Raw genomic sequence first — 288,358 nt, forward strand, 5'->3', positions numbered from 1 at the left:
TAGTGGTGTGAACCTATAGTCTCGGCTACTAGGGAGGCTGAGGCAGGAGAATCGCTTGAGCCCAGGAGGCGGAGGTTGCAGTGAGCTGAGATCATGCCATTGCATTCCAGCCCGGGTGATAAAGTGACACTCCATTTAAAAAAAAAAAATTTGGCTGGGAAGGCTGAGGTAGGAGAATTGCTTGAGTCTGGGAGGCAGAGGTTGCACTGAGCTGTGATAGAGCCACTGCACTCCAGCCTGTATTGAAGTCTCCACTATTGTAAAACTATTTCTTCAATTTTGTTAGTTTGTGGATTTTGGAGCCCTTTTTTGGTTCATATGTGTTTATAATTGTTACATCTTGTGATTTGACTCTCTTACCAACATAAAATGTTTTTCTGTAACCTTTTAAAATCTATTAAAATCTTAAAATCTGTTTTGTTTGATTATTGGTATAGCCACCCTAGCTCTCTTTTGGTTAGTATTTGCATGAATTATCTTTTTCCATCTTTTCAGTTTCAACCAATTTGTGTGTGAGTCTAAAGTGAGGATTTTTCAAGTTGCATGTTTGGATCATGTATTACATCATTTAAAAATAATAGATTCTGCTGGTCTTTCCATCAGTGAGATTATTTACATTTAAAGTGATTAAACAAAGAAGTTAACTGGTCAGGCACGGTGGCTCACACCTGGAGATGGCGCTGCTGTGAGCCATGACTGCACCACTGCTCTTCAGCCTGGGGGACAGAGTGAGATTGAGATGGACTCAAAAACAAAAAAACCCAAAAACTTACTTATGCCTGGGCTCACGCTTGTAATCCCATCACTTTGGAATGCTGAGGCAGGCAGATTGCTTGAGCCCAGGAGTTTGAGACCAGCCTGGGCAACATAACAAGACTCCTGTCTCTACAAAAATAATAATAATAAGCTGGGCATGGTGGTGTGTACCTGTGGTTCCAGCTACTCAGGAGGCTGAGGTGGAAAGATCAGCTGAGCCTGGGGAGGTCAGGGTTGTAGTGAGCTGTGATTGAGCCACAGCATTCCAGCTCTGGGCAGACCTTGTCTTGAAAAAAAACAAACCAGGCCGGGTGCAGTGGTTCACACCTATAATCCCAACACTTTGGGAGGCTGAGGCAGGTGGATCACTTGAGGTCAAGACCTCGAGACTAGCCTAGCCAATATAGTGAAACCACTCTCTACTAAAAATACAAAAAACTAGCTAAGTGTGGTGGTGGGCGCCTGTAATCCCAGCTACTCAGGAGGCTCAGAATCACATGAACCTGGGAGGCAGGAGCTGCAGTGAGCTGAGATTGCAACACTGCACTCCCGCTTGAGTGTCAGAGCAAGACTGTCTCAAACCCCAAAAACCAAAAAACTCACATACAAGAATTTACTTATGTCTTTCATGCGATTTAGTTTCTAAAGGATTTTGCTCTTCAATACCTTCTTGTGTGTGTTTTATCCAGTACTATTTTGATCCTTTCTTAGTTCCTTTTTTGTATACTTTAAAAGTTTTCTTAGTGGGTACTATAAAGATTTCATTTAACATGCAGAGTTCTAGCAGTCTAGTTCAGACTGATACCAACTCAGTTTCAATAGCCATACATTAACTCTGTTCCTAACTCTGTCCCCTATCTATACTGTTACAAATTTGTCTTTAAACAATTAGTGCTTATTAACATAAGTATTTTATGCATGTTTTTTGAATCATAAAGGAATAACATATCCAAAATACAGTAACACTAGCTTTTATATTTAGTTATATAGTTACCTTTAGAGTGATCTTTATTTCTTCATATAGCTCTGAGCTATTATTTTGTATCCTTTCATTTTAGACTGAAGGACTCCCTTTAGCTATATATATACATGTGTACACAAGACTTGGGCTCAAAAAATAAAAATAAAAAAATACACATATATTTATATATATAAATAACACATAAATATATATGTGTATATATGTATATAAATATATAAAATATATTTATATATAAATATGTGTGTATATATTTATATATATACACGTGTATATATATATATATATGTATTTATTTTATTTTTATTTTTTGAGCCCAAGTCTTGCTCTGTTGCCTAGCCAGGCTGGAGTGCAATGGCGTGATCTCTGCTCATGGCAACCTCTACCTCCTGGGTTCAAGTGATTCTCCTGCCTCAACCTCCCAAGTAGTTGGGATTATAGGTGCGTGCCATTAGGCATGGCTAATTTTTGTATTTTTAGTATAGATGGGTTTACACCATCTTGGCCAGGCTGGTCTGGAACTCCTGACCTCAGGTGATCTACCTGCCTTGGCCTCCAAAATTGCTGGGATTCACAGACATGAGGCACTGCACCCAGCCAAGCATTCTTATATTTATTATTTTTTTAGAGATAGGTTCTTGCTCTGTCAGCCAGTCTGGAGTGCAGTGGTGTGATCATAGCTCACTGTAACCTCCAACTTCTGGTCTCAAGTGATCATCCTTTCTAGAGATCGAGTCTCACTATGTTGCCCAGGCTAGTCTTAAACTCCTGGCTGCAAGCAATTCTCTTGCTTCAGCCTCCTGAGTAGCTAGGACCACAGGCCTGAGCCACCCTGTCTCGCTAATTGTTTTTATTTGTAGAGATGGGGTCTCCTTATGTTGCCCAGGCTGGTTGTGGACTCCTGGCCTCAGATGATCCCACCTTGGCCTCCCAAATTGCTGAAATTACAGGCATGAGCCACCATGCCAAGCTTCCTCCAACCCCCTCCTTTTTGAGAGTCTTGCTCTGTTGCTCAGGCTGGAATGTGGACTACGGGTGCATGCCACCATGCCCAGCTAATTTTTTTGTATGTTTAATAGAGATGGGGTTTTACCATGTTGGCTAGGCTGGTCTCGAACTCCTGACCTCAGGTGATCTGCCTGGTTTAGCCTCCCACCGTGCCTGGCCGCAGCTCCACTTTTACGTTCTATTTTTTTTTTTTCCCTGAGAGTAGTATGGGGAGACTTTAGCATTTTTTATAACACAAATTTACTAGGGATAAACTCCCTTGACTTTCCTGGGAATGTCTTAATGTTTCATTTTTAGAGGTTATTTTTTGCCAGATATAGGATTCTTGGTTAATTTTTTTCCTGTCAGTACTTTAAATATATCATCTCTTGGTGGGAGAGAGGGGGAAAAGGTATACTGCTTTCCGGACTCTGATTTCTGATAAGCAACTGTTAATCTTATTGAAGATCTCTTGTACAGGACGAATCACAACTCTTGCTGTTTTTCTGTCTTTAGCTTTCTACAATTTGATTATAATGTGTCTCATTGTGGCTCTATCTCTTTGAGTTTATCCTGCTTTCAATTTGTTGAGCATCTTGAATGTGTAGAATCACAACTCCTATCAAATATGGGCTATTTTTGGTCACTATTTCTTAAAAAAATCTTTCTAGGCCAGGCACCGTGGCTCACACCTGTAATCCCAGCACTTTGGGAGGCCAAGGTGGGGGGATTACTTGAGCCTGGAGTTTAAGACTGGTCTGTGCAACATGGCAAGACCTTGTCTTTCCAAAAATACAGAAATTAGCTGTGCTTGGTGGTATGGGCCTACAGTCTCAGTTACTCGGGAGTCTGAGGGGGAAGGGCTGCTTGAGCCTAGGAGGTAGAGGCTTCAGTTAGCTGTGACCCGTGAGATCACACCACTGCACTACAGCCTGGATGACAAAGCAAGACCATCTCAAAACAAAAACAAAAACAAAAACGGATATATCTGCATGACTATGGATTAGGCAATGGTTTCTTACATACAACCTAAAGCACACCAACCAGAGGAAAAATAAATTATGAGTTCTTAAGATTAAAAAGGAGACTGGGTTCCACTTTTCAGACATTGCAGAAAAAAAAAAAAAGAGACTCAAGAAAGTGCAAAGACAACTAACAGATTGAGAGGAAATATTTGCAATTATATACATGATAAAACTCAATTATCTAGTTTATATTTCAAAAATGCATTTAGAGACAGGGTCTTGCTCTGTTGCCTAAACTAGTGTTGAACTTCTGGGCTCAAGTGATCTTACTGCTTCAGCCTTCTGAGTAGCTGGGACCACAGGAATATACCACAACACCTGGCATTGGAATACATAAAGAACCCTTACCACTCAATAATGCAAATACAATTTAAAAATGAGCAAAGGCTTTAAATAGAAGAAAAATGAAACATTTAAGATTGTTGAAAGTGGTTGCCCCTGGGGAATGGAAAATGGCAAGGCAGGTGTCTGAACTGGAGGGGACAAACTATTGTGAGAATAAACCTTGCATCATTATTTGTCTCTCTGGATCACAGTTCACAAGGGATGAGTTTGCTCCAGAGGGGACATTTGGCAATCTGAATGTATTTGTTATTGTTATAACTGAGGAGTCTTACTGACATCTAATGTGTAGAGGCCAGGGATATTACTCAACATCCTACAAGGAAGGGAGAGCCCCGCTACAAAGAATTACATAGCCTAAGATGTCCCTAGTGTTGATGTGAAAAACTGTCTAATGTATATTTGAGGCTGGGTGTGGTGGCACTCATGCTGATAATACCAACTTTGGGAGGCTGAGGAAGGCAGATTACCTGAGGTCAGGAGTTCAAGACCAGCCTGGTCAACATGGTGAAACCCCATCTCTACTAACAACACAAAAATCAGCCAGGTGTGGTGGTGCATGCCTGTAATCCTAGCTACTTGGGAAGCTGAGATTTGCTCGACAGGGGACATTTGACAATCTGAATATATTTGTTATTGGTTTTTTTTCTCAGCTCCTCCTCACCTCCTATTTGTTATTGTTATATCTGAGGAGTCTTCCTGACATTTAATGTGTAGAGGCCAGGGATATTCCTCAACATCCCTGAGGCAGGAGAATCACTTGAACCCAGCAGGCAGAGGTTGCAGTGAGCTGAGATTGTGCCCCTGCACTCCAGCCTGGGTGACAGTGAGATTTCATCTCTAAAGTGTTTGATAAATATACAAATATAAGTCAATAAAAGTTATGTTAAATTAAAAAGTCATAAAAACAAACTTTTGTACAGTACCCACAGATGTAGTTTCCTTGTGCCATGCTCTGACTGCCTTCACAAACAGCAGGGCTGGGAAAGCCTACCAAGGATGTTTAGAGAACATGGAATTTACTTGCTTGTGAGTTAAGATGTCAGGCTTTTTTAAAGTAGAAAATAAATCAACTCTTTGGCTAGAGTCATAGAGTTAAAAAATTTTTTGGAAAAAAGAAAAAATATACAAAAAGTAATCATTAATCCTACTAGTTAAGGTGCCAAAAGCACTGAAAAAATCATGCCTTTACTTTTCATCTCCTTAATCAGGGTAATCAGAATACACTCCGGTGTAGAGGCTCATAAAGCAAGTTACGTTTTCTTCAGGTACTGTAGTCACCTACGGCTATTTCAGAAGTAACTTGAATACCATGTGTGAGTTTTAAAAATAACTGTAAATAGGATGGGCGATGTGGCTCATGTCTGTAATCCCAGCACTTTGAGAGGCTGAGGTGGGTGGATCACAAGGTCAGAAGTTCAAGACCAGCCTGGCTAATATGGTGAAACCCATCTCTACTAAAAAAACAAAAAAATTAGTTGGGCCTGGTGGCACATGTCTGTAGTCCCAGCTGCTTGGGAGGCTGAGGCAGGAGAACTGCTTGAATCCGGGAGATAAAGGTTGCAGTAAGCAGAGATCGTGCCACTGCACTCCAGCCTAGGCGATGAGCGAGACTCCATCTCAAAAACCAAACCAAACCAAAAAAACAAACAGAAATTGTAAATAAATCTGAAAAAATAAAAGCATAAAGTAAAAAGCATAATTGACCAGAATTTTAAAAACTGAAACCTCCAGGAACCAAAATTACACTACTACTGTCATCTTTATATAGTAGCACAGACCAATTATTTTTTAACATTGCTACCGACAATACTCCTCAACATTAATCTTTAAAAAATGACTATCAGCCAGGCATGGTGGCTCATGCCTGTAATCTCAGTACTTTGGGAGGCCAAGGTGGGAGGACCACTTGAGCCCAGGAGTCTGAGACCAGCCTTGGCAACACAGGGAGACCTCATCTCTACAAAAAATGAAAACAATTAGCAAGGTATAGTACGTTTATCTGTGTCCCAGCTACTTGGAAGGTTGAGGCAAGAGAACTGTTTGAGCCCAGGAGGTGGAGGCCACAGTGAGCGTGATTGGGTCACTGCATTCCAGCCTGGGTGACAGAGCAAGACCCTGTCTCAAAAAACAAAACCCACCCCCCACAAACCAAAAAGTAATCAATACTTCCAATATATAGTCAAAAGCCACCGCTAAGACTTATCCCACATTCACATGACTTGAATCTGCTGCCCTACCCACAATTCTAACATTCTGGAACTGTTTTTTTTTAAATCATTTCCCCCTTACACATTTTAGTAGTCCACCTAGAGTGCAGACAGCCACCAGCATGCTGGGGAAGGGCTCGCTATGTCCATGTTCTGGGGGCCTGTTTATCTGACTGACTGGATCCCAGAAGCATGCAGAGGCAGAACCGTGACATACAAAGACCAAATCAAAGTCAGGCTTCACACTGGCAGCTAAGTAACTGGTGGAATCAAGTCTAGAACCCAGTTCTGATTACACTCAGTATTCTTTCTTCAATAGTTGTTACATTCTGTGGCTAAACTATTCCACAAAAAATCCCTTTTGGTGAAAAAACAGCACTAAAAATTACTTCAGTATATCAGCTTTAAACATTAGAGCCTCCTCCTCAAGAATATCTATTGGTATTATTTAATAAAATACAAAATTAATTAAAGAATAAAGACTAAACTTTTAGCGATCATTTTATAGTTCGTTACTAGAGAAGTTTCTCTGAACATGTAGAGTACCAAAAAAAAAAAAATTCAAGAATAAAATGGAAGGAAATGTTATGTAGGTGGTCACTATAAACATTTCAGAAATCCAACTGTAGTATTATCACTTATGAAAAGAGAAAGCACCACAGGTAAAACACAGAAAATAAACGTTAAGTTTTGGAAAATGTAGACTTTTAATAACCGCTTTTATCACCAGGTAAAGCCATGCAGTTACAAAGTTGTTAGAAATTTTTGAAAGGGTGTTATAATTAAAAAAAAAAAAAAAGCTCATTCTTACACATATATTATCTAGCACTTCACTGAGACACTACTGTTCAAAAGGCCCTGACCAAGTAACTCCCAAATGAAACACTCAACTCAAGGCTGTTTTCAGCCGACTATGAGTGAAGCTGGGTACAGAATGCACAGCCTCTAAAAGGAGAGGACATAAAGTCAGGTGAGTAGGGGCCATTGGCAATGCTCAGAGCCAGCCAGACTCCAAACAGGGAACCCAGTGGATTTTTTCTGGGACACTCTACTTGAATTATTCTTCAATTAGTCAACAATAGATCTTCAAAAGAGAACAATTAGTTAACATGATAAGGAGGTTATTGCATTCTTTGGCCTACATGTCATAATTATAGTTAGCAAATTCTGACAGTTTTAACGAAAATAGCCTCCATCATCTTTGCAGGTATGAAGATAATTATCCACAGGGCTTTCAATGTTTGCTGGACAACAATACATGACTGAGAAGCTATAAATGACACTGTTTCATGATATAAAAATACTAGTTTTTTCCATTTATTATTTTTATAGGCATTCACTGTTTGAGTCAAGGTTAGGCTTGTTAAGTGATTAAAGGCAATTTTATTACAGCAGCATGTACTTATTTTATTCTAAAAGAATAAAATTCATAAGCAGAAACAGCTTTTGTATTTGTTTGCAACCTGTAAAATTGAGTTATTTTGCTGATATAAAATACTAAGAACTCACTTGAGGACCATGCCACCTTCTGAAAATGCCACACACCTACTTAAGTGTTAAAGTTACAGCATGTCCCAGACTTGTCCAGAGCAACATAAGTAAGCAACTGACTGCTCTTGACTGTCCCTTCCCCAGCAATAGCACTGATTGTGTTGGGAAAAGCCACAGGGCAAGGCTGCACAGCCAGATGGAGGAGACTTTTTGTTTAAAGGCAAAACACCAAAATGGCTCTCTGGTGTAGGTGATTTCTACTTTCACACTCAGCTTGTACATGATCCCCTAACCTTAATTTCTTTCTCCTTAAGGGGTTGATTTGGATTGACTTGTTGAGAATGGTATCCATTATCTAATGAGTCAGGAGAGAAAGGGATTTCTGTGGTTACATGTAAACTCGTGATAGGTCAGCAGAAGTTATAGGTGAAGAGAGTGGTGAGGAAGTCAGCCACGATCCATCTATGTGAAGGTCACACCAGCTTCATTGTACACTTTGAAGACTTTCTCAATGGCATTGACGTAGGCAGCTGTTCTCAGGTCCAATCCCAGGTTGTATTTCATGGCTGTGCGCATAATTTGCTGAAATGAAAGGGAAAACACAGTGAAGATGACCCTGACTCAAGCGGCCAGGCCGTAAACACACAAGGCCCAGACAGGCCTGGTTCAAGTTACCCTCTCATTGCTTCAAGGCAGGACTTGGGCAGCCAAAGACAAACTACTCTAGCAGTAGAACCTCCAGGCAGGAGGGCCTAAGTCTTTGGACTTAACAATGGGGTGATCAGGTGCGGTGGCTCACGCCTGTAATCCCAGCACTCTGGGAAGCTGAAGTGGGAGGATCACTTGAGGTCAGAAGTTCAAGACCAGGCTGGCCAACATGGTGAAATCCCATCTCCACTAAAAATACAAAAATTAGTGGGGTGTGGTGGCTCACACCTGTAATCCCAGCTACTCAGCAGGCTGAGGGACAAGAATTATTTGAACTGGGGAGGTGGAGGTTACAGTGAGCTGAAATTGTGCCACTATACTCCAGCCTGGGAACAGAGTAAGACTCTGTCTCCAAACCCTACAACAAAAAACAAGGGGTGATGAAAATGTTCTAAAATTATATAGTGGCGATGGCTAGTATATATAATAAAGGATCCTGAATTGTATACTTTAAAAGGCTGAATTTATAGCACAAAAACCCTATCTCAATTAAAAAACAACAAAAACAACAGCACTAAGAAGCACCACCTTCTTCATCAGTATCTGCTTATGCTATTTCAATATAAATCCAAGCAGATAGAATCTGAACCCAAGAAATTAGGAAAACTGGACCCAAACTGTGGTTGAAGCCTTAAAGTAGAGATCAAGCAGTCAAAGGAACTTTTGCTTATACCAGATTCTATAGTAAGGTAGCCTCCTGTAGCTCAACACAGTTTTGGTACACTGAGCTGCAATCCAATCTGGCTAACAACTCAATATTGGGCTAGCTGCCAACATCACTACATCCTAACTTGGCCTTATTATTTCTTTCCAAAGCCTCAGAAACATATTTGAAGACTGAAAAAACTGCTCATCTGAGACTGAAAAAGCATGTGTTTTGCTACACACAAATGAGGACCATTTAACACATTGCTATTTTCTATCAGCACAGAGTCTGGCAGCTGAGATAACACGGTTGAGTTGCACTTCATGTGACTAGCCGGAAGGCAAACAGCATCTGCACACATACCCTGGCAGAACGCTCCATTGTGTATGCCAAGCCAGAGTGCACGATGTCTTTCTCAGATGCACCCTATTAGGAAAAACACAAGTTTAACAAAACCACAAAGACCTGCTTTGTGTCCTGTATAAGATTACAAAGGATTCTTAAATTAATATATGACCAGACAGAACTTTTCTTTCAGCAAAGATATATGTTATTTCTGTACAGTATCAAGATACAGAATCAAGACACAGAATCTTGATACTTACTAAAACACTTGCTTGTTAACCAAAATTTATTTTTATTATATTTTACAGCAAACAAATACTCCTGAAACAAGATCATGGTAAAACAATAAAGAGTTTATGGACACAGCGACGTGATGAGGGCATGCAGTGAGATGAGCACCCTCCACTCATGGAGACATGGATGCACTGAGCAATGTGTCACGCTGTTTGTGCCATGGTGCGTTCACCTCAGCTCCGCAGAGAACAGGGACACCAGGTAGAACACAGAAAGGAATCTGATTAAACCCCATAGTGGCTAAGGGGTAGAATTCTGCCTATGTATTCAGTAGTACAAGCAACTTTTAAAGCTGTATGGATTTTAGCAGCTTTTTAATTTTAGTGATGAGGAAACTAATGACCATATAAGTTGGCCAAGGTTACAGATATCTATTTTTAGAGCTGGGATATGACCCAGGGCCTCCACCATCAATTCAGCTTATCTCTTTCCTAATTTGTTTCTTGGAATGCTTTCTAAAACATTAAAGACAATTAACTCACTACCACTCTTAATGTGACATATGAAGCTACAAAACACATATGCCAGACAAAAACTTAAAGTGGGTCACAGATAGAGGTTGGACACTTATTGAGTACATACTCTTCGAGGTACTAGGGGACACAGCAGAGAATAAGATCAAAATACTGTTCTCACAGACTTTATATTCTAGTGGGAAGAGAGTGTATATACATGGCCTTAAAACCATGAGGCTAAGTAGATCACTGAAGTTTTCAATCTAGATAGAAAAGTGGTTTAGGGATTCAGACTTTCCAATGTTAGGAGAGTGGAGAGTTGATGAGATACCAGCAAGACACAATTGAGAAGAAATGTTTAATGAGGTAAGAAGAAAACCAGGAGAATGTGGTGTCCTGGAAGCTAAGAAAATATTTCAAGGTGGGAGTGTTGATTGTGACAAGGGCTGCTAATAGGTCAAGTAAGATGGACTGAAACATAGCTACTGAATTTGGCAATGCTAGTGTCACTTGTTGTCTTGACAAGAATAGTGTTGGTGGAGTAGGTTCAAGTAAAGAAGAATAGAGACTGAGTATATACAACTCTTCCAAGGAGGTTTGCTGTACAGGAAACAAATGGCAATACTGTAAGGGTAAGTGGGAATAAGATTTATATATTTTTTAAAACAGCATTTGGTAAGCTGACAGGAATGACTCATGGAAAACTGCTGAAAGTAGGAGAGAGGGGCAGACTTGCTAGAGTAGTGTATCTGAGGACAAACCATCCAACGTCCACAACAAGAACTGGACCTAAGAAATGAAAGCACAAAGAGCTGATCTATTAGAAGGGAGATGACAAGAGGACTGGGGATAGGTACCAGGAGCTGGGTAGATGTGGAAGTTCTCAGGGTGCCTCAGTTTTATCTGTGAACAGATAGCAGGTCATGAGCTGTGGTGCAGGACAGTAAGAAGAGGAGAAAATATGATATAATCACTCAGGAAGTAGGAAGAATGAATGGAGCATAGAAAAGTAGCATGATTGCTGTGAAGCTCTGAGTGCCTACTTGAGGTTAGTGGTCAGGGAGTGAACTGCCAGCTGGGCCTCCTACAGGAGAGAGGCAAGGAAGAGACCACTGGGACTTAGGGTTAACAATGACAAAGGAAACAAGACTGGTGAGTGACTGTAATGAAGGAGCATGGAATTTAAGTTAGATAAGGAGGGAATTGAGGGCACTGGGGGTATGAGGGACAGTAGAAACATGGCTGGGCTTAGGATTAACAATGAAAAAGGAAACAAGACCAGGGAGTGACTGTAATGAAGGAGCATGTAATTTAAGTTAGATAAGGAAGGAAGTGAGGGCACTGGGGTTATGAGGAACCCCAGTAGAAACATGGCAGGGTCAATGATGTGGGTCCTGATAGGGCCAAATGGGGAGGGGGAAACTAGAGAAAGGAGCTGGAAAAAAATTTTTTTTTAACTGACAAGGCATATGCTGGGCAGTGGGGTGACTAAAGGGAGGGATCAACAGTCCTCTGGCAGCAGGCCCTTCCAATGCACTGCTAGTCACCTGTGATGGATATTATGTAAAAACAGTAGCACACAGGAGACTTTCAGAGAGAGCCACAGAGCTGCAGTGACACTTAAGTAGGGAGGGGATCTGTGTATTCCAGATAGAAGGACCAGAACAGAGACGTCCCTCTAGGAAAAAGGAAGGTTACTGAGGGGCACAGATAGTACCCAGAATGGCTAAAGCAGTTTTTTTCTCCTTTAAAACAAAATCTTTAACTTTTCCCCATATAACAATATAGTCTGAGAACTATTTTCCATCACTGAATATTTAATAAGATATAACTTAGCCATTGCAATATATTCTTTTTTTTTTGAGACAGAGTTTCGCTCTTGTTACCCAGGCTGGAGTGCAATGGCGCAATCTCGGCTCACCGCAACCTCCGCCTTCTGGGGTCAAGCAATTCTCCTGCCTCAGCCTCCTGAGTAGCTGGGACTACAAGTGTGCACCACCATGCCCAGCTAATTTTTATATTTTTAGTAGAGATGGGGTTTCACCTTGTTGACCAGGATGGTCTCGATCTCTTGACCTCGTGATCCACCTGCCTTGGCCTCCCAAGAGGGATTATAGGTGTTAGCCACCGCGCCCAGCCAATATATTCTTAAATTATCTTCTATGATTGAGTATTTCCCAAGAAGATGTATTATAATGCAGCCATTTCCCTGCCACTGGACTTTAAATTAAACCAAATTTTAAAACTGTGTACACATAATTTCAGTAACACCATCAAGCATGGAGTTGTTGCTCCTCTCTTGAATTATTTTCTTAGGATAAATTCCCAGAGGGGAGATTATCATAGGACCAAAGGGCAGGAACACTTCAATAACTCTTCAAATTTTCCAAAGAGCTGCACCCATCTGCACTGTCACTAGAATAAAGGTACAACTGTTTCACCACATACATGGTATATATAAGGTCCATTAATAGTTTTTGTTAATTTAATAAATTTTAAAAAACACTTTTAAAATTTGTATTTAACAATGAGGTTAAATTTTTTCCCCAGGCTTATGGGCTGTGACTTTGTTTTTCATGTCTTCTGTCATTTACTGGTAAAGTTTTTTCTTTGTTTTCTTTTAGTAGAAATGGGGATTTGCTATGTTCCCCAGGTTGGCTTCGGACTCCCACATAGTTCAATCAAAAGCTTATTTTTCAATTCTTCCTATTTCTCTGAAGCTTAAAATGACTAAAATACATAATAATCATTCACTGTTAAAACATGTGCATAAAAAATACCAAAAGCAGAACTATTATTTATTTTAAATTTGTTATTAGGCCAGGCGTGGTGGCTCATGCCTGTAATCCCAGCACTTTGGGAGGCCAAGGCGGGCGGACCACCTGAGATCAGGAGTTTGAGACCAGCCTGATTAACATGGAGAAACCCCACCTCTATTAAAAATACATAAATTAGCTGGGCATGATGGTGCATGCCTGTAATCCCAGCTACTTGGGAGGCTGAGGCAGAAGAATCCTTTAAACCTGGGAGGAGGAGGTTACGGTGAGTCGAGATTGCACACTGCACTCCAGCCTGGGCAACAAGAGCAAAACTCTGTCTCAAAAAAAGAAAATTTTTGTTAGTAGTCATGAGGATTCTTACTCCAGTATTACAATGTAATGAAAAAGGAAGGTACACAACACTCATGTCTCGCAGTTACTGTCAAGCTAATTACAAATGACTATGCCGCAACTGAAATCAGTCTAACCAGCTCTTTCTGAAGGAAAGAGCAGAGAGTGTGTGCTAAGTACAACTGTGGGGTCACCACACTCACCGATATCCTGTCTTGGAACTCTGCCGTGGGTACAATGGGAATAGTTCCACCATGCTTTCCAAATTTTCTTTCTAAACTCTCTTGAACAGACACTATAAAAAAACCGAGAGATCAAGATATTGCTAATGGAAAAAAAAAAAATAAAGTAGAACCAAAAGTAGTCCTAAACTATAACTGTAGCCTGAAAAAACAGAGTTTTAATGACATAAAAGGGTTAAACATTTAAAACTCAGTCAAAAAGGAATAAAACACATTGCCAATTTCCTATATAAATGTGAATTTAGGTCACTGCTCTGTTTCCATAACACCCATTACAAGGGTTTTTCCTTGGCTCTATTAAAAAGAAAATGCTGGGGGAAAAAGAAAAGAAAATAGATGGAACACTTCACCCAGATTCTCACAGTGGGCTGAGTATAGCAGCTCAGTTGGAGGTCTTGGTCTTACTTCAGCTTGACAAGAAATTCTACTCTTAACTGTGGAGCTTACTCTAGCCAAAGAAAAACAAGTATTCTCATCAGGAGTCTCAAAAACAATTCTTGAAACTAGATAGGCCTTTACTAAGAGCAACCAGAGACAAAAATGAGTATCGACAGTGGGGTTTTAAAATCACACTTGAAAAAATATTACTAACTTGTAGAGTATATCCTGTGAACAATACATCACAGAATAAAAATCTGAATATAAGTATATGGGAGAGTTAATATCCAGGAAGACATTGTACATTTTTGGTCTAAGTTTCATAAGACAAATACTATTTTCTGTTCTGAGACTCCGTTCTTTCCCAAAGGGAAAAGTTCTCTTAAATGTACCTTTTTACAGACTTGTAGCTGGCTCAAAAGATTAGCTGGAGAACAAGATTATTGGTACTCACTGAGCAAGTGGTAGTTAGAATCCCTTTCATATTTAAAGGTTAAACGGCCATAGCTGACATGATTTAGATTCTTCAGCCACTCAAAGTATGATACTGTCACTCCTCCAGCATTCAAGTAGAGATCCTGTACACAAAAATAAGATACTGAAGAAATTAGAAGGTGATGGGTTTAGTAAAAGCTTAAAATGAACCTAAGAACTCAATTTAAATACCAAGGTAGACTGAACTTCAAATTTTGCAAATATATTTTAGCTGTTACCAGGAATTTCACACTTAGTTTAACAGTTCCCACTCCCTGTCCAATTCCATCTAAGGCCTCTTCTATTTAGGGAAAAAAAAAATCATTTTTTTGCTTATTAATTAATGAATGCTAATAATCGTTGGTTAGAGCCTCTTCGCTACCAGTTCTCACACTCAATGGCTTGCCCACCAACCAAGTGGATTGGACTGTCCACAGGGCCTCTCAGAAGACAGGATTCTTTCTCCTATTACCTAAGGGTAGCCTATTTCAGTTACATTAAGTGTCTTTCAGCAAAGGGAGTTCTTCAAAATGCATTCCAAGCCCACACTAATTTCTAATTAACTTTTGGTGTAGACTAATGCCTACCTGCTAAAAAAAACCTGAGCACGTGTTCCTCATATTAGTTTTCTGAGTAAAGCCGAAGGGGCACTTGAAATGCGTAAGGTTAGGAATCATACAGAAAATCTTAGAGCTTAAGTTAGAATAGTATTTCTAATACAGTGCACATTTATATAACCAGACTCTTAGAGGGCTAAAGACGTTTCGTAAAGAGCCTGAAGTTGGAATAAATGTTTAGATCAAAGTGAAAAGTGACAGGCTTATAACTAACCATGCTTCTACTATGTTTTCTCAGACGTGAAATAAAGACGAATTTACTAGTGTTTGGGAGAATAATTCCTCTCTTTCTCCAAATTCCTTGCAAAAGACAATTATGATTCTAAGTACATATAAAACCTAATAAATATAGATGACTTACTGGAATAACCATAATGTTTCTCTCCAGGAAGATCTTATCAGCTTCTGGAGTTGTTGGCCCGTTGGCACCTTCAGCAATAATCTGCAAGAGAGTCAGGAACATAGAGAAATGCCAACAACACCGTCAAATCCCCTCCATTGAGGGCAAGAGATGTGCATATATGAACGGGGGCTGTGGGGAGAAGCACAATTTCATTAAAATTAAATTAATAAAGATTACTTTGTTCTACGAAGTGTATAAAACTAACTTTCACCTTTCTATTTACCTAGGGTTTTTTTTTTACAGGAGTGTCAGGCAGATGAATTTTTTTGGTAAGGCTGCACAACTGTGCAGATAGCTAAAAGCCATTAAATTATGGGTGAACTGTATGGTATGTGCAATATACGACAATAAAGCTGTTAAAAAGAATGAGAAAACTCAATCAGACTTTTCTATGACCCCACTAACGTCATTCACATTGATAATGTTGATTCCGGTTCCTGTAATGTTGTCACCTTGGCTTTGACTCTGGGTGCGTTGGATTTGGTCAACTGCTTTTCACTGGCAGCTGGGATCAGTATGTCACAGTCAGCTTCCAAGATGCTTCCTTCATAGGGCTTTGCCTTGGGGAAGCCCAGAATGGACCCATGTTGCTGCCATTGATTGAAAATCACAATTAATAGCTGTACCAGAGTTTAAATGTTTATATTTAGTGTCTGTGCCATAAAAATGTATTCATACCAATTTGAAGTCTTCCAGTTCCTTTGGGTCAATACCATCTGGATTCCATATACTCCCATCAGACTCACCAACAGCAATACATTTAGCACCAAAACGATGTAAATACCTCATAGAGTGTAGGCCCACATTACCAAATCCCTGTGAAGAACAATTATCCATGACACAAAAATTAAAGGCCTGGTAGAGACAGCAAGAGTCATATTTCGACCAATGTAAATCCACATTCTGTTCATTTAGAAGCCATTCCCAAAATTCTTTTGCTAAAAGAAACAATGTACCAACTGGTTTCTTTTCAACAATAAAATTCTCTGTTTGAGAATGTGATGATTGGGATTACAGGCACCCGCCACCAGGAGTTTGAGACCAGCCTGGCCAACATGGTAAAACCCATCTCTACTAAAAATACAAAAATTAGCCGGCATAGTGGCAGGTGCTTGTAATCGCCGCTACTTGGGAGGCTGAGGCAGGAGAATCACTTGAACCCAGGAGGCAGAGGCTGCAGTGAGTCAAGATTGTGCCATTGCACTCCAGCCTGGGTGACAGAGTGAGCCTCGGTCTCAAAAAAAAAACCAATCAAACATAAAAGTTGTATTTCTCCAAATTATTGACATCTCTTTTTATAACACAGGACATCTGGTCATCAAGGACTGAGGACTCGGTTGTGTACTTAACACCGCCATTTATTTATTTATGTTTTGAGATGGGGTTGCCTAGGCTGGACTGCAGTGATGTAATCTCAGTTCACTGCAACCTCCACCTCCAGGGTTCAAGCAATTTTCCTGCCTCAGCCTCCCAAGTAGCTGGGATTACAGGTACGGGCCACCACACCCGACTAATTTTTGTATTTTTAGTAGAGACAGGGTTTCACCATGTTGGTCAGGCTGGTCTTGAACTCCTGGCCTCAAGTGATCTACCGGCCTTGGCCTCCCAAAGTGCTAGGATTACAGGTGTGACCCATCACACCCAGCCACCACTTCTATTTTAAAGTAATTTCCAACTTAATTAAGATTATCCTAATTAAAATACATGTTAATACATCAAACAAATTTGGGTCAATGTGTAAACCTTACTACATACTATAAAATTGAGAGAATTATGTTAAGAGAGTTACCCTTCTAGATACAATTTCAAGTTTAAATACTGACCAATATTTTGGTTGAATTTGGTGATAGTTGGTAATATTTTCACACATACTTGAGAAATACTTAAATCAGTTCTAGTTACATGAATCATACCGAGGTTCAAAAAACAAGATGTATCACTTTGAAAACCACCACTCTTAACTTTTAAGAGATCTGAGATAACTGTATTTTTTAAAATTACAATTCCAAAACCATTAAAAACTTAATGCCTATCAGTTATTAAGAAAACTTTTTTTTTACCTGAACAACAAACGTTTTATCTCCAAATCCTGGTGTCATTCCTAAAATGCTCATGTAAGAAGCTTCATTGATGAAGTTTTCAATCCCATGGAAGACACCACGGCCAGTAGCAGAAATGCGTCCATGGATGCCCCCTTGACTGATGGGTTTACCAGTAACACAGGCATGTGCATTAATATCCTGTAAGAGGGAGTAATTGAAAGAATGAAATGTCAAGCCAATTTTTCTGTTGAACCAATATAATAAAGACAAAACACATTGTCATTTAACTAAAAATATGCTCATTAGGAGTGTGTGTGTATGAATGTATTTAACGTACATTTTACCAGTGGAGACAAGACTCACTTTTTCAGCTTTCTGTTCCTAGAAAATATAATACACTATATTTCCTGACAGAAGAAACGGAGTGTAGAAAAGTAAGTCCAAATAACATCACAAAAGTAGAGCTAGCTCAGCCTGAAGCTATCATTCCTTCAACAAGTATTTAAGTGCTACTAAATCAAGGTACACATCCCATTCATGTGTATCTTAAAATCTACTCTATGATTTGAGCATGTCACCAAAATAGAGCCTGAGACAGGAAGAGGCTTTACAACTTTCTTGGATGGGAAGACTCAATGTTGTATTCTGCTACTTTTTAAAAAGGAATTTTAAAATATAACTTGATACTTAATATAACATGATATTCAAGTTCATCTAAGAGTAGACTAATGAAAGTATTTAACAACATTTTTAAAAAAAGGTATGTGTGGGTGAGAGCCCTGTGTTTCTGTGTGAGCACAGTATCTTTGGTAGCAGTGATTAGCTCTGCAAAGTGAAGATGGGGGTTAACAGTCTTCACCACCCATCTTACTGTCCTCTTTCAATTGAAGATGTGCATAAATTCTTGTTCAGAAACAGGTATAATTAGAAAAAATAAGAATGGGGCTTAGGAGGTCTTCCCTTCCCAGGCATCAAATGTACTATAAACATGGCAATCCAGGAGGCTGAGGCAGAAGAATCGCTTGAACCCAGGAGGCGGAGGTTGTAGCGAGCTGAGATCGTGCCATTGCACTCCAGCCTGGGCAACAGAGCGAGACTCTGTCTCAAAAAACAACCAACCAACCAACCAACCAACATGGCAATCAGAACACTGAGGAATAAACTCATCCATGGAGTAGGAGAAACTAGAGACAGTCTTAATTTGTACAGACAATCAATATAAAATGAAAATCCATATAAAATTTTAAGTCGGTAGCAAAAGTACAAAATAGTCAATAAACTTGTTGAAGCAATTTGCTATCTATGTAAATGAAACAAAATGCCTTACTTCACACCAAACCCCTAACTCCCAGCATATCCTTAATGTTCCAGCTGGCTGAGTTAAGAAATGGTCTGTTAACTTTATCTGTATTGTTTAAATATTTTTACAGAGAGAATTAGAATTATATTATTTGTATAATTACCAACAAAAAGGATGAAAGCAGGGAAGAAAAATGCAGTCTAGTAAAGTGATTTATAGAATTAGTAGTTTTCCCATGGCTTGCTTTCATGAATAATTAACACTTATGAATACAGAAATGCAAACCAAGTGCCAAATGCTTTTAAACAGTGAAAATGCAAATGCAGGAGTTGAAGGAAATACCGTCTGGGGTAAGGGCTGGCGCCAACTGCCAGGATCCCCAGCATACATAATGGTCCTAAAAGCCCAGAGAAGAACAAATTCTCCCACCAACACTGCACTTCTAGGTGGGGCTAGGACAGTGAGCAGCACGTTCCAGTTCACATCTAGACGTGATCAACAAAAACAATTGGGTCCTTCCCTTAGGCCTTGATTTTAGATTTCTTATCACTTGAAGAAGGAAAACTGTTCACCAGTATATCCAAGGGGCAGTGCTTCACAAGACTTTCTCTTGCTGTTAGCTCTGAGAATGAGCTACTGCCCACTGCTCACAGGTTTACACTATTCAACGTACTGTCTTGGTTAAAAAGAAAGAGACCAGCTGGGTGCAGTGGCTCACGCCTGTAATCCCAGCACTTTGGGAGGCCGAGGTGGGTGGGTCACCTGAGGTCAGGAGTTCCAGACCAGCCTGGCCAACATGGTGAAACCTTGTCTCTACTAAAAAATAGAAAAAATTATCTGGGCATGGTGGTGGGTAACTGTAATCCCAGCTATTTGCGAGGCTAAGGCAGGAGAATTGCTTCAACCTGGGAGGCAGAGGTTGCAGTGAGATCCTGCCACTGTACTCCAGCCTGGGCGACAGTGTAAGACTCCATCTCAAAACAAAAAAAACCCAAAAACATAAGAGACCACACCCAGAGCTCATTTAGCCATAAAAAGGTGACAGGTGGAAAACTGTCCTTTTTGGGAAAGACAGTCGAAACCACAATTATTTGAAGTGTCTAATATTATTCCTACTTTATTTCAGGGGGTTGAATAATTTATCTGATGTAATACCTATTTATTTTCTGGTACTTACTAAAGGCTGTGTACAGTCCTAAGTGCAGTGGATTATTCATCTAATTCTCATACGATCGTCTCAAAAAGTAGGTACTATTTTTTTTTTGAAAGAAGAAAGAGAATGAGAAAGGGGGAGAGAGAACAGGAGTCTTGTTCTATTGCCCAGGCTAGAATGCAACCTAAAAATAGGCATTAAAAACCTCTTTTTTGCCGATAATTGTGCTTGACAGCGGAGACAGGAAGGAATAAGGGAAGAAAATAAACAGCCAACCAGTATTTCATTTAAGTCTGTGAAATGCTATGTGAATGCTGAAAAGTGATTTACTTCCAATTATGTGGTCACTTTCAAAATAGGTGTGATGTGATACTGAGAAAAATGTATATTCTATAGACCTGAGGTGAAGAATTCTACAAATATTCACTGAGTTTACTTGTTCCAGGTCTGAGTTCAAATCATAGATGTTCCTGTTAATTTTCTATCTCGTTGATCCATCGAATATTAACAATGTGGTGTCAAAGTCTCCCGCTATTATTATGCAGGAGTCCAAGTCTCTTTATAAGTCATTAAGAACTTGTCTTATGTATCTGGGTGTTCCTATATTGAGTGCATATATATTTATGATCATTGACTCCTGTTGTTGCATTGATCCTTTTACCATTATGTAATGTCCTTCTCTGTTTCTTTTAGTCTTTGTTACTATTAAAGTATATTTTGTCAGAGATGAAAGTTACAACTCCTGTTTTTTTTTTGCTCTCCATTTGATTGATAAGTCTTTCACCAATCCTTTGTTTTGAGTCTTTGTGCGTCCTTGCTTATAAGATGGATCTGGATACAGCGTACCGATGGGTTTTGACTTTTTATTCAATTTGCCTGTCTGTGTCTTTGATTTGGGCATTTAACCCATTTAAATTTAGGATTAATATGGATATTTGTGAGTTTAATATTGTCATTTAATGCTAGCTGGCTATATTGCCCATTAGTTGATATAGATTCTTCATTATGGAGATACTCTTTATCTTTTGGTAAGTTTTTGGGATGACTGATACTGGTTGTTCCTTTCTGTGTATAGTGCTTCTTTCAGAAGCTCTTGTAAAGCAGGCCTGGTTTGTGACAAATTTTATTTTTCCTTCATTTATGAAGCTTAGTTTGGCTGGATATGAGATTCTGGGTTGAAAATTCTTCTTTGAGGATATTAAATATTGACCCCCACTCTCTTCTAGTTTGTAGGGTTTCTGCTGAGACATCTGCTGTGAGTCTGATAGGCTTCCCTTTATGGGTAACCTGACCTTTCTCTCTAGCTGCCCTTAGAATTTTCTCCTTTATTTCAACCCTGGTGAATTTAACAATTATGTGTCTTAGGGTTGCTCTACTTGAGGAATATCTTTGTGGTGTTCTCTGTATTACCTGGAGTTGAGTATTGTCCTGTGTTACTAGGTTAGGAAAGTTTTCCTGAATAATATCCTGAAGAATATCTTCCAGCTTGGATTCATTCTCTTCATGACATTCAGGTACACCTACCAAAAGTAAATTGGGTCTTTTAACATAGTCCCATATTTCTTGGAGACTTTGCTCATTCCTTTTTACTCTTTCTTCTCTAATCTTGTCTTCTCGTTTCATTTCATTAAGTTGGACTTCGACCTCTGATATCCTTTCTTCTGCTTGATCAATTCGGCTGTTTAAAACCTGTGCATACTTCGCGGAGTTCTTGTATTGTATTCTTCAGTTCCATTAATTCACTTATATTCTTCTCTAAATTGTCTATTCTTGTTAGGATTTCGTCAAACCTTTTTTCAAGGTTCTTAGTGTCTTTACATTGGGCTAGAACATGTTCTTTTAACTCACAGAAGTTTCTTATTATCCACCTTCTGAAGCTTAAGTCTGTTAATGGAAGGCACTCGTTCTCCATCAGGCCGTGTTCCCTTGTTGATGAGGAACTGTGATCCCCTGAAGAGGGACAGGCATTCTGATTTTGGGTATTCTCAGCTTTTTAAAACTGGTTTCTTCCTGTCATTGTAAATTTATCTACCTGTCGTCTTTGTAATTACCAACTTTCAAATTAGGTCTCTGAGCGGACGTCCAACTTGTTGATTCCCAGTGCCAGAATGTGAGCAACCCACTGCGCCAGCTAAAACAGTGGCGTTAAGATTCATGGTGCTTTTCTGCCCAGGAATCTCCAGTCTGGCTTCCTTCTTGAGTTCCTTTTTCAATCAGCGAATAGGCGACTCTGCCTTCCCAGAGCTCCAAACATCAACCAAAAGAGGACCCAGTCCCGTTTACTCTGCACCAAGAACCGCTGCGCTGGCCACAAGAGTCACGCTGGCAACCCGTGGGGTTCCTCTGCTAGGAATCTCCTGGTCCGTGAGCAACAAAAATTCATCTGAAAAGTGTGGCGTCCTCTCGTTCTTTGCGCTTTCACTGGGAGCTACAATCCTGAGCTGCTAGTAATCAGCCATCTTGGATCTCTCTCCTACTTTTCTTTTTTTTGAGAGGGAGTCTTGCTCTGTCACCAAGCTGGAGTGCAGTGGCGCAATATCGGCTCACTGCAACCTCCACCTCCTGGGTTCAAGCGATTCTTCCACCTCAGCCTCCCGAGTAGCTAGGACCACAGGAGCGTACCACCACGCTGGGCTAATTTTTTTGTATTTTCAGTAGAGACGGGGTTTCATCATGTTGGCCAGGATGGTCTCGATCTCTTGACTTCATGATCTGCCCACCTCGGCCTCCCGAAGTGCTGGGATTACAGGAGTGAGCCACCACACCCAGCCAAAGTAGGTACTATTATTGCTGTCATTTTGCATATGAGGAAATGGAGGCACAGAGACTCCCAAGTCACAGAGCTGATGGGTGAAGGTGCCAGGGTTGGACTCCAGGTGGTCTGCCCATGTTCCCAGCCACAGCATGACACCACCTCAAGAAATGTCCACATTTCCACATTTTTCCTCTTCTCCAAGGACTACCTTTTCACTATTAAAAGAACTCCCCAGTTCTTTATTCCTCTGGGGGACTTCCCTGGTCTATCTCTGGCACCAGTCAATCTGTGGCTTACAGCCAATAAACATGCCAAAAGACAACAAAAACCTTTTCCTTTGGGTAACAGCCACATATCAAGCTGTCTTTTTTCTGCTTCTCTCCAGTGCCATTTTTCTTAGCTGGAAGCTATACTTCGTGCCCTGGGTCCCTCTTCATATCCCTTTGCAGTCTGGGCCCCTGTAGTAGCCTCTTGCCCTCAACGAGGCTTCAAATGCACACTTAGCTGAGTCACACCTGCTTAAAACCAGCTCTTCACTGGTTTCCCTGTGCTTTCAGGACAAAGACCAAAGTCCTCATGGTTACCTACCAAGCAGTAACCTGGCCTGACCCTTTTTCCTACTGGGCTTTCTTAACCCACCTTTCTCGTTCTCAACTCTGGCCACAATAATCAGTCCTTAGCCTCCCAATTCACCTAGCTTCTGAACTTCAGAACCTTCCCTCAGGTACTTCCTTCAGTTCCAGACACTTGCCACTACCCCTCCCCTAGTCCACGTCCACACACCCACCTGAGTGCAGACCAAAAGGTTATGTCTCCTAGGAGGCCTTTTCTGACCTTACCTTGAAAGGATTGAAAGAGTTGGTTGGGCCAATTCTTCTTTTTCATAGTTTCAAAACAACTTCTAGCAATTTATCCCAATTGTAGTGAATACCTTGCTTACACTTGGTCTTGCAGGTACTAGGCATACATGTATTTTTTGACTCTGTTTCTCTTCCTACTCCATAAATGTTTCGTTTTTTAAGGTTGCATTCCTTTTAGGGACAGTAGTAGTTATGTTTTCCTCTTGTGTTCACTTCTGTGGTACTACCTCTGCTTAGTCCCCAAACTCAGGTTCTCCTGGCTCTCTGGGCTCAACCTGGTCCCTTTCTTTAATGCCACATATATGGAATCCAGTCTTGCTGAGTCTCTCTGTCACATGCCTCACATATGCCAATGCTCCTCTCCTTGGTCCTCTAGCTCCTGGGCTCGGTGGAAAGGTAGTGACACCACTGGAGGTTCTCTCCTGGCACCAGTACAACTGGACACTGTTCCCAGCCTATTCTTCCCAAGGAAGGATCAGCAAAGTCTCTCCATGTAAAATACAAACACTAGGGCTTGGTATTTTTGTCCTGGTTAACTTAACCTCTTCATTTTTATTTTCTTCTTTACTTCTGAAAGGAGGGTCTCGCTCTATCGCACAGACTGGAGTGCAGTGGTACAACTATGGCTCACTGCAGCCCCAACCTCCTGGGCTCAAGCATGCCTCCCAGGTAGCTCTGATTATTGGTATATACCACCAGGCTTGGTTAAGTTTTGTATTTTTTGGAGAGACAGGGTTTCCCCATGTCCAGGCTGGTCTCAAACTCCTAGGCTCAAGTGATCCACCTGGCTTGGAGTCCCAAAGTGCTGGGATTACGGGAATGAGTCACTGCATCCAGCCTTCACTCTTACTTTCTATTACCTTTACAAATATGCCTTACCTTCAGACAATCTGAACTCTACTATTTCTCTTCCTCTTATCCTCCAAATCTTCAGATGTTCATCTTCTACCCATTTTGAAGGTCTAGTCCAAATATTTCTTGAAGAAAGTCTTATTTCAGAATTCATAATCTCCATTGTTGTATAACATTATTTCCATACCTCATCTGCTTATGTGCCTTAGTTTCTCTTTAAATGAAAGCTCTTTGAGGGAAAAATCAGAATTGAATACTTCTTGAGCTATGTTCTAGTGTCTTAGCAGAGTGGGCTGCCCTGGTCATTAAGTGTCCTACCTCAGTGACAAATATAGGGCAGCATGTAAATAAGGGCTCCATCTGTGTTCATCACATTTACCATTTAAGAACAGACAAGTAGACACAAAATAATATGCACATAAAGGTTATGACTGAATGACAGAAAAACCCAGGGATTCTCAACTTCTGATATAATCAGTCAAACTGTTAATTCTTGTAGACAGCAAATGTGTAAGTCTCAGAGCTTCCAGTGGGTACTCACATAGTGGCCTATGGTGCTGGCATAGGTATCAGCGATCCAGGACATCTCCCGCTCACCTGTGCTCATGTCTGGGGCAGGGACATCAATGCCAGGACCTGTGGGGGCACAGAAAAAGAGCAGTGCACCAGTTTTTAAGAAAAATTCTTCTTGAACACAAAGATCCTTGCAAGTGTCTGTAATAACAAAGTTACCATGGCTAGAAAACTTTAGATTTCATTTAGGTAGCTAATCAAAGTCATAGAAATATTCATTAAATGTTTCACTATAAAACTTAAGACACATATGGCTGGGCACGGTGACTCATGCCTGTAATCCCAGCACTTTGTGAGGCCGAGGCAGGTGTATCACCTAAGGTCAGGAGTTCGAGACCAGCCTGACCAACATGGAGAAACCCTATCTCTACTAAAAATACAAAATTAGCTGGGCATGGTGGCACACGCCTATAATCCCAGCTAGTTGGGAGGCTGAGGCAAGAGAATCGCATGAACCTGGGAGGCAGAGGTTGTGGTGAGCCAGGATCATGCTACTGCATTCCAGCCTGGCAACAAGAGTGAAACTCGGTCTCAAAAAAAATATATATATATATATAAAATTAAAACTTAGACACATATAACATTACATAATAATTTCTTCCATGGCATTTACTTGCCATATGTTTGGAAGTTAGCTATGTATAAGATATAAGCCACTCTACAGGATTTCTGAGTGTAAGACTGGGGCTAAACATTTTTGCCTCTCTTGACTCATTTCACTAAAATGCAATTAGAGATAACAGTACCACTGTGTTCTATATAAGCAGGATTATTATGGTTAGAAAGTTGACATGTATGAGATAGTATAGTAACATGCTACTTAATGGGAGTATAAGCCCTCCTTACCAAGTAGAGAAAAAGGGGAGAAAGTCACATTGCTAAAGCAACTGTGCTAAGCCCCACATTATTTTTACTTGTGGAAGAATGTGGCTTTGACCTATTATTTGACACTTGGCACATATAAAGTTTAGGCCTTAACCTTTCAGTTCCTCAGATCATAGCAAATTAAAGTTTTAAGCTAACAAGTTAGCTCATGGGAAATAACAAGTATCACTTATAGCACTAATACTGACGGCTACAGTAAGATCTCTGATAAGAACATGTTAGGTGATGCTCACTCAAATCTGTAAAGGTGCAGAAATACTCTTCCCAAACACAGTAAAATGTTATCTACTAAGATTTTATCTAACCTCATTATCTAGTACGTCAGTTAAATGAAATATGGTATACCTATGCAAAGGATAACTTTTTTTTTTTTTAATATAAATAAATAGAGATGCGGTGTCTCAATGTTGGCCAGGCTGGTCTCGAACTCCTGACCTCAGGTGATCCACCTATCTCAGCCTCCCAAAGTGCTGGGATTACAGGTGTGGGCCACTAAGGATAACATAAATTGCAAATCACTTGGAATTATCACGAACATACTTATGGAAAAAGGCAGGTTACATACAGCATGTGTAACATGTTCCCCCTTATGTACAGTTTTCTTTCTTTTCCCCTTTCTCTATATATTGTTTATAATTTTCTATATTATTTCAACTGTTAAATACAAACTCATCTGTACAAAAAGAAAAATACAACTTTAAAAATGGTTAAACTATTATGTCCCCCTATAAATTAAAGTTCATTCTAAGGGCTGTACCCAATTATTCCTACATTCAGGAGCTACTTGTAATCTGTGCATCCCTATTCATTAGTTTTGTATGCAGTAGAAAACTCATAAGCCTAATCATTAATATAAAAAGCAATCTTTGACCATTTCAAAGTTGTCTTATGCCAGCCCTGTATCTGTTATATCACAACTTGTTCAAAGAAGTAGATTATCTAGGCCTTGGGCCCCTGAGTTATAGAAGAACATTACAATATACCAATTCTCTTGACAAAAAGTAAAATTTATAAGAATAGGGTACAGCCCTTAGACCGAACTTTAATTTCTAGGGGGACATAATAGTTTAATAGTTTAACCATTTTTAAAGTTTTTTTTCTTTTTGTACAGATGAGTTTGTATTTTTAAAGAAAAATTAAAAAAAAAAGAATATATTTTTTAATTCTTATTTTTTGAGAAAGAGTTTCACTCTTGTTGCCTAGGCTAGAGTGCAATGGCACAATCTTGGCTCAATGCAACCTCCACCTCCCAGGTTTAAGCAGTTCTCCTGCCTCAGCCTTCCCAGTAGCTGGAATTACAGGTGCCCTCCACCATACCATTTCCAGCAATTTTTTTGTATTTTTAGTAGAGATGGGGTTTCACCATGTTGGCCAGGCTGGTCTCGAACTCCTCAGGTGATCCACCCACCTCAGCCTTCCAAAGTGCTGAGATTACAGGTGTGAGCCACTGCGCCCAGCTCCAACAGATAAATTCTTATATAGAGAACAGGTCTGAGGCGGAAGTTCACCTTTTTTAAAAAAGCAACTTTTCTAACAGCGTGTGACTATATATAGAGTAAGAGTTGAAAGGGTAACTGGTGCACAGAGACATAGGGATGAGAAGGGTGGAGACATCATGGACCTGCAGAACTTTAGTTTACACAGGTGATATTTACACTCACACACAAGAATGAACATTGACCTTTCAAAAGCTTTTTCAAAAACAGAAGAGAAAAGGACACTTCTCAACTCATTCCACAAGGCTAGAATTATCCTGATACAAAGACTAGACAAAGACATCATAAGAAAACTATAGACCAATGTCATTTATGAGCATTAAAGGGAATAAAATACTTAGTTGTAAGACTTCTACAGTAAGAACTACAAAATACCATTGCAAGAAATCATAGACCTATATATATGAAGGCATCTCATATTTAGCACTGGAAGGCTTAATATAGTTAAGATGGCAATACTGGTCAGGTGGAGTGGCTCACGCCTATAATCCCAGAACTTTGGGAAGCTGAAGTAGGAGGGGTGCTTGAGCCCAGGAGTTCAAGACCAGTCTGGGATATATAGTAAGACCTCGGCCGGGCACAGTGGCTCAAGCCTGTAATCCCAGCACTTTGGGAGGCTGAGGCGGGTGGATCATGAGAGATCGAGACCATCCCGGTCAACATGGTGAAACCCAATCTCTACTAAAAATACAAAAAATTAGCTGGGCATGGTGGCACGTGCCTGTAATCCCAGCTACTCAGGAGGCTGAGGCAGGAGAATTGCCTGAACCCAGGCGGCAGAGGTTGCGGTGAGCTGAGATCGCGCTATTGCACTCCAGCCTCGGTAACAAGAGCGAAACTCTGTCTCAAAAAAAAAAAAAAAAAAAAAATAAGACCTTGTCTCCACAAAAATTAAAAAATTAGCCAGGCACAGTGGTACATGCCTGTGGTTCTAGCTATTTGGGAGGGTGAGGTGAGAGGATTGCTTGAGTCCAGGAGGTCAAGGTTGTAGTGACTGCTGCCTGGTACTCCAGCCTGGGTGATAAGGCAAGACCCTTTTTGGGGAAGCGGGGAGGTGAGGAAGATGACAATATTCCACAAATTGGTATACAGGTTCAATGTAACTGCTATAAAAATCCCAGCCTATTTTTTGTTTTGTTTTGCAGAAACTGACAAACTGAAAACACCCATGTGACAGAACCAGGGCTCGGGTTCTGAAACTCTCTGTGGAAAGGGAAGACAAGAATTAACAGATAAATAACATCAAATTTGAAGGTTTGGCTAGGAGTGAGAGAGAAAAACTCCCTGTGCCTACCTCCTAGGCTTCAGAGTTGTCAATTTAGCTGCATCCTGGGTCAATGAGGCTTTTGCACATTAAGCAAATAAATCAAATTACTCGAATTTAAGCTGTGTTTTCTTTCAGTATTCCAATGAATCACTTTTTGCCCTCTGGAGTTATTAGGTACTTATCAAGACTGATAAAATTAAGCTGGAGATATTGCAGATATGGGCGATAAATATGACTGAATAAATGGTTTCAGACTTTAATCTGAAACCATTTAAGACTATTAAATGTGTTGGATATTTAGGCAAGGAGAAAATTCCTTATAAAAATTATGAAGGCAGCTGGGTATGGTAGCTTATGCCTGTAACCAGCACTTTGGGAGGCCAAGGTGGGTGGATCATGAGGTCAGGAGTTTGAAACCAGCCTGGCCAATATGGTGAAACCCCATCTCTACTAAAAATACAAAAATTAGTCGGGTGTGGTGGCATGCGCCTATAGTCCCAGCTACTTAGGAGCCTGAGACAGAAGAATTGCTTGAACCCGGGAGGCAGAGGTTTGAGTGAGCTGAGATCATGCTACTGCACTCCAACCCAGGCAACAGAGCAAGACTTTGTCTCAAAAAAAAAAAAAATTAATTAAAATTTAAAAAAATTATGAAGGCTATTAACATGCTGAACATGACTTCAATTCACTGTATCTCAAAATCAGTAGTTACTCCTGTAAAGGTGTGAGTGAGACAGTTAACTCATGTTAACAGGCTCTGTGCAATGATGCACAAGTCTACAGTAGTACTGGGTATGCAGCATGTCAAAGGCCCAAATGCCTATTATAAAAGACAGGACAAATCTAGTCAAGTTTTAGAGTTACGTATACTTACTGTATTTCTTTTCTTTCTTTTTTTTTTGAGACAGAGTTTTGCTCTTGTTGCCCAGGCTGGAGTGCAATGGTGTGATCTCAGCTCACCAAAACCTCCGCCTCCTGGGTTCAAGCGATTCTCCTGCCTCAGCCTCCTGAGTAGCATGTGCCACCATGCCCGGATAATTTTGTATTTTTAGTAGAGACAGGGTTTCTCCACTCCATGTTGGTCTGGCTGGTCTCAAACTTCCAACCTCAGGTGATCTGCCCACCTTAGTCTCCCAAAGTGCTGGGATTACAGGTGTGAGCCACTGAGCCCAGCCACTTACTGTATTTCTGTACACGTTATTTCATGACACATTTTCCTAAAAATGAATCTGAATAGCTTTATTTCTTTTTTCTTTCTTCTTGAGATGTGGTCTCATTTTGTTGCTCAGGCCAGAGTGCAGTGGCACGATCATGGCTCACTGCAGCCTCAACCTCTCAGGCTTAAGTGATCCTCCCCTCTTAGCTTCCTGAACAGCTGGGACCACAGGCATGCACCACCATGCTTGAATAATGTTTTTTTTTTTTTTTGTAGAGACAGGGTCTTGCTATGTTGCCCACAATCTGGTCTTGACTCCTAGGCTCAAGTGATCCTCCCACCTTAGCCTCCAAAAATGCTGGGATTACAAACATGCGTCACCATGCCCAGGCTTTATGGCTTAATTTCATAGGAACTTGTCCATGGTGGGGGAAATGCTGAGAAAAGAAGTAGAGAAAAGTATACTTTATTTCTTATTTAAGTAAACCTTATCTTGTTTAACTATACTGATACTGATATGGCAAGCATTCTATTAGGTAACTTTGTATATTTTATTCAAACAAATTAGAAGCCTTCTAAATAAAGAAATATACAAAAGGTTTAAATTGGCAGGGCTCACACCTGTAATCCCAAAACTTTGGGAGGCCAAACGGGGCGGATCACCTGAGGTTGGGAGTCTGAGACCAGCCTGACCAACATGGAAAAACCCTGTCTCTACTGAAAATACAAAATTTGCTGGGTGTGGTGGCGCATGCCTGTAATTCCAGCTACTTGGGAGGCTGAGGCAGGAGAATCACTTGAACCTGGGAGGTGGAGGTTGCAGTGGGCTGAGATTGTGCCACTGCACTCTAGCCTGGGCGACAGAGCAAGACTCTGTCTTAAAAAACAAAAACAGAAATAAAAACAAAACTCTCTTACAATGTCTGTATAGAAGAAGAGATGGGAGAGCCCTCTCCCTTGTGTCCACTCTGCACATTAAGAATTTTTTAGATGTTCCCACTTTATACCAAAATATATGTTGCCAAACATACCAATAAAGCCCTTCTTTGCCAGTTCCATGGTGAACCTCCTTGTGATCTTTTCCAATTCATTATCCTGCAAAATAAGAAAACAAAAATGAAAGAAAAAATTGATGTAAAAATCGCTTGAGATTATAGCCAGCACATTATTTTCTATTAATAGTACATTTTCATGTAATCCTTAGATTAACTTATAAAGTAAGCATTGCCATTTTAAAGGTGAGAAAATAAGTGATCAAAAAAGTAGATCATAAAAACAAGATGGTAGAACTAGGGATCAAATTCCCATTCTACTAATTCCCCGCTGAAAAATATACTAAATCTTAATTAAGATTAACTGAAGGCCAGGCATGGTGGCTCATGCCTGTAATCCCAGCACTTTGGGAGGTCGAGGTGGACAGATCATCTGAAGTTGGAAGTTCCAGACCAGTCTGGCCAAAGTGGTGAAACCTTGTCTCTATTTAAAATACAAAAAAATTAGCTGGGTGTGGTGGGTGTGCTTGTAATCCCAGCTACTCACGAGGGTGAGACAGGAGAATCACTTTAACCTGGGAGGTGGAGATTGCAGTGAGCCAAGATCGCACCACTGTACTCTATCCTGGGCAACAAGAGCAAAACTCCGTCTCCGAGAAAAAAAAAGAGACAAAGAAAGATTAATTGAGATATAATTATATTCCATGTAAATGGTGAATTTTAAAGAGAATAAAATTCATATGCATTTATGTTTGTATATAGATAATTTAGTACTACATAAAGCATTGTGACAACCAGTTTGAATTAACTTGGAACTGACAGGATAAAGAGTAAGATTTTTACAGGCTTAGTTGAGATATTTGTCACTTGATTGAGATCCTGACATAAAAACTTCAGATCGCAGTAATAGACTTTTCTTCTTTTTGAGACAGAGTCTTGCTCTGTTGCCTAGGCTGGAGTGAAGTGGCGAAACCTCGGCTCACTGCAACCTTTACCTCCTGGGTTCAAGTGATTCTCATGCCCGAGCCTCCTAAATTGCTGGGATTACAGGTGTGCACCACTATACCTGGCTAATCAAATCACAGTAATTCTTAAATATGAGTGTAACTGTCTAACAATATAAAGATATTAATTACCTTTTAACTAAGAAAATAATAGAACAAAAGGCAAAAAAAACCTCAAAACACTCATAAAAACAAAACCAAACAAAACAGAAAATGATAAAGGATATATATATTAAGAAGGTGATCTTTATATGGCAAAACACTGAGTTAATTTTTTTTTTTTTTTTTTGAGATACAGTTTTGCTCTTGTTGCCCAGGCTGGAGTGCAATGATACGATGTCAGCTCACTGCAACCTCAGCACCCAACACCCAACCACCCCAGGTTCAAGTGATTCTCCTGCCTCAGCCTCCCAAGTAGCTGGGATTACAGGTGCATACCACCATGCTCAGCTAATTTTTGTATTTTAGTAAAGATGGGATTTCACCATGTTGGCCAGGCTGGTCTTGACCTCCTGACCTCAGGTGATCCACCTGCCTCAGCCTCCCAAAGTGCTAGGATCATGCCATTACACTCCAGACTGGGTGATAGAGCAAGACTCTGTCTAATTCCCCACAATTACCACTTTAATACTTACGGTATAGTTCTTGGGATTGATCTTAACACCAGCTTTAGCGCCTCCAAACGGCACATCTGAAAGAGAAGGCTGACGGTTGTTACTATATGTAAAGGTTAAAAAAGTAAAATGACGGACGGGTGCGGTGGCTCAAGTCTGTAATCCCAGCACGTTGGGAGGCCGAGGCGGGTGGATCACGAGGTCAAGAGATCGAGACCATCCTGGTCAACATGGTGAAACCCCGTCTCTACTAAAAATACAAAAAATAAAAAATTAGCTGGGCGTTGTGGCGCGCGCCTGTAATCCCAGCTACTCAGGAGGCTGAGGCAGGAGAATTGCCTGAACCCAGGAGGCGGAGGTTGCGGTGAGCCGAGATTGCGCCATTGCACTCCAGCCTGGGTAACGAGAGCGAAACTCAGTCTCAAAAAAAAAAAAGAAAAAAAAGTAAAATGACAAAAAGCACCATACAATATTGAAAAACGTGTGATGCTTTAAGCTTGAATTTCAGAAATTCAAGAAATAACCTACCATCTTTTTCTAAACTGTACTTTAACATTTTATTGAACAGAAATTGTTCAATAAAATTGGCTAGCTAAGTTCTAATATGTATTTAATCAGTGTTCTTTGCCACTTCTAAAAGATAATAGCTTATTTACTATCCTTCTACTATACTTAGGTCTTATTTACAGAATGTTAAGGAATTAAAAACAAAGATACAGACTTAAAATCCAATTAGCTCCTATAAAAAAATCCCCCACTTAAAAAAAGGCTGTATCTTAACTCCGACTAATTGAAAAATGATTCAGGTCTTAAAGAGTATAACTTAAGGCCGGGCGTGGTGGCTCACACCTGTAATCCAATCACTTTGGAGGCCAAGGCGGGCGGATCACCTGAGGTCGGGAGTTTAAGACCAGCCTGACCAACATGAAACCCCATCTTAAATAAAAAGAAAAAAAAAAAAAGAGTACAACTTAAAAAATCAGTTCCGATAAAGTATATTTCTATAAAATCTTAACAGTAACCTTGTATGTAAACATATTTCCCCAAAGCTCTCATTAGGTAGCAAGAAAGGCGATCACTTACCAACCACTGCACATTTGTATGTCATCAGAGAAGCCAAAGCTTTCACTTCATCTACACTCACATCAGTGCTGTAACGGATACCTGGTGGTGTTTTTTTTTTTTAACAAAATGGATAGGGGGTGGGGGTTGAGAAAGAAGGGGATATATTTAGAACAAACTTCAGTAGGTTTCAAAAAAGAAAGCTACGAATTCAAAATATCCACTTTTTACATTTTATACCCAAGCAATGCCCCAAAACACCTGAAGCAGTTCATATGTCAGAATCCCAGAAAAAATGAACATATAAAGTTAAAAGGGGCTGGGTGCAGTGGCTCATGCCTGTAATCTCAGCATTTGGGAGGCCGAGGCAGGTGGATCACCTGAGGTCGTGAGTTCGAGACCAGCCAGACTCACATGGAGAAACTCCATCTCTACTAAAAATACAAAATTAGCTGGGCGTGGTGGGGCACACCTTTAACCCCAGCTACTCCAGAGGCTGAGGAAGAAGAATCGCTGGAACCCAGGAGGCGGAGGTTGCAGTGAGCTGAGACTGCACCATTGCACTCCAGCCTGGGCAATAAGAGTGAAACTCAGTCTCAAAAAAAAAAAGGTTAAAAAGGAAAAGCTGATAATAACAGTAATTATGATTTCACAAGACAAAAAAATCACTCTGCAATGAATTTTTTTACACTTTCCAGAACGTGTTTTTACGTTCCTTTTACCTTTTGGTTTGGATGACCTAGTTGCAGGGAGTTCAGAATTCAGCTTCTTTTTTTGCGGGTGGGGTGGGGACCGGACCTTGCTCTGCTGCTTAGGCTGAGTGCAGTGGCAGACACAGCTTACTGTATGTAGCCTCAACCTCCTGGGCTCAGGTAATCCTTCCACCTCAGCCTTCTGAGTAGCTGAGACCACAGGTGCACATCACCATGCCCAGCTAGTTTTTGAATTTTTTGTAGAGATAGGATCTCACCATGTTGCCCAGGCTGGTCTCAAACTCCTGGACTGAAGCGATCCTCCCACCCTGGCTTCCCAAAGTACTGAGATTACAGGCATGAGTCACTGTGCCTGGCAACAATTCTGCTTTCTGGTAATTCACAAACATGGTCAATGAACAGTCACCAGGTTCAAAATATCTTATGTCTAAACAGAGGTTTTGGCTTCAAATGGGTATACTAGAAGCCATTTTCCCTTCCTGAGGTTGAGTCATTCCCTTTATCACTTCTGCAAGAAGGGGAGGTAGCCAAGCAGACAGGTACTAATGCTTTTGTATCTAGTAACCATTAGATGTTGGTATAGGGGATACAGGAAGTGGGGATGCCCACTGCTTTGGCTTTGGGGGTCTTGGTCAATTACCCATCCAAGTTTTGCAGTGCTAAGCCACCTTTCTTTCTCTAGAGTCCATTGCTTCTCGATCCCAAGGAGGAAAGTATGAGTTGGGTTGATGTATAACTGCACAGGGCTTGAGGCTCCCTGACACTGTGTTTGTGTGTGAAAGATACCCACATGAAGCTGCAGCATTTTTTCTACCCTCCTACTCCTAACAGATTCAGCCCCTCCTGAGGGGTTGGGTACAATTTCCACTAGGAGTCACAGGTAAGTAATGGGAGCCCCAGGGACATGACATCTCTTTTAAAGAATTCTGAAAATAAAAGTTTTCAGGTAGAAAATATACAATATCTCATGAACTGGCAGTTTGAGAGAACTTCCCTAGTCAATTTTAAAAAGACCCCATCTCTAGACAGACAGACCTCTAGACAGACAATTTATTTACTGTACACATGATCATAAAGAGCATATTCTGAAGCTGCACATACTTTTTGGTCTTCTGTAAAAGTGACAAATTATATTTAGGGGAGTACGCTTAGAACTATGTTTATATAATTGGTTCTCAAATTGCAAAATAAATGTACTCATTATTAAACTTTTAGAATGCAAACTTACACCCAAGCTTTCTTGCCTCTCCTACCTTATTTCTTCATTTCGTTTATTATTACTAACTTTACATTATACGTGTGTTTATTATCTGGCTTCCCTACCTGGCAAGTTAGTGCCATGAGGGTAGACTTTATTTTGTTTGCTGCTTTAATTCCTGGTTCCTAACATAGAAAAGGCATATATTAGGCACTCAAATACATGCTGAATGAATATATGAATGCTTTGACTCTTAAAATTTAAGAAAGAAAGAAAAGCTGTGGCCACAAAAAATTCTGACATACATGTAAGTTTTAAACAATTTACCATAAGCCTCTATACATACCACGAAATAATTAAAAAGTATACAAAACTGAGGATGGGGGTGATGGGGAGATGATGGTCAAAGGGTACAAAGCCTCAAGTAGACAAGAGGAATAAGCTTTTTTGAGACAGACTGCACAACATGGTGAATACAGTAAATAATAATAGATTGTTACACTTGACCCAACGTGAGTAGCTCATACTTGTAATCCCAGCACTGGAAGGCTGAGGTGGGAGGATCACTTGAGCTCAGGAGTTTGAAGCCAGCCTGGCCAACATACTGAGAACTTATTTCTGCAACAACAACAAAAAGCACTGCATATTTCAAAACCACTAAGAGTAAATTTCAGCTGTTCTCATCACAAAATATGATTATTTGCAATTATTTCCAGTGGTGAATGTGTTAATTAGTTTGACTTAATTATGCCATGCTGTAGCCACAGATCATAAAATTACTTTGTACCCCATAAATATGTATCTGTAATTTGTCAATTTACAATTTAAAAAATGAAAAAATTTAAAAAGAATTTCCAGTCAGATGAGGTCCACAGAAAAGGAAGAAAATAGTAAAATTTGTAAATAACATTAAGATGAATCATTTGTATTTCATGGCAGGAGGGTCGCTTGAGCCCAGGAGTTGCAGGCTACAGTAAGTGACTCTCAGGTCCCTGTATTCCACCCCAGCAACAGAGCCAGACCTTTTCTCAAAAAAAAAAAAAAAAAAAAAAAAAAAAAAAAAAAAAAAACACAAAAATAAAATAAAATAAAATTGTTTAAACACAAAAATGTGCTTTTCAAATTATTCAAAATGCTTCTAAGTAATACCACATATTATTTAATGATAACTACACTAAGCCTGGAAAACGGTCAGGCACTGGGCCCAGGCAAGCCAGCCTGCATCATCTGCTTGCGTGGAGGGGTGCTGGGGTGCTAACGCTGCTCTCCTAGGATAGGTGTCAAGATTGAGAGGAACAGTGCACATGGGGCATCTGGCACAGTGCCCTGCAAGTGTTCAATACTCAAATCTCAACCATTACCACTTCTATAACAAGTATTAGAAAGTAATGGCATGTAACAAAGCAATTAAAAAGTCTAAACTGATAGGAGTTTGAACAAATGGTTTAATAAACCTTGGTTTCATTACTTTTATATAAATTTCATTACTTCTACATAGATGAGGTGGTAAAACAATGTATTAAGAACTAGTATTTCTTCTCTCACACATAAATCACTTTTTTCATTGCTCTTTTAAGAGCCTGGGGAAGTCATCACTACATTATTTTTAATTTTCCTTGCTTTCTTAAGTGGAGGAAAAGTTACTTTCTTTTTAACTTAGAGACTTAAAAAGTTTTAACTTGCATTTAGTGGGGAGCTAAAAACTGCTGGAACCAATGATATTCATAAATCAAACCGAAGCATTCAAATGGCAAGCCTAATATTCTAGAAATAGATGCTATTAAAAATCCTCCTTCCACACAATAGTATAAACAAAATGTCCATTTTATTATAAGTCATGGATGATATGAGTCAGAAACTGTGTGTGCGTAACAAAAGGCATGTTCACTGGATGAAACCCAGGAATTCTTGTTTGTAAAGTGAGATTTTCTTTACCAGCTACACCCATTTAGACAGCTCAACTGCTAAACAGTGAAGAGAGGCAGTTTCACAAATTATCTCTCATACCACAGGCATTTTCTGTAGGTTATCAACCAATGAAGAACATTTAGTGAACAGAAGCATGGGAGGAGCTATAAGGAAAGCACCAGCTTAGAGGAATAAGCCCCAGAGCAGGTAGAGTGGGGACAGGGAGGGGATAGAAACTAACACAAGTGACATTGCCTGGGCTAAATAAGAAACATGTGCACCCATTAATAAAATACTCTGCAGCAATACTTGAGACAAAACAATCTCAAGTAAAACACGATATACTCACACACAGAAAAAGCCATTGCTCTTCCTTCTCTGGGTTTGGAAACCAAAGGTAACTACCAAAAATATACTGTCATCTGAAAATTCTTAACTACATTCCAATGGACACTAAGAGATTTAAGTAAGAGGCTACACTCAGTGGCTTATGCCTATAATCCCAGCACTTTGGGAGGCCAAGGTGGGCGGCTCATTTGAGGTTAGGAGTTTGAGACCAACTTGGCCAACATGGTGAAGCCCCATCTTTACTAAAAATACAAAAACTAGCTGGGTGTGGTAGCATGCTCCTGTTGCTCCAGCTACTCAGGAGGCTAAAGAGGAGGCTGCAATGAGTAGAGATTGTACCACTCCATTCCAGCCTGGGTGACAGTGTGAGACTCTGTTTCAAAAAAATTAAAAAATAAAATATAAAAAATGAATATGACTGCAAAAAGGAAGGTACACTACTTAACTCAATGGATTGGGAAAATTTAGCACAACTAATGTGAAGAGAATGTGAAGGGCAAAATGACGTGACATGTACCTCAAAGCTCTGAAAGGCAGGGAAAGCCTAGCATTTTTGAATGTCTACTATCATTCAAATATACTCAATTTGAAGTTGTTCAATAAAGTCAGATAAGTGGTAAATGCACATACACAGAAAATATTAAAATATTTAAGCAAAGATGAAGCAAAAAGGATCTTATGTGCTTGAATATTGTCACTTTTTATAAAACAAGTCTTTCCTCCTTCAGCAGAGAAGGCTGAAGGTGAACAGAACCAGAGATCAAACGGGGCACAGAACAGAAACCAGAAGGACGAAGGAAGAGATGTTTTATTGCAGAAATGGAGGAAAGTAAATTAAGATATTTTTGTATCCCAAAGTCTTAGAGGGTTGGGCATGGTGGTTCATGCCTGTAGTCCTAGCGCATTTGGAGGCTAAGGCAGGGTAACTTGAGCTCAGGAATTTAAGAACAGCCTGGTCAACATGGTAAGACCCCATCTCTAGACAGACAGACAGACAGTCAGACACACACACACACAGACACACACACACACACCCCTTAAAACTCTGTTAGACTCCATTGATGCAGTATTAGTGTTTGGGAAAAGATTAACTGGGTCTTTGGTTGACTGTGCTAGTAGGAATTAAGGTAAATACTTCTAACAAAGAGCAGGAGTTCATGGCTGGCTAAGCTAGACAGTGAATGGGCTCGGTACACAGGTGTGGACCACAGAACTGATGCCATTAGAACAGGGCCTAAAAATCAAGGCCACACTGCTGACAAAGTAATCTGTGCATCCAGTTCACCAGAGCAAACTAAAGACACACTACCCATGACCTTTATTATTTATCAATCTCAGTAAAGCTGAAGGGAAGGGCTAGGGATAGAATAATATACGTATTACAATGGGAACATTAAAATCATTCCGTCTACTCTCAACAGAAACCAACTAAACAGTTATTTTATGTTAACTGGTATCCAGATGTTTACAAAGAATATTAATGATATGCAGATATCTGCAACTATATACAGAACAAAGCACTGTTCTGATTTTTAACTGAATTACCACAGATATTCCTTAGATTGCTCAAGTCTAATGAGCTGTGCATACTAAGTTTCTCTAGGAGAAATAAATATCAAAAGCAAAAACTAGCTTAAGTTGCTATAGTGATGAAGAAAACAAACCAGCTCATTACTTTTAAAAAGACTCAGTGAAAACCACAATAGACTAGCTTGAATTTTTCTTCCTTTTCCTAGCTGACTCAAAGGCAAACACACAAAAGCCTCCAGCTAGAGTCACTGTTTTTTATAATTAATCATTAACAAAACATTTATGAAAATTCAGATGGTTTTAAAATTACTTGAACCTGGTTCTCTTAATAGGGTTTGATTTAGTCAACAAAAATCTGATTGCCAGCTATTATTTTCTCACTTTTCAAGAACTATTTATTCAATAACCAAGAGTTTTTCCACAAGCACAGAATCCCCAGAAAATAAAAAAGGCCTCAGAACTCAATATTCATGCATTAGCACTCTTACCACTTGCTCCTCAGAACGTATTTTTTCACTTAATATTAATGTACCTTCTAACCCACAATAATGTAGTGTAACTTAATTTAAAATGAGGAGAGTAGGTTAAAACCAGGGAGGAACCATGTAATGACCATCTGAAATACTATGTCTCAGATAAAAATTTAGACATTCAGCATGAGGAAGGAGCACTGCTGAAAAAAATTATATACTTCAGGCCGGGCATGGTGGCTCATACCCGTCATCCCAGCACTTTGGAAGGCTGAGGTGGACAAATCAGTTGAGGTCAGGAGTTTGAGACCAGCCTGGCCAACATGGTGAAACCCCATCTCTACTAAACATACAAAAAAAATTATCTGGGCATGGTGGCGCGCACCTATAATCCCAGCTACTGGGAAGGCTGAGGCAGGAGAATCACTTGAACCCAGGAGACAGAGGTTGCAGTGAGCTGAGATCATGTCACTGCACTCCAGCCTGGGCGACAGACTGAGACTCCAACTCAAGAAAAAAAAGAAAGAAAAATTATACATTTTGATTGCTTTAGCAGCATCAATGTACTGTTCTATAAATGTAGGCAAATACTGTCTTAGATTTTTAATCCATTGTGAAACTTTTATTTTAACCTGAATACATTTTGAAGAGATAACTAAGCTTTCTGGGAAGCAAATGTTTAGCTGATACTAGAAAAATATAACTTATTGACAGATCAAGGAAAAATATTTTATTTTCATTAAAAATTTAAAATTGGCTGGGCACGGTGGCTCAAGCCTGTAATCCCAGCACTTTGGGAGGCCGAGGTGGGCGAATCACGGTCAAGAGATCGAGACCATTCTGGCCAACATGGTGAAACCCCGTCTCTACTAAAAGTACAAAAAAATTAGCTGGGCATGGTGGTGTGTGCCTGTAGTCCCAGCTACCTGGGAGGCTGAGGCAGAGGTTGCTGTGAGCTGAGATAGAGCCACGGCACTCCAGCCTGGCACCTGGCAACAAAAAACAAACAAACAAAATAAATGCAAAAAACAAACAAACAAAATAAATGCAAAAAGAAAGCTGAAGACTCCCTTGACTACCACTTGTGACCCCACTCTTCTCCTTAGGAGTGCCTATTCTTAGCAATTTAAGTGTATATCCTCCCAAACCATGTTCCCTGCAATTATATATGTACATATCCACAATACATAAAGCTTTGTTTTGTGTTAGGTATTTAACTTACAGCCTGATGAATTGAAGATTATGCATTAAAAGAAGGATCTTATTAATTTTCTTGGTAGATTCTTTTATTCTGATCTTGATTAACAGTAAACTTAGCCGCACTTTCACACCAAACAGGTCTTGGAAATGGAAATGATGCTAGTTAAAGTGGTGAATATAAAGTTGGATTTAGTAAAAGATAACAGTAACAATAAAAGGTTTAAAGGGATAAAGTCTTGAAACCTCTGCTATCCAGTTTCATATAAATTATTCACAAGTCTAGGTGATATTTGAGATGAGTCTTAAGAGAGGAAGAGGAATCCTAGGGAGGAGGAGGCAAGGTATGGACAGGCAGAGGGACTGCCAATGCAAGGGCAGGATGGAGAGAAGTATGTGCCTGGATTTCCAATTTTAACTAAGGATAATTTTACACCAGATCTCCTTTATTTTAAAAATCCAATCATTTTTGCTAATAACCCTTGTTGGTCTCTGATAATATCTTTTTTTTTTAAACCACTCTCTCAGGCTAGAAATTTTGCAGTTATCTTTGCCTCTTCTCTCCTTTGTCCTGTAAATCCTACCTGTCGGGAATACGTTACTGTCCCTTCTTCAGAACGTTTTATCTTTCTTTTTCATTCTCTGCTATTAATGGTAACTTCATACTCAGTTCCACTGCTGCCTAGCTTTCTGTGCCCTGCTAGGTTCATCATTATCCATCCAACAAACATAAAAGGAAAACTGTTTCTACTCACACACTTCTGATACCAAATGTGTGGGTTTTTCACACTAAGCAGTTTTCCAGTTATCTGTAGATATAAACTGGTGTTCTGCAATTCAGTTCTGACACCAGTACCAGAGTTAGCACAGACCCCATAGCTAAAGGGCTCACCAGACTGTTCTCTACTTCAAATGCCAGTTGCATGTCCTGGGGGTCAGGGCATCCAGACTTCTGTCCAACTTGGCTACAAACTGGGGTGTTCCCATGACCCCCTCTTCAGGTTCAATAATTTGTTATAAAGGTTCACAGAACTCAGGGAAATGTTACTTATGTAAAGGATCCAAATTAACAACCACAAGAAGAGGTACATAGGGCCCTGTCTGGAACGTCCCCAGTGCAGGAGCTTCTGTTCCCTCTGGAATTGGGCGTGCACCACCCTACCCATACATGGATGCATTCACCAACCTGGAAGCTGTGTGAACTCTCCCCATAGTCCATCCATTGGTTAGGGTTTGTATGGAGGTTCCATTATGAGGGCATGACTGATTGCTGATTAAACTCAATCTTCAGCCCCTTTCCCATCTCCAGAGGTCAGAGGGTGGGGCTGAAAGTTCCAAACTTCTAATTATGGCTTGGTCTTTTTGATGACCAGACCCGACCTTGAAGATACCCAGAAGCTCACCAAGAGTGTCCTAGGCTCCTATCACTCAGGAAATCGCACAAGATTCAGGAGCTCTGTGTTGGGAACCAGGCAAAGAGAACAAATATATTTACTGTCACAAGTCCTTATTTCTCATTATTTACAAATGTAGTTTGTCCTCATGACCCCCTCACATATAGTTCCACTTCCTACCTTGGCTGAAGCCACATCCCCTCTTAATCTGAAATGGTCTTATCCAACTCCTATCCAGCCTTCTCTATTCCCACATAAAGACTGTCCGTGGAGCTCGGTGGCTCACACCTGTAATACCAACACTTCTGGAAGGCCAAGGTGGGTGGATCACAAGGTCAGGTGTTCGAGACCAGCCTCAAACTAACATACTGAAACCTCATTTCTACAAAAAATACAAAAATTAGCCAGGCGTGGTGGCATGTGCCTGTAATCTCAATTACTGAGGAGGCTGAGGCAGGAGAATCCCTTGAACCCAGGAAGTGGAGGTTGCAGTGAGCTGAGATCACGCCACTGCACTCCAGCCTGGGTGCGGAGCGAGACTCTGACTCAAAAACAAACAATAACAACAAAAATTTACTTGGAAGAAGTAAACATTAGCCACCAAGTCTCAAAACTATCTGTTTCCCTTACAGAGATTATTACTAGATTGTTGCTTTGCTTCAACCTGGAGAATTTTAACTTAGAAAACTCAGGTATAAGGTTGCTTGCTCTTGAGGGAAGGTGAGATATAGAAAGCTGAAGGTTGGAAACAGGATGGAGAGAAGCAGATGAGGAATCAATGGGAGAGAAGACAGGTTAGTGGGGAAGAGGAAGAAGAGTGTGCTAAAATATGTTTAAGAGGGAAGGACAAAATCTCATAGGGATTACCCAAAGCATTTAAAAAAATCTCAATCACCTAATATATTCTGTGTTTCTAAGACCAGAGTGGGACCACAAAGGCTAAAGTTCTTAGATGTTAAAAAAAAAGAAAGAAGACCTACTGAAACCCCTCTTAAAATGCAAATTTTCTGCAAACAAGGGTGATTAATGAGTAGACAGATCTTGTGTTGTCTTGAACACAAAGCATGGAAGGCTACAGCATCCATATTCTGCTGATGATCTGTTTAGTATACTGTTTATTATCTTAAGCATACTAAAATATTTAAGGGCTTTCATAACTATATAATCTTCCCTAATCCAGAAAGCCTTTCAAATTGCTGAAGATAATACATTTATCACTTTGTAGATGCCAATTTTCTTTGATGTTCTATCATCTTGCAATGCAACAGTTTATTAGCTACAATTTAGTTTCTCTATGTTTATATGATGGCAGTAAATAGGACGCTTTTTTGTAAATGGGATAAATGGAACAGGAAATTGTATCTTACACTCTAGTACAAACAAGTGCCACAATAACAGTACTTTCGTATGGCTGACCCGATTTGTTGCTAGGTTCTATATTTTGGCATTAAAACTGCTGTGGCAACAAGAGAAAGAGGACTGACAAACTATGGTAAACCAGATGCTTCATTGAGTTTGTGGAGCTGTGACTTACAAAAACAGGAGAGGGCTGGGCACCTCAAGAACCCAAGTAAAGGATTTCAGAGACCAAATCAGACCCCACAGAAAACCACACACACTGGTTTATCATACACCTTTTAAAGGACTGGCAAATACTGCCAACAAGATAGTAAAAAATAAACTGATGACCGTTTTAAGAAAACGATGCAACTCAATATTTGCTATACATTGCCTCTTCCTCCAACATTCTTATTTGCCTTTCTCAGGAGTCTGAACTTGTATTCCTGGTTTGGAGATTAAGGGAGTGGTAGGAAGAAGGCAGGCAATGTAGGAGATTTGTGCATTTTATACAATTTTGAAGCTGGAAAGGAAATCAGAGGTCAAAGTGGTTCAAACACTGGTTTTGGGGGAGGAAACCAGAGCTCCAAAGTCCTAGAAGTGGGTGGACTAAATGCAAATTTAGCAAATCATTAAATCCTTGGAGGCAACCTTTATCCCCGCCTGCTGGGAACACCGGCAACGCTCAAGCCTTTCCGGTTCAGAGAGGATTTTAAAAAATCCTTAGAAGTCAGCGGGCATAATCGAAAGAGCACAGAACCAGGTTTACCGAGAAAAGCCTAGCTCTATATCCTCCGTGCTTCTCAGCCAATCTATCTCCAAGAAGACTCCTCACCTCCCTGGGCTCTTTATTCCGCATAATTTTTCTTTTTCACAGTAGGCAAAAGTGGTTTTGTCCTTTCTATTTTAGGTTATTAAGGAGGCACGGTGCAATGTATTGGGGGAACAAAGGAAAAAAGCTCCTATTTGTTCGAAGAAAGCAATCTGACTACAGAGGCCAAATCTACAGACATTCAATGATTTAAACTACAAGATAACCCGGTGACTACCAAACAGTATCTGACCCCCTTTTTCACGTTCTGTATCTTTGCTGAAGCTGAAATCTGGTGCTAGCCAGTACACACCCCCAGAGCTATTTCATTCCATTGGCCGTCCGCAGCCTACACCCTGTAGATGTACTGTCAGGATGCCCGGTGTCTATTTCTCAGAGATATTACACTGCTAATTTTTTTTGTGTTTTTCCTTTTTTTGGGGGGGTATAAAACAACCTGTCAGAATGGGAAAATTACTTAATTGAAACGATTAACGCGCGATTAGAAAATTCCTTTGGTTAATAAAACTCTAAATTTCAAACATAGAAGCCAGGTCATTTTCTATGTTCCTATATCATCTGTCAGTGTTGGGACAGGCGTGAAGAAAAATCAGAAAACAATTTGATAGTTTGCATTTAGGGGAGGGTCACAGAAGCCCAAGAACATTAACGAGGCATTATCACACGGGCCAGTCATTCCCTTTCCTAGCAGTGCATTTCCGCAGGACCCGCCGACAACGGGACCACAAGGAGACCCGTGCAGCGTCTACTCAGCCGGCAATCTCAGCATTTGCAGAGGCCCGGGGTGACAGCGCGGGGGAGGGGGCAGGCCAACGGCATGATGGTTTTAAGGTGGAAAAAATTACCCTCCACAGAGCCAGGCACATCCAAGGCGGGGTGACCTGGGAGGGGACTGTGGGAGGGGGACGCCGCCCTCCCCAGCTGGGCTGGGCTGAGCAGCGGCCCCGCACAGGCAGGAGGCCGAAGAGGCAGGGCGGAGGGGAGGCAGGAAGGGCGGGACGGGGCCCGGCCGGCGCTCACCTCCCTTGCAGGGCGTGCGGTGCTGGCTGTGCTGGGCCCGGTAGCCTTCGATGACCTCCCAGGAGCCGTCGTCTCGCCGGATGGGGAAGGAGAGGCTCAGCACATGGTTGCAGGGCTTGATGATCCGCAGGATGCCGCGCACCCGGTTCCGCTTCTGTTCCTCGCTCTCCCGGGTCCTCAGATCCTCCACCAGCTTGTCCTCCACAATGCTGGCGCCGCGGTCGAAGAAGCCCTCCACCATCTTGAAGAAGTTGGGGTCGTCCTCACGGTCGGCCACCGCTTCGCTGTAGTGGCGCCGGGCGGCCAATGCGAGCCCCTGCTGCGGGGCGGCGGCGGGCTGTCCCCGGGCCCGGCCCAGCAGCGCGGCCGAGTCGGCAGCCGCCGCGCCCAGGGCAGCGGGCCCGGCCCGGGACAGCAGAAGCGCTTCGCCCAGGTAGCGGTACATGGCGGCGGGCGGAGGCGAGGTGCTAGATGGGCGCGGAACAGGCGCGCTTTCTAAGAGTCCCCACGACGAGGGAGGAAGGGCCCGGCGCGGGATGCCCTTTTAAGCCGCAGCTTCCTGCCTGTCCGGCTGTCCCCTCCCCTCGGGCGCTTGCCACCTAACGGGGAGGACGGACTTCGGGGGCCGGGCGCCGCCCAGGGCGCCGGGCCTCCGCCTTCGCCGCCGCTTCGCCCGGCCTTGCAGGCGGCGGCGCGTGCCGGCGGGGCGTCGGGGGCGCGCAAGCGCGGGCGGGCTCGGCGCGCATGCTCGCGCGCCCCGGGGGAGGAGCAGCCTCGCGGGCGGCGGGATCTGGAGCGAGGCCGCCCCCTCCTCGGGCTGGGCTCTCAGGTCAGTGCGCAGCAGGGGTAGCCCGGGACAGGGGGGAGGTGGGGAGTGGGGCTGGTCTGTGGGGCGCTGAGAGGTCGAGTCCGGGGGAGCGCAGCGCGGGTGAGGCCTGGCGGTCTGGCCGCGGGCCGGGGCGAGTGAGTCACGGGCGCCCCTCCTGCCGCGCGCCCTCGCAATAGGCGGCCCACACGGGACTTTCTTCTGGCGGCCTCAGGCCAGGGCTGGGTGCACGGGGCGCTGGGACTTGGGCAGGGAAGCGAGGCGGAGCCGCCGGCGCAGAGGGCCGGACTTAGGGCTCTGCAGGGCTGCGGAGAACCGCGCGACATCCGGAGTTGGATTGTGCGTGGCTGGCGGGAGCTGGAAAGGAGTCACTCGCTCACGGACTCTGACCACGCGAGCTTTTCTTGAACCACTGAACTGCTCTGCAGTGTGGAGATCACATAGTTAGGCACATAGTGGTTGTGTCGCCCACAGCACTGACTGCTTTACCTTTGCAGACAGAGGCTCTGGGCCGGCGCGGTGGCACACGCCTGTAGTCCCAGCACTTTGGGAGGCCGAGGCGGGAGGATGGCTTAAGCCCAGGAGTTCGAGGCTGCAGTGAGCTACTATCGCTCCACTGCACCCCAGCCTGGGCGACAGAGGGAGACCTTGTCTCTTAGAAAAAAAAAGAGGTTCTGAAATAGTCTAAAATAAAACAAGGAAACTGTAGAAATGCGAAATGCCCCCAGGAAATTGTTTCTCAGGACTTTATTTGTTAAATGATTCAGTATATGATTTATTTTTTATTTATTTTTTTGAGATGGATTCGCGCTCTGTCGTCCACGCTAGAGTGCAGTAGTGCCACTCAGCTCCGCCCCTCTGGTTCCAGCCATTCTACCTCCTTAGCCTCCCGGTTAGCTGGGATTGTAGACCCACCCCACCTCGCCCTGCTAATTTTTGTATTTTTAGTAGAGACGAGGTTTTGCCATGCTGGCAGGCTGGTGTCTCCAACGCTTGACCTCAAGTGATCCACACGCTTTGGCCTCCCAAAGTGCTGGGATTACAGGCATGAGCCACCAAACCCAGCCCTAGTATATGATTTATAAACTTTAAGCTATATGGGTTCAGTTATATACTTATATATATTTGATAGGAAATGCTAAAATTACACATTCCTGTGGATAACTTTGGTGCTTTTAAAACTAATTCCGGCTGGGCGCTGTGGCTCACGCCTGTAATCCCAGCACTTTGGGAGGCCGAGGCGGGTGGATCACGAGGTCAAGATATCGAGACCATCTTGGTCAACGTGGTGAAACCCCCGTCTCTACTAAAGACACAAAAAATTAGCTGGGCATGGTGGCGCGTGCCTGTAATCCCAGCTACTCGGAAGGCTGAGGCAGGAGAATTGCCTGAACCCAGGAGGCGGAGGTTGCGGTGAGCCGAGATCGCGCCATTGCACTTCAGCCTGGGTAACAAGAGCGAAACTCCGTCTCAAACAAAAGAAAACAAAACAAAAAAACTAATCCCAGGGGCCGAGGCAGGCGGATCGCTTGAGCCCAGGGACTTGAAGACTAGCCTGGCTCGTCTCTATAAAGAAAATAAAAAGGGCCGGGCTTGGTGGCTCACGCCTGTAATCCCAGCACTTTGGGACGCCGAGGCGGGCCTTGGCCTAAGGTAGGGAGTTCGAGACCAGCCTGACCCACATGAAGAAACCCCGTCTCTACTAAAAATACAAAATTAGCCTGGCGTGGTGGCCCATGCCTGTAATCACAGCCACTCGAGAGCCTGAGGCAGGAGAATCTCTTGAACCCGGGAGGCGGAGGTTGCGGTGAGCCGAGATCCCGCCATTGCACTCCAGCCTCGAAACAAGAGCGAAACTCTGTCTCATAATAAAAAAAAAAGTAATAAAAAAAATATATATGTACATATATATAAAGCTCTAATGACAGTCGTTAAGATGAGCTGCCAAACGCCACATTACTAGCGTTAGCAGTACTTGGGTGGTTTTAAAATGGCACCCATTTGACCTGCCAAACCACTGTGCTTCCTGATATGCCCACGTTATTCATCTTTTAAAATATGGAAGAGAAAGTTCTTAGTTCTCGAAATACTGTGTTAGGGCCAGGTGCGGTGGCTCAGGCCTATAATCCCAGCACTTTGGGAAGCGGAGGCGGGTGGATCACGAAGTGAGGAGATGGAGACCATCTTGGCAAACCTGGTGAAACCCTGTCTTTACTGAAAATCCAAAAATTAGCTGGGTGTGGTGGCACGTGCCTGTAATCCCAGCTACTTCAGAGGCTGACGCAGGAGAATCACTTGAACCCAGGAGGTGGAGGTTGAAGTGAGCTGAGCTTGCGCCACTGGTCTCCAGCCTGGCGACAGCGAGACTGTCTCAAAAAAAGAAAGAAAAATTGTGTAAAATATAAGGTGACAGCCGGGAGCGGTGGCTCAAGCCTGTAATCCCAGCACTTTGGGAGGCCGAGGCTGGCGGATCACGAGGTTAAGAGATCAGGACCATCCTGGCCATGGTGAAACCCCGTCTCTACTAAAAATACAAAAATTAGCCGGGTGTGGTGGCACGCGCCTGTGGTCCCAGCTACTAGGGAGGCTGAGGCGGAAAAATAGCTTGAACCCAGGCGGAGGTTGCAGTGAGCCGACATTGCGCCACTGCATTCCAGCCTGGTGACAGAGTAAGACTCCGTCTCAAAAAAAAAAAAAAATACATACATATATATATATATATACATGTATATACGTATATACATGTATATATATGTATATACGTATATACATGTATATATATGTATATATATATATATAGTGACAACCCTGATCTGTTAAACTAATTCATGTATCTCAGTGTACTCTCAAAAATTATCTTTTCATACAGGTGGAGCTTATATTTTACCGTATTTGCTAAATACATGATAGTCATTAATCGTATTTCCACTGTGTTTTTCAGTGAAAAATAGACTCTGACCTGAATCCTGAATTTTCGTTGATGGTCAAAAGATTAAGGTATTGAATTTCCTTTTTATTAGATGAATTACCGTTTTACTCTTTTACATTGCAATCCCCAACCCTGCAAAAAAAAAAAACTGCAAAGCTTCAGAATAACATGATTAGCATCAGTAAACATATGGAAATATTTTTCTTTTTTGATTAAATTATTTAGTATGTTCTGAGAAAAATGGTTAAAAGCTTAGTTTATCATTTTCGTTTATCTGTCTCTTTTTTTTTTAATAACCGTAGCCTTCAGAATAATAAATGTTTAACTTGGGCCGGGCGTGGTGGCTCACGCCTGTAATCCAAGCACTTTGGAGGCTAAGGCAGGCGGATCACTTCAGGTCGGGAGTTCAAGACCAGCCTGACCAACATGGTGAAACCCCGTCTTTTAAAAAATAAAAAATAAATAAATAAATGTTTAACTTGATTCCTCTGTGGCTTGTTCACCTGAATTCAAGAAAGTGGAATTGGGATGGACAAGGTGGCTCATACCTGTAATCCCAGCACTTTGGGAGGCTGAGGCAGGTGGACCACTTGAGGTCAGGAGTTCAAGACCAGCCAGACCAACATCATGAAATTCTGTCTCTACTGAAAATACAAAAATTAGCCAAGCATGTTGTGGGGCATATAAAAATTAGCCAGGTGTAGTGGGGAGTGCTTGTAGTCCCAGTTACTTGGGAGGCTAAGGCAGGAGAATCACTTGATCCAGGGAGATGGAGGTTGCAGTGAGCTGAGATCATGCCATTGCACTCCAGCCTGGGTAACAGAGTGAGACTCCATTTCAAAAAACAAAACAAACAAAAAAACCCGCAGGATTGAAGAAGCTTTGGAAGAGGTAAGGAATATTTTCTATTGAGAATCTTCTATGTATAGGTGCCTTACAAACTGGTTTTATGAGTACCCTGTGAAATAGATGCTTTTATTTTTAAAATCATTATGTTGTTTTTTATTGTTGTTGTTTGTTTTTTGAGGCAGTCGTTGCCCAGGCTGAAGTGCAGTGGTGCAGTCTCAGCTCACTGCAGCCTCTGCCTCCCAGGTTCTAGGAATTCTCCTGCCTCAGCCTCCCAAGTAGCCAGGATTACAGGCATCCACCACCATGCCCGACTAATTTTTTTGTATTTTTAGTAGAGACAGGGTTTTGCTGTGGTGGCCAGGCTGTTCTCAAACTCCCAGCCTCAAGTGATCTACCCGCCTTGGTTTCCCGAAGTGCTGAGATTATAGTTGTTGAGCTGCCGTAACTGGTCGTTAACGTTTTAAAATTACATACAAGTTGTTAAAAAAAATGTGAACAGTAGAAATAGGTTTAAAAAAAAAAAACAGAATGAAATTATCCATCCCTTCCCCCATTTAGTGAATATTTGGAGGAGTATTTCACACTAAAGTAGGTATTATAATTCCTAATTTATTCGAAGCGGGGAATGAGGCCCACAGAAATGAAACAAATTGTTGATGATCACCAAGCTGGTAAATAGGCTAAGATTCAGAACTGTGTATCTGACTCCAAAGTTAAACTATTTGTACTATTCCAAGAATTATTTTAAGTATTTGTTCCATTTAGTTGGAAATTATTTACTGTGATGTAAAATCTAATGAGTTTCAACTTTACATTTATGATTGCTTTTGTAAAATCTACATACAATTTTCAAAGTAAAGTTTTTTATTTTTGTTTTTTGAGACAGAGTCTCACTCTGTCACTCAGACTGGAGTACAGTGGCATGGTCACGGAGGCAATCCTCCTACCTCAGCCTCCTGAGTAGCTAGGACCTTAGATCCTCCCATCTCAACCTCCTGAGTAGATTGGACTATAGGCGCCTGCCGCCATGCCCAGCTAATTTTTGTATTTTTGATAGAGGTGGGGTTTCACCATGTTGTCCAGGCTGGTCTCGAACTCTGCCTCAGCCTCACAAAGTGCTGGGATTACAGGTGTGAGCCACCATGCCCAACACAATAAAGTTTAATTATTCATAGACCAAAATTTAGCTTGAAGGGATGGGTTTTCTGCCTTTGAGATTTATATGAATTTTCCTTAGCTGGTTTAAAATTCCAGGTCTGTTCTTCTTGACCCATAGCATGCTTTTTTCTCTCTTAAAAATATTTTAGAAGAAGATTGTTAGGATTTAGAAAAACATAGCATATAAATGCATGAACCATTCATTTAAAAAAATAATTTAATTTGAAAAGATAATACATACTTTCTGCTTTCTGTCTCACTAGATCGGTCTATTTTGGACTTTTCATATAAAAGGAGACATACAGTATGTGGCCCTTTGTGACTCTCTTCTTTCACTTGGCATAGTATTTTAAAGGTTTATACATGTAGCATGTATCAGGTACTTCATTTCTTTTTATGGTTACATAGTTTTTGTTGTATAACTATCATTTTAGAAATCTATTCATCATTGATGGTCACTTGGGTTATTTCCACTTTTTTACTATTTTGAATGATGCTATTATGAACTTTAGTGTGTGCATATATTTTCAGTTCTCTTGGGTGCATTTATACGTAAGAATGGTTCTTCCATGTTTAAATTTTTGAGAAACTGCCAAACTGTTTTCCATAGTGGCTATACCCTTTTAATTTCTACCAGCAATGAATGAAGGTTCCAGATTCTTTATTTTTTCACCAACCCTTGTTGTGTGTCTTTTTGATAATAGTTATCCTAGGGGGTATGAAGTATTTATTTGCAGTTCCTTGATGACTAATAATATTGAGCATCTTTTCATGTGCTTATCGGCCATTTGTATGTCTTGTTTGGAGAAATGTCTATTCAGATCCTTGCTCATTTTTAAGTTGGGTTGTCTTTTATTACTGAGTTGTAAGAGTTTTAAAAATATATTTAGATATAAGTTCCTTACCAGATACATGATTTGAAAATGTTTTTTTCCATTCTTTAGGTTATATTTTCCCATTTTTAATAGTGTCTTTGGAACACAAAAGTTTTTAATTTTGATGAAATCCAATTATAAATGTTTTCTTTTAATATTTATGATTTTGCTTTCATATGTAAGAAATCATTGTCTAATTGGAAATCATGAAGATTTACCCCTTTGTTTTCTTCTAAGCGTTTCATAGTTTTAGCTTTTACATTTTGTTTTGTATCCATTTTGTGTTAATTTTTGTACATAATATGAGAAAAGGATCCAACTTCATTCTCTTCCATGTGGGTATCCAGTTGTCCCAGCACCATTTGTTCAAAAGACTATTTCTTCCCCATTGAATTGTCTTCACACTCAATGAAAAATAAATTGACCTAAACTTGAAACTTTATATTTGGACTGTCAGTTCAGTTCATCCATGTGTCTATCCTTATACCAGTACTATACTATCTTGATTAGTCTAGCTTTGTAGTAAATTTTGAAATTGCAAAATGTGAGTCTTCCAACTTTTTTTTCCCCAAGATTGGTTATTCTATGTCCACATGAATTAGAATCATGTTATCAATTTCTGCAAAGAAGTCAGCAGGAATTTTAATGGGAATTATATTGAATCTATAGATCAATTTGGGAATTAGTGTCAATTTCTACAATATTACATCTTCTGATTCATTAACATGGGATATATTTCTGTTTATTTAGGTCTTTTAAAACTTCTTGCTGGGCGCAGTGGCGTGTGCCTGTAGTCCCAGCTAGGCTGAGGTGGGAGGATCGCTTGAGCCCAGGAGTTCTGGGCTGTAGTAGTGCGCTATGCTGATCGGGTGTCCCCACTAAGTTCGGCATCAATATGGTGACCTCCTAGGAGCGGGGGACCACCAGGTTGCCTAAGGAGGGATGAACTGGCCAAGGTCGGAAACGGAGCAGGTCAAAACTCTGGTGCTGATCAGTAATGGGATTGAGCCTGTGAATAGCCACTGTACTCCAGCCTGGGCAACATAGTGAGACCCCGCCTCTAAAAAAAAAAATAAATAAAAAATAAACTTCTCTCAGCAATGTTTTGTCATTGTCAGAGGATGTTTTTCACTTCTTAATACTGAGTAAGCTAATAGCAGTTCCCAAAATTTATATGAGATGTTAACTCCCAAAATTCTGTAGCGTAACAAGATTGTTTCCTTAGTGGCAAGCATATTCCAGGGTCAGAATAATTTCGAATCAAGTATAGAATTCAAGAGAATCAAGGCTGTAGCAGTAATACTTTGAGTCTGTACACTTGTGTATATTTGGCTTAAATGTTTTAGAAGAATCAGCTGTTAAAATTTTAAGATTAGTCTGTTATTTCAAAATAAAATATGTCATCAATCATCTAATAAAAAAACAACCTTTGTATTTTTTGTTGAATTTATTACTAAGTATTCTTTTTGATGCTATCGTATGAAGATTTATTTATTTAGAAGTAGGGTCTTACTTTGTGGCCCAGGCTGGCCTTGAACAACTGGGCTTAAGACATCTCCTAGGGCCGGATGTGGTGGCTCATGCCTGTAATCCCAGCACTTTGGGAGGCCAAGGCAGGCAGATCACAAGGAGATCGAGACCATCCTGGCCAACGTGGTGAAACCCCATCTCTTAAAAAAAAAAAGCAACATCCTTCTTCCTCAGCCTCTTGAGTAACTGAAAGTACAGGTGTGTGCCACCTCACCTGAATCAGAGTGTTTTTCTCTTCTTATTTTATTTTATTTCATTGTTTATAAAGACGGGGTTTCTCCATGTTGGTCAGGCTGGTCTTGAACTCCCGACCTCAAGTGATACGCCTTCCTTGGCCTCCAAAGTGCTTGGATTACAGATGTGAGCCACCGCGCCCGGCCCAGAGTGGTTTTCTTAACTTCAGTTTCAGCTTGTTCACTGTGAGTGTATAGAAATACAATAGTTTAGGCCAGGCGTGGTGGCTCATGCCTGCAGTCCCAGCACTTTGGGAGGCTGAGGTGGGTGGATTGCTTGAGGCTAGGAATTTCAGATCAGCTTGGCCTTTACAGTGAAACATCATCTCTATCAAAAACACAACAAATTAATTAGCTGGGTGTGGTGGTGCATGCCTGCAATCCCAGCTAATAGGGAGGCTGAGGCACGAGAATTACTTGAACCCAGGAGGTGGAGGTTGCAGTAAACCCAGATCGTGCCACTGCACTCTAGCTTGGGTGACAGAGCAAGACTGTCTCAAAAAAAAAAAGAAACAATAGTTTATTACATATTGATTTTTGTATGCTACAACCTTACTGAACTCATTTATTCATTCTAAAAAAAAGAAAAAGAAAAAAAAATTTAGTGGATTCTGTGATTTTCCATGTACAAGATGCTGTCATTTGCAATGGAGATCGTTTTACCTTTCCAGTCTGAATGCGTTTTAATTTTCTTATCTGATGCTCCTCGTTAGTTTTTAATGTTGCATAGTATTTTATTGCATGGATGCACCATAATTACTTTTGCCAATATCTTACTGATGGACATGAAGGTTATTTCCAATCTCTTGCAGTTATAACAGTACTGTAATAGATAACATAATACAAAGAACAGTTTTCAAATCTTTTCGTCTCAGGACTACTTTACCTTTTTATGCATAAGTTTGGAGTTTGCATTTAGAATTTAATAATCATGAGAATTTTTTTCTTTTTTTTTTTCCTTTTTTATTTTGAGACAGGGTCTCACTCTGTTGCCCCAGGCTCTAGTGCAGTGGCACCATCACAGTTTACTGCAGCCTCCAACTCCTAGACTCAAGTGGTCCTTCCACCTCAGCTTCCTAAGTAGCTCGGACTACAGCAGTGAACCACCACCCTGGATAATTTTTAAATTGTTGGCTGGGCATGGTGGCTCACGCCTGTAATCCTAGCACTTTGAGAGGCCGAGGTGGGCAGATTACCTGAGGTTGGGAGTTCAAGACCAGCCTAGCCAACATGGTGAAACCCTGTCTCTACCAAAAATACAAAAAATTAGCTAGGTGCAGTGGTGCACGCCTGTAATCCCAGCTGTTTGGGAGGCTGAGGCAGGAGAATTGCTTGAACTCGGGAGGCAGAGGTTGCTGTGAGCTGAGATCGTGCCACTGCACTTCAGCCTGGGATACAGAGTGAGACTTCATCTCAAAAAAAAAAAAAAAATTTTTTTTTTAACATTGTTTTGAAGGGATAAGGTCTCCCCATATTGCCTAATCTGGTCTGAAACTTCTGGATTCATGTGATCCTCCTGCTGTGGCTTCCCAAAGTATTGGGATTACGGGCATGAGACACCATGAATTTAAACAAGGACTTTTTTTTCTTTTTTTAAAGAGATTGCTTTTTCTTTCTTTCTTTTTTTTTTTGAGACTGAGTTTCGCGCTTGTTACCCAGGCTGGAGTGCAATGGCGCGATCTCGGCTCACTGCAACCTCTGCCTCCTGGGTTCAGGAAATTCTCCTGCCTCAGCCTCCTGAGTAGCTGGGATTACAGGCACGCGCCACCATGCCCAGCTAATTTTTTGTATATTTTTTAGTAGAGACGGGGTTTCACCATATTGACCAGGATGGTCTCGATCTCTTGACCTTGTGATTTACCCGCCTCGGCCTCCCAAAGTGCTGGGATTACAGGCTTGAGCCACCGTGCCTGGCCAAGAGATTGCTTTTTCTGAGTAAAAAAGGACTTTTAAAACAAGGAACTAAAAATCTTGAAATTTTTATTAGATCCCAGTATTTCTAATTTTAATATGATTTAGTTCTCAAGTGTTAGTTAATACTTCATTAATCAGCCAGATTAATGGATAGAAGGGAACTCTCTACTATGGAAACAGCATGTACAAAGCTTAAAGATAAATGAGATTATGGTTTGAAAATACAGGGTGGCATATGCTTTGGTTAAAAGCAATTTGATCACAACAGTTTGGCTTAAACAGCAATTTGGTTGAAAATGAATATCCCCTAGTTATGGTTTTTTTCAAGTATTGGTCATTTTGGTACATTGTGAGTTGTTTTCAAGCTTTTGTGCCAATGTTTTCAGGAAAACTTTTTCTAGTATTTGCTTTTGTGTTTCTAATTGATTTTCAGAGAAGTTGCAATTTTGACTTTTTTTCCTTTTAGTAAGCGTGTTTTAACAAAAAACAATAACAAACTATATCAAAGAAAAGGATCTGTCATCTTTAGGGTTTGTAGTATTTTTCCTCTTAAAAACTCTTTTCTTAATAAATGTCAGTTATATCCGTATGGTTTGGGTAAATCTTCATTTTGTTCCATTGCTGAGTAACAGTCAACAAAGGTTTATCAACTCTTGCTTAAGGGTTCCTTTCATGTTGTGAGTAAACATGAAAAATGTAGGATCCGGTCCTTTTCAACTATCATGCAAGAAACTTGTGAGATCTCTTAAAAATTAACTGCGGCCGGGCGCGGTGGCTCATGCCTGTAATCCCAGTACTTTGGGAGGCTGAGGTGGGCAGATCACCTGAGGTGAGGCATTCAAGACCAGCCTGGCCAACATGGTGAAACCTCATCTCTACTAAAATATCAAAATTAGCTGGGTGTGGTGGCAGGCGCCTGTAATCCCAGCTACTTGGGAGGCTGAGGAAGGATAATCACTTGAATCCAGGAGGTGGAGGTTGAAGTGAGCTGAGATGGCACCACTGCACTCCAGTCTGGGTGACAAGAGCAAGATTCCATCTCAAAAAAAAAAAAAAAAAAAAAAAGAAAAAGAAAAATTTACCATGCTTATAAATGGAAGCTAAATTAGGAAAAAATAAAGGAAAAAGTAAAAAGAAAATGCAAATTAAAATGTTAACAAATTAACTGTACTAAGGTAGGATTTTTTTTTTTTTTTTGAGTTGTAGTCTCGCTCTGTCATCCAGGCTGGAGTGCAGTGGCGTGATCTTGGCTCACTGCAACCTCCACTTCCTGGGTTCAAGGGCTTCTCCTGCCTCAACCTCTGGAGTAGCTGGGATTACAGGCATGTATTACCACGCCTGGCTAATTTTTGTATTTTTAGTAGAGACGGGGTTTCACCATGTTGGCCAGGCTGGTCTTGTACTCCTGACCTTGTGATCTGCCTGCCTCGACCTCCCAAAGTGTTGGCATTACAGGTGTGAGCCACTGTGCCTGATCACTAAGGTAGGATTCTGATCTCACCTATATGTTATTTATTATGCTTCTCATTCTTCATTTTAAAATAAAGGTTAGGTTTTTTGGTTCCTTTATGTATAAAGAATGGCACATTCAGTTATTCATCATTCAAGATGCCTTGCCATTCCGCTTTAATGATGTGGACCACCTCTAGAAAACAAAGTCCTTTATTCTATATTGAGCATTTTGTTTTTGAAACTTTTAATCAATTGCAATTTCACTATGGTGTTAGAGGATAATGAGAAAGGAAGTGTAAGGTGAAAACTGGGGCACATCTGTTAGGCTGCTAAAAACAGACATAACTGAAAAATACACCAGAGATGCAAAAAGTACCTTTCCCTTGACCATCCTGGAGGGGTTACAGTAAAAACAGACTTTACTGTGAAGCATATACCTGAGTATAATTACATTGAGCTTGCTTCTTAATGAAAGGTCAATGAAGGACTAGGGACAAGGTAGAGACACTAATGTTGAGCCAGCTCAAAAAATTAAACCTGAAGTAAGTAGGTAGAGATTCCTTAAGATGCTTTGACCCTCAAGTACCAATATCAAAATAAAAGTGGCCTAAAGGAAAGCCATAAACCAAGATAACATTATCTAACAAGAAGCCTGAAGGTGAGCTTTTCCATTGTTGCTCCAAGGGCTCAATGATACCATGAGATACCTAAGTGCTCTTCTCTCTGTTATGTCCAGCAAATTTGTGATATTTTTCCTAATGGCTGTAAGATGGCTTTAGCAGTTCCAGAGGTCACACGCAGCCATAACTAAGTTGTTTGGAGAAACAGCAGTTTCCTCCTGTACATATCCCCATATTAGTGAAGAAACCTTTTCCTAAGCCCTGCCAGCTACCTTCAGCTCTCTTAGATCCCAGTAGCTAAGACTGGGTTGGTTACGTGCCATGCCCTGGCTGTAAGAAAGGTATAAGGAGGACTTACTGTCACTTTTGGCCTCTGAAGTACAGGCAGGCTATGTCAGTCAGGAAGAAAACTAGAAGGAGTAATTGTTTTTTTTTTTAAATGGAGTCTTGCTCTTGTAGCCTAGGCTGGAGTGCAGTGGCAGAATCTCGGCCCACTGCAACCTCCACCTCCTTGGTTCAAGCGATTCTCCTGCCTCAGACTCCTGAGTAGCTGGGATTACAGGAAGCTGCCACCACACCTGGCTAATTTTTTGTCTTTTTAGTAGAGACAGGGTTTCACCATGTTGGCCTGGCTGGTCTCGAACTCCTGACCTCAGGAGATCCACCCACCTCAGCCTCCTGAAGTGCTGGGATTTCAGCCGTGAGCCCCCACGCCTGGCCAGAAGGAATAATTGTTAGACAACTTACAGTGACTGCCATATTTGCCACAGAAAACAACTAACTTATTCTCTGCTGTCTTATTGTGGTAATATATTTTTTAATGCAATTTTCAAGGGGGGGTAGACATTCTTAAGTATGATACTGAGAATTATGATATTTACAGTTTCATGTTGTCTACACTAAGCTCTTCAAATTCTAGTTTTCCTTGAGATCTTACACAATGATAGTAGTTTTAAAATTATGCCTTCTGTTTTTTGAACAGCTTTTTAGTATTGAAAACTTGTAAGGAAGGAGTTTCATGTTGTCACGTTTACTCTCTTCCTAGACAGGAAGACAAAATTCATCCTTAACTTCTGGGGGAAATCTGAGGATTATAATGAAATATCTGGTGTTTGAATGATTTCAACAGACTTTTAGACGAAGTTGCCATTAGCAACTTTTTATTATCAAGGTAACACATAGGCAAGTGGCTTAAAATAACAGGGCTAAACTGGCCTTCATGTTGAAATTAGAAGTTCTTGCCTTTCTTTGTCCTATAGGCAGAAATGATAGTTGCATTGGATTCTCTATGTTATAGTAATATATCATCAGAAGGATAGCTTTGGAGATATCTATTTTGAAGATACATGGGGTGGATATTGAAAGCACCCTTTACATGGGAGCTGTCCTTCACAGTTTCCACATTAAGTGTGGAATCTTTGTGATTGCATTCTTGGGGGACCATTGAAAACCGGTGAACCACAGAGATTCTCTATAGATATCAATCTAAAGCAATGATTGTTAAAAAAAAAAAAAAAGATTTAAAAAGTAGGATAAAGTCTGGGTGCGATAGCTCATGCCAGTAATCCCAGCACTTTGGGAGGCTGAGGCAAGTGGACAACCTGAGGTCAGAAGTTCGAGACCAGCCTGGCTAACATGGTGAAACCCTGACTCTACTAAAAATATAAAAACTTAGCTAGGCATGGTAGCGTGCCCCTGTAATCCCAGCTACTTGGGAGGCTGAGGCAGGAGAATCACTTGAACTTGGGAGGCGGAGGTTGCAGTGAGCCGAGATCTTGCCACTGCACCTCAGCCTGGGCAACAAGAGAAAAACTCTGTCTCAAAAAAAACCCTGAATATTCTGAAAAACTAACTAAAAATGCTTATAAATATGCATCAAGGGCTGGGCATGGTGGCTTATACCTGTAATCCCAGTACTTTGGGAGCCTGAGGTGGGTGGATCACCTGAGGTTAGGAGTTCAAGACCAGCCTGATCAACATGGAGAAACCCGGTCTCTACTTAAAATACAAAATTAGCTGGGATGGGAGGTCACTTGAGCCCAGGAGTTGGAGATCAGCCTAGGCAACAAGGCAAGACCTCATCTTTAGGCCAGGCGCGGTGGCTCATGCCTGTCATCCCAGCACTTTGGGAGGCCAAAGGGTCGTGGATCACTTGAGGTCAGGAGCTTGAGACCAACCTGGCTAACACTGAAAAATCCTGTCTCCACTAAAAAATACAAAACAAAAGTTAGTGGCTGGTCATGGTGGCTCACACCTGTAATCCCAGCACTTTGGGAAGCCATGGTGGGCAGATCATTTGAGGTTGGGAGTTCGAGGCCAGCCTGTCCAACATGGAGAAACCCCATCTCTACTAAAAATATGAAATTAGCCGGGAGTGGTGGTGCATGTTTGTAATCTCAGTAACTCGGGAGGCTGAGGCAAGAGAATCTCTTGAATCCAGGAGACGGTGGCTCACACCTGTAATCCCAGCACTCTGGGAGGCTAAGGTGAGCAGATTACCTGAAGTCAGGAATTTGAGACCAGCCTGACCCACGTGGAGAAACCTTGTCTCTACTAAAAATACAAAATTAGTTGGGCGTGGTGGTAGGCGCCTGTAATCCCAGCTACTTGGGAGGCTGAGGCAGGAGAATTGCTTGAATCTCGTGTTGGGATTATAGACTGGCTTGGTCTTGAATGGCACTGTCTGCCTCTGCCACATCTGAGGCTGATGTCCCTGCTGTTACTGTAGCCTCTGGACAACACATCTGTGCATGCTGGGTCCTCCTTAATCCCAGGCTCTTTTGGGGCCACTGGCCCAATGGAGAGTCCTTAATGCTGATGTGCTTGGGACTGTAATAAACCAGCTTTTCAGGAGTGTGGTTTGGGCATGTGATTGGCTATTATGCCTTTACCAACGGATGTAGTATTAGGTGCAAGGTTTTGCTAAATGTGGCTGCAGTCTTTTTACCATAACTTGGGAAGGGAAAACACAATTATTTCTCATTCTGGGTCCTTCCCCACAAACTCTCAAGAGTTTTCTCACCTTTTCTCAAATAAGATTTTTTTTTTTTTTTGAGACAGAGTTTTGCTCTTCTTGCCCGGGCTGGAATGCAATGGCATGATCTCTGCTTACTGCAGCCTCTGCTTCCTGGGTTCAAGCGATTCTCCTGCCTCAGCCTTCTGAGTAGCTGGGATTTTAGGTGCCTGCCACCACACCCAGCTAATTTTTTATATTTTTAGTAGAGACAGGGTATCGCCATTTTGGCTGGGCTAGTCTCAAACTCTTGGCCTCAGGTAATCCACCCACCTTGGCCTCCCAAAGTGCTGGGATTACAGGCTTGAGCCACCTCACCCAGCCCCTCAAATAAGATTTGGCTCCAAAGAGGACAGGAAGTAAAAATTTTGAGTACATCTACTCTTTCTTCTAACTCTTGTTTTTCTTTGAATCCTCCCCCAAGTTTTTATGTCATCTTGATCATTGCGAGAGAACTGTACTTATGTTATCACCTGCCTTTCCTCTGTGCTGGAGTTTACATTACAAACTCTGCCATGAAAGTTTTCTTGATTTGGTTGGTGATGGTTAAAGTCCCAGTTTTAGAATTTAAAAAGCCGTCTTGACCAGGTACAGTGGTATGCTTCTGAGGATGAATTTTATATACACACATATAAACATTCACACAGATATATTTGAGTTCAAAATATATGTTACTACACTTCACAAAGGAATAGGTAATTTCATAGATTTGATATCAATATTAAATCTTGGCTGGGTGCAGAGGCTCACACCTGTAATCTCAGCACTTTGGGAGGCTGACACAGTTAAGATCACTTGAGCCCAGGAGTTTGAGACCACCCTAGGCAACATAGTGAGATCCTGTCTCTAGAAAAAATTCAAAAATTAGCTGAGCTTGGTAGCACATGCCTATAGTCCCAGCTGCTCAGGAGGCTGAGGTGGGAAGATTACATGAGCCCAGGAAGTTGAAGCTGCAGTGAGCTATGATCCACCACTGCCCTCCAGCCTGGGCAACAAGAGAGAAAAACAAACTCTCTTTCAGCCAGGCACGGTGGGTCATGCCTGCAATCCCAGCACTTTGGGAGGCCGAGGTGGGCAGATCACCTGAGGTCGGGAGTTTGAGACCAGCCTGACCCACGGGGAGAAACCTTATCTCTACTAAAAATACAAAATCAGCTGGGTGTGGTGGTGGGTGCCTGTGATCCCAGCTACTTGGGAGGCTGGGGCAGGAGAATCACTTGGACCCAGGAGGCAGAGGTTGTAGTGAGCCAAGATTGTTCCATTGTACCCCAGCCTGGGCAACAAGAGCAAAACTCTATCTCCAAAAAAAAAAGTTCTCTTTTCTCTTAGAAAAGAGAATCTTATAATTGAAATTCTTAGCTTTCAAGAATTATGGATGGTTTTAATGGACCAAAGACCTAAATATAATAACTGAAACTATAAAACTCTTAGAAGAAAATGTAGGTGTAAATATTCATGAACTTAGATTAGGCAGGTTTCTAATATGACTCCAAAAGTGCAAAAAGCTGAAGAAAAATAGATAAATTGGACTTTATTAAAATTCCAATATTTCGGCTCACTGGAACCTCTGCCTCCGGGTTCAGGCAGTTATCCAGCCTCAGCCTCTCGAATAGCTGGGACTACATGCGTGCGCCACCATGCCTGGATAAGTTTTGTATTTTTAGTAGACATGGGGTTTCACCATATTGGCCATATTGATCTTGAACTCCTGACGTCATGATCCACTTGCCTCAGCTTCCCAAAGTGCTGGGATTACAGGCATAAGCCACTGCGCCTGGTCCTTAAAATTAAAACATTTTTTAAAAGTTTTAATTGTTTTGAGACAGAGTCTCACTGTGTTGCCCAGGCTGCAGTACAGTGACACCATCATTGGCTTACTACAGTCTCGACCTCCCTAGACTCAAGCAGTCTTCCCACCTCAATCTTCTCATTCTGATCTTAGCCAAATGGCTGAGAAGCGATCTTATCTCAGCCTTCTAAGTAGCTGGGACTGTGGACATGTGCCACCACATCCAACTAATTTTTGTATTTTTTTTCATCATATAAATGGGGGCTGGGCATGGTGGCTCACACCTGTAATCCCAACACCTTGGGTGGCTGATCACTTGAGGTCAGGATTTCAAGACCAGCCTGGCCAACATGGTGAAACCACATTTCTTCTAAAAACACAAAAATTAGCTCGCATGGTGGCACATGCCTGTAATCCCAACTACTCGGAAAGCCGAGGCATGAGAATCTGTTGAGCCTGGGAGGTGGAGGTTGTAGTGAGCCGAAATTGTGCCACTGCACCCTGACAGAGCAAGACACTATCTCAAAAAAAAAAAAAAAAAAAAAAGAAATGGGGTTTCACCATGTTGCCTAGACTGGTCTTGAATTCCTGGGCTCAAGCAATCTGCCCACCTGAACCTCCCAAAATGCTGGAATTAGAGGTGTGAGCCAAAATAAAAAACTTCTGTGTTTCAAAAGATATTATTAAGAAAGTGAAAAGACAACCTACAGAATGGGATTAAATGTTTGCAAACTGTGTATCTGTTAAGGGTCTGATATTTAAAATATGTAAATAACTATCACAGCTCCATAATAAAAAAGTAAATAATCCAGTTTAAAAAATGGGGAAAGAATTTGAAGACATATTTCTCCAAAGAAAATGTACAAATGGCCAAATAAACACATAAAAGGGTGTTCAACATCATTATTCATTAGGGAAATGCAGATAAAAATCACAGCGAGGCTGGGTGTGGTGGCTCAGGCCTATAATCCAACACGTGGAGAGGCTGAAGCAGGAGTATCACTTGAGCCCAGAAATTGGAGACCAGCCTGGGCAACATAGGGAGATGAGTGTGATGGTTCGCGCTTCTAGTTTCAGCTATTCTAGATGCTGAGGTGGAAGGATCTGCTTGAGCTTGTGCTGTTGAGGCCGCAGTGAGCCCTGTGGCGCCACTGCACTCCAGCCTGGGCAACAGAACAGGACCCTGTCTCTAAAATTACAGTAATAGGCGGGGCGCGGTGGCTCACGCCTGTAGTCTCAGCACTTTGGGAGACCAGGGTGGGCGGATCATGAGGTCAGGAGATCAAGACCATTCTGGCTAACATGGTGAAACCCCTTTTTAGAAGTCTCTACTAAAAAAATACAAAAAATTAGCTGGGTGTGGTGGCACATGCCTGTAGTCCCAGCTACTCATAGAACCCAGGAAGTGGAGGTTGCAGTGAGCAGAGATCATGCCACTGCACTCCAGCCTGGGTGACAGAGTGAGACTCTGTCTCAAATAGTAATAATAATAATAATAATAATGATGGAGATACCAAATCACACCCACTAGAATGACTATAATAACTTTTAAAATCTCAAAAATAAAACCCCAACAAATGTTGGTGAGGATGTGGAGAAACTGGAACCTTTATAGAGTTCCTTACTGATAGGAATGTAAAGTGGTACAGATACTATGGGAAACAGTCTGGCAGTTCCTCAAAAAGTTAAAAAGCCAGGTGTGGTGGCTCATGCTTGTAATCCCAGCCCTTTGGGAGGCGGAGGTGGGCAGATCACGAGGTCAGGAGTTCAAGATCAACCTGACCAACATGGTGAAACCCCATCTCTCTAAAAATACAAAAAATAGGTGTGGTAATGTGCGCCTGTAGTCCCAACTACTCAGGAGGCTGAGGCAGGAGAATCACTTGAACCTGGGAGGTGGAGGTTGCAGTGAGTCGAGGTTGCGCCATTGCATTCCAGCCTGGTGACAGAGTGAGATTTCATTTCAAAAATATGTTAAACATACAGTTACCATATGACACAGCAGTTCCATTCCTAGGTCATCCCAAGAGAACTGACAACATATGTCCCTATTCAAATACTTGTACATGAGTGTTAATAGCAACAATATTCACAATGTAAAAGAGTTGGAACAGCCTAAATGTAGATTGGCTGATGAATGGATAAACAATCTGTGGTCTGGCTGGGCGTGGGCTCATGCTTGTAATCTCAGCACTTTGGGAGGCCAAGGCAGCCTGATCACCTGAGGTCAGAAGTTCGATAACTGCCTGACCAACATGGAGAAATCCCATCTCTACTAAAGATACAAAATTAGCTGAGCGTGGTGGCACATGCCTGTAATCCCAGCTACTTAGGAGGCTGAGGCAAGAGAATCACTTGAACCCAGGAGGCAGAGGTTGCAGTGAGCCGAAATCGCACTGTTGCACGCCATCCTGGGCAACAAGAGCAAAACTCTTTCTCAAAACACACACACACACACACCCCAGAACAAAAACACACACACAAAACATGTGGTCCATCCATACAGTAGAATATTGTTCCACCATAAAAAGGAATGAGGTATAGATTCATGCTGCAACATGGATAAACCTTAAAAACATAATGCTAAGAAGCCACAAAAGATCACATATTATATGATTCAACTTATGTAAAAGGTTCAGAACAGGCAAATCCATAGAGATAGAAAATTGTTTCTAGGGATGGGGGGCAGGGAGGCAATTGGGAATGACTGTTAATAGGTATGGGGTTCCTTTTAGGTGATGGAAATGTTCTGGATTTAGTGGAGATGGTTGCAAAATGTGAATACACTAAAAACTACTGGATTGTGCACTTTGAAATGGTAAATTGTATGCTATGTGAATTTTATCTCAATTTTTAAAAAATTATGGGCTGAGTGCAGTGGCTGAAACCTATAATCTCAGCACTTTGGGAGGCTGAGGCAGGCAGGTCACTTGAGGCCAGGAGTTTGAGACCAGCCTGGCCAACATGGTGAAACCCCATCTTTACTAAAAATACAAAAATTGGCTGGTCGTGGTGGTACACACCTGTAATCCCAGCGACTGGGGAGGCTGAGGCATGACAATTACTTGAATCCAGGAAGTGGAGGTTGCAGTGAGCCAAGATCATGCCACTGCCCTCCAGCCTGGTTGATAGAGTGAGACTATCCGGAAAATAAAAGAAAAATTATGGTATTTACTTTGGAATTAGATAATTAGTAACCTTTAGTAATCCAGTTAACGTCTATATCTTAAATTTGTCTTTGTAATGATGTAGTTGAATGCCACTGATCCACAGAATGAGTTGCCAGAGAACTGGGGTAATATTCTCTTTGTGGGAAAGATAATACTTTGTTATTTATTACTTAAAATTAGTTTCCATCCAAGTATAAAACATATCAATTGAAGGGTTTTAAATAGTGAGTGATGTGATTCAATTTATATTTTTAAAGATCACTTTAGCTGTTTCCTGGAGACTGGATTGGTGGGGACAAGGTGACATTGGTGAACTTGGTTAGAAAGTTAGTCAGAGCCAGCCTCAGTGGTTCATGCCTATAATCCCAGCACTTTGGGAGGCCAAGGCAGGTGGATCATCTGAGGTCAGGAGTTCAAGATCAGCCTGGCCAACATGGCAAAATCCCTTCTGTACTAATATAAAAATTAGCTGGGTGTGGTGGAGGGCACCTGTAATCCCAGCTACTCGGGAGGTTGAAGCAGGAAAATCACTTGAACTCGGGAGGCACAGGTTGCAGTGGGCCAAGATCATACCATTGCACCCCAGCCTGGGTGACAGAATGAGACTCCGTCTCAAAAAAAAAAAACCAATCAGTACTTTAGGGAAGAAATAACAATAGCTATATTATGACATGATAGTGAGTTGAAGATAATTGAATAGACAAAATATGTTTTGGAGATAGTTTGATATGAGAGGTAAGGGAAAATAAGTAGTCATGTGTGGCTCTTTGTTTCTGGCTTTAATAACTCCAGTAGTTCTGGAAGAGACTTAGTGGGAAAATTAGAGACATTTTGGATAAATTAAGTTTGTCCAAATGGGGTTTCCAAGTGGAGAGTTGAGTAAATGAAATTAGAGCTTGGAGGGGTAGGTGCAGTGGCTCACGCCTGTAATCCCAGCACTTTGGGAGGCTGAGGAGGGGAGATAATGAGGTCAGGAGATCAAGACCATCCTGGCCAACATGATGAAACCCTGTCTCTACTAAAATACAAAAAATTAGCTGGGTGTGGTGGCATGTGCCTGTAATTCCAGTTACTCAGGAGGCTGAGGCAGGGGAATCACTTGAACCCGGGGGCAGAGGTTGCAGTGAGCTGAGATTGGGCCACTGCACTCCAGCCTGGAAGACAGAGTGAGACTCCATCTCAAAAAACAAAACAAAACAAACAAAAAATCTAGAGCTTCGAGAAGATCTGGAGGAGAGTTATAAATCATATTTAAAACAATGGGAATGGGTAGAAACACCTAGGGATAGAGTACAGGAAATAGAATAGGGCCCAGTATACAGCTGTGCCAAATTTCACATGTACAGGTTAGATAGTGGAGTGGGTCTGTTTTGTTGAGAATGCCCTGAAAGTTTGAGTAATGGTAAGCACGTCCATTTTGATATAATGAGGCAGTGGTGATTTTGTAAGAGGAGATTCAGTGTATCGGTGGGGATTGAAGTCAAACTGTCATGGGTTAAAACGTGAATTGGAATCCCAGCACTTTGGGAGGCTGAGGTGGGCGGATCACCTGAGGTCAGGAGTTCAAGACCAGCCTGACCAATATGGTGAAACCCCATCTTAAAAAAAAAAACAAAAAACCTGAATTGGATATGAGGAAGTAGAGTGTGCAAAGATAGTTTTCTAAAAGTTTTTCTTGGAAGAGGCCAAAAAATTGAGAGTAGACAGTTTGAGGAAGATGAAGGGTCAAGAATTCTAAGCTAGTGATACAAATTTCATCAACATCAGTGAATAGGTAATGTAAAAACATTAATCCTGGGAAGACAGTGAAAAGAGCAAAGAAAGGAGCCTTGGGGGAGTATCAGCTCTAAAGGTTGAGTAGAGAAAGAAGGAAGGAGTCATCTGAGAGGTGGAAGGAGTAGGAATTATCGTAGAAACTTTAAGCTTCTTGAGGGCTTGTGAGTATGTCACGTTCATCATTTTATCCAAAGTTCTTATCACAAAGTAGCTTTCAGTAGATATTTATTAAATGAAGACAATTTTAAGAGCCATCTGCAATGTCAGATGTAGCCCATATTTGAAGGAATATGAGGACAGAGAAGTGTCCCTTGATTTTGGTGTTAAGCAGCTGATTGCCACCTTCTATAGAACAGCTTCAATTGTGTCTCCGTGATAGAGATAAATGCCAGGTTGCTGAGGACTAAGCATGGGTATTGGTTGAGAATGGAGATGGTAAGTGCAGACATTCTATTCAGAAAGCTTTGCTCTTTTTGGAGTTTTGCTCATAGAGAGATATGAGATATTAGTTAGAGGGGCAGCTTGTGTCTAGATGAGAGAGACTTCATGCTTATATGCTAAATGGAAAAAGTAAGAAGAAAGGAAGAAGTTGAAGAAGTAGAAGGAAGGAGGTGTGTATGATTGATTGTATGTTGTCTTTGAGGTTAGTGGGTATGGAGTGAAGATATTGGGTTGCATGCAGTACAAATGAGAATACAGTTTCCACTGAAGTAGGAATAAAGGAAGAATAGATGGTGCAGATGGGGAAGTGTATGGGTGGCAGGTGAGAATTTGGGATATCAACACTTGATTTTTTTCAGTGAAGGGGAATGTCATTCACTGAGATTATAGTGGGGAGGAAATGATGATTGCAGAGGACTGTTTGAGGAGAAAGGGAGAATTCTGAGAAAGCCTTTGAGGGAAGTGAGAGGGCAAACTGAATGGGAATACCTAGAAAAAAATGGAATCATAGGTTTTTCACAGCTGTGTATATATTTGTATGAACGATTTCCCCCTTCTCTCAGGGCTCAACAGCCTGAGTGAGCACAGTTGAACAGTTGGATTAATTTTGGCCTGGATTTTATGTGTCAGTGTGACAGAGAGGGAAAGGAGACAAGAGATTTCAACAGAGAGTGTTTGAGTGGTGGGTCATTGAGTTTAGGTTGAATAGAGAACAAATGAAACCAGAAGGTGGCTGCTGGGACATAAAGTGGTTGGCGTTCAAGAATGGACAGTGGAATTGAAGACTGAACAGGAGGAGCAGTTGCTGGTTATGACAGACTGTAGGATCCAGCTATGGAGTGGGTTTATAAAGTAGAGACAATGTTCCCAAATCTTTAGTGAACATGAGACATTGTCATCTATTAGAACTTTAATGCAGAGGCAGATGGTAGCAGATAAGAGGTAAGGAAAATTTGGGAGAGAAAAATTCAGTTTTTAAAAATGTTTTAGGCCAGACATGGTGGGCTCACGCCTATAATCCCAGTACTTTGAGAGGCCGAGGTGGGCAGATGGCTTGAGCCCAGGAGTTTGAAACCAGCCGGGGCAACATGGCAAAACCTTTTTTCGACAAAAAATTAGCATGGTATGGTGGCATGCACCTGTAGTCCCAACTACTTGAGAGACTGAGGTGGGAGGATTGCTTGAGCCCAGGAAGTTGAGGCTGCAGTGAGCCGTGATTGTGCCACTGCACTCCAGCCTAGGCAACAGAGGGAGACCCTGTCTCAAAAAAACCATTTTATTTTGGTGATGGAATTCTCTGTTGTTTCGAAGAGTTTGTTTTAAAGACATTAACCATTTTTCTGGAGGGATAGTCTATGAAAAAGTAGGTTTCATCATCAAATAAGTTTGAGAAACTGAAAACTCGGTGGTTCACAAGGAACATCAGCTTAGATTAATAAAGGCTCTGGGAAATGATGTTTCTATTAATTATTTAACATTTATTGGGCACTTTCTAAGGCTCCCATATGCATTATTGTTTCCAGTCTTTATAGCAACTCTATCTCGTCTAAGTCACATGGCCAAGCTAGAATGGAAGAACTGGGATTCAAACCCAGGAAGACTGGCCCCATACGGCTCCCAAGCCTATACCTAGTACAGAAACAGGCTTAACATTAAATTCAGAATTTCCCATCTCGTTTGGTTATGGAACCTTATTATCTTTCAGTATTTATACAGGGATTAGTCAGTTGTCCATGGCACGGACCCTAGGAAGTGCTGCGTGAGTCAGCCTACGCTAGTGACTGTAGTCTCTTAAACAGCGTTGTTTTATATTAGAACTAGTTTTTTCTAACTTGGTTCTCTGTTGATAATACTTCAGTGTTTTATTTATTTATTTATTATTCTATTTGAGAGCCTGGTATTTTGACTTCAAGGCATTTTATATTTCCTTTCACAATGACCTTACCAGGAATCAAAGATATTGTCACCACCACACATTACAATTGATGTACTAAAACAGTTTATAATCCAAACAACTATTTGACTTTCCTTTCTGTATTCTAAGATTATCTTATTGTAAATTGTTTTTTAAATTTAGAGACAGGGTCTTGCTATGTTGTCTAGGCCAGTCTCAAACTCCTGAGTAACTGAAAATATAGGCATGTGTCATCTCAACCAGTTTATTGTAAAATTTTAATGTTTAGAGATCTTGGAGATAATCTGTCTTTTATTTTTAACATTATTTAGGTTTGCAGGTAAAGAAAATGACAGCTATGTAGTGCTGTAGAAATTATAATAATTTGTACCCAAGCTTGAATGTTGGTTCTGCTTCTTTACTATAGCTGTGACCTAAGAAAAGCTACTTCATTTCCTGAAACTTGTTTCTTCTCTAAAAAGAGGAGGATAATATCTTGCAGGGTGGCTGTGAGAATTAAATAAGATAATTCATACGGTTTCTGGCACATGGAAAGTTCTCAATGTTAATTACCCATTTTTTTTCCACTTAAGGAAATAGTCTCAATTCTATACCATGAATGAATTTTGAAAATAGTTGGAAAGGAAACCACAATTTTAAATGTGAACTATCTCAGTCTTATGCTGATATCAGCTACATTTCTGGTAAAGTGATGGTGTCATGATACACATTTTATGGGAGTTAAAACAAGTTTCTTTCCAGCTTTCCAACTGACATAATAAGCAAAACCTGACTAGGCAAACATAGACCTATTTATTGGCTCACTTATTATTAATGTTAAACTAGCTTTGGTGCTGACTTCTCCTGTTCTTGTTTTAAAATTTCACTGTTGCCATTTAAAATCTGACAGATCTTCAGAAGCTTCATAGAATGCTTAATGGTTTAAATCATCTCTAGAACATGTGAAGTATCTTTTCCCAGGTGTTTTTCTCCATCTGTCAGTATGTTCAAAGTCATGTACATAGGACTGAATTGCTTATTTTTCACATTTACTACTGGATGCTTGTTTGATTTTCATGGCAATCAACTTTTGGAGTTTATGGGCAGTACTTAACACATATAACCTAAGCATAGACATTTAAGGCTGTTGAAAGAAAAATCTGCAGGGATTTTTCAGTTTCATAACAGGAACTCCCTAAGCAAAGAGAAAATAGGTTGGTTTGAGCTGTATGTGATGAGATTTCTAATATTCTATTCTAAATGCCTCTTATACCCCCCAATAAGTGCTAGTTAATATGTATTAATGAGCTGAATTTGATTTCCAGTTCCAACTCTGTCTCTTGCAACTTCTGTAACCTTGAAGGTTTCTCTAAATTTTAGTTTCTTCACATGAAAAAGAGTTCATCAATATTTTCCTCCCAAGGTTGCTGTAACAGCAAGCATTGAGGTGTATAATATAGTCAGCACAGCGTGTGGCTCATAGTAGGGACACAGCCATTGCTTGTTTCTCCCAGACAGCTCACTGCATTTTTCAGTAACATTCTTTTCAAGTACCTTCTTCTTTCTCATTCCTTAACATTTAGAAGCTGTACTTAGGAGAGAATATTAATGTTTGCCAAGTAATCTGAAAAAATTTTTTTGTAGCCCACACTTAGAGTGTTTTAGCAAAAAATGATTTTATGTATGGCATACCTTGGTCTGAATCCTGGCTTTTTAATTTTAATTTTTAATTTTTTGAGACAGCGTCTTGCTCTGTAGCCCATACTGGAATTCAGTGGTGTGATCTCTGCTTACTACAACCTCTGCCTCCTAGGCTCAGGTGATTCTCCCACCTCAGCCACCTGAGTAGCTGGGACTACAAGTGTGCTTCACCACGCCTGGCTAATTTTTCTATTTTTAGTAGAGACAGAGTTTTGCCATGTTGCTGAGGCTGGTCTCAAACTCCTGGGCTTAAACGATCCACGAACCTTGGCCTCCCAGTGTTGGGATTACAGGTATGAGCTACGGAGCCTGGCCTGAACCTGGATTTTTAATGTATTAATGTTGTGACCTTAGGCAAGTTACTTAACCTATCCGTTAAGTATTAGGCTAAAGTGAGTAATGATATGTATGAAACATCTAGTTCATTGTCTGGTTTGTATAGGCCCAAAATAAATGTTCATTGTCTGGTTTGTATAGGCCCCAAAATCAGTGTTATTATTTTAGATGGAAACTCTTATTTAATTTAATAATTTGTGTAATTCATGGCTTTTGAGAGCCTACTCTACTCAAACCCCATTAAGAGCAGGCAGAAACATTGTGAATGAATGTTGGACATATTATTATTGCAAGTGACTGAATTTGGCCTTGCCTAGCATCAGGTTCAGCAAAAGTGGTATTTTCTTCCTTTCTTTCTTTTTCTTCCCCCCTCCCTCTTCCCCCTTTTACCTTTCCTTCTTCCTCCTTCCCCCTTCCCTCTTCCCTCTTCCCTCTTCCTTCTTCCTTCTTCCCTCTTTCCTCTCTCCCCTTCCCCTCTCCTTTCCCTTTCCTTGTTTCGCTCTGTCACCTAGACTGGAGTGCAATGGTATGATCTCAGCTCACTGCAGCCTCTGCTCTTGGGTTCAGACGATTCTCCCACCTCAGCCTCCTGAGTAGCTGGGATCATAGGCGTGTGTCACCATGCTTGGTTAATTATTGTATTTTTAGTAGAGCAGTGTTTTGCCATATTGGCCAGGCTGGTCTTGAACTCCTGACCTCCAGGATCTGCCCGTCTTGGTCTCCCAAAGTTCTGGGATTACACGCATGAGCCACCTGGCCAAAAGTGGTATTTGCTGTTGCATTTGAGGTAGAAGAAATTAATGGGTTTATTATAGCATTTGGCGGGGTTTTTTTTTTCCCCCACTGTTGCCTTTCTCCATAGACTGTCAAAACAAAGGGCTGTATTCATGAACACTACAAGAGAGATTCACAATTCCTGAGTGCCACAGCAGACCAAGGTACAGTTTGTCATCTAAAAAGTTTTTCATCTTTTGCTGATCTTGTTTATTAGAAATAAATATGTTACTCTCCTGTATTAAAATCTAACACAATATTGGCAAGCCAAATTTAATCAAATATTCTGCCCATTTTAAAATTCACTTCTTAGCTTGTCCATACTGCCTTTTGTTGTTGTTATTTGATTTTGTTTTGTTGTATGTGTTTAGCAGCCTGAAGCTATCGTTTTTACTTTCTGTTCATAGTGGTAAGAGGAAAGGAGGGATGAGGAAGGGGCCTTACTGGCCCAATCAGAAACAGAAACTAAGAACCCATGACTGTATTCTCTCCCTTGGACATCCAACACTATATAAACTGATTCCTTCCCTGGCAGACTAAACATTGGAAAGCTGATGCAGAGTTTTATGATAATTCCTAATAAATGAAAAGCTTAAGGATTGATATTACAGAAAAAGGTTTCATTTTGAAATGTTTATATTTTACTTAACTTACTAAGTTAACAACATAATCAACATTTATTTTAGAAGGTGACTTTCTTCGATGAGATGTCAGTGTCTACTTTCTGTTATGTAGTGTTATTTAGTGTTTCTTTTTTCTTTTTTTTCCAAGTCAGGGTATCACTCTATCACTCAGGCTGGAGTACAGTGTCGTGATCTTGGATCACTGCTACCCCTGCTACCCAGGTTCAAGTGATTTTTCCACCTCAGCCTCCAGGGTAGCTGGAACTACAGGCGTGTGCCACCATGCCTGGCTAATTTTTACATTTTTAGTAGAGACAGGGTTTTACCATGTTGGCCAGGCTGGGGTACAATTTCTTTTATTGATTGAGATCTATTTTTATGCAGCATAAAAGTCTCAGTTACATTAAGTGCATTCATATTATTATGCAACCATCACCATTATCTAGTTCCAGAACTTTGCTATCACCCTAATATAGCTTGAATATATGTCCCCACCAAATCTCATGTTGAATTGTAATTCCCAGTGTTTGAGGTGGGGTCTGGTGGGAGATGTTTGGGTCATGGGCACGGATCCCTCATGGCATGGTGTCCTCCAGTTTTGAGTGAGTTCTCATGATATCTTTACTCCATCCACCTACTCCTCCTAAAACTTTGACATATGCTTGGAATTGAAAGTATTTACTTTGGTTTGAGGATAGTTGCCTAAGTGACATACAGGGTTCCTGCTTTGCTCTTCCTCAGTGAGTTTCCTATTTTATTACATAGTTTACTAATACAGAGGACTTGAGTTTTGTTATTTTCATGGAAAATATTACTGAATCAAAATTTAACTAGAGATGTGTAGTTCAGGGGGAGTGGTTTTATAATATGAATCTTGGATTTGAAATGGACTTAAATGAATAAAAATTGTTTCATTAATTATAATGTCTGCAATAATGCATGTTTTTGTGAATAAAAATTGATACAAGTTTAAGGTGACAGTAGATGTAACTAATTGTATTTACAACTTATTGGATATAAAATAATAATTTTCAAAAATATTATACAATGACCTCACATACAGTGAGCTCATTTAATATATGTAAGGCTGGACATAGTGGCTCATGGCTGTAATCCCAGCACTTTGGGAGGCTGAGGCAGGTGATTGCTTGAGCCCAGGGGTTCAAGACCAGCCTGGGAAACATGATGAGACCCTGTCTCTACGAAAAATACAAAAATAAGCTGGGCATGGTGATGCACAACTTTGGTCCCAACTACTTGGGAGGCTGAGGCAGGAGGATCACTTAAGCCCAGGAGTTTGAGGCTGCAGTGAGCTGTGATTGCACCACTATACTCCAGCCTGGGTAACAGAATGAGACCCTATCTCAAAAAAAGAGAAAAAAGTCTACGTGGAAGACACTACATTAATTGTGTTAGGTGGTTTAAAGATGTTTGTCTCTCCACTGATGACACTATGTCTCTGCTGCTATCGCTCACTAGTGATTATCAGCTCAACCTCTTACATTTATTTTAACAAATATTTATAGAGCCTTTATGAATTCATTGTAGTTAAAAATTTTTTTTTTGAGAAAGAATCTTGCTCCATTGACTAGGCTGAGTGCAATGACACCACAACGTCAACCTCCTGGGCCCAATCGATCCTCCGGCTTCAGCCTCCTGAGTAGCTGAGACTGCAGGTGCATGCCACCATGCCCAGCTCATTTTTAATTTTTTTGTAGAGATAGGATCTCACTGTGTTGGCAGGCTGGTCTTGAACTCCTGGGTTCAGGTGATCCTCCTGCTTCGGCCTCCCACAGTGTTAGAATTACTGTGTGAGCTACCATGTCTGTCCTATGAAGTCATTACAATGAAATTAAATTAATTGGTTTCATTGGCCATATTAAATTTCAAAGCAGAAGGGGTGCTTAAGAGAAATAATACCTTTGGAGTAATTTCTGATGCTAGATGAAACTTATATTTCATTTAAGGTGTCAGTCCATCTGAATTTTATGTTTGGAAGAAAAAATATGATTATTAATTATTCCTTAAAGCTTGAAGTGAACTCTGGCTCTCTAGGATAAATTAATCTTTATTCCTTTAGGGATATATTAAAGAGATCAAATTGTGTTTTCTTAGAGTAATGTAAAATTAAGGGACTCCTTTTTTTAGGTGAATTTCTTAGGTTTTAAGATAACAGTATCATTGTGGACATTGAATACATTCTGTACTAAATTCTGTAATTTTAACTTAAAATTCTCAGTAATTGGCTGGGCGTGATGGCTCATACCCGAAATCCTAGCACTATGGGAGGCTGAAGTGGGTAGATCACCTGAGGTCAGGGATTTGAGATGAGCCTGACCAACATGGTGAAACACCGTCCTTACTAAAAATACAAAAAAATTAGCCAGGCGTGGTGGCCGATGCCTGTAATCCTAGCTACTCGGGTGGCTGAGGCAGAAGAATCACTTGAACCCGAGAGGCGGAGGTTGAGTGAGCCAATAATGCACTGTTGCACTCCAGCCTGGACGACAAGAGTAAAACTCTGTCTCAAAAAATAAAACAACATACAAAATAAAAATAAAAATACAAAAATTAGCTAGGTATGGTGGCGGCGGGTGCCTGTAATCCCAGGTACTCAGGAGGCTGAGGCAGAAGAATTGCTTGAACCTGGGAGGTGGAGGTTGCAGTGAGCTGAGATCACACCACTGCACTCCAGCCTGGGCAACAAGAGCGAGACTCTGTCTCAGTAATAATAATAATATAATTATCAGTAATTTTTACAATTTTTTGATGCCTAAAGTAATTTCTGTTATTGTGTTGGATAACTTTGTAACTTCACTTTGGGAATATCTAAATATAGATAGCTGCATTTGAGCCAGAGGAATACTGGGGTTTTTTGTTGTTGCTTATTTTTGAGGCAGCCTCACTCTGTCACCCACGCTGGAGTGCATTGGCATCATCATGGCTCACTGCACCCTTGATCTCCTGGGCTCATGTGATCCTCCCATCCCAGCCTCCCAAGTAGTTGGGACTACAGGTGCATGCCACCATTCCTAGCTAATTTTTTTAATTTTTTGTAGAAATCGAGTTTTGCTATGTTGCCTAGGCTGGTTTTGAACTTCTAGGCTCAAGCAATGGTCCCACATTGGCATCCCAAAGTGCTGGATTACAGATATGAGCCACCACACCCAGCTGAGAAATTTCAGGTTTTGATCAAGATTTTTGTCTGAATATTGAGTCTTTTAATGATTTTTTTGAGTTTGTTGTTTTTGGCCATAGTATTAAGTTTGCAGTTGATAACCTTCTGTACTATCTAGAAGTAGTATAGAAACTGCAAATAAAGAAAAACAGATTAAAATGTTGATGGCTGCTATTTTTATTTAAGGTATTAGTAAAGGGAGCGAAGTCAGGGACATTTTGGAGGTCAAGTTTTATATTATGAAAACCCAACTTCATGATTTATATATACTTAGAAATAGTATGAGTGATGTATGACCAAAATATGATTTCTAGGAGGAATGATTGTTACATGCATGGAATATCTGTGTGCACTTTATTGTTCTTGGTGCTTATACTCTAGTCATCCTGCTAAGATAAAGGAAGACATTCTTTCAGTTGGAAATCATAATGTATTTCCCCATTGAAACAGTATGGTTTGAACAGTGCTATACATTCTTACTCATAATTCATTAAATGAATATTTTAAGCTCCTGACAGAAGGCAGGTACTGTGTTATATGCTGTTTGTGTTTACCAGAATACAAAGATGAAGAAAACAAAGTATTACACATTTCCTAATCTCACATTAAGTGCTATTTTTTTGCTAGCTGTGGGGAGCACAAAACAAGTGGTTGAAAATCATCTGACACAATTATATTTATTCCTTTCCTTTTCCATGGTTCTTAGGAATAAATTGTTCTACCCTATGGATTATATTGGCCTTTGTTTATTGCTTGGGATCTCAACTTTCTTTCTTTCTTTCTTTTTTTTTTTTTTTTTTAAGACGGGGTTTCACTCTTGTTACCCAGGATGGAGTGCAATGGCGCGATCTCGGCTCACTGCAACCTCCACCTCCTGGGTTCAGGCAATTCTCCTGCCTCAGCCTCCTGAGTAGCTGGGACTACAGGCATGCGCCACCATGCCTAGCTGATGTTTTTTGTATTTTTAGTAGAGACGGGGTTTCACCATGTTGACCAGGATGGTCTTGATCTCTTGACCTCGTGATCCACCCTCCTCGGCCTCCCAAAGTGCTAGGATAACAGGCGTGAGCCACCACGCCCGGCCTCAACTTTATTTCATAATTTTATTTCTTTGAGGAAACATTTCACAAGTTTTATAACAAAGTATAACTCAACTTTGAGAACATAATCTGTGCATAAGTTGGAGACTACCTATTGTGAAATGGAAAAATGCTTGTTCTAGCATTGCTGAGTTAATGTATAGCTGGTACAAAGTTTTCACTTTTAATTGCTAACTTGCCTAGTAAGAGTAAACAATTGATTATGGCAACTAAAAAGAGTAAGATAAAGCATGGTGACCTGAGTAGTTTTTTTTAGATACAGTCAGTTCACAAGTAGAACAATAATCTTTAGAAATAACTTTCACTAATTCTTTTTCCTGTTTCTCTTGGATATGGATCATCAGGCTGTTTTTTGTCCCTCTTACCTCACCCTGCTTTTCAGGTGGGAGGCTTATGTGAGAACATTAGAGGTCTTGAATGTTTAGGTAGACAAAGTAAGTGTTCAAATAAACTTTTCAACATCATTGTAACAGTGGAATTTTTTGATATGAAAAAAGATCTCAGTTATTAGAAAAAACACAATAAAGTGTAAACTGTATTAAAACTGACAGCCAGTATTGCTGTAAGTGCTTTATGTGCATTATCTCACTTAAGCTTCCCAACAGTGTAAGAGAGAAAAGCTGTGGTTATTACACCCATTTGACAGACCAGGGAGCAGAAGCACAGAAGCTCAGGGATTTCTGCCATCAGTGTCACACATTTGGCTAGAGTTGTGATGTTGGGCAAGTAATGTTTCTTATTTTCCCTCTAATTCATTTTTATTTTTTCTTGTTTATATAATTATTATTTTTTAATGAGATGGAGTCTCGCTCTGTCATCCAGGCTGGAGTGCAGTGGCACGATCTTGGCTCACTGCAACCTCTGCCTCCTGGGTTCAAGCCATTCTGCCTCAGCCTTCTGAGTAGCTGGGACTGCAGGTGCATGCCACCATGCCTGGCTATATTTTTTTCTTTTATAGGACACTTTTGTTAGATTTCGTTTCCAGGGGTTTGGTCTGTTTGCCAAGTTCGGTTTTATGTCCTTGGGAAATCCGTAGTACCTTATTTCCCATATTCCATAATTTTTAATGTTAATTTTCCCCCCCAAAGTTATGTAATGAGTCAAGTGGCTTTTCAGGGATTGTTAAAACAAGCAGTAGGCCAGGTGTGGTGGCTCATGCCTGTAATCCCAGCACTTTGGGTGTCTGAGGCAGGCAGATCACCTGAGGTCAGGAGTTTGAGACCAGCCTGGCCAACATGGTGAAACCCTGTCTCTACTAATAATATAAAAATCAGCTGGGTGTGGTGGTGCATGCCTGTAATCCCAGCTAGTCCAGAGGCTGAGTCAGGACAATTGCTTGAATCCAGGAGGTGGAGGTTGCAGTGAGCCGAGATCCAGCCACTGCACTCCAGCCTGGGTGACAGAGTAAGACTCTGTCTCCATCAATTGCTCTGTCAATTTCATCATCTTGAAGAAGTCCCTTCCAGAGCACAGTGCTCCAACATGGAGTAGGAATTCTCTTTTCTTTTCTCCTGCATTGGCACTTCTATTTCTTCTCCCCTGATATCTTCCTGTTTTATGGAAGGCAAATATTTGATACCTTGTGTTTTTTGAAAACACTATTTTCCTCTCATCCTTCATTAGTAGTTTCACTGTATGTAACACTGAGATTGATGATTTTGCTTCATTGTCTTCTAGCTTATGTTATGCCTGTTGAAAGTTCAAAATCATTCTGGAACCTTATTTATTGTTAGCTATTTCCCCCTTCTGGAAGCTCGTAGGATCCTCCCTTTGTTTTCATTCTTTTGAAATTAGTAAATAATATGCTTTAATATGGTTGTACTATATTTTAAACCATTATGCTCTGCACTCAGTGGGGGTTTTTTTGTTTTTTAATTTTTAAATTTATGTTTTTGTTTGTTTTTTGATACGGAGTCCCGCTCATGCTCGAGTGGAGTGCAGTGGCATGATCTCAGCTCACTGCAACTTCCCACTCCTGGGTTCAGGTGATTCTGGTACCCCAGGCTACCCAGTAGCATCATGACACCTAGCCAAGTTTTGTTTTTTTGTTTTGTGGGTTTTTGGTTTTTTTTTTTTTTTTTTTGACACAGAGTAACGCTCTTGTTGCCCAGGCTGGAGTACAGTGGCGCAATCTGGGCTCACTGCAGTCTCTGCCTCCTGGTTCAAGTGATTCTCATACCTCAGCCTCCCAAGTAGCTGAGATTACAGGTACACCATCACTACTGGCTGTTTGTTTTTGTATTTTTAATAGAGATGGAGTTTCACCATGTTGGCCAGGCTGGTCTCGTCCTCCTGACCTCAAATGATCCACCTGCCTTGGCCTCCCAAAGTGCTGGGATTACAGGCATGAGCCACCATGCCTGGCCTCACTCAGTGTTTTCAGTTAGGAAACTTACATTGTTGAGTTCTGGAACATTTTCTTGAATGATTTCACTGATTTTTTTCCCTTTCCTTTTTTTTTTCCCCATGGATTTCCCATTGTATAGATGCTGAATTATCTTGACTAAACCTCCAATTTTTTCTTTTTTCCTTTTCCCATCTATATGATTCTTTATTCTTTCTGATAAATTTTCCTAAGTTTAATTTCCAAGGGCTCTTTGTCAAAGTATTGATTTTTTTTTTCATGGATGACGTATCTACTCTTTTGAGACACGGTCTTGCTCTGTCGTGGCTCACTACAGCCTTGATTGCTCAGGTTCCAGCAGTCCTCCCGCCCTAGCCCTCCCAGTAGCTGGTACTACAGGCCTGTACCACCAAACCTAGCCAACTTTTTTTATTTTTAGTAGACGAGGTCTTGCTGTGTTGCCCAGACTGGTCACAAACTCCTAAGCATCAAGCAGTTCTCTTCCTTGGCCTCCTAAAATTTTGGGATTACAGTGGAGTATTTACTATACTCTTTCCATGGCCACTAATGGTAGGGTATATAAGGTATAAAGTTCTTTTTATTTATTTTTTAATTAACATCCAAAATTCCTGCTAATAAAATTCTCTTTAAATTTTGAGTTTTTTTCTTCCCACAGTTGTCCATGTTTCCTCCAAGTTCCTTTTCTATTTTTTGTTTCCTTTGTTTTCTTTTTGTGCTAGATGCTTTCCTCAGATGAGTGGTAATCCTTGGCTGTTTGCAGTTATGCCTCTAAAAGCTGATTGGAAGCTCTTAGTTCCTCGTTGGTACTTGTTGACTAGAGTTCACTATAGGGTGATTTAGCTGTGGCATTTGCTGGGGAGCCCTTCATGCCCTTCATGTCAGCTTCTGATTACTTTTCCCTTTTCTGAAAAGGAAGAGGGGTCTTTTAATTTCTTGTCTGGTGGGAGGACGTCCGTATGCCAGTTCTGTGGGAACTGAGTGAGGGAAGTAGGGCAGTGAGGATTTCAGTATTCAGTACGTATGTGTTTACTTAAGCCCTCTGTTTTCATTAAGCCTCCCACGCACCAATGTGCTTTGTGTCCCCCTGCTCTGAAATCCTCTTCAGAGAATAATCCTCTAGAATTTTGCCTTGGTGGGAGAAGCATAGTAACCTAACCATGTGGTATTTAGGAAGAGACTGAAAGATTGAGTAGTTTTCTAAGGAGCTTTCAGCCGGCCTTCTTAATTTAGTGCTCCCTCCATACCTGTTTCTACGGGCACTATCATTACCAGTTCTTGGGCCTTTTGAGGATTCTGTGGACTAAGGTTGGCTTTGGGCTTTCCATACTGCTGGTATCTTGGATCTGCGAAGTCGGTTACCAATGCATCTGCTTTCTAGCTTTTACATTTTATTTATACCTTAAAAGTACCTTATTAGGGCCAGGCGTGGTGGCTCAAGCTTGTAATCCCAGCACTTTGGGAGGTCGAGGCAGGTAGATTGCTTGAATCTGGGAGTTTGAGAGAAGCCTGGGCAACATGGCAAAACCCTGTCTCTACCATAGAAAAATTAACCCTGTTGTGATGATGCGTGCCTGTAGTCCCAGCTACTCGGGAGGCTGAGGCGGGAGGATGGCTTGAGCCTGAGAGGTGGAGGTTGCAGTGTACTGAGATCATATCACTGCACTCCATCCTGGATGACGGAGTGAGACCTCATCTCAAAAACAAAAACAAAAAACCCCAAAACCTTTATTAGTATTTTAGCACAGTTTGGGGAAGAAGTGAAGTTAAATATGTTTGTTCAACTTTCTGTTTACCCAGAACCTATTTCAGTTTTTTTAAAGCACCTTTTTATTGTGGTAAAGTATACATAAAATTTATTATTTAAAAGTATACAATTTAGTGGCATTAAGTACATTCAGTGTTTTACAGCCATCACTACTTTCTAGTTTTAGGACTTTTCTATCACACCAAAAAGAAAATCCATACTCATTAAGCAGTCACTCCCCATTCCCTCCGTCCCCCAGGCCCTGGCAGTCACGAATGTGCTTTTTGTTTCTATGGATTTGCCTGTTGTGTATATTTCATATAAATGAATTCATTCAGTATTTGGCCTTTTGTCACATGTTTTCACTTACCATAATATTTTTGTGGTTCATCTATAGTATAGCATAGATCAATGCTTTCTTCTTTTTTATGGCTGAATAATTTTCATTGTATGGATATGTCACATTTTATCTGTTCATCATTTGATGAACTTTCGAGTTGTTTCTACTTTTTTTGGCTTTTGTAAATAGTGCTGTTATGAACACTGATGTATAATTTTTTGATGTGCACATTTGCTTTACTTTTGAGTATATACCTAGGTGTGGAATTGCTAGATCATATATGGTAATTCTGTCTTTAACTTATTGAGGAACTGCCAAACGGTTTTCCTCAGTGACTGTACTATTTTATATTCCTATTAGCAATACACAAGTGTCTTCGTTTCTCCACATTTTTGCAAACACTTGTTTTTCCAGTTTTAAATTTTCATTTTAGCCATTCTAGTGGGTGTAAAATGGTATCTTTTTATTTTGATTTGCATTGTCCCAGTGACTAATGACACTGAGCCTCTTTTCTTTTCGTGTGCTTGCTGGCCATTCATGTATCTTCTTTGGAGAAATGTCTAAGTCCTTTGCCCATTTTAAATTGTGTTGTTTGTCTTTTTGTTGTAGAGTTATAAGAGTTCTTTATATATTATGGACCCTATTTAGGTATATGGTTTTCAAATCTCTTCCCTCTAGATGTTTTTTACATTTTTATTTTTGGTCTTTGAACTCATTTATATTCTATGATTGTGATGTAAAGATGACAGCAATGGTATCATTCATCTGTGTTTATTTACCTTGTTATTTGGAAGGGTTATATTTTAGGTGTTCTCCTCTACCCCAATAAAATGGTATTATGACACAAGGGTTATAAAGGACTGGTAAGAAGTTACTAAAGACAGAAAGGGAAGATGGCCTCCTTCCAAAATGTGGTCCTAGCAGAAGTGAAATTAGTTACACCAATAACTACAGTCAAAAAGCTATTTTATCCATGATAATGTATTTGTTGTTATTAAAGATTATATCTTGCCAGATCTAGTGACTCACACCTGTAATCCCAGCACTTTGGGAGGCTCAGATGGATGGATCACTTGAGCTCAGGAGTTCGAGACCAGCCAGGGCATCATGGCAAAACCACGTCTCTACAAAAAATAAAAAAATAGCCAGTCTTGGTAGTACGTGCCTGTAGTCCTAGCTACTCAGGAGTCTGAGGTGGGAGGATAGGCTGCAGTGAGCCAAGATCAAGGCTGCAGTGAGCTGAGATTGTAGCACTGCACTCCAGCCTGGGCAATAGGACGAGACCCTGTTTCCAAAAAAAAAAAGAAAAACAAAAACAAAATGAGTATATTTCTTCATTAAGTGGGCATGCGGAATCTTATCTAATATTTGAGATAATAATTGTTATAGTATTTTATTGAGCTTTTATTTGGTACCAGATGTGTTCTAAGTTTTTTAATGAATTATTTTCATTAATCTTATCCATTGTTGTAACCTGAATAAGTACTCACATATTTGTTGAAGGGTTCAGTGGTCCCCAAACCCTTAGATGCTGTTTTGGAAGGTTAACTTGCCAGAGGTCACATAGTTGGCAAATGGTGGAGCCGAGTTTAACCCTAAGATCTGATTCAAGAGTTGTCTTTCTTAACTATATTGCTTTATGTGGAGTTCTGCAATTGATATCTAGACAGAAAATTTCTAGCAAAGGAAAAAACTAATTTTTAATTAATTTTAATTTTTTTAGTGTTTTCTTTCTTTCTTTTTTTTTTTTTTTAAATTTTGTGAGCCACCATGCCCAATTAAGTTTCTTTTAAAAGACTAGTTAGCTTGTGCTTTAGGCCTCTTGGTTAATCTGAGGTATTTAACTGATATCTTTGAAATCCTAAGGTTTATTGTATCATTTCTGCAGCATCTATTTCTATTCTCCTTCTGCAGTCCTTTCTATTATGGCTAATTATCAAAACATTGTTCTTATTTTCTACTGCAACCTAATTTTTAGTGTTATGCTGTTTCCAGATGCCATTTGGATCTTTTTTTAAAAAAAATGGATAATAATTAAAAAGTAATGAATATTGTTCTTGCTACCATTCATTAAGAACAATTGTTAATTGTCTTATTCTATTGTGAAGAATATCTATAATTCCTACTTAGAACCTGGATTGATAGCAAGAGATGAGGAAGCAGTAAGTGTGCACCGAATGATTTAGCTGGAAAAAGCATGTATGATAAAGAATAATATGTTTTCTAAGGACAGAGTGGAACTGATCACACAGGTTCTTTTTTTTTTAAGCCTTAAAACTTCTTATCTTCCATAAAAGTACTTTTTCTTTTATAATATGCAACAATAATTTTCTACTTTTAGTTAATTAGTTTCAAAGCAAGCTAAAATTGTAATTTATAAAGAATCATATTTGTTCCCTATCATTGTTTTATAGCTGGGTCTATACTGACAAATAAGAAAAATAAAATTCCTGTTCTTGTGGAGGAAACAGTTAAATAATGAGCCAAATGCATTTCAGATAGAAATGAGGGCAATGGAAGAAAAGTAAAGAAGGATGAGGGCATGAAGGGTGACTGGTGAATCTTTAGGTACTGTAATATGGGAAACTGCTTTGAAAAGGTGACTTTTGAGCAGAGACCTTAATATACTGAGGGTGTAAACCATTCAAAGTCTGGGGAGAGAATTTGGCTTTCTCTTCAGATATACAAAATTACAAGATATTGCCATTCTTATAACTGAAAATATATAGAAGCCAGATTAGAAGATGGTTTCTAAAAACCCATCAAAGAACTGAGGATACAGGGGAACCTAAATGAACAAAACTCCAGAAAGTAATCGAACTTTCATAGAGAAGAAACCCATGGCCACTCTAGGATAGAACAACCCAGGGACTGGAAATCCACCATAGATAAGGGAAAAGGAGAAAGCAGCCACATTTTTATCAAATTTTTAATGGCCACATATGGTCTGGTAGGACAGGTTAGGATCCTGAGAAACCTCAGCTCCTCTTAAACCAAAGAGCAAGTGTGCACCCACGCTCCAGCTTCTACCCACAGGTGTTCACTGAATGCTCAGGAGTAGTAAGCCTGGGCCAGTGATGAGCTGGCATAGGTACTACCTAAGGCATTTGGAACCTCTCCCAAGTATAGAGCAACCACTCTCAGAAGGCAGGATTGCTGAGAGAAATCCAGCAGATTTCTCAGGTGGGAAGCTGAGGCATGCAGATTACCTGAGGTCAGGAGTTTGAGACCAGCCTGGCCAACATGGTGAAACCCCGTCTCCACTGAAAATAGAAAAACTAACCAGGCATGGTGGCAGGTACCTGTAATCCCAGCTACTTGGGAGGCTGAGGCAGGAGAATTGCTTGAACACAGAAGGTGGAGGTTGCAGTGAGCCAAGATCATGCCACTCCAGCCTGGGCGACAAGAGTCAAACTGTCTCAAAAGAAAAAGAAAAAAAAAAATAAGGAAAGAAAAATAAAAAAGAAATCCAGCAGAGGCACTCCAGGCTTTCAGTTCTGGAATGCTGTAGGCAGGAGAAGAGCTGGAGATAAATCTTCACACTCTGGGAGTCCATGCTTTCAGCCACCAAGGATTGGGGGACAGGGCAAAAGAGGTGAGTGAAACTGCTCTAATTCATTTCAGGCCTTCACAGAGTGTAAGGAAGCTGCCCTCCAGAAGGCTGGCTGGGGAGGAGAAGCAGGGCTGCATGAGGGCACCTGAGCTTCAGAAAGCAAGGTGTGCGACTGGAGAGCAAAGAGAATCTAGCAAACCAAACTCTGACCATTGTGCTTAACGCAGAGATAGAGCTCCCATAGTTTTTTTTTTCTCTTTCTTTTTTTTTAAAATACAAATTTAATGTTTTGAAATAGTTTCAGATGTAAAGAAAAATTGCCAAGACAGTATAGAGAGTTCCCATGCATCCTGCCTCTAGTTTTTCCTAATATTAACACCTTACATTAGTATGGTATATTTTTTATAATTAATAAACTAATACTGATCTATTATCATTAACTTTAGTTATCCATACTTTATTTACCCAATGCTCCAGGATCCCATTTAGTTGTCACATCTCCTTAGGGTATTCTTGGCTTTGGCAGTTTCTTAGACTTGAGTTTCTCATCTCTTGTTTTTGATGACTAACAGTTTTGAGGAGTATTGTCCAGGTATTTCACAGACTGTTCTTCTGTTGGTATCTGTTTGGTATTTTTATCATTGTTAGAGTGGGGTTTTGGATTTTTGAGATGAACAACCTGTAGGTTAAGTACAATTTTCTTTCCTTGTTTTTGAGACAGTGTCTCACTCTCACCCAGGCTGGAATGTAGTGGTATGATGACAACTCACCGCAGCCTTGAACTCCTGGGCTCAAGCAATCCTCTCTCCTCAGCTTCCTGAGTAGCTGAGACTACAGATGCATGCCACCACACCCACCTAAATTTCTTTTTTTTTTTTTTAAATAGAGATGCCTAGACTGGTCTTGAACTCCTGGGCTTAAGCAATCCTCCAGCTTCAGCCTCCCAAGTAGTTGGGACTACAGAGATGTGCCTCTATGGCCTGGCAGTACCATTTTCATCGCATCATATTAAGGGAACATACAGTCAATATGACTAATCAGTGTTGACACTGACCTTGATCATCTGGTTGAGTTTTGTATATTTCTTTACTACAAAGTTACTGTTTTTCCCCCTCTATTTACATACTGTACTCTTTGGAAGGAAGTTACATCTGTGCAGCCTACACTTAAAATATGGAGAGTTATGATACCCCTCCTCAAGGGCAGAGTGTCTACACAAATTATTTAGCTTTCTTCTGCATGGGAGATTTGTCTCTTCTTCCTCATTTATTTATCCATTCAATTTTTTAAATATTACTATGGACTTATGGATATTTTATGACTTGGGTTAAAATCTTATTATTGCTTTATTTATTTTATTGGTCAAATTGTTCCAGCTTTGACCACTGGGAGCTCTTTCTGTTGGTATGACTTTTTGATATACCCCTGTCCGTAAAGCCTTCAAAAATAATGGCAAAATGAAGACTTTTTGGACATATCAAAAAGGGAAAGGATTTGTTTCCCGAAGACCTGGACTATCAAAAACATTAAAACAAACACATTAACAAGATGTGGGTTTTACAGCATATATGTCATTATACAACCATGAGAGAACAAAAAGGAGGAGAAGGAATTATACTGTCATGCATTTCTTTCTCTGTGAAAGGAGACTGTAGTAACTTCAGTATGCATATTTAATGTCTAGAACAAGCACCCAAAACTAACATAAACCATAAAGTCAGTACATCTGCCCAAGAGGGATTAACTGCTATGAGAATCATTCTTCTACTATAAACAGCTAGAAAACAGGGCAAAAATATATCAAACAACTGTTTTCAGACATTGGACAACAGGCAGCACAGGATAGTGATCCCTTGAGAGAAGAGAAATAACTAATACGAATCCTACAGGAGTTTCTATAGGCAGTTTCCAGATTGTAGCACAGAGTAGGGGAATCCAAATGGAGCCCAGGAGAGTTTGGAGAAGTCAAGACAACTAGAATTTGTGGGCAGAAAACTGGAATAAAAGGCACTACACAGAAATCTATAGAAGTAAGAGGATCTTTGATTGGATACTCATCTGCACATGCCAAGTGTGGAAGTTCACAATGCTAGAGAAAGTCACACTGGAAATCAGAACACTGAACAATTCCAGGAGCTCACACAGAGATGGGAATAGTTTATGTTTCCATTAGGCATAGTGGAGAGACTGTTTTATGCATAGGACATTGGCTAGAGTCCTCATAGTGGGGTTAAATTAGCCGTAGACTAAAGGCCTTTCTAAACCTACTCTAAACTTCAAGCAAGTTTTGAAAGGACCAGGCTGATTCTAAGTAACTCAATTATGTGCCAAAACTAAATTCTTTAAAAGAATACAGTAAAAGCCAGCACCTAGCAAATAAAATGTTCAGCATTAATAATATATTAATAAAAGATTACTAGGCATCCAAATAAAAAGTAGGAAAATGACCCATAACCAGGAGAAAAATCAATCAATAGAAAGACACCTAGAAATGTCGAATTATTAGAAATAATTCTGATGATTGAATTATCAGCCAAAGATGTTAATACAAGTATTATAATGACTAGTAGAGAAATGGATGATAAAAAGATGCAAGCTGGATGTGGTAGTTCATACCTGTAATTCCAGCACTTTGGGAGACCAAGGGGGGCAGATCAGTTGAGGTCAGAAGTTTGAGACCAGGGTGCCCAACATGGGGAAACCCTGTCTTTACTAAAAATACAAAAATTAGCTGGGCGTGGTGGCATGCACCTATAATTACAGCTTGGGAGGCTGAGGCAGGAGAATTGCTTGAACCTGGGAGGCGGAATTTGCAATGAGCTGAGAACATGCCACTGTACTCCAGCCTGGGTGACAGAGTAAGACTCCACTGCTCCTGGCCAATTCTGGTGTTCTGTTACACAGTGGGGTGAGTATAGTTAAGAGTAAATACTGTTACTACAAAATAGCTGGAAGAGGGGCTTTGAATATTCTTCCACAAACAAATGAGAGATGCAGGAGGTGATGGGTTACATTAACTGCTCTGATTGGATCATTATGCAACATGGATATGTATCAAAACATCAAATTATACCCCATAAATATGTACAGATACAATATGTCAGCTTAAAAATGAACTTTAAAAAAATTCTCTTGTACTTATCAGCTGAATAAAAAATAAATTTTTAAAAGGAGAGAAGTCTTGTTAACAGCCAGTTATTTACCCTATCATTGTGTTACAGTGAACCTTCTCATAGGAATTCTTTTATAAGGAAGCTCCTTTACACTGAAGTTTTATTCTTTTCATACCTCTTTAGATAAGTCAGTGCTCTAGGAGCATATGTCATGTGACTCAACGTTAGTGTTCTAACTTGGATTCTAGCTTCACATTGTGCAAAGGCAAAACACCAGAGAGTCAGTGTGGTGGTTAAAAGAACTTCTGTTCCACTGTTTGTTTTCCCACATTCCAGTCCTCCCTCCACTACCTGCAGTCTTTATGACCTGGCAAGTTCCTTTTGTAAACTTGGTGTTCTGGGGAGATGGCAGTGGAAGAAAGATGGTGGTTTGAGCCAGGCAGTAGCAGGTGTAGGTAGAGAAAAGTGATCAAACCCTGAATAAATGTTAAAGACAGGACCAAAAAGATTTGATGACAAATTGGAAGTAGAGCAGGGGAAAAAGAAAGGTATCAGTGATGATGCCAAGGTTTTTGGCCCGGAGAACTGGGATAGTGGAGTTGTTATTTGCTGAGTATGACTTTCTACAAAGGAATGTCAGGGCATAAGTAGCAAAGCTTTTTAATTTTCTTGATTGTGTTTGTTTCATTTTTCATCTTTTGTGGGGGGTGGGTGGAGATAAAAGCAAGTGCAGGGTTTGACAGATGTACCCCTGGCACCCACCTGTGATTTCATGATTACTTGTTTCTTGTTTTAAAGTTCAGTCCTTTTTATTTTTACTTTTTTTTTTTTAGAGACAGTGCCTCACTCTCATCCAGGTTGGGTTACAGTGACACAGTCACAGCTCACTGTAGCCTTGACTTCCTGAGCTCAGGTGATTCTTTCACTTCAGCCTCCTGTGTAATTGGTACTACAGGCACGTGCCACCCTACCTAGATAATTTTTTTGTATTTTTTTTTTAGCGACGTGATCTTATCGTGTTGCCTAGGCTGGTTTGGAACTACTGAGCTGAAGCAACCCACCTGCCTCAGCCTTCCAAAGTACTGTAATTAAAAGCTTGAGCCACTATGAGTAGCCAAATTCAGGGCTTTTGATGTTGCATGGTGGGTGTGGGAAGGTGAAGTGTGGTATTTTAGGAATTTGAGGATTTCTCCTTCAACCTTAGGTGTGACATTGAACAAATGACATCTGGGCTGAGACATTTTCTAGTAATACTGGATCCAAAAAAACTCTTAACCCGTTATCTCATAGCTTCATTACACAGACCTGGCAGCCATGATCCTCTTTTGTTCCCCCTTAGTTGCCAAACGTGAGTTTTCTGTCTTACCATCTTTGAGTCTTACCTCTGTCTTGAGATTCTCAACTGCATATAATAATTTTTAGACACAATTCAACCTTATTTCAATTAGTATTTCATTGTTATTTAAATATTTTAACAGGAAAACTGAGCAACATTTCCTTTTACCTCTTGGTCCTGTTATAATATTTTAGAGAAAATGTATTAGAAGGTACATTCTACATTAATAGAATATTCATGTGTTTATGTGGTTCTTAACTAGGAATACCATATAGTCTATCTCCAAATTGAGACACCTTTGAGAATGAAAAGAGATACTGACTAAACAGGACACCAGAAAAGCATGCTTAAACTAGGACTGTCCTGGGCAAATCAGAAGGCAAGTTCACCCTATTCGTAAGGCCAGGAAACCAGCTAACGTTCACTTTCTGTTTGAGTGCTTGGAGTTTATTGGAAGAAGGCAAATACCCTGGAATAAGAGTGAGAGGGAGAAATTCCTTTTGTATTGCAAGCAAGAATAAGGGAGGCTCATCTGCACTGCACAAAATTGATTCATCTCAGGTGCTGATGAGATGGTGATTACAGATGTCTCACTTGAATACCAAAGACAACCGCAAAGGAAATGAAAGGTTATGCAAAGAGAGTAGAGAACTCAGTTGTCTGCTCACTGGTTGGCTTTAGTGGCGATTACTTTAGATACTAAATGAGTGATAGCTTTAAGCTTCAATTGCGTTTCTTCCTGAGGGGGAAAAATTAGATCTTATATCCTTTCATTAGTCACATAAAATGTGGACATTTTCTATCATTTTAAATAGTAAATTTAGATACTAGCATTTAGTAATTCTTGAAAGAGTTCAGCATGAATATACACAGTATGTGGATTATTGGTACTCAGTGTTGTTTGTTAGTACAAATGAACTAGGATAGCAAATTGAATTTGATTCAATCAGGTAAAAGAATAAAAGAATGTTTTTTTTAACAACAGCAAAGAATAGCATAATGAACCCTATGTAACTATCACTTAACTTCAGTAATTTCAAGTTTGAGTAAGTTGCAGAGTAGGGATTTGAGCCCATATCTCTCTTGTTACAAATCCCTTGTTGTTAATTACAATCTGATGTAGCTTCTTTATTTTGTCATTTGATGCTATTGAGCAACTTTATGATTTCTTGGTGTTTTTCATAAAATAGACATGAAAAGGTATTATACATGGAGTTTTTCACTCCCTGGGAATAAGAGGGAAAAAGCACTCTCTTTTAATGATACGTGTTTTGTAATAAACATTTTTTTTAGTTGCAGTGTTCTGCAAAGACAAAACCTGCTGATACAGTTTATCCTTTTATAAATCTTTGACCCATTCATCAGACTCTGACCACTGTAAAGATAAAGGGTATGGTTGTATTGGTCTTTCTGACTGAAGGGGCCTTCTGCAGATTGAGAAATTGTGTAATTATTAACTGCGGTAATGGATATGTACTTGCAAGTTTTATCTGGTTTCTTAATGAGCTTTAACCCTCTGAGTACACCTAAAACATATCCTAGAATCATTGAAATTAATCAGTTGTCCATAACTTTTCTGTCTATATAATTTGGCTATCATAAATACTTTGTTTCCTCCTGCCTCTACCACTCTCTATTCGCCTACTCACGTACTCCCAACTCCTATAAATTGGAGTATTCAGTAGTAGTAGACTTTGGTGTAAATATTAAAAAAAATTTTTTTTGAGACGGAGTTTCACTCTTGTTGCACAGACTGGAGTGCAGTGGCACAGTCTTGGCTTACAGCAACCTCTGCCTTCTGGGTTCAAGTGATTCCCCTGCCTCAGCCTCCCTAGGAGCTGGGATTACAGGCACACGCCACCATGGCTGGGTAATTTTGTATTTTTAGTATCAAAGGGGTTTCACCATATTGGCCAGGCTGTTCTCAAATTCCTGACCCTCAGGTGATCCTTCGACCTTGGCCTCCCAAACTGCTGGGATTATAGGCATGAGCCACCACGCCCAGCCTAAACACTTTTTAACAATTTACTATTTTTTTGAATTAAAAGGGCCACTTTTGGCCGGGCATGGTAGCTCACGCCTGTAATCTCAGCACTTTGGGAGGCCGAGGCGGGTGGATCACCTGAGGTTAGGAGTTCAAGACCAGCCTGGCCAACATGGTGAAACCCTGTCTTTTTAAAAAAAAATTTTTAAATATATATTTTTAAGAAAAAAAAATAGGGCCACTTTCTAGTCAAAAGTTTTTTTTTGGGGGGGAGGGGAGATGGGGTAATAGTTCCACACTTTCAGGGATATCTGTTTAGACCGAGCTTGTTTAACCCACAATCTGTGGGACTGCATGTGGCCCAGGATGGCTTTGAATGCAACCCAACATGAGTTCGTAAACTTTCTTAAAACATTATAAGTGTTTTGAGATTTTTATTTTATTTTTTTTTGGAAACACAGTCTCGCTCTGTTGTCCAGGCTGGAGTGCAGTGGTCCAGTCTTGGCTCACTGCAACCTCTGCCTCCTACATTCAAGTGATTCTCCTGCCTCAGCCACTGGAGTAGCTGGGATTACAGGTGCATGCCACCACACCAAGCTAATTTTTGTATTTTTAGTAGAAACAGGGTTTTACCATGTTGACTTGGCTGGTCCTGAACTCCTAATCTCAAGTGATCCGCCCACCTTGGCCTCCCAAAGTGCTGGGATTACAAGCGTGAGCCACCATGCCCAGCCTGTGATATTAGCATCGTTAGTGTTAACTGTATTTTATGTGTGGCTCAAGATTATTCTTCCAATGTGGCCCAGGGAAGCCAAAAGTTTAGACACCCCTGATTTAAACAAATAAGTGAAGGCACACTGAAATAACGGTTATATGTAATAACCTGTGCTTTATGGAACTTGCATTCATCTCAGATATTTCTTGCCATGGGAGATCCTCTGAACTCTCAGGACTGTTTCGTGTCACCCCTTTATGCTCTACCATCTTCCCCTGCCTAGAAGGCAAGTAGGGCTTTGAATCTCACCTTTGATTCTGCTGTGATCCTGTCAAATATAGTAATGCTAGAAATACAGGTCTGAAGTTTGGGAGAGAGATTGGCTCAGTATAGATTTGTAAAGCACAGTTGGATATGTGGTAGTTAAATAAATGGGATTGGATGAGTTTCTCTAGAATGTGTGGAATGGAAAGAGGTGGCTCAAGGAGGAAGAGAGAAAAATTGGAGAGGTAGAACTAGTTAGGAAAGAGTAATGTTCTAGAAACTAAGGAGAGAGTTTACAATTGCTATGGTGAAGTTCTGTGAGTTTTTATTTGGCAATTTGGACTTCATTATTGTCTTATCAGAGATAGGAAATAAAAGTCAGGTTACAGGACATTTAGGAGAAAATATTAAGTGAGGACACAGAAGCAGTGAATGTCGTATACGCTTTTTAAATATTTTAGAGATTACCCATAGTAGGCCTGTCCCTTGGGTAAGACAATCAGGGTAGCTTTCCTGGGCCCTATTTTGACATGGGAAATGACTTGGAAGCTTTATTATATGACTCTTTTTCTGAACATTAGTAAAATTTAGTTCCAAAATTTTGTGATTAACTATAGTCCTAAGAGCCTGTGAAAAATGCAGATAATGGGCAGTTCCACATTGTTTGAGTTGTCCCAGGTTTCTCTCTTCTAGAGATGCTGTCCCCTCCTATTAATCCTGTAGTAGCTCCTATCACTTTTTGTTTTTGAGACCGAGTCACCTAGGCTGGAGTGCAGTGGTGTGATCGCAGCTCACTGCAACCTCTGACTCCTGGGTTTTAGTGATTCTTGTGCTTCAGCCTTCTCAGTAGCTGGGATTACAGGCACCCGCCACCACACCTGGCTAAGTTTTGTATTTTTAGTGGAGATGGGGTATCACCATGTTGCCTAGGCTGGTCTCAAACTCCTGACCTCAGGTGATCCACCTGCCTCAGCCTCCCCAAATCCTGTGATTACAGGCTTGAACCAAGGCTCCTGGCCTCCTGTCACTTTTTATAATTGTCAGCTTGTTTTTCCTGTCAGAATATAAGCTCCTTAAATCTCTTTGTTATTGTTTTGAATTCCCAGGGCCCTAGCATAATGCCCAGCACATAGTGTTGAGTGTTTGTTATGTGAGTGATTGAAGGAATAATTCAGTACACATCTGTCTTAAATACAAAAGAATTCCAATATGGTGATCTCACAGAGTCAAAAAAGCATAATGTTTCAGGAAAGAGGGATTGATGAACAGTTTCTAATGGTAGTAAAAGTATTGAAAACTGACCTTTGGATTTGGCTTTTAGAAGGTCACTGGTTTCCATAGTGAAAACTTTTACAGCAAAATGGTTGGAGTAGAAGTGGTTGAGGATAAATGAGAAATGAGATGCAAGAAACAACAAACAAGTTTGTGGGGGTTGTTTAGTTTTATTTTTAAAGATTTGTAGCTGAGCATGACTGTTATGTGCCTATAGTCCCAACTATTTGCGAGGCTGTGGCTGGATGATGGCTTGAGCCTAGGAGCTTGAGGCTACAGTGAGCCATGACTGCACCACTACACTCCAGGCTGGGTGACAGAGCAAGACCCTGACTCAAAAAATAAAATCAAATGAAGATTTGAAGCTAAAGAGAAGAAACCATTAGAGATGTCAAAGATTTGATGGAAGAGAGTTTATTATGATGGTAATGTTATGGATTTGATTTGCATATATCTAAGTATTCCCACCAACATTTCTCTTTCTTTCTTTTTTGAGACAGTCTCACTCTGTCACCCAGGCTGGAGTGCAGTGGCATGATCTCAGCTCACTGCAAGCTCCTGGGTTCAAGCGATTCTTCGGCCTCAGCTTCCCTAGTTGTGAGGACTACAGGCTTGTGCCACCATGCCCCGCTAATTTTTGTATTTATAGTAGAGATGGGGCTTTGCTATGTTGGCCAGGCTGGTCTCGAACTCTTGGCCTCAGGTGATCTGCCCACCTGGGCCTCCCAAAGTGCTAGGATTATAGGTGTTAGTCACTGTGCTGGCTCCAGCCAACATTTCAAGATAACATATTCTCCTTCCACTTGGGTTTGATATATTAATGTATTTTGAACTTGAAGCCTTTTGCTGTGCTGTTTGGGACCCCTAGTGGTAAATCTAATAATGACAAGCAATAAAACATCTAATATATCAGTTATATTTCTTATGAAGGTTATTCTGTCTATAGGGACTAAATGAGATTGGAATATGTAGTTATAGCAATTATGGTGATTCTTAATCATTTTTTTAAAGAGAGGGTCTTGCCAGGCATGGTGGTTCATGCCTGTAATCCCAACACTTTGGGAGGCTGAGGCAGGAAGATCACTTGAGGTCAGGAGTTCGAGACCAGCCTGGGCAACATGGTGAAACCCCATCTCTACTAAAACACAAAAACTAGCTGGCCGTGGTGGTGGGCGCCTGTAATCCCAGCAACTTTGGAGGCTGAGGCAGAGGAATCGCTTGAACCTGGGAGGCAGAGGTTGCAGTGAGCTGAGACTGTACCATTGCACTACAGACTGGGCAACAAGAGCAAAACTCTGTCTCAAAAATAATACTAATAAAGAGGGTCTCACTCTGTCACTCATACTGGAGTGCGGTGGTGCGATCATGGCTCACTGCAATGTCCACCTCCCAGTCTCAGGCAATCCTCCTATCTCAGTCTCCCTAGTAGCTGGGACTACAGGCGTTTCACCACTATGCCCAGCTAATTTTAAGAAAGTTTTTAGTTTTAAATTTTTTTGTAGAAATGGGGTTCTTACTATGTTGTCCAGGCTGGCCTCGAACTCCTGGTCTCAAGTGATCCTCCCACCGTGGCCTCCCAGAGTGCTGGGATCATAGGCGTGAGCCACCATGCCTGGCCAAAAATGAGTACTTTTTTTTGAGATGGAGTCTTCCTCTGTCGCCCAGGCTGGAGTGCAGTGGTGCGATCTTGGCTCACTGCAACCTCCTCCTCCTGGGTTCAAGTGATTCTCCTGCCTCGTACTTCCGAGTAACTAGGACTATATGCACGGGCCACCACACCTGACTATTTTTTGTATTTTTAGTAGAGGTGAGGTTTTGTCATGTTGGCCAGGCTGGTCTCAAACTCCTGGCCTCAAGTGATCCACTGCCTCAGCCTCTCAAATTGCTGGGATTACAGGCATGAGCTACTATGCCCTGCCCAAAAGTGAGTAATTTAAAGGTGACTATAATATAGTTAAACAAATGCCTCTTTTCCCATTCTTTACTAACTTGTTATTTAAATGGGGCAAGTTTTTACAACATAAGAAATAAATAGGCTGGCACGGTGGCTCACACCTGTAATCATAGCACTTTGAGAGGTGAAAGGGGGATGGATCACTTGAGGTCAGGAGTTTGACACCAGCCTAGCCAACATGGTGAAACCCCATCTCTATTAAAAGTATAAAAATTAGGTGAGTGTGGTGGCATAGACTGTAATCTCAGCTAATCAGGAGGCTAAAGCGGGAGAATTGCTTGAACCCAGGGAGTGGAGGTTGCAGTCTGTCTAGATTGCAACACTGTACTCTAGCCTGGGCAACAGAGCAAGACTCCATCTCAAATGTAATAAATGTACTACAAACCTATTTACTTGTTGATGTGAGTGTACTTAGTTTTATTTCCCTTAAAGAGAGTCTTTAGGTGAATAATTTTTTGTGAATGTTTTGATTTCTCCTTAATAATTTATTGTGTATTTATGAATTTTATATAATTAAATGTATCAAAATAATCACCTATGTTAATTATGTTCTTGACTCAGTTATTACATTTTCTTTTGGTACATTATTAAGTTAATATGCAAAAATATGCTGACAATATATTAATTTTGGATTTTTCATTTTTATCAGAAATCATGAGTGGAGGATCTCAAGTCCACATTTTTTGGGGTGCTCCAGTTGGTCCATTGAAAATGACAGTATCACAAGACACAAATTCTTTAATGTCTGTTACTGACCCCTGGGAAAAAATTCAGCTTTTATATAATCAACATTCTTTATATCTGAAGGATGAAAAACATGAGCACAAAAGTCTTGAAAAGTACGAAGTCCCAGAATCTATTGATTCTCCACATCTTCTTAGTGGTCATTTTTTAGCAAACTGTATGAACAGACATGTTCATGTGAAAGATGACTTTGTACATTCTGTTTTTGGAACACAGAATATAGAATCCCAGAAGATTCACTCCTCCAGGCTGAGTGGTATAACTAGCTCTAATATGCAAATATGTGGATCTAAAGGCAGAGTCTCGTATTTAACTGAAGAAGAAAAGTATCAACAACATCTCAGTGAAAATAAAGTTATAGATGAACAGCATAAACATCAATCAGATATATATGGTCAGAACTTTCAAACAGATTTCTTTCTATTAGACCATAAGTGTGCAGCTAGGATGGATTTGGTTTGTAGTACTGAACAAATTACTGTAGGGCCTGAAGTGGTACAAAGAGAGTATGTTCCAACAGAATATCAAGAAATACAAAACCAGTGTTTGGAATTATTTTCCTTTAATGCAGTAGATAAGCCAAGGTCTGAAGGAGCAGTTAGGAAGGTCTCAGACCTTAAAATATCAACTGATACTGAATTTCTCAGTATAATGACCTCCAGCCAGGTTGCTTTTTTAGTTCAAAAGAAAGACAAAGAGTGGAGTTCTATAAATAAAGGGAATGCAAACATGGAAACTGAACCAAAGGCAAGTAATGGAGAAATAAGAATACCTGAAGAGGATTTGATGCCGCTTGATGATTTTACAGAAACATATGAAACTGGACAAAACCAGGCATGTTCCCTTGAACTTTTTAGTCCTGTCTGTCCTAAAGCAGAAAATAGCCACATTCACATAAACTCTGATAAAGGTCTTGAAGAAAATACAGGATCTCAAGAACTTTTCAGTTGTGAAGATGAATTGCCACCAAATGAGATATGTATTGAGTTGTGTAGCTCAGGAATACTGTGTTCCCAGCTAAATACCTTCCACAAAAGTGCTGTTAAAAGAAGCTGGACCTCTGAAGATAAAACGGGACAATCTGAAACTCTATCTAGAGCTAAGAAAATGAAGTTGATTTCTAATGCTGGAGACTCTGCTGTAACAATGGATCAGAGGAATGTGTCTGAATTTAAGGTTATTAAAAAAACATCATTAATAAAAAACTGTGATTCTAAAAGACAGAAGTATAATTGTTTAGTCATGGTGCTATTTCCATGTCATGTGAAGGAAATAAACATAAAATTTGGACCAAATTCTGGCTCTAAAGTGCCTTTAGCAACAGTTACAGTAATTGATCAATCAGAAACTAAGAAGAAGGTTTTTCTGTGGAGGACTGCAGCATTTTGGGCATTTACAGTGTTTCTGGGAGATATAATTTTACTTACAGGTGAGGTCATTATGGTATAGTGGTAGCTTACTTTATAAAGCTAAGTTTTGTTTGTTTTTGCTTTTCTCTGGCTTTTGGTCTTTGAAGACTCTTTCTTTAGTCATTTGCCTCTTCTGAGCTGAGTAATTGATCCCTTTATTGCATCTGCATTGGTCTCCTTCCCATTGTCCACTCTCCTGCCTGTTGCCACTCCTGGGCTTCTGTTCTGTCCTACTGAGTTCTGCCCCTTCTTTCTACTTATTCCCTCCTTTAATAAGCCTTCCCTAATCAGGTGCAGTGGGTCACATCTGTAATCCCAGTACTTTGGGAAGCTGAAGCAGGAGGATTGCTTCAGGCCAGGTATTTGAGACCAGCCTTGGCAACATAGTGAGACCACATCTCCATGAAAAATAAAATAGGTTATGCCTGTAGTCCCAGCTACAAAGGAGGCTGACATGGGAGGATTGCTTGAGCCCAGGAGGTTTAGACTGCATTGAGCTTTGATTGGGCCACTGCATTCCAGCCCAAGCAACAGAGCTAGACCTTTCTGCTTCTTTACCTAATGTCTAATAATACTGTGCACATATGTTCTTACTGAGGGAACAGTTACTGATTTCTATTGCTTTATTTTATTAAAATTATATTAATTACACTTGGAAATATAGAAAGAAAAAAACTGGTATTATACCAACTTAACTTCCAGTTATTTTCTCTGTTCTTCTTAAAATGTGTGTGCATGTATATATATATACATATATACATATATACATACATACATACATACATATATCGCACATATAAGCTCATTTATTGGGAGCTTACTTTGTGTCAGACCCTGTTTTAGACTTTACATGCATATCTCATTGCAACAAGTATATGAAGAAGGTACTGATTTTTATCGTCATTCTTCACTTGAGGAAGCTGAAACCCAGAGAAGTAAAGTAACTTTCCCAATGTCATACATCTAAGAAGTGGCAAAGCTATGGTTTCTCCTAAACTCCAAAATCCATATTTTTGCTATATAGTTGTAATCACAAAGAACATTTTGTTTTTTAAATTTTTAATTTATTTTTAAGAGACAGTCTTACTATGTTGCAAGTGCAGTGGCTGTTCATGGGCACAGTCCCACTACTGACAGCATAAGAACTTTTTAATTGTTATTTTTAACAGAGTCTCACTGCGTTACCGAGGCTCATCTCCAGCACCTGGGCTCAAGTGATCCTCCTGCCGCAGCCTCCCAAAGTGCTGGGATTACAGGCATGAGCCACCACACCCAGCCTAGCATGTTATTTTTGACACGCCCTGTTTCCAACCTGGGCCAGTTCACTCCTCCTTAGGGAACCTGTGGTCCTCCACTCCCAGGATGTCATTATATTGGTGCTAAGCTTAGTGCAGACACCTGATCAGCTACAGCTCTGAACTCCTGGGTTCAAGTGAGCCTCCTGCTTCAGTCTCCCAGGTAGCCAGTACTATAGGCAGGCATGCCACGGCACTCAGAGAGAATATTTAATTTAATTTAATTTTTATTTTTTATTTTTGAGAGAGAGCCTTGCTCTGTTGACTAGGCTGGAGTGCAGTGGCACAGTCTCAGCTCACTGCAAACTCCGCCTCCCAATTTTCCTGCCTCAGCCTCCTGAATAGCTGGGATTACAGGTGCACACTACCAATCTGGCTAATTTTTAGTAGAGACGGGGTTTCACCATGTTGGCCAGGCTGGTCTTGAATTCCTGACGTTAGGTGATCCACCTGCCTCGGCCTCCCAAGGTGCTGGGATTACAGGCCTGAACCACCATGCCTGACCAGAATATGTTTTCACCTAACATAAGAAATCTAACATTGTGTTACATGTTCTTTGTTGATTTAAAATTGACACACAGTGTATTAGAGCCAGGAGAAAGTTGAGTAAGCTTAATAAAATATCTAAAGAAAGAATGTGATAGAGAAGAGGTATAAATTAGTTTTAGAAACTTAGAAAAAGAAAACTTCAAAGCACATAGTTTACAAGAGGAATGAGAACATTGGCTAATGTACCTTTGTGTTCCTGTAAAATTGTCAAGTACAATCTTTTATAAAGAGGTAAACACAAGATTGTAATGACAGGTTTAGCATATTCGCATCCCACTTCAGTATTAGCTATTATTATTTATATGTGGTTATATTATTGGAGATTCAATTCACCGAACGCCCTCAGTTCAGATTCAGTGCTTGCTGAATACCTCTTTGCTTGTGATTTGGCTTTCTGGTTATAGAATTGCCCACAGTGTGAGAACAGGCTGAAATGTTCTTTTTTGTTTATTTTGGGCAATTAATGATTCATTATAAATGAAAAAAAAAGTCTTTTGTTTTCTTTAATTTGTCTTATTAACTGATTTAGTTTGAGCTTATGCTGCAAAGCTGAAATCTAGTTTCGATGTGTTGACAAAATTAAGTTTACTGGACTGTAAAAGAGGGCTGGACCCTAGACCCCGGTCATTTTTACCAAGGTAATTACTGTTACCAGGGGCCTCTTGGAGCCTTTTCCTTTTTCCCAGGTAGATGGAAACTCAACTCTACAATCTCTGTATTTTTTCCTACTATCTCTACAATTTTTAACAACTAGGTAACATTCTGTCAGGTGGCTTTCATGCAATTTACTTAACCAGTTTCCTATTATAAGACATTTAGGTGATTTCTATGAACGTCTTTTGTAAAAATCAGATTTTTTTTCTTATGCAGCCAACACCATATGAAAAAATGCTCATTATCACTGGTCATTAGAAAAATGCAAATCAGAACCACATTGAGATACCATCTCACACCAGTTAGAATGGCGATCATTAAAAAATCTGGAAACAATATGCTGGAGAGGATGTGGAGAAATGGGAACACTTTTACACTGTTGGTGGGAGTGTAAATTAGTTCAAACATTGTGGAAGACAGTGTGGCGATTCCTCAAGGACCTAGAAATAGAAATCCCTTTTGACCCAGCAATCCCATTACTGGGATTATATACCCAAAAGATTATAAATTGGTCTGTTATAAAGACACATGCACACGTATGTTCATTGTGGCACTGTTGACAATAGCAAAGACTTAGGACCAACCCAAATGTCTATCAAAGATAGGCTGGACAAAGAAAGTGTGGCACATATATATCATGGAATACTATGTATCCATAAAAAAGGATGAGTTCATGTCCTTTGCAGGGACATGGATGAATCTGGAAACCATCATTCTCAGCAAACTGACACAAGAACAGAAAACCAAACACTGCATGCTCTCATCATAAGTGGGTATTGAACATTGAGAACACATGGACACAGGGAGAGGAACATTACACATGTCTGTTGGGGGATGAGGGGCTAGGGAAGGGATAGCAGGGTATGGGGAAATTGGGGAGGGATAACATTAGGAGAAATACCTAATGTAGATGATGGTGGGATGGAGGCAGCAAACCACCATGGCATGTGTATACCTATGTAACAAACCTGCAAGATCTGCACATGTACCCCAGAACTTAAAGTATAATTAAAAGAAAGAAAAAAACAACAATCTAGTTTACTGATTTCTGAATAAGTTTCTTTTATGTGGAACAGATGGAAATGTTGGGGAAAAAAAACCTACACTTTTCTGTTGGCCTAATAAAGCAGTGAACTTAATTTGGATAGCTTGGAGAGTTCATACTACCTATTGATATATGCCCCCAAACAGAAAAATTGTTTTTTTGGATTTTTTTTTGTGAGACAGTCTCACTCTGTTGCCCAGGCTGGAGTGCAGTGGTGCCATCTTAGCTTACTGCAACCTCTGCCTCTCGGGTTCAAGAGATTCTCCTGCCTTAGCCTCTCAAGTACCTGGGACTATAGGCTCCTGCTACCACCCCTGGCTAATTTTTTTATTTTTAGGAGAGATGGGGTTTCACCATGTTGGCCAGGCTTGTCTTGAACTCCTGATGCTGTGATCCATGGACCTCAGTCTCCCAAAGTGCTAGGATTACAGGCATGAGCCACTGTGCCCAGCCCAAACTGAAAAATTCTAAGTAACAGATGTATTCCAGATCTTGTTTAATTTACCAACACAGTAGACAGTTTGCTGTTACACTTTTAGCAACAGAAGGAAGAGATGCCAAAAATAAGGATTATCTAAGGAAGACTAGATAATTAGAAGAAGACAGGGAGGGGGGCTGGTTAACATTGTGAAAAAACAACGTTTAAAGGACAAACAGAAAAAGAACTCGGAGCTGGGGCATGTCAGTGAGAAGGAAGGAGGGAGCCAGGAGGCTAGGGCAGGTTACCTATCCCCTGCATGTACTACTAGTGATTAACGTGTCACTAATCCAGCATAGGCTTCACAGTTCTAGCTTTCAGAACGCTCTCCTTGAAATTTCTCATCTCTTCCTTTTTTTCTGGAGAGCGTGCATCCTGAATGTTGGATCATAAAAAGTCTTGAATGCTGTACTAGCTCTTCCTGGGTAGGCAGTGGGGAGCCACTTTTTTAGCAAGTCACCTGAACTCATTAATGCTCTGATAAATCACTCATTAGCATTGTAGGACATGGGTTGCAGGGAGACAAGCACCTGTTGGGAAGGAAAGGAATGTGTGATGTAAAACAGTAGTAGTGGCAGGGGTTGGGCACATTTAAGAGGCAGAGGGGCAGGTCGGGGCTGGTGGAAAAGAGTGGGGAGGTAGAGGAAAGATGACTTCAGATTTTAGTTTACTTGATTAGCAGTATAGTATCAACAGATGAGATGGGCATTATGAAAGGAAAAGCAGGTTTGGACATTGCTGAGTTTGGGGAGCCAATAGAATATCCAGGTGGGAATTTCCATTAGACAGTTGTAGATAAAAGGCCAAAAAGCCAAGGGAAGGGTCTGGAATCTAAATCTGGAAGTAGTCACTTGGAATTGATACATCCTTGGTTTTCTTTCCTGTCATCTCTAAATTATTTCGCTACTGTTAATTCGTGTTTATGCTCTGACACTGTATACTGATTATATCCTACCTTGGAGATAGCTCCATTCCCCTCTTTCTCTTTACAGCTCACAAGTTTTGCTCTACCTACAATTGTTTCTACCTGTTGGTATGTTTAGTTCTACATGATTCTATTCTGTCTTAGATACACAGCTCTCTCTTTCCAGTTGGAAAATGTTCCCTACCTCCAAAGTCTTTCACTTTTAACTTCTGTAGAAGATACTTATCATGCTATTTAAGGAAAAATAATCAAGTGTGTCAAGATGCCTTATATTATATTCAGATATATTTATAGTAGAAGGGAACCAATGCATACTGAATATTATTACTCTCTTAGGCACTACTGCTTTGGAACCACTACTTTGCTTTCTGATCCTAAAAAAATTATTCTTAATTTGTCAGAAATATATATGATAACATTTGCCTTATGTAAACAAAAACGATTAAACCTTTTTTTATAGAGCAGTGTGCTTCCATACTGATTATCATTTGAATATACAGAAACAATTTTGTTATTTTACCTAGATTTAGATTTTAGATTTGCACGTTTTGTGCCGTTAGGCAGGTAATTTAACCTATTTGATCTCTAGTTGCCTAGTATATGAGAGGTATGTATGCATAATATTTTGCTATGATTGGTAAAGTAGCACATTGTGAAGGAATTTATGGCATGATCAGAATGTTTTTTCTCTCTCTAGATGTTGTTATTCATGAGGACCAATGGGTTGGTGAGACAGTACTACAATCAACATTGACCAGTCAGTTATTAAATCTTGGGAGTTATTCATCTATTCAGCCTGAAGAATGTAAGACACATTTTGAATGAAATAATTTATTAGTGTTTATATAAACATACTAGGAAAACTTAGGGTTAAAATGGTTCTTTTACAAAATGTTTTCTAATCAGTTGGAGTGTATTCGTTTCTTTTTGTTTGTAAGAATAAAAATAGAATTTTAAGAAATTTCTATTTAGTATATTGTAAATCACATTTATTTTAGGAAGTATTGGGTCTCGTTTCATTTTTGTAGGCAGTCAGTATAGCGGTGGTTCTGCACCTTTTAGGGAGTCAAAGACCTCTTTGAGAATCTATGGACCGTTTCTTTAGAAAAATGGACTTAGGGCCGGGCACGGTGGCTCAAGCTTGTAATCCCAGCACTTTGGGAGGCCGAGGCAGGTGGATCACGAGGTCACAAGATCAAGACCATCCCGGTCAACATGGTGAAACCCCGTCTCTACTAAAAATACAAAAAAAATTAGCTGGGCATGGGGGCGCGCGCCTGTAATCCCAGCTACTCAGGAGGCTGAGGCAGGAGAATTGCCTGAACCCAGGAGGCGGAGGTTGCGGTGAGCTGAGATCGCGCCATTGCACTCCAGCCTGGGTAACAAGAGCGAAACTCTGTTTCAAAAAAAAAAGAAAAATGGACTTAGGTAGATAGGCACAAAATTTCGCTTATAATTCTAAAGCACTTCATGGACCTCTGAAGTCTGTGGAACTTCTGACTCTCTAATTAAGAATCCTTGAGGAAATAATGTATTGGTCTCATATTCAGACAGCTGTGGTTTGAATCCTTATTCTACCTACCACTGCTAAGAAAAGCTACCTGCCTTCTTTAACATCCAGCTTTCTTTTCTTTAAAGGAAGCTGTTTAATGAAGAAACTAGCAACTATCTTCTCCTCTAGGAAATAAAAAAGAAAACAAAGTAAGGTAAACAGTATAAACTTGTGCTTATGGTCACTGGAATCAGCTAGGATTTAAATCCTAGCTCTTTTACTGCCAGTCTTTATCTTTAGGCAAGTTATTTCACTTGATGATACCTCTGTCTCCTTGCTCGTGAAATGGAGATGAAAATACATGCATACCTCATAGGGTTGTTGTGAAGATTAAGTGAGGAAATGAATATAAGGTGTTGAAACTGCATGTAATGTAGTAATAACATAGTAAGATTAGAGGGAGAAGAAATAAGCTAGCAAAATATATTTGATAAAATTCTGAAATATCATACAAGAAAAAAGCTAGGGAAATATACTGATTTTACAAGATGATAAATAGGAAAGTTATAGTATGTATATGGAAGATAGAGCATGGAACTCCAACCTTTGAATTCTTAAAAAAAGGCAGAGCAAGTAGAAGGGAAGAGCAACAATTGGAATAACAAGAATTGTGTTTGGAATGGGCAAGGTTTCACGATACACTAGGGTGGCCCATCAGGAGAAAATCAAGTCCGACATATTTCATAGACAACTAAAATAGAATTCTTCATCTATCCAATATGCATTTATTATGTGTTGACATTGTTTCAGTTACTGTGCTTACTGTACACTGAGGGTATAATGGTGCCTGTCCTCATGGAATTTACATTCTCATGTGGAAGACAGACCAAACAAATGAACAAAACAGACATATAAGTAAAATATTTGCAGGTGACAATAAGTGCTATGAAGGAAACTAACAAAGGGCTGAGATACAGAATGCCATGGTTCTAGTTGAGAAGGGTTGATCATGGAGTAGAATCAGAGGAAGTTGTTTCAATAGCTGAAGCTGAGAGATGATGGGAGGCCAGTGGAGATAGTATTTGTAAATAGAATTAGTAGGATTTTCTGATGATGTGGGTCTGGGGATGAGGGAAGAAGGACAGTCTACTGCTACTAGATTACTTGTTTAAGTAACTAGTTAGCTTTTATTAGGAAAGACTGAGAGGGAACTGGTTTATGAGGAAAATTAAGAGCTATGTTTCAGCATGTTAAGTTTTAGGTATCTTTGAGATAGATATTCAAGTGGAGATGTCATATAAGAACTGGAAACAAAGTTCAGTACTCAGAATACAGGTTTAAAATTAAGATGCAAATTTTAGAATTAATAGCATACAGATAATATTTATTTTTTAAAAAACTTTTAAATTTGAAATATTATCTGTAAAATTATAGAATCACAGGGGATTGCAAAAATAATACATAAAGTCCCATGAACTCTTCATCCAGCTTCTCCCAGTGGTGAGATCTTATACAGCTTTACTACAATATCAACAACAGTAAATTAACATTTGTTTAATACTGTTAACTAGTAACATACTAGAATACTTTCCCTTTCAGTACCAATAAATATAGTATCAACTGGGCATGGTGGCTCACACCTGTAATCCCAGCACTCTGGGTGGCTGAGGTGGCCCAGGAGTTCAAGACCAGCCTGGACAATATGGTGAAGCCCTGTCTCTACTAAAAATATGGAAAAATTAGCCAGGTGTAGTGGTGTACACCTGTAGTTCCAGCTACTGGGGAGGCTTAAGTGGGAAAATCACCTGAACCCAGAAAGTTGAGGCTGCAGTGAGCCATGATTGCACCACTGCACTTTAGCCTGGGTGATGGGAGTCAGACCTTGTCTCAAATTTTTTTTTCTTAAATAAATAAATAAATATAGAATCAGTACAACATTATAATTATAATATGATTAATACTGTATCAATAAAATAGATATACGTAGTCCTAATGCCAGTGTCTTATTTAATAGAAAAGCACTAGGGGCATTATCATTAAAATCAGGAAAAAGATAAGGATGTCCATTATCTCTGCAACTATTCATCTTATACTAGAGTTATCAGCCAATGCACTTAGACAAGAAAAAACATCTGGCCTGGTGCGGTGGCTCACGCCTGTAATCCCAGCACTTTGGGAGGCCAAGATAGGCAGATCACTTGAGGCCAGGAGTTCGAGACCAGCCTGGCCAATATAGCAAAAGTGTCTTTCTACTAAAAAGACAAAAAATTAGCCAGGTGTAGTGGTGCATGCCTGTGGTCCCAGCTTCTCTGGAGGCTCAGGCATGATAATTGCTTGAACCTGGGAGCGAAGTTTGCAGTGAGCACTGCTGCACTGCACTGCAGCCTGAGCAACAGAGCGAGATTTTGTCTCAAAAAAAAAACAAGAAGAGGCATCAGAATGGATAAAGAATAATGAAAATTATCTCTATTTACAAATGCTTTGATAACATACCTGAAAACTCCAGGGAATCAAAGTTAAAACAAATTTAAATAATAAGAGAATTCAGTGATGTAACTGGATGCAAAATTAATGTTAAAAAAATATCATTAGGCTGAGTGCAGTATCTCATGTCTGTAATTCCAGCACTTTGGGAGATGAAGGTGGGTGGACAGCTTGAGCCCAGGAATTAAAGACCAGCTTGGGCTACCAAAAAAAAAAAAAAAAAGCTGAATGTGGTGGCACACACCTGGGGTCCCAGCTGTTTGGGAGGCTGAGGTAAAAAGGACTGCTTTAGCCCAGGCTGGGGGATAAGGTTGCAGTGAGCTATGATTTCACCACTGTACTCAAGCCTGGGCAACAGAGCAAGCCTGTTTCAAAAAAAAACAAAAAACAACAAATTAGACAATATGCACAAATAATAAATAGAGGGCATAATGATTTATAATAATAACTCATTTATAATAATAATAAAGAAGATATTTCAAAATAAAGTTAACAAGAAATGTGCAAAACCTGTATGAGGAAAAAATTTAAACACTCCAGAAAGAAATGAAGATGTGAATAAATGGAGAGACATCCCCTGTTCTTGGATAGGGTGACTAAACATTATAATGATGTCAGTTCTCCCCAAGTTAATAGGTAAATTTAATGCAGTTCCAATAAAAATATCAACAAGCTATGTTATGGCATGTAAAAGTTGACACTAAAGCTCATATGGGAAAACAGACATGCAAGAATAGCTGGGAAAAGACTGGCAAAGGGGAACCACAGAGGAGGGAAACTAGCTTTACCAGACATTAAAACATACTATCAAGCCTCTGTAATTAAAACAGTGAAGTACTGATGGGAGAATAGACAAATAGACCAGTGGAATAGAGTAAGAAGATTAGAATTAGACTCACATACATGTAGCAATTTAATATATGACAAAGATAGTATCTGAAATCAGTGAAAGAAAGGCTCACCTCTTAATAAATGGTGCTGAGACAACTGGGTAGCCATTTCGAAAAAAGGGAAAATTGGACATATATCTTACAGCTAATAAAAATAAACACCGTATGGATTAAGAATCTAAATGTAAAAAATAAAACCATGCCACAACAAGAAGGAAACCTGACTGAATCCTCTGTAATCTTGGTGTAGGGAAAGGCTTTTTCTTAATATTACTCAGAATCCAAAGGCATTAGAAGACAAGACTGATAAATTTTACTACAGAAAAATAAATTTTACATAACCCAGAACACCATAAACAAAGTCAAAAGACAACTGACAAACTTCGGAGAAAATATTTGTAACATATAAAAAAAGGCTAATATCCCTAATGTATAAAGAACTTTTAAATATTGAGTGTCAAAGGCCAGGTATGGTAGCTCACACCTGTAATCCTAGCATTTTGGAAGGCTGAGGTGGGAAAATCACTTGAGCTCAGAAGTTTGAGACCAGCCTGGGCAACATAGTGAGACCCTATCTCTACAAAAAGTCAAAAAATTAGCAAGGTGTGGTGGTACATGCCTATGGTCCCAGCTACATAGGAGGCTGAGGCAGGAGGATTGCTTGAGCCCAGGAGGTTGAGGCTGCAGTGAGCTGTGTTCATGCTACACTCTAGCCTGGCAAAAGGGAAAATGTGAAAAAGATACGAACAGTCAATTTTCAAAAAAAGATATAAAATGGCTATGAAATAAAGCATAATTAGAGAAATTCAAATTAAAACTATATGGAGATATCATTTCCCATCTTTCAGATTGGAAAAATTTTTTAAAAAGACAACACATTCCTTTAGTGAAACTTTGAGGTAACATGTCCTCTTACACATTGGTCATAGGAATACAAATTGCTACAACTTTTCGAAAGGATATTTGACATTATCTAACAAAATTACATATGTACTTAGCTTTCAACCTAGCAATCCCGCTACTAGTACTCTACCTTGAAGCTATACCTCCAACACTGTGAAGATACATATCACAAGGTTATTCATTGCAGTATTGTTTGTAATTGTAAAATATATAGGAGAATGATTTACTAAATTATGGTACATTCACATAGTAGAACAGTTTGTACTATGCAACAGTACAAAAAGAATGAAAAAAATCTCTATGAACTGATAGGGAACGATTCCCAGGACATAATGTTATGTGAAAAACACAAACCCCCCAAAGTGTATGTAATATGCTGTCCTTCCTGTAAGAAGGAATGGAGGAATAAGACAATACCTCTGTTTATTTATGGAGAGAAAATGCAGGAAGGATAAACCAGAAACTAGAGAGATTGGTCACCTATAGGGGCAGGTAGGAGAAGAAAGTGGAGAATGGGAGCAGGATAGCTGGGGTCAGGAGGAAGTGACACTTCTCTGAGTATATCTTTTTTGTGTAGTTCTGACTCAGAACTATAGTAATGGTAGAACCAACTAGAATGTGGGGGAGGCAGAACCCAAAATAGAATACAAACACTAACAAATGAACCTAATATTGTTACAAATGAATAAAATAACTACACAGAAGGGAGTGGGGAAGAAAAAAACAAACCTAAGTAACTGGAAAAGAGTATATTGACTGGATTCTATAAGGCTAAAGACAGAAAGGACTATGCGGTAGCTCACACCTGTAATCCCAGCACTTTGGGAGGCAGAGGTGGGTGGATCACTTGAGGTTCGGAGTTTGAGACCAGCCTGACCAGCATGGAGAAACCCCATCTCTACTAAAAATACAAAACTAGCCAGGTGTGATGATGCATGCCTGTAGTCCCAGCTACTCGGGAGGCTGAGGTAGGAGAATTGCTTGAACCCGGGAGGCAGAGGTTGTGATGAGCTGAGATTGCACCATTGCACTCTAGCCTGAGCAATAAGAGTGAAACTCCGTCTCAAAAAAAAAAAAAAGAACTGTACACAAATGCTGCAATCTAGTTAGAAATATGTTTCTCAAAGGGGAATGGCTCAGCAATAACCTTATGTATATACTAGAATGAACAAATGAGTACATAGATTGTAGATAATGAGAGCTGGATTTCTCATTGTTGGAGAAAGAAATTATAAATAAGGGAAGGTTAAAATGAACCAGAGGTATTGTTGTAAACTGAGGATTTTTAATAACGATAAATGGATACAGAAATATAGCCATGTATTTATGGTGGGGCTAGTACAAATACATACATCTCCTAGGTCTGTTTACTGAGCGAGCACAGATGCAGTGACTCTCCAGTAACAATGAGTATACCTGGTACCCAGATGTTGGTCTGTAAACATTTTCTCTCTCTCTCTTTTTGAGGCAGGGTCTGGCTCTGTTGCCCAGGCTAGAGTGCAGTGGTGCTACCCCAGCTCACTCTAACTTCCGGCTCCTGGGCTCAAACCAGCCGCCCACCTCAGCCTTCCAAGTAAAGCCTTCCACACCATAGGTGTGCACTACCACGCCTGGCTAATTTTTGTATTTCTTGTAGAGACTGGGTTTTGCCATGTTGCTTAGGCTGGTCTCGAACTCCTGGGCTTCAGCAGTCCACCCATCTTGGCTTCCCAAAGTGCTGGGATTACAGGTGTGAGCAATTGTGCCTGGCCAATGTTATTCTCTAATCAAAGGAACCAGCTCTGCTAAAAGTGGTTCATTACAGGACTGGGTCAGGACACATTCAGGATGAGTCTGGAAGTCTGGTGGTGCCAGACAAGACATGTTGAAATAATGCAATAGCCAACCTGAAGGAGCACCTACTGGCTAAAGCTGAAGCAATTTGAATAAGAAAATAATGATAGTATTAGATTAACACCTACAGAATAAAATGCTTACAAATCCTTACTGATATAAATATATATTTATTTAATTGACTAACTTAACTAGAGGGGAAGGGAGAGCTCTTCCTTCCAGTGGAATTCCACTTAATACATCTGAGAGAAAAGAAAAAAAAAACTGGCCATGCTCAGTGGTTCATGCCTGTAATCCCAGCATGTTGGGAGGCTGAGGTAGGTGGATGCTTGAGCCCAGGAGTTTGAGACCAGCCTGGGCAACATAGCAAAACCCCATCTCTATAAAAACTACAAGAATTAACTGGGTTTGGAGGTGCATGCCTCTAGTCCCAGCTACTTGGAGGCTGAGATGAGAGGATTGATTGATTCCAAGAGGTTGAGGCTTCAGTGAGCCATGAACTTCAGCCTGGGCAACAGAGTGAGACTCTGTCTTAAGAAAAAAAACAGAACAAAACAAATCACAAAAATAGAGAATTACCATTAGGCAGACATCACAATACTAAATCTGCACAGACAAGGATCACTTGATAGATGCTAATATTAGTAGTTGAAAGTTTGAGGAGAGATAGCATTGCATGGTCTCAAAGTATCTCCCCAAGATACCTGCTTACTAGAGGGAAAATAATAAATTTATAGGAAAGAAACTCTTCAGACACCAACTTTACTGAGTGATCAGGATAAATATCACCAGTAATAAGATGTCTGGGCATCATAAATTCCTTCATATTATCCATTGAGAAGGACAAACCATGTTTTTTATGGAATTGCCAAAAATGCATAACTTTATTTCAATCATAAAACACTGGAGAAACCCAAAGGGAAGGATGTTCTACTAAATAATTGATCAGGATTCTTCATAAGTGTCAAGGTAATGAAAAAGAAAAGACAGAAACTCTTATAGACTAGAGGAGACCAAAGAGAAATAACAACTAAATGTGAGGTGGGATCTTGGATGAGATCCTACATAGAGAAAGGATATTAATAGGAAAATTGGTAAAATAACATCTGTATTTTAATTAACAATATTTAATTAATGGTAGTTCCTGTTTAAGATAATTTATAATATGTGAGATGCTCACATTAATGGACATAATGAGGAATATAAGGGAACTCTGTACTATTTTTACAACTTTTTTGGAAGTCTTACGTTAGTTCAAAACAGAATTTTTAAAAGTTATAAAAATAGTACAGAGGTTTTGGTAAAATTCAACAACTGTTCATTAGGAATAGAATAAAATTTTCCTTAACTTCATAAAGAGTGTCTTTAGAAAACCCAGAACAATTATCCTAATTGGAAAAATATTAGAAGCATTTCTTTTAAAATTCAGGAATATGACTAAGATACTACTATTACTACTTTTCTTCAACTCTATATTAGAGTTATTAACCAGTACAATACAACATGGAAAAAGAAATTAGATATGTAAATATTGGAAAGGTAGAAATAAAGCTGTCATTATTATAGATGGTTTACATACCTTTTTTACTCTAAAAACTACAAGCAAATTATTAGAAATAATAGGAAAGTTTAGCATAGTTGCTAGATATGAGATTAATATCTACAAGTTAATCACATTTCTAGAGTAGAGCAACTAACAATAACAAAGGAAGGTGTCATTGACAATAATATTGTTTTGTACTAATAGTAATAAGTGTAACAAAGTATGTGAAAGACCTAAAAAAGGAAACATTTTTTTTCTTTTTCTCCCACTGTTCCTGTAGCAGGAAAGGAAAAATTTTTAAATGAAGAAAAACTAACAAAGAATGAAATAAACATATACCTTATTCATTGATTGGAAGATTTAATGTTGTGAAGATTTCAATTCTTTTTAAATTGATTTGTAAATTCAGTGCAGGTTCAATAAAAATTCTCATAAGATTTCAAGGACACAGTGGCTCATGCTTGTAATCCCAGCACTTCAGGAGACCAAGGCAGGAGAATCTCTTGAGACAAAAAGTTCAAGACCATTAAGATTTTCATCTAATTTGATAAGATTATATGATATTTCTGTGGAAGAGTAAGTGGTCAAAAACAGCCACGGCATTTTAAGAAGAAAAGCTGGGAAGACTAATTTGCCCTATCAGCCATCAGGACTTAGTACGAACTATATAGTAACTAAGATGGTGTGGTTTTGGCCAGTTGAAGTCAGTTAACTTTTTAATTTTGAGATTTCTCTAAAAGATACAAGTTTAATATACTGTTATGAATATTTGAAGGTGTCACTTCTGAGAGAGAGAAAGAGTGTGTGTGTGTGTGTATGTATGTGTGTGTGAGATAGCTAAGTGGCTTCTAAGCAAAATTCACCATATTTTATTTATGTTGTTAGAATAGAAGGGGAAGGAACGTTTTAAAATAATGAAAATAACATGGTAGTCTTGAGCCCGGGAAGTCCAGGCTGCAGTGAGCTGAGATCGCGCCACTGTACTCCTGTGTAGGTGACAGTGAGACCCTGTCTCAAAAAAAAAAAAAAAAAAAAGAATTCCTGGAAGAGGCTGCACTGGAATCCCTGGTTTTCCTCAAGTGTGGAAAACACAGCACTGATGAGATACCAGGCGACTTTCAGCAGTAAACTTGTAAGAGATCATGACTGTTGACCAGAAGATTCAAGATGGCACTGTAGGAGCAGCTCAGGATTGCAGCTCCCAGTGAAAGCACAGAGGGTGAGTGGATGCCGCATTTCCAGACGGATCTTTATTGCCCACAGACCAGGAGATTCCCAGGCGGAGAAGCCCCATGGGTTGCCAGCACGGCTGTTTTGGCTGGCACCACAGCGCAGCAGCTCTCCATACAAAATACACTGGTCTGGTTGCCCTGTTAAACTGGCAATTGGAGATCCAGGAAGGCAGATTAGCCTATTCATCTGATTAAACAGGACTGAAACATAGAGTCAGGCCAGGAGATTCCCGGGCAGCGACGTTGTTTCAGCTGGCGCAGTGGGTCGCCGCACGGGAAATCACATAGATTCTAGCGCCCTTTCAGCAGGTGACTGGAACACCTGGGAGAGAGTCAGCCATTCAACTTGAAACAAAAAACGGGCTCTGAGGCAGGGAGCCAGGTGATAAGGCTTGGAGGGTCCCATGCCCACAAAAACAAACAAACAAAAAAAACAGCAATTGGAAACACTTGGGGTTGAGCACAGCTAAACCCGGGACGGTCCAGCTCTGTGGGGGAGGGGGCATCCGCCATTACCGAGGCACTCCACCCCTACAGAGGTAGTCTGCCATTGCTGATGCACCCTGCCATTGCCGAGGCAACCCACCATAACAGAGAGAGTCCGCCATCACAGAGGCGGGCCACCATTGCCGAGGCAGTTCTAACCACATCCATATAAACAGGACTGCAGGGAAATACACACAGCAGCAGGGCGGAGCCCACGGCAGCAGGGCGGACCCCATAGCAGATCAGCAAAGCCTCTGCAGGCAGACAGTGACTAGGCTGCCTCCTTGCTGGGCAGGACAGCCCTGAAAAAAAAAAAAAAAAGGCAGCAGCACAATGGATACTCACAAATAAAGCCCTAACTCCCCGGGACAGAGGACCTCGGGAAAAAAAGGGGGGGTTTATGAGTTCTGTGGCAGCAGACTTAAACGTACCTGCCTAGCAGCTCTGAATGAACTACAGAGCTCACAGCTCAGCACTTGAGCTCCTATAAAGAACAGACTGTCTCCTCAAGCAGCTCCCTGATCCCTGTATATCCAAAGAGTCACCTCACAAAGGACTGATCAGACTGACATTTGGCCGGCATCATTCTGGGACAAAGAGAGCAGAAGAAGAAACTGGTAGCAACCCTTACTTTTCTGCAGCTGCTGCAGGTGATCCCCAGGCAAGCAGGGCCTGGAGTGGACCTCAACAGTCCTTCAGTAGAGGGGCCAGACTGTTAGAAGGAAAACAAAGAAACAGAAATAACTTCACCATCAACAATCTGGATGTCCACTCAGAGCTAATCTGAAAATCAGCAACTACACAGACGACAGGTGATTAAAGCCACAAAGATGGGAAGAAACCAGTGCAAAAAGGAGGAAAACACCTGAAACCAGAACACCTCACCTCCTACAAGGGATCACAACTCCTCACCACCAAAGGAACAAAGCTGGATGGAGAATGAGCTTTGCTCATGAAAAACTTCCGTGAGCTAAAAGAACATGTTCGAATTCAATGCAAAAAACTAAGAACCTTGAAAAAAGATTTGTTGAAATGATAACAAGAATGGACAACTTAGAGAGGAATACGAGTGAATTGATGGAGCTGAAAAACACAACACGAGAACTTCACGAAGCATGCACAAGTTTCAACAGCCGAATTGACCAAGCAGAAGAAAGGATATCAGAGGTCGAAGATCAACTCAATGAAATAAAACGAGAAGGCAAGATTAGAGAAAAAAATGCAAAAAGGAATGAACAAAGCCTCCAGGAAATGTGGGACTATGTAAAGAGACCTAATCTACATTTGTTAGGTGTACCTGAATGTGGCAAAGAGAATGAATCCAAGCTGGAAAATACTTTTCAGGATATTATCCAGGAAAACTTCCCCAACCTAGCAAGGCAGGCCAATATTCAAGTCCAGGAAATACAGAGAACACCACAAAGATATTCTGCAAGAAGAACAACCCCAAGGCATATAATTGTGAGATTCACCAGGGTTGAAATGAAGGAGAAAATGCTAAGGGCAGCCAGGGAGAAAGGTCGGGTCACCCACAAAGGGAAGCCCATCAGACTCACAGCAGATCTCTCGGCAGAAACCCTACAAGCCAGAAGAGAGTGGGGGCCAACATTCAACATTCTTAAAGAAAAGAACTTTCAACCCAGAATTTCATATCCAGCCAAACTAAGCTTCATAAGTGAAGCTTTTAAAAAAACATAACAAATGGTAAAGAGCATCAACACAATGAAGAAACTGCATCAACTCATGGGTAAAACAGCCAGCTAGAATCAAAATGGCAGTATCAAACTCACACATAACAATATTAACCCTAAATGTAAATGGGCTAAATGCACGAATCAAAAGACACAGACTGGCAAATTGGATAAAAAGCCAAAACTCATCGGTGTGCTGTATCCAGGAAATCCATCTCACATGCAAGGATACACAAAGGCTCAAAATAAAGGGATGGAGGAAGATTTACCAAGCAAAAAAAAGCAGGAGTTGCAATTCTCGTCTCTGATAAAATAGAGTTTAAAGCAACAAAGATCAAAAGAGACAAAGAAGGACATTACATAATAGTAAAAGGATCGATACAATAAGAAGAGCTAACGATCCTAAATATATATGGACCCAATACAGGAGCACCCAAATATATAAGGCAAGTTCTTAATGACTTACAAAGAGACTTAGACTCCCACACAATAATAGTGGGAGACTTTAACAATCTGTCAGTATTTGACAGATCAACCAGACAGAAAATTAACAGGGATATCCAGGTCTTGAACTCAGACCTGGAACAAGCAAACCTGATAGACATTTACAGAACTCTCCACCCCAAATCCACAGAATATACATTCTTCTCAGCACCACATCACACCTACACTAAAATTGACCACATAATTGGAAGTAAATCACTCCTCAGCAAATGCAAAACAACTGAAATCATAACAAACAGTCTCTGACCACAGTGCAATCAAGTTAGAACTCAGAATTCAGAAACTAACTCAGAACCACACAGCTTCATGGAAACTGAACAACTGGCTCTTGAATGTTGACTGGATAAACAATGAAATGAAGGCAGAAATAAAGAAGTTCTTTGAAACCAAAGAGAACAAAGGCACAACATACCAGAATCTCTGGGACACATTTAAAGCAGTCTCTAGAGGAAAATACATAACAATAAGTGCCCACATGAGAAGAGTGGGGAGATCCAAAATTGACACCCTATCGTCAAAATTGAAAGAGCTAGAGGAGCAAGATCAAAAAACTAAAAACCTAGCAGAAGACAAGAAATAACTAAGATCAGAGCAGAACTGAAGGAGATAGAGACAAGAAAAACCCTTCAAAAAATCAATAAATCTAAGAGTTGGTTTTTTGAAAAGATCAACAAAATAGGCAGACCACTAGCTAGATTAATAAAAAAGAAAAGAGGGAATAACCAAGTAGATGCAATAAAAAATGATAAAGGGGAAATCACCACAGATTCCACGGAAATTCAAACCATCATCAGAGAATATTACTCTATGCACATAAACTAGTAAACCTGGAAGAAATTGATAACTTTCTGGACACTTGTGTCCTCCCAAGCCTAAACCAGGAAGAAGTAGAAACCATGAATAGACCAATAACAAGATCTGAAGTTGAGGCAGCAATTAAGTGCCTACCACACAAAAAAAGCCCAGGTCCAGATGGGTTCACAGCCAAATTCTACCGCACACACAAAGAGGAACTGTTACCATTCCTTCTGAAACTATTCCAAATAATCCAAAAAGAGGGAATCCTTCCCAAATCATTTTATGAGACCAACATCATCCTGATACCAAAACCCGGCAGAGACTCAACAAGAAAAGAAAACTTCAGGCCAATATCCATGATGAACATAAATGCAAAAATCTTCAATAAAATACTGGCAAGCCAATTGCAACAGCACATTAAAAAGCTTATCCACTATGATCAAGTAGAATTCATCCTGGGGATGCAAGGCTGGTTCAACATATGCAAGTCTATAAACGTAATTCACCACAGAAACAGAACCAAAAACAAAACCCACATGATTATCTCTTTGACAAAATTCAACAGCCCTTTATGCTAAAAACCCTCAATAAACTCGGTATTGATGGAACGTATCTCACGACAAACCAACAGCCAATATCATACTGAATGGGCAAAAACTGGAAGCATTCCCTTTGAAATCTGGCACTAGACAAGGATGCCCTCTCTCACCACTCCTATTCAATATAGTACTGGAAGTTCTAGCCCAAGCAATCAGGCAAGAAAAAGAAATAAAGGGTATTCAGATAGGAAAGGAGGAAGCCAAATTGTCTCTATTTGCAGACGACATGATAGTATATCTAGAAGACCCCATCGTCTCAGCCCAGAATCTCCTGAAACTGGTAAGCAACTTCAGCAAAGTCTCAGGATACAAAATCAATGTGCAAAAATCACAAGCATTCCTATACACAAATAACAGACTTAAAGAGAGCCAAATCAAGAACGAACTGCCATTCACAATTGCTACAAAAAGAATAAAATACCTAGGAATACAACTAACAGGGAACGTAAAGGACCTCTTCAAGGAGAACTACAAACCACTGCTCAACGAAATAAGAGAGGACACAAACAGATGGAGAAACATTCCATGTTCATGGTTAGGAAGAATCAATATCGTGAAAATGGCCATACTGCCCAAAGTAATTTACAGACTCAACACTATCCCCATCAAGCTACCAATGACCTTCTTCACAGAACTGGAAAAAACCACCTTAAACTCCATATGGAACCAAAAGAGAGCCCACAAAGCCAAGTCAATTCTAAGTAAAAAGAACACAGCAGGAGGCATCATACTACCAGACTTCAAACTATACTACAAGCCTACAGTAATCAAAACAGCATGGTACTGGTACCAAAACAGAGATGTAGACCAATGGAACAGAACAGAAGCATTGGAGGCAACACAACATATCTACAACCATACAATCTTGGATAAACCTGACAAAAACAAGCAATGGGGAAACGATTCCCAGTTTAATAAATGGTATTGGGAAAACTGGCTAGCCATGTGCAGAAAGCAGAAACTAGACCCCTTCCTGACACCTTACACTAAAATTAACTCCAGATGGATTAAAAACTTAAACATAAGACCCAACACCATAAAAACCCTAGAAGAAAATCTAGGCAAAACCATTCAGGACATAGGAGTAGGCAAGGACTTCATGACCAAAACAGTAAAAGCATTGGCAACAAAAGCCAAAATAGACAAATGGGACCTAATCAAACTCCACAGCTTCTGCAAGGCAAAAGAAACAGTCATTAGAGTGAATCGGCAACCAACAGAATGGGAAAAAATTTTCGCAGTTTACTTATCTGACAAAGGGCTGATATCCAGAATTTACAAAGAACTAAAACAGATTTACAAGAAAAAAACAAACAAACTTATTCAAAAATGGGCTAAGGATATGAACAAACACTTTACAAAAGAAGACATACATGAGGACAACAAACATATGAAAAAATGCTCATCATCACTGGTCATTAGAGAAATGCAAATCAAAACTACATTCTCACACCAGTTAGAATGGTGATCATTAAAAAATCTGGAGACAGCAGATTCTGGAGAGGATGTGGAGAAATAGGAACACTTTTTCACTGCTGCTGGGAGTGTAAATTAGTTCAACCATTGTGGAAGACAGTGTGGCGATTCCTCAAGAAATAGAAATTCTATTTGACCCAGCAATTCCATTACTGAGTATATATCCAAACGACTATAAGGCATTCTACTATAAGGACACATGCACACGAATGTTCATTGCAGCACTGTTTACAATAGCAAAGACCTGGAACCAACCCAAATGCCCATCGATGATAGACTGGACTGGGAAAATGTGGCACATATACACCATGGAATATTATGCAGCAATCAAAAACGATGAGTTCGTGTCCTTTGTAGGGACATGGATGAACCTGGAGAACATCATTCTCAGCAAACTGACACAAGAACAGAAAATGAAATACTGCATATTTTCACTCATAGGTGGGTGATGAACAATGAGAACACATGGACACAGGGAGGGGAGCACTACACACTGGGGTCTATTGGGGGAAATAGGGGAAGGACAGTGAGGGGGTGGGTTGGGGAGAGATAGAATGGGGAGAAATGCCAGATATAGGTGAAGGGGAGGAAGGCAGCAACTCACACTGCCGCGTGTGTACCTATGCCACTATCTTTCATGTTCTTCACATGTACCCGAAAACCTAAAATGCAATTAAAAAAAAAAAAAAGAAAATAACATGGTATGCAAATGCTTTGTGAGAGATTTGGGAAATGTAGATATCTCTGGTTTTAAGGCTGGATTCAGGTAATAGTTCAGTAATTTCATAAAACTTTTATGACAAAATTTTGGATGGACAATATTCCATGAATCCCCTAGAGAGTTTCAGGTTTTTGTAGAATGATGTGAAAAATCTTGAACTAATTAATCTTAGAAGTTACTTCAAAATCTTTGTTTTTACACATATACAGAAATTTATGATGCTTTAACTGTCATAGGTTAGTAGCTAAAGTGTATTCTAAAGTGTTTTATTGATTTAGGGAAATGGCTACCAGTGAACGTTTTGAGAATATTGCAGTTGTTTTTCTTCTGAAAGAGTAAATCAGTTTGGTTCCCGATTTTACCAATTTGTTTTTGATTTTGTAAGTGGTTACAACTCATGAGAGCATTCTTACTTCAGATCATTATATTGTGTTTTTGGAAAAGACCTCTGGGAAAGAATTATGATTAAGCCCTCAAGAGCAATTGCAGGAAAACCAAAAATTGAAAAGTGTGACCTAATTATACTTTTTAAAAATTTATTATTTAAAAACGGGGCCTCACTCTGTTACCCAGGCTGGAGTGCAGTGGCCTAATCATGGCTAACTGTAGCCTCGGTCTCCTAGGCTCAAGAGATTTTTTTTTAACCTCAGCCTCCTGAGTAGCTGGGACTATAGGCGCATGCCACCACACCCAGCTAATTTTTGTATTTTTGGTAGAGGCGGGGTTTTGTCATGTTGCCCAAGCTGGTCTTGAACTCCTGAGCTCAAGCAATCCTCTCACCTTAGCCTCCCAAAGTGCTGGAATTACCCGTGTGAGCCACCGTTCCCAGCCCTGAAATAACTATTACTAAAGAGTCAAAAAAACAACAGATGTTGGTAGGCTGTGTAGAAAAGGAAGTACTCATATACTGTTGGTGGGAATGTGAATTAGTTCAGCCATTGTTGAAAGCAGTTTGGAGATTTCTCAAAGAACTTAAAACTGAACTATCATTTAACCCAGCAATTCCATTACTGGGTATATATCCAAAAGAAAATAGATTGTTTTACCAAAAAGACATGTGCACTGTAGCACTTTCACAATAGCAAAGTTGTGGAGTCAACCTAGGTAGCCATCAATGGAGGACTGAATAAAGAAAATGTGGTACATATACACCATGGAATTCTACGCAGCCATAAACAAAGAATGAAATCATGCCAGGTGCAGTGGCTCAGGCCTGTAATTTCAGCACTTTGACAGGCTGAGGCAGGCAGATTACTTGAGTCCAGGAGTTTAAGACCAGCCTGGACAATGTAGCAAAACTCTATCTCTACAAAAAAAAAAGCCAGGTGTGGTGGTACACACCTGTGGTCCCAGCTATTTGGGAGGTTGAAGTGAGAGAATCACCTGAACCTGGGAGGTGGAGTTTATAGTGAGCTGAGCTCACACCACTGCATTCCAGCCTGGGCAACAGAGTGACATCTTGTCTCAAAAAACCAACCAAACAAACAAAAATCTTTGCACCAACATGGATGCAGCTGGAGGCAATTATCCTAAGTGAATTGAGAGAGGAATAGGAAACCAAATAATATGTATTCTCAATTATAAGTGGGAGCTAAACATTGGCTACTTGTGGACATTGAGATGGCAACAGTACACACTGGGGACTACCAGAAGGAGAGGGGCAAGGGTTGAAAAACTACCTGTTGGTTACTCTGCTTGGTACCTGGGTGACAGGATCATTTGTACCCCAAAGTTAAGTATCACCCAGTATACCCAGGTAACAGACCCCCAAATCCAATGTAAAAGTTGAAAATACTTGTTCTTTTCTCTTCATAGTGAGATGTTATATGTTTTACAAACTTAGTTCTGATAATGTGACAGGAATATAAATTTATCTTGAATATTATTAAATATATAAGTCAAAGATCAACACAGTGTTTCCAGGAGATAGACTGTTTTTGGAATCTAAATAACCAGAGGTTTCCATGTAAATTTCTATGAATCAGGGACAAATATGTAATTTGATATCAGAGATCTTTTTTTTGACCCAAAACTCTTAACTTGTTAATGAAAAATAAAGCCCAGAGAAGTTATGTACAATTTCACAGAACTTATTATTGACAAAACTAGAATTTGAATACAGCTCTTCTGATTCCAGATTTGCTGAAAATACTGTGAAAGAAGAATTCTGTCTGGTAGTATTATGTGTGGTTTTAATTTTTTCTTTATAACTTTAGTTTGAATTTTATGTGTGTGTGAGCATCTGCATTACTTGTTTTTTTTTTTAATTTTTTTTTTTTTTTTTAGTAAGGGAGGAAGGCAGGAAGGGAGGAAAGGAGGAAGGGAGGGAGGAAGGAAGGGAGGGAGGGAGGGAGGGAGGGAGGGAGGGGGAGAGAAGGGAGAGAAGGGAAGGAAGGAAATCAAGCAATGAGAGAGACATTGCCGACTTGGATCTAGAGGTCTACGAGTTGATTTCTTTTTTTTCTTTTTTTGAGAGAAAGAAAGAAAAAAAAGGAGTGAAGGAGCAGAAGAAAGAGGAAGAAAAAGAGGGAGAGAGAAGGGAAATGTTGCTTTATTCTAAAAAAAAAATGAGTATTAATAATGGCCAATCAATGTTTCATTTAAACCTCTTGAGTAGGTGTGATGTGGTATTGACAAGAATGTATATTTTGTATATTTAAAGTGGAGAGCTCTATAAATATTTATTAAGTTTACTTGTTCCGGATCTGAGTTCGAGTCCTTGATATCCTTATTAATTTTCTGTCTCATTGAATCTAAGTCTCCTATCTGGGTGTTAGGATCGTTAGCTCTTGTTGCATTGATCCTTTTACCACTATATCTTTGTTGCTTTAAAATCTATTTTATCAGATACGAGAATTGCAACTCCTGCTTTTTATTTATTTGTTTATTTTTGCTCTTCTTTTGGTTGGTAAATCTTTCTCCATCCCTTTGTTTTGAGTCTTTGTGTATCCTTGCATGTGAAATGGATGTAACATGCTGTTGGGTTTTGGCTGTATCTTTTGATTGGGGGATTTAGTCGATTTAAATTTAGGGTTAGTGCCATTTGATGTTAACTGGCTGTTTTATCCATTCGTTGATGTAAATTCTTCTTTATGTTGATGCTCTTTACTTTTTGGTATATTTTTAGAAAGGCTAATACTGGTTGTTTCTTTCTATGTGTAATGCTTCTTTCAGAAGCTCTTGTAAAGCAGGCCTGGTGGTAATAAAATCTCTGCATACTTGCTTGTTCATAAAAGATTTTATTTTTCCTTCAGTTGTGAAACTTAGTTTGGCTGGATATGAAATTCTGGGCTGAAGGTTCTGTTCTTTGAGGATGTTGAATATTGGCCCCCACTCACTTCTGGCTTGTAGGGTTTCCGCTGAGAGATCTCCAATAAATCTAATAGGCTTGCCTTTGTGGGTAACCTGACCTTTCTCTCTGGCTGCCCTTAGTATTTTCTCCTTCGTTTCAACCCTGGTGAATCTAACGATTATGTGCCTTGGGGTTGCTCTTCTTGAGGAATACCTTTGTGGTGTTCTCTGTATTACCTGGGGTTGAATAGTGTCCTGCTTTGCTAGTTTAGGAAAATTTTCCTGAATAATATCCTGAAGAATATTTTCCAGCTTGGATTCATTCTCTCCGTCACATTCAGGTACACCTATCAAACGTAAATTTGGTCTTTTCACATATTCCCACATTTCTTGGAGACTTTGCTCATTCCTTTTTATCCTTTTTTCTCTAATCTTGTCTTGTCATTTTATTTCATCAAGTTGGACTTCGACCTCTGATATCCTTCTGCTTGAACAATTTGAGTGTTTAAACCTGTGCATACTTCTTGGAGTTCCTGTATTGTATTCTTCAGTTCCATTAATTCACTTATATTCCTCTCTAAGTTGTCTATTCTCATTAGGATTTCGTCAAACCTTTTTTCAAAGTTCTTAGTTTCTTTACATTGGGCTACAACATGTTCTTTTAACTCACAGAAGTTTCTTATTATCCATCTTCTGAAGCCTGATTCTGTTAATGGGATGTGCTCGTTCTCCATCAAGTCTTGTTCCTTTGTTGATGAGGAACTGTGATTCTCTTTAGAGGGAGAGGCGTTCTGATTTTGAGTATTCTCAGCCTTTTTATGCTGGTTTCTTCCCATCATTGTAAATCTATCCACCTGTAGTCTTTGTAATTACCAGCTTTCAAATTAGTTCTCTGAGTGGATGTCCAAGTTGTTAATTCCCAGGGCCGAAATATGAGCAACCCACTGTGCCAGCCAAAACAGCGGCGTTAAGACTGATGGTGCTTTTCTGCCCTGGAATCTCCAGTCTGGCTTCCTTCTTGGGTCCGTAATAGGTGACTCTGCCTTCCCAGAGCCCCAAACCTCAGTCAGAAGGGGAACCAGTTTGTTTACTCTGCACCAAGAGCTGCCACACTGAGGTGCCGGCACAACTGCTGCGCCGGCCACAAGAGTCACGCTGGTGACCCGTGTGGCTCCTCCAAACCTCTGTCAGAAGGGAAACCAGACCCGTTTACTCTGCACTGAGAGCTGCCGCGCCGAGGTGCCGGTGAAACTGCTGCGCCGGCCACAAGAGTCGTGCTGGTGACCCGTGCAGCTCCTCCACTGGGAGTCTTCTGCTCCATGAGTGATCAAAATTTGTCTGAAAGTGTGGCATCCTCTCATTCTCTACACTTTCACTGGGAGCTGCAGTCCCAAGATGTTAGCGATCAGCCATCTTGGATCGTTCGTCACGAAGACCCTTTTCTAAGTGCTCAATTTTTTTTTTTTTTTTTTTAATTAGAGATGGGGTTTCATCATGTTGACCAGGCTGGTCTCAAACTCCTGATCTCAGGCAATCCTCCTCTTGGCCTCCCAAAGTGCTGGAATTACAGGTGTGAGCTACCGTGCCCGGCCAATCTGCATTTACTTTTAAAAACTTTTAAGTAAAAGCCTTCAAGCCTATACAAAACTAGAGAGAATACAAATCATAATGAATTTAAGTACATATTAGCCAGCTAATTAAAACACGGTCAGTTTTGTTTCTCAGGAAAAACAAAACACAGCATCCCTTTTACTGCCTAAAGGAAGGAAAGAAGAATCACAAATCAGTTTATGGACTCTGCTTTCTAAAAAGTACTTAAGTGTTTATTAGCAATATCTTATTTTGGTCAGCAATCAATCACGTACTCAAACATACTTCTCTTCAGATAAATTAAAATTTAATCAGTAAAACTCATCAACCTATACATGAAAATATATGCATCTTATTGTATATAAACTATACCTTAATTTAAAAAGTGAGAGAGAATATGAGACAGGAAAGAGAAAAACATTTAAAAGACATAATAACTGAAGAATTAAATAACCAATTGAACACTTGAAAAATATTACAATGTAAATTGTTCTGAGCTCAGGGAAAAAAGCATTCTGAGCTCAGGGAAAGAAGCAGCACTGTGAGTCTATAGTGGTCATCATTCTATGTGCTATTGGGTAGGGAGAAAAGAGAGTGACAGCCTTGCAGCTGGAAATTGGTGGGAACAGAGGCCTTGCTGTGGAAAGAGTAAGACATGCTTAGGGAGAGAATCAAAGAGGTGGCTCTGAGCTCGTTTCAGAAGCGAAGTCCCCAGGGGCTTGGAGAAGAATGGCAGAGGCTGGGATAGTTAGGAAAGCAGGATCAAATCAGACTCCAAGTCTTGGGGAACTGATTGGCTGTTACAGGGTGGTGGAGTCAAAAAGAACAGACATTTTGTGTTTGGTTTATTGATAGAAAAATTGATGTTATTAACAAAGTAGAGAAGTAAGGGAACAGCACAAGCTTTTTGGGGATAGTAAATAATTCCATTTCCATTGGTTAAAAATACCAAGTTTATTTTTATATCTAAACTGATTCAAGACTTAGCTATTATACATGTTTTAGAGAAAACAAAACCATGTTGTATATCTAATCATATTTTACAACATAAAATACAGTTCTAAAAAATACTATTTTGTCAATAAAAATATAATGTTGTCATCTTTTGTCTGTCTGTCTGTTTTTTCTTCCTTAGATTCCAGTGTAGTTAGTGTTGTTGTACTTCAAGACTTACTGGCATATGTGTCCTCAGAGCATTCCTACCTCAGAGATCTTCCTCCAAGGCGGCCTCAGAGGGTGAACAGTATAGACTTTGTAGAGTTGGAGCACCTTCAGCCTGACATATTAGTCCACGCAGTACTAAGAGTTGTTAATTTTACTGTACTGACAGGTAAACATTTTGACTGCCTCCTTAATTGTAGATTATGGAAAAATTAAGATACGAGACCATCTTAGTGTACCATTTGGTTATCACCATATATGTATCATCAGCTATTAAAGTATGGTATCACATATGATAGAGTAATGCCAACTAAGATACTCATTTTCCTTTTCCAGAGGCAGTATACAGTTATAGAGGACAGAAGCAGAAAAAAGTTATGTTAACAGTGGAACAGGCCCAAGATCAACATTATGTGCTTGTGTTATGGGGTCCTGGAGCAGCCTGGTACCCTCAACTTCAAAGGAAAAAAGGTAAACACACCAAAAAGAATTTATCCTATTTATATTTCAGTAAATGATTAATGTTTATGAACCCGAGATGGAGAAAATCTTGGGAGACTAGACAGCATTCGAAATACAAGTGATCATGATTGAATCTTCTGTCAAATGTCTTCTGTTAAAATTTTGTATCTCTTGTAGCAATTCAGTTATTGAATAAGTCCTCAATAATTAATGGTGGTGAAATAAAAGTTTAAATTTATTCCCAGATACACTGCTTTACCTTTTTAGTGAAGATCTTACCTCCTCCAAATAATGTTCTTTAGACATTTAGTTCTGGAGAAGCTTCTACAATTTTTTTCAGCCAAAGTACTCCAATAAATAAACTCTCTGGTTATAACGCAGATTTCAGGGAAGTTACCTTAACTCTTTCAAGTCACAATTACTGTTCAATAAATTAGTTTCATGTTTTTATTATAGTTGTTTTAAAAGCATGCACTTTTAGGCATTCTTAGAATGTTCAGTTAAAATATGTTCATTAAACATTTTAATGAACATATAGAGGACAAGTTATGTCCTCTATAACTGTATACATATGTTCATTAAAATATGACCCATGATTATGTTTTTCTTTAAAGCATAAATTATTTATGGTATATTGAATTAAATGGAATTGATATTTCATTAAAATAATATAATATCTTCCCTTTGCTATCGTGAGATCCTTTAGTTGTAACAGTCAAAGACAGTTTCATTTGTGGCTTATGAGTTATTTTTCCCTGCTAAATTAATTTAGAGATTGATTCAGTATATTACTTATTGTTTTTTACCTGAAAGAGTTAATGTCTCTTTCCAAACTTCTGCCTGCCAAATCGTTATTTGGAGGTAGGATCTGTCACATTGTCTCTCTTAATCATTAATAGCTGTGACTAGGATTTGAGATAAATCTAACTTTTGACTTTTATGTTAAGATCAAACAGGGACAGATGTTTGTTTGGTTGAGCAAGCTGACAAACACGTATCAATGATAGACTATGATCATTGAGCACCATAGCCTAGAACACGAGTCTAGTGCATGCTACACAAGAATGTGGGTCACTGGTATAGTGGAGCCATAACAAAGCAGATTGCTCCATGTAATGTGAATATTCTTTTAAAGTTAATAGTTTTTTGGTTAATAGGGAAGAAATGACAGTAGTCTGTAGGTGATTCTATGGTGTTTAGGTTAGTATTAAAAACATATGAATCCAGGAATTAAGATGTTGTTATTCTTTGTGCATTAATTCATCCAGCACACCTTTATTTATAACCATCGTTTTAAAGTTTTCTTAATGAGACCTGATGGTTTCATATTTTTCTTTTCTTTTTTTATATGTTTTATGCATTTTAAAGTTTTAACGTCTACTTCAATATCTCACATTCATCTTTTTAAGAGAAAAATACCAATTTTGAAGGTTTTTATTTCCTGATTTTACTTTTGTAGAGACCAGCTCCATTTCCAAATTCCCAGCAAAGAAAATCTGATTGCCCAGAGTAAATTTGATTTAAAAAACTGTTACCAGGAAGACAGGGTCACACAATACAAATATGAGAGTTTGAGCTTATTTCAGTAGATGGGAAAACAGTTAAGGGAATCATTTGTGGTCTGGGCGAATACATAAAGATATTCATAACCAAAAATGTGTGTATATTCATTAGCTTAGAAAGATGTATGTAATGTATTATTTAGTTTAAAAAGTAGATTATAGACCAGGTGCAGTGACTCATACTTGTTAGCCCAGTACTTTGGGAGGTTGAGGAGAGTGGATTGCTTGAGCCCAAGAGTTCAAGACCAGCCTGTGCAACACAGTAAGACCCTGTCACATCTAAAAAAAAAAAGTGGATTATAAAACTTCATGTATAGAAAATATATTATGTTAACATATAATAAATATTATTTTTATGTTTATATAAGTTAAGATTTTCAAGAAAACCCTATATATAATAGGATCTCATTTTAATAAAAATGGATCTATAACTATGTATGTACATTTAAAAATCTGGAAATATATATCTATACCAGAATGATAGCAGTGGTTATTTCTGTATGGTAGAAGAAAGAAATGGGGTTTCTCCATGTTGCTCAGGCTGGTCTTGAACCCCCAACCTCAGGTGATGCGCCCACCTCGGACTGCCAAAGTGTTGGGATTACAGGCATGTGCCACTGCGCCCAACCTTTTTTCTTTATACCTTTAGTTTGAATTTTATGTATATGTGAGCATCTGCATTTACTTTTAAAAACTTTTATTCTAAAGCCTTCAAGCATATACAAAAGTAGAGAGAATACTAAGCATAATGAACTTAAATACCTATTAGCCAGCTTATTAAAATGTGGTCAGTCTCGTTTCACTGTTACCTCCCTTTTCTTTTACTGTTTAAATATTTTACAATAAATTTATTTTATTTTATAATTAAAAATAAAATTAAAATCGTTTGCTTTTTAAAATAAAAGAATAATGTTTGGAAAATGTAGCTAACAATTTGAGAAAAAATGGAATTAAATTTATACTTTATATTTGTGCCAAAATGAATTTCGGATGCATTAAAGATTCAAATATAAAAATAATGAAACAATGAATAGTAGAAGAAAATATAGGCAAACTTATTTGTAACACAAAGGTTGGTAGGTTACATAAAATGCAGCAACAGTAACTATTATAAACTACCATATACAGAATTGAAAGGCAACCAAAAAAAAGAAAGACAATTCCATTGTCAGAAAATAATGCAGTCAGCAAAAGACATATATGTATAGAGATAAATGGGGAAAGGATATGAGCAGGCAAGTCCCTAAAGAAGAAATAAAAATAGTCATTAGGGCCAGGCATGGTGGCTCACGCTGGTAATCTTAACCCTTTGGGAGGCTGAGGTGGGTAGATCACCTGAGGTTGGGAATTCAAGACCAGCCTGACCAACTTGGAGAATCCCCATCTCTACTAAAAATACAAAATTAGCTGGGCGTGGTGGTACAAGCCTGTAATCCCAGCTACTCAAGAGGCTGAGGCTGGAGAATCGCTTGAACCTGGGAGGCGGAGGTTGCAGTGAGCCAAGATTGCGCCGCTGCACTCAACCTGGGCAACAAGAGCCAAACTCCGTCTCAAAAAAAGAAAAAAATGGCCACTAAATATATGGAAACATTGTTCTTACAAGTAACTGAAAACACACAAACTAATAATGATAGATGATTTTTCTTTTAAGAAATTGTTAGAGAAGGTATGGGAAAATTGCTGCTATCATCAACTATTGGAAATGCAAATTGACAGAACCTTTCTTGTGGATAACTGACAATTGATATGAAAAAATTGGGGGTACTTTCGTTCAATAATTATAGCTCTAGGAATTTATCATAAAGATGTAGCTAAAAATGGGTTTATTATGGTATCATGTTTAATAGTGAAAAATAAACAACCAGAGTCTCTCAAAATAGAGGCTTGCTGTAATAATTTTTAAGATTTTGGTCTGGACAGTGGCATATTATGTAATATTTAAAAGCAATGTAGAATAATACACACATATAAAACTATATTTGACATATTAAATTAATTTCAATAAATAAAATCCTAAACAACTGGTTGTCCACTAAAATGTTTATTTAGGGTGTTGAGATTATTTATTAGGATGTTTAGGGTATTGAGATTATGGCTGCTATACGTTTATTTTCTTGGCTTCTGTTAGCTTACTTTTCTAAGCATGTATTTTGTAATAAGACAAGAAAGCCATTTTATTGATTGGTTTTAAGCAATAACTTGGAATATATGCTTTAGTTCTAGCTAGTGATGCTCTGTCTTTAAGATTTACTGACATGTTTTATAATTTCCTACCAAAAAAAAAACTCCAGTGAAAGAAACTAAGGAGATTAGTAGGTATAGTAAATAAGATTTATGGCCTGAAGTAAGTGCTAAGCTAAAAAGACAGCTGATGTTATCAGAAAAATTAATGCTAAGAAACACTCTTTTGTTTTATTATAATTTTAAAATTGAATTTACTAATACAGAGTATGAATATTGGGCAAGGTCTGTGTTACTGTGGGTTTAAAAATTAGAATTGTTACTGAGAGTTAAAAATAGGTGCTATTGTGTCTAAATGCTTTTTGTTCTAGAGAAGTTATCTAAGTAACATAACTGAGGTATTGAAATATGAGTGAAATATTAGACTTGGGTTGATTTCAGTGTCCTTTCTTTAACAAAACAAATCAAAACTTTACCTATAGAAACATGCAGGAGAATTTGCTACTCTGTAAAGCGGTCGGTTATGATAAATGATGAACATTCAGGAGGGCAAAGAATCTTCAGAAAATATTTTATTAAAATTATCTTTAGTGGCCAGGCATGTGGCTCATGCCTGTAATTCCAGCACTTTGGGAGGCCGAGGTGGGCAGATCAAAAACCTCATCTCTACCAAAAAATACAAAAATTAGCTGGGAGTGGTGGCATATGCCTGTAATCCCAGCTACTCAGGAAGCTGAGCCAGGAGAATCGCTTGAATCTGGGAGGCGGGGGTTGCAGTGAGCCAAGATTGCGCCACTGCACTCTTGGTTGACAGAATAAGACTCCATCTCAAAAAAAGAAAAAAAATCTCTATCATCCTTATGTTGTCTTAATGCACCATTCATATTTTGTCTTTTTATACCCAAATTCTTTGGTGGTAAAAGATTATTTAGTATTCAACTGACTTAATCAGATCAATCTATTTAATCTGATACTAAGCCAAGACTTTTTCCTTTTTGGTAACTTTTGTTTTTATTGTTTTTGTTTAAGGTTATATTTGGGAATTTAAATATCTTTTTGTTCAACGCAATTACGCACTAGAAAACCTAGAATTGCATACAACACCTTGGTCATCCTGTGAATGCTTGTTTGATGATGATAAAAGGGCAATTACATTTAAAGCAAAATTTCAAAAAAATACGCCCTCCTTTGTGAATATATCAGACTTGGCAACCCACCTAGAAGATAAGTGTTCAGGTAAGATCTTTATATATGTAAATTTTGCCATTTTTATTTCTTTTGAGACAGGGTCTTGCTCTGTTGCCCGGGCTGGAATCCAGTGGTGTGAACATGGCTCACTGCAGCCTTCACCTCCCAGGTTTAAGTGATTCTCCCACCTCAGCCTTTCGAGTAGCTGGGGAAAGAAGGGAAAGCTAGTGCGTACCATCAGTGCATACCACACACGCAGCTATTTTTTTTTTGTAGAGACAGAGTCTCCCTATGTTGCAGAGTCTGATCTCAAACTCCTGGACTCACGTGATCCTCTTGCCTTGGCTTTCCAAAGTGCTGGGATTACAGGCATGAGCCACCACACCCAGCCCACTGTTAGTTTTAATATAAGCAAAAGTAAAAATGTATATAATTCTATATAAAAATGAAATATAAATATTTGCAAATAACTAGAGTTTTAGGAACTGTGTGCCAGGAACCAGGGACAAAGAACAAATACTTATTTTTTATTATATCACAAGTGGGAGTGTAAATTCAGTTTCTTACATTATCTTGGCCAAATGCCAGATTAAAATTTTACTAGTTGGGTTAATTCACATATGTATGTATATATGTTTTCCAATATATGATTACAGGTTAGCTTTGTTATATCATAAAACTACACTAAGGAGAATACAGGTAGAAAACAAAGGTAACACCTCTCAAAAAACCCAACCTTTAATTGAATACAGATTTCATTCTCAGAGAAGAACTCCTTATTCCTAGTTCTGCACTGAAACATTTACTAATACTAGCAGACAATTTAAAGTAATAATATTTCTGGAAGATAAACACAGATATAGAGAATTTATAAGCTTTTATACTATAACTTTTCATACCACTTTCAAAAATGGAAGTTGCTTATGGCCATGAAAGACTCTAGATTTATACTAACTGGTAAAATCTTGGGTAATGTTATAGCATCATGTAAGTTCCAAGCTAGTTTCATATTTATGTGCCCCTCCAGTGCTCTGCTCCTCAAACACCACAGACATATAGATGTGGTCACCACAGGAAGGAATGCCAGACACAGTTGAGGAGCTACATTACTTTGCAGAGATGTTTAGCTTGTCACCATGGAGAAGTCAACTTTGTTATTTACTGCTTATACAAAACAGTTATCTGCTAGGATTGAAGTCCTAGAATTAGGACTTAGAAATAACATCATGGGGCTGGGCGCGGTGGCTCAAGCCTGTAATCCCAGCACTTTGGGAGGCCAAGGCGGGTGGATCACAAGGTCAAGAGATTGAGACCATCCTGGTCAACATTGTGAAACCCTGTCTCTACTAAAAATATTAAAAAAATTAGCTGGGCATGGTGGCATGTGCCTGTAATCCCAGCTACTTGGGAGGCTGAGGGAGGAGAATTGCCTGAACCCAGGAGGCGGAGGTTGCGGTGGGCCGAGATTGCGCCATTGCACTCCAGCCTGGGTAACAAGTGCGAAACTCCGTCTCAAAAAAAAAAAAAGAAAAGAAATAACATCATGGACAACAACAGAATAGGCAGCCATCACGCTGATGATGGAAGGTTCTGAGGATATATCCCCCACTTGTTTGAGCATGTGTCCAGGAATTGTGTGTGTTCTTGGAAATCCTGGAGGTGTGTTCCTCATTGGGAAGCCATGCCAGAACTGTGCTGTTAAAATTAGTCCTTCAGAGGCTTTGTTCACAGAGGCCCAGTTAGCCTTTTTCATTCTCTTTTAGCCTAGTTCATTCTCTGAACTATGTTCAGCTATAAGGGCTGAATTCAGTTTCTGTCATAGTATATGTGTTTTTAAGGCAAAAATGGAGAGAGAATGTGAAAATAGAAGCAACTTTTTTCCTAACCTGTTTTATAGTTAAATAAAAGGAGAAAGAGAGATCAGCATGGGAGCATTTCCTAGGAGAGTCTGCTTGCTCAACAGAGGGGGATGAAGCTAGGCCTGAGTCCTTGTAAAGAAATGAAGATGCTTACCCAGTGCCTCATCTTACCGCCAGCAGAATTTCAGTGCTCAGTGGGAGTGACCCCCTTGAAAGTAGAGTCCACATTCAGCATGACCTTTTAATTCAAGAGGTGTGTAAATTTATAAAATGATAGGATTATGTGAACATTCTTTTAAAATTATTGAATTATTAAGAATTTTTGAGGCTGGGTGGGATGGCTCACGCCTGTAATTCCAGCACTTTGGGAGGCTGAGATGGGTGGATCATTTGAGGTCAGGAGTTCAAGACCCTGGCCAATGTGGTGAAACCCTGTCTCTATTAGCTGGGTGTGATGGCGGGTGCCTGTAGTTACAGCTACTTGGGAGGCTGAGGCAGGAAAATCGCTTGAACCCAGGAGGTGGAAGTTGCAGTGAGCCGAGATTGTGCCACTGCATTCCAGCCTGGGTGACACAGTGAGACTCTGTCTCAAAAAAAAAAAAAAGGATGTTTTGAGTGGAGGGAGGAGAGCAAGGGTTGAAAAACTGTTGGGTACTCTGCTTACTACAGGAGACTCTACTTGGGTGATGATATACCCATGTAACAAACCTGCACATGTACCCCCTGAATCTAAAATAAAAATTGAATTTTTTTTTAAAATAATTTTTTAGGCCAGACACATTGGCTCAAGCCTGTAATCCCAGCACTCTGGGAGGCTAAGAAGAGTGGATGGCTTGAGCCTGTGAGTTGGAGGTCAGCCTGGGCACCATGGCAAATCCCTATCTCTATAAAAAATATAAAAATTAGACAGGTATGGTGGCTTGTGTTTGTAGTCCAGCTAAGAAAGCTGAGGTGGGAGGATCACTTGAGCCCAGGGAGGTTGAGGCTGCAGTCAAGATTGCACCACTGCACTCCAGCCTGGACGACAGAGTGAGACACTGTATCAAAACAAAAAAACAAAAAATAATTTTTTGGTGATTCAACATGTCTTTGGAAAGATGTGGTATTCAGTCTTCTACAGTTTGTTACATATTCGATTGTTACCCACTCCTAACTCATGTAGGGATATGTGATACATATGTGATGATGAATACCATCTTTGGGCATTGACAGACTAAAGCAAATGGAAGAAGTTAAGAACAGGAGACTCATTATTAACTGGACTCTGAAAGAGATAACCAGAAAACAATAGGAGACCAGAATGATTAGTTCTTGACTGGAGTGTTCTGACTTCTAAGAGGATGACGAAGGAGAACAAATTTGAAGGCTTGATGCTTAAAGAAGCCTTTAAACTGACTATGGAGAGAAAGGGAGAATAATGCTCGGAAAACTCATAGACCTCACCAGTACACAGTAAGACAAAAGTAAATTGGGAAAAAATAATGTTTAGGAGAAATAATGTTCAGTATTTCTTTACCTATGAGTGGATGAGCCATCAGTAGTGAATGAATATGCTTGAGGTTTCTCCTGAGTCACCTGAGAAACGAATAATAAATGAGAACTTTCAGCTGTAAGCCACACCCAGAGTATATAGATGATGATGAGTGGGAAGTTGGAAAAAAGTGTAAAAGAGGACAAGCTATTGACATTTTTAGGTAGAGAGAAGAAAAACTCACTTCCTATTTGGCTTTTGACTATGATCAATTAAAAAGACAGAAGACAGGACAAGGAGAGAGGACGTGTTAGCTAGTGTCAAGTATTTGAAGGGATTTTTTTCTGAAGGAGTTATTGAACTTATTTTGCAAGATTCCAGAGGATGGGGAGGAAGGAAACACCCACATGTTCAGCCAAATTAGCCAAGTAAACCTGCTCTCAGTTGCAGCCAGGCTCCCCTGCCCTTAGATTCTAGGAAAACAGTAAGGAAGACCAAGAACAAGACCTCAGTCTATCCGTTTACTGTAGGTGACTGTAAATCAACTCTAAAACTAGCCATGTTTGTAAATTAAAGTTATAATTTTGGCCCAATAATTTAAAATATATGTTTGTCTTTTATAGGAGTGGTTCTAATTAAAGCCCAGATTTCAGAGCTGGCATTTCCTATTACAGCAGCTCAGAAGATAGCTCTAAATGTTCACAGTTCTCTGAAGAGTATTTTCTCTTCTCTTCCCAACATCGTGTATACTGGCTGTGCAAAATGTGGATCGGAACTAGAAACAGATGAGAACAGGATCTACAAACAATGTCTTAGCTGCTTGCCATTTACTATGAAGAAAACGTACTATAGGTAAGGCAACTAAGCAAGCCAATTTGATGAAAAATAATGATTATAGATCTGGAAAAATCAGTTCTGTAAACCCTTACTTTCTAAAAACGATTAACTAGAACTAGTCAAAGAGAATAAAATTTTCCCCATGTGATAGATAGCTATTTATAGAAGCAAAAATTTCCCAGGAATTGTTATAGGAATTTCTTAAAGCAGGAATCTGGAGATTTTATTGTCTTTAAACAGCTGTACTGAAGAAACATTTTCCATGGTTTACTTTTTAACCTGGATCTAAGTGGCTCATAAATAATTCATTTTCCCACCTTAACATATAATTAGAATTTAAAGGCTAAAAGTATCATATGATCTCACCCCTGAGTTGTCGTGGAAGCTAGTAAGACATTTAACCTGTTTTCCCACCTTTACCTTAGAAATTAAAGATAGCAAATAAATGTTGTATGGTAAAACTGCTAACCAGCTCAGTGAAAAACACATTGTTTTTTGAATAGTAGGTAGTCAGAAGCTCAGATAATATTTTTCATTTTACCTTACAAATTACATGTGTTTACAAAATAGTACTCAGCATTTTATGCTTCTTCTGATTATTTCTAAATACTGCAGGATCTACAAACTAAATGCAGATATATTTCATACGTTAACATGTCATTCTTCAAGAAAAGTTATAGAAGCTTAATTTGTAAACCTTATTTCCCTTTACAGATATTATATTTGTTATAAATAAGTGAATGAATTTTGCTATTACTGTGAAAGTTGCTTTTTTGGAAAAGAAAATTGAATTCAGATCCATGGTAGGCTGGGTGTGGTGGCTCACGCCTGTAATCCCAGCAGTTTGGGAAGCTGGGGTGAGCAGATTGCTTGAACCCAGGGGTTTAAGACCAGCCTGGGAAACATAGGAAAACCCTATGTCTACCAAAAAAAAAAAGAAAGCTGGGCATGGTGACATAGGCCTGTAATCCCAGTTACTTGGGAGACTGAGGCAGGAGGATCATTTGAGCCCAGGAGATGGATTGTTACAGTGAGCAATGTTTGTACCACTGCACTCCATCCTAGGCAACAGAGTGAGACCTACCTTAAAGTCAAAACACAAAATGCATGATATGTAACAAACATTGATTTATTAATAGTTAAGTCCCCTCAAAAGTATGTATAGGTAACTTATTTATATCATTCCAAATGTTTCTATTCAATATACGCATTTATTGGACACAAATGTTGCTCAATACTATTCATTATGGGTAGGAGGGCCTTTGAATCTTTGCTTTACAAAACGACTGTTCAAGAGAAGGACTTCACAGATCAGTATCACCTGATTATGGCATAACTAGTATGGGGTATGTAAGATCTCTTCCTAAACTATACCACATGAAAGATGTAGTGCTAGTTTGTTGTCTTGCTAGAGGGTGGATTGGTGATGTTAAGGCAAGAATTATTTTTTATTTATTTAAAAGCCTTTAAGTTGTTAGGTTTAGAGTCCAGATTATGTGGCTTCCTTGAAAAGAAAATATTGAAATTAACAAACTCCCTTCACAAACCAAGTATGTGACTCCAAAGGCATCTACATATATCAGTCAGCAAACTGAATAAGAGAAAATTCTCATTGATTATTTTTCTAAGGCTCAAATATTTATTAGGGATCCATATATGTTCACATATCACATATTTACTGTGACTGTCATACTGCTTGATCTAAGTAGACTTACTGTGCCCAAGAAGCTTGGTAGTCTATTTAAGAAACACTTAATGAACATTTGTGTGGCATAACAGTCCCAAACTGTGAGTGAGTTGATCATATTTTACATTGGTTGTAACTTGGAGCTGATTTTCCAGTGGAAGCAACATTAGATACTGCATTGGAGTCGAGCAACATTAGATACTGCACTGGAGTCGCATATGAGGTCACAGACATTTGTTAAATGAATATGTAGATAGCACAGTTCCTGTTCTTAAAGCTATCCTAGAACTCAAATACCATTTTTAACAATGTTTCTATAGGATATTCAAATTTACATTTTTGGAACACCAGAAATACATTTATTTTTCTGTTCTAGAAGCAAAAAAAAAACCAAAACAAAACAAAACCACAAAACCCGGCAGGTCAAATCGCAGTTAAGGCTCCTATTTAGGCAGCACTAGGAAATGTTTGGGTCTCTCAAGTGGTTGTAGTCTGTAGTCAAGGCGTAGGCTTGCAGTCATTTGAAGACTTGACTGGGGTTGGAGGATTCATTTCCAAAGTGGTTCATTCATATGGCTAGCAAGTTGAGTTCCTCTTCACTTGGGTGTCTCCACAGGCTGCCTGCATGTTCTCACAAGGTGGCAGCTTATTTCCCCAGAGTAGAAAAGGCAAGAAAGAGGGTTCCAGGTGGAAGCCAATCGTTTTGTTATCTAGCCTCAGAAGTCATGTAGCATTACTTCCACCAAATTCTCTTAATCAGAAGTGAGTTTAGCTGCACATTGGAGAGTGGATTAAAACGAAGCTAGTGCAGAAAAGAGGTAAGAGGCTGTTGGCTTATTTTGGAGGAGAGATGATGGTAGCTTGACTAGAGAGGAAGTGGTGGGAATGGAAAGAAGTGAACAGATTTGAGAATGGTTGGAAAATAGTGTTGATAAGAAGTAGTGATAGAGTAGTAGGTAAAGAGGGAGCCACAGGTACATTATGCATTACTGACAAGTGGGTGAACAGTAAGATTATTTATTAAAACGAGTAACCTAATCCTATTGAGCTTGAGTTGCTGAGGGATAACAAGTTGGAAAGTGGTTAGATGTACAGAAACACAATTTGCAAGAGAAGTCTGAGCTAGGTTTATAGAGTTATTTGTGGTGATTGAACTCTTCCTTGGTTTCTGCACCCTGTTTTGTTTTTCTTTCATAATCTTCAGTTATTACCCCTCCTAATCGATTATTCTTACCAGTCTATAAACACACTCCCATACTTCTTATATTAAAAACCAAAATCATCCACTAAGATTACATTACCCCCATATTCCTTCATTTTTTGATTCTGTTTTATACCCAGCCAAACTTTGATGAAGAGTTGTAAATATATCCTCTCTCCCCTTTTATGTTTCCAGGTTCACTTCAGTTATTCCATTCTATTCCCACCATGCCGCAGAAGCTGCTTTTGTCGAAGTTACTGACACATTTGATGTTGCCTGAAGCATGGATACTTCTTTCCCCCCTCTGACTGGCTCTCAGTTACATTCAGCATGCCAGGCCACTTCCTCCTTCTTGAAACAACCTGCTTCTGGCTTTTTAACCTGTCTCTCAGGCCTGTCCTTCTCAGCCTCTTCTACCCACTCTTTAAAAGCTGGGTCAATCCTAAGTCCTGGTCTTTGTCCTTCCTCTTATTCTTTCTGTACATCTGCCTGGAAGATCACAGCTGTTTCCGTGTTTGTACTTACGTCTTCACCCTGGTTTTCTCCTCCAGGTATCATATTCTTTGCTAATTTTGTATTTTTAGTAGAGACGGGGTTTCTCCATAGGGTTTCTCGGGTTTCTCTGGGTTGGTCAGGCTGGTCTAGAACACCGACCTCAGGTGATCTGCCTGCATTGGCCTCCCAAAGTTCTGGGATTACAGGTGTGAGCCACCACACCCAGCCACTCTGGCCTTATCTAAGTCATTACTGCCTCTTGTGAAAACCAGCACACCAGCAATCTCTTGGTGGGGCTCCTCCTGATCTTGCCTCCTCTCCTTCATTCTCCACCTGCTGGCAGTGTGATTACCCCTTGCTTACACTTATTGCCTCTGCAGTCTCATGTGCTGCCACTCTCCGTTACCTGGCACTCCAGCCACATGGCCTTCTTTCAGTTTTTCAGACATTTTGATTTTTATCCTTAGGATGTTCTCAAATTTCTTCCCTCTGTCTGACTCCACAAGGCTGGTTTCTTGATGTCTTAGATTAAATGCTGCTTTATCAGAGAGGCCTTTCCTAGCCACCCTCCTTTACTTTCTGTTATAGTAGCCTGGGTAGCCTGGGTGTGCTTATTGTAATTTGTTGCATACTGTCTTGTCCAAAAAGCATTTTTACTGAAGCAAAATTCATATACCATCAAATTAATCTTCTGAAATACACAATTCAATGGCTTTAATATATTCCCAGGGCTGTGTAGCTGTCACCACAACCAGTTAGGACATTTTCATCACCCAGGCCTGTACAAAGCCTCATACTCATTAGCCGTCACTCTCCATTCCCCATGCCCTTCAACCCATGGCAACTACAAATCTGTTTTCTGTCTCCATAGATTTGTCTGTTCTAGACATTTTACATAAATGTGATTTTTTGTGACTGGCTTCACTTAGCATTATGTTTTCAAGGTCCATCCATGTTGTAGCATGTATCAGTACTTCATTCCTTTTCACTGCAAAATAATATTGCATTGTATGCATATACCACAGTTTATTTCTCCGTCCATCAGTTGATGGAGAATTGGGTTGTTCCTACTCTTTGGCTTTATGAATGATGCTCCTGTGAACATTTGTGTATAAGTTTTTGTGTGGACATGTGTGTTCATTTCTCTTGGTTATATATCTAAGAGTGGTAGAATTGCTGGGTCATATGGTAACTGTCTGTTTAACCATTTGAGGAACTGCCAGACTGTTTTCCAAAATTGCTGCACAATGTTACATTCTCACCAGTAATCTGAGGGTTATAATTTCTCCATATCCTACTTATTCTGTTTTTCTTTTTATTGCATTTGCTTTTGGGTCATATCTAAGAAAGGTGTCATTTCTAAGCCAAGGTTGTGGAGATTTGCTCCCATATTTTCTTCTAAGAGTTTAGTAGCTTTAGCTCTTACATTTAGGTTTATTTTCTATTTTTTGTGTATGGGATAAGGAAGGGGTCTAATTTTATTCTTTTGCATGTGGTATCTAGTTGTCCCAGCATAAATTTTTGAACAGACTGTTCCATCCCTGTTTAGTTATCTTGGCACCACTGTTGAAAAGCTTATTTTCTTTCTTTTTCCTTTTATTTTTTTGTAGGGATGAGGTCTCACTACGTTGCCAAGGCTTGTCTCAAACTCCTGGCCTCAAGCAGTCCTCCTCACCTTGGCATCCCAAAGCACTGGGATTCCAGGCATAAGCCACCACACCTGCTTGTTTTCTTCCTAATTCGCTACAGTTTTATGTTCCTTGAATGAAGGAACCAGATTTGTCTTGTTCACTAGTAAATACCCAGAGCTTACCACAGTCCATGATAGATATGCAGTTTGTATTAGTTGAAATAAATAATGGAGGGAGAGAGAGGCTGAGGAAGGAGCATAGAGTGAAAGGAGAAAGGGACATAGAGTCTTTGTGTGCATAAAGGGGGAAGCAGGTTTTTCGGGGGAAAATCAGTAGTTATGTTTTAGCTCTGTTACACTAAATTTCCCTGCTAATGAGCCTGTTTCTGAATTCTGTTCTCAATTTATTCTTAAAAAGTTAATGTAGTTCTGGCCGGGCATGGTGACTCAAGGCTATAATCCCAGCACTTAGGGAGGCTGAGGTGGGCAGATCACTTGAGGTCAGGAATTTGAGACCAGCCTAGCCAACATAGTGAAACCCTGTCTCTTCTAAAAATACAAAAATTAGCTGGGCATTGTGGCAGGCACCTGTAATCCCAGCTACTCGGTAGGATGAGGCAGGAGAATCGCTTGAACCTGGGAGGCAGAGGTTGCAGTGAGCCGAGATTGCACCACTGTACTCTAGCCTGGGCAACAAGAGCGAGACTCCATCTCAAAGAAAAAAGAAAAAAAATTAATGTAGTTCTAAAATAGGTACCACATGCCATAGTCAAAATGCACACTGCATAGGAGGTTACAAAACAATGAGCAAAAGTCTCCTTTACCATCCAACCCTCTCCCACCAGAGCTACTTCCATGCTGGTGAGAAGCTTTTTTTGTATGTCCTGCCAGTGATTTCTTATGCTCATCCTAGCACATGTGTATTCTTTTCTTTAGAAACATATAGACAGAAAAATATTATTCATATTGTTATTCCTTAGAATCTATCCTGTTGCTTCTTCCCTAATAGCATTTGTAAATCTTCTTCATTCTTTTTATTAGCCACATAGCATTAAGATGTAGGATGCACTTAAAATGGTTAATCCAGTTCCCTGTTTATTGCTATGCAAAACAGTTTATTTCTGATAGGAAAGAATCCAGCAGAAAAAATAACTTGAAATTGTGATTGTGAAATATGTGATGTTTATTATTATTTTTATTTCTAAAAAAAATTTATAAAACACACACACACACACACACACACACACACATATATATATATTTTTTTTCTGAGACAGAGTCTTGCTCCGTTGCCAGGCACCAGGCTGGAGTGCAGTAGCACGATGATCTCGGCTCACCGCAACCTCCACCTGCCAGGTTCAAGCAATTCTCCTGCCTCAGCCTCCTGAGTATGGGACTACAGGTGCATGCCACCATGCCCAGCTAAGTTTTGTATTTTTAGTAGAGACGGGGTTTTACCATGTTGGCCAGGATAGTCTCAATCTCTTGACCTTGTGATCTGCCTGCCTCAGTCTCCCAAAGTGCTGGGATTACAGGCATGAGCCACCGTGCCCAGCCTAGTTTAATATATTTTTATATTGGTATCTGAAATTTAAAAATAGATATAGAATAAATAAAATGTATTAATTTATCATTTGAAACTCTTGGGGAAAAAACCCTTTTTAGTTTCTAGGATGTCACAGAACATCCTAGAGTTGTTTTAGGAATTGAAATTAATCCTTCATAAAAACGAAGTGCTTTCTGAAATTATTTTTTTAAGCATTTCTTTTATTTGAAAATCTTTTTGAAGACTGTATGTTGTTTACTCTTTTGTAGGCCAGCCTTAATGACCGTAGTTGATGGAAGTCATGATGTTTGCATCCGTGTAGGATCACAGCTGATAGAGAAAATTCTTCTCAACATTTCTGCAGACTGCCTCAACAGAGTGATAGGTAATATATCAGTGTGCCATCAAGAGATTGTTTTACTTAGGAGTATAAATGGTGTATCGGAACAGAGAGAGCACTGTACTTTAAGAGTTTTTCTGTCCATATAAAAGCAGGATAATTTAGCTTCAGTGAAATATAAGCCTATGTAAGTTAAAAGGTTGACTTGCTTTACACCTGTTAGTACATGAATAGTGGGAGGGACCTAATTTCTTCTTAACCTACATTTCCAATTGGTAAACAAAAACTAGTTTACTTAACTGTAGTTTTATAAGAGTGAAGTAAGTGAATATATGACACAATATATATGAAGATAGTTCACTGTCAGTGGAATGGATTTGCAGGATCTTCAGCCATGATGTCTTAGTTGTCAGTGGCTAAGAACAAAGCAAAGGTAATCTATTTGTCAGGTATTCAAACTCCATTCCTGTTCTCATTAGCCTCAGATGCTCTAACCTGATGAGCTAATCTGGTTCCATAATTGCTTCATCTTTTAATAGTGGATTGTTTTTCTTGTTTTTTATTTAAGTGGGGGGTGTCTAGTAATTTTTGCTTGCATGCTGAACATTGCACATATTAAATAGAACAGTACAACTGAGGAAAATAGTATTTGTACCTGGAAACAGGCATGCCTCTTCTGGTCCTTTACTGGAGGTGAGGGGTGAGTAGGATGGTAAGTCTTGTCATATGTTGAGCTAGATTCAGATTTTGTTGTTTCTCTGGTTACCTTCAGGTCTTGACTGGTTTCAAGTTCTTCTAGTATTATCTTGTGCTTATAGTGGGAAGTGGTTCCCCAGGATTACTGCTCCACCATCCGCTTAGCCCTTCACTCTGCACCTGGGCCTCAGAAAGAGTTTCTCTCCATGTTCTTGTGCCTCCCCAAGTTGCACGAGCTTTTGTTGGTTGTTATTTGGTGCATCCTAACCTTGTGGGAGGGAGCAGGATTGTTCCTTTTTGACTCTGGTCCAGCCCCAATCTTATACAGGATCCTTGTATATGGTGCTTTCTCGGTAGCCCTGTTCCTTATGTGGCAGTGTCAGCTGAGCTCTGCCTTGTGTCTTTGGTGGGTCTTCTGTGGTCCTGGCCCTGCTGCAGCCGTAGGGGACCACTAATAGTTTGACCCAGCGTGGTTTTCTAACCCTTCCTGAGGATGGAGGGATTTTTTTTTCTTTTTTCTTTCCCCATCTGTATTGGCTCCTCACCTGTACCCTGGGGCAACAGGATTTGGTGTCCTTCCTCTAGCAATTGAAGGCTTTTGTTCCTTAAAGGGGAGGCAGGATGGTGTTTTCTATTTTGTAGTTGTAAGCTTTCTCTGATGTCTTGCTCTGCCCCCCGTTTGTGAACGCCTGGTGGAGGTGAGAAGTACCATGTGGGAGAGCCTGTGAGGATGCAGATGCACGTGGCACTGGCAGTTCATTGACTTTTTGCAATTAATTTATTAATAAAAATTAATCACATTCTTCTTTCCTGCCTGTATAGAGTACCTGTCTTCTTCCCAAGGCCTGCCCCAAGTGAACCTGTGCTCCTGTTCCATCTCCCTGGAGGCACCTGTCTCTTCATGTTTCAGTCTTTGTGGCTATTTTACCACCTTGGTTCTCATGTATATTCAAGAAAATGATGATTTTATATTTATTCAGCTTTTTCTAGTAACTGTTCGGGTGGGAACCACACTCTTTCTAGTTTTCTACATCCTAATTAGAAGCCTCTCTTAGAAGCCTCTCTTCTTTTTTTTTTTTTTTTGAGATGGAGTTTCGCTCTTGTTACCCAGGATGGAGTGCAATGGCGCGATCTCGGCTCACTGCAACCTCCGCCTCCTGGGTTCAGGCAATTCTCCTGCCTCAGCCTCCCGAGTAGCTGGGATTACAGGTATGCGCCACCATACCCAGCTAATTTTTTTTGTATTTTTAGTAGAGACGGGGTTTCACCTTGTTTACCAGTATGGTCTCGATCTCTTTACGTAGTGATCCACCTGCCTCGGCCTCTCTTCTTTTTTTCCCTCCATTTTCTTTATTTTATTTTTATACATTGGGCTATTTTCATTCCTTTTCTCAGTGTTATTTATATATCTTCAGTGCTATCTCTTCTTTTTTGCATAAGGTAGTCTTTATCTCTTAGGGAAGCATTATTCTCATATCACATATACTTCAGTATTTTGTCCATTCTTGAGACAATTGAAGTTGTACTTCTTGGCATTAATTAGATTGTGATGATAAGTGAAAATGTCATTGTTATAAAGTGGTCATCAGACCATCTAGATTATTGCTAATATTGGTTATTTTTTAGTTTATCACAGTGAAGATACAAACTTTTTTTTTTTTTTTTTTTTTTTTGAGACGGAGTTTCGCTCTTGTTACCCAGGCTGGAGTACAATGGCGCGATCTCGGCTCACTGCAACCTCCGCCTCCTGGGTTCAGGCAATTCTCCTGCCTCAGCCTCCTGAGTAGCTGGGATTACAGGCATGTACCTGTAATTACCCTGCCCAGCTAATTTTTTGTATTTTTAGTAGAGACGGGGTTTCACCATGTTGACCAGGATGGTCTCGATCTCTTGACCTCGTGATCCACCCTCCTCGGCCTCCCAAAGTGCTGGGATTACAGGCTTGAGCCACCGTGCCCGGCCGAAAATACAAACTTAGAAGTTATTTATTGTAGAGAATTCTCATTCCCCCCCGAAATATGTCATTGGTCTTCCAGGACTCTGTAGCCCCCATCCAAGAAAGACTGGTACTTGTCAGGGAGTTAGTATGGTCTGAGCATGGTTGATGGTGCCCTGTCAGTCTGGTATTGAACAACCTACCAAATGCCTTGATTAGATTGTAGCAGGAGCGGCCATGAGAAACAGAGCTCTCGAACACTGAATGGGAAGGAAGAGGTTTATTATTACGGCTGGGAGCTGGGCAATGATTTTTCTAAACCCAGCTTGTCTAACAAAGGAAGTTTCTGCCTTTATATAGACTTACACTCTAGATATTACACGTGAAAGGATCTCAGGTTTACAGCCTTAGAAATCACGAGTAAAAGAGTTTTGGATTTATAGCTTTAGGAATCACATTTGAAAAGGTTTTGGGTTTACAGTTTTAGAAATCACATATGAAAGGGTTTTGGGTTTACAGTTTTATGAATCACGTGAAAAGGTTCTGGTCTCCGGATGGAGGAGTGGGGTGGGGGGTTTGACCTTGTTTAAGTAAAAACAGTGTCTTCTGGAGAGTTCCTCTGATACCAAGCCTGCCATCTACAGGGAAGTGATTCAGGAGGCACCAGTCGGCCAGCCTTTTCTTCTATTGAAATGCTGTGTGGAAGTCAAGTGGGGAGGTGATCCCAGATGTCTGGGTCTCCTTCCTCAAGATGTCCTAAAAAAGTCAGAGGAAGAGTATAAGACATGCAAAATAAAATGACACATTTACCTATATGTTTAGTACTTTTTTATTATTGAGATTCAATGTTTCTTAAAGGACCAATTCAAGATTCTTTTAGATAAAAAATAAATATATGCATAAATAACTGTGATAAGAACTGTGGATTAGATAAGAACACTCTTTTGATATACTGTACCATAACCAGAACTGCTGTTGGTCTGAATGGTGTGTTATCTGGACCTGTTTCTCGTGTCAGTGGAATCACATGGTGTCACTCTAGAGTGCCTCAATAGCTTGTAACTAGAAAGGAAAGGTATAGGAAAAGTAGTCTACTTACTTATTCATTTATTTAGAGACCGAGTCTTGCTCTGTTGCTCAGGCTGGAGTGCAGTGATGTGATCTCGGCTCACTGCAACCTTCACCTCCCGGGTTCAAGTGATTCTCCTGCCTCAGACTCCCAAGTAGCTGGAATTACAGGCATGTGCCACCACTCCAGGTTAATTTTTGTATTTTTAGTAGAGACAGGGTTTTACTGTGTTGGCCAGGCATGTCTTCAACTCCTGACCTCAAGTGATCCAGCTGCCTCAGCCTCCCAAAGTGTTGGTATTACAGGTGTAAGCCACCGCTACTGGCCAGAAAGAGAAATTTAAAATGGGTTTGAGACTTGGGGAACCAAGAGAAACAATGAAACCCTTCAATGTGTGTGCTCCTGTCAAGCTAGCAGTGAGGTTGAGGGCTCTGTGTTTTCACCTTTTGCAGTTCCTTCCTCAGAGATCACCTATGGGATGGTGGCGGCGGACCTGTTCCACTCCTTGTTGGCAGTCAGCACAGAACCTTCTGTATTGAAGATTCAGAGCCTTTTTGTGTTAGATGAAAACAGCTATCCATTACAACAAGATTTCTCCCTCCTGGATTTTTATCCTGACATTGTAAAGCATGGAGCCAATGCCCTTCTCTGAGGCCAGAGGAAGAAATTGCAGGAATTTTAAGGAAGAAGTACTGAAATGATTTCTTTTGAAATAAATGAATGACAGGGCTTTTGCTTTGGATTTTAAAATAAATTTTACAAAGAGAATTGCACTAAATATATAAATTAAAACTTTTTTCTAAGAAAATCCTGTGAGATTTAAAAAGATTGTTTTTGTTTTTTGGTTTCTTCCTTTCTTCTCGAGAAATGATCTACCAGTCAAGGCAATATATGGCAGATCCCTGGGAATTAAGGGTTTGCCCATTTGTTCACTGTATTTAGCCCTGGTACGTTCTGGGCATTGTACTAAGTACGAACAGAGAACCACACAGAAGACATTCCCTCAGAAACTGCTGCAGTGCTTTTGCTTATCCCCACCTAATAAACTGTCAATGTGAAATCATTTCCTTGATTATAACTATATATGATAATGATTTGTTTATATAAACCTATGTTTAAACAAGTTCAAGACAAGCATGTCTTTAAAAAGCATTGAAAATGAAGGAAATGTGATTATGTTTCAATTCATTAAAGTGGGGAAGAGCATTCTGTTGTTAGTTCCTGTCTAGGATTTGAGTGCCTTACTGAATGTATTTACCAGCAAACATGTAGCAATCTGTTCTGTCATCGTGATTGTGGAAGCAGCTCATGTCAGATGGTAGTCACTAATGAGGAAGTATGGAGTGGTACTTAATCTCTAATTTTAGAGTATGCTGAATGTTAATGGATTATCATATTGCCTGGAAATAATTATAATGATATGAACAAGCTTATTTTGCTCTGTGTATGTTTTTAAAAATTCCTTTGGTTCAGAGGTTGTTGTTGTTGTTGTTGTTTTTTAACTTGGCTTTCCTAAGAATGAACCACAGGAGTTTTGTGATTCTTTCAAAAATAATATGCAAAAGTGCCTTTGTGGGAGCAAACACACACAAACGCATGTTTCTGTGGAGAAGGATCCATAGCTTTCAACAAATCCTCAGAGGGTTCTGTGATGGGGAAAGGTAAGAACAAGGCTTTAAACTGATGATTTCTTTGTGGGGAAGATAAGGGAATTAGAGCAAATGATTGCGAAGGTTTTGTCTAGCAACTAGTAATGTGGGTAGAGAAAGAACTGACTCCATTTTGTATCTAGAAAGACTGGAATTCAAACAAAACCATTGACTCTCTTTAATGATTCATCTAATGGGTGATGAAACTTGAGCCTGTATTTGACACCTTCTAATCCATGCTCTCTATATCCACACTAGGCAGAGATTTGGAATTCTGATATAAAATCTGCCCAGTCAATATAGGCCAACCAAGAGGGTTGTGCTCTTAAGTGCTCCCTGCCTCACTTTGTCCTCAAGTGGGGACTGAATCCCTACCTCAACCGGGACATAATGCCCAGGAACAGATGGCTCTTCACATCCTATTGGGAAGAAATCTTTAAACCATTTCAAATGAGACAGCAGGTCACACCAGCATCTCTTCACAGTTGTTGGTATGTGTTTCATGAGTTAACACATATTTCTAGGAGCCCTTATTTAGGTTGGGAACTATTTCCTCCAGTCCTTAGGAAGCTGAGCTACCTGCAGAAGTTATGCGCATTTAATTGGGATCAGGATCAGCTCATTGCGTCTGCTGTGTCACCCAAAATTCTTATGTTGAAACCTAATCTCTAACATGATGGCATTCAGAAGTGGGGCATCTGGGAGGTGATTAGGTCACAAAGGCTCTGCCATTGTGAATGGGATCAGTGCCCTTACAAAAGAGGCCCGAGGGAGCTTCTTTGTCCCCTTCTGCTAGGTGAAGATACAGCCAAAAGGTGTCTTCTTTGAAGCAGAGATTAAGCCCTCACCAGCCGCTGAATCTGCTGGCAACTTGGTCATCCCAGCCTTCAAGCTGTGAACAAGAAGTTTCTGTTACTTAAAAATTGCCCAGTCTGTTATTTTGTTACAGTGGTCAGAATGGACTAAGATACCTCCTATATGTGTATTCCTTACCTGAAATGACAAGTAAGTGTCTTTCACCTACTCTGTATGTTTTCATAAAACTCAGTGGGGTAGCCAAAGAGTGTCACCTATCCAGCAGTCCCATATCTGGTAGTCTCAGGGTGGGCATTTTAGGAAGACCTCATTCTTCATCCCTTGATAGTTCAACTTGCAGGGACAGCGCTCCTATTTTTGGAGAACTATTTGTACTTGTTAGTCGCTTAATTTCCCCAAAGGTGTCCTTTTTCCTTTTTCTTTCCTTTTTTTTTTTGAGACAGAGTCTTGCTCTATCGCCAGGCTGGAGTGCAGTGGCAAGATCCCAGCTCACTGAAACTTCCGTTTTCCGGTTTCAGGCAATTCTCCTGCCTCAACCTCCCGAGTAGCTGGGACTACAGGCACGCACCACCACGCCTGGCTAATTTTTTGTACTTTTAGTAGAGATGGGGTTTCAACATGTTGGCCAGGATGATCTCGATCTCTTGACCTCGTGATCCGCCCACCTCGGCCTCCCAAAGTGCTGGGATTACAGGCGTGAGCCACCGTGCCCTGCCTAGGTGTCCTTTTTCTTTCTTTCTTTTTTTTTTTTTTTGAGACGGAGTTTCGCTTTTGTTACCCAGGCTGGAGTGCAATGGCGCGATCTCGGCTCACTGCAACCTCTGCCTCCTGGGTTCAGGCAATTCTCCTGCCTCAGCCTCCTGAGTAGCTGGGATTACAGGCACACGCCACCATGCCCAGCTAATTTTTTGTATTTTTAGTAGAGACGGGGTTTCACCATGTTGACCAAGATGGTCTCGATCTCTTGACCTCGTGATCCACCCGCCTCGGCCTCCCAAAGTGCTGGGATTACAGGCTTGAGCCACCACGCCTGGCCCAGGTGTCCTTTTTCTAACAGCATTAGAGGCGTTCACCTTTCTCCCCACTTAGTAAGGGGATATAAACACCCCAGGCAATATCACAATACATAAATGCTACCCGATTAACTGCTGTTACATACTGAGTGGCATCTTTATTTGAGGATGGAAACTTTCCCAACTTCTCTTGAAACTTTTGAGAGCAAAAGCTGAAAGAAGAATATAATGGGCACATTTATACCTTTCATCTACATTCACCAAATGTTACTGTTCTGGCACACTTGCTTTCTCTCTTGTGGCTTACTCTCTATCCTTCAACAAAGCATTTGAAAGTAATTTGCAGACATCATGAAATGTAAATACTCAGTGTGTGTCTATTTCTTCAGAATAAGAACATTCCCCTACACAATCACAACTCCAAATATGGCGGACTTTATTTGTTGTAGGGCTCATTGGGCCCCAGAGGGTCGTGGGGTGAGCCTTCTGCTGTGCTGAGGCGCAGGATCCGAGAAATAAAGAGACAGCACACACAAGTACAAGGAAAACGCAGCTGGGCTCAGGGGACCATGCCACCTATCAGCAGAGTCAGGCGAGGCCCTGAATGTCCAGAAGCATGAGTATTTATTGTGTATAGGTTAGGGGGCAGGGCAGTGAGTGATATCATCTTTAAGGATAGTGATAGGGTTGTGAGCAATGAAACATGGGGTCCACCCCCATTAGGTCACCTAGGCCAGGAGGTGGACAGTGCACAGCAAGGGGCCCGTTCCCATGAAGGCAAGGGCCGTGCAGTAAGGGGTCCACCCCCATTAGGTCACCGAGGTTTGAAGGTGGGCTCTGCGCAGTGAAGAGGGTGCAGTGTGCAATACTTCTATCTATGGGCAAACTACTTCTAAGAAGATATATAGGAGGATACTTTAAGTCGCATAGCAGTGACAGAGCTGTCAAGGTTACTGCCACCTTCTGGCAACTTCCAATGGGTTCTATGGGAAGATGCTTTTCAAGCAGCACAGTAGCAAGAGCCGATAAAGTTCACAGTCATAAAGGTGGATTGCGGGTCTGAGAGCAGCCTTCCACAAGAACTGGAGCAAGGTCCTACAACTGCTTTATCAGGAGGAGTGGCTTTTGCCCCAAGCCTGCCATACAGCGGGTATCTTTACGATATTGAACTCTGCCACCTGGGCCATGGATTCTTGTCCTGGTATAACTGTTTTTCCCTTAAATCATGCTCTGCACTGTGTATGCTATACGCATTCCTCTGATTATCAGCTGCTTATTCCTTAATTTATGCTCTGTACTGTGTCCACTCTAGGCATTCCTCCAATTATGAACTAAGATATGATTATAGGTATATATGTAGGGAAATATTTTTTAGGCACTCATACTATCAACTATTATATGATTATATATAGAGGATTATATAAAGGGATTCGTCAAGCCCTATTTCTGTAAACTATTATAAGATTATATAAAGGGTTATATAAAAGGAAATACCTGAGTAGTAACACTATATACAGTGAGATATTCCTCAAGCCCTAACTGTGCCAGGGTTCTGCTTAGCTCTCATTCCTTGGTGCCTATATGGGGGGTTACCCACAATTTGTTATTTCCATTATCAAATCATGTTGTGTTGTAAGAATTTTCTTTCATCTCCACTTCAGTCAGTCTCCAACCATGATGACCAACCAGTGTTCTGATTTCTATCACTATAGAAACTTGTTTTTATCTGTTTTTGGACTTTGTGTAAATGAAATCATACAGTATGTCTTCCTTTGTGACCGGCTTTTTAACCTAAGAATGTTTTTCAGGTTTAGTGAATCAGTAGTTTGTTTTTTATTATTGTGTAATATATCAATGTGTGAATATATTATCCATTCTCCTGTTGAAGGTCATTTGAGTTCTTTCCAGTTTTGGGCTATTATTAATAAAGCTGCTAAAAACATTTTTAAAACAAGTCTTGTTGTGGATGTATGTTTTCGTTGGGGCAGGGATTTAAATAGCTGGGATTGAGATTGTTGGTTTATTGGATAGGTATATATTTAACTTTAGAAGAATCTGCCAAACAGTGCTCCAAAGTTGTGCAATTTTACACTCTCCTCAGCCAAAACTGAGGCTTCCAGTTCTACTTTCTTGCCAACATTTGAGGTGTCAGTCATTTTCACTGTAGCTATTCTAGAGCTGATGAAGTGGAATCTCCTGGTTTTAGTTTCTCTTTTGCTGATGACTAATGATGTGCAACTTTTCATGTGCTCATTGGCCATTAGTATACCTTCACTTGGGAAGTGTCTCTCAAGTCATTTGCACATTTATTTTATTGGGTTGTTTGCCTTTTTACTGATTAGACATATCTATTCTAGATGAAAGTCAGATATATGTATTGTTGATACTTTGAAGTATTTCGTTCAGCATTAGAAATACTGGCTACATGATTCGAGAATAAAAATAAGTATGTAATTGTAATGGAAAGTCTTAATAAATTAAAATGTCGCTATTTTGAATGATGAGAATATATACTAAGAAAAATAATCCCAGGAAATCAACCAAAAATATGCTAGTAATACATTAATTACACATAACTTAAATTTATAAAATTATATTACCATATAACAGTAATATACAGTTCTAAATAAAAATAATTATGCTCACAGATGAACCAGAAACTTTAAGAGCTTAATTTATTTAAAGCAAATAATTTAAATATCACGAGGGAAATAAAAGGAGATAAGAATTAGTGGAACACTCTACTGTGCTCCTGCTGTTTGGAAAGATGTAATATACAGAGTTAATTCAGTAATAACCAAAGTCCCTGAGGGATGGCATATACAAGTTGATATGTTGATTTAAAAATTAATTGAGGGGGTTAAACAGAAATGTAACGATTCCAATAACCATTGAATTATACATTTTAAATGGATGAATCCTATATGTGAATTACATCTCAATAAAACATTACATCATACAATATGTGAAGTATATCTCAAAAAAATTATAAAAAAAAACAAGGAAATACTTTTTAAGTTAAAGCAAAAAAAACAAGCCAAACAACAAAAATATTTTAAAAATATGATTTTGGTGTTTACAGCTCATTGGGTGAAAAATCTTACTAGGAAACAATATGTAAAATATTTCATTTTTAGAAAACCATACGTTAAATCAATGGAGAGTGGCAAAAAAAAAAAAACAAACTAACATTGTTTATCTCAAGGAGATACAACTACAGTGCATATTTTTCTTAATAACAAAATGTGGAAAAATTTCTGAGAACAGAAATAAGACAAAGATATCCACTATCTTCATGTGTACTCAATACTTTTCTGGTATTCCTAATGAGTAATAAGACAAAAAAATTGAAATAAAAATATTAAGATTGGAACTAAGAGCAAAACTATGTATATTGACAACTCAAAAGCATCCAGAGATAAGTTAATAGAATTAGTGACTTTGGCATGACTGTTGAATAAATGACCAAAAAATAACGAAACCAATTTTATTTTTGTATACCAGCAAATGTTAGAAAATAAAAAAATTTAAAACAATACCATTTATGGTAGCATAAAAATTCAAATGTCTGGGGAAATTTTAATGAATTTAAACGTTCATGACACTTTAAACGTTATTTAGGGAAATGAGAGAAGAGATAAATAAATGGAAGTATATACCATGTGAACTGATTAGATGACCCAGTATTTTAAAGATGTCACTTCTCCCCTGAATTGACTTATAAACTCAATGCAATTCCAATCAAAATCACAATAGGCTTCTTTTCAGGGGAATGAGAGGGACTTAGCAAGCTGATTCTAAAATGTATATGGAAATGCAAAGTGCCCAAATAACTAAGATGCTCTTGAAGAAGTAGAATCAGATTGAGGACTTACTCAACTAGATATTAGCGTATGATAAATTAGTAATTAGGATGTGGAGGTGTTAGTACAAAGATAAGCAAATGGACCAACTTAACAGAAGGAGCCCAGAAACAGACCCAAACATATATGGATCCTTGATTTATTACCTAGCAGATGCAGCAGACCAGTGGGAAAAAAGCCTTTTCAATAAATGATGCTGGGATAACTGGATACCTTTATGAAAAAAACAAAAACTTGAACTCTATGTCATAACTTATATAAACATGGGTATCAAGTAGATTCTAGATCTACCTGTGAAAGGGAAAATAATAAAGCTTCTAAAAAATAGTATAGGAGAATATATTCATGATCTTAACATATGGAAAAATTTCACAAATAGGTTGCAATAAGCATTAATATAAGAGAAAAATGGTTTCATTTGAAAACATTAAAATTAAAAACTGTCAATCAAAAGAAAGTCAGAAAGTGGGAGTAAAGTTATCTAAAAATACATGAGTGGTTTTTAAAGAACAGACTGGGAAAAAACATTGCAATACATATAATCAAAATGAGATCCACAAATCAATAAGAAAGTCACAACCCAACAGGAAAACAAAAGGCAAGGCTCATGAACAAGGGCTTCACAAGTAAGAAATTCAAATGACCTTTAACATACAAAGTTGTTCAATCTTATTAATCATCAGAGAAGTACATTAAAGTCACAAGGAAATACCTGTATGTCCTGAAAAGAACGGCTAAAATTAAAAAGCCTGACAATACCAAGTGTTGACAAGGACCTGAAGCAGTGGGAATTCTCATACACTCCCAATTGCCAGTGAAAATGTAAACTGGCACATCTACCTTGGAGAACAGTATAGTGTTATCTACTAAATTTGAAGATATGCAAATCCTATGATCCATCAACTCCATTCCAATGTAATACTCCTCCAAAATACCTACATTTTGCACCAAGATACATATGCAAGAGTATTCAAAGCAGTGTTATTTGTGATAGCCTCAAATAAAAACTATTCCAAAGTCCATTAACAGTAGAATGAATAAACAGCAAAGTATCAAGCAGTATTACACAGCAACGAACAAGAATAAACACACACACAAGAAGAATGACTCTTAAAACATAATTTCTAGTGAAGGAAGCTAAACACAAAATAATCATTCCTTTGTGATGCCTTATATATATGAATAAATTACATATATATGTGAGGGTAATATATAATATATATGACATATATATGTAAAAATTAAATTACATGATTACATATGTAATAAGGCTTATGGAATGTAAGCAGAAAACCACTTTATTCTTGTTTTCTATTGACCAATTCGACTTGCTCTACAGGTCACTCCTTCCCTGCTCCTGGGATAAAATCTAGGGCATGTTCTGTGACTATTTGGATCATTCTTATTTAAACAAGTTAACCAAAAATTTATCCTGCAACTTCTATATATATATTACATATATGTGTAATGATGTAATTTATTGCATTATTATTACATTATACATTATTATAATATTGTTACCTTATACATATTATTGCATTATTATAATAATGTAATTTATTACATTACATATATATAGAGAGAGTGATTGAGAGAGTTTAAAGCTGCATGGTTAGGCGGTAAAAGCAGTGTTTACCATAGAAACAAGGTCATTGGTTTTTTGGTGGGGAGCGAGAAGTAGTGTTTGGGAGGGGGCACAAAGGAAGGTTTTGGAACGGCAGGTATACCGGTTGTCAGTTTATGGCCTCGCACCTCCATATCCATCCTTTAATGCCTGCTCTGCGGTCACAGCCAGAATCTCCTTGCGCGGCTCCCCTCGCTGCGGTAAAGATGTTGAACAGTAGAGAGCGCTGGAGACGCGCTGCGGGAGGCTGGCGCTCGCTCCGGCTGCCCGCCCCAGGCCGCAGATCACGCTCTGCCTTCGCCCCAAGCCCGCAGATCACGCTCTGCCTTCGCCCCAAGCCCGCAAGCGCTGCTCCTCCGCCACCTAGCGGCCTGGCCTGACCTGCCAGTCACGCTCCCACGCCCCTCCCAGCGGGTACACACGTCTTCAGGCTCCGTCCCCACAGTGTCCAGACCCCTGGAAGTTTGTCAGTCAGCACGCTGATGCCAGCCTATTACCAAAAAGAGCCAGGGGGTTCCAAGCAGATATTTACCAGACGGTACTGTAGCAACTGAGATGAGCAGATAATTCACACGCAATGGAGATGAACAGATAATTCACAGAGAAAGAAGGATGGGAGGGAGAGAGGTGCGGGGGGCCGGGGAGGGCGGAAAGAAGGTCAAGGGGAAAGAGCGGAGGGCGGAGGGAGGAAGGGAGGGAAGAATGCAATGAAAGGAGAAGGGAGGAAGGACGCGCTGAATGCCCAGCCTCCCGGCTGCACCGGCAGGAGCGGCTCTCGCAGGCCTGGGGCCCCCAGCAGACCCTCCCAGGCTGCAGGAACGTTGCTGCGCTGCAGGGCGTCTCTGCGCTTTTTGAGGTCTCTCTGGCAATATGTAATGATAACATTTTTAGACATCTAGAATCTGATTTAAATTCCAGCTCCATCCTTCTAGCTGTGGGGCCCTGAGAAACGGCACATCCTCCCGGATCTTCCCTTCTCTCTTGTCCACACGTGGGGCAGGCTCCTCCTGGGTGGTTTTGCAGATTTGCCAAGCTGATGTACAAAGACCTACTACAGCTCTGAGGGCTAACTCCTCTCTCCCGCTCTGACAGTCACTCCACTTTGAGTAACATACCTCTTAAAATAAAGCTACAAGTGGAGAGGGGCAGGTGATTTGGGCAAATAATTCCATATTAAGTATTAGGACAAAATGTACTAGGCAAACATCACAATCTGGCTTCATAGTGGCATACCAAATTCAACCAAGAAATAGACGCATGATGAGGGCGGGGAGCGGTGGCTCATGCTTGTAATCCCAGCACTTTGGGAATCGGAGGCGGGCGGATCATGAAGTCAGGAAATCGAGACCATCCCGGCCAACATGGTGAAACCCTGTCTCCACTAAAATAAAAAAAATTAGCTGGGCGTGGTGGGGTGCACCTGTAGTCCCAGTTACTCAGGAGGCTGAGGCAGGGGAATCGCTTGAACCCGGGAAGACGACCAAAAGAGACTCCATCTCAAAAGCAACAACAAAATACCATGATGTTGAAAGAGCCAGGCTTTTGGAATGCAAGCAGAAAACTACTTTATTTTTGTTTTCTATTGACCAATTCGAACCTGCTCTGCAGGTCACTCCTCCCTGCCCCTGGGACAAAATCTAGGGCATGTTCTGTGACTTTCTGGGTCACAAAATTCACATGATTTTTGGATTACTCTCAGTTAACCAAGTTAACCAAAAATTTGTCCTGTAACTTCTAGCTACAAAAATAGTCTCTGTTCAGCATTTAAAAAGTCCAATCCCATGTAGGAGGGTAAACTTTGGATTTCATTTTAAGTTTAAGCTTCTTCACTCCTCCCCCTACCCTGGGCCTGGCTTGCATTTGGCTCCCGGCTGTGGGCGGGTAGCAGTGTTTCCTCTCCATTTTCTACTTTCAATCCTTCCTCCCCTACTAGCTGGCAGTGATTTCTGATTGCCTAGTAGAATCTAGAGGCGTAAGGGAAGGAGTTACCGAGGGGCAGGCCAGGCTTTCTGTGAATAGTGCTGTTGTGAGCCGAGTACTTGAGTACTTCGAGGCCCCTTTACTCAGACATCTTCCCCATGGTTCCTGTGACCCAGGTTTGTCTCGGAGTGGGGTTAGCACAGTACCATCCCCATCCCTTTAAAGGTGTTTATTACATTTTTCTGGAAATTATATTTCCCAGACAGTCTTATGAGCAAAGTTCCAGATTGATTCTGTCAAATGTGAGGCACTCAGGTGAGACTAGAAAGCAGAAAAATGGTTTTAAAAAATCATGGTTTTCAACCAGGCACGGTGGCTTCTGTCTGTAATCCCAGCACTCTGGGAGGGCGAGGTGGGTGGATCACAAGTTCAGGAGTTCGAGACTAGCCTGGCCAAGATTGTCAAACCTCATCTCTGCTAAAAATACAAAAATTTGCTGGGCGTAGTGGCAGGTGCTTGTAATCCTAGCTACTCGGGAGGCTGAGGCAGGAGAATTGCTTGAACAGGTGAAGTGGAGGTTGCAGTGAGCCAAGATTGTGCCTCTGCACTCTAGCCTAGGTGGCAGAGCAAGACTCCATCTCAAAAAAAAAAAAAATTATTGTTTACTTCTTTTGACTCTGAACTTATGACAGTAGGATGCTCGAGGCTCTTGCAGCAATTTGGGCAAAGATTTCCACAATGCAAAATAGAAAAAACATAACTGGCAAATAGCTGTACAAATGACAGTCCATCATCATCATGGGATGCCAGTTTGGCAACAATGGCATTGTGGTCCAAAAGCAGCTGTGCAGTGAGGGGATCCTCTTTGGTGACTGCATGGTCACAGCCAAGCACAGGCTCTTGAAGATGCTGGCTCTAGGAAGCATCAGCAAGGTTCGTGCATTGTCCTCCTGAATTCTTCACCCCTCCCTGTGGCTGTGTCCATTGCTCTGTAGCGTTGCAGTTCCCCTCAGGAAAAAGACATCATCTACTTCCCTGCCCCTTGATTTGGAGCTTGGCCATGTGACTTGCTTTGACCAATGGGATATCGGATGAAATAACATAAACAGAGACACAGAAATGGGTCTGTACAATGCAGACTGCCTTTTTATGCTTCTGCCTTCACCATGAAAAGAGCTTTCCCTGGGGGTAACAGCTGCCCTTGCAGCCTGCGCTCAGAATGCACAAATATGAAGAGCCAAGCCCAGCCAGACCCACAGCTTGAAAGTGAGTTGCCAGGCCCAGCATGGTGGCTCACGCCTGTAATCCCAGGATTTTGGGAGGCTGAGGTGGGTGGATCACCTGAGATTGGGAGTTTTAGATCAGCCTGACCAACTTGGAGAAACCCCGTTTATACTAAAGAATACAAAATTAGCCGGGCATGGTGGTATACACCAGTAATCCCAGCTACTCAGGAGGCTGAGGCAGGAGAATCCCTTGAACTCGGGAGGCAGAGGTTGTGGTGAGCTGAGATTAGGTGCCACTGTACTCCAGCCAGGGCAACAAGAGAGAAACTCCGTCTCAAAAAAAAAAAAAAAAAAAAAAAAATGAGTTACCTACCCTAGATCAGACCACCTCCAGCTGACCCACAGATGTATTAGAAATGAGTGCTAATTTCAGTGTGGCATTCGCATGCCATGATTAGTTATTATGCACCATTATAGCAAAAAATAGCACACTGATACAAGTAACTCTTCCCATGTTGGCTTCACCAGCCTTCCCAAAAATTGTTGAATCCCATTCCCCTTATAAAATCACTCTTTGCCGAGAATCTTTTTTTCTGAGAAAAGATTTTTTTTTTTCTGCTTGAGGGAGACCAATGCTCATGCCAAGGACAACTGGAAAAGCTGAATAAAACAAAGTAAACCTTTAAAAAAAAGTTTCTGGAAAGCTTCCCAGTTAACAAGAATTTGAAGGGCCATAATCTCAAAAGAAGGAAAACACAGGAGGCGAGGTGGCCCTCTGTGAACTACCCTTCCCTTCAGGAAGCGAGCTGATTTTAGCTAAGAGGCTGAGCATTAGGGCGGAGGGCCGCAGCTAAGAGGCAGCAAAGGCAGCAGAGTTTAGAGTTAGAGAGACAAGAAATGGAGACTGAGGTTGTCAGGGCAGCTGCAACTGGAGGGTCCAAGATATCATATAGAAGGAAGACACAGAGAAGGAACACTTGCCCCTTGAGGCATCTGCCGAGTTAAGCTATGCAGAGAGCCTGTGAAAGGCCGCAGGTTGGGCAGTGTCATATTAATGAGATAAAAATTGGAGTTCAGGACCCATCAAGGAAAAGAAGCCTAATAATCACATCGGACTCTCAGTTGGAGCCCTGGGAGGACCACACTCTTAAACAGGCAGATAAACCAGAGGTGGAGATGGAGCCTCACAGAAACCGCAACATAGACTCCAGTCAGTTCAATACCCTTGGATTAAGGTAAAATCTTCCCATTCTGTCTATCAGACAACATGGTAAGCCCTCCCCGGAGAAAGACATCGTTTTCAGATAATGTCTCCTGTAGCCACTATAATTTATTATACTGTTTAGCATTCAACAGTAAATGCTCAAGCATACCACGAAACAGGAATGAGGGGAAAGCATACACAGCAAAATGGAGCCACTAATGACCCAGATATTGGTGTTATCAGACACAGACTTGATGGATGGAATAGAGACTTTCATCAAAGAACTGAAATCTATAAGAAAGAATAAAATGGAAATTTAAAGCTTAAAAATACAATAATTGAAATTAACAGCTGGGCATGATGGCTCAAGCCTGTAATCCCAGCATTTTGGGAGGCTGAGGCGGGTAGACCATGAGGTCTGAAGTTCATGACCAGCTGGCCAACATGGTGAAACCCCGTCTCCACTAAAAATACAAAAATTAGCCGGGTATGGTGGTGAGTGCCTATAGTCCCAGCTACTCAGGAGGCTGAGGTGGAAGAATCACTTGAACCCGGGAGGAGGTGGAGGTTGTAATGAGCCAAGATCAGGCCTGCACTCCAGCCTGGGCAACAGAGTGAGACTCCATAAAAAAAAAACCAAAAACCAAGCAATAAAAAAGAAATTAACTATTTAGCCTATAGGTTAACTACAATTAGACTTAGCAGAAGAAACATTCTTTGAACTTTAATATAGGACAGAATAAAAGCGTGAAGCTGAAGAACAAAGAGTATGGAAAGCAAAGAACATAAGATCCTTGTGGGGAGTGGTGAACAGACCTAACACATATGTAACTGGAGTCTGAGAAGAAGAGAGGAAGATGGGGCAGAAATAACAGTTAAATAAATATAGGCTGAGAATTTTCCAAAACTGATAAAGCTTTATGATCCTCAAGCAGGATAAATAAAAAGAAAACTGCATTCAGGCACATCATACTTTATTTATTTATTTATTTTTTGAGATGAAGTCTCACTCTGTCACCCAGGCTGGAGTACCGTGTCACTCAATCTCAACTCACTGCAACCTCTGCCTCCTGGGTCAAGTGATTCTCCTGCCTCAGTCTCCTGAGTAGCTGGGATTACAGGTATGTGTCACTGCACCTGGTTAATTTTTGGATTTTTTTTTTTTTTTTAGTAGAGACAGGGTTTCACCATGTTGGCCACACTGGTCTTGAACTCCTGACCTCAGATGATTCACCCGCCTTGGCCTCCCAAAGTGCTGGGATTATAGGTGTCAGCCACTGCACCCGGCCCAGGCACATTATACTTAAACTGCTGAAAACAAAAGACAAGGAGAAAACATTAAAAGCAGCCAGAGGTGGATAGGAGAGACATCTTTCTTCTTTTCTCTTTTCCTCCCTCGCTACCTCCTTTCTTTTTCTTTTGTAGAGAGGGAGTCTGGCTCTATTGCCTGGGCTTGTTTTGAACTCGTGGGCGGACAATAGGTGAGAGCCAGCACACATTACTGACACTTTACTTTCAAAGGAGAAACAATAACACTGAAAATCACTTGTCAACAGAAATCATGGATGTGAGAAGATAATGGAATGCCGTTCTGAAGTTGCTGAAAGAAAAAAGTGTCAAACTGTGATCCTGTATTTGCAAAAATATCCTTTAGCAATGCATTTGAGGCCACACCTGCATGGTGGCTCATGCTTGTAATCCCAGCACTTTGGGAGTCTGAGGCCGGTGGGTCACATGAGGTTGGGAGCTCAAGACCAGCCTGACCAACATGGAGAAACACTGTCTTTACTAAAAATACAAAATTAGCTGGGCAGGGTGGTGCATTTCTGTAATCCCAGCTACTCGAGAGGCTGAGGCAGGAGAATCACTTGAGCCCAGGAGGCGGAAGTTGCAGTGAGCTGAGATAGCACCATTGCACTCCAGCCTGGGCAGCAACAGCAAAACTCCGTCTCAAAAAAAAAAAAAAAAATAGACGTTTCTTTTTCTTCCTTTCTTTCTTTCTTTTTTTTTGAGACGGAGTTTTGCTCTTGTTACCCAGGCTGGAGTGCAATGGCACGATCTAGGCTCACCGCAATCTCCGCCTCCTGGGTTCAGGCAATTCTCCTGCCTCAGCCTTCTGAGTAGCTGGAATTACAGGCACACGCCTGTAATTACCCTGCCCAGCTAATTTTTTGTATTTTTAGTAGAGACGGGGTTTCACCATGTTGACCAGGATGGTCTCTATCTCTTGACCTTGTGATCCACCCGCCTCCGCCTCCCAAAGTGCTGGGATTACAGGCTTGAGCCACCGCACCCAGCCCTAAAATAGATGTTTCTTTGTTTCTATTCAAAAACTGATGCGAAAGGCTGGGTGAGGTGGCCTGTAATCCCAGTCCTTTGGGAAGTCAAAGCAGGCAGATTGCTTGAGATCAGGAGTTCAAGACCAGCCTGGACAACATGTTGATACCCTCTCTCTACAAAAAATACAAAAAAATTAGTCAGGAGGGGTGGTGCATGCTTGCAGTCCCAGCTACTTGGGAGGCTGAGGTGGGAGGATTGCTTAAGCCCGGGAAGTTGAGGCTGCAGTGAGCCATAATTATGCCACTGCACTCCAGCCTGGGTGACAGAGTGAAACCCTGTCTCAAAAACAAACACACAAAAAAAACCTGAGAAAATTTGCTGCCCGCAGATGTGCATACACAAAACGATTAAAGGGAATTCTTCAGGTAGAAGAAAACTGATCTACGACAGAATCATAAACGTGCAGGAGATAATAAAAAACAACAGAGTGAATATCTGGGTGAATACAAATGAATATTGACTGCACAGAGCAATAATAACCATGTCTTGTTAGGTGTGAAATATATGTGGAATTAAAATGAGTAATATCGATAATATACATGCAAGAGTAGAATGGAGGTAAAGAGAGATTCAGTATTGTGAGATCATAGCATTGTCTGGGAAGCAGTAAAAGGTAACATTTTTATTACATTTTTATTGTACATAATAATGTGTACAAGTTGTAATCTGTGGAGGAAACCACTAAAGAAATTATAACAGAATGTTTAAGTGGCAACCAATGGTGGGGGGAAATTGAATTTAAAAAATGATCTGAAAGAAAGCAACAGATGAGAGAAAAAGAATTGTATAATGGGTAAGACAGATGGAAATAAATAGTAAGATGGTATTTATGAACACAACTATATCAGTAGTTACATTAAATGTAAATGAACGAAATACACGAAAGATAAAAATTGACAGACTTGATTACAACAACTCTATTCAAGAGACGTGACATCATTGTAAGAACATTAAAAAATTCAAATTAAGGAAAAAAGTGTAAAAATACGATTGTGAATGGTAGAGAAAGCCATTTCACATAATAAAGGGTTCACTCTACCAGAAAATGTCCATTTTAAATGGGTAGGAGCCTAATAACAGCCTCTGAATGCATAAAAGAAAAACTGACACAACTCAAAGGAAAAATAAACAAATTCATAAGAATAGTGGCAGGTTTTAGCCTCTCTCAGTAATTTACAGAAAAACAAACAAAAATATCAGTAAAGATGTAGATAATTTGGCCAATCTGATTAGCAAACTGGACCCAGTTGAAATACACATAACATCTGCACACAACTGCAGTATGCGCATTCTTTCAAGTGCAAGAGCAGAATGATAAGAATATTATAGGAAAGTCTGTCATGAACATAACTGCAAAAACCCTGGAAAATATAATAGCAAATTAATCTACATTTTATTTATTTATTTATTTAATTTTTGGAGACAGGGTCTTGCTTTGTCAGCCGGGCTGCAGTGGTGTGCACACGACGCACTTCTACCTTAACTTCCTGGGCTCAAGCAATACTCCTGCCTCAGCCTCCCAAGTAGCTGGGACGACAGGAGTATGCCACCACATCTGGCTAATGTTGTGTTTTTTGTAGAGACCAAGTTTTCTGAGCTCAGGTAATCTACCTGCCGTGGCCTTCCAAAATGCTAGGATAACAGGTGTGAGCCACTGTGCCCACCTTAAATCTAAATTTTATTTTATTTTATGGTCATGTTCTCTCTGATAAATCTAAATTTTAAATAAGTAAGTCCAAGTATTGTTGTGTTTATGTGTCTAAACCTGCATACACACGCAAACACGTAACCCACTAGTTTCTATTACAAGAATGTAAGTTTGGTTTGACATTCAACAGTCAATTAGTATAAGTCATCACGTCCAAAGAATAAAGGAGAAAAATATAATTATTTCAAAAGGTGCAGAATAAGTATCTGAGAGAAATTTAACCTCATTTGTGATTTTTTAAAAAACCTTTTTAACAGCTTGAGAATATATGTTCATGAGCACATTAAAAATCCTATAGCAACTATCATACTTCATGCTGAATATTGACAGCTGTCCCCATGCCCCACCCACCGCCCCTGAGATTGTGAGTGAGACAAGAATACCCACTATAGGCCGGGCGCGGTGGCTCAAGCCTGTAATCCCAGCACTTTGGGAGGCCGAGGTGGGTGGATCACGAGGTCAACAGATCGAGACCATCCTGGTCAACATGGTGAAACCCCGTCTCTACTACAAATACAAAAAATTAGCTGGGCATGGTGGCGCGTGCCTGTAATCCCAGCTACTCAGGAGGCTGAGGCAGGAGAATTGCCTGAACTCAGGAGGCAGAGGTTGCGGTGAGCCGAGATCGAGCCATTGCACTCCAGCCTGGGTAACAAGAGCGAAACTCCGTCTCAAAAAAAAAAAAAAAAAAAAAAAAGAATACCCACTCTCACTACTTATAGTCAGCATTCTGCTGGAGGTCCTAGCGGCTGAAATTTGGATACCAATCTTGTATCTTGCAACCTTTCTGAATGTATTAGCTCTAGTAGTTTTTATTTGTGTGTGGATCCTTTAGAATTTTCCATGCATAAGATTATGTCATGTGCAAATATAGTTTTACTTCTTCCTTTACGATCTGGATTCCTTTTCTTTCTTTCTTTTTTGTTCAGTTGCTTGGTTACTGCAAGTAGGCAAGAGATAAATAAAGCATAAAGATTAAGAAAGGAAGAAAGAAAACTGTCATTCACAGAGGACATGATTATACAAAAAAAAATCTGTAAATTATTATAATTTAAATGAATATTGCAAGGCCACTCACTGGATAACAAGGTCAACATAGATTTTTAGCAACAGAATCTGTATATACTAGCCATAAACAAATATAAAACACCTAAGAATAAATCTAATGAAGGATGTGCAAGAACACTTTACTGAAAACCGCAAAAATAATTCTAAGATATGTACAAGAGACTTAAAGAAGTGATATACCATGTTAATGAACAGGAAGATAGATGATTTTAAAGATTTCAAATGGCCCCAAATTGTTCTACATAATCAATTAAATCCAATCAAATTCTAGCACTTTATTTTGTGGAAATCGACTCGCTGATTATAAGGTCTTTTATGGAAATTTAAGGGGCATCTTTCTTGTGGAGTTGCCATGTGGACAGGATTTGAGACAACCTCAGCCAGGTCTCTCTGGTTCATGGTAAGCATCCATATACTTCTTGCCCTGCATATGTCTGTAGAGAACAACACAAACAACAACCTCTTTTTCCTCCCCATCAGTACAGAGAGCCTGCTAGTCTCTTGCCATTTAGAGTTTTTCAGGGATGAGTCAGATGCACCAGTCTACTCTGTCCTGCAGAAAAGGATACTTGCAGCTTTTCTAAGTGGCCCTGCAAAAGTCACTGCTAGTCGGAAATCTCACCTTGGAATGTAGGGGTGGCACCTATTGGGATGTCAGGTGAAACAAACAGTTCCACTGTGGTAGCCTGCTCTATAAACGTACAGAGAACCCCTATTACCTGTGTGTCATGAAGCTATTAGAAACTGCAGTTTTGTGGACTACTGTGGACTACTTTGAAAATGTACATGTGAAATAAGTGATAAAAAGCAAACACAAGATATTCTGTCCATATGGACCACTGCCAGGCAACACTTGATTTGTAGATTGACAGAAATCAGAGGTGGAGTTAAAGAGGTACAAACTCAATATAACATTCATTGCCTCTTTTCCTAAAGTTGTTTCACGCATGAGAAAAAGATACTGGTAATCCCAGCACTTTGGGAAGCCGAGGCAGGTGGATCACCTGATGCCAGGAGTTCGAGACCAGCCTGGCCAACATGGCGAAACCCCGTCTCTACTAAAAATACAAAAAATTAGCTGGGTGTGATGGTGGGTGTCTGTAATTCCAGCTGCTTGGGAGGCTGAGGCAGTAGAATAATTTGAACCTGGGGGATGGAGGCTGCAGTGAGCTGAAATTGCACCATTCCACTCCAGCCTGGGCAACAAGAGCAAAACTCCATCTCAAAAACAAAAACAAAAAATACTGGTTCCATGTTCTGTTCTAGTTATGCAAAACAACGTGTTGAGGTGCAGGCTGCATGGCGCCAGGTGCAAATACATACTGCCTGTTACAGTAACTGTGACAAGCACAAGGCCTACTCACTAGCTTGAGCGCAACTTCTGGGGAGTTGATGGTGGCCATATGTGGGTACTTTCTTCTTAACAAATTTTACATCAGTACTGCAACACAGCAATCTCAGCCTGTGGGCTGCACCAGAGCCACATGCTTTCACCATTTCCTGCTCAAAGGGAGAGGCCAGGAGCTGAATGCTGTTAATCAGGGAGACCACAGAAACAGCGGCAGAACAGCTGGAGATCCAGGGCTGTGTGGTTTTGGACTGTGGGGAGGGTGGGCCGTGGGCCGACTTGATACAATGTGGGAGGCATTTGACACAGCCCCGTGGAGGACCTAACATGTGAGGAAGCCCTCCTCACCCAGCACAGTGAGCCATGCATTTGGTGCCTGCGTGGGCTGCTCACAGCGCTCTCCCGCAGCAGTGTGTTTTCTCTGCCAGGCAGAAAGCAGAGAAACCTGGTTGAAAAGCAGTGTGGGTCATCGACTGCATTAAGACATCTTCGGCTTTCCCAGATGGAGGCACCCAAGTGTAGCCTGTACATCCATTCAGTAAATAGAGCTCGGTCATCACTAAATAGGATCTTTCTTCTGAGCACCTGAGATTTTGGTCCAAATCAGGGCGGTGAGGACCAGGAGCTGGGGTTCTGAGCCGAGGCAGCCCCGCAGGTAAGGAGGTTGGAGTGTGTTGGAAGGCTGTATGGCCACAGCTGCTGACCTGATGACGGGGCTGGGGCTTCCTCGTCCCCTCTTCTCTCCTGCACATCAGCACTCACATCCCACTGGCTCGGGCTGGCCTCGCAGCTCAGGGAGCGGTTGAATGAAACGTCCATGCTTGTGGCTGTGGCTGCAGTGCAACGGCAGAGGACAGTAGGCTCCCAAAGTGAACCCCAAGGGGGTCAGAGCTCTGTGGTGCAGCAGAGCGCGTGCCAGCGCTTCACCAGCTCTTTGGGCTTGCTGAGCATCTCATCCCAGTGCTCCAGCTCTCTGCCACGGGTGTACATGTAGGGGCCCACCACCACCCGGCCCAGCTCTTGGCTCTCTGCAGGGGAGGGAGAGCACCAGTGTACTCCTGAGCACAGAAGCCACATCCCCAGTGACCACCCCTCCCTCCGTTTCTGCCTCCCTCCTTCCCTCCCTCTCTTCTCTTCCTCCCCAGGAGGAAGTAGCAAGCTCCCTCCTCTCTGAGCAGGAGCTGACAGCCCCCAAAGGGGCCCTGCTTTTGCTCTGGAGCTGGAAGGGCTGCTTCTCCCCCTGTGAGTTTGGGAGGAAGGAGAGCCCTGAAAGAGACCCTCACCTTCAGAGCACCCGCTCTGCCCCACACCCTTCTGTAGGGTCGTATTAAGTCTACCTTATGCCAAAGAGCTGAGGGAGGAAAGGCTCTCTAGAAAGAAGGCCTCGGCCTCCAAGAGTACATTCAGTAGTAGCATTCACTGGCCACCATGGAGAAGGGTCTTAAATCCAGGCCATGTGGCCAGCCGTGGCCTGATGGCTCAGCTTCCCCACAGTGCCAGTGCATGCTGGGCTGTGGGCCATGTGGGAGAGCTGGCTGACAGAACTCGCCCAGAACCCCAAAGGCTTGTCTAGAAGGCGCGAGGAAGCTCAGTGCACCAGGTCTCCAGGCTTGTGGCGGCCCTGCTCCCTCCCCCGCTCTCTGTTGATTTGCTCCAGGAGAGGGCAGCAGAGGCCATTGCTTAACCTCGTTCTTTTTTTCTTTGACAGAGCCTCCCGGGTTCAAGAGATCCTCCAGCCTCAGGCTCCCAAGCAGCTGGGATTACAAGCGTGTGGCACCACGCCCAGCTAATTTTTGTATTTTTAATAGAAACGGGAGTTTCACCATGTTGGCCAGGCTGGTGTTGAACTCCTGAGCTTAAGTGATCCACCCACTTTAGCCTCCCAAAGTGCTGGGATTACAGGTGTGAGCCACGGTACCCGGCTGCTTGACCTGTCTCTAAGGTGCCACAGAAAGAGCTCAACTGGACTAAAGGCTGGGCATGAAACCCAGCCCTCCTACTGGGAAGCTGTGTGTCCTTGGGCAAGTATTTCAGCCTCTCTGAGCACTAGCTTCCTTAACCAGGGAGGGAGCTCGTACAGCTCCTTCCGAGGTCAGGACAGGAGGCACTCTCTCTGCCTGAACACTGGCAGCCCCTCGTGGCCCTCGTCCCAATAGCCCGGGGTGGGGTGTGGCCTTACTGTCCCCTTCCATGTTCTGCACCACGGTCAGGCTGAGGCTGGCGGTATCCAGCTCAGTGGCGTCGGCCTTGAAGCTGAAGGTCTCATTGTACACAGGATTGATGGAGCCTAGCACAGCTGAGGTCTTCTTGCACTTGACAAATTTGTTGTGGTTCATCAGAGACACTTTGACAAACACACCTGGGGAACAGTGAGCACTCATGGGCTGGCAGAGGAGGGCGGGAGCCTGTGGGAGGTCAGGCTAGGAGGGCACGTGCCCAAGCTAGGCGCCAGGGCCCCACCCCTCACATAGCCCATGGGTGTGACCAGAGGAAGCAGGCTGAGGAGTGCACTGCCTTGTGGCCCAGGCGGGGCTCCACTCCCTTCCTTTTCCTTCCTCTTTGCCTCAGAAAAGCACTCATAGCTCTGCCTGGCCCTGGTTTACCAGAGCCTGCCACCACATGCTTGTCCCTCCCTGTTGGCCGGCTAATCATGGGGTCCCCAGGTCCCCTGGAGTCCCTTAAACATCTTGTACAGAGGGCTGAGATTTGGTGGGTGAGGCTCAGAGTCATGTGGAAGGTCTGGATCCCGCCTGGCTTATGGTGACCCAGACATGAACACAAACAGGTGGCTGGCCACCACCACCTCACTCGGGTGGGTGGGACGTGCTGGGTTAGCCCAAATTTGGTGGGACAGGTGGGGTGAGCTGAGGCCTCCCCTCCTGCAGCTCCTGTATTCTGGGAGGCCAAGTATCAGTGCCCAGTGAGCCAGGAGCCCTTCCTTCCCCTGGGGGCAGGGAGGTGCTGGCCTCACCCTGGAGGAACCGGACCCATGCACCTGATGGAAAGGTGGAGGTGGAGGCAGCAGGACAGTTCAAGGAGCCAAGATGCTGCCTAGGGAAACAGGAAGGGCAGGGCCTGGTCTTGTGGTTGGGTTAGAACACTTAGCGGGGAAGGCCAAGGAGATGCAGCCTTGGGTTCAACATTGGAAGAGGCTTCCTGTACCAGAACTGTCCACCGAGGGAGGGCACATCTTGTGAGGTAGTGAGTGCTTTGTGATAGGGTGTATGCAAGAAGAAACTGGATGGTCAGGGGTGAGGCTGGAATGTAGCCCCAGGCTGTAAGCTCAGTAGGCAGGATCTTCCCCAGGAGGAAAGGGAGGAACTCACTGACAACGCCCCTGTCCTTCTGAAGCCGGAGGCCCTTGGCACGCAGCACCACCACCGTCAGGCGGCTCAGGTAGTCATTGTAGCTGAGGCAGAACTGGAGGTCGCCAAACTCTGAGGGGGGCTGGGGAGGCCGAGATGGAAGCACCCCACCCTGTTACTCTGACAGGTGCTGACGGGGCTGCGGAACCCCTACAGAGCCTCCCCCTTCTCCCAGCAGTCCATGCGACACACCCACATCGTCCCCTTTGAGTTCCACTGTCATTTTAAGTCTGGACAGTTTAAGGGGCTTGTGTAGTCCTGTGGACCAGAGCTAAGGATTCACACCTAGTTCTGAGCGACCCATGGCCTTCCCAGGGGTGGTGGGGGTGGGGAAACATTTCCCTGAGCTGGACCATTTGTGGTGTCACCTCTCACAGCTGTCTGACCAGGATGGGAACCCAAATGTGGATATTTCAGGTTGCTCAGGGAGTCTGATGGCTTATGTGACAACAGGACCTCAAGCAGGCCCTCCCTGCTCAGGAGCAGGTCCATGACCCACCATGCTGCTCCGGGCCTGAGCCCTCCTCCCTGAGTTGCTGTTGTAGGGTGGTGTGCCAGATGCTGAGGCTGACACCGCCAGCAGGTGCTGCCAGGCCCTGTGCACAGCTGCTGGCTGACGCTCAGTGGCATACGCATGGTGACCACAACCTTACCTCCAGGCTCTCGGGCTCCAGGTCTCTCCAGATGATGTGTCGGCAGTCCCCTGCCAGGGTCTCATTATTCAAGGGGAACAGCACCTGGCCCAGGAGCTGATGCTTCCTCCGCCTGTCCACATGGTAGATGGAGAACTTCAGCACCCTCTGGGTAACGGTCTTGCTGGACACCTGGGGGAGACAAGGACCCAGCCAGGGTCAGGCATGGGTGTTTGGGGATGGGATGGTGTGACTTGTTATTCTGGACCTGGGTGTTTTGGGAAAGGATGTCTCAACCAGGGACCCACACCCCACAAACTCAGGCATTTTCAGGGGGACCTTCTCAGTAACAGAGCCGTGTACCCCTGAAAAGTGGGGGTAGGTGCCAGGGCCTTGTTACACAGTGTGCGGTCTGAGAACCTGTAGCATCCACCACCATCTGGAGCCCTGTTAGAAATACAGGATCTTGGGCCCCAGCCCAGCCCCATAAATCGGAGGAATCTGCCACTTAACTGAAGCTCCAAGTGACGCACCTGCACTGTGAGTGTGGCCCTGCCACCACCCTGCACTGTAGCACAGGCCCATAAAACCCCAATCCTAGTGTCTGACCTATAGTAGAGGGCCCATTAATATTGATTTCCTTCTCTTTCCCCTTCTCCCTTCCCCCCTTTCCTCTGAAAGCACAGAGGGACTGGATCCAGTTGGGGTGAGATAGAGTGGGGAAGTGATGAATCAAGAAAAATGAGCTCGAAAGCATGACACGTGGCACGTCACAAGGCTGTAGCCTTGGATTCTGACATCTTGAGAAGAGCGATTCCCCTGTGAATTCTGGCCGAGCAAGAGAGAACCCCCAGAGAGCCTCCCTCTTCCTCCCCATAGTCTATGCGACCCTGGCTGAAGTTGCCCCATCCTTAAAATGGCAGTGGAACTCAAAGGGGTCCATGTCTGTGTGTCGCATGGACCTTGGGGAGGAAGGGGGAGCTCTCTGGGGGTTCTGCCTTGGCCCTGGCTCAGCAAGATGGCCTCGCACTAGGCCCCACTGCACCCCTCTCTCCAGCTCTCTGCCAGGGTGGAAGGCACAAGTCATGGCCCTGGCCTTGGCAGTCACGCTCCTCCTGAGAGATGCCTGTCTGCACCTCACCTCTCGGCCAGCTAGCCACCCAGCTCTTGAGAACATGTTTGTCCAAGGCCTCTTGGCAGGTCTTGACGGCTGCTTCCCCTAAGAACCCCCAGTCACCTGGTAAGGCTCCCAGGCCCCTGTGAAACTGGCTCGGTGCCACAACAGCCTCTCCACCTCTGGAGCCCAGAACCCAAGCCGGCCAGCCCAAAGTGCAGCAAGGCGCCACACCTGCCCCAGGAGAGCACTGGGGCCCCACACTGGCCTCTGACAGCACAGGCAGCTCCTGCAGTCCCTTTAGGGCCCATCTTCTGCCTTCCTTGGATAAACTTGCCAGAAACCCCACACTGCCACAGGCCTTTGGGATAATTCCCCTGAGCCCCATAGGCTAGGGCCTGGCATTCAGTAGTTGCTCTAAAATTGTGTTTTTGCACACTCTTCTCCAGACAGTCAGGACAGGGGAGCCCAGGCTTCTGGTCACTACTCACCAAATCTTCCCTGTCCCTCTTATCAGGGATCAGCTCCTATAGGCCTTAACCTGGCAGACTAGGTAAAGCAGAGCTGTGGCATCGAGGGTCCCAGGGGGCTGCAGGGCCCTGGCTGGTACAGGAGGCTGGGCTCTCCTGAAGGCCTGCACCTTCCCAGGAACACAGGGGTACCAGAGCCTGCCAGCTCCAGAGGCTATACCTGGAAGATGAAGTGCTCGTCAAACTGCGGGTTGCAGGTTTTGTGTTTGGTCTTGGACTGGAGGAAGCGCCGCTCATCAGGCAGCAGGTAGAGCTTCACCAGAGGGCTGCAGGTCTCTGAGGGGGCTTGTAGCTGCCGTGCCTTGATCAAGCCCACCAGCAACCGCTCGGCCTCCTGCTCATATTCCACCGAGAACCACAGCCGCCCTAGGCAGCCGGCAGGGAATTCGGTCTCACTGCTGTCTTCTGAGAACTTGTACAGCTCTGGATTGATGGTCCCCACCTTACATGCATCTCCTGTAACAGAGGGTGGGAGGGCTGGCAGACCAGAGGAAGGCAGGGGCACGGGAGACAGCCCAGGGGGCGAGCTCTGGGCACTCATCCCCATCCTGGTCCATCCCTCTCTGCTGAGCCTCAGCTAGCCTGACCACATCCACCCCACTCTCCTCTCCAGACTAAACACATTCCCTCTCTCTAGTGCAGCTCCTCCAGGAAGGCTTCTCAGCAGGAAGGCATTGCTTGGCCAGGCTGGGAATCCTAGCAGAGTCCAGATTATTCATACTCCTGTCCCCTGGGATTGGCCCCCATCCTTGGAGGTCAGGGCCTGTTTCAAGGACACAGTAGCCATCACCTGGCCTGGCCCCCTTTCATGGTGTCTAGGGAATGACTCAGTGATAAAGCATGGCCTTTTTCTTCCTCTTTAAATTAGAAGGGCCAAGGTGATTGTTGGGTGGGTCCTGGGATGGTCTCTTGGGAGATCTTCAGGGCACAGAGGTGGCAGAAAGCTGTGTTTGCAGTCCCTACCATTCTTTCTCCTTGGTCAGCCAACCCATCAACCTGGAGTGGGACCCAGTACAAGTTCTGTACCTGGGATGCCTGCGTTCCAATCCCAATCTGCTGTTTACGGCCTCAGTTTATGTCAAATGGGGTGATCATTCTTCCCCCACAGAGTCATGGTGAGGTCTCACTCCTAATTAGCACCCAAGCCCGTGTCTCACCTCATGGGGTGCAGCAAGCACTTCATAAATGAAAGTACCCAGAAAGGATGGTCCCTGGGCAACCCTGGCATCCCTGGGCTGGTTCAGTTGTGTTCTGGAGCCAGGCTGGTGAAAGCAGATGGGGCTACCTGAGCAGACCCTGACCTCTGGGCAGGCCCTGGCAGGGGCACTCACCAAGGCCACCGCTGGGGTTGTGAGGCAGCAGCTCTGATGCCAGGCGGGGGTCCCATGGGGTGTGGGCCCACTCTCCGCTGTGGAGGGGCACCCAGTCTCGGCCTTGAAGGGAAGGGGGCACCACAAATGGCACACCTGGTGGCCTGTCCAGAGACAGGGAGACAACATGTAGGTGGCAAGTGAATGATGTGGCCTCAGAGCGCTCAGTCAGGATGCTTGAGCGCCAGGGGCTGGAGGAAGAAAAGCCATCAGGAGCTGGAGGAGGCCAGGACACCATTTTCCCGGGCCATATCAGGCAACAGACACACACACACACACACACACACACACACACACACACACGGAATTTGCAGAAGGAACACAGCCCCTGATGACGATGTCAGCCAGTCTGGGTTCGGATTCCTGTTCTGCCACTTACTAATTGTGCCCTCTGAACCAGTTGCTTACATGCGCTGAGCCACAGTTTCCTCACCTGGAATATGGGTTTCATAATGCCTGCCTAACAGCTGATGTGAGGTTTCTGGGATTTCTTTGTGATAGCTCCTAGCACCGAAGCAGCACAGAAGAGGCTCCCCATAAACAGGGCTTTCCTTTTTGACCCCACCTTGAGGGAATCTCCAAGGACCCATTTGGCCCCACATCCTGCCTCACCTGCTTGGTGGGGTCCTAGCATGTGGCTGGCAGAGCCTGTCCCGCTGTCCACTGGAGGCAGCTGCAGTGGCCGTGGCTGGTGTTCCAGGCAGCTCCTCATAGGTGAGGGTGGCACAGAACCGTCTCCACAGACAGCAGCTTGCCCCGATCAACAGCAGCAGCAGCAGCCCCCCGATGGTGCCCCCGATCACCAGGGCCAGCTGGTCTGAGGGCAGAGACCACCAGTACTGTGATGCCAGCCTGGGGAAGCCACCCTCCCTCACAGCCCTGGCCTGCTGGGGCAGAACCGGGGCAGCAACCCTGCCCCCTGGGATTGATCTCAGGAGTGGCCCCTGCTGGGGAGGGCTTCCGGGAGGAATGCTGCTGGCTGGGTTCTGCCAACTCTCAGAGGAAAAGCCGTTTACCCCAACCACTCCCCTTCTAGGGTCTGAGAGCCCTGGGCAGAACTTTCTGGTTTTCCTTGGAAAACAGCTGGCCCTGCCCTTTGGGTTCTGGCTTAAAGAAACCACTTCCTTCTGTTTCTGAGTAGAAATCAAACCTGCCCTCACCAGAACCTCCAACCCCGGGCTCCTGTTGAGGACAGGAGGGGCACTTGGCTGTGGGCGCAGTCAGTTAGGGAAAACCCTGGAAGGAACCTTCCTCCTGGTCTGCAATCAGACCGATACCCTCCGGGGCCCCTGGAACCCGCTGTGAGGCTGGACTCTGGCTCAGGTTCCCTAACCTTCTCTAACACCCGCTCCCTCCCCTAGCCCTCTATCAAGGTGAGCGCGCGTGTGCGCTCAGGAGAGTGGGTGGGAGGAGGTGGAGGGGGTGGGAGGTGGAGAGGGCAAGGCCCCTTTGCTGCTGGCCCTCACAAGTCCACATTTGGGGGGCTTAGGAGGCTCCGCCCAGGGGTGCTCAGACGCTGGGTCCCAACAGCTGGCCACCTTGGCTGGGCCAAAAAGGTGCCTCCCTTAGGGTGACATGCGGGTACCGGGCGTCCCGGGCTCAGGAATCTGGACTGGGTGGGGTGGTGAAAAGGCGGGACCCCCACACCTCCTAAGACGCAACTGACAGCGAAGAGCTGGCCTCAGCCTCCACTCCATCCCAGTGCCCCTCTATGAGGGCGCCGAGTCCGGGGGGCCGAGTGCACCCCAGCGGAGGCGGCGGGGCGGAGGCAAGTGCTGAAAGGACCACAGAGGGGCCGGGGCTGGCGCCGGACTGGGTAGGCGAGGGCGCTTACCTGCCATGGGACTGCTCCCGCAGGGTGGTCTCGCTGGTCTGGCCTCTTCGGGCTGGACTGCGGGGCTGGCTCTTAAAGCGCGGCGGGACGCCGTCGGGCGGGCGCTGGGGCGGTCCGTGGTGGCGCTGGTGCCGCTGCGGTGCGAGGAGCCGCGCGGTGCACGGAAGGGGCAGGGACCCAGCGCCCTGAAGCCGCAGCCCCGCCCCAGCCCGGCCTTGGCCCAGGCCCAGGCCCGGAGGTGAAGGGGCGAAGAACCTACCGTGAGGTCTTCCGCAGGGCTCAGGCGAGGCGGGTCCCGGGCTCCAGTGCCAGGGGCGCCCAGGGCTCCCTGCTTCTTGGGGCAAGGTGGGGTGAGAGGACCACCCCCATCCCGGAGGGCAGAGCTGCAGCCTTCGCACCCGCGTCTGACTTGGGGCTTCGCACCCGACCCCTCACACCTGGTGGCCTTGGCACGCGACCTGCCCGTGGCCAGGACTGTGTCCCGGCCCACCCTGATCATCCCTAGGCCGAGACCCCTCCAGGCGCAGCTCCGACCCCGGCTCAAGGGAGCCTTCTCGGATTCCGGGGCGGAGTCTCCGCGCGGGTCCCGGGCCCCAGCGCCGCTCCCCTGACCGCCTTGGGCAGGAACGCCGCGCTAGCTCACCCATTCGCGCTCAGCGAACTAATGGACGAGGGGTCCAGAGCGCGATTCTGGAGCGGGTTCTAGAAGCTCCTGTATTCCAACTCCGGCTCCTCATTCGCCAGCCCTGCGATTTGGGATAGCTTAACGTCCACACTCTGGGTTCACTCTCCTCAACTGGGTTATTGTCTGTGAGGGGCTCTCATAAGGGTGGCCAGCCTGCTGGTGTCTAATGAACTATGTAAGGAGCACTTAGAGCGGAGGCGCGGCGCGGCCCAGCCGCTGTTACGGTGGTTATCGGACTGAGGCCGGCGTCGCCTGGGTCCCCTCCGTACACCCAGCCCCTATTATTATGGTGATTATTAGAGTGCAGGGCCCGCGCTGGCCAGTCCAGGCTGGTGAACGCGCCTTGCCGGAGAGGTGGGAGTAAAGGTGCTGCGCGTCCACTGCTGGTCACCCCGTTGATCGCCCTGGCCGCGTCCCCGTGGTTCCCCCCAGCCCCGAGGCTCTGGTGGGGAGCGTCTGAGACCTCGAGGCGTCTGAGTGGGGACGGAAAGGAACATGTGTGTCTGTGGTGCAGCCTAGTGTTGGGGGTTGTGGGGGAGAGCGTGTTTTCGAGGGATGGGCCTTCTTGTTTTACAGCCTTGAAGGTTCTGTGCAGTCATAGCCTGGGCCCCACACCCCAGTGTCACCTGTACCTGTCCTAGAGGCAGTCAGTGTGCCTGAGGCTCCATCCTGCCCGGCCTTGGCTCACCTAAGGCGGGGAGGGTGGTGAACTGGGATGCCCCACTGAGCCGGGTCTGGGAGCCCTCAGCCCCAGGGTGCAGAGGCCGCACCCACTCCCCTTCTAGGATATGGGCAGGCCGGGCCATGAGAAGGCGGACCCCTCGGCCTTTTCACCCAGCAAGTGCCCTCAGCTGTGCACTGGGCCTAGCTCTCCGCTGTACTTGGAGACAGTCTGGGGTGGCTGGAGAATCCTCCCCCACTTCTGCTTCCCCGAGGTCACTGTGGGGGCAGGTGTCTCAGGAAATGGGGCTTGGGTCCCCCTCCAGTCTGAGTTAGATGTCTGTATGTTTCTCGTTGCCCCTGCAACAAAGTGCCACAGATTGAGTGGTTTAAACCACACAGTTCTGGGGGTCAGGACTCTGAACTGGGTTGGTAGGGCCTGTGCCTTCTGGAGGCAAGGGGAGAGAATCTGTTTCCCAGTGTTTCCAGCTCCTAGAGGCTGCTGGCTAGTGGCTCCTTCCTTGGTCTTCACAGTCTGCATGCAGCACAGCCTTTCCTAACCTCTCTCACTCTGGGTCATTTCACATCAACTCTTTCTGCGTCTCTCTTGTAGGGACCTCTGTGACTACACGAGACTCATCAGATAATCCAGGATAACCGCCACCCCCCATCTCAAGATCATTAACTTAATCGCACCTGCAAGCCCCTTTGCCATGTACTCATGGAGTTGGGGGATGAGGACGTGACCTCTCTGGGATCATTGTGCGGACCGTGTTGTTCATGCAGTGCCCTGGGACAGGTGGCTTACATTTCCCCTTCCTCTGTCTAGAGCTCCGACACTGAACTCAGGCAGCTATCAAGGTTTAGGGGACCCCTATGTGGAACCCCTCAGCTATCTTGACCCCTTCCCCCAGGCTCCCTCCACCCCACCTGAGCGGCCCTAATAGTGTATGTGGTCCCACCCACACCAGCTGCCTCCATGATCGGGCTCAAACTGCACTCAGGCTGTTCTGGGGGTGGGGTGGGTAGTGGGTATTTTTTTGAAAAGGGAATCCCTTCTGGTACTTCCTGAGTGCCAGACCTAGAGCTGCCATCTCTCAACCTCCATGCTGTGCTTTTCTGAAGTCCCCAATCTTCCTCTGTGTCGCCAAGTCCTGCCAGCTCTTTCTTCTCTGTCCATCTTTATCATGGCAAAAACCTCACCCAGCCCTCCATCACCTCTCATCTGGAGCTCTGCGTGGGCCTCCTCTCAGCTCTTCAGATTCGGTGCTGTACCACCTCCCCTCCCCGGCTGGTGTCTTCCAGGATCCCCTTCCATCTTCATTCCCCCACCTCTCTGCAGTGCTCATGCCCAGACTTGTGCAGCTACTTCCACAGCTCTGCTGATGCAGTGGTCCCTCCTACCATGCTGCTCTCTCCCTGCCTGAAATACTCAGTGCCCCTCCCACCCTCCTTCTCCACTGCTCATGTTTCAAGATGAACCCCCCCAGCATCTTGCCTTCTGTGAAACCCTTCATCACCCTCTCCTTGTCCTCATAGTCCTTGCAGCTACTGTGCTGAATATGGGACTCTGTGCCTGTGACTACTGCCCCATCTCACTCTTCCTGGCAGCCCAGGGCTTCCATGAAGGCAGGGGGCCATGTCTTATTCAGCTTGGAATCCCCAGTATCCACCTCCAGGTCTGAGACTGTGCTGCATGGCAGATGAAGGGCTTGTGCCATCTGGATGAACTGTCCCAGCTTCTGCTCACATTGTCCATGCGTCATACACATCCTGAGCTCACAATTGCCCATCAGGAGCTCCCTATCCTGGTCCTGCAGGCCAGCTGCAAAATCACGTTGCCAGTTCTATCTGCAAAATCCTTACACAGCCAGCCAGCCCACTGAGTTTCGAGTCTTTCTTCCTCCACTGGAAGGTGAGAGCAGGTGGCAGGAGTGAGCTCACCTTTCTTGCTGCTCCTCATGTTTTGAGAATCACGATACAGACTTGATGTAAACAATTCCATTGAACCCTGCCTTATGTCTACCCTGCAGGGTCACGACCACCTCCTCAGATGAGGAAACTGAATCAAAAAGGCTTCGTGGCCCACCTTTAAGTGATGGAGCTAGGCCTGGCACCTGGTTCCCTCATTCCTTCCTCACTGGTGACCAGCTATAGGGCAAGGCCCCAGGAGACCCTCTCCTATGGTGATGATGATGAACCAGGCAAAGAGCCACAGGAACTGTGGTCAGCCTCCTCTCCATCCACTGTCCCGGGGGCTCTGAGACCTGGCTGGCCTGGAACCAGCTCCCCAGAACAGAAAGGCATTCAGGATCTGGCTGCAGCTCTGGCTCTGCTTCCTGTTTTCAGACTTTGTTCTTCACTGTGTCTCTGGAGCTGGGAAGCCTGGAAACAGCAGCCGACATGGGTTCTGTCTTTTACGGCCAAGCGGAAGTTTTATTTCCATGGCAAAAGCACTTCCAAGGAGGGCTGCAGGAAGTCCAAGAGTTTAAAGACCTGCAAATGCCTACAGGTGATTAATAATTCAGTGCCGCGGATGATTCATGAGAAAGGCCACTTTCAATTAACCTTAAGCATCATCCCTGTCTAAGGAAGTGCTATCTCTCATCACTGAGGAACACAGAGGCCATAGCAGGATAAAGGCCACACTGAGAAGCATGTGGAAGACTGTGTTTCTCACATTCATGCAAATTCTACCAGGTCAGCCCAGCTCCTTTGTGAGGAGGAGGGGTCCCACGCCAGCATCCTGTCTTCTCTTTGTTTCTGCTAGGGCGGCCTCAGGCTTAATTTCCTCCAGCCCCTTCTTTTGAGGAGCTTGGAGGGAATCTCTTTCCTTGTTGGATCAGAACCTCTGTTGTCCCCAACTGAAACATGCTAGTTCCAGATGTGTCCCCTCCTGCAGATAATCACTCCCAGTAGCAGGGTGGACCCGGGCCTGTGGCTTGCTCCTGCTTCTGAGAGTGGTTTCTGCCTCCTGTCTTCCTGCTCCCCTGCCTGCTCTCAACTGGCACCAGAACCCTGCCTTTCCTCTGGAGGAAACAACTTTCTTCCCCTTCCCTGTCCACGCAGTACCTGGCACTCCCCTTCTTGCCCCTGTTCTAGGGCTTTGTCCATCACCCTGGCCTGGCTGCTCAGCCTAGTTCATTTCTGGCCACAGTGATAGGTTCAGGGCCCGTGACCCCACCACCCCTGTGACAGGCTAATCAGGATCAATACTGGAATTCTGTGGGATCTGCTGGGGAAAAGACACCCCCTTTCTGGCAGTTGTTGAGCAGGAGGAGCTAAGTCTGGGGCCGTGGAGAGCCCCACGCGGAAGAGCCAGAGAGGATGGAGTCAGCACAGGCACACAGGACTGAAGTGCAAGAAGCCCTTGCATCCAGCGGCAGGCAGCCCCAGTCTCTGGAGGGGTGGAGAGTGAGGACGGCGGATGGGAGTAAGCTGGCCAAGGCCACCGTGCTAGGAAGGAGCTGGGCCGCTGTTGGCATCAGCCATTCCAGCTCCAGGATCTTGACCACCAAGGCTGCCCCTTGGCAAGAAGCAGAAGTCAGGAACTGAGGCAAGGCTTGTCCTTCCTCAGTTGTCACCTCAGCTGTCTTAAAGTTTATTGCTGTCCCCCACCTTAGGGATGGGGTCTTATCAGCCAGAGGGCCATTGGTGGCAAACAACAGTTAATTTATTGCTCAGCCTCGGTGGCTCACTCCTGCCCCTCGGCCAGCTTCTCTGGTGTTAACAGCTGACACACATTTTCTTTCTTTCTTTTTTTTTTTTCAAGAACAGCAATGTGCTCAGCCCCCAGGTGTGCAGGTGGAAAGCATTTTTTTTTTTTTCAGGCAAAGTCTCACTTTTGTCCCCAGGCTTGAGTGCAATGGCATCATCTTGGCTCACTGCAACTTCCACCTCCCAGGTTCAAGCCATTCTCTTGTCTCAGCCTCCAGAGAAGCTGGGATTACAGGTGCCTGCCACCATGCCAGGCTAATTTTTGCATTTTTGGTAGAGACAAGGTTTCACCATGTTGTCTAGGCTGGTCTCGAACTCCTGAGCTCAGGTGATCTGCCTGCCTTGGCTTTCCAAAGTGCTGAGATTACAGGCGTGAGCCACCGTGCCTGGTCATGGAAAGACTTTAATATGCTAAATTGATGTGTTGGTTGAGACATGAAGAAATGAGCTATCAAACTCCAAAGAGTGGCGACGGACTAAGACGTAGATTTCCAAAGGTGGCTGAGAACCCACTGGACAACTGGTTCCCAGTGAAAGGAAGGGCTGAGAGAGTGAATGAGGCAGGGAATTTGCCGGATTCCTTTCCTGAGGGCTAGGGCTGTGATGTGGACTCCCACCTCCCAAGTTTGGCAGGGACTGGGGTTGGGCTCAGGGAGGGAGGGTGCAGGTGGAGCAGAGGACAGCCTGCCCTCTGGCTCAGAGAGCGTGGGCTTCAACAACACTGCTCTGAGAGCTTGCTTTCCGTCCCCTGGAGTTTGAGAGGCAGACTGACTGGTGGTGGGGGTGCCACAGGCAATTGTGGCTTCTTGGTTCTGACGAAGAGAGCAAGCAGCTGCTGCATTGGAAAGCAGCCAGCCTCCCTTGGACGCCAGCCAAAGGTTTGTGGATCTTGGGGACATAGCACGCCACTGGTAGTGCAAGTGTGGCTTAGAGTATGATGGAGAATTGTCACTGACCTGTGCCTGGGACTTGTCAGGATGCAGAATGTGTGCATATTTCCCACAACCAGATGTTGGCCCTGTGAATGAAAGAGCCAGTGTGTGATCATCTCAGCCCTGACCACAGGGCCTACCCAGAGGGCCGATGCAGCACAGTGGAAGGAAGTAGGATGTGAACATTCTAGGGGCTGAGGAGGGAGCAAGTGCCTTCTGATTCATTTGCTCAGGTCAAGGGCACTCTGGCTCTCGAGTGGGGATCAGGGGTGAAGGATGAAAGGGTTTCTTACAAAGTGCCCATTTGAACATGAAACCTCTTTCAGATCCAGAGAGGGAAGTATGAGACCATCAGGACAGAACCTTCCAAAACCCTTTCCCTTCCTATGTTCATGCTCTTACTTTGGAAGTCTGCTGTGGGCAGTGAGAGAGGAGAGAAAAGGCTGACCACGGCACCCTCTCCAAGGGCAGGGGCTGTCTGGCTGGTCCTCACCAGGGGAGATGGGGAGACTTAACTCAAGTTTGCAGATTTGATTATTACCTAGGTGGCCCTTCTGATGACTATCTTGCGACTGTGAGGACGTGGCTAGAAGGGAATGATCTCGGCTGAATACCTGCTCCTTCGAAGTGTGGTCTCCATAGGGAGCTCGGGTCTCTCCTTTGTTCCCTCAAATAGATCCTGAGATCTTGAACAATTTTACTGGGCTTTAGCACTCAAGGCCGAGCTTTCATTTCCACAAACAAATCAGTTAAAAGTGCTGAGCCTGTGGGAAGGCTGTTCTTTGGTCACCTTCTGTGGCCAATTAAATGATTGGTCCCAAGTCCTCTCTTCCCTGTACCAGTATTGTACTCCCATACTCTTGTAACGTGGTGGGTGTATTAGACTGTTTATGTTGCTTATAAAGGAATACCTGAGACTGGATGATTTATAAAGAAAAGATGTTTAATTGGCTTACAGTTCTGCAGGCTGTAAAGGAAGCATGGTGCCAGCATCTGCTTCTGGTGAGGCCTCAGGAAGCTTCTACTCATGGCAGAAGATGGAAGAGGAGCAGGTGTGTCACGTATCAAGAAAGGGAACAAGACAGGGGTTGCCACACTTTTTTAAACTACCAGATCTCATGAATGGCATGAATGACAAGGAGGGCACCAGGCCATTCATGAGGGATCTGCTCCCATGATCCAAACACCTCCTTCAGGTCCCCTCTGGAACATTGGAAGCCACATTTTGACATGAGATTTGGAGGGGAAAAAAACTTCCAAACCGTATCAGTGGGAAACACTTCCCTATGATTTGACTTTGAGCATGGACACAGAACTTGCCTGGGCCATGGGAACACTGGCAGAGAGAATGTGGCAGAGACTGGAACTGCACTGTGTGGCTGGCCTTGCTCTCCTGTGCTTCAGCCATGGAGGTGAGATGAGCATGGCCCAGGGAAAGTTGGCTCCAGGCCAATGAGTGCTATGTGGCGCAGGTCCAAATGCCACCGGGGGCCTGAGATCGAGAAGTCCAGCCTGAGTCAGCAGACCCCAGCCAAACCACAGACATGGAAGGCAGAAATAAATGCTTGTGGATGGTGCCATAGAGACTCTGTAAGCAGCAAAAGCTTAGCGAGACACTATCACTCTTCTGATTCCTTTGATGAGACTAGAGCTGAGAGCTGGCAGGGCCACAGGACTTGTGTTCTCTCCACATGTCTCAAAGCTGTGGCTGGGGTGGGCAATCTTGTCACTTTTCCTTACTGGGTGGCCGTGGTCTTCTCTGGATAGGCCTCTGCTGCTGTGGGAGGAATAAAGGGCTGGGGGGTAGTGGGCTTGGGGGAAAGAGAGAAGGTTTGTGGGGGCATCTGGGATTGTCACACAGCAAACGTTTTCATTTTTATCATTTTTCTGCTGCAATGGTGTCCCAGTTAAAAGTGCCCTTTGGGAAAGCCCTTCTCTCCTCTTGGGTGTGGTTGACTACACCCTCTGCTTCCAGAGGGGCTTGATTTCTTCACAGGTCCCTCCTGCTGGCTGCAGCGATTGGTTCAGGGAAACACAGAGCTGAGCTGCCAGACTGATTTCCCTGACAGTGCTGGACAGAGGCAAGGGTTCTTCCTGTGGGTCTTGAATTTAATGAGAGAATCTCATATGATAAGAAAAAAGCCTGTCTGAGGACAGGGTCAACTGAATAGCTGGTACCGAGAGAAAGAGAGGGAGAGAGATACTGGATCCTGGTGATGGGTGAATGAGACAAGGCATGAGGCTAGAACGCCACCTGGTTTTTCACTTAGCTGAGCCCACAAATTCCCATGTGTCTTTAATGCCAGTTTGAGTAGGTATCTTCCATTTGCAATTACAAGTCTTCAGTGATACAAGATTGCCCACCTGCTTTGGGTCCTCTGTGGCCCAAACTTGTACCTGGCCCTATTTTAGGGACATACACTTTTCTTGGGTTTGCACGCACAAATATGTGTTTACATTTGGACATGGTAGAAAACGAAATTTACATAAGGATTTTGAAACTCTGACCAATTAAATAATCTACATCAAATACTTTACTTACATTGTTTTATTCATTCATTCTTTAAAAAAAATTCATTCATTCTTTACAACCACAATGTGTGGCCAGTATTTTTTTTTATGGGGGGTGGGGATGGAGTTTTGCTCTTGTTGCCCAGGCTGGAGTGCAATGGCACAATCTCAGCTCACTGCAACCTCTGCCTCCCTGGTTCAAGTGATTCTCCTGCCTCAACCTCCTGAGTAGCTAGGATTACAGGTACGTGCCACCACAACTGGCTAATTTTTGTATTTTCAGTAGAGACAGGGTTTCACCATGTTGGCTAGGCTGCTCTTGCACTCCTGACCTCAGGTGATCCACCTGCCTTGGCCTCCCAAAGTGCTGGGATTACAGATATGAGCCACCACGCCCAACCTATAGGTATTTTTTCACTTAGGAAATCTTTTTGTTACAACTTTTAGCAAATCTGACTCTTGCTCTGCCACCTTAAAGTTGTAAGATGGCTTAGCGTCTTCTAATACCAGGGCTTGAACCGTAAGAAAGTTTGCTCTCATATTTCATTAGCTCTAAGATTCCATTGATTGTGAAATGCACCACTGTTTCACACCACTTTCTTTGTATAAGCAAAAACTTGCTACCACACCATGAAACCATTCTTTACTATCAAATCAGATGTCAGAAGTGACTTGATTTCAATGGTGTCAGAAAGTGAAAAAAATATGTTTCTTGGGATGGGAGAAATGATGTTACTTAGCAAGACGTTTGTCCTTGGGTGTCCTCAGATTTGACTTGGCAGCTCGACATCATTATCTAAGATTCAGGTTTCTTGCTCTGCCACCTTAAAGTTGTAAGATGGCTTAGTGTCTTCTAATACCAAGTTCAAAGGCGGGAAAAGAAGGAAGGGAAGTTGATAGAATAAGTGTTTATTTCCTCACTCACATCCCTCCTCTCATCAGAAAGCCTCCAGCACACTGACCCCCATGCCTTGTTGCTCACTGGCCAGACCCACACACAGCCGTGCTGGTTTCAAGGAGACCGAGAAAGTGGGTATCTGACCTTTTCATTCCTACAGTGGAAGATTGCTGAGGGAAGAGGACATAAGAAATGGCTGTCGATGCCACAGGATTTCAATTCCCACTTTACAGATGAGAAAACTGGAAGAGGTTAGATAACTCATCCAGGGTCATGCAACTAGAAATTGATCAACTCCAGATTTGAACCCAGTGTTGAGTGATTCAAAGTTCTTCCCATTGCACCACAACTCATCTGTACCTTAAAGACTGAACATTGAGAAACCTCAATTACAGAGCAGGTTAAATAGTGAGGAATGTGTTTGGATGAAATACCAGAACATCTGACCGTCAGTGGATCGATAGGGGTTTATTGTTGTTATGTAACCAGCACCCAGAAATCAGCAGCTCAGGGTGGTTCAGATGCTTAAGGGTTTTATCAAGATCTCACGCTCCCTCATCACCTTCTGTAGTGTGTGGCTTCTGTCCTCATGTTCACAGTGTGGCTGCTGTGTCTCAAGGCATCACATCTAGCTTTCTGAGGAGCCCCTACCTAGTGATTGCCTCTTACACCTCATTGGTCAGAACAAGGTCACATGTTACTACCAGATATAAAGAAGTAACAAGGAAAAATAAATATATTTGGCTAGCCAATTGTCATCCCGGTCAAAACTGGTGCTCTGTTTTGGAAGAAGAGAAGAGGGAAATAGGGTAGTGGCTGTCACTAGTGCGGCGTGCATTTGGCCACTATATTTGGTTTTCTTTCTTCCAGGCAGATGGTCCAACCCTTGAAGTTAGTCATGGATGTGTAATTTAGTTTGACCAATGAAATGGGAGTAGAAGTGACATGTATCCCTTTCTAGTGGAAGCTTTAAGAGTTGGTTCACAAAAAGACACATGTACCCATATGTTCATCATCGCGCTATTCGTGGTAGCAAAGACATGAAATCAACCCAGGTGCCCATCAATAAAAAATGTTGTGTATGTACACCATGGACTACTACACAGCCATAAAAAAGAAGGAAACCATGTCCTTTGCAGCAACATGGATGCAGCTGGAAACCATTATCCTAAGTGACTTAACATAGGAACAGAAAACTAAGTACTGTATGTTCTCACTTATTAAATGGGACCTAAACATTGGGGACACATGGTTATAAAAATGGGAACAACAGACATTGGGGAATACAAGAGAAGAGAGGGAGGAAGGGGGTTGAGAGTCTATTAAAAACTGCCTATTGGGTACTATGCTCCTACCTGGGTGATGGATTCATTTGTACTCCAAACCTCAGCCTCAAAATACACTTTTGTAACAACCTGCACATGTACCCTCTGATTCTGAATAAAAGTTTTTTTAAAAAGACAGTTGGTGCATTGTTCCCCAAGTTCTTTTCCATTGATGTGATGACTGTAAGAGCATGTGCCAAGAATCTTCCATGAGGAACAGAGCCCTCTTGCCAGCCTGTGGTGGACATGGAGCAAGGGTGGGAAATAGACCTGTGCTTAGTTAATCCACTGCTATTTTTGTGAGGTTTGCTGTTGCAGCATTACCCAGACTATCCTGACACAGGCTGGCAATCAATGGTGTCCACACATAGTCCTCAGGCAAGGTCATGATCAGACCAGTATCTAGGTCCTGAGGAGTCAGGACCTAGGTCTGAACTGGCATAAACAGTCCCCCAATTTCTCCAAAGCGAGGACTGTGCCAGTGGGCCTCAAGACAAAAATTGGGAGTCCACAGCTCCCAGAAACTGGGGACCCCCTTTTATCTGGAGCTGCCTGGATGCCACATATGAGCCTGGTGACCCAGCCATATCCACCAGTTCATTAGCAGTGTCCATGTCATTCAAGGCAGAGAAATCCACTCAGCGAGGCTCAGCGAGGATTTCCCAAGTTAGCCCAGCATCCTTACTTCTCTCTCATAGTAACAGTAATCATGTTCCCGCCTCCATCAGATGCACTGTGCTCTGCACTCCCCTGGTAAGGGGGTGGGTGCAGGATGCAAATTGGGCCAGACAGATGCTTTCATTCTGAAACTTGAATCTTGAGTGAAATAAGCCGGACTAATTGGAAACTGATTGGAGTTTACTCACCCCAGTGGAGGCACTTGGAAGAGACCTGTTGGGTTCTGCTATCTGTGTACTCAGCTTCACGTATCACAGTTCTTTCTGGGCTCTCAGAAAGGACAGCACATCCTCCAGAGGTTCTGAACCTGAATGCAGCGACTGGTTGAGAGCTTCCACATTGTCTTCTACTGTGGGAATGAGTAGGATTTTGGTGGTGTATGGTCTGACTGCATCTCTTGAGAAAGAACATTTTAACAGCTGCGTTTATGGCAAGAGGGAGATGTGTAGCATTGGATTGCCAATGCTGCAGCTTGCAGAGGACATTTGTTGTTTTCACCTGCTCAGCATCCATTCTTGCTGCTTCTGGTGACAAAATTCAGTGGTCCCATTTTTTTTTTTTTTAACTCCAGAGCTAGATTTAATCCAGACCTGGACAGTCAGAGCATCGCAAGCTACAGGCCTCAGTGCCTGGTTAGGAGATGGGCGGGGGCCCACCGTAGTTTACTATGACTTGAACCTGAAATTTGTGGGCAACTTTCGGGAGCCATAATTACACTACTGGTGGCCGGGCGTGGTGGCTCCTGCCTGTAATCCCAGCACTTTGGGAGGCCGAGGTGGGCAGATCATTTGAGGTCAGGAGATTGAGACCAGTCTTGTCAACATGGTGAAACCCCATCTCTACTAAAAATACAAAAAAATAGCTGGGGCATGGTGGTGGGTGCCTATAGTCCCAGGTACTCAAGAGGCTGAGGCAGGAGAATTGCTTGAACCCAGGAGGCAGAGGTTGCAATGAGCCAAGATAAGGTCACTGCACTTGAGCCTCAGAAATATAGTGAGACACAGTCTCAAAAAACAAACGAACACACACACACACACACACACACACGAGTAATGGCTAGTACACTTAACACTGTTCTTGACTCCTTAAACTCTTGTCCATGGACTTAGAGCTGTGAGGACGTAAACATAATCTGAGAGTTGCTAAGACCCACTACGTGGGGAGAGCCTGGCTAAAAGAGAGAGGGGCCAGTTCTGATGATATCATTTAAGCCAGTGGCTCTGGCCATGCTCGGCTGCCCTGGACTCTTGACTTACAAGAAACAGTGAAGAGTCCCTTTAGTGCTTAAGCCGATTTGAGTTGGGTTTCTGCATCTTGAAGTCAGAAGAGTATTGCCTAATACAATAATTCTGCGTAGGCACACAAGACACATTGGTAGTGGTACCTGTCATGCCCACAGCCCTAGAGGGGACAGCCAGCAGGTGGCTTTATTTTAGAACATGTGACAGTTGGACAAGAGCAAGGACCTGACTCAGGCTCTTTTGAATCCATAGGCTGGTAGGATTTGTGAGTTTTCCTCCGGAATTAAAGATGACCTATGTCTATGCAATTTCTCTTTTTAAAATTGGGAGTTGAGAAACATGGCAGGAGAGAGACAACCAGCTGCAAGGGAAGAAGCATGAAGGATGCACGAAGAGATGCTACCAGGAGGAGCTGGGGTGGTGGTGACTCAGTTTCAAAGCAGCAGAAATTCAGTGTCAGGAGAGGGCGCCAGTTGGTGGAAAGAGCTGGCAGAGCAAGGTCAGAAGGGAACCCATCCGGGACGCTCCAGGAAGGAAGAGACGGAGCGATAGCTATTGCTGAAGTTGTCTTGCCCATTCCTAAGGACTTTTCAATTCTGGTTCAAATCCTCATGCATCCTTATAACAACCCCCCCCCCAAAACAAGTTGCAGGTGGTCTGGGAGCAATGCAGACATCCCCCCCCCGCCCGTTGCCTCTGTAACCCTTCCACAGTGACCAGCGTATCACTAAGGACACTTTCAGTAGCAAAGGATGGAAATATAATGCAAAGTAGTTTTTTTAAAAAGGAAATGTATTGTCTTTCTTAATCGAGATGTCAAGGGATGAGTCCTCACTGGGGTCAAGGCTCCTGGGATGTTCTTGGGAACTTGCTTCTGCACACCCTCACTTTGTCCTTCTCTGAGTGGCTCCAGTATCCGGCTTCATGTAAGATGGTAGCTTTGTTCCCACATCCCTTTGGGGAATAGAGTGAGTTTCTTCCTTGGGATTCCCAGATAAATTCTTGATCATTGGATCTAAGTGGTATATACACTTATCCTGAACAATCTCTGGCCAGGAAACTGTGATGCAGTAATTGGCTGATGTCCAGCATCCACCCCTCCTCTGAGACCCACTGAAAGCACGTGAGCGTAGAGGAGATAGAGGGTAAATAACATCTTTGTGAAATATACGTTGAATTGCTGGAAGAGAGACTTCAAATAAGATTGGTTTAAGCAAGATGGAAGTTTTTTTCTCCCTCACCTTCCTGAAGGTAAGCAGCCTGGGAGCCCAGGTTTTTTTTTTTTTTTTTTTTTTTTTTTCTTATCTTGTTGCTTCTCTATCCCTGGGTATTGTGATGTGAGATGTTTCACCGTCACCTCCACTGCCCAGCCAGCGGAAACAGAAAAGGTGGAAGAGGAGGGCGCTCCCTTCTGGTTAAAGATGTCATCTCTCCCCACTTTAATGCTGCTGGTCAGTTACTTGGCCAAATATAGCTTCCAGGAAGTGAGGAAATACAGTCTTTTTTCTGGATTTCCATATCTCCAGATAAAAGACAAGCATTCTTCAAACAAAGCAGATGAGTGTTGCTGGAAGTAGATGCTCGGTGCCTTAAAGAAAAATTAGCACTGAGGCAAAAAAATCTTTCAGCAATGCAATTTTTACTTCCTGGGCTGCAGGAAGGGTACTCTCACTAGCCATCATGCCACAAAAGTACAAATAACAAAGGAAAAACAGGCAAATTTATTCCTTGTGCAATTGGGGTCTTCCTTACTGCTGTGTCTGATCTCCGTTGGTTGGAGCCAGACCTCACAATCTAAACTAAAACCCAATTGGCTAATAACTTAATACTTTTCTCAACAGGTAAAAGCACGTCCAGCACAGATATCTTGGTTAAAATACAAGGACATCGAATGTGCCTGTAAGCATGGCATGTCTAATAGCTACATAGGATAGGGCTTAACAAAGTTATTAACATGCTTATTTTTAAACAAGAAAAGAAACTTTAATGAGGAACTTTTTTACTTCCCACAAGTGTGATCAAGAAGCAATTAGCAATCTCAGCCCCAGCCTGTCCCTTTGGCCAATCAAATGACCACATGTCCTCTCCCTAGGGGAGACAGCCCCAAAGTTGCATCCAGTGCCTGCATCCAGCTCCAAGCCCAGGATCTGTGGAGGGACAGCCTGCACCATCAGATATGATGTGGTTTTTGTTTTTTTCAGACAAGTTCTCACTATGTTGCCCAGGCTGGCCTCAAACTCCTGGGCTCAAGTAATCCTCTCACCTTGGCCTCCTAAAGTGCTGGGTTTACAGGTGTGAGCCACCACACCAAGCCTCTGGATGCAGTTTATTATGACGTAGTGCCCTTGAATTCCTACATAATTGCCTACCTCCTTACACCCAATATGCATTAGTGAGTAAAATTAAGACAACCATGGTGGGAATCCTCGTCCAGAAGAGGGAAAAATGTACCCATCAAATCCTGGTGGGCAGAAGTTGTGAAGGTTCTCAGGGAATGGAGCAGACTCTTTGGATGACAGCCCTTCTCTCTAGGAGTACTCCCTGGGATAGACTTCTCTGGGTCCTGGTGGTCCCCTCTTTGTCGTTTGCTAAAGGGCATCAACGGGTGTACCCCTCTTCGGGATTCTCAGCTTAAACATTTTTTTAAGAGAGGAGGTCTTGCTGTGTTGCCCAGGCTTGACTTGAGCTCCTGGGGCACAGGCAATCCTCCCTCCTCAGCCTTCAGAGCAGCAGGGACTACAGGTGCATGCCAGCACACTGGGCCAGGGCTGCATAGCTTTTGCAGCTCACTTCTGGCAGGTGTAGGTTTGGTGGCCAGGGGTTGGTTACTTTAAGGAGTCAAAAATGCAGTCCTGTGCCAGCCACACTCATGGTTTCTTTGGTAATACATGCCCATTACAATCTCAGTTGGTTTTCTGCCTATTTGCAGCTAGTTATCCTCTGGGTACAGGTTGGGTAGTTCTTATCCCAAATGCTTGGGGCCAGAGTGTTTCAGATTTCAGATTTTTTTCAGGTTTTGTAATATTTGCATAATCCTGGCTGACTATCCCTAATCTGAAAATCCAAAATCTGAAATGCTCCAATGAGCATCTCGTATGCTCAAGAAGTTCCAGATTTTAGAGCATTTTGGATTTTGGGTTTTTAGTTTAGTGATGCTTAACCTCCTTTTGGATTAGCAGTATTTAAGCCTGTAAATGGTGGTCTTTTATTTATCAGCCTGTATGTTATATCTGCTCACCTCCCTGTCAACCTGAGACCAGAAGACCCACCCAGCTTGGACTGGAAGGCAGCTTCCTTAATCTGGTCTTTGCCGCTGAGCAGCTGTCCTTGACAGGCTGAGAAACTTAAGTGTTTGAGAAAGACTAGGCCCAGAGTCTCGTCTCCTGCTAATCCTCCTTCTTCAGAAAATTCTTCTATATCTGCCTCAGATTGTGGTACAGAAGCAATATATTTTTCTCTTTCTTTTTGTAAAAACAAACATAATTTTATTCTAAAGGAATATTATTATATGGTAACATTTTGAGAACCATAGAGGCTCCCTTGAAATGTTGTTAGGAAAGAATTTTAATCATATTTTTTACTAATAAACTGATGCCATTTGCAGGCATAGTATTTTTATATGCTTTTGGGCAAGTATGACATAGCTTAACTCAAAATATGCCCATTTACAGAATAATTAACTATCTTTCTGCTCACAAATATATGATGGCTGATTTCTGCCATCATAATATGTAACGGCTACATTATGATACGTAACTGCTCTACAGAACATGAAGCAAAATTTCATGACATCAGTTCTATTTATTTATTTATTATTATTTTTTTTTTGCAATGGATTTTTTTTTAATCCTGAAAATCTTTTAAATGGAGGTCATAGCCCATAGACAAAGGGAGCTTCTTTCAGCACTGCTGTACTCTCTTCTGTGCCTGCCTTCCCTGAGGCTAGCTCTACCCACATTCTTCTGGCTCATGTAGGACTAGGACTCTGTGGAGAGCAGCAAGAGGCATCTAGCAAACACCCAGCTTCTGAAATTTCCAACTGTTTCCTTTAGAGCAAGCACTGACTTCGCAAGATATTGCAGGGATCAGCTGATTGACTGCTATGGCATGGCGTAACCAGGGTTTTCAGACCACCATGTACAGCATTTAAAATATATCTTCAGTTTTGTTGCCAGCAGCACTGCCCTTCTGGGTAATAATTAGTATACAGCCTTTACTAATAACTAGTATACAGGCTTTCCTTCTGTAAGAGAGCACTCACCCCAAATAGTGGCTGAAGTAGGCTGAAGGTTAATTTCTCTTTCCTGGAAAATCTAGTTAGAACTAGTCCAGGGCTCATAGGCAACGATAGTGTGTTGGGAAACAGGCTCCTTCTCTTTTGTCACTCTGACATCCTTTAGCTTCATCTGATTGATACAAACTGGCTTGACATCGTGACTTCATTCCTACCAGGGGAGACAGGAAGGGGCAAGGCACATTCCTGCTGAAGCACATGACCTAGAAATTGCAAAAATCACTTCTGCTAACATCTGACTGCTGAGAACATAATCTATGGCATGTTGGCTGCATGATGCCTGGGAAATGTGGTCACTCTTCTGGGCAGTTATGTACTCGGTTAGAGGACTTCTATTACTATAGAAGGGGACAATAAGTATTGGGGGACAACTAGCAGTCTCTTTCTTAGGATGATCCCCCAAATGAGATGGGGGATGAATTGTGGGGAGTTGAAAAAGCAACAGATGTCTACTACAAAACCTCTCCTCTGAGCACCCCAGCCCCTTCTATTCCCTTCAATCCTTGTGACCTAATTGTCCTTTGGGCATCTGTCTCAGGCCCCCTGAATCCCCCATCATGTAGGTTCTGGGGTCAAGGCACCTCTGATTCAGTCTACATTGTCAGCTTGCAGCCCAAGACTGGCATTTATTAGGGACTCAGGAAAATGTCTGTGGAACTAAACTGAGGTAGTAATGGGCATTTCTGAATCAACTACCTTCCATTCATTCATTTGTCCAGCCAGTCAGCAAGCATCTATTATATACTAGGTCCTGGAGAGTCAGTGTCTTTTTGTCAGACAAAAAGCCTTTTCACTTGCAGCTCTTTTGGCTACAGGGGTCTCTTGTACCCTAGGGACATTTTCGTTAGAAAAGTGGATAGCATTTAACTGAATCAAGACTGTCTCTTCCTTAAGCACTGATACATTCCAACTTAGTATTTCCTCTAAGGCTTGCACAGAGGCTGTCCCCAGTGGTCATCTGTGCTTTGGGCCAGCTCAGTGTCAGGTTTGCTTAGTTTGCCATCAGCATCTTGCCATTCCTTTGGGGAACAATTCTTTTCCAGTCTCTCTGACCCACTGTCAGTCCTACTGCAGAGCCCCACCCTCCTGGGAAGAGCAGTGACACAGGCTGGCCAATTGAAGAGCTCTCTTTCTGGCCCAGGATTGTCAAGCAGGGTCAGTAAGATTTGATTTGCAAGTTGTTTAGATCCAGAGATGTGAGGATGTAGATTTAAGGTTGCCAGCAACCTTCTTTCCCAAGTAGAGAGAGACTACAGTACCTCGGTACTACCCCCATCATTTCTTCTTGCTCTGCTATTACATAAAGAAGTCACCTCCTTCCTCCTGTTGAACTCCTGGATCTCAGCCCATTGAGGACCTTATGCCAGTAGCAATTCCTGCTTCTGTATGTCCCGTTCACTCCTTCCCAATGGGGCCTTCTCCCCAGCTGTCAAATGTGCGCAGTTTGTTACAAAGTACAGTGGCTATCTGTCTGTTTCTGGCCACTCAGGCTTCAACCTCTCTGCTGGGGAAAACTGTCTTGTGAGCAGTCTTGATGGGGCAGGGGGTGATCCTAGAGAGGCACTGGGCCAGGTATTCTTCCAGATATGTGGATCCAAGGACAGAGGGCATGTGGCCATAGCTCTGCCAAATGAGCTGCCACTCCACTGGGATTTGGAATCTTGAGCCGAGAGACACACCAAGGACCATGAACAGGAATCCTTTCTGTGGTGGTGACACTGTGAAACAAGTGGTTCCTCCTATTGGGATCTGGAGTCACCTGGTTCCTGCCTTGAAGAACATGGCTAAGAGCATTAGCATCTGGAGCTCCCTGCAATCTTTTGACACAGACCCTTTTTGCGTAACTTTCAATTTAATTTAATTTTTTGAGACAGAGTCCCACTCTGTTGCCTAAGCTGGAGTGCAGTGGCACAATTCCCGCTCACTGCAATCTCTGCCTCTCAAGATCATCTTCATGCGATCCTCCTGCTTCAACCTTGGGAGTACGCAGGACTACAGGAGCATGCTGCCACAGCCAGCTAATTGTTTTTTTATTTTTCTGAGACAGAGTCTTGCTCTGTTGCCTAGGCTGGAGTGCAACGGCGGTGTGCGCTCCACTCACTGCAACTTCTGCCTCCCATGTTGAATGATTCTCCTGTCTCAGCCTTGCGAGTAGCTGGGGTTACAGGTGGGCACCACCATGCCCTGCTACTTTTTTGTATTTTTAGTAGAGATGGGGTTTCACCATGTTGGCCAGGATAGTCCCAAACTCCTGGCCTCAAGTGATCTGCCTGCCTCGGCCTCCCAAAGTACTGGGATTACAGGTTTGAGCCACTGTGCCCAGCTGTCCCTTTTTGGCCGAACTTAACCAGACTTGTTTTCTGTTGTTTGAAATAGAGGAAACCTACTACATGATGCAGCATATTAAAACAAGCAAGTAAACAAACAAAAAATTAGAATTAAAAAAATGCCTCGCTTGACCCCACATCCCTTCCCATGTGATACCTTTCTTCTTCCCCTTATGGCCGCGTTTAAAAGAGGCATCTACACACACACCATTTCTGGTTCCCTCCTCCAGCGCATCCCCCAACCCACACCAGTGGCTTCTGCCTCTGCCACCTCACTGAAGGTGCTTGCTCCAAGTGCCCTGTGTCACCACGATGTCCCAGTTTCTCTCTGTCCTTTCTGGCTGCTTCTCCACCCTTTGTTACCTGGTGACTCATGGATGGGTTCTAAGCCCTCTTCTCACTCTACTCTTTCCCTGAAGACCTTATCCACTCCTTCGACTTCAGCAACCAACCCATGCCCATGATACCCAGATTTCTGAAAAACTCCAGTTCTTGGCTGGGCACAGTTGATCACACTTGTAACCTCAGAATCTTGGGAGGCCGAGGCGGGCCCATCACCTGAGATCAGGAGTTTGAGACCAGCCTGGCTAACATGGTGAAACCCTTTCTCTACTAAAAATACAAAAATTAGCCAGGCATGGTGGTGGGTGCCTGTAATCCCAGCTACTCGGAGGGCTGAGGCAGAAGAATTGCTTGAGCCCAGGAGGCGGAGGTTGCAGTGAGCCGAGATTGTGCCATTGCACTTTAGCCTGGGTGACAAGAGTGAAACTCCATCTCAAAAAACACAAACAAACAAACAAAAAACTCCGGTCCTGTAGGTGCAACCCGCCTGTCCACATGCTGCCTCAGACATCCCAGTGTGACCCAGCTGGACCCTCGAGTGCACCTCATGCTCATTCTTCTTTTGTCAGGGTTCAGAGTCTGAGCAAATAGCACTTGGTGCATGTGGTCCTCAGGCCTGAGCTGCTCTCTACCAAAGCAATCTACACATACCCATCCCCTCCTTCTCCCATGTAGTGGAGCTTGTATCTCCAGGACCTGACCCAGGAGGAGCTCAGTAAATATTTGATCAAGTGACTGATAGCAGCAATGATACTCCACAGGACACTTTCACAAACACCCTCCTCCCCCAGCCCTGTTAGGTAGGTATTATTGCCTCTCTGCAGATGAGGAAACTGATGCCCAGAGAGATGAACAGTTTTGCTTGGGTGTGGGGTTGCAGAGCCAGTGAATATGTGGGGGAGTTGAGATTGGAATTCGACTCTGACTCCCCACCCTGGGTTCTCCCTAGGCAGCTGCCACAGCCAGGGGAGCCTCCTTGCCAGGCCATAAATGGAAGAAAGGGGCCAGGTGAACAGGGAGCCAAGCCAAGGCAACGCCCTAGTGGTGAGAGCCAGCCAGCCGTGTCTGCAGGTAGACTGCATAGCAGACATCTCCTGAAACCCACCCTAAGAAGGCTTCCTTGAAGCACACACAGTGAGGTTCACGGTTCTTGAAATGTCCTAGGAGCTGAGAACCTCAGATATAGGGCCTGGATCTGGCACCAGCTCTCAGTGTAACCTCAAGCAGTTCATCCCTTCTTGGGGCTCAGCTGACTTCACTAAAAAGGGAATATGAGTAAGGTGCCTCAGATGTGGAAGGAGGGGTCCTAATTACTGGACAGACACGGCTGGCTGGCTCTCACCTTGGCAAACAAATCCCCTATTTGTCCCCTTTAAGCAGGATCTCCCTACCAGGCAGTGTGTACTGGGGAGGCCAGAGGCCGGGACCTTGTGTGGACACCCCCATGGGCATTTGGCCAAAGGTAGCTATCTGCCAGAATCCGAGAGCTGTTCTCAGACCTCACTGGAGAGGGCTAATTGGGGCAGTCTGAGTCTCTGGGCAGACTGAGGTCCCTTGCTCCTCAAACGGGAAGAATTAGAGATAGTGTTGGCTCCAAGGCACTGGAAGGGAGGAGTGAAAACCTCTCAGCACAGGGCTGGGCAAACAAGTTTAGGGTCCCAGGACAGGGAACAATGGAAGAAGGTGAACATTGAGACCCAAGTGTCTGAGACTGGGGCCCAGAGATCTTACAGACACCTGATACCACGTGGCCCGGGGTGGACAGCAGGAATCCTTTGTGGATGAAGGGAAGCCTGGCTGCCTGTCCCTGCGCCCTGAAGCTGGCCGGAAGTTGTGGAGATTGGAGGGTGTTGAGGGCCTGCTGCAAGCCCAGGTCCTCAGCCTGGTAGGGTGGGGCCTGCAGATCCCAGGGCCTGGGCTGGCCCTCGGTGTCATGAGTCGCGGAAGGCATTTCGGGGAATTGCGGGGAAGAAAGCAGGCTCCGGTGGAGGTGGCTCATCCCCGCACGGTCACTGCCCGCTCGCCAGCTGTTGGGGTCCGCGGCGACAGGCTGGGAGACTGAAGGCCTCAAGTTGGGCTGCGTAGGGGCACGTGGGCGGGGAAAGGGGTGGTAGATTACCCGTCTTGAGGGGCGGGACTGGAGACCAAAACCTGGGGAAGGACTCCACCAGGCTGGGGTCTTGGGTGCCGGTGGAAGGCTCCCGGCGACTGGCCAGGATCATGGAGCTCGAAAGACTGGAGTCAGGTTTGGGGTCCGTGAGGGTGGAGCTCAGAGGATGGAACTGTGGGTCCAGGATTTGGGACCTGGGGCCGGGAAGTCCGAGGCTAGTGGAGATCAGGCCTTGTATCCGAGGGGAGCTGGCCCTATAGGAAGGGGGTCTCGTGGGTGGGGTCGGGAGCCAGGGAATAGTGAGAGACGGGGCCAGGATGGCGAAGGCGACTGGGAGGGGGTCGCCACCTTCGCGGAGACCTCAATGAGGGGCGTGGTGCGGGAGCGGGTTCGCTGGGCAGCCTGGAGAACAGGCTGTCGCGGTGGGGGCGGGGCCGAAAAGATCGAGGGCAGTGGGGACCAGGCCTTAGGAGGTGTCGGGAAGGAGGGCCGGGGCGCGCGGGCGCAGGTCCCGGGGCGCGGCGGGGCGGGGGCGGGGGCGGGCTCGGGAGCGAGGCGGGCCCAGGTGAGCGAGGTCTCCGCCCGCCGCCCCTCCCGCCGCCCTGGTGCCGGCGGCCCCACTGGCCCTTCCCTGTCCCCGGCGCGGGCTCCGCGGGTCGGGTCGACGGCGGCGGGCGGCGTCTCGGGCCCAGGCCAGGTCGGCTCCGGCTCCATCTTGGGTCGCGGCGCCGGGCACCTGTGGCGGCCGCAGGAGCAGTGCTTCCCTCGGCCTGCGCAGCTGGGCGGGCGAGAGGGTGAGAGGCCGGCTCCGCGCACGCCCGTGGGGGCGGGGGGCGTGGTGGGCGGACCTCTCCCTTGCTGAGCCCCAGGAGCCCCAGAACCCACTCCTCCCCGCTGCCTACGCTCAGACCCCGGACATCCCGGCCCCTGTCCAGCGCCCGGCGCCCCCGGTGGCCGCACCGCACTCCCGGCGCTCCGCCTCTCATTGTCCTGTCCTGTGCTGTCCCCTCTTCCACGTCTCCTCTGCCCATCCTCCCATTTTTCACGAGTCTGTCCGGGACCCTGTCTCCTTCGGCCCCCACCCCTCCTGCCATCGCTCCTCCTTCCCTCTTCTCCCTCTTCCCTCCCTCAGCCTCCTGCGCCGCCTACCCCGCCCCCAGCTTCGCTGCCCTTTGGCTCCTCCTGCCCCGCATCCTTATCCCGGCCCTCAGCCCCATCTGCCTGCAGTGGCTGCCTTTGCTCCCGAGAAGGTCTGTAGCCTCGTTTCGGTGCCGTATTGAGGCCCCTTCTCCCTAAGTCCGGGTGGGTTTTGTGCAGGAGGGGCGGGAATGGAGCGGTGCTGGGCGAGGCTGCGTGGTGTGGTGCGGTGCCTTCAGGCCTTTGGCCCCGCAGCAGGGGCGGCCTGTGCTTGGTGTGCAGAGTGCAGTTGTGTAGATACTGGTACTGCAAAGGGGCCTGTGTGTCCCAGGCTGGGGAGTGAGTGCTTGTGAGCGTGCAGTTAGGGACACACCGGCCGCCTAGGCTGCTTCTAGGCTGGGGCACTTTCTCCACCTAGGTGCCCCCGGGGAGTGTGGGTAGATCCTGCCCAGAGGAGGAAGCTCAGGGGCTGGTGGGCGCCTAGGCCTCTTTCTGGTGAGTAGAGCCGCATCCATGAGGCCACTGACCCCACGGTTACCCCAGAACCCTTTCCTGGCACAGCATATGACCAGGGGCATGTAGCCCTTAAGGCAAGTTTATTGTGAAGGGTGGATTTTGTCTCCTCTAAACCCTCTCTTCAGGAGTGCTCCTTGCTGCGCCGCCCACAGTTGGCCCTGAGTGTTCCTATCGGGCCCGTTCACTCTGGGGTGGATTAAACCACCTCCTGGAGGTTGCCCTCTATCCCCACTGTGCAATGGGGGGTTTGTGCTGCGTGCATTTCTGTCTGGTCTCTGAGAGGTAAGGTCCATATTTTAACATAGAACCAGTTTTTCCGCCTGACCGTATATGTTTGCTTTTCCTGTTTTGGTTTTGCTGGACACATAAGTCATCATCCAAATGCCTGCCACTTAACAAGAGGGGACTTGGGCTGGGCGTGGTGGTTCACGCCTGTAATCCCAGACTTTGGGAGCCTGAGGCAGGTGGATCACCTGAGGTCAGTAGTTAGAGACCAGACTGGCCAACATGGCAAAAAAACTCTGTCTCTACTAAAAATACAAAAATTAGCTGGCCGCGGTGGCGCACACCTGTAATCTCAGCTGCTCTGAAGGCTGAGACAGGAGAATCGCTTGAACCCAGGAGATGGAGGTTGCAGTGAGCCGAGATGGAGACATTGCACTCCAGCCTAGGCAACAAGAGCAAAACTCCATCTCAACAACAAACAAACAAAAACTAGGGGGGCTTAGGTGGATGTCACAGTGTACTCTGAGATGGAGCCACTTGTGGTGGTCTTGGTAGTCCCCTAGGCACATCCCAAAGGCCTGAGCTCCTCTGCTGAGGCAGCATGGTGGGAGCGGGACTCTGATGGCCTCTGTTTGGGCTAGTCTGAAAGTGTCTGAGAACTGGGGGCTTTTACTCAGAGTGACATTGGTTGATTGCTGCATGTGAGGCTGGTTGATCTCTCAGTTGCTGACAGGTAGAACCTGTGGCAGCAGGACAGCCCAGCACTGGCCATGGGACATTGACCACAACCATTGCAACTTCGGCATTAAATGGGGCTGGAGAGAGAACGTTAAGGTATCGTTCAAAGGACACTAGAGGTCTTGGATACCTCTGTATGCCTGTTCTTTATCTCATCCTAAAAGATCTTCCCAGAGTTCTACTAGGGCGAAATCAGACCTTTTGCATGGTTATAAAGGCAGGGTGTGCAAAGGATGTGGCATGTGCCTGGCACTTGGCGAGTGATCAGCCCTGGCAGCTGTTATTATCGTCGCTGTTACCGGCTTTATTGCCCTCCTTTGTACGTTCATCTTAGAGCTCCTTGAGGGCAGGACCTGGGTCAGAACCCTTTCTTGGCTACTTCTCCTCTTCCCAACCCTCTTGGGGACAAGTCTGGTTTCAGCCCCATGAAGCAGCTGGGATGGGACATCCTTACCAGGCTGCAGCTATGTTCAGAGCAGCCTGGTTCAATACAGTAGCCATTAGCATCATGTGGCCAGTTAGATTCAAATAAAACTTAAACATTCAGTTTCTCAGGTGCCGTAGCCCCCTGTCAAGTGCTTGGTACCCACGTAGCATTGGTGACTACCTATTGGACAGCACAAGGTAGAACCTTTCCATCATCACAGGAAGCTGTGCAGAGCTGAAGTCTCAGGGCCTACAGCATCAGTATCATCCTCACTGTGGCTCAATAGCCACCAGCCATCTCCTGAGTGCTGGGCTGGCAAGACATCTGTAATTACACAGAAACCGAGTCCCACAGCCCCTCCTGAATTTCCTCTTGGGTAGGCTTGCTCACCTGGCCCAGAAGGTTGTTTCCTGGCAGTACTTATCAGCCTGGGGTGGGAGGGCAGGGCCGGGATTGCCCAAATGCAGCTCCCGCCTCCTGTTCCCACCCTGTTTCTCCAGCTGGTCCTGCCTGGCAAGGAATCCCAGAGTGATCTTCCTAATTCACTGCTGTGGCCAGGGCTGAGGTGGCCCAGACACTGACCCCACTGCTTCCCTCGTGTGCTCTGGACACAGTCTCTCTCTTCCCACCCACCCCGCTCTCCACCCGGACACCTTGCTTCTCTCACTCCAGGCTCAACTTATGTGACTGGTCCTCCAAGAAGCGTTTTCTCATCTCTCACCCAAAGTGAGCTCTCTTGCCTTGGCAGTGCCCACCCACAGACCCCATTTTTGGCACTCAGCAGCTTCCTCTGTGGGTATGTTCTTGTACTTGCTTGTTTTCTTGGTCAGGCACACAGCAGATATTCTCTGAGTGCCAACTACATGTCAGGTCGATGCTGGGTGTTGGACAGCCGGAGGGGAGCAGACCACAGACCAGGCTTTGCCAACTTCAGGCTGGTGGGGAGGCTGACAGTTGGCTAGACTGATTCACCCAGGCCCAATGCTCAGCCAGGGACAAAGGCTGCCTGGCTGGAGGGTCAGGAAAGAAATGCTGAGGTGGAAAGGGCCAGAGCTGACTCTAGGCTGTAGCTGGGTCAGGGGCCAAGTCCAGAGTAGTCTTTGTGGCTGGGGGAAGTGACAGCAATGGCAGGGAGGGTGGGAAACAATGAGGATGCAGGTACACTGGGCAAGTGGGGGTTAAATGTTATGTACAGTGGGTCTGATTGGTGGTACTGGGTGGGCATCTTATCTCACTGCTGCACCATCCCGGGGGTACAGAAAGGTCTGAATGAATCCCTTGCTCTCCAGCCCCAGAGCTGGGCATGCAGTAGGGGCTCAGGAGACGGCTGTGGAATCAATGACCAGATGCTGAGTGAGTCCCTTGTGGAAAAAGCTGATGCATGGGCCTCTCCCTGCCCCTGGAGCTAGTGGTGGGAGTCAGGGAACCCTAGAGACATGCCAGCTTAGCCAGGCTAGGCCAGGGAAGATAGGGGTTGTTGGGGGGAGGCCAGGGAGCATGGGGGTGGTTGGGGGGAGGCCAGGGAGGATGGGGGTGGTTGGGGGGAGGCCAGGGAGGATGGGGGTGGTTGGGGGGAAGTCAGGGAGGATGGGGGTGGTTGGGGGGAGGCCAGGGAGGATGGGGGTGGTTGGGGGGAGGCCAGGGTGATTCTAAGTCATCTAGTCCTCTAGTCATTGCTCCCTCATCCTTGAACTTTCTCTGAGCTCCCACTCTGTACCACGAGGCCTTGTCCACAGTGAGTTGATACTGCCAGTCCCGGAAGAATTAGCCTAGTGTTGGCGTGTCCAGCTGTGCCAGTTGAGGCCATAGTGCTTCCATGCTGGTTGACCAAGATCTGTTGTCCCACAGCCCCACCCCCAGTGCTGCAGTTTCATCCCCAAAGCCCCAGCAGATTTGGCCCTCTCCCCTCGCTCCCACACAAGCCAGCCAGTGAAGAGTCAAGAGCTGACATGGTGGCGGCCTCCAGGATCCCACCCTAGGGCAGATTCTAACTGCTTGGGACTGATGATGAGACAATTTGCAGTGTCATCCCTGTGTCTAATGTGGATGACCTTGATTTGAAGTGTCTGGTGTCTTGTCACCACCTTGCGTACAGTTCTGACCAGTCAGGCAGGCTGGGACTGAAGCTGTCTCCCAGTGAACCTAGGACTGTGGGAGCTCACAGTAGAATCGGCTTAGGTGCTGCCACCCAACTCAACTTCACTCGTTCCCTTTCTCTCTCCTGCAGGCAGCCATGAACTCCAGCCGCCCGGAGCCGGGTCCCCAGGCACCCCTGAGCCCCCGCCTTCAGCCCCTGTCCCAGAGCTCTTGCAGCCTGCTGGGTGAAGGCCGGGGTCAGAGGTCAGAGCTCTGCAAGAGGGCCAGCAGCACCGTGTGGCAGGCCCAGCTGGGCGAGGCCAGCACCAGACCCCGGGCCCCAGAGGAAGAGGGGGACCTGCCTGAGAGTATGGAGCCGGCACGGGCCTCTGGCCCTGAGGCACGACCCAGTGCTGGAGGTCACTGGCGGAGCAGCACTGTGGGCAATGTGTCCACCATGGGCGGTGGTGACCTGTGTCGCCTGCGGGCCCCCAGTGCAGCTGCTATGCAGAGGAGCCACTCGGACCTGGTCCGTAGCACCCAGATGCGAGGACACAGTGGTGCCCGGAAGGCCAGTCTCAGCTGCTCAGCCCTTGGCAGCTCCCCTGTCCACAGGGCTCAGCTGCAGCCGGGTGGTACTTCTGGTCAGGGTGGTCAGGCCCCTGTAGGCCTGGCAAGAGACCTGGCTCCTGAGGATGGGACTTCTGACTCAGCCTGGATGCCGGGGGCAAGTCAGGTGTTGGTGCCACCACTAGACCAGGGGGACACAACTGCCCACAGCAGCAGTGCCCAGGCTGACCCCAAAGCCCCCAAACAGCCAGCTACCACCACCTGCCATGCTCTGCCCCCAGCTGCTCTACTCTGTGACATGAGGGAGGCAGGGGCTGGCGGCTGCTCCCATGCCCTGCCTGCCACAGGGATCCTGGCCTTTCCCAAACTAGTGGCGTCAGTGAGCGAATCTGGGCTGCAGGCTCAGCATGGGGTGAAGATCCACTGTAGGTTGTCTGGGGGGCTCCCTGGGCACTCCCATTGCTGTGCCCACCCTTGGGGTCCCACCAGCTTAGTACCAGAGCCTGGCTCTAGGACCAAAGATGTGTGGACCATGACCTCAGCCAGTGACTTGGCCCCTGCAGAGGCATCTCCACTGTCAGCCCAGGATGCGGGTGTGCAGGTAGCCCCAGTGGCGGCCTGCAAGGCTGTGGCCACTAGTCCATCCCTGGAAGCGCCTGTGGCCCTGCACGTGTTCCCAGAGGTAACTCTGGGGTCCAGCCTGGAGGAGGCATCGTCCCCTGTGCGGGATGTGCGATGGGATGCTGAAGGCATGACATGGGAGGTGTATGGAGCTGCAGTGGACCCGGAGGTACTCGGCGTGGCCATCCAGAAGCACCTTGAGATGCAGTTTGAGCAGCTGCAGCGGGCGCCCACCAGCGAAGACAGCCTGTCCGTGGAGGGCCGGAGAGGGCCACTGCGGGCCGTCATGCAGTCTCTGCGGCGCCCTAGCTGCTGTGGCTGCTCCAGTGCGGCCCCTGAGTAAGGAGCTGCAGCGCCCGGAGCAGGCCTGGGCCTATGGACTTGGTCCTAGACCTGGGCCAGGGACGGTGGGGGCTCCATGCCCCCTGGACCCACAGGCAGCCAGGCACGTCTGTCACCTGAACGTCAGCTGCCTCCAGACCACAGGACTGCAGCCTGGGCTTCCTGCCCCATGCAGCTGGGCTGTTTTCTTAAGGGCTTGATTTTCAAGGGCCACATCTCTGTACCTTCTGGGCTCTGAACTTTGAGACAGGGATTCAGCACTGTGCACAGGGAAGATCCTGAGTTTTCTGTAAAAGTCATTTTGTTCACTCTACCCTCAGAACTCTGCTGTGTTTCCTCCTCAGACTCTTGGTGGCTTTATTTTAAGGCAGTGCTGAGAAGTAGTGAATTCTTGACATGAAGTGTGAGGCCTCGGTGAGAGGGACTGCTGGGGTTTTCAGGGAAGACGACTGATGTTACCAGAGGCCCCCTGTGTGCTGCATACTGTGCTTGTTGAGTCTTCACTTCTTCACCCTGGTTTACAGATGAAACCACAGGCATTTGGCAAGGCTGTAGCCGATGTTCCCCCCCGGGACAGCTGGAAGGGGTGGGACTAAGGTTCAAAGCCAGGGCTGGCTGAGCCTGGGAGATTTCCCTGTAACATGCGCACAGTCCAGTTCAGTACAGTTATTTACAAGAAGAATTTACTGAGCGCATCCTCTGTGCCGGGTTCTGTGTTTCTGTGGTGAATGAGCCAGAGGCTGCCCCTGCCCTGGGTCAGCTCATAGTGTGGGCTGGGGATGGCAGGGGAGGATGCTGACCATTACGGAAGGCTACCAGGCATCCAGGGTCATTGTGCCAGAGGCTGGCCTGAGGAAGGAGACAATGGGCAGCCACTTGCCCTCAAATAAGTTGCAGAGCCTAAAATTGCACTATTTCACCGCATTCCATTGGCTTTAAGGATTTCTTCCTAGCTGGTGCAGTTCATGGAAGGAGGGAGGGCAGGAATGGAGGGGGACAGGGAAGGAGCTTTACCCTGGGCCCTGGGGTAGGGACTGTGAGGCTGTGGGGGATCACTTGCCCACATGACCTGACCTAGGCTAGGCAGTAGGGGCCAGGGGACTTGGGGAGACAGAAACACAGGGGTTTGGCACAGTCTGACTATTGCCCAAAGATTTCTCAAGGCCTGTGAAGAATGGGGGTGAGTTTGTGTTCTTGTCCTGGGTCTTGGTGTTGAGCTCCTGGGACATAGCCCCCCAGTCCACCCTTGTGACTAGCCAAAAGTCTATTGTGGGGTCGTGGCCCATGACCTGGCCTGTTCCTGGGGACTCTTCTGCACCTAGGAGCCCAGGACCCTCAAATTGGCTCACCTTTCCTCATCTTCAAGGACCTGGTACTCATTGAGGTGGAAATGACTCAAGCAACAGTGGATCAATTTGTAAAGCGGGAGTGGCACTTCAGTAGGCCACAAGGATAAAGTGAGAAAGGCGTGCTTCAGGTCAGATGCCTCCTGAGGCCCCACGATGGACGATTCTCACCTGTAAATGTGCCTTTCCTGTATGCACAGGTGCACCTTTTCTTGGGATTCTGGGCCTGTCAGTCCCTTTGTGTATGGTGCCAGGGCAGGCAGCTCATGTTCTGGGAGTGACACGTGGGTATATGCCATCTTCATGCCTGGCCCCGCATGGGGTCTTCAGGAATTATAACCTGTTGAGGCCATGTGGGAGAGAACAAATGACTCTGGGTACATGGGGAGGGACCCTTCACACAGGGCCACAGCTAACTAGGGGATACAGGGGTTAGACGGGTGGGTGGAGGGAGGACGGGACCTGCCAGCAAGATGGAGCAGCCTGGTCAGATATTTGGATGTGCTTGTCCTGCCTGGGCCATGATGAGTTTCTGCAGTGGCAGCTCATTTGGGGTGTTTGTTGGCTTGGGAGGTGGCCAGGGGTCCCCATTGTGAAGATCCTGGTGTAACTGAGGAAAGGAACTTCAGGGGAACTGTGGAAGGGGTGTGGGGTGCAGGGTGGGGGGACCAGATTTCAGTTTAGAAATATCCATTTGGCTGCCAGTGGAGAAGAGCAGGGTGCAGAAGAGGTGGGAGGCAGGAGCCCAGGAGGCTGTACCAAGGGATTCCAAGGAGGGGCCTATCCAGGGGCAATGGAGTTGGCAGCTGGGAGCTGGGTTCATATACGCGCACACTCGTGCATACACAGTCACACATGTGTGCAGTGGATTTGGGAAGGAGGAGGCATTTCAGGAGACTGAGGTTTTCAGTTTGAGCAAGAGGAGGGTAAGACCACTACCTGGGACAAGGTGAGTGGAAGGTTCAGCAGGGGCAGAAGGTGTCACATGCCACAGGGTTTGGCTGGGATCAGTGAAACCCACTTCATGAAGAGACTTTCTCCTCTGTCACATGCAGATTCTCATGCGTTCATGCTGACTGGGTGCCACTCTGTGCTACCTTCATGCTGCCCTGGCTCACCAGGATAGTAGGCCAGGTTCCTCATCATCACTGAAATGAATGTTTGCAGGATGGTGCTGGAATCCAACACCTGTGTCTCAGCTGGGGTCCCAGACCGCTCTCCTGGCTAAACCCACAATCCTGGTCTCCCTAGCCCGGCTGCACCTGTAGCTGCTGCTGACAAGTCTACTTAGGGTGACTGCAGCCTCATTTTCGACTGGAACTAGAGACCCCTCTCAACTCCCCCTGCTGTGCCTTCTCCTGGGACAGGCCTGATGCCTGCAGTGGTTTAGGGCCCCAGAGCCTGGCCAATGTTTAGTTTACAGATCTCCTCCCCTTGGACTCTAGATTTCTGGCCAGACTTTCTGGGTCCCTCTCAGGGCCCGCTCTGGGAGGTGTTGCAGTTTACTGATGATGTGTTTGGTTTTGAATTCAAAATAGATACAAATTTGGAGATCAGAGCTTTGCCAGGCCCCAGCAGGGATGGGGCATCGGTCCTGGCTGGTCTTGTTTATTTGGTCCTGGTAAATTCCGCTCTTTGGAGCATAAACCCCAGAGTCCTAGAGCCCCTTGCCTCAGCATGAATCCCCGCTCTGTCTTCTCCAGGGGCTCCCCACTTCTCCCCACCTGCTATCCTTCTCTGGCAGTCAGGACCCCCGACAGCCAAAGCCTGGCTTCTTGGAGCTTGTCTCCTCTGGGCGTGCCTGTCTTGTGACCAGGACACAAGACGTGCATTCCTTGTCTGGCCCCAGGCGTCATCACTCTCACAAGAAACTGGTAGAGCTGGCCTGAGGTCACAGTACTGGTGGTGGTGAAAAGCAGGGATTGCCTGTTTCACTGTAATGTTACCTCCTGTGTCAACTGGATGAGGTCTCTGTTCCCCTAGACATGCTAGATCCTACCTAAGTTTACAAGGGCTGAAGGGGTCTTCTACATGCAGTTCCTAATACACTGGGCTGGGGTTGGCCACTGTAGCTTAGTGGGCTAAAGCTGGAGTTTGAATCTGGATCCACACCTATACCCATGCGATCTTGAACAAGTTACAAGCCTTGATGATCTTCCTCATCTGTAAGATGGGGATGACAATGCTGCCTCCTTTGCAGGCTTGGTGTGGAGATTAAATAGAGTAACCCATGTAATGCCTGGCACTGAGTTAGTGCTCAGCACACACTCTGGTGGTGTTGGGCACCCCTCTCATAGCCACATTCAGGAGCCAGCTCTTACCCTGCCAGCTTGGCTGCCGTCACTGCCTACATCCAACTTCTTTAAAAGTCCCTCATTCAGAGCCTCTGAATCTCCAGGTTCATTGCCCACGGCTTTGCACCCTGCCCGAAACAGTGTCCTCTGGCTGTGGCCTCTGAAAATGTAGTTCCCAGAGTGCATTGAGGAGGAGGGCTACCCTATCCCTCACCACTTGTCTTGGGTTGGGTTCTCCAGAAGCTCCTGTTGAGATGAGGATGCTGGAGTTATTAGGGAGGGGAGAGCAAATTAGGAGAGGGACAGAAGGCAAGGCAGGGTGTGATCTCAGTCAAGCCAGACTGTAAAGGGGAGCCCTGGGTACAATCTCATCTCAGAGTAAGGACCACCTAGGGGTGGATGGAGCCTCTGGCACTTCTGCTCTCTGGCACACAGGCTAGGAAGCTCTAAGGGTGCCAGGATAGGTCTCTGCATGGAGTTGTAGGACCTATTTTGGGGGAAGTTGTGCACAGAAACCGCCAGGGGGAGTCACAGCCATCTGGGGTGCTCCCATCAATATTTGCATCTGTGTCATGCCGAGCTTGTGGCCCACAAATGCCCAGATCTTTTCTCCATGCATTTCTCTGTCTCAGTTTTGTTCATGCCAAGCAGCCTTGGTCAGTTATATGCAGAGCTTGGCATTTGCCCTGTTCAATTCCTTCTCCTTTTCCATTCTGGCTGGCCCAGTTTTGCCATCTGAAGCTATGACTAGTCCTTTATCAGTTTTCGTCCAACTTGTCAGGCAGGGCAGGGCTGGTATGGAGCCCAGGACATACCGCTGGGATATCCTGTAGGTCTGAGTTTCCCAGCTCCCTCCAAATCCACGCCGTCATCATGGGCTAATTAGTGTAAGTCTGATCTGTTATGATCTAGTTCTCACACCAGCAGCACCCATCCTTCCTTCCCAAGGCCACAGAAGGAGGGCAGCATCATAGCCTGACCCGTGTCCTCGTTCTCAGCAAAACTCATTCTGTAGTGGCCACTTCCCTTTCTCAACTCTCACTTACTTCCATTTAATAGCCTGGTCTGCAAGTCTGAGGGCAACAGCAAGCTTAGAAGTGTGGACTTGGCCAGGCACAGTGCCTCACGCCTGTAATCCCAGCACTTCGGGAGGCCAAGGTGGGCTGATTGCTTGAGCTCAGGAGTTCAAGACCAACCTGGGCAACATGGCAAAACCCTGTCTCTACAAAAAATAAAAAAATTAGCCGGGCATGGTGGTGTGCCTCTGTAGCCTCAGCTACTTGGTGGTTTGAGGTGGGAAGATTGCTTGAGCCTAGGAGGCAGAGGTTGCAGTGAGCCAAGATAGTGCCACTGTGCTCCAGCCTGGGTGACAGAGCCAGACCCTGTCTCAAAAAAAGAAAAAGACAAGAAAGAAGTGTGGACTCAACTTTCTTGCCCTTGTGGAGATTGGGAACCACCCGCTCTTGGCCTTCCCTGTCCATCTTGTATTATGAAAGGCTGTTTCCAGCACAGCCAGGCTCCTCTGTGCATTTTCTGGAAGGTGACTGAGAGTCAAGAGAATGGAGCCCTTTTGCAGCCGGCCACTGGTACCTTCCCCACTGAGACCTTCTTTAGGTTTTCTCACTCTTTTGATGGGTGTCTTTCCAAAGCTGCCTGGGGACCTCCCTGATTGAGAGACACAGGGTTAGTTCTGTTGCTGTGGCTACACGGAAATACTGAACCAGAAAAACACCTGAGGAAAGTTGATGTTTACTAAAAAAACAAGCGAAACAAAGTGACATGGGCCTAACAGATTGGGGTTGGGTGGTGGGGTCTGACTCCCTTGTCCCATGAGTTGGGTGAATGCCGCCTTTGCTCACTTGTGCAGTGACTCTCCTGCCTCCCGCCTGGTTTCTCCTGCTCCAAGCCCAAGACAGCTCAGCAAGGAGGCAGGTCTGGCCCCAAAATACAAGCTCCCCAGGTGGATATCCTGAAATTCATCTTTCATGGCCCTACTTTACTGGGAGGGAATGTGCAAATCGTGGGAATACGGCCAATGACATCTGGGTCTCAGGGCAGGGGAGTGTGTCTAGTTTTAAGGTGTGTGCTTTTAGCCATGTGCTCCTTGTTCAGTCTGTCCTGCCCTAGAACTTCTCATTTCTCTGCAACTTTCCTGAGAAAAGACAGAGTGTGCTTTCTCTGCATCCTGTGAACATGGCCCCAGGACTGTAGTGCCCCATTGAGAGGGGAAGGATTGTTCCCTCAAACCAGACTTCTTCCCTGTTGACGGCCCCTCCCCTGCAGTCTTCTGCCGGCCTTCCCTCTATTCTCTTCTCATTTTTAGCAGTCAATGGACTGGGAGGTGGTGGCCAAGAGTGTCACTTTGTACCCAAGCTTTGTGGCTTCTGTAAGCCCAGCCTGCAACTCTTGAGGAAAACTGTCTAATTTGACTTTTGTTCTCTTCAGAGTTGGCAGGATTCAGGGAGAGGGGCAAGGGCTTCTTGTGAGGATTCCAACTCTTGAAGGGGTGGAAACCCCCTGGGCTGGGGAAGGGAGTGGGGCAGGCATCAGCAGGGGACACAGGGGGCTGGTACCTAGGACACTGTAGGACAGCTGGGCAGGAAGTCGGATCCTGCTTTATTGACATTTTGGTATTTTATCATTTTTTCATTAATCTTTATTTTAAAATATTGCATTAAAATAATTAAAATACTATTTATCTTGGTTACCGAATCTTGGTGTCGCCTTAAATTTTGTACCTAGTTCCTGCCTGGCCTCTCCTCCTCCTCTCCCAGGGCCTTAGGTACTCTTAGTCCCCTGTGTCAAAGGGACTGGGGGCAAAGAGGCCCCCCTCTTTCCTCCTCTGATAGCCTACCCTGATCTGCGGTGAGGAGCTGCGCTGGAGGCGGGTGAGTTGCAGCTGATCCGACCTTGTCTGTGGCCAGGCGTGTGTTCCCAGACAGGCGTGGGTCCCCGGCCAGGCATCCTCCTGGGCAGCGCGGCCCGTGACAGGACCCCACGCCTCCGGGTGGGCATCTGGGGCCGAGCAGGTAGTCCCCGAGCATGCGGGGATTCGCTGCCGGGCGGGGCGGGGCGAGCTCCCAAGACCCCGGGGTGCAGTCCCACCCTCACTTACAGTCCGGTTCCTGCACTTCTCCCACCCGCTTCCCCTCCTGTGGGAGCTCCGGGCCCACCTGGACAGCGGAGAAGCTTCTGGAGGACCTGTTAATCCCAGCACTTCGGAGGCTTAGGCTGGCAGATCACCTGAGGTCAGGAGTTCGAGAGCGACCTGGGCAACGTGGCGAAACCCTGTCTCTACTAAAAGTACAAAAATGAGCCGGGCATGGTGGTGGGTGCCTGTAATCCCAGCTACAGGCAGGAGAATTGCTTGAACCCAGGAAGTAGAGGTTGCCTGAGCTGAGATTGCACCACTGCACTCCAGCCTGGCTGTCAGAGTGAGACTTTGCCTAAAAAAATGTAAGATAATATGTCTTGTAGATAATATTGCCACATTTCCTTCTTTGTCCCGGGCATCTTGTATTGCATAGAAAACAAGTGCCTTTTAAAACTAAAGCAGCCCTCTTTTTCTGGACTTTATGTTACACCTCACGTGTTTTTTTAACTTAGTAGATTTATTTCTTAGATGAGATTTAGATTAAGAGAAAAAATATGCAGAAAATACAGAGTTCCCCTACACTTTCTCACTCACACACTTTCTCCTATTAGAGCTTGCACAGTGTACAACATGGTACATTTGTTACAATTAATGCACTAATATTGATAAATATTGATACACGATTATTTCCTAAGGTTCATGATTTACATTAAAGTTTGCTCTTTGTGTTGGACCCTTCTCTGGGTTTTGAGAATCCATGTGATGGACCTCTCACTCCAGAAGCATACAGAATAGTCGGACCACCTAAAAATCCCCTGTGCTCTGTCCATTCATCCCTCCTGTCTTCCCCAGGGCTCCTGGCAATCACTAATCTTTTACTGTCTCTGTAGTTTTCCTGAATGTCATAGAGTTGGCATCATGTAGCATGTAGCCTTTTCAGACAGGCTGCTTTCACTTAGCAATATGGATTTAAGCTTCCTCCGTGTCTTTTCATAGCTTCATAACTCACTTCTTTTTAGTGCTGAAAAATGTTCTATTGTCTGGATATACCGCCGTTCATTCATCTACTGAAGGACATCTTGGTCAATTCCAGCTTTTGGTGATTATAAGTATTCATGGCAGCTTTTGATGTGGACACATGTTTACTTTGGTTGGGTAAATGTGTAGGACAGCGTTCCTGTAAGACTATGTTTAGCTTCATAAGAAATTGCCAAACTATTTCTGTGCAATTTCATATTCCTACTAGTGATGAATGAGAGTTCCTTTTTCTCATAAAATATCCTTGTATGTATAGTTTTATGTACGTGTGTGAATATATCTGTAGGATAAATTTTTCATCAAGTGATACATGTAAAATATCTATGGGTATTGGCAAATTGCTCCTCAGAAAGATTGCACCAATAATTCCAGAAAACGCCTATTTTCTCATGCCCATGCCAATGTTTATTGTTAATAAAACTTTAATATTTTGGCTAACCTGGTAAGTGATGAAATGGTGTCTTCCTGGTTCTTGTGATTTGCAGTCTCTTCCCGGTGAGTGAGGTGTTCTGCCGGGCTGCGTGAGTGAGCATTCCTGTTCTGGCACTCTCAAGCTGTGCGATGCCAGGCAAGCTGCTGAACCTCTTTGGACCTCAGTTTCTTCATCTGTAGAATGAGGACGGTAATGGGTGTTTACCTTATTAATTGGACTGGAGGATTTAATGGCACAATTCATGTGAAGTGCTAGCACAGTTCCTGGCTCAAAATAAGGGCAAAGTAAATGTAAGTTATTATTCTCTCTGTTTTTTGTTTTTTTTAGACAGAGTTTCATTCTTGTTTCCCAGGCTGCAATGCAATGGCATGATCTCAGCTCACTGCAACCTCCACCACCCGGGTTCAAGCGATTCTCCTGTCTCAGTCTCCCGAGCAGCTGGGATTACAGGTGTGCGCTACCATGGCCGGCTAATTTTTGTATTTTTAGTAAAGATGGGGTTTTTGCCATTTTGGTCAGGCTGGTCTCGAACTCCTGACCTCAGGCGATCTGCCTGCCTCGGCCTCCCAAATGTTGGGATTACAGACATGAGCCACTGCGCCTGGAGCTGTTATTATTCTCTAATATGCTCATAATCATTTGAATTTCTTTGTTTATGATCTGCCTGTGATCATATCAATGTCCCATATTCCCTGGATTTTTTCTTATTGATTGGTTAGAGTTATTTGTATATTAATAACACATTTTTTTCATATAAGTTACAAGCATTTTTTTATTCCCGTGTTTTACTTGTCTACTATTTATCAGACCCTGACTCTGAACCAGTGCAACACTCTTCTCAGGAACACAGCATTTTACATCTTGTAAAGCCTCTCGTTTCTCATCTGTCATTTACGTCTAAGGACATTCACATGAAGCAAGCTGCTGTGCTTTTCAGTGAAGAAGTAGACTTCATTAACCAGGCAGGGCAAGTGACTTGCCTAAGGACACACAGGGAATCAGTGTCTTGTACAGACTGGAATGGAGGGTCCTGGATGCTAGGTTCAGCCTCCTCTGCTTTAGAGAAGGGGAGCGGGAATCTGGAGGTGCAGGACGGAAAAGGTCAAGGGTGTGTGTGTGTGTTTGAGTGCCTGCGTGAGTGCATATATGTGTACATTCTTTCTGTCAAGTTATCCAGCAGGTGAGCTTAAAGCAAGACTTTAACCTGGCTCTCTCAACTTGGGGATGAGCAATAGAGTCAGGTCTCAGTTTGCCATTTTCCAATTTCATCAGCTTTGAAAATATTTTAATAATAAAATCCAAGCATTTGATTTTCCTGACTAGTTGTTTATTCTGATTTATTGGCTATGCATGGTGCCTGGAGCTCCTCCAAACACCCAGGGTATCCTGTGTGTCTCAGGATGTCTCTTAATTCAGTGCCATGTGGGGGACAGAACACAGACCAGGCACTCAGAGCTGGGTGCCGCTGTGCCTACCCTACTCACTGCTAGATGATGCTAATGAGGTGCTTGCACCTTTCTGGGCTTAGTCCACTCCATTGTAAAGCAAATGGGAGGCCTGCTGCCCCTGCCTTGCTGGGTTGTGGGTGTGGCTGAAATGAGGGGATGAAGGTGATGGGGAAAGCTTGAGAGGAAAGTGGCTGCCATGTGTCTATTCTGGTCTCCCTGGTCTCATGTCAAGCCCAGGGACTGGTTCTTTCTCTGTCCTCAGATCTGTGATTCCTGAGAATCCTGCTTGTCTCGGGCCTCCTGGTGAGGTGGTACCATATAGGCTGCTTTAGACATCACCCAGAGGGACTCTCCAAATCCTGTGCTAAGTGTTCACTGCAGAACACTTGCATTTGGGCCAGACTGTGCTGGGGTACCTAACCATGGCTTCCTGGGTTCATTTCACAAGGTGAACAGCAACTGAGAGATGTCGAGGGAAATTGCCCTTTTAAAGAGATGGGAGTTCTGGGGCGCATAAGAGCAGGAAGTATCCCCAATCACAGGCAAATTCATGAAGCCCATAGCGGGCAGGATGGAGTCAGTTGCCGGGAGCAGGGAAAGGTTCATGCTTTGCTCCTCCACGTACCCAGGGACTCAGCACCACCTGGAAGTTGATGGAAAGGCAGAACCTCAGCCTACTCGGAGCCCCTGAATCAGAGTCTGCATTTTAACAGGACCCCTAGGGGAGGCAGAAGCCCATTGCAAGTTGAGAAGCACTGCTGTTCACCCCTTCTTTGGAGAAAGGGAGGAGTTGCTTAGATTGAAGTTGCTAGTGTCTGGCCGCCAGAGGTCCTTTGAGAATCTCATGAGTGCTAAAGACTTCTCCCCAGAAAAACGCACAAGGTACTTGCCTACATTTTTTGCAGCCAGTTCAGGCCTAGAGCCATCCCTGAGTCTCAGGGGGCAGGACCTCATAACCCAGATAAGCTCCTACCAGAATATCAGCAAAGCGAGGGCAGGCGACAACAAACAGGAGGAAAACTTTGTGGGAAGCTTTGAGATCTCACGAAATGCCACAGGTGTGGACGTGGCACTGCAGGTGGAGGCAGCACCCACACGCAGGTGATCAGATGCAGCCTGCTCATCATCACCCCCTCTGCTCCAAACAGACCCTCCCCAAGAACAATCTGGACCATGGACCCCGGCATGGTCCCCACATGATGAGCCGGTCAGCAGGAATGGCGGCTGTCTCCAGCACCAACGAGATAGCTGTGTGGCCTCTGGTAAACCATGTCCTCTTTTGGAGCCATATTTTGCATAGCTATAAACTTGGAACACTAAACCCCATCAGGAAGGTTTAGTTGAAGTGCCTGATACATACAGAGCAGGCGCCTGAGCCTTGTGTTTGCACTTTAGGTAGCTCCACTGCTGCCTGGTGGAGAGGGTGTGGGGTAGGGAAGGGGTGGGCTGCCCCCGGGAAGAAGATGACCCTTTTGGGTGAGCGGTGTTCTGGCTGAGACTTTTTCTGGGGCCCTAAAGCTCCTGGGTGAGGGAGCCAGTGGGTAAGCCTGGCTGGCAGCCTTCCTCGTTGGTGGTTTTGGGTCCACAAGAATCAATGTCATCACCAACTGAGTGTTTAATTACACGCCGGGCACGTTTTGTACATATCCCCTTTAATCCTCACAACAATCTAGGTGTCAGCTGCCCTGGTTACCTCTGTTTATCAAGGGAGGATGACGTTAGCTGGCTTAGGGTCATACACTGAGTATGTGGGTGGGACTGGGCAGGTCTCCAGGCCTGATCCATTCAGGGCCCCCAAGCTTAACCAGCAGCCATGAGCCCTCTTTGCTGTAAATTGTACAAAAAGCCTCCCGCAGACCACCTGGTGTGGCCTCTGTCAGCTGTCACATCATTGAAGATGCCCGGGGGCTGTCACTTCGAGTGGTCTCCTCCCTGCTGTTCCCTGGCCTGCCCTCCACACCCTTGGCACCTGCCCAAGTTCTGCATCTCTCCTGGCTGAAGCTGGAGGCTGTGGTTCCCGGGATGTCGCCATCTCTCATACCTCTCTACTGTACACGCAGGGCTGGCGCTCCACTATCACTCATTCATCCACTCCTCTAGTAAACACTGCCTGAGGCCTGCTCCGTGCTGTGCCCTGTGCTGAGGAAAACTGGCCAAAAGACCTTGTTCTGGTCTTCCCAAAGCTCAGGCAGAGCAGACATCCCAACGCCCAACAAGTGTGAAGGTTGAGACTATGGTGGGAGCCTGAGGTGGGAGGAGCTAAGCTTCCCTGGGGAATTGGGGGTCAGGGAAGCAGTCCTAAGAGGCTGAGTACCTCTTGTGTGGCAGGGGCAAGGGGTTGGCCTTTGCTGCCTAGTATCTTTTTTTTTTTTTGAGATGGAGTCTCACTCTGTTGCCCAGGGTGGAGTGCAGTGGCACCATCTCGGCTCACTGCAAGCTCCACCTATGAGTTCAAGTAATTCTTCTGCCTCAGCCACCTGAGTAGCTGGGATTACAGACACCTGCCACCATACGTGGCTATTTTTTTTTTTAACCAGAGATGGGGTTTGGCCACATTGGCCAGGCTGGACTTGAACTCCTGACCTCAGTTGATCCACCTGCCTCAGCCTCCCAAAGTATTGAGATTACAGGCATGAGCCACTGCACCTGGCCTGCTCCCCAGTATCGAATACTTGCAAGCATCTACAGAGTGGAGGGTGCCATGGTCAGCATAATGCTGACAACACTTAGTTAAAGGGACAAAGCGTTGTGGCCTTGTCTGAAGTCTCTGCCAGGTCTAGACTGATGGAGCAACCTGAGCAGGGGTAGGGAGGCATTTTGGGAAGAGGGAGCAGTTGCCTCTGCACAGGTTTGTTGCATTGGGCCTGGCAGGGAGGTTGGAGAGGTGAGGAAGAGCCCCAGGGGAAAGCACAGACATCAGGAAAAGGTCAGACATTGCCCTGTTGCTAAAGGCACTCCTGGATGGGGTTTAGCCAGGGGAACAGAATCAAGTTGGGATGTATAGAAAGACCATGAGCATCACCTTGATAGGGAGGAGAAAGAGGAGAAGCAGGGGTACTAGGAGGGAAAGCCATGGTGATTTGACTCAGTATGAGCTAGACGTTGGGCGGGGCGGGGTGGGGGCGAAGGAGAGAGAGAGAGAGAGAGAGAGAGAGGGAGAAAGAGAGAGAAGCAGAAACAGAGGGGGAGAGAGAGAGAGGAGAGAGAAAGAGGGAAGAGAGAGCTAGAGGAGAGAGAGAAGAGGCAGAGGAGAAAGAGAGAAAGATACAGAAGAGAGAGAGGAGAGAGAGACAAGAAAGAAGAGAGAGACAGAGGAGAGAGAGAGCAAAGAGAGAGAGAGGAGAGAGAGGAGACATAGAGGAGTGAGAGAGAGAGGCAGAGAGACAGAGGAGAGAGAGAGAGTGAGAGAGAAACCTCACACCCGCAGGCCTGGGCCCTGCAGCACAGACAGCTGGCAGGAGGCGCAGGCAAGGAGGGTGGACACGGCACCTCCCTTGGCTTCTGAGTCCTTGGTGTGGAATGCTATAGTACTTTCTTTGTTCTTTCTTGATTTATTTAGTACTTATTTTTCCTTCTTTCCTCCACTGTGAGCTTCCCGTGATAGGACCACTGTCTCTCTCATGTCTGTCTTCCCACATTGCTCCTATCTAGGATGGCACATACAAGGCTCCCAGACAACACTTAGTTAAAGGGACAAAGCGTTGTGGCCTTGTCTGAAGTCTCTGCCAGGCTGAATGCCCAGCACTTGGCCCTCAGGAGGGCCTGAGTCATGATGGGACATAGAGTTTTAACAGGTGAAACAGCAGCCAACCAGGGGTGGGGAACTAACTGTTGACAGACACATTGCCTGATTTGAAGGCACAGTATAAAGCTACGGTAATCAAGTAAGTGTGGGATTGGTAAAGAATAGACAAAGATCAGTGGAACAGAACAGAAAATTCAGAAGCAGCTCCACACATGCACAGCCAATCGATTTTCAACAAAGATGCAAATGCAATTCAATGAAGATCATCTTTTTAACAAATAGTGCTAGAAAAATGGAATATCCATATGCAAACAACTTACTTATTTATCTGTTTATTTCGAGGCACAGTCGCGATCTGTCGCCCAGGCTGGAAGGCAGTGGTGCAATCAATCTCGGCTCACTGCAACCTCCACCTCCTGGGTTCAAGCAATTCTCCTGCCTCAGCCTCCCGAATATGGGATTATAGGTGTGTGCCACCATGCCCAGCTAATTTTTGTATTTTTAGTAGAGACAGGATTACACTATGTTGGCTAGGCTGGTCTCGAACGCTTGACCTCAAGTGATCTGCCTGCCTCGGCCTCCCAAAGTGCTGAAATTACAGGTGTGAGCCACCATACCTGGCCTATTTATTTGTATAAATGTAGGGGGTCCAAATGCACTTTTGATACATGGATATATTGTGTAGTGTGAAGTCTGGGCTTTTAGTGAGGTCATGGCCCGAAAAGTGTGTACTGAACCCTGTAAGTAACTTCTCATCCCTCACCCTGCTCCCACCCTGTGCCCTTCTGAGTCTCCACTGTCTATTATACCACACCCTATGTCCATGTGCACACAGTAATTCACTCCCACTTATAAATAACTTGCATTAAGGATGTATGACGATCTCTCAGAACTTCACAATAAGAAAGCAAGCAACCCAATTTAAAAATGGAAAAATATTTGAACAGATGATTCATCAAAGAAGATATATGATTGGCCAATAGTTATGTGAAAAAATCCCTAACATGCTTAGTCATCAGGGAAATGCAAATTAAAACCATAATAACAGACCAGTGCATACACAATGGAATGACTTAAAAAACCTTAACCATACCAACTGCCTTGAGGGTTCTCAGTACCAACCAAGAACTCCTGCACTGCTGGTGGGAATACAAAATGGGATCACCACTTTGTCAAACTCTGTGGAAGCTTCTTATAAAGTCAAGCAAACATTTATCACATGACTTAGCAAATATACTGCTAGGTAGTTACCCAAGAGAAGTGAAAAATTATGTTTGCACACAAGCCGATACACTAGTGTTTATAGTAGCTTTATTTATTATCACCAAAACTGGTAAACAACCTCAAAGCCCTTGAATAAACTCTGATATGTTTATGCAATAGAATGCTTATCAATAAAAAAATGAAGTAATTATATATATATATATATATATATATATACACATGATGGATAAATCTCAAATGCATTCTGCTATGTTAAAGAAGCCAGACTCAACAGCTGCGTACCTGAATTATTCCATCTATGTGAATTCTGGAAAAGGGAAAATTATTGGGATAGGAAATAAAGAAGAGCTTGCCAAGGGTTGGAGGGTGAGGGAAAGGCTGACTACAAAGAGGCTCAAAGGGATTTTGAGAGTGAAAGTGTCCTATATTTTTACTGTGATGTTAGCATGTCCTATATTTTTACTGTGATGTTAACATGGTTGTGTGCATTTGTCAAAACTCATAGAATTGTACACTAACAAGAGTGAATGTTAGTACATTTATATCTCAATGTTCTTTTCAAACAGCAAAGCATATAATTATACAGATCAATGGGAAGAACAAATAAAACCATATCAGACTCACATCTACAACATAAGCAGAAGACACAGAACACTATAAAATTCCAATTAACCAAGAGAATAAAAATAAGCAACCATCACCAGTGGAGCTCTTTCTGAAGTTCCTGCCCCAAACCATGGCACCAAGTAAGGCAGAACCTGGATAAAACTGCATGGGAGGTGGACAGATCACCTGAGATCAGGAGTTTGAGACCAGCCTCACCAACATGGTGAAACCCCGCGTCTCACAAAAATTAGCTGGACATGGTAGCACACGCCTGTAATCCCAGCTACTAGGGAGGCTGAGGAAGGAGACTTGCTTGAACTCAGGGGGCAGAGGTTTCAGTGAGCTGAGATGGCGTCACTGCACTCCAGTCTGGGCGACAGAGCGAGATTCTGTCTCAAAACAAAACAAAACAAAACAAAACAAAACAAAACACCAAAAAACAAAACAAACAACAAAACTGCATGGGAAAGAGAACAGGGAAACAGTGTGCTCCAAACTGAGCTGGAACCATCCCCAGAAAGACTGGAAACAGTTGTCCCTCAATAGGTGAATGGGTGAATGGTTAAAGGTTAAACCAGTGTGGTATATCCATGCCCTGGAATGCTGCTCAGTAATCAAAAGGAAGGAACTGTTGTCTCATAATGCGGATGGATCTCCAGGGCATTCTGCTGAGTGAAAACAGGCAATCTCAAAAAGCTACATTCTGTATGATTCCATTGATGTAACACTCTTGAGACAGAATTTTAGAAATGGAGAGCACATTAGTGGTTGCCAGGGGTTAAGTAGATGTGGCTGTGACGGCACCGCAGGAGGGATCCGGCGCTGATGGAATGCTCTGTATCCTGACTGTGTCCACGTCAACACCCTGGTTGTCATGTGGTCATGTAGCGTTGCAAGATGTTACCACTGGGGAAAACTGGGTACAGGGTACACTGGCCTGTCTCTATTATTTCTTATAACTGCTTGTCAATCATGAACCTACAGTTAAAAAGCTCAGTGGAAAAAAAAAAAGCTCATTTACAATGGCATCAAAAAGTGTGAAATACTTAGAGATAAATCTGACAAATATGTGTAAGACTTGTAGACTGAAAACTTCAAAACATTGTTGAGAAATGAAAGGCTTAAATCACAATACACTAACAATAGATGGATTTGATGAATGTAAGTGAAGGAAATGGTGTTGATCCCACACCTGAAATTTTTCTTTTCCCTTTTTTCGAGACAGAGTCTTGCTCTGTCATCCGGGCTGGAGTGCAATGGTGTGATCTCGGCTCACTGCAACCTCTGCTTCCTGGTTCAACTGATTTTCCTGCCTCAGCCTCCCAAGTAGCTGGGATTACAGGCACCCACCACCTTGCCCAGCTAATTTTTGTATTTTTAGTAGAGAAGAGGGTTCACCATGTTGGCCAGGCTTGTCTGGACCTCCTGACCTCAAATGATCAACTTGCCTCAGCCTCCCAAAGTGCTCAAGCATGAGCCACTATGCCTGGCCTGAAATTTTTCAAAATAAAATGTTGGTAAGAGGAAAAAAAAAATACAGGAAGATGATATTAGGAATGCATAGTCAGTTCTGCTATACCATAATATATGTGTTCCTAAAAAAACCAGTACCCTGTGCAAAATCACACAATAAAAATCACTGGGCTTATGGGAAAAGTGGGGTTAATCGTATAACACTCCAAAATTGTGGCCCATGAGAAACAAAAAGATAGGAACTTAATAAAAATGGTCAATGAGTTTTGCACGTGTTAGATGGCTAAGAAATGCACGTATATTGGAATAAATATGACACTTACCTTGAGAAAGCCCTGGAATTTGTGTGTGGATCTGAGTGTTACTGGACATGGAACTGTAACCCCAGATGGTGATGGATGCGGCTCATGACACACAAGGTGGAAGCAGAGCTGCGGGTATTTCAGACACGCATCTGGGTGTATTTTGTTTATTCCTACTTGGCTTGGTTTGGTTGGGTACCGCTTTCTGGGCTCACCTAGAGTTTCTTGTGGACCGCATTGCACATAAGCCAGTGTGAAATTCATGTCGTGCTCAAATCATTCCCCTATACTGCAACTCAATCTCGTGGGAACAAATTTCCGTTTTCCAAAATAAGTGTTTCTGAATGGACTGTGCTTGTTAAAGTCACACGTAGCAATCATCAACAACTAGTTAGACAGTTTGCTCTTTAAATGCATAGATTTCTATATCTAAAAATTAAAAAAAAAAAAGAAGCCTCATGCCCAGGTGTGATCATTTCTTGATTGCATCCTCATAGGATTTTGGGCTGAAAGAAAACAAAGTCCCAGATTCTGCCACAGCCCATCCAAGCATGTCCTCAGAGGTGGCATTGAACTAACCCATTGCACCATTCACTGTTGATTGAGGGCCAAACACCATGGCAGGCCCCATGGAGGGGACTCTGCTACCAGGTCACCTCCACTCAGTCATCTCATTAGATGTTGATCAGGCACCCACTGGGGGCCGGAAAGCACATAAGGATGGGGAGGGGTTTGTGGGGGCTTCTGATGGAGAGGAGTAGACCAGGTGAGTACTAAATGACTTACTTAAGATGGGAGGAAGAAAGGCTTATAGGTATCCGGAACCCAGAGCTAGAAGGCCTCGGATGAGCGCTGCCGATCTCACCCTGGACAGCCCAGGAGGGTCACCCAGCAGCTGCAGGGCAGGTTCTGAGCTCAGGCTGGCACAGACTCTGGGCCTGGGCAGCCCCGAGGTGCAGAGGGTGCAATAATTAAGCCCCTTTCTTTGCCTTTGGGAGATCAGTGCCTGCAAGGGCCCTGATGCAGCTAGGTGGAAGGAGCTTAGTGTGGGGACAGTCTCTCCCATGCTCTGGCTGGCCTGGGGACAGCTTTTCCTCTGCGGATTGGTGCGAGAGGTCAGGACCCCAGTGAACCAGGGCCCTCCCCCACCATGACATGTGAGGTTACCAGCTTCTGGAGGTCTGTGTCCCAGGCCTGTGTGGACAGTTGGGCTGCCAGGGCAACTGCCTTGATAACAGCCCTTTCCAGAGCCACTCTCAGGCCTCTGGGCTGAGGGCCGGGAGCTGGAGGAAAGGGTTGGTGGCCCCAGAACCACTGGCTTCCCTGTGTTTCCTGCCCTGGTGGCTGAGGTTAGTACAACTCCCTTCAACCCAGCCTGGTCCAGAACACTCTGAGTTGGGGATGGGAGATTCCTCTCACCAGAGGAAGCATTGCAAACCTTTGTTTGTGATGAAAACATTCAAATGGACAGAAAACTAGAGAGGGTGTGTCCAGGACCCTATTGCCCATCACCCAGTGGGCCCCGTTCTTGACTCCATTTTTTCAAGAAGTGGGATCAAGGCCCCAGCTTTTGGAGATATGCCAGACTGGACTTGAAAACTTCTGTTTCTCTCAGACAGAGCACTTTCCCACCCTGGGCGCCCCCTGGGTCCATCCATGATGCAGAGACAGGAATCCCAAACTCAGAGGGGGCTGTGAGGATCTAATGAAGGAAGCTTTTCGAGGGCTTGCTGGAGAGGCAGGCATAGTGAGGGTGAGCAATTCAGGTAGGGCCTGTCTCCAGCCATGGCCAGTCCGGGGCTTGGCCCATCCTTGCTGTGTGCCGCAGCCCCGTGCTCTCAGCACTGCCTCTCAGAAGCCTCGGGTCCTCAGTAGACACTATAGAGAGGCTGTAGTCAGGCCCTACTCCATCTTCCTCCTCCCTGACTGCCTGTGATGTTCCTTCGCTGTCTGGACACAGCATTGAGCTCCAGGAGTGACCTGGGCCCAGCTGCGATCCCAAGGCCCGGGTCTGCAGGGTGTCAGCTCCAGTGACCTGCCTTCTACCCCCATCAAGGGCTGCATGACGTGTGTGCGTGTGTGTATAAGATGTGTGTGGTTGTGTGTGTGGTATGTGTGATGTGCATGGTCAGCAGTCAGCTGGGCAGGCCTAGACCTGCCCAGTGCCCCAAGACAACAGAGCAGTCCCCTCAGATCCTTCCAGCTGGGGCACCATCTGATGATGGATAGGGAGACGCCCCACTCAGATGCACTGTACTTTCAGGACAAACTGAGGCAAAGCATTTCGGCAAGTGGCCTTGGAGCCCTGAACACCCTGAGACCTTGTCACTGCGAAGCCCCCAGACCAGGTATACATATGCAATTCTAAATTTTCTAATAGCCTTATTAAAAAAGCAAGGTATTTTATTTAACCAAATATATCTAAAATATTACCATCTCAAAATTTAATTTGTTTATGACTGAGATATTCTGCATTTCTTTTCATGCTCTGTCTTCGAGATCTGGTATGCACCTGGCACTCACGGCACATCTCGATGGGACCAGTCAGGCTTCTGGGGCTTGGCAGTCACTGTGGACACTGCAGGTCTGGCGCAATGGCTCTCAACTCTGTTGTGCGTTAGAATCACCTGAGAACTTTGAAACAGTGTCAGTTTCTGGGCTGCCTGGGAACCCCATCATAGTTACATGGGAATCTCCGGAATGGGTGGGGCAGACAGGGGTCACTGATCCTGGGGAGGGAGGTGTCACAGCCCCACAGAAGGGCTTCCCATCAGAGGGAAAAGCATATGGGGAAGGGCAGTGTTTTAGGGGGAACTGTGAGTGGTGGTGTGTGTGTGCAGTTGCGTATGTAGTGTGTGTGATTGTGGCATGTACATGTGTGTGTTGTGGGTGGTATGTATTGTGTGTGTGTTGAGTGTATGTGGTTATGTGTGTGTGATGTGTGATGTGTGTGGTTGTGATGATATGTGTTCGTGTGGTGTGTGGATGTGTGTGGTGTGTATGGTGTACGTGATATATGGTGTGTGTGTGGTTTGCGTGACGTGTATTATATGTGTGGTTGTATGTGATGTGTGATGTGTGATGGTGTGTGATTGTGTGATATATGTGTGTCTGTGTAATGTATGTGTATGAATATATGTGTGATGTGTATGATTGTGTGTGGTGTGTGTGGTTGGTATGGTGTGTGTGTGATTTTGTGTATGTTGTGTGATGTGTATGGTATGTGTTTGTGATTATGTAATGTGTGCGATTATGTGTGTGGTATGTGGTTGTGTGTATGCAATTGTGTGATGTGTAATGTATGTGATGTGTGGTGTGTGGTTGTGTGATGTGTGTGGTTGTGTATTTGTGTGTGGGGTTTGTGTTGTGTGTGGCGTGTGGTTGCATATGATTGTGTGATGTATGATAAATGTGATGTGTGTGATTGTGGTGTGTGGTTGTGTGTAATGTATGTGGTTGTGTATTTGTGTGTGAGGTGTGTGTGGTGTGTGTGGTTGTGGTGCATTGTGTGTGGTATGTTATTGTATGCAATTATGTGATGTGTGATGAATGTGATGTGTGTGGTTGTATGTGGTGTGTGTGGTATATATGTGGTTGTGTATGTGATGCTTGTGGTTGTGTGGTTCAGTGTGTGGTGTGGGTAGTGTGTGTGGTTGTGTAAATAAGATTGTGTGATGTGTGATGAATGTGATGTGCGTGGTTGTGTGTGATGTATGGTGTGTGGTTGTGTGTATATCATATGTGTGGTTGTGCAGGTGGTTTGTAGTGTGCGGTTGTGTGATATGTGGGGTTGTGTGTGTGGGGTTTATTGTGTGTGGTTGTGTGTATGTGATCCTGTGATGTAGGTGATATGTGTGGTTGTGTGTGCTGTGTGATTGTATGTATGTAATGTGTGTGTGGTTTGTGGCGTGTGTTTGTGTGTTGGGTGTGTGTATTGTGTGAGAATGTGTGTGGTGTGTGAACCCCCAGTTCCCACATCAGGGATCTTAGAGCCATCAGTTCCCTGACATGGAGTTGCAGTTGCAGAGGCTTCTGACTCCCAAAGGTGCCCATTCTTCAGTGGCCACTGCCTTTTTTAAAAAGCGATTTTATTGGCTTCAATCATCAAAATCAGATACAGAAGAGAGAAAAGAGGAATTCTTCAGGTTGAAATGTGTGTATGCGTGCGTGCATGGTGCGGGGTGTGCACGTGCGTGCTCATGCGTGCATGAGTGAGTGTGTGCACACACACTCATGTCTGTGTCTGTGTTTGGATGTGGGGCCTCCTCAGACCCCTTGCATTCAGAACAGCTTGCTTGGAAACCACAGCATTCAACGGCTGCTGGTGAGACCTGGCCTTTGGGCCAGTGACCTTTGGCCAGAACCCTCTCACACCCTCAGGCTGCCTCTGGTCCTTAGGCTCAGCCTGGAAAGATACTACTGCTCCCACTCACCCCCATACTCCCTGTGTATGTGATCGTGTGATGTAGGTGATATGTGTGGTTGTGTGTGCTGTGTGGTTGTATGTATGTAATGTGTGTGTGGTTTGTGGTGTGTGTTGGGTGTGTGTATTGTGTGAGAATGTGTGGGAGGAAACACAAGCCTAGCCAGGAGGTGCCCTGAGGACTGTGGTTGTGGGCAGGGGCCTTCCCTTCCCAGGGCCTCCTAGATCCTGAATCTGTGCATACAGCAAGTCATTGCCCTCGGGACTCTGGCCCCAGGTTGAGTAAAATGGGTGGCTGGATGTGGGGCTCTGACGCATGGCCCTTGCTGCCATTCCTCCAGGGCTTTCCATGCCTGTCCTGGGGTGTCCTGGACATGGCCATTCCCCTTGAACCAGCTCTAATCCCATTGCCGCTGAAGTGGGTTCCTGGGCTCCTTGGGGCTGGATGCCAGCCCGTTCCAGGCTCTAGCACTGAAACTCCTCCTCCCGCTGAAAACGACTGCAAAAATTCTAATAGTGAGAAAATTATGGCAATGAAAGAAATCTGAACTAACCGACTCCATCTTGCTTCTAACCTCCAAGCTATCCTTGTTCATTCCTGGGGGTAGGTGGAATTAATTTTGGGAGAAACTTAGTTTTTAGTTTTACTTTGCAACAAAAATTCTAACAGCCCTTTCCTGAAACAACCCTGCTTCTTGCCTGGGGACCAGTCATCCTTTGAAGGACTAGCAGATTAGCCACAAGATTAGAAATTATGGTTTAGGAGTCGAACAGCCAGGGGCTGCAAGATTTGGAACCTCCCCAAATTGCTCCTGGGGCTAACATCACTGTTGTAGAAACTGAGATTAGTGCTAGAGTTATTTTGCAGCATGGTCCAATGCACCAGCGGGCACCCAGATCGGTACTCTGGCTCAACCAGTTTTGCAATGCCCCCCAGGAATTGAATGAAGACAGCAAAATAATAATAGTAATAATAATAATAAAATAAAAAATCCCATTTTGACATCCTATGATTTCATTTCTGATTCAATCAATCAGCACTCCCCACTTTCTGACCCCCTACCCATGAAATTATCCTTAAAAACCTGAGTCTTGCCCGGGCGCGGTGGCTCAAGCCTGTAATCCCAGCACTTTGGGAGGCCGAGGCAGGTGGGTCACGAGGTCAAGTGATCGAGACCATCCTGGTCAACATGGTGAAACCCTGACTCTACTAAAAATACAAAAAATTAGCTGGGCATGGTGGCGCGTGCCTGTAGTCCCAGCTACTCAGGAGGCTGAGGCAGGAGAATTGCCTGAACCCAGGAGGTGGAGGTTGCAGTGAGCCGAGATCGCGCCATTGCACTCCAGCCTGGGTAACAAGAGCGAAACTCCATCTCAAAAAAAAAAAAAAAAAAAAAAAAAAAATCCTGAGTCTCAGAATTTTCAGGGAGACTTGAAAATTTGAGTAATCACAAAACTCTGGTCTCCCATACAGCTGGCTCTGCATGAATTAAAGTCTTTCTCTATTGCAATTTCCCTGTCATGATAAATTGACTGTCTGGACAGCAGGCGAGGAGAACCCCCCCGGGGGCAGTTACATCCCCAAGAGAGAAGAAACCTTCTCTTTGCTTCCTGCTCCTCCTGCTGTTTCTCGCCCAGGCTGGCTCTGTAAAGGTCTTCTTAGGGGAGGAAACACAAGCCTAGCCAGGAGGTGCCCTGAGGACTGCGGGTGTGGGCAGGGGCTTTCCCTTTCCAGGGCCTCCTAGATCCTGAATCTGCATACAGCAAGCCAGTCCTGCCACTGTGGAATTTCCTGGCTCTGACCTCCTTCTCACCTAGGCTGTTCGTACCAAGGTTGCCTGGGATGGAAGCTTAGTAAGGTGGCTTCACAGATCTTACAGCAGCCCCACAGGGGTTCTGAGAGCCTGGGAAGGAAGGGAGAACCCTATAGCTCATATGGGCCCCAAACCCACCGGCAGGCATACCGCGGCCTGGGGGCAGCCCGCAGATGCCTGAGACCCCAGGCCACCCCTCAGCCAGGTCTATCCATCATTACTCTGTCCCTGGGGTGAGGGTGGGGGCTCAAAATGGGAAACCCTCCCTGCCTCCCACCCAGGGTCAAGCCAGTGATGTGCTGATAACCTTCAGTGACCCACCCCCTGCCACAATCACTCAGGGAAAGCTGGAAAACCCAGAGCTTGGGCCTGCGGGGTTCAACCTCTGCCGTTTCCTCTCCTTGAGTCTAGTGGGCACATGAACTGCTGGAGATAGGGGTCTGAGTAATCACTGGGTCAAGGGGGAGAGAAGGGAGGTGAGAAGGGAGGTGTGGGAGAGAGAAACCTCAGGAGATTCAATCTGTGGAAGAGAGTGCAGGGGGGACAGACATTTGGGGTCATTCACCTTGGATGGGGTGAGGAAAGTCATGGACAGGAACTGGGAAGGGGCAGATGTGAAGGCCAGAGGCAAATGAGGGACACCCCAGTGGAGACTGCAGCTGCAGGAAGGAGTGGGGCGGTCACCTTCCCCCATCTGCATTTTTCCCCAGGGCCTGTGGCTCTTGGCAATGGCATCACTTTACCTGCTTTAAAAACATATCCTTTTATCCCCCCTGAATTGTTCACGTTTCTGCTAAAAAAAAAAAAAGACACATGTTCAAAGTGGAACATTTGGAAAATTGTATAAAGGTACAAGGAAGAAAATGAAAGTTGCCCATCATCCCACTCTGCAAATATAACCACTGTGGGTGTTCTGGTCATTTTCCTATAAGCATTTATTCAAAAATTTGATATTTGTACAAATGGATTCATGCGCTATGTTCTATTTTCCATGTGACCACTTGCTGGGGTGTGTGGGAAGACCGGGGCAGGTACTTGTCACCATAATCTGTCCTCTTAGCGCACGAGGCCTCCCTAATGGTGATACCAGCTGAACTTTGATATTTCAGGCACTTCGAATGCTTTTAAGACATTTACTAACAAAGAGGTAAACAAGAGAGCTTCATGGCATGAAGGAGCCAGGGGGTCTAGGCAGACCTCACCGCCCTTTGCCAGCTGTGTGACCTGGGGCGGCACATTCCCACTCAGCCTTGGTTTCCTCATCTGTAACATGGACTTCCTTGGCTCTGTCTCAGAGGTCGTGATGGGGTCAGAGGTGATGAACGCAAAGGCCTCTTCCCCACCAACGAAATACGGACTGAATTTGTGGTCTTACCATCTGTTTCATTAGCATGTGAGCCCACAGTGCTAATGAAACGGATGGAATGGGAGGTTCTGTGCCAAGCAAAGTGTGCCTCCTGGCCTCTGCACCGCGGTCTAGGAGGAACGGTGTTTGGTGAAGAAGGGATGAGAGATTTCTGGTGGCCCATTGGGAATGCAGCTGTGAACACCGTCAGCCGGGGTGTGGGTATGAGATGGCGCTGAGGCAAGGACAGAGAGTGCTATAGTGTGGATGTCTGTCGTCTCCTCAAATCTCATGTTGTAATGTGAACCCCTAGGCCAGGTGCGGTGGCTCATGTCCGTAATGCCAGCATTTTGGGAGGCTGAGGTGGGTGGATCACGAGGTCAGGAGATCGAGATCATCCTGGCCAACATGGTGAAACCCCATCTCTACTAAAAAATACAAAAAATAGCTGGGTGTAGCAGGTGCCTGCAGTCTCAGCTACTGAGGGAAGCTGAGGCAGGAGAATCACTTGAACCTGGGAGGCGGAGGTTGCAGTGAGCCGAGATTGCGCCACTACACTCAAGAGCGAGTACACTCCAGATTGCGCCACTACGTTCCTCTTGGGGAGGGGCAAGAAATGTGAACCCCACTGTTGTAGGTGGGGCCTAATGAGAGGTGCTTGGGTCATGGAGCCAAGTTCCTCATGAATGGCTTGGTGCTGTCCCAGAGGTAGTGAGTGATTTCTCACTCTAACAGCTACTGTGAGAGCTGGTGTTAAAGAGCTAGGCACCTCCCTCTCTCCCTCCTGCTTCCTCTCCCACCACTCGATCTCTGCACACACCTTCTGCCATGCGTGGAAGCAGCCTGAGGCCCTCACTCGAGGCCCAGTCTTGGACCTTCCACCCAGCAGAACTGTGAGCTAAAGCAACCTCCTTTCTTTATAAATTATCCAGTCTTAGGTAATCCTTTATAGCAACAAAAAATGGACTAAGACAGAGAGTAATGGCAATTTTGCTCCTAGGCACAGTCTAAGGGAGGGCCTCTGCACCTGCCACTCCTTCCCAGCAGAAATAACAGCGCAAGCTTACAAGGACCCGGGCTCTGCTCCAAGTGCTTCCTATGTGTTGACTTGGCATCTTGAGAACACCAACACCCATTTATCAGAAGTAGAACCGTTGACAGAAATAAGTAATTTTCCTGAGGTCATAGAGCTAAGAGCAGCAGTGCTTCAGGGGTTGAGGGTATTTAAAATAATAAATGTTTTCCATTGAGTCAATTAAAAGAATTAGCATTTGCAGGTGGCAAAGTGGCTGTTCTTACTGTATCTCATTTAATTGCCACAGTAATCCTGGAACGTACATCTTCTTATTGGCATTTTCTAGATAAGAAATCAGAGGCCCGCAGAGGTTAAACAGGTGCCTGTGGAGGCAGAATGAGCCAGAGACAGAAATGGGATTTAAGCCAGCTCATCCCAGGGGTCACCTGGCAGTGGTTTTTTCCACCCACAACAGGCATGCATGCTAGAGCTAAACCCCTAGTGCTTTTGAAAGGGCCTGGCTAGGCTCCAGCCCCCTACCCATCCTCCACACAGCTGATGCTTTACATCCTGGCAGATGGCAGGGCAGTTCGCCCCAGCATCAGTAGCCAAACCCCACTGTGTGGGGGACAGACACATTCGGACAGTCACCCAGCCTGAGCAGAGCAGGCTTCCTGAGGCAGGGGTTGCCTTTTGCTGGGGGCACACATGCTTTTAAGAATCTGGTAAAATAATCAGTCCTTTTCCCAGAAAAATACACAGGTGACAAATACCCACTTTTGTGTCCAATTCAGAGTGTGCAAAAGCCCCCAGAATAAATAAATTCAGGCCTAAAGAATGATCTAGATGTGAAGGCTGACTTGAATGCTTTTATGGGACAGAACAGGGAGTAGCCGAGAGAGTGGAGACCAGCCAGGGGAAATGTAGGGTGGGCAGCCCATCACAGGGACTAGCATCAGCCAGCGCCTAGCAGTAAGGACCCTGAGAACAGAGCGGAACCAAGATGGCCTGGCCAGACGGGCGGGGTCTTGTGGCTCACTGAGCATAGCTGTGAGCACACAGTTCTGTAAGAAACGGGCACCCGTCAGAAGCCTAGGTGAGCACATCAGCAACCCTCTGCTGTGTTGATCCCCACTGGGCCCTAGGATCCTTGTTGTGGACAATGTGGTCCCTGCTTCGATCATTAGGTCTGGTTGAGAACAGCTTGCCCAGCAAAGCAGATGCTGCCTGCCTGCCCAAGGTTTGGTCTTTGCCTTCTCTGTTCAAATCTTCTTTTTGTGATGGATTAAATGGACCTGTTCCTCGTTGTTGGCTTTTGTTGTTGTTGTTGTTGTTTGTTTGTTTTTTGAGATGCAGTGTCACTCTGTTGCCCAGACTGGAGTGCAATGGTACGATCTCAGCACCATGTTGGTGCTGCCGTAACAGAGCACCACACCTGATAGTTGGAATGACAGAGATGTATGATGTATGGTCTCTCAGTTCTGAAGATCCTGGAAGTCCAGGATCAAAGCGTCAGCAGGGTGGTTCCTTCTGAGGGCTGTGAGGGAGGGGTCTGTTCCAGGCCTCCCTCCTTGACTTGCAGGTGACCATTCCCTCCAACCTACTTTTTTTGTTCATTTGTTTTTTTGAGACAGAGTCTCACACTGTCATCCAGGCTGGAGTGCAGTGGTATGATCGTGGCTCACTGCAACCTCCAGTTCCTGGGTTCAAGTGATTTCTTGTGCCCCAGACTTTGAGTAGCTGGGATTACTGGTGAACAACACCACACCTGGCTAATTTTTGTACTTCTAGTAGAGATGGGGTTTCACCATGTTGGCCAGAGTGGTCTTGAACTCCTAACATCAGGTGATCTGCCTGCCTTGACATCCCAAAGTGCTGGCATTACAGGGGTGAGCCACTGTGCCAGGCCTCAGTCTACCTTTGTAGGCAGGCTGGCATTGTGTGCATGGCTGGGCTATTCAAACTTTGACTACAATCTACAGTTAGAAATGCAAATTACCTGCCAGGCGCAGCGGCTCACACCTGTAATCCCAGCACTTTGGGAGGCTGAGGCGGGTGGATCACCTGAGGTCAGGAGTTCAAGACCAGTCTGGCCAACATGGTGAAACTCCATCTCTATTAAAATACAAAAATTAGCTGGGGTGGTGGCAGGGGCCTATAATCCCAGCTACTTGGATGGCTGAGGCAGAACAATCACTTGAACCTGGGAGGCAGAGGTTGCAGTGAGCTGAGATTGTGCCATTGCACTCCAGTCTGGGCAACAGAGTGAGACTGCATCTCAAAAAACAAGCAAGCAAACAAAGAAACAAACAAAATACCCAAAACAACAACAACAAATAAATTATGGTGTGACACAGTATTCGTGCAGAGACACACTCTGACATTTTTTCTCTGTATTTCATTTCATTTCATCAAAAACTTACTGGTCTGAGTCCTGATGGATTTCACAGCCTTAGTGAGTTGCAACCCACAGTGAACTGGGATGCCAGAAGGCCTGGGCTATGCTCCTGCCATCTCTCTGGTGGGTCTAGGGCTGGGGCACAGCAGGCCCACCAGAGAGAGTCACCTGGGCACTAGAAACACTGCCACTCTGTTCAAAGGCAGAGCAGAAAACAGCCAGAACCCTATCCTCAGGGTAAGAGCCATACCCAGATCTTTACTGAGTTTATATTTTACCATGAGTTTTTTAGGGGTGTTGAAAAATAATTTGAGGCAGCTTATAATAGTAAGTAAATTTCTCCCAGTGGAGATGAGATCCTGTAGAGATAGGGCGATGATGTCTGGGAGAATGCTTCATCAGCTACAAAGGTGGTCCCTGGATTACTGCTGCTGTCCTTCCCCAGACACCCGGGAGGAAGCAGAGCCATTGAGGGGACCCAGGAGAGACAGGAAGCTGTCTGTTATGAAGCCACTGGGCAGGGCTCTGCACACAGACATAATTTCACATTCAGGTGATGAAAATCTTAATCAATCCTCCGACTTGATGGATCCATTCATCCATTCATTCAATGAACACCCTTTGACATAATGTAAGGCTTATGCCTTGCAAACCGTGGCATCAGCTTAAGATGCAAGGAACATCTTGTCACCTTCAACTGTGGCCAGTGTTTGCTAACTTGGCAGTTAAAATCTTTCTGACACTGGCAAGTGCTCGAAGACATTTTATAAACACACAGAAGACACGTCCTCTCCCATCTTCCTCTTCTTGGTCTTTCCTGTGTCTAACTCTCAACTCCTTCCCACCTGGGAGCAGTGTAATAGCCAATAGAGCAGGACTGAAATTGCAATGGGAGGGAGGCCTATCTGGGCAGGGACATGGGCCTGGGGCTCTGCCCAGTGTGAGCAACCCCAGTCCTGGTTAGCTTGCTGCCTTTGAGATATCCCTTGTGACTGCACACAGGTCGGGACCCCGTGTTTACAAGACATGCTTATTGGGGGGCATTAACAGAAAGAGGAGGACCAGAGAGAGAGATGGGAAGAGAAAGAGAATGAAAGAGAAGAAATGAGACAAAAAAAGAAAGATGGAGAAACAGGTGCAGGGAAGAAGAGCAAAGATGTGGGTTGACCAGTTTGTTCCAGTTTTCCTGGTTTTAGCCCTTGAGACCTGTGTCCCAGGGACCCCCCTCAGGCTGGGAAAACCAGGACTATTGGTCACCTACATAGAGGGACCAGGAGGGAGGAACAGAGAACAGGGAGACAGACGCCGGCAGGTGGTGTATTGTCTGCTGATGCTGCCGTATCAAAGTTCCCGGTGGTTGGAATGACAGAGATTTATGATGTATGGTCTCTCAGTTCCGGAGATCCTGGGAAGTCCAGGATCAAGATGTCAGCAGGTTGGTTCCTTCTGAGGGCTGTGAGGGAGGGATCTATTCCAGGCCTCCCTCCTTGACTTGTAGGTGACTGTCCCCTCCACATCATCTTCCCTCTCTGTGTGTCTGTCTTTAGGTCCAAATTTTCCCTTTTTATGAGGACACCACCCACACTGGATTAGGGCCCACCCTAATGCCCTCACTTTAACCTGATTACCTCTGTAAAGATGCTATCTCCAAATAAGGTCATGTGCTGAGGTGTTGGGGTTAGGACTCCAACATGGGAATGTGGGGGCACGTGATTCAACTCCAAACATCTAGGGGGTCAGAGAGACAGCAGGAGGCCAGGAACACAGGTGGAGGCAGAGCGCATGGAGTCCCATGCAGGAAGGAGAGTAGCGCCTGCTGTGAGGGGCCCAAAGACAAAGTGTGATCACACACCAGAATCAGTCTTTTCTCAGGCAACTTCCATCGGCCTCTGCCCACAATCAACTCCTTTCTTAGGTCCCTCCTTGGCCCCACTCTCCATGCCAGCCCAGGCCCTGCCCTGAGGCTCTTTATGGTCCCACAGAGTCCCTCATGTGGGGTATAGCTCCCATCTCTACTCCTCCATCTTCAGGAGCCAGCCCAGCTACCAAGCATGATGAGGAGTGGGTCCCCTCTGAGCCCTGATGTGGCCCTTGTCCCTCCCTATAGCTTCTCTAAGTCCCCCAGCTATGACACACTGGCCTGCATGGCCATCTTCAACATGAGGATCTGCTCCTACCGTGTGACACACAGGCCTACCACCACCTGCTCTGTGGGATGCTGCAGGGACCGTGCATCACTGCTGACTGCCCCATGTCCCTGGTCACCTGGCCTGGGAGCCTTCAGGGTGCAGCTGTGATGTGACGTTCTGGTTGTCTCCACCCCACCCCACCTCCCACCTTCAGGAATAGCTGAGCTGTTGGTGATGTAATCTTGTTTGCTGGGATTCACTTACCAGCCTATTTGGAATCCAAAAAATTATTCCTACCTGCAGGCCTTTTTGCTCAGTTTCTCTGATTGTTTATGGGCCTTGGGAAGTGAAGTGCTGTAACTGCAGCAGCAAAGTCAGGGTGCTGTGGTCCAGTTTCTTCCTCAAAGGCCCTGTATTTCCCTGCAGACCCCTCAGCCCTCATTCTCTCACTCTTCCCATTTCTCTCCACAGCTCTTCCCATACATCAGGGCTCCTTGTCCTCAGGGATCCTCCAGAAACCTGGAGCCATGCTCCCGAGGAGGTGATGCTACATAGCAATAAAATGAGGCTTCTTCCTGCCAATTTGATGAGTGCTCAAGTCACAGTAGCTGGCACTATTTCTATTTTAGGTAAATGGACATCGAGCCCCCAAAGGCTAAGTAAGTTGCCTAAGGCGATATAGCCGTTAGCAGAGCTGGGTTTAAAGTCAGGTCCTCAGGCCACAGTAAAGTTTGGCTCCTCATCTGCTGCTTCAATGAGGCCCAGGCTCTGCTACTTGCAGGGTGTGGCCAGGCTTGGTTTTGGGTTTTCTAAAGCCAGGAAGGCAAAAGGTGTGATATTCAGTTAGGATTCCCAGGTGGGATGTCCAGGTCGAATGCCCCAGGTGGGGCGTCCAGATTGGAGATTTAGGTGGGGTGTCCAGGTAGGACCACATGAGGTGAATCACGTATGATGGTCGTGGTCCCAGGTCATGACTGAAGCACCCTCTTAGCAGTTGGGAACTGACAGGGTCATTGAAGCTGCAGAGACGGAATCCATGTAAATGGATTGTCTATGGTGCCCTGGCTACAGATGTGACAGTCCTGGGGTGAGGGGAGGCTCTTCACCTATCCAAAGCTAGGTTTACAGCAAATCAAAATCACCATCCTGCAGTCAATTTTCCCGAAGGAGTCATTATTGAGGCTTCTGCCGGTAGAACGTTTAGCAAAGAGAGTTTTCATCCGTCATTCTTACATTCCTTCCATTGTTTAACAAGCATTTCCGAGGTATGCCTTGTTCCAGGAACCAGAACATAGCCATGAATCAAAGATGGTTCCTCTCCCTGAGGAGCTCACAGGCGGCTGAGGGGAAGGATGACTGGCAAGCAAACAATTACCATACACTGCCACAGCTATTAACCCTGACTCGGAACTTTCTAGATGCCAGTAATTCTCAGCCTGTACTGAGTACTCTGCAGCAGCTATTGTATACATGTATTAAAATGACCTTAGGACAGCTTTTGCAGATGAAAAGCTGAGGTTCAGAGAAGTGAAATAACTTGACTGTGATCACACAGCTCACTAGAGGCAGAACCAGGATTTGAACTTGGATCTCTGACTGCAGAGGCCACACTTGTGACAGCTGTCCTTCTGAAATGAGCATTTGAAAACAAAAGTCGTGTATTGAAGAGTTCTTCAGGCATATCCAGGTCAGAGGCAGCTGGGTAAGAGGACCCATGTGCAAAACATAGAGATGGGATCATGTGGCTCCATGGTGAACGGACTTGAAAGGAGTTGGGGTGAGAGGTTGACCAGGGCCTCCTTAACTGTCTTCAGTTTTAGCTCAGTACTTTCTGTTTTAAAAATTTTTATTTTTGAGACAAAGTCTTGCTTTGTTGCCCAGGCTGGAGCACAGTGGTACAATCTTGATTCACTGGAACCTCTGAGTAGCTGGGACTACAGGTGCATGCCACCATGGTGGGCTAATTTATTATTATTACTTTTTGTATTTTTAGTAGAGACAAGTTTTCACCCTGTTGACCAGGCTGGTCTCAAATTCCTGACCTTCAAGCAATCTGGCCAACTTGGCCTCCCAATGTGCTGGGATTACAGGCATGAGCCACTGTGCCTGTTTTAGCTTAGTACCTAGGGCTAGAGCTGAATCTGAGTCTTGGGTTGCTGTGAAAACACCATGTCACCCATTTGGAACCCCTTCCTTGCTGCCCTCTGCATCCTGCTTGGGGAGAGGGAGGATTGGTTCATCACTTGGGAAGCCTATGCACCTGTCTGATAGCTGTGTCCTTAGGCAAGTAACTTGCTCTCTCCAGTTCCAAGTTCCTAATTTGTGATGATTTGATGGCTGAGAGAGGCAATATGCATACAGTGCTGTGTTCATTAGACCTCTTTGCCTTCAAGGAGTGGAAACTCTGAGGAATTTAAGGAGTGGACCTGGACCCAGGTTGGAACAAAAGCACCTACAGAAGGGTATAAAAAGAATATGGGGCCAACCTGACTCTAGGCACTGTCTCTAGTTTCTTCCTCTCCAACAGCTTGTCCATGTGGATACCAGTTTTCTTCCTAATTATTTCCATGTTACTACCCTGCTAAGGCTTGCCAATAATGAGGGAATGTGTTCTCTTCCCAGGGTCCACAAGGGGGCGTAGTTTTAAGGGCAGGAACTTCCCAGCGCCATATTTTCTCCTCCTCCCATCTGTTTTCATCCTGGAGATTTAATGGTTTGTGTTTAAATTTCGTGGGCGCAGGAAGAAACTAAAAGTGAATTACTCCAGTGGAAGTTCTAAGGAACTCCTTTCATTGGCCCAGGATCTTAGAGAAGATGGGGGTTTCTCCCAGGTTAAAAGTCCCCTTCTTTCACACCCCTTTGGACTCCATGTTTGGATTCCCTTCCACGAACACTCCCTTTGTGGAAGCCATCTTTCTCTGTCCTGGATTTCCCCTCTGGAGCCCCCTTCCACACTCTCTCATGGAAGCCCGTCTTCCCCTCCTAAATTTCATCTCTCTTTATTCCCTTCCACTCAGTGTGGAAGCTGCTTTCCTCCTCTGGATTCCATCTTTCTGGATTCTGCTTTCCTCCCCTGGATTCCATCTTTCTGGGTTCTGCTTTCCTTTCCTGGATTCCATCTTTCTGGATTCTCTCACTCAGTGTGAAAGTTAGCTGTTTCTTTCTCTCTCCTTCTCCGGTTTTTCTCTCTCTCTCGAAATAAATGACTTTCTACAAACACTTTTGAATCCGGCATTTACTGGGCACTGCTCTGTGATCCCCTCTCTCATTCTTGAGAGGGTAGGAGAAAGAACCTGGAGAAATGTCCTCTCCATGGAGCTGAGGACACCTTGAACCCCTGAACCCCAACATAACAATAACACAGGATAAATCTCAAAATGTTGAATCTTGCCTGCCTCTCTGCCATTAGTCTCCTCACCCTGCACTCCTCTCTAACCCATCATTTTCTTGTACTCTAATTTCTGGTGCTTTTACCTTCTGAAATGCACCATTCCAAACCTGGAGAACCCCAACTTATACTTTGGAACCACCTCAAATGGATATTAGCCCATATATATTACAGAAAAACTGTTTATACCAATAGCAACTGACTGGTGACACATACATGTCATTTACTGATGTCAGTGACCTGGGCAACCAATCCTGATATCACTGCTCACCTTGGACGCAGGGCCTGCACTACATGCAATGCCAGGTGAGGGAGGAAGGCTGCACCGGCAGACAGAAGGGCTGCTTTCTCTGTGCAATTGTATGCTTTGGCCTCATGATGTTGCCAGTCTGTCTCTGGGCCAGCTGCTTGCAAACTACAGGTTTTTTTCATGTCTTCATGCTGTTGGAAAGATGATCTAGCTAAGGGGCTTGTATGACCTCCACACGACTCTGGGACATCAAACAGCTCAGATTGCTTCCTCATGCAGGGACTGAGATGTGTTTTTGGTTTTCACGCCTTCTCTCTTGCTGTGTTTCTCGTAGGTCCATTTCATAGGCCACAGCTGCTTTGGCCATGGCTTTATAACAGGGGCCTTTAAAGCAACCTGTCTTCTCTTCTCCACCTCCCCCAGCATGCCTGGGCAGTGAATGGTTTTGTCAGCTGGGGACCCACAGCATAGTAAAACCATGCCTCTGGGCTCTGACATGGGAAAAGGACCCGAGATCCTGAAGCATCTCACCTGTGGCAGGGGCTGTCGGAACTGGGAGCCCGGGCAGATCCAGCCACCTGTGACAGGAGTCTGGAAAATATTGGAACTGCTCCCAGGGCTAAGGCTTGCAAAACCTGCATGCCTAAGAGGGCCAGAGCAGGGAGAGAAAGCCTCAAAGGCAGTTCCTGGGCCAGGCCCTGGACCACTGACTGGACCGGCCAGCTCCTCCATGTTGGCATTTCAGAAGCTCAGAGCTGTAAGTTCAAGCCTCGTTTGTGACTGGGTACTCTAGAAGGGCAGATGGGAGCAATGACAAAATCCTGGGAGGGTGCGGGTGGGACTGGGAGGTTAATGCAGTGGGAGGAATAAATCATAGAATTCTTATTGCAAGATAAGCTTTTGAAGCACGTGAGAAAACTAATTCTAAGAAAGGTGACAAAATTAATCATAGGAGATGAATTCCCTGCCAGAGAAATGGAAATATGAGAAAAATCTCAAAACCAAAAAGCCTTAAGCATCTTAAGACCCACAAAGAAGAAATAGCATTCATAAAAACTAATTATAAGATAAACCCAGGAAGGTATAAACTGAGAACAGATTGGCTCTAAAACAAGAACTGATTAGAAATCTAGGTATAAAAATTATAATTAAATCAATAGATGAACTAGTCAAAGATAGAATTTGTAAACTGAAAGCTAAAAGCAGCTCACAGATAGAAGGAGATAAAACTATGAAAGAGAACTTAAGAAACAGCTGAGCTTTAACAACCAATGATCTGGAGGATAAAACATGGGGAGAATGGTAGAGAAGATACAGTAGAAGGAGTGGTAGAATGACATGACCCAGAATTTTCTACAGTTTAAGAAAGGTGTGACTTCAGAGTAAAAGCATGCATAGAGAACTGAGCAGGACAAACAAAAGGACATTTCTAGAGAGACCCAAGACCAGGTCAGTATTGCCCCTTCCCTCCCCACCTTCTGTGACATCATCCCTTCCTTCTCTTTTGTAGCACCTGAGACACTTGTCATGATTGTTCAAGGGCTGGCCTGATTCCATGTGTGTCTGCATGTCACATGCAGCAAATGGTCTGGTGCCTGGCCTCTGGAACACGCTCAATAAATATGTCTCAGTAGACACTTGAGTAACTGACGGATAAGTAGGTCAGTGCTGGGAGAAAACAGGTGTGCATGTTCCAGTGTGCAGCCACGGAGCAGGGGCATGTAAGTCACCGCCATGGAGTCTGGGAAATAGCCATGGACAAAGTCCACAGCCTCCTCAGGTTGGGTGGGACAGGCCCGGCTGTCCACATGGATGGCTGCTCCAGGCGCTGAGCCTGAGAGGTACTCTCTAGATGAAGCTAACTCGGGCAGGTTCCACCCTAGCAAAGGAGGGAAGTAGGAGGACCAGCTCCTCCATGAGATCTTTCTGGCTTTGTGGCCTGGAGAGCAGCTGGCCCAATAGATGCACAAATGCACCGTCTATAAATATGTAATTTGAGATGAGTCATTAATAGAATAATTTTAACAATAGCATGATCAGCCAATATTGATACAGCCCTTTGTGGGTTCCAAAGTGCTTTCACATTTGTAATATCATCGAATCTCTATCATATCCTGAGAGGATGTCAGTTTTGAACCCATTTTATAGGTTGGGAAATGAAGTCTGGAGAACTGAAAGCCCGAGGGCCCTGTGCTCCTGAGGGGACAGATTCTGGGCTCTGAGCTCACCCTTTCAACATGATCCTGTGTGCCCTTCCCAGCTTCCTGCCTGTCCTCTCCTTGTCTGGGCAGAAGTTGGGCTGCCAGTGACCTTTGCTCTCCAGAAACAAAGGGTTTACTGAGTAAGTGAAGAATGTTTGTAGCATAGCAGGGCAGATTTTGATTGCTTCCCAGGAATAAGCTGTCTTTGACATTTTTAGACACAGAGCAGGACTTCCCTATTATCTCCACAGAGTGGGTCATATGTAAGGGGCATGTTGGGGCCAGAGCAGATGGACTGGGGGTGGGGCTTCTTCTCAAAGAGGTAAGAAAGAGATGGTACAATCCTTTCTTCCTCCTCTGCATCCAGATACAGCATTCAAGGCTATATTGCTGGCATTTCATACACACTCTTGAATTTTGTTCCTTTCTTTCACACATGAATTCAGTCTAGTGGCTTAAGACCTATGGGGGTACAACAGGAGGAAAGGGCCTCTTTGGGCATCCCTGAAAACCCTTGCTCTCATTCCAATTGTGTGGCTCTTGAGTGTCAACACTTTCACTTCAGTGTTTTTCACTATTTTAATAAAACCAGGGGAAAATAAACCATTGGAACAATGAGCAAATGCTGCTGTAGAGACATGGAAGTCTTTCTGTCTGGATCTGCTGGCCCATGCAGAGCTCAACACCACCCTGCAGCTGTGAGCAAAAGTCTGAATCAGGCATATGCAAAACTGCATATGAGACATATTCAGGGCAGGTCGTTAGAAAGTGGAACACGTGGAAGTCAGTGACAGCTTGTTTCTGAAATATTCATCTGTAACAGTTGACCTACTTGTGAATTACTCATTCAGCAAACATTTATTAAATGCCTGCTGTATGCCAGGCACTGAGACGCATGAGCTGCTTAGGAATGACTGAGACCCCACCCACAAGAAGCTCACAGCCAGGTCAGAGCACTCATATAGGGTAGAAAGTTCAGTGATGTGATTGAAGCTTAGCATTTTCTATAAGGTACGGTTTCTGAGTGGGGTGCTATATCTCAAAGCATTTCTGTAATTGTATCCTGAAACATAGCCTGCTCTTTCCCTGGTTCATCTGTATTATATTCATGTAGTTTTGCTTGCAGAGAAAGTGCTACTTAATATCAGAAATTGGAAGAATCAGCAGAAAAAAGTGGACGTGCACTTAGGCACCTTCTGGGCAGTAGGGAGGAGGAGAGAGTCAGGTAGGGTTGGGAGAAGAGATGGGAGGCTCCTGGGGCCAGAGACTAAACCACTTTCCATTGCAGGGCTAGAACATGGCATACAGGGTTTTGTTTCCTGGGGTTTATTTGAAAGATTACTCTTGGTCTGATTATGCCTGACAGCTGCAGAACAGAGTGAATTCTTTTTGTTTGCTTGTTTGAAAAGCATGAGGTCTTATTCAACGGATCTGTGTTACCTGCCTTCAGTTACAATGTCGGGTTTTCCCATGTCTAGCTGAGGGAATCCTGCTCAGCCAATATGCCCTCCTCCGGGATGCCACATCTCACCTCCAAAAAGCCCAGGACCAGACGGATTCACAAGTTTTGCCAGAGGTACAAAGAGGAGCTGGTATCATTCCTTCTGAAACTGTTCCAAACAATAGAAAAAGAGGGGCTCCTCCCTAACCCATTTTATGAGGCCAGCATTATTCTGATACCAAAACCTTGCAGAGACACAACAAAAAAAGACAATTTCAGGCCAATATCCCTGATGAACATCGATGCAAAAATTCTCAGTAAAATACTGGCAAACCAAAACCAGCAGCGCATCAAAAAGCTTACCCGCCATGATAAGGTTGGCTTCATCTCTGGCATGTAAGGCTGGTTCAGCATATGCAAATCAATAAGTGTAATCCATCCCATAACAGAACAAATGATAAAAAAACACATGATTCTCTCAATAGAAGCAGAAAAAGCCTTCAATAAAATTCATCACCTTTCGTGCTAAAAACTCTCAATAAAATAGGTATTGACAGAACGTATCTCAAAATAATAAGAGCTATTTATAAAAAACCCATAGCCAATATCATACTGAATGGGCAAAAGCTGGAAGCATTCCCTTTGAAAACTGGCACTAGACAAGGATGCCCTCTCTCACCACTCCTATTCAACACAGTATTGGAAGTTCTGGCCAGGGCAATCAGGCAAGAGAAAAAAATAAAGCATATTCAAATAGGAAGAGAAGTCAAATTGTCTCTGTTTGTAGATGACATGATTGTATGTTTGGAAAAGCCTTTCATCTCAGCCCAAAATCCCTTTCAGGTGATGAGCAATGTCAGCAAAATCTCAGGATACAAAATCAATGGCAAAAATCACAAGTATTCCTATACACCAATAATAGACAAGCAGAGAGCAAAATCCTAAGTAAAGTCCCATTCACAATTGCCACAAAGAAAAAAAACTTAGGAATACAACTTACAAAGGATGTGAAGGACCTCTTCAAGGATAACTACAAACCACTGCTCAAAGAAATAAGAGAGGACACAAACAAATGGAAAAACATTCCATGCTCATGGATAGGAAGAATCAATATTGTGAAAATGGCCATACTGCCCAAAGTAATTTATAGATTCAATGCTATCCCTTTCAAGCTACCGTTGACTTTCTTCACAAAATTAGATAAAAAACTACTTTAAATTTCATATGGAACCAAAAAAGAGCTTGTATAGCCAAGACAATCCTAAGCTAAAAGAACAAAGCTGGAGGCATCGTGCTACCTGACTTCAAACTCTACTACAAGGCTACAGTAACCAAAATAGCATGGTACTGGTACCAAAACAGATATATACACCAACGGAACGAAACAGAGACCTCAGAAATAACACCACACAGATACAACCATTTGATCTTTGACACACCTGACAAAAACAAGCAATGGGGAAAGGATTTCTTATTTAATAAATGGTGTTGGGAAAACTGGCTAGTCATATGCAGAAAACTGAAACTGGATCCCTTCCTTATACCTTATAAAAAATTAACTCCAGATGGATTAAAGACGTAAATGGAAGACCTAAAACCATAAAAACTCTAGAAGAAAACCTAGGCAATACCATTCAGGACATAGGCACAGGCAAAGATTTCATGACTAAAACACCAAAAGCAGTGCCAACAAAAGCCAAAATTGACAAATGGGACCTACTTAAATGGTTTCTGTATAGCAAAAGAAGTAATCATTAGAGTGAACCGGCAACCAACAGAATGGGAAACTTTTTTTTAATTGCATTTTAGGTTTTGGGGTACATGTGCAGAACATGCAAGATAGTTGCATAGGTACACATGTGGCAGTGTGATTTGCTGCCTTCCTCCCCTTCACGCACATCTGGCATTTCTCCCCATGCTATCCCTCCCCAGCTCCCCGCCTGCTGTCCCTCCCCTATTCCCCACAATAGACCCCAATGTGTAGTGCTTCCCTCCCTGTGTCCATGTGTTCTCATTGTTCATCACCCGCCTATGAGTGAGAACATACGGTATTTCATTTTCTGTTCTTGTGTCAGTTTGCTGAGAATGATGTTCTCCAGATTCATCCATGTCCCTACAAACGACACGAACTCATCGTTTTTGATTGCTGCATAATATTCCATGGTGTATATGTGCCACATTTTCCCAGTTCAGTCTATCATCGATGGGCATTTGGGTAGGTTCCAGGTCTTTGCTATTGTAAACAGTGCTGCAATGAACATTCGTGTGCATGTGTCCTAATAGTAGAACGATTTATAGTTCTTTGGATATATACCCAGTAATGGGATTACTGGGTCAAATGGAATTTCTATTTCTAGGTCCTTGAGGAATCGCTACACTGTCTTCCACAATGGTTGACCTAATTTACACTCCCACCAGCAGTGTAAAAGTGTTCCTATTTCTCCACATCCTCTCAAGCATCTGTTGTCCCCAGATTTTTTAATGATCGCCATTCTAACTGGTGTGAGATGGTATCTCAATGTAGTTTTGATTTGCGTTTCTCTAATGACCAGTGATGATGAGCATTTTTTCATATGTTTGTTGGCCTCATGTATGTCTTCTTTTGTAAAGTGTCTGTTCATATCATTTGCCCATTTTTGAATGGGCTTGTTTGATTTTTTCTTTGTTTTAGTTCTTTGTAAATTCTGGATATCAGCCCTTTGTCAGATGGGTAAACTGCAAAAATTTTTTCTGATTCACTCTAATGACTGTTTCTTTTGCCGTGCATAAGCTGTGGAATTTGATTAGGTCCCATTTGTCTATTTTGGCATTTGTTGCCAATGCTTTTACTGTTTTGGTCATGAAGTCCTTGCCTACTCCTATGTCCTGAATGGTTTTGCCTAGATTTCCTTCTAGGGTTTTTATGGTGCCAGGTCTTATGTTTAAGTCTTTAAACCATCTGGAGTTAATTTTAGTGTAAGGTGTCAGGAAGGGGTCCAGTTTCTGCTTTCTGCACATGGCTAGCCAGTTTTCCCAACACCATTTATTAAACAGGGAATCCTTTCCCCATTGCTTGTTTTTGTCAGGTTTATCAAAGATTATATGGTAGTAGATATGTTGTGTTGCCTCCAATGCCTCTGTTCTGTTCCATTGGTCTATATCTCTGTTTTGGTACCAGTACCATGCTGTTTTGATTACTGTAGCCTTGTAGTATAGTTTGAAGTCTGGTAGTGTGATACCTCCTGCTGTGTTCTTTTTGCTTAGAATTGACTTGGCTATGCTGGCTCTCTTTTGATTCCATATGAAGTTTAAGGTGGTTTTTTCCAGTTCTGTGAAGAAGGTCATTGGTAGCTTGATGGGGATAGTGTTGAGTCTGTAAATTACTTTGGGCAGTATGGCCATTTTCACGATATTGATTCTTCCTAACCATGAACATGGAATGTTTCTCCATCTGTTTGTGTCCTGTCTGATTTCATTGAGCAGTGGTTTGTAGTTCTCCTTGAAGAGGTCCTTTGCGTTCCTTGTTAGTTGTATTCCTAGGTATTTTATTCTCTTTGTAGCAATTGTGAATGGCAGTTTGTTCTTGAACTGGCTGTCTTTAAGTCTGTTATTGGTGTATAGAAATGCTTGTGATTTTTGCACATTGATTTTGTATCTTGAGACTTTGCTGAAGTTGCTTATCAGTTTCAGTTTTTGGGCTGAGATGATGGGGTCTTCTAGATATACTATCATGTCGTCTGCAAATAGAGACAATTTGGCCTCCTCCGTTCCTATTTGAATACCCTTTATTTCTTTTTCTTGCCTGATTGCTCTGGCTAGAACTTCCAGTACTGTATTGAATAGGAGTGGTGAGAGAGGGCATCCTTATCTAGTGCCAGATTTCAAAGGGAATGCTTCTAGTTTTTGCCCATTCAGTATGATATTGGCTGTTGGTTTGTTGTAAATAGCTTTTATTATTTTGAGATACATTCCATCAATACCGAGTTTATTGAGGGTTTTTAGCATAAAGCGCTGTTGAATTTTGTCAAAGGCCTTCTCTGTGACAATTGAGATAATCATGTGGTTTCTGTTTATGTGGTGAATTACGTTTATAGACTTATGTATGTTGAACCAGTCTTGTATCCCTGGGATGAATCCTACTTGATCATGGTGGATAAGCTTTTTGATGTGCTGTTGCAATAGGCTTGCCAGTATTTTATTGAAGATTTTTGCATCTATGTTCATCATGGATATTGGCCTGAGGTTTTCTTTTCTTGTTGAGTCTCTGCCAGGTTCTGGTATCAGGATGATGTTGGTCTCATAGAATGATTTGGGAAGGATTCCCTCTTTTTGGATTATTTGGAATAGTTTCAGAAGGAATGCTACCTGCTCCTCTTCGTGTGTCTGGTAGAATTCGGCTGTGAACCCAGCTGGACCTGGGCTTTTTTTGTGTGGTAGGCTCTTAATTGCTGCCTCAACTTCAGACCTTGTTATTGGTCTATTCATAGTTTTGGCTTCCTCCTGGTTTAGGCTTGGGAGGACACAAGTGTCCTGGAATTTATCCATTTCTTCCAGGTTTACTAGTTTATGTGCATAGAGCTGTTTGTAATATTCTCTGATGATGGTTTGAAAATCTGTGGAATCTGTGGTGATTTCCCCTTTATCGTTTTTTATTGCATCTATTTGGTTATTCTCTCTTTTCTTTTTTATCAGTCTTGCTAGTGGTCTGTCTATTTTGTTGATCTTTTCAAAAAACCAGCTCTCGGATTTATTGATTTTTTGAAGGGTTTTTCATGTCTCTATCTTCTTCAGTTCTGCTCTGATCTTAGTTATTTCTTGTCTTCTGCTAGGTTTTGAGTTTTTTTTTTTTTTTTTATCTTGCTCCTATAGCTCTTTCAATGTTGATGATAGGGTGTCAATTTTGGATCTCTCCACTCTTCTCATGTGGGCACTAATTGTTGTATATTTTCCTCTAGAGACTGCTTTAAATGTGTCCCAGAGATTCTGGTATGTTGTGTCTTCATTCTCATTGGTTTCGAGGAACTTCTTTATTTCTGCCTTCATTTCATTGTTTATCCAGTCAACATTCAAGAGCCAGTTGTTCAGTTTCCATGAAGCTGTGTGGTTCTGAGTTAGTTTCTGAATTCTGAGTTCTAACTTGATTGCACTATGGTCTGAGAGACTGTTTGTTATGATTTCAGTTGTTTTGCATTTGCTGAGGAGTGATTTACTTCCAATTATGTGGTCAATTTTAGAGTAGGTGTGATATGGTGCTGAGAACAATGTATATTCTGTGGATTTGGGGTGGAGAGTTCTGTAAATGTCTATCAGGTTTGCTTGTTCCAGGTCTGAGTTCAAGTCCTGGGTATCCTTGTTAATTTTCTGTCTGGTTGATCTGTCTAGTATTGGAGTGTTAAAGTCTCCCACTATTATTGTGTGGGAGTCTAAGTCTCTTTGTAAGTCATTAAGAACTTACCTTATATATCTGGGTGCTTCTGTATTGGGTCCATATATATTTAGAATCGTTAGCTCTTCTTGTTGTTTCGAACATTTTACCATTATGTAATGTCCTTCTTTGTCTCTTTTGATCTTTGTTGCTTTAAAGTCTACTTTATCAGAGACGAGAATTGCAACTCCTGCTTTTTTTTGCTCTCCATTTGCTTGGTAAATCTTCCTCCATCCCTTTATTTTGAGCCTTTGTGTATCCTTGCATGTGAGATGGGTTTCCTACATATAGCACACCAACGGGTTTTGGCTTTTTATCCAATTTGCCAGTCTGTGTCTTTTGATTGGTGCATTTAGCCCATTTACATTTAGGGTCAATATTGTTATGTGTGAATTTGATAGTGCCATTTTGATGCTAGCTGGCTGTTTTGCTCATTAGTTGATGCAGATTCTTCATTTTGTTGATGCTCTTTAGCATTTGGTATGTTTTTGGAATGCCTGGTACTGGTTATTTGCTGAATGCAAAGAGAGGAATAAAGCATGCCCTGCTCATAGGTCAGTAGAAGCCAGATAGAGACTGTCTTGGTTTGTTCTGTGTTGCTATAAAAGAATACCTGAGCCTAGGTAATTTATAAAGAACAGAAATGTATTTCTCATAGTTCTGGAGGCTGGGAAGTCCAAATTGAGGCAAGACATGGACCCTCCTTAAACAGGCACTGGCCTGGTGTGGAAGAAGATATACATGTATAGATGTGTGTGTGTGTGTGTGTGTGTGTGTGTGTACACACATGGGAAAATTTAAAAGAATTCCTGAACTTTTCCCATACACCCTGTGAATCAGAGTCTCCTGACCAGGTTATTTGCAAATAAACAAAGGTATAAGAAATAACATAAAACAAATGCATGGCTCATTGAGTTTTTACAAGAGTAAAGCTTTGTAACCACCACCCAGACCAAGAAACAGCACTTTGCCCAGAGGCACCTCCCCACTCTCTTCTCCAGAGTCACCACTACCTTGACTTACAGTAGACACTCCCCTGCTTTTCTTTATAGTCTAATTATTACCCAAATATGTATCCCTATGCCCTATAATTAAATCTCACCTATTTTATAAAAATACATCTTTTAAAAGTTTGTTAATACACAGCTTCTCCTACACTCTCTCTTTTATTCTTATAATTTATTTACAGAGGACCCAGGTCATTTGATCTGTAGAGTTTCCAATAGTCTGGATTTTGCTGACTGCACTCTTATGATGCTATTCAACCTGTCCCCTGTCTTCTGTGTTTCCTGAAAATTGGTAGCTCATTCATGTTCTAGCATGTATCAGTACATCATTCCTTCTTGTGGCTATTATTCCATTGTATGTCACAATTTGTTATTCCATCCATCTGTTATGGAAATTTGGGTCGTTTCCACCTTTTGGCCATTGTGCATAGTGCTGCTATAAACATGCATGTAATTGTTTGAGTACTCATTGTCAGTTCTTCTGCATATATACCTAAAAGTGGAATTGCTTGATCATACTTTAATTCTATATTTAAGTTTTTGAGAAATCACTAAACTGTTTTCTTAGCAGTTGCATCATTTTATATTCTCACCAACAATGCTTGAGGGCTCCAATTTTTCTACATTCTTGTTAGTCCTTGTTATTTTCCATTGAAAAAATTATATCCATCCTAGGTCAGGTGCAGTGGCTCATGCCTGTAATCCTGGCACGATGATAGCTTGAGGCCAGGAATTTGAGAACAGCTTGGGCAATGTAGTGAGATCCTGTCTGTACAAAAAAAATTAAGAAATTAGCAGGACATGGTTGTGCATGCCTGTAGAACTTCCTAGCTGCTCAAGAAGCTGAGGTGGAGAATCACTTGAGCTTGGGAGGCTGAAGCTGCAATGGGCTGTGATGGTGCCACTGCATGCCAGCCTGGGTATCAGAGCAAGATCCTGTCTCAAAAAAACGTAAAAAATTATATATACTATATAATTATATAATTTATTATATGACATTATTATATATAAATATTATATATATCCATCCACCCATTATATATATACACACACAGTGGGTATGAATTGGTGCCTCACTGCAATTTTGATTTGCATTTTCCTAATTACTAATGATGTTGAGCATCTTTTCATGTGCTTATTGGCATTTGTATATTTTCTTTGGAGAAATGTCTATTAAAGTCCTTTGCTCATTTTAAAAATTGAATTGTGTGTTTTTGCTGTTGAGCTGTAAGAGTTCTTTAAACACTTTGGATGCCAGACCTTTATCAGCTGTATGATTCACAACCTATTATGTGTGTTGTCTTTTCACTTTACTGGTAATTTCCTTTGATGTACAAAAGTTTATTATTTTTATGAAGTCTAATTTATCTAGTTTATTTTTTGTTGTTCACGCTTCTGGTATCATATCTAAGAATCTATTGCTAAATCTAAAATTATGAAAATATACTTCCATGTTTTCTTCTAAGAGTTTTGTGGTTTTAGCTCTTATATGAAGGTTGTTAATCCACTTTGAGTTAATTTTTCTATATGGTGTAAGATGGGGGTCCAACTTCATTCTTTTGCATGTGGATATCCAGTTGTTCCAGCACCATTTGTTGAAGAGATTATTAGAATATTATTTCCCCAATTGAATGGTCTTGGTACTCTTTTAAAAAATTAATTGACAATATGGTTGGGCTTGGTGGCTCACACCTAAAATCCCAGCACTTTGGGAGGCCGAGGCAGGTGGATCACTTTTAGCTCAGGAGTTTGAGCCCAGTCTGGGCAACATGGCAAAACTCTGTCTTTACTAAAACTACAAAGCTTAGCCGGGTGTGGTGGTTTATGCCTGTAGTCCCACCTACTCAGGAGGCTGAGACAGAATAATTGCTTGAATTAGGGAGTTGGAAGTTGCAGTGAGCTGACATAGTGCCACTGCACTCCAGCCTGGGCAATAGAGTGAGATGCCATCTCAAAAAAAAAAATTAATTGACAATAGATGCATGTAGATAGATTATGGATTTATTTCTGGACTTTCAATTCTATTCCATTGATCTGTTCTTATGCTAGTACCACACTGTTTTGATTACTGTAGCTTTGTAGTAAGTTTTGAATGTGGAAAGTGTGAGTCCTTTAGCTTTGTTCTTCTTTTTTTAAGATTATTTTGGCTGGTCTGTGTTCCTTGATTTTCTGTATAAATTTGAGGATTGCCTTGTCAATTTCTGCAAAGAAAGCCATCTGGGATTTTGGTAGAGATTGCATTGCGCTTACAGATTAACTTCGGGGTGTTTTCATTTTTAACAATAATAAGTCTTTTGGTCCAAACACATGATACATATTTTCATTTATTTTGATTTTTAAGACCTCTTTCAACAATGTTTTGTATTTTTCAGAGTATAATATTTGCATTTTTTGGTTACCTTTATTCCTAAGTATTTTTTGATGTTATTGTAAATGGAATTATTTTTCTAATTTCATCATTGAGAGCATATAGAAACAGAATTGATTTTTTCAAACTGATTTTGTGTACTAAAATCTTGTTGAATTCATTTAGATATTCTAATTTTTTGTGAATTGCTTAGGATTTTCTGTACAGAAAATTATGTAATCTGCCAGTTGAGACCATTTCACATCTTTCTTTCCTATCTGGGAGGCTTTTTTCCCTTATCTAATTGCAGTAGCCAAAACCCTCAGTATGATGTTGAATGCAAGTGGTGAGTAGACATCCTGGTTTCCTTTGTGATCTTAGTGGGGGAAGCATTCAGTTTTTCACCATTAAATGTGATATTATCTATGTTTTTGTTGTTGTTGCTGCTTTTTGGTAGATACCCTTTATTAGGGTGAGGAAATTCTCTTTTATTCATTCTGAGTGTTTTATTAGGAAGAAGTTTTGTATTTTGTCATTTTTTCCCTGTACCTATTGGGATGATTATGAGATTTTGATTCTTTATTCTATTAATATAGTACTAATAGACCAACTAATAATTAATATGGCATTATGTTGATGATTTTTTGGATGTTAAACCTATTCTGCATTCCTGGGATAAATTGCACTTGATCATTGTGTATAATCCTTTTTATATGTTGCTGAATTTAGTTTGCTAGTATTTTGTTACTATTGTATCCATATTCATAAGAGGTATTAGCTTGTATTGCTCTTTTTTTGTGATGTCTTTGTCTGATTTCAGTGTCAGGATAATACTGGCCCCATAGAATGAGTTGGAAAGTGTTTATTCCTATCTTTTTTGCATTTTTGTGAAGAGTTGATACTTTTTCTTTAAAAGTTTCTTTAAATGCAAATTATTCTTTAAGTGTTTAATTTCACCAATGAAGCCATCGGGGCTTGGCTTTATTTCCAGTTAGTTTTGGATTAGTAATTTAATCTCTTTAGTTGTTAAAGGTTTCTTTAGACTTTCTATTTCTTCTTTAGTCAGGTTTGGTTTCTGTGTTTTTCTAGGAATTTCTCCAGTTCATCTAAGTCATTTAACTTATTGACATAGTTATTCATAGTATTCACTTATAGTTTTTCATTTTTGTAAGGTTAGTGGTAATGTCTTCTTTTTATTTCTGATTTTAATCCTTTCTTTTCTTTGGGTCAATATAGTTAAAGATTTGCCAAATTTGTTAACCTTTTCAAATAGCCAAGTTTAGTTTCCTGGTTTCTAAAGATTCTCTTTTTTTTTCTCATTGGCATTAGCAAGGGTTGGGGTAGTATTTTCTCCATTGTCTTTATTTATTATTAAAGATTTAGTCTGGTCTGTATTATTTCTAGACTAGCCTCTATTATTTCCTTCTTTCTGCTCGGTTTAGGTTTGGGCTATGTTCTTAAAATGTGGTTGAACATAGAGCTTGATCAACCACCACGTACATGCATAAATTCCATCTTGTGGTGACAGAGCTGGGATTACAAAGATGAATGATACACACACTCTTCCACTGAAAACTCATGGTGCAGTGGGAGAGACTCAAATGCACCACTTCCATATAAGAGGCCAGTGCTATAAGGAGACATTATCAGGAAGGACATGATAGCATGAAAGAGCCTCAGAGAAGCTTCCCAGAAGAGGTGATGTTAGAATGGGGTTTTGAAGAATAGGAATCAGGTAGGTATTGAACTGAAGGAAGGGAGGTTCCAAGAAGGGGCTAGCATGTGGAAAGCCCAGAGCTGAGAGAACAGGATGCATTCTCAGAACTGGAAATTGTGTGGTGATTTTGGAGCAGGACTGAGATGGTCAGGCTGTGCTGGAGAGAAATGTAAACAGGGGTCCTGTGCAAGAGTCCACTATCTTCCCTGAGCTCAGGCTCAGCTTTGCCAAGTTGGAAGTGATTGCAGAGCTGTAGGAGAGGTGATCTATTAATGATATGTGGAACAAAGGGAGTATTTTAAAGGACTGAAGTACAATATTTATAGAAGCTTCCACATGTCAAGAGGAAATGCAGCTCCTACCCAAAGCCAGAAAGGGGGCCCTACCTTATAGTCGCTTTTTTGAGGCTGACTTAGGAGGTGTGAGGCCTATTTTGAGGGTGATAGGAGGCCCCTCTGCATGAGGACAGGCCCTGCTGCTGGGCAGAAAAGGGCCTCCCTAGGCCAGAACAGACTGGGCCCAGGCCATCACAGCAAGGACTGCACCAGAGAATAAAAGGTCAGAGCAGATGAAGCAGGATGGGCAGAGGCTGGCAGTTCTGTGCCACGCAGCTAGGGGGACTTATGGGGTCTTAAACTCCTGGTCACATCAGGAGCTTTGCGTCAGTGGTGTCAAAGGGAAGGCCGGGGTCTGGCCTTAGAAGATACCTCTGGGAGACTGTGCTATGGGTCTGTGAGGGGACTTGGGTTGTGGCAGAAGAAGTCAGGACTCATCCAGGCTCTGAAGAGGCATGCAGCCTAATTCACATGTCCCACCCCAGTGTAGAAAGCCCTGTCTCACACAGGAGCTGGGACACTGAGGATGGTGGAGGAATTCCACTGTGGGGAGACACGAGGAACATGGGGTATGGTTGCTGGAGCTGGAAGGTGAGGATGAATTCACCAGCCAGAGAAGAGAAAATAACTCCGGGCCGGGTGTGGTGGCTCATGCCTGTAACCCCAGCACTTTGGGAGGCCAAGGCGGGCAGATCACCTGAGGTCCGGAGTTTGAGACCAACCTGACCAACATGGAAAATCCCGTCTCTATGAAAAATAGAAAATTAGCCAGGCGTGGTGGTGTATGCCTGTAATCCCAGCTACTTAGGAGGCTGAGGCAGGAGAATTGCTTGAACCCAGGGGCGGCCTGGGCAACCAGAGTGAAACTCCGTCTCAAAAGAAAAAAAAAAAAAAGAACTCCAGAGAGAAGGCATGGCATGGCACATGCAAAGGTGTGGAGCATGCACTACTCCCTGGGCAACTTCTGCCAAAAATCAGGACCCTTTCCTCCTGTACATCCTTCTCACTTGCCTAGGCTGTCATGCACATTTATCCATGCAATGCTCCGGGAAGCAGGCGGCACAACCCCATCTCACAGATGAGGAAGCCAAGGGCTGGGAGGTGTGACGGAAGATCTGGGACAAGAGTCCTGGCTCCTGCTCCTGACCCAGTGCTCCTTTCCCCATACTCTGCTCTTGCATTATGAATATATATGTGTGGATGTGTGGATATGGAGGGTGTTGGTGTGACTGCAGGTGTTTGTATGTGTGAATATGTAGGGTGTTTATGTATGAGCATTTGTGTGTATGTGCATGTTTGTGTGTGTGTGTATATTTATGGTGTTTGTGTGTATGCAGGTGTATGTATATATGTATGAATATGTATGTATGCATATGCACGGTGTTTTGTGTGTATTTGTGTGCCTGTGTGTGGACCCCCATAGCTGTGTGTGCAGGTATACCCATGTATGTGTGAGTGTGTGTGTGTGTGTGTGTGTGTGTGTGTGAAGGGTGGGCACACACAAGGGCCCTGTGAGAGAGAAGCCTCTAACCTGCCTATCCATCCTTCCTACCCTGGGGATGAAGGTTTTGTGAGCCACTGGCTGCTGGCAGGGAGAAATCTTGGGTACTGGAGTTGCCAAGATGTGTTTCATGTCCATGTTCTGTCACTCATTGGTCCTACCAAGTCCTTCAGTCCTGGTTTTCTCATCTGTGAAATGGTATTGTCATGTTCTCTCTCAGAGTTGCTGTAAAAAGGAGAAACTGTATGTGAAGTTTTAGGGCCTAGCCCATGAAGGGTCTCTGAACAAGCTAGGCTGCTCTCGCCTGAAGGTCTCAGGTTAGCCCAGCCTGGGTTTAATTCCTGGGGGCCCAACAAAACAGGCCTTTCCTGATGGTGCTGGAATTCAGGTCACACTTGGATCCATGGACACACAGTCGGTCCAGTATGCAGCTGAGGACTCCATGGGACCCTGTGGGGCAGCAGAGGAGGATCGGGGGATGGATATTGGGGTGACCTGGGGGGAGGGTCTGCATCCCACAGGCATCTCAAAGCCTGTCTTTCCCTAGCTGGGTGTGCTGTTTCTGGTGGGCAGAGCCCTAGGCCTTGCCCCTTTCCTTGCCCACAGTTTGGGGCACACAGGCAGTGTGTTCCCTGACAACCACTCTGTGGCACAAAAGAGGTGGCTGTCCCAAGGTTGGTGTGAGGTATGTGTTGTGAGAAACAGGGTAGGCCATCAGACCCTAAGTGACCTCTATAAGGGAGAGCCCATTGAGAGGGCTGGAACCTGGGTCCTGGATGGGGAGCCAGGACTCGGGAGCCAGTTCTTCATGGAAATTTAAGCCGGAGCTGGAAGAGTCCCACGTGAAAGAGGAGCCCGCAGCTAAGGTCAGGATGGCCCTGAGGCTGAATGGCAGAGGGTGCAGCAGGAGTGGGAAGGTTCAGGTGACATCTGGTATCACTGCCACTAGGTAGTACTTGAGCTATGCAGAGGGAGCCTAAGAAGTCCAGGGGCCAGTGGCCAGGGGTCCAGGGGTAGGACCATCAAGACCCTGGGCCTGGCTGCTTTCTCTCCATGGGGTCTCTGAGCCACACTAGAGGTAGTGCTTATGGCTTCAGCTCCTCCTTTAGGACAAGAACCCCGGAGGTTACCTGGTCTGCAGTGTTAGGTCCTGGCAAGGAGTACAAACTCAAATGCCTATATGGGGCCAGGAAAATGCCGTTGGTGAGTGCAGCAGCCTGGAAGAGTCCCAAGTGTCCTGGATGAACACAATTGAAACTGTTGGGAGAAGTGGGTCATTCATCACCGGGAGGGCACGTGCCTGTTCCCAGGGCAGCAGGTGCTCAGCTCCAGCTATTGTTGTCCAGTGTGTGGCCAGAACTTTGGTTTCTTTCATGAGAAGCTGGACATCTGATTTTTTTTTCTTTGAGACGGAGTCTTGCTCTTGTTGCCCAGGCTGAAGTGAAATGTTGCAATCTCTGCTCACTGAAACCTCTGCCTCTCATGTTCAAGTGATTCTCCTGCCTCAGCCTCCCAAGTAGCTGGGATTACAGATGTGTGCCACCACACTTGGCTAACTTTTTTGTATTTTTAGTAGAGACAGGGTTTCACCATGTTGGCCAGGCTAGTTTTGAACTCCTGATCTCAAGTGATCCACCCGCCTCAGCCTCCCAAAGAGCTGGGATTACAGGCATGAGTCACCGAGTCCGGCTGAAATCTGAATTGTTTAAATTCAGTCAGCCCTCAGTAAGCCATGGCCCCAGGACACCCCAGAGGCAGATGCCCTTTGTTAGGAGTAATGTGGTTTTTGTCGTCAGCATCCACACTCAGGAAAAGGGCAGGGACTGTTTCAGGACTCCTTTGCTGGGCCCTTCCTGAGTGGACAGCCACTGTTCATGGGCCCTTTTTGCACAGGACTGGGGTTCCTTGACAAGTAGCAGAGGGTGGCAACCAGGTCTCTTTCTGAATTAAAAAAAAAACAACAACAAAAATTAGAAACAACCTTAAAAAACAAAATTGAAAAAACCCCAAATTTCAGGATGGAAGAATAAATACAATCAACAAAAGTTTTCTTATTTATAAATGGACATTTTTTGCCATTAATAATGGCATTATACTACTAAACATTTTTCATTCATATTGATTATAAGGTTTTATCAATTTTTTAATGGACCCTTTGTTTTGTATGGCTAGCAAGGTTGTCCAAATTTGGTTAATTTGCTTAACTGGTGTCATAATAAAAGTAGCTGGGTCTTTTCAAAATGCGATTCTTATTTCTGGCCAGTTTAAAGTTCTCGAGGAGAAAAAATTTGAACAAAAGAGGATCAAAGGAATGCAATTTCAAAAGAAGAAACACCCAGTGGGCAGGTGACACGGGTGGGACCTCCAGGGAAGGTCAGACACGCTCAGACTTCGTTCTGCACCTGCCTGTGATCCCTGCTCCTTTTCACAATTCAGTATGTCTTTTCTTTGACTTCTAGTTAGCTTCAATCTGTGATTTCAAGTACCAACTTTGTTTTTGGTTTCCAAGTCTTGAAACAAACTCTGGACTGCTTTTGTATGATGTTTTAGGAAAACAATTCACTTTCTGAAAATGGCTTTAATTGCTTTGCTAGTCATGGGGAAAAAATTTGCATATTTAGCCACCTTTTATAAATAACTTTCCTCTGTTTCATATTGTTTCAAGCATAGAGGAATAATAATTCCTTGTGCTAGGAGATACTGGTTTCAGTCATTAGTTGGTGATTTGATTAACAAACAAATTCTGAGGTCAGGTGCGGTGGCTCACACCTGTATTCCCAGCACTTCGGGAGGCCAAGGCAGGCAGATCACGAGGTCAGGGTTTTGAGACCATCTCGGCCAACATGGTAAAACCCTGTCTCTACTAAAGATACAAAAAAATTAGCCAGGTGTGGTGGTGTGCGCCTATAATCCTAGCTACTTGGAAGGCTGAAGCAGAAGAATTGCTTAAAACTAGGAGGTGGAGGTTGCAGTGAGCCAAGATCGCGCCACTGTACTCCAGCCTGGGCAAAAGGGCGAGATCCTGTCTCAAAACAAGCAAAAACAAAACAAATTTTGCCTTCTGCCTGGGTCACAGGGATCCCCAAGGAGCTGTTCTGTTAAGTTTGTGGATCTGAAATATCAATACTCTGCTTCCCAGAACCTTCAGGAAAGTCTGCTGCATTACAGTATCCTGTATGAATGTCTGGCTTCTTTCTTTGAAGGTAAAAAGAGGGTGTGTTCTGTGCCTTATCACCATGGTGCAGAACAGAATGGCCCCTGCAGCTTTGTGAGATCACTAAACTGAACTAACTTCATAGAATCTGCTTTTTGGCAGCAGATGTAACCATGAGACTAGAAGGCCCCAGGAATTCACAAACTTCCTGGCTTTGAGCTGAGCTCCTCCCTGGGGTGGGACTGAATTCAAGTGGGCGTCCCTAGGTCTCAGCAAGCAGAGTGATGGCACTGTTGTCTGACTTGCACTTACCGGTTTTAAGCTTAATCAATCAGAATTGGGGTTTGCTGAATCTTAGTTAAAGATGTCAGCCAAGTCATCAGAGAAACCAAAATTCTCCTAACCAAAAACTGCATGTGCTAAGGCTCACTAGCAAGCAAGTTTTAGTTCCAGCGCATGGTGGAGTCCCTGCATTCTGGTTGGCACGAGGCAGTGTGAGAAGGCAGGCAGCACCGCTGCTGGCTAACCAGGATGCTCACACCACAGTTTGATTTCCATAGGCTGAGGCTGTTTAGCTCCCTTCCTAGTCTCTGGTTCCACTCATGGAAGCTCCACAGTGAGAGTAATTGTGGCTCTCTGGGTACCACTGGGCACGCCCAGTGTAAATCTGTCCCCTCACTGGTCATCAGTGGATGTGATCCCTCTTAATTCTCATCAAAGACAAACTCAAGCATTTCCATGTTCATGATAAAACCCAAACGAAGATTTATTTGATTAAAAACTTCCCTTCTCTCCATTTTCTTTTTTTTTTTTTGTGTGTGTATGTGTAATTTTTTTATTGCATTTTAGGTTTTGGGGTACATGTGCAGAGCATGCAATACAGTTGCATAGGTACACACATGGCAGTGTGTTTTGTTTGCTTTCTCCCCTTCACCCACATTTGGCATTTCTCCCCAGGCTATCCCTCCCCACCTCCCCCTCCCACTGGCCCTCCCCTTTCCCCCCCATAGACCCCAGTGTTTAGTACTCCCCTTTCTGTGTCCATGTGTTCTCATTTTTCATCACCCGCCTATGAGTGAGAATATGCGGTGTTTCATTTTCCGTTCTTGTGTCAGTTTGCTAAGAATGATGCTCTCCAGATTCATCCATGTCCCTACAAACGACACAAACTCATCATTTCTGATTGCTGCATAATATTCCATTGTGTATATGTGCCACATTTTCCCAATCCAGTCTATCATCAATGGGCATTTGGGTTGGTTCCAGGTCTTTGCTATTGTAAACAGTGCTGCAATGAACATTTGTGTGCATGTGTCCTTATAGTAGAACGATTTATAGTCCTTTGGGTATATACCCAGTAATGGGATTGCTGGGTCAAATGGAATTTCTATTTCTAAGGCCTTGAGGAATCGCCACACTGTCATCCACAATGGTTGGACTAATTTACACTCCCACCAACACTGTAAAAGTGTTCCTTTTTCTCCACATCCTCTCCAGCATCTGTTGGCTCCAGATTTTTTAATGATCGCCATTCTAACTGGCGTGAGATGGTATCTCAATGTGGTTTTGATTTGCATCTCTCTGATGACCAGTGACGATGAGCATTTTTTCATATGATTGTTAGCCTCATATATGTCTTCTTTCGTAAAGTGTCTGTTCATATCCTTTGCCCACTTTTGAATGGGCTTGTTTGTTTTTTTCTTGTAAATCTGTTTGAGTTCTTTGTAAATTCTGGATATCAGCCCTTTGTCAGATGGGTAAACTGCAAAAATTTTTTCCCATTCTGTTGGTTGCCGATTCACACTAGAGACTGTTTCTTTTGCTGTGCAGAAGCTGTGGAGTTTCATTAGGTCCCATTTGTCTATTTTGGCTTTTGTTGCCAATGCTTTTGGTGTTTTGTTCATGAAGTCCTTGCCTACTCCTATGTCCTGGATGGTTTTGCCTAGATTTCCTTCTAGGGTTTTTATGGTGCCAGGTCTTATGTTTAAGTCTTTAATCCATCTGGAGTTAATTTTGGTGTAAGGTGTCAGGAAGGGGTCCAGTTTCTGCTTTCTGCACATGGCTAGCCAGTTTTCCCAGCACCATTTGTTGAACAGGGAATCATTTCCCCGTTGCTTGTTTTTGTTGGGTTTATCAAAGATTGTATGGTTGTAGATATGTTGTGTTGCCACTGATGCCTCTGTTCTGTTCCATTGATCTATATCTCTGTTTTGGTACCAGTACCATGCTGTTTTGATTACTGTAGCCTTGTAGTACAGTTTGAAATCCGGTAGTGTGATGCCCCCCGCTGTGTTCTTTTTGCTTAGAATTGACTTGGCTATGCAGGCTCTCTTTTGGTTCCATATGAAGTTCATGGTGTTTTTTTCCAGTTCTGTGAAGAAAGTCAATAGTAGCTTGATGGGTATAGCATTGATTCTGTAAATTACTTTGGGCAGTATAGCCATTTTTACAACATTAATTCTTCCTAACCATGAACATGGAATGTTTCTCCATCTGTTTGTGTCCTGTCTGATTTCATTGAGCAGTGGTTTGTAGTTCTCCTTGAAGAGGTCTCTTATGTTCCTGTGAGTTGTATTCCAAGGTATTTTATTCTTTTTGTAGCAATTGTGAATGGCAGTTCATTCTTGATTTGGCTCTCTTTAAGTCTGTTATTGGTGTAGAGGAAGGCTTGTGATTTTTGCACATTGATTTTATATCCTGAGACTTTGCTGAAGTTGCTTATCAGTTTCAGGAGTTTTTGGGCTGAGGCGATGGGGTCTTCTAGGAATACTATCATGTCGTCTGCAAATAGAGACAATTTGGCTTCCACCTTTCCTATTTGAATACCCTTTATTTCTTTTTCTTGCCTGATTGCTGTGGCTAGAACTTCCAGTACTATATTGAATAGGAGTGGTGACAGAGGGCATCCTTGTCTAGTGCCAGATTTCAAAGGGAATGCTTCCAGTTTTTGCCCATTAAGTATGATATTGGCTGTTGGTTTGTCATAAATAGCTTTTATTACTTTGAGATACGTTCCATCGATACCGAGTTTATTGAGGGTTTTTAGCATAAAGGGCCATTGAATTTTGTCAAATGCCTTCTCTGCATCAATTGAGATAATCATGTGGTTTTTGTTTTTGGTTCTGTTTATGTGGTGAATTACATTTATAGACTTCCGTATGTTGAACCAGCCTTGCATCCCCGGGATGAATCCTACTTGATCATGATGAATAAGTTTTTTGATTTGCTGTTGCAATCGGCTTGCCAATATTTTATTGAAGATTTTTGCATCTATGTTCATCATGGATATTGGCCTGAAGTTTTCTTTTCTTGTTGGGTCTCTGCCGGGTTTTGGTATCAGGATGATATTGGTCTCATAGAATGATTTGGGAAGGATTCCTTCTTTTTGGATTATTTGGAATAGTTTCAGAAGGAATGGTACCAGCTCTTCTTTGTGTGTCTGGTAGAATTCGGCTGTGAACCCATCTGGACCTGGGCTTTTTTTGTGTGGTAGGCTCTTAATTGCTGCCTCGACTTCTGCCCTTGTTATTGGTCTATTCATAGTTTCAACTTCCTCCTGGTTTAGGCTTGGGAGGACACAGGAGTCCAGGAATTTATCCATTTCTTCCAGGTTTACTAGCTTATGTGCATAGAGTTGTTTGTAATATTCTCTGATGATGGTTTGAATTTCTGTGGAATCTGTGGTGATTTTCCCTTTATCATTTTTTATTGCATCTATTTGGTTGTTCTCTCTTTTCTTTTTAATCAATCTGGCTAGTGGTCTGTCTATTTTGTTGATCTTTTCAAAAAACCAGCTCTTTTTTTGAAATTGGATTTATTGATTTTTTGGAGGGTTTTTCGTGTCTCAATCTCCTTCAGTTCAGCTCTGATCTTAGTTATTTCTTGTCTTCTGCTGGGTTTTGATTTTTTTTGATCTTGGTCCTCTAGCTCTTTCAATTTTGATGATAGGGTGTCAATTTTGGATCTCTCCATTCTTCTCATATAGGCACTTATTGCTATACACTTTCCTCTAGAGAATGCTTTAAATGTGTCCCAGAGATTCTGGCATGTTGTGTCTTTCTTCTCATTGGTTTCAAAGAACTTCTTTATTTCTGCCTTCATTTCGTTGTTTATCCAGCCAACATTCAAGGGCCAGTTGTTCAGTTTCCATGAAGCTGTGTGGTTCTGGGTCGGTTTCTGAATTCTGAGTTCTAACTTGATTGCACTATGGTCTGAGAGACTGTTTGTTATGATTTCAGTTATTTTGCATTTGCTGAGCAGTGCTTTACTTCCAATTATGTGGTCAGTTTTAGAGTAGGTGTGATGTGGTGCTGAGAAGAATGTATATTCTGTGGATTTGGGGTGGAGAGTTCTGTAAATGCCTATCAGGTTTGCTTGCTCCAGGTCTGAGTTCAAGCCCTGGATATCCTTGTTGATTTTCTGTCTGGTTGATCTGTCTAATATTGACAGTGGAGTATTAAAGTCTCCCACTATTATTGTGTGGGAGTCTAAGTCTCTTTGTAAGTCGTTAAGAACTTGCCTTATGTATCTGGGTGCTCCTGTATTGGGTCCATATATGTTTAGGATCGTTAGCTCTTCTTGTTGTATCAATCCTTTTACCATTATGTAATGTCCTTCTTTGTCACTTTTGACCTTTGTTGCTTTAAAGTGTATTTTTTCAGAGATGAGAATTGCAACTCCTGCTTTCTTTTGCTCTCCATTTGCTTGGTAAATCTTCCTCCATTCCTTTATTTTGAGCCTTTGTGTATCCTTGCATGTGAGATGGGTTTCCTGGATACAGCACATTGATGGGTTTTGGCTTTTTATCCAATTTGCCAGTCTGTGTCTTTTGATTGGTGCATTTAGTCCATTTACATTTAGGGTTAACATTGTTATGTGTGAATTTGATACTGCCATTTTGATGCTAGCTGGCTGTTTTGCCCGTTAGTTGTTGTAGATTCTTCATTATGTTGATGCTCTTTAGCATTTAGTGTGATTTTGGAATGGCTGGTACTGGTTGTTCGTTTCTATGTGTAGTGCCTCTTTTAGGAGCTCTTGTAAAGGAGGCCTGGTGGTGACAAAATCTCTGAGTACTTGCTTGTTCGCAAAGGATTTTATTTTTCCTTCACTTCTGAAGCTCAGTTTGGCTGGATATGAAATTCTGGGTTGGAAGTTCTTTTCTTTAAGGATGATGAATATTGGCCCCCACTCTCTTCTGGCTTGTAGAGTTTCTGCTGAGAGATATGCTGTGAGGCTGATGGGCTTCCCTTTGTGGGTGACTCGACCTTTCTCCCTGGCTGCCCTTAGTATTTTCTCCTTTAATTCAACCTTGTTGAATCTGACGATTATGTGCCTTGGGGTTGCTCTTCTTGCGGAATATCTTTGTGGTCTTCTCTGTATTTCCTGCAATTGAGTGTTGGCCTGTCTTGCTAGGTGGGGGAAATTTTCCTGGATAATGTCCTGAAGAGTAGTTTCCAGCTTGGATTCATTCTCTTCATCACATTCTGGTACGCCTATCAAACGTAGGTTAGGTCTTTTCACATAGTCCCACATTTCTTGGAGACTTTGTTCATTCCTTTTTGCGCTTTTTTCTCTGATCATGGTTTCTCGTTTTATTTCATTGAGTTGATCTTCGACTTCTGATATTCTTTCTTCTGCTTGGTCAATTCGGCTATTGAAACTTGTGCATGCTTCACAAAGTTCTCGTATTGTGTTTTTCAGCTCCTTTAATTCATTCATATTCCTCTCTAAGGTATCCATTCTTGTTATCATTTCCTCAAATCTTTTTTCAAGGTTCTTAGTTTCTTTGCATTGATTTAAAACATGTTCTTTTAGCTCACAAAAGTTTCTCATTATCCACCTTCTGAAGTCTAATTCCGTCATTTCGTCACAGTCATTCTCCATCCAGCTTTGTTCCCTTGGTGGTGAGGAGTTTTGGTCCTTTCTAGGTGGCGAGGTGTTCTGGTTTCGGGTGTTTTCCTCCTTTTTGCGCTGGTTTCTTTCCATCTTTGTGGATTTATCCACCTGTCATCTGTGTAGTTGCTGACTTTTCAGTTGGGTCTCTGAGTGGACACCCAGATTGTTGATGATGAAGTATTTCTGTTACTTGGTTTTCCTTCTACCAGTCTAGCCCCTTCGCTGTATGACTGCTGAGGTCCACTCCAGGCCCTGCTTGTCTGGGGTGCACCTATAGCAGCTGCGGAACAGCGAGGGATGCTACCAGTTTCTTTTTCTGCTATCTTTGTCCCAGAATGATGCCTGCCAAATGTCAGTCTTTTGGATATAGAGGGGTCAGGGAGTTGCTTCAGGAGACAGTCTGTACTTTGTAGGAGTTGAGGTGCTGAGCTATGAGCTCTGTTGTTCATTCAGGGCTGTTAGGCTGCTACGTTTAATTCTGCTGCAACATAACTCATAAAAAAACCCCTTTTTTTCTCAGATGCTCTGTCTGGAGGGGGGTTGGGGCTTTCCTTGTGAGTGTCCGCCTCACTGTCCTGCCCAGCTAGGAGGCAGTCTAGTCACTATTTGCCTGCCGAGGCTCCGCCCTGCTGGTGTGAGGTTTGCCCTGTTGCTGCAGGCTCTGCCCTTCTGCTGTGGTCTCTGCCCTGTTGCCACGGGCTATGCCCTGCGGCGGAGTTTCTCTGTTGTACCAGGTTGCCTCGGCAACGGCAGGGCGTGTACCTCAGCAATGGGCGTGTACCTCAGTAGGGGCTTATTGCCTCAGTAATGGCGGATGCCCCTCCCCCATGGAGCTGTGCTTTAAGGGAACCTCCTCACCAGGAGCGTTTGGAATCGCTGTTTTGTTTGTCTCACTGCGCTACCCCAAACGCTGTGTCCCTGGGATTTCCTGGGCTGGCTCACTGTCCAAGTCCCGTTCAGTCTCAAGTTCAGCCCTCTCAGGTCTCAGTTTGCCGGTTCAACAGGGCACCTGTAACAGTGCGCTTTTGTATGGAGCGCTGTGAAGCGCCTCTGCACTCCGGTGCGGGCCGCAGCCGCACCGGCTTCTGGCTACACCAGCCGAGGCCTCTGCCTGGCATCCCGCATCTCTTTTATACCTGGGAATTTCCCCGTTCTGTGGGCAACTAAGATCCATCTGGAAATGCGTCCCCAACTCACCCTCTCCGCACATCCAGCGAGAGCTTCAATCCTGGGTTGTTCTCACAGCGCCATCTTGAGTCCTCCTCCCCTCTCCATTTTCTTACTTGTTTAGATTGGGACAACAAAGAGAATTTATTAAAAAAAATCAAAACAAACTCCAAACCAGCCTCCTCTTTCCCAGTAAACAATAAGAAAGTGTTCCACAGTGAGCTCTCCTGGCCGAGGTGGCAGTGCCAGCATTGCCTGTTGACCATGTCTCTGTCATCCTTCTGTGCTCTTTGTGGTTCTTGCCGTCCCCACTCAGCCTGGGAACCCTCTGGAAGAAAGGATGCCAAGCCGGCAGGAAAGCCTCAGAACTTCCCTGTACGGTTGAAGAAGTGGAGGAATAATTACCCTTGCATTGCCTGATGAGGGGCTGAAGGCATAACGCATCTGCTCTGGTCATGGCTTCCTGTCTTAGCCATTTCCTCATTAGCAAGTCTCCATTTGTTTGATGCATGCTATGCGGATGTGTTTTGGTGTCTGGATACTGCCAGACCAGTGTCCAGGGCCCCACAGAGGAGAGCGGCCTGACCCTGTGTCATTTCCCTGGGGAGGCAATGGCCTTCCCAGACCCCAGGGCCCCAGGTTCCTGGAAATTCATTGCCCATTCATTCCTTCAGTGGACGTTGACCCTCTGGCCAGTCTCCATCAAGTCATTCTGAGGATGTTCAGGATGTACTAGCTTAGGGAGAAGAGGCAGCAGCCCACTGTGGTTAAGAACAAGACCTCTGGAGCCAGACAGTCTGGGTTCAAAACTTGCTACGTAATCGCTCATGGTGTGACTTTGGAAAGTTGCCCAACCTCTGTGCTCCTATTTCCGCATCATAAAGCGAGCACAATAAGAGTGGCCACCTCATAGGGCTGTGGTAAGCAAAGAGGGAGTTAACTGATATTAGGCATTGGGAAGCATCAGAGTGACTGACACTCTGGCTGTCATTTAATTGATTTTTGGAACATCTCTCCAGTCATCTTGGGTTATCTTGTAGCTCCTTCCTAATTTCATTTATTCATGGTAAATATTTATCTCATATATGCAAAGCTCTGGGCACTGTCTAGGTGTTGGGGATGATGGTGACCCCCTGAGAGTCTCACAGAGGGAAACAAGAAGTACATATCTGAACATAAACAACCCTTGTGGTATGTGCTATCAAGCAGAGAACTTGGGGCCATGGGAGCACATGACAGGGCCCTGACTGAGTGTGAGGATTTTAGGAGGAGGTGTTCCCAAGTCAGGGACTTCCCTGGAACTGTAGATCCACATGCCTGGTTCTCTAAAGTGCTGGCACGAGCATGAGACTCCTGTGCTGAACAGCCCTCCTGTAGGCCTCAGATAAAATAAGGTAATTATGCAGCAGAAAAGGAAACTTAAGGGTTTTTGCCAGACATACAAAGCCATGACTTTTTGTAGCAGGGAAGAGGGGGCTGAGAATCACTTTCGCTTCTGGACAGGAATGCTTCCTTTGAGGTTTTTTCTATCTCAAATCTAAGGCTCCAGCCCCAGAAGGCAAAACCAATTCATGCCGTGATAAACTTTGCCAAGATGTAACCAACCCCTAGGAAGACATAATTACACAGTACTTAAGTAATTGCTGTTATTACCATCTCAGTTTGAAGCAGCTGCAATTGAATTATTTCCTTTGTTCATTTTTATTTTCTAAACTTTTTTTTTTTTTTTTTTTTACAGCTATAGTGGATATCTTGTCAGGTCAATAATAGTAGTTTTACCTTCTTTTTCTTTTTTAAAGAGCTGCAGTGGTTCCAGACTGATGATTCTTCATAATTTAGTTATTCTTCTCCCTATAGATGGAACTTTGAGTTCTTTCCAGGTTTGCTTGTTTGTGTGCTAACATAAACAACTGTACAAGGGGCATATTCATATACACCTATTTTTAATTATGGTACAGTCTTACTGGCTATTGTGGCCAGTGTCTGTTCTGATCAGGGCATGCTTGTGATGTAAGAATAATTTAATGTTTTCATTATGATCCCTGGACTTTACCAGAAGTGGCATCCAAGGGTATCCGGATTAAAATATCAGCAGTAACTGCAGGGTTATTTCTCAAAATCACTGGAGCAATTTATACTGCCATCAACATTAGACTATTGGTACCAACATTTTAAATGTTTGCCAAACTGATGAATTTTCATTTGCATTATCCCAATACTGTTGTCTTGTAACACGATATTGTCCATTTGTATAATCTCTTGTGTTAATTGCCCTTTGTGTCCTTATCTGTTTTATCGCTGTCTTTTTATCATTAATTTCATAAACTCTTCGTATCAGGGATATAAATCTTTTGCCAATTTTATGCATTGCAATTATTTTCTTCTAGTCTATTAAAAACTTTTTAATGGCTTAAAAATTCAGGAGTTAAAAAAGTTTATGTAATCAAATTTATTGAGTTAGTTTCTCTTTGTGGGGTCTAGAGTTCCTGTTTTCTTTTTGTTAGTTAGTTTGTTTGTTTTTTGAGACAAGGGCTGGCTCTGTTGCCCAGGCTGGAGTGCGGTGGTGGGATCTTGGCTCACTGCAAACTCTGCCTCCTGGGCTCAAGCCGTCCTTTCACCTCACCCTCCCAAATAGCTGGTACTGCAGGCACACACCACCATACCTGCCTAATTTTTGTGTTTTTTTTTGAGATGGAGTTTTGCCATGTTGTCCAGGCTGGTCTCAAACCTGTGAGCTCTAGCGATGCTGGGATTACAGGCATGAACCACTGTGTCTGGCCTAGGTTTTCTGTTTTATTTAAGTAGAAATCCTCATTGTAAGGTTACACAAGATTTTCTTGTAATATTATATGTGTGTGTGTGTGTGTATTTATATTTAGATATTCAATCTATCCGGAAATTTTGTACATGCTATGTGATAGGAGTTTAATTTTATTTTCTTTAAAATGGATAACCAGATGCCTCAATATATATTTTTAAGGAACTCATCCTTTCTTCACTAACTTATCATATGACTTCACCATGTAATAGATTTATACATATGCTTGGATCTGTTCCTGTGCTTTAATTGTCTGGCCCCTGGCTAAGTGAATGGCTGAGTTTCATACTGACCAGAGATAGACATAGGAAGGAAAGCCTTGAGGGGCCCTTCCTCCTGCTGGGGGCTTGATCTCTGCCTCCTGGAAGACCATCAATCCTGTTGCATGTTCCTGCTCTGCCCACATCCATCTTGAGACCTATGTCATTGGAAGCCATTGTTTCTTTTGTTGGTGGGATTCAGGAAGATTGTCCAAACTGGCCATCATTTTTAATTAGGCCTTTCTTTCTGCATAGGCACCAGAACCCCTTCCCTGAGCTTACACTATAAAATCCCCAGGGTATGAGACCACAGTCAAGCAGAGATTCAGGGTTAAGCCATCTGGTCTCTCCAAACAGCAAACTCATGATTGTTGTCCATGAAGATGGTCTGCTCTGAGTATTGAGGACTACTGACTCACTAAAATCTACCCCCAGACCCGGGGCTTCCTTATCAGTGACCTTGGCACCCCATTCTCTCTTCTGAAGTTAGAGAGAGAGAGAGAAAGAGAGTGAGAGAGAGAGCAAAGGATACCCAGAGTACTGAGAAGAAAGGCAAATAGCTTCCAATAGCGATGCAGGGTCTCAGTTTGTGACTGGATAAGAGGAAGAGTCTGGGTGCAGCTCCATCTCTGTCACCTACCAGCTGCATGACTGTGGTAAGGTATTTCACCTTTTGGAGTCTCATTTCCTCAAGAAGTTGACTAGACTTAAATACAGCATCCCATGCAGGGTACCCAGTCCAGCGTCTGGTGCCAAGAAGATCCTCAATAGGGAACAGCTCCCACCTTTCTTCTGGACTTTGAAGTCAGAGGTCTGGCCATAATTTTCCAGATGGAAATTAGGGTCCCTTTCCCGCTTGCCCATAGGATCTCCAAGAAACAGTTTCTGTTGAATGCTCTCAGTTGCCAAATGTGCTCCTTCCCTCTCTCTTCTTATACGCTCTCTTGTAGAGGTGGATTCTACAATTCCTGCTCCTGGTGTAGTCCTGTGAAGGCAAATGTACTTTCACAAGGATTCTTCAGCCTTCCAATTGTGGGAACAGCAAGTCCAATCTTGGGAACCCAGCCCCTGGGAGGGATGCTTGAGTAAGCCAGAGACCTTCACTCCATGCTATGACCTGATGGAGATTCAGAGCATTTACAAACATGTTCTGCTGGTGCCCTTCTTGAGAAGTGCTATGGCTTGAACATTGCCTCCAAAACTCATGTTGTAATTTAATTGCGATTGTGATGGTATTAAGAGAAGGGTGCTTTGAGGGGTGATTAGGTCATGAGGGCTCTGCCTGCCTGAATGGATTAATGCTGTTATTGTGGGAGTGGGTTTCTGTTAAAAGAATCAAGTTTGGCCCTCTCCCTTCTCCGTTTTGTGTGCTCACTTGCCCTTCCACTTTCTATCATGGGATGATGCAACATGAAAGCAGAGATGCTGGTGCCATGCTCTTGGACTTCACAGCCTCCATAATTGTGAACCAAATCAATTTCTTATCTTTATAAATTACCCAGGGTATGGAATTCTGTTATAGCAACACAAAACAGACTAAGACAGGAGGGTTCAAGGAAAAGAATGATTCCCAGGTGGAGTTAACATCCACAGGAGCACTCTGGACTAAAGTCCTGATAGAGTGACTATCTGAAAAGTACTGGAAGTATCAAGCAGCCTCTGCTGATGAGCTGTGGTATCCTGAGCAAGCAACTCAAACTTTCTGACCATCAGTGTCAGAAATAACACACAGTCTTATTACTTGATGACAACCAGTCAGCATTTTGCTTTATTCCTTTTCATTCAATTTCCTGTTACTTCAAAAAGACCTTTAAAATGTCTTTAAGATTGATACTGTATATGAAATTTTGTAGGATATATATTAAATTTACCACATGTATTTTTATATTACAAAGTAAACATTTAGAATTTTGAATAGGCCAGGCCTAGTGGCTCATGCCTGTAATCTCAGCACTTTGGGAGGACAAGGCAGGCAGATCACTTGAGCTCAGGAATTCAAGATCAGTCTGAGCAACATGGTGAAACCCCATCTCTACAAATAAATTGAAAAAAAAAATGCAGGCATGGTGGTGCATGCCTGTAGTCCCAGCTACTGAGAAGACTGAGGCAGGATGATCACCTGAGACTGGGGAAGTCAAGGGTGCAGTGAGTCGTGATCACACCACTGCACTCTAGCCTGGGCAACAGAGTGAGACCCTGTCTCAAAACAAGCGAGCAAGCGAGCAAGCAAACAAACAGATTCTGAATAAACACTATCTTAGAGTCTGAGCAGTATTGTATTACATTGCTATATTCATTTAATACTACAAAATGAATGTTTAAAAATCCTGGTTAAACACTGTTTTAGTTCATCCAGTCTTGTATCACGTTGCTCTATTTACTTAACCAGTTCCACATGCTGTCAATGAAAATGGTTTTCAGTTTTCTACTTTTGTAGCTAGCAAGACCACATCATTTTCTGACATTGAGCTTCGCGACTTTTGTATTGTAGATTTCTCTAGGATACATTGCTGAGACTGGGTGAATGCCTGGGTCTGAGGGGTGAGCATTCTTAATCTTTTGATATAAATGGCTAAATTGCATTGCCAAAAAAAGCATTATCAATTTATATTCCTACTATCAACACTATGAAATACCCATTTCCTTGTACCTTATGAGCATTACATATTACTGTGTTTATAAATGTATCGGGTTTTCATGATCTATTTTGCTAATTTGATTGATTTAAAATGTACAGAGAGCAAATTATAACGGAGAGAGGGTAGTAAGAAGGGACGTGGGCTGAAGGCAAGATGGAAGATACAGGAGAGAAGCCTGGCTCTTCAGGTTTTTCTTTTGCTCTTCTTGCCTGGGAGAGGGGTAGAAAAGGTTGCCAAAGCGACTCTATTTCCTTCCTCTTTTTTGGGTGGAGTGAGGGCGATGGGAGCAGGAGGGAGGAACAAAGGGTTCATTCATCTCCATGGGAGAAGGGCTAAGCTTTGTTGTATGCACAGACTTCTGCATAAGTGAGAGAGTCATGACTACTATCAGGTCCAACTAGGAGGAGCAGTGTCTGACCTGTCAGTACTGTCTGAGCTGGGGCGCCCCAGCAGATTCCGGGAGCTGCGGGCCAGCAGGGGCTAGGCCACGGGATGGAACAGAAAGGTTTGGGCTGCCCCTTGTGGTCCTGCTAGTATCTACTCTAAGAATCCTTAGATGGAGTTATGGATGGTGGCTTTGCTTCTAGGCACAGGCCAGAGCAAAAGGCAGGTTCCCATGGACCAAGTGTCCTGGCATCCCCAGCTCTATGGGGCCCCTTGCCCTTATGTGGCCACAGTGTTGTCTTTTCCTATGCAGGTGGCAAGTGGGGTTCTTGGGTGACAGAGCTGAGCTGTGGCTATTCCTCAGTTTCCTGGCATCAGGGTTGGCAGTCCTATTCCTCTGGAAGCAGCATGTTGCTGGAAACTTCTCTGCTCCCTGTCTTGCTCTCCACAAAAGCCCCATCTGTACCATGCCTTCCTCTTAGGCCAATGAATAGCTCCTGCCCTTCCAGCTGTCCTACCAGGAAGTGACACCTTCCTCTGATTGGAGTCCCCTGGCTTGATGGATAGTAATTCTCTGAATTGTTGTTCTTTGGGGTGAAACGGGGGCTCTCTGTGCCTAGGTGCTTGTGAGAAGGGCGGCTGGCCCTGGTGCAGCCCTAGAGAGCAGCTGCAGCACACAGGGTGAGGGTACTCACGGTATTCACCCAGTCCTGGCTGTGCCACACTCAGTGGGGAGTGCCGTACATTTCATTCTCTTGAATTCTCACAGCGCCCTTGCACAAGTCTTTTCATTTCATGGCAAACAGACTGAGGCGGAGCTGAGATTTAAATTCAGGTCCATCCCATGCCACAAAGCCATCCTTGCAGCCTGGGCACTGCCGCCATCTTTGCCGTTCCAAGTGGTCTCTTCCAGTCTGTCTGAGGCAGCCCTCAGAAGGGAGACTAGCTGCTGAGGGGGAGAGGAGAGATCTCCTTCCTCATGTGTCCTGGCTCTAGTGCTAGTGTGCCACACCAGCCCCCTTAGGCCGCAGGTTTATCATCTGTTAAATAGGTTTGTGCTTTTTAGAGATGGCTTCCTAAACTGCAAAGCACAAAGGATGAGGACTCCCAGGCTGGTTGGGAGGAAAGATGGGTCCACAACTAATGCCCTTGGCTGGGGGGCCCTGCCTGGTTTGCGGGTTCCCCTGCCCACACTGTGCCCACGCCCTGCAGCAGCCTTTTCACTCCGTTGCTGGAAGGGAACTCCCAGCTCCTGACCAGGCCTCCTCTGCTCGGCTCGCGCACCTCACACTGGAAGGCATGACTTCAAGGCCTGCTCCGAGTAACGCCTCCTAGCATTTGCCCTGACTGCGGGGTCCAGCAGATTCACGGGCCTGGGCTCAGGGCCTGTCCCTCTCTCCGCAGCGTGCTTAGAGGCGAGCAGAGCCGCTGGTTGGAGACGCGCACCCAGTGGCTGTTCAGAGTCGCTCCTGCGGCCCCGCTTCCCAGCGCTCTGTCCCGGCTCGCTCAGCCGTGGGAACGGTTCCCCAGGCCATTCCCAGAACGGGGGTGCTCGCGTTTTTCAAGGCAAAGGTGATACTGAACATATGTGACATCTAGCCATGGGGGGGACTCCACTCAGCTGACTCCCCAGGGCGGGAAACTCGGCTACCAGCTAAGGCGTCTTCGCCTGTCCTGAAGAGAAAGACTCGGAGCCTTCAGCGTGAAGGACCTCTCCATTCAAACACACACACAGCACACAAGTCACACACAGATGCCACACGTTGCACCACACACATCACACACACCACATACACCACACACACACCACACATTCACATCACACAATGCACCACACACACACCACACACTGCAGTAACCACTGCAGCACCCCCACACCACCCACACAGCACACAAACAACACACATGCACATCACAATATGCACCACACACACACCACACACATGCCACACACTGCACCACGTACACACCACACAGACCACACACACCACACACACCACACACACACCACACATGCACATCACATGATGCACCACACACACACCACACACAGGCCACACACCACCCACATATGACACAGACCACACACACACCACAGACCACATACACCACCCACACAGCACACACACAACACACAGCACACACACACTAGATATGCACATCACACACTGCACCACATACACACACCACGCCACACACTGCACCACACACTGTACACCACACACACATCCACACACCACATACACCACACACATACCACACACATCACATCCAGACACACATACTCACACCTCATACAGTACACCAATACACATACCACACAATACAGCACAAACACACCACATATACACACCACACATCACAGTACACCACACACACATCACATACACATAACACACAGCATACATACACCACACACCACAAGCACACCACTCACACACCCTACACAATATACCACACACGCATAACACACACAGCATACACACATCACACAGGCCACATAACACATCACACACTACACACCGCACACATCGCACATACCACACACTACACAATACATCACATATACCACACAACACACACACATATCCACACAATATACCACATGCACACAGCCCACAGACTGTACTCACATATGCCATACACATACCCCACATGATATATCACATAAACACACACACACACACACACACACTTAATTTGGCATAGTCACCGGGGTAAGTGAGTACAGTACAGGATCTGCCTGTGAAATTGGTATTTGAAAGCCCTGGGATACTCCTGGGGGTGGAGGACTGCTGGGAGGAGTCAATGTGACCAGGAGCACCAGCCACTGGGGAGGAGATGGTGCAACTGCGAGCACCAGCAGTGCTTGGAGGGATGCTCCAAGAAGCGGGTTTCCATGGCCCTGTGTGACAGCAAAGGTGCTCCTTAGCCTGATTCGGTGCTCACGCTAGGACTGGAGTGCCAGAAACCAGACCTAAAGGCATTGAAAGGGAAATGCAGAGAGCCCAGCGCAAGGAGTGACCAGCAAGGGGAAGAAGGAGCCTCCCAATAGGCCTGGAAACTGGAATTGCAGGCATTATGTATTTCTAAGTTGTTTTCCTGATGCTCTCTCTAAGAGGGGAGGCACTATTGCTCCTTCGTAAAGGCACAGTGTTACAATGTCCTTCTAATGGGGCGCTTGCCACCTTAGCTTTAAGCTCACAGAAGGTGTGCTTCTGGCAATTGCTGTGTATTGACCAGCAGTCATAGTGAAGCTGATACCAAGGAGCTGTTTTCTTTGCCTCTGTCTGATTCCTTCTCAAATTTGCACCAAATATTGGCCGTGGCTTCTGGCTGGAAGTAGGAATGTTGGTCTGAACAGTATTATGGGGTGGGGTGGGATGGACGTGAGAGGCCTCCTGGGCTCGTGGCTTGTCTCTTGCCCTGTATTCCCAGAATTCTGTCACATTACCCTTAATGGTCCAGAAAATACAAGGACTCATTGAAGGATGAAAGATGGGATTTGGTGAGCAGAGGAAACTTTAGCCCACACTGTGTGCAGTGGAGGACCAGTGAGAAGGTGGTGGGGGCTCCTGGAGTGCTTCCAGCAGGGACGAGGCACGTAGAAAGAGCAGAGGCCACTGGAGCCACAGCAGGCAAACCTCTTGGGAACGTGAGGCTAAATACTACACATATGAAGCCATGTTTACTTATTCTCCTTTCCAGGAGAATTTCCCAAAGCCACTGACTCGGGGGCTGAGTGCAGCCCTCCAGAACAATGCCCTGAAGATAGGATATCTATCAGTAGGAGAGAGCACAGGTTTCCATGTCTCTTGCCTAAATCACTACATTTTTAGAAAAAGATAAGTTTAATGATCCTAGCTTTTGCCTCCTCTTGTACATAAGATAATGTTCAAGAGGGTTAGAGAGTATGCCTCTATCACCTCTAACCAGGTGAACCATTGCACCCAAGCTTTGAGGAGATTCTGCTTTAATGTAACTTCTGAGCACATGCAAAACCTCCACCACCAGGCAGGCTGTGGGCTGCCACACTGCTTTGGGGCAGTCTAATAGAAACTCTGTGAAAGGCTCTCCTGGGTTGCAGTATTCAGTGAGACTTCTGAATAAAACTAACTTTAATTATTAAAAAGGCTGATTTTTTTCTTTCATTGACAGGAACCAGAGTTGAGATTGTGCAACAGGCTTGAGTAGGAGTGTGAGGGCAGCCCCAGGAGTAGTGGGGACCTCCCATGCATAGAACACTAACTACTGGCACACCCAGCCCAGTAGTATTCTACCTCCCCAGCCCTGGAGACAGCCTTCACTGCTTGCAGGTAACAAAGATAGTGCTCACTGAAGGATCTTAGAGAACCTTAAGCCTAAGATAGGTATTCAAAGAAGACACAAACAACTGAAACACCATGGAATATTATGCAGCAATCAGAAATGATGAGTTCGTGTCGTTTGTAGGGACATGGATGAATCTGGAAAACATCATCCTCAGCAAACTGACACAAGAACAGAAAATGAAACACCGCATATTCTCACTCATAGGTAGGTGATAAAAAATGAGAACACATGGACACAGAAAGGGGAGTACTAAACACTGGGGTCTATTGGGGGGAAAAGGGGAGGGCCAGCGGGAGGGGGAGGTGGGGAGGGATAGCCTGGGGAGAAATGCCAAATGTGGGTGAAGGGGAGAAGAAAAGCAAAGCACACTGCCATGTGTGTACCTACGCAACTGTCTTGCATGCTCTGCTCATGTACCCCAAAACCTATAATCCAATAAAAAATTAAAAAAAAAAAAAAAAAAGTCACAATTGAATAGTGGCACCAAGTAAATAGAGTTAATTGAATGAAGACCTTTCATTTATTTATTATATTTTTTGAAATGGAATCTCGCTCTGGCACTCAGGCTGGAGTGCAGTGTTGTGATCTTGGCTCACTGCAACCTCTGCCTCCTGGGTTCAAGCGATTCTCCTGCTTCAGCCTCCCGGGTAGCTGGGATTACAGGCGCCTGCCACTATGCCCAGCTTATTTTTGTATTTGCAGAAGAGATGGTTTCACCATGTTGGCCAGGCTGGTCTCAAACTCCTGACCTCAAGCGATCTGCCTGCCCTGGCCTCCTAAGGTGCTGGGTGTGAGCCACTGTACCTAGCCTGAAGAAGAGATTTTAGAAGACAGAAATATCTCAAGAGGAATGAAAGTTTATCAAGAACAAGTGATTATAGAAATGAAATAATTAGATCTTGGCAATGAAAGATATTATTGTCAAAATACATTAAATAACTCAATTGTTAGGATTAATATCATAATAACATATGTAACAAGGCAGGGGATACTCCAGAATTCAGTGCAAAAGAGACAGAAAGGCTGCCAGTGGTCTACCAGATTCCAGTTTCCTCTTCTTCCAGAGCACAAGGCTGGACTATATGCAGGGTGACATGGCCCACGTGACTAAATTCTGTCCAATGAATGTGAATGGGTGTCTGTGTGTTGCTGATGAACTGAGGACACGCCTCCTTCCTGCTGTCCTGCTTCCCACTGCCTATCGCCAGCTCTGCGAGCAGGTGAGGATGGCACACTAGAGATGTCAGAGAAATGGCATGCAGGGAGCTCTGAGCTTGTCAACGTCAAATAAAAGATAAAATAAAAGATTAGAGATAAACCTTTACATTTAAAACATTTTATTTGGAAGCAAGAATTGCAATTTGGGGCATACATACAGAGTGGGTAGTCTTAGGTTTGTCCAAAGAACAGAGAACAGATTGGAGGTTTTACAGAAAGGATAAATGTTGTGTATCCTTTTGAAGGAAAGTTCTTCGGCACTAGTAAAGTTTTGGAGAGCTGGTGGCTCTGATTAGTGAGGGATGATGGTGGGTGAAACTAGTGTCAGAGTCACAGCAGATTGTATCAACAGTTGTTAGATGAAATTGGTTTCAGGTGGCAACAGGTAGTTTCAGTAGTTCGGTGTGTGAAAAATGTAATTCCTGGAGCAGGTGATTATGTGCCCCAAGTAATTCCCCATCCCCCCCGACCCCCGGGCCCTTGAATTTGGATTTAGTCATCGGAATGACCCACTTTGCATAGTCATCTTTCTCATGTCTCCCTTTTGCTCAAGATCGTTCTCCAAAAGCATTGCTGATCAACCACATTGAAGTTAGGCTTAATTATCCATTAGTGCTGGGATGAACTGGTTGTTATCTCTGTCCTACATCGGGGGAAGGAACTGGACCACATTTAAGCAACAGAGAAGCCAGAAGGAAAAATTTTCTTATGATAGGCTTGTCTGGACTCCAGCATCAAGTGCATCAAGCTCCATCTTACTAGTTCCATAGTTATTATAAATCATCTCAAAGGGTTGGGCTAACATCAACCTGTTGGTAAAGCCAGCTTTACAAAGATTTGACAGGCAGAAAGAACAAAACTTAAAATTATAACACAAAATTTAACAAGAATATAATAAATTTAGTTTGTACAATGGTTTTGAGCTAAAAGCCCAAGCCTAAGGGCAACAAACTGGACAAATCAAATCAATGCAAAATCAAAAGACCATGGGGGAAGGTGGGTGACACTGTTGTAGCCATCAGGTAGCAATTTTTCTTAAATCTGAAGAACAAAATATTTAAGTCATTTGAATTAACATGGAGAATGCCAACTCTACAAAAGGGACCACCGGTACAATTTGAACAAAAAGTTGCTTTGGGAATGTTGTCAAAGCTGCCCGTTAGGTAGACGAAAAGGATTTATGTCACATTTTGTTAAGTTATCTCAAACTGCTACTGATCGTGAAATTTTAATTGCAGCACTATTTTTTTCAAAGGAGGAAAGGTAGCATTAAGTGGGTCTCATTATGATACGGGGTCTTGTCCTGGTGTCTTGGGGAAAGCTGTCTATAGCATGAAAACATCGATTTCTCCTTCTGGTGTGCAGTTTGAATGTCTCTGGTGACGGCATCAGGCAGTGGACTTTCTGTGTTCACATACATCAGGCATGACACTTGTTCCTTAAAAATTGTCTACTTTCAGCTTTAGGAATAGAACAGTTCATGTTTTAGTAATTTTATGGGGGAAAGTTGGATTGGAGGAACCCAGAAGAATTTAGGTCTATACTAGCTTATAGGCAGATAACAAGAACTCAAACACAATGTACAGAATTATCATTTATTAACAGGTATATTATAACTTTAGAAACACAGGTTTTTAAAATTTTTAACATTGATCACATAGGAACCTCAGATGTAAAACTTTGAGACTGGTAAGCCAAATCAAGGCAGACTTCAGATTTTGCTTACATTTTTTTTTTTGAGACGGAGTCTCACTCTGTCCCCCAGGCTGGAGTACAATGGCACAGTCTCAACTCACTGCAGCCTCTGCCTCCCGAGTTCAATGATTCTCTTGCCTCAGTTTTCCAACTGGCTGGGACTACAGGCACGTGCCACCACACCTGGCTAATTTTTTTTGTATTTTTAGTAGAGATGGGGTTTCACTGTATCCAGGCTCGTCTTTATCTCTTGAGCTGTGATCCTCCAGCCTTAGCCTCCCAAAGTGCTGGGATTACAGATGTGAGCCACCACTCTCAGCCAATTTTGCTTACAGTTTTAAGGTTCCTGTGCCTGCCAGGAAATGAAGATTTTAATGTACTCGTTGTAAGGCTGGTAATCCTTGAAGTCCGGCATTTTGTGCATTTTTCAAATATGACTTTTTAGTTAAAGCCTTGGTAATATAATCAATTATATTCTGCTATAGAATGAGAATGGATTTTTTTTTTTTTTGAGGCATAGTCTCGCTCTGTCTCCCAGGTTGGAGTGTAGTGGTGTGATCTTGGCTCACTGCAATCTCTGCCTCTCAGGTTCAAGCAATTCTTGTGCCTCAGCCTCCTGAATAGCTGGGATTACAAGCACGAGCCACCGTAATCAGCTAATTTTTGTATACATATATATATTTTTTTAGTAGAGATGAGGTTTTGCCATGTTGGCCAGGCTGGTCTTGAACTCCTGACCTCAGGGAATCTGCCTGCCTTGGCCTCCCAAAGTGCTCAGATTATAGGCATGAACCATCATGCTCCACTGAAGAGAATGAATTTTCATTGCACTTAGGCAAATAATCGTATTGCCATAAGAATACTCACAAATAGTCTTTGAATTCTAGAAGAATCCAGTAAGAAGAAAAAAACCAAATGCTTTTATCTTTGTTTAAAAAAGTATACTTTATCAAATTGCTGTAAATTATAGATAAAGAGAAAATTTTTTTCTTAAATCTAGAGAAGAAAATATGTAAGTCAAGAATCAACAGTGTTTTAAATAAAAGTTATAAAAACATCTTTTTTTTTTTGAGATGGAGTCACACTCAGTTGCCCAGGCTGAAGTACAATGGCATAATCTCAGCTCACTGCAACTGCTACCTCCCAGATTTAAGCTATTCTCCTGCCTTAGTCTCCTGAGTAACTGGGGTTACAGTTGCCCACCACAACCATACCCAGCTAATTTTTTGTATTATTTGTAAAGATGGAGTTTCACCATGTTGGCCAGGCTGGTCTTGAACTCCTGATCTCAAGTGATCCACCCACCTTGGCTTTCCAAAGTGCTGGGATTACAGATGTGAGCCACCATGCCCGGCCATAAAAACATCTTTATCAATTACTTAATTAATGTAATTAATTTTTGTCCTGATTGATCTTGATTACTAGTTTCATGAACCCATCAATTTATTTATTAGATATCTGGGCATTTTTATTTAGTCCATTGATCTAAGTTAACAAAAACCTGTATTTAAGAGTATTTGTTAGAATCTTTTCCATTAATCTGATTGTAAATGTTTTAGAGAAGAATTCAAAACTGTGGGTGACAGAAACTTAGAATAGCCATGGTTAAAATCTGATGAAAGTTTATAATCAACAAGAAAATTTAGTTATTTCTATTATATATAGCATTTTAAGACAACCAGAATTATGGCTAAGATATTATTTGTATGAATTTCTTTATACTTTTTCCTTTTTCTCACCTGAAATTTCTATAAATTTATAGAAGTTTTGAAACATTCATATCAACAATACACCCATAAATGCCACTAAAAGAATATCTAGTATCACTTATCATTTGACAATGTTTCTTATATGATTTACCATATAACACTAATCATTTAATATATTACAAGATGAGAAGTATAACTTTTGAGACTTTCCCAGGGCCCGACTAGAAAATCTCAAGGTTAATTCGAGGTCATAAAGACTTAGGTTAGGATTTGATTTTGGAGAAGTTTGTCAACAATGGTGAAAAGCTAAAAATATTTGATTGAAACAATCACAGATCACTGAAAAATGACAGTCATTCACTTAACTAAAGTGATAGTCAAGGCTTCAGAAAGCAATACAGGAAGTTACATGAATGTAAACACCTTAACCTTTTTCAATATCAGTTTTTCTAAGTAATCAAAAACCTAATAAAGTCAACACAAGAAATTATCTTGATAAAATGTAGTGTTTTTTTTTTTTTTTTTTTTGTCTCAGTAACCAAAATGTTAAAAAGAAAATCTTCTGCAGAGTGATTATTTCTCCTTACAGGAATCTCACTAATATAACCTAGAAGTTGAACCTAATGAAAAATATACTTGACTTTAATCATACACAGGAAGAATACATCCAAGATTGTGAGTGTATACAATATTATAGAAGAATGTAAACAAGAAAACTAGTACCTTGAGAAGGAGAATACATGGCTCTTAGCAACAGCATGGAAAAGTTTCCTGGTTACATGGAACCAGGAAAGAGTATAGAATCAAATTAAGCTGGAGGAAAAGACTTCTTTTCTAGACTTTTAAGAGAAACACTTCAGCATCAGACCATAATAGCAGAGTTAGAACTGGGGGGAAAAAAAGATATAAGAGTTGACAAAAAAGGTTGAAGGAGAGAATTATCACCCTAGCCAAGAAAAAAAAATACCCTTTTCAAGGGGAGAAAATTCAGAAGACAAGGATCTTGTGCTTCAAATCATGTGCTGCAAGGTACAGCAAAAGGTGAACTTCTGAGTCATAAATTTTAGAGATTTCAAAAGGAAAATTTTACCTCAAGGAATGAATTACCATTGTAAATAAAGAGGACCATATTTTTAAGCCAAAACTAGGGAAATTAATTAGATCTCAGGAAATGTGGCAGATACAGACTCTCTGCAGTTTAGAAGATTGTTGTTAAACAGATTTTAGAATTAAAAATCAAAACCTCTTGCAATTTTATTAAGAGCAGACCAATACTTCAAAAAATCTTGTTCTAAATAGAGGACCACATTTCTTTGGTTTAATATTAGTGTATATTTAGTATCAAATTTCAATTTCTAGAAACATTTATAAGTAATTCCCTTCTAATTATAAACAACTTGATCATACACAAAATTTATTTCCTAACTTCCCTTTTTATGAACATTTTTATGACTTACTTGGACTGTTGTTGACATACTTGTACCTTTTTCTTTTTTTTTTGTACTTCTTGTTTCTTAAATAACTAGTCATTTTGCTTTAGGACAACAATTTACCACATAAGATTCCTTCCCAAATAAATTATTTTTTCATATTATTCATATTTTGATTAATAGACCTAAATATATTTAGTTTTATTATAAAATTGAAGAAACCAAGAACAAACATATTTATTTAGCAATTTGGTTTTTTTAAAATTTGGATATGAACCAGACATTTGTTGAGTACCTATTATTTAATTTACCATAACTTCAAGATTTATATTACATGAAAAGTTTATTTATAAACATTTATTCTATTTATATTATATTTATAATTACTTAATTTTTAAAATATATCTACAGTTTATATTAATAATCACCTAATTTGTGTTTTTTTAACAGTTATATCTAGAGTTTACTATGAAAATTGAGATATTAGAGCTAATCATTAAGTTCTCCTATTAACCAATTGGTAACCTGTTAATATCAAGTGTTTACCTAAGTGAGAGATTTAAAGTTGAATACATGAGTATTTGGTTGATAATTCACAAACTCTAGCTGTTTTTATTGAATCAATATTAAAATACTTAACAAAGAATTGCACAAAATCATTCTGTTTTTAGGCTGAGTTCAAAGTTTCATGACCTTAAAGGATCTAACAGAGGCAAACAAAAAAATCTGTCTAATTGGTAAATCCAGGCAAAAAAAATTTGTTGACAATTTTGAAGACATTTCTAATTTTATGTTATCAACAATTTTGAAACCAATTAATATGCCAAATGTTTACTTGAGTCATGTGAATGAAAAAAATTTTGGTTAATTGCTCTATATTTTATGAGTGCTCATTTATCTAAATAGAATTCCTGAAGCAATTTTTGGCCAACTATGCCAGATTTTACCACGTAGATACAATATAAAACATAACACATGTACATATGTGTAAACAAATCTAGACACACATACACACGCACCAAGATCTTACAGCCATGGGACAGTAAAACATATAAACTTATGGGTTTGTAAAAGCAGTTGAATCCAAATTATTTTTCTGACAAAATGGGCTAACACTAAACTTGAAGATTTTTAAAGGTAGGTAATCTTATGAAGGCTGTGAACCAAATTTTGGGTGGAGCAATTTGAGTCAGTTACTAATATATTGAATTGGATAAATAATATTTAACTGTGAAAATGTAACTAAATTATGTAGGGAGGCCCAGAAGAGTTACTTTAATAAGGTCTATAAAGTATTTTCTTAGTCTTAGTTATTTGTCCTTAAATATAAGAAGGCTGCCATTCCTGTTATATGAGGAGAGTGTGTCTTTTACATGGGAATTTCATCTTTTGCTTTTCAGAAACAACACAAAAGTCAAAATGATTTTCTTTTATATCTGCTGGTTTTCAAGTGTTTTTAGTTAAATAGTTAAATGGTCAATATGCCAGAATAGCTGAGGAGTTTGGAATAAGAAAGTGTAGCTTAGAGAAGGATAAAGAGAAGAAATTGTTTGAAGGGGAAAGGAAAGCTCCAGAGAAGAAAAAGCCTCAGCCAGCTTTGAGACAGCAAGGCAAACTTTGAGTTCTGAATGTTTATGTTTTTTAATCTTCAATGTACTGATTGAGGTATGAATCTTATTGTAGTGTATAATATTATGGCTGCATTCTTTTAGTTTCATTTTAAGAACAATAGGCTGTTTGAGTGATCTCTATGTTTGAACATAGCTGGAGTACCCAGAACATATTGTGGCATGCTTTTCAACTCTAAGAGACCATTTTAAGCTAAATTTATCTAGGTGATTTCTATTAGGTCTGAATACACGGAAGCCAATTAAAATGCAAGCACTGAATACAGAAAAGCCAAATTAAAACACAGGAGCCAATGGAAAATATAGTATTTACTTACAAGAAGGATGATAAGCCACCTTTTCATATGAAGGGAAAAAGAGAAATCCCCTCCCCAGGGCCCTAACCTGAGGGGGAAGATCCCTTTACCCAGGTCTCACAGCTGAGGTCTGCCAGGAGGAAAAGGGTCCTCCCTAACAGATCTCCCAACCAGGGGGAAAGATCCCTCTCCAACAAGAAGAAAGGACCCCTCCCCAACCAAATCCCAAATAAAACAGAACTCAGCCAAATCAGGAATGTGGACCAAGAGAGACTCACCAAGGGGAAAAGAGACCACTTATAGGAGTTGTCTCAAATGGCCCTAGTGTGTCACCTCAGGTCGCAGTTCCAAGGGCTGGTGATTCCCACTGAAGTGAGTCAGCTTTGGAACCCCATTTCTAACACCAAGTATGTCAAAGTCAAATAAAAGTTAGAGATGAATCTCTTAGTTTAATGCTTTATGTGGGAGATAGGAATTGCAATTTGGGTCACGCACACAGAGTGGGTTTTGTGTGGCATATTGGAAGAGCAAAGAGAAGTTGGAGGTTTTATGAAAAAAAGAAATGTTATGTATTGTTTTGAAATAAAGTTTATTGACACTAGTAAAGTTTTAGGAGGTGGCAAGCTCCGGTGAGTAATGGTGGTTGCTTTAGTAGCTATGAATTAAACTGGTTTCAGGTTGTAACAGGCAGTTTCAGCAGTTGTGCCCATGGAGAACGCTTCCCCCAAATCCCCAGCTCTGAGTTCTGAGTGACTGCATGGGGCAGAACTCCTCAGCAACCTGGAGTGCTTATTTCTGATCCTTACGTGAGAGAGAAATAAACCTTGCTTTTCAAACCTTAGAATTTTAGGCATACAATTGACACCCTGAATAATAGAGAAAGTATAAAAGAAAATCAAGAGTGATAGAGGATAGTTTCACAATGGAATGGAAGTACTAGAAGGATCAAACAGAAATAATAAATGGAAAGAAAAAAATTAAAAATGAAAAAAATATTTGAGCTGGAGAAATAAAAGGCTCTAAATTGAAAGGCCTATTGAATGCTAAGCCAGGAGAAAAAAAATTAAAAAGATTCAAATTTAAATCTTCGTTGTGAAATTTCTGAACACTAAGGATAGAGAGAAAATTCTAAAAGCCCCCAAGGAGGATATTAATAAATAAACTGCCATCAGTTTTCTTATTTGGAGACACTGGGTACAAAAGACAGTGGAGCAGTGCCTTGAAATTGCTGACAGGAAGCACTTCAAAGGTTCCATTCTACACTCAGCCAATCTGTTGGTCAAGTGTGAGGGCAGTATAAAGACATTCGAAGACAGGAGGTTTGTTCATCACTAACATCATTATCTCTGAATCTTACTTGAAAGAATTATCAGAGGATGTACTTTAGCAAAAGGAAAGATGAATCCAATAAGAAGTTGTGGCATTCAATAAGTGGTATGAAGAAAGATACCAGTAAAATGTAATTCCAAATAATTATTGATGATAATGTTTTGATTGTGTTTTATGTAACTATAACAATCAAGAATGAAGATTTTTGATACCTTCAACATAGGGGGAAGGAAATGAGAAAAAGAAAACCTTTAAAAATGGAAATTAGGGGGAGGACTCAAGATGGCGCTATGAGAACAACCCAGGATTGGAGCTCTCGTTGAATCTGCGGAGAGGTGAGTCGGAGCTGCATTTCCAGACTGATCTTTATTGCCCACGGAACGGGGAAACTCCCAAGTATAAAGGAGACGTGGGACACCAGGCAGTACCTCTGCCTGGTGAAGCCGGCAGCCGGGGTGGTGGCAGCCGGCCACCCCAGCGCTCCCCACAGGGCACGCTTGTCCGGGTGCCCTGTTGAACCGGCAACCTGAGACTTGAGAGGGCTGGACTTGAGACTGAACGAGACTTGGACAGGGGGCCAGCCCAGGGGATTGCAGGAACAGAGCGTTTGGGGTAGCCCAGTGGGACGAAAAAAACCGTGATTTCAAACAATCCCCTGGCAGGCAGTCCGAGACGCTCTGTGGGGGAGAGAACATGTATTAAATCAATGCAAAGAAACTAAGGAACTTGAAAAAAGATATGGGGAAATGATAACAAGAATGGATAACTTAGAGAGGAATATGAATGAATTAAAGGAGCTGAAAAACACAATACGAGAACTTCCCGAAGCATGCACAAGTTTGAATAGCCGAATTGACCAAGAAGAAGAAAGAATATCTGAAGTCGAAGACCAACTGAATGAAATAAAGCGAGAAACCAAGATCAGAGAAAAAAGTGCAAAAAGGAATGAACAAAGTCTCCAAGAAATGTGGGACTATGTGAGAAGACCTAACTTACGTTTGATAGGTGTACCAGAAGGGGACAAAGAGAATGAATCCAAGCTGGAAAATACTCTTCAGGACATCATCCAGGAAAATTTCCCCCACCTAGCAAGACAGGCCAACACTCAATTGCAGGAAATACAGAGAAGACCACAAAGATATTCCGCAAGAAGAGCAACCCCAAGGCACATAATCGTCAGATTCAACAAGGTTGAAATAAAGGAGAAAATACTAAGGGTAGCCAGAGAGAAAGGTCGGGTCACCCACAAAGGGAAGCCTATCAGACTCACAGCAGATCTCTCAGCAGAAACACTACAAGTCAGGAGAGAGTGGGGGCCAATATTCAACATTCTTAAAGAAAAGAACTTTCAACCCAGAATTTCATATCCAGCCAAACTGAGCTTCAGAAGTGAAGGAAAAATAAAATCCTTTGTGAACAAGCAAGTACTGAGAGATTTTGTCACCACCAGGCCTGCTTTACAAGAGCTCCTAAAAGAGGCACTACACATAGAAAGGAACAACCAGTACCAGCCATTCCAAAATCACACTAAATGCTAAAGAGCATCAACATAATGAAGAATCTACAACAACTAACAGGCAAAACAGCCACTTAGCATCAAAATGGCAGTATCAAATTCACACATAACAATATTAACCCTAAATGTAAATGGACTAAATGCACCAATCAAAAGACACAGACTGGCAAATTGGATAAAAATCCAAAACCCATCAGTGTGCTGTATCCAGGAAACCCATCTTATATGCAAGGATACACAAAGGCTCAAAATAAAGGGATGGAGGAAGATTAGCCAAGCAAATGGAGAGCAAAAGAAAGCAGGAGTTGCAATTCTCATCTCTGATAAAATAGACTTTAAAGCAACAAAGATCAAAAGAGACAAAGAAGGCCATTATATAATAGTAAAAGGATTGATACAACAAGAAGAGCTAACGATCCTAAACATATATGGACCCAATGCAGGAGCACCCAGATACATAAGGCAAGTTCTTAATAACATACAAAGAGACTTAGACTCCCACACAATAATAGTGGGAGACTTTAATACTCCACGGTCAATATTAGACAGATCAACCAGACAGAACACCAACAAGGATATCCAGGGCTTGAACTCAGACCTGGAGCAAGCAAACCTGATAGACATTTACAGAACTCTCCACCCCAAATCCACAGAATACACATTCTTCTCAGCACCACATCACACCTACTCTAAAATTGACCACATAATTGGAAGCAAAGCACTGCTCAACAAATGCAAAATAACTGAAATCATAACAAACAGCCTCTCAGACCATAGTGCAATCAAGTTAGAACTCAGAATACAGAAACCAACCCAGAACCGCACAGCTTCATGGAAACTGAACAACTGGCTCTTGAATGTTGACTGGGTAAACAATGAAATGAAGACAGAAATAAAGAAGTTCTTCGAAACCAATGAGAATGAAGACACAACGTGCCAGAACCTCTGGGACACATTTAAAGCAGTCTATAGAGGAAAGCATATAGCAATAAATGCCCATATGAGGAGAATGGAGAGATCCAAAATTGACACCCTATCATCAAAATTGAAAGAGCTAGAGGAGCAAGATCAAAAAAACTCAAAACCCAGCAGAAGACAAGAAATAACTAAGATCAGAGCTGAACTGAAAGAGATTGAGACATGAAAAACCCTTCAAAAAATCAATAAATCCAAGAGCTGGTTTTTTGAAAAGATCAACAAAATAGACAGACCACTAGCCAGATTGATTAAAAAGAAAAGAGAGAACAACCAAATAGATGCAATAAAAAATGATAAAGGGGAAATCACCACAGATTCCACAGAAATTCAAACCATCATCAGAGAATATTACAAACAACTCTATGCACATAAACTAGTAAACCTGGAAGAAATGAATAAATTCCTGGACTCCTGTGTCCTCCCAAGCCTAAACCAGGAAGAAGCTGAAACTATGAATAGACCAATAACAAGGTCAGAAGTCGAGGCAGCAATTAAGAGCCTACCACTCAAAAAAAGCCCAGGTCCGGACGGGTTCACAGCCGAATTCTACCAGACACACAAAGAGGAGCTGGTACCATTCCTTCTAAAACTATTTCAAACAATCCAAAAAGAGGGAATCCTTCCCAAATTGTTTTACGAGACCAACATCATTCTGATACCAAAACCCGGCAGAGACCGAACAAGAAAAGAAAACTTCAGGCCAATATCCGTGATGAACTTAGATGCAAAAATCTTCAATAAAATATTGGCAAGCCGATTGCAACAGCAAATCAAAAAACTTATTCATCATGATCAAGTAGGATTCATCCCGGGGATGCAAGGCTGGTTCAACATACGCAAGTCTATCAACATAATTCACCACATAAACAGAACCAAAACCAAAAACCACATGATTATCTCAATTGACGCAGAGAAGGCATTTGACAAAATTCAACAGCCCTTTATGCTAAAAACCCTCAATAAACTCGGTATCGATGGAATGTATCTCAAAGTAATAAAAGCTATTTATGACAAACCAACAGCCAATATCATACTGAATGGGCAAAAACTGGAAGCATTCCCTTTGAAATCCGGCACTAGACAAGGATGCCCTCTGTCACCACTCCTATTCAATATAGTACTGGAAGTTCTAGCCACAGCAATCAGGTAAGAAAAAGAAATAACGGGTATTCAAATAGAAAAGGTGGAAGCCAAATTGTCTCTATTTGCAGACGACATGATAGTATACCTAGAAGACCCCATCGCCTCAGCCCAAAACCTCCTGAAACTGATAAGCAACTTCAGCAACGTCTCAGGATATAAAATCAATGTGCAAAAATCACAAGCATTCGTCTACACCAATAACAGACTTAAAGAGAGCCAAATCAAGAACAAACTGCCATTCACAATTGCTACAAAAAGAATAAAATACCTTGGAATACAACTCACAAGGAACGTAAGGGACCTCTTCAAGGAGAACTACAAACCACTCCTCAACGAAATCAGAGAGGACACAAACAGATGGAGAAACATTCCATGTTCATGGTTAGGAAGAATTAATATCGTGAAAATGGCCATACTGCCCAAAGTAATTTACAGAATCAACACTATACCCATCAAGCTACCATTGACTTTCTTCACAGAACTGGAAAAAACCACCATGAACTTCATATGGAACCAAAAGAGAGCCCGCATAGCCAAGTGAATTCTAAGCAAAAAGAACACAGCGGGGGGCATCACACTACCAGATTTCAAACTATACTACAAGGCTACAGTAATCAAAACAGCATGGTACTGGTACCAAAACAGAGATACAGACCAATGGAACAAAACAGAGGCACCGGAGGCAACACAACATACCTACAACTATACAATCTTTGATAAACCCGACAAAAACAAGCAATGGGGAAAGGATTCCCTGTTTAACAAATGGTGTTGGGAAAACTGGCTAGCCATGTGCAGAAAGAAGAAACTGGACCCCTTCCTGACACCTTACACTAAAATTAACTCCAGATGGATTGAAGACTTAAACATAAGACCTGGCACGATAAAAACCCTAGAAGGAAATCTAGGCAAAACTATCCAGGACATAGGAGTAGGCAAGGACTTTATGAACAAAACACCAAAAGCATTGGCAACAAAAGCCAAAATAGACAAATGGGACCTAATGAAACGCCACAGCTTCTGCACGGCAAAAGAAACAGTCACTAGAGTGGATTCGCAACCAACAGAATGGGAAAAAATTTTTGCAGTCTACCCATCTGACAAAGGGATGATATCCAGAATTTACAAAGAACTCAAACAGATTTACAGGAAAAAAACAAACAAGCCCATTCAAAAGTGGGCAAAGGATATGAACAGACACTTTACGAAAGAAGACATATATGAGGCCAACAATCATATGAAAAAATGCTCATCGTCACTGGTCATCAGAGAGATGCAAATCAAAACCACATTGAGATACCATCTCACGCCAGTTAGAATGGCGATCATTAAAAAATCTGGAGCCAACAGATGCTGGAGAGGATGTGGAGAAAAAGGAACACTTTTACAGTGTTGGTGGGAGTGTAAATTAGTTCAACCATTGTGGAAGACGGTGTGGCGATTCCTCAAGGCCTTAGAAATAGAAATTCCATTTGACCCAGCAATCCCATTACTGGGTATATATCCAAAAGACTATAAATCGTTCTACTATAAGGACACATGTACACGAATGTTCATTGCAGCACTGTTTACAGTAGCAAAGACCTGGAATCAACCCAAATGCCCATTGATAATAGACTGGATTGGAAAAATGTGGCACATATACACCATGGAATATTATGCAGCAATCAGAAATGATGAGTTTATGTCGTTTGTAGGGACATGGATGAATCTGGAGAACGTCATCCTCAGCAAACTGACACAAGAACAGAAAATGAAACACCGCATATTCTCACTCATAGGTGGGTGATGAAAAATGAGAACACATGGACACAGAAAGGGGAGTACTAAACACTGGGGTCTATTGGGGGAAAAAGGG

At 43.2% G+C, this 288,358-nt stretch overlaps 4 protein-coding genes across 14 annotated transcripts; 2 read left to right on the top strand and 2 right to left on the bottom strand.

The window, feature by feature from the left end:
• Positions 1-6,987: 6,987 nt before the first annotated feature.
• Positions 6,988-45,940, bottom strand: GLUD1 (glutamate dehydrogenase 1). Its single transcript, XM_009009605.5, has 13 exons — positions 45,422-45,940; positions 33,495-33,575; positions 32,433-32,488; positions 30,833-30,896; positions 24,966-25,060; positions 17,523-17,702; positions 16,141-16,278; positions 15,915-16,052; positions 15,421-15,501; positions 14,423-14,546; positions 13,552-13,643; positions 9,508-9,570; positions 6,988-8,372 (listed from the first exon to the last, which is right to left on the bottom strand). The coding sequence occupies exons 1-13, from the start codon at positions 45,864-45,866 to the stop codon at positions 8,253-8,255; spliced, it is 1,677 nt and encodes a 558-aa protein (XP_009007853.2). The 5' UTR covers positions 45,867-45,940; the 3' UTR covers positions 6,988-8,252.
• A 221-nt stretch (positions 45,941-46,161) lies between these two features.
• Positions 46,162-151,627, top strand: SHLD2 (shieldin complex subunit 2). 7 transcript variants are annotated; one of them, XR_013524848.1, is made up of 11 exons: positions 46,162-46,250; positions 49,189-49,244; positions 96,892-98,415; positions 104,039-104,146; positions 126,010-126,204; positions 126,372-126,506; positions 131,270-131,476; positions 133,326-133,540; positions 135,382-135,610; positions 142,424-142,539; positions 146,648-151,627. XR_013524848.1 is itself a non-coding variant. In XM_017978940.4 (11 exons), exons 4-11 carry the CDS (start codon positions 96,897-96,899, stop codon positions 146,845-146,847), a joined length of 2,709 nt encoding a protein of 902 aa, XP_017834429.3. In that variant the 5' UTR covers positions 46,162-46,250; positions 49,189-49,244; positions 72,790-72,865; positions 96,892-96,896; the 3' UTR covers positions 146,848-151,627. The 7 variants fall into 7 exon arrangements, 6 of the variants coding, with proteins under 6 accessions (XP_017834429.3, XP_078201506.1, XP_009007847.3 ...); XM_017978940.4 differs by lacking the exon at positions 133,326-133,540 and adding an exon at positions 72,790-72,865; XM_078345380.1 differs by lacking the exons at positions 133,326-133,540; positions 142,424-142,539 and adding an exon at positions 72,790-72,865.
• Positions 151,628-164,579: 12,952 nt separating this feature from the next.
• LOC100403842 (synaptotagmin-15) lies at positions 164,580-175,375 on the bottom strand. 3 transcript variants are annotated; one of them, XM_035266133.3, is made up of 9 exons: positions 174,820-175,375; positions 173,598-173,802; positions 172,947-173,089; positions 171,776-172,071; positions 169,993-170,163; positions 169,301-169,421; positions 168,154-168,333; positions 166,679-166,807; positions 164,580-165,060 (listed from the first exon to the last, which is right to left on the bottom strand). In XM_035266133.3, the coding sequence occupies exons 1-9, from the start codon at positions 175,316-175,318 to the stop codon at positions 164,894-164,896; spliced, it is 1,911 nt and encodes a 636-aa protein (XP_035122024.2). In that variant the 5' UTR covers positions 175,319-175,375; the 3' UTR covers positions 164,580-164,893. The 3 variants fall into 3 exon arrangements, with proteins under 3 accessions (XP_035122024.2, XP_078201509.1, XP_017834427.2); XM_078345383.1 differs by having other exon boundaries at positions 164,580-166,807; XM_017978938.4 differs by lacking the exon at positions 164,580-165,060 and having other exon boundaries at positions 166,667-167,002.
• Positions 175,376-197,172: 21,797 nt separating this feature from the next.
• On the top strand, positions 197,173-203,534 carry GPRIN2 (G protein regulated inducer of neurite outgrowth 2). Of its 3 annotated transcripts, none has more exons than XM_035266138.3 (2): positions 197,173-197,333; positions 201,810-203,534. In XM_035266138.3, exon 2 carries the CDS (start codon positions 201,816-201,818, stop codon positions 203,190-203,192), a length of 1,377 nt encoding a protein of 458 aa, XP_035122029.2. In that variant the 5' UTR covers positions 197,173-197,333; positions 201,810-201,815; the 3' UTR covers positions 203,193-203,534. The 3 variants fall into 3 exon arrangements, with proteins under 3 accessions (XP_035122029.2, XP_035122028.2, XP_035122030.2); XM_035266137.3 differs by lacking the exon at positions 197,173-197,333 and adding an exon at positions 197,384-200,378; XM_035266139.3 differs by lacking the exon at positions 197,173-197,333 and adding an exon at positions 197,384-197,789.
• Positions 203,535-288,358: the final 84,824 nt, after the last annotated feature.

Source organism: Callithrix jacchus, chromosome 12 (genome assembly GCF_049354715.1).
Source record: "Callithrix jacchus isolate 240 chromosome 12, calJac240_pri, whole genome shotgun sequence".
Lineage (NCBI taxonomy): Eukaryota > Metazoa > Chordata > Mammalia > Primates > Cebidae > Callithrix > Callithrix jacchus.

Bases quoted from the DNA above. Each gene is read 5' to 3' on its own strand.
- GPRIN2 (XM_035266138.3), top strand. From the start codon at position 201,816: ATGAACTCCAGCCGCCCGGAGCCGGGTCCCCAGGCACCCCTGAGCCCC.
- LOC100403842 (XM_035266133.3), bottom strand. From the start codon at position 175,318: ATGATCAGGGTGGGCCGGGACACAGTCCTGGCCACGGGCAGGTCGCGT. The intron at 172,072-172,946 runs GTGAGTGCCCCT...CCTCTGTTACAG, and splicing joins CAACCCCAGCGGTGGCCTTG to GAGATGCATGTAAGGTGGGG. The intron at 169,422-169,992 runs GTAAGGTTGTGG...CGGCCTCCCCAG, and splicing joins TGGAGCCCGAGAGCCTGGAG to CCCCCCTCAGAGTTTGGCGA.
- SHLD2 (XM_017978940.4), top strand. From the start codon at position 96,897: ATGAGTGGAGGATCTCAAGTCCACATTTTTTGGGGTGCTCCAGTTGGT. The intron at 135,611-142,423 runs GTAAGGCAACTA...ACTCTTTTGTAG, and splicing joins ATGAAGAAAACGTACTATAG to GCCAGCCTTAATGACCGTAG. The intron at 142,540-146,647 runs GTAATATATCAG...CACCTTTTGCAG, and splicing joins CTGCCTCAACAGAGTGATAG to TTCCTTCCTCAGAGATCACC.
- GLUD1 (XM_009009605.5), bottom strand. From the start codon at position 45,866: ATGTACCGCTACCTGGGCGAAGCGCTTCTGCTGTCCCGGGCCGGGCCC. The intron at 15,502-15,914 runs GTGACAACATTA...ACTCTCTTGCAG, and splicing joins CACCCAGAGTCAAAGCCAAG to ATTATTGCTGAAGGTGCCAA. The intron at 14,547-15,420 runs GTAAGTCATCTA...TTTTGTGTACAG, and splicing joins GAAACATTATGGTTATTCCA to GATCTCTACTTGAATGCTGG.